Raw genomic sequence first — 288,358 nt, forward strand, 5'->3', positions numbered from 1 at the left:
ACGTGGGAGGGTATGCAATCTCCCTTAAAAACACTTTTACGCAGCGCGTATTTTCAAGGTGCCGCACTTGCGTAATGACAGTTCCCTCGTTTGCAGGCTTGATGAGGGTAGGCAAGTCAACATTAGGAATGGCAATATCGATGTCATAAATTACACTGGCAATTGATTTATCATCTATTGGGATAAAGGGGCGCATTTTAATGCTGCCTAGCTCAGCCATTTGCTGCAGCTGTCCTAGCGCACTCATATCGTGCACGTCTATGGCGAGAATATTCTTTCTTGGGTTTACTCTTACGTCCTTAATTTGATCTGGCACATTACATTCCAGAGCAACGGAAAGGGCTTGCCTATTCAGCAGTCGTAGGTTGCTTGAAGGATCTTCCGGCATGAAGATGATGACTGGCGGCCAGTGCGCCGGCCTTCACTGTACAGTCGCTGTACTTGCAGGAGCTGATGCTGATGTATTTGCAGTCCTTCTCTTCACCCTCTTACCCTGGACAGGTATAAAGCTGTCATCGGATGTGTCATCTTCCAACATAGAATACAAATCAGTGTCTTCAGTGTCACTGGGGGAGCCAGCTCGCTATTGTGGTTGACGGGTGTGAGGACCTCTGACCAGGCGGGCCTCTGGCATGCTCCGCGGCCATCACTGCAAGACGGTGAGGCGAGGCACCTCGAAAAACCGATGGTTTTCCTAAATAATACAGAGCGCAGAAACAAGCGTTCTTCTAAAGAGACTTACTATCTAATGGTAGCATATAGAGTAACTCTATGTACTTCTATGAGACAGCGCCGTCTATTATACTGTTTGGGAGATACTGCCTTCTTTTCTTTCTCGTCTTTTCTTCTGTCGATTACGCGTGACGCATGACAAGGTTAGACTAAGGAGCTTCGCGCCTAAAATAACACGTAGTAGACCAAGCACAGATCTTGCATGGTTAAGGATATAACGTAATGACCGGTAAATGTTTTGTCCGACCTTTCTTTATGTTCGAGTTTCTTTACAGTGTATCAGTGGCGTAGCCAGGGGGGGGGGGGGGGCTCAACCCGCTCCCCCCAAAATGTTCCACGCAACCCCCCACCACCACCACCACTTACCCAACTTTTTCGTTTCGTCGCTTCGCGCTGATATCATTTAGAAACTAAGCGGTGCTACTATCACGAATATAATTCGTGGATGCTTTTACAGTGAATAATGTCCGCATACCAAAAAGCGTGTCTCGGTGTATGTGAAGGCTTTGACACTCTGTGAGATTTTGGGCAGGAATCTCGGCCGCGAGCGTTTCCAGTCGGCTAGGCGACGGCAATTATGCTGCAGCAACCCACCGGAACAGATCTCGCCGGAGTCGATCTCTGCGATGATTTTCACCGGGCAGAGATTCGTTTTAATCGTAAAAGACATACACAGTTTCAAAGTGATAGGCCACGTTCAATCATACCACATTGTGACTCTTCGTACGTGTGCCAAGGTATACTCAAGCCAGAGACTAACATTTCCGTTGAACCTTCACATGTTCTGCTAACATCTAATCACACACGCACACAAACACACACACACACACACACACACACACACACGCACCCGCCCGTGCGCGACAATATTCGGCTCATCCAACGAACTTCGCTTGTATGCAAGTGTACAATATATTGATACATATTTTTACTATGCCTTAACTGCTCAAGGCACTCCGAAGTGTTGTCTGGTGAAAAGGTGCAACACAGGCAAATGTGCAGGCCAATCACAACCTTAAAAAGCTCTATTAATATACCCATCGTGTAACTCAGGCTGATACATAAAAAGATGACGGTCATAAATCTAAAGCAGCATCATGAGAAATGTACTGTGGCAGTTGCTGTGATCAGCAGTTTTCTTGTTCAGTAGTGTGGCAAACAGCGCAAGAATAATATGCGACGAATAAAAATATTTATGCTGATTCGCTTCATCTGTTCGTCCCTTTGTGTACATTGGAATGGCTGGAAGGGCACACTGAGTAATTGTTGCAACTAGCGGCATAACTCACAACAATAAATGCACAGAATGAAGAAACATTGGTGGGCGTGGACATGTTATCATGCAAGATTAAGAAGAATAGGCATAGTATAATAATTTTTTGAAGAAATGAAATAAACTCTCTGCCAGCGATGGCTCACGCAGAAAACAGACAAATGACACAGCGAAATGCTGTTGCTCACGAAGCAATGGACACGAAGCATTTCGCTGTTGACACAGCGAAATGATTCGTGTCCATTTTTTTCAATGGACACGAAGAATATGGTGCGTATTACATGTCATATTATATGCCACATATGATACCCTAAATTGACGAGAATTGCTATATGCAAACATAGGTTGTTGCATTGCCATTCACATCTCTCGTATTCGCGAACCACGTCTACAACTGAAAGGTGACACGGAAAAGCAAGTAGTATAGGCAATGGGAGAGAATGGAGTTATTCTGCCATGGTTTGAAAGTGATTTTAAGCAATATGTCTAAATCAGCTGAACTTGCACACTTATAGCTGGACGCAAAGTAGCGCATAGCGATTTTACCCATTTACTACCCGCCACGATGGTCCAGAAGAGTTATCGCGCTCCATTGCTGACCCGCAGGTCGCGGAATCCAATTCCTGTCGTTTTTTTTTTTTTTAGTCTAGGCGAAAATGCTCTAGGCCCATGAAGTTTCATTTAGGTGCAAAAAATCCAATGTGGTAAAATTTCCGGAGTGCCTTACTACGGGGTCTCTCATAGTTATATTGTGGTTCTCATAATCACCTTGTCGCCCACAGAAGATCACTGTAAAGATGATGAAGATCAGTTTTTTATTCTGTTTACCTCACTTTGTGCTTGCGCTGATGACACCGTCTTTTCAGCGACTTACCTTTGAGTGCTTCTAGAAAATTTGTCGCGTATAGAGCAGCGGTCTTGTGGCAGTCACACTCATTGTGGCTTCTGAAATTTTCAAGTGTGTTCTTTTGACGTGCACATCTGAACGGAGAGAAGACCAAGCTTGCACCAAGAACTTAGTGAGTTGCCTTGCCTGAACTTTCTTTTCCAAAAAGCACACATGTTTTGCTCCCTCCTGATATTTGGATTAACAGACCCCAGGAAAAGATTTGCTACCGGTGAAGTTGGAATTTCAGTTCGCGCTTACTAACTTAGGCAAAGATGTAGTAGCGCCTGCTTTACAGGTCGTCATTACGAAACGTCGTCTAGGCTCGTCATGCTGCAACTCCTGGTGTCTTGTTCCGTTAAACACGTAAGGACCGATGTCGTCAGGTATCTCGGTTCCGTGCATGCATCATGTTCTGATCGGTTTTCAGAATTTTTTTCAGCACATGAATCCTAGTCAGGCAGTGCAGAATTACAGCTGGGAACCATTTCTTCGGCTGCTACAGCTTTTGTGCCAGTTGTCGTGTGTGTACATGCACTTTCGACTTTCGAGAAATAATATCAAGCGTTACCTTACGATGTTTCCACGCGGCTAGAGTGTACTCTATCGCGGCTATCGTGTTTCATAGAGGGGCGCTGATTTACATAGAACACGAACTATACCCACTAATGCGTGTAGATAGCGTATTTAAAGGGGGTGACTTCGCATTGCTAGGAAGCCACGTGCTCAGCAAAGTTCGGGCAGTGACACTGAATGTGAGGAACGAGAACTTTACCGACGATACATGTCAGCTGGTAAAGTTCCACCTTAAACACTAGCACTCGTTTCTCCCCTGGAGGAAAGATTCGCAGGTATAGATTTGCGTGCGTGTGTGCGTGAAGGGTGCGCGTGTGTGTGTAGGTGCGTGCGTATGTGTGTAGGTGCATGTGTGGGTGTAGGTGCGTGTGTGGGGGTGCGTGTGCGGGGGGTGCCTGCGTGTGTGGGGGGTGCGTGCGTGTGTGTATGTGTAGGTGCGTCTGTTTGTGTGGAGGGCAGGTGGGTGCGTGTGTGTGTGTGTAGGTGCGTGTGTGTAGGTACATGTGTGTGTGTGGGTGGGTGGGTGGGTGCGTGTGTGTGTGTGGGTGGGTGTGTGCGTGTGTGTGTGGGTGGGTGGGTGGGTGCGTGTGTGTGTGTGGGTGGGTGTGTGCGTGTGTGTGTGGGTGGATGGGTGGGTGGGTGCGCGTGTGTGTGTGTGCGAGTGTGTAGGTGTGTGTGGGGGGGTGAGTACGTGTGTGGGAGGTGGGTGCGTGTGTGTGTGTGTGTGTAGGTGCGTGTGTGTGTAGGTGCATGTGTGTGTGTGGGCGTGTATGTGTGTAGGTGCATGTGTGTGTGGGGGCGTGTGTGTGTAGGTGGGGGTGTGTGCCTGTGTGTGTGTGTGTGGGTGTGGGTGGGTGAGTGTGTGAGTGTGTGTCTGTGTGGGTGAGGGGGGGTGCGTGCGTGCGTGTGTGTGGGGGATGGGGGGTGCATGTGTGTGTATGTGTGTAGGTGCGTGTGTGTGTTTGTAGGTGCATGTGTGTGGGGGTGCGTGTATGTATGTGTGTGTGCGTGTGTGGGTGGGTGGGTGGGTGGGTTTGTGTGTGTGTGTAGGTGTGAGTGTGTGTGTGTGTCTGTGTGTATGTGTGTGTGGAGGGGGTGTAGGTGCATGTGTGTGTGGGGGCGTGTGTGTAGCTGCGTGTGTGTGCGTGTGTGGGTGTGAGTGGGTGAGTGCGTGAGTGTGTGTGTGTGTGTGTGTGTGTGTGTGGGTGGGTGGGTGGGTGGGTGGGTGGGTGGGAGGTGCGTGCGTGCGTGTGTGGGGGGGTGCGTGTGTGTGTGTTTGTAGGTGCATGCATGTGGGGGTGCGTGTATGTGTGTGTGCGTGTGTGTGTGCGTTTGTGGGTGGGTGGGTGGATTCGTGTGTGTGTTTGTGTGTGTGTGCGTGTGTGTGTGTGTGTGCATGTGTGTGGGGGGTGGGTATGTAGGTGCTTGTGTGTGTGGGAGGGTGGATGCGTGTGGGGGGTGCGTGTGTGCGCGTAGGTGCGTGCGTGCGCGTGTGTGTGTGGGTGCGTGTGTGGGGGGTGGGGGTGTGTAGGTGCGTGTGTGTGTGTGCGCGCGCGTGTGTAGGTGCGTGTGTGGGGGGGTGTAAGTGTGTGTGTGTGGGCGGCTGGGTGGGTGTGTAAGTGTGTGTGGGTGTGTGTACGTGCGCGTGTTTGTGTGGGCAGGTGGGTGCGTGTGTGGGGGTGCGTGTGTGTGTGTAGGTGCATGCGTGCGCGTGTGTGTATGTGGGTGCGTGTGTGGGGGGTGGGGGTGTGTAGGTGCGTGTGTGTGTGTGCGCGCGCGTGTGTAGGTGCGTGTGTGGGGGGGTGTAAGTGTGTGTGTGTGGGCGGCTGGGTGGGTGTGTAAGTGTGTGTGGGTGTGTGTACGTGCGCGTGTTTGTGTGGGCAGGTGGATGCGTGTGGGGGGTGCGTGTGTGCGCGTAGGTGCGTGCGTGCGCGTGTGTGTGTGGGTGCGTGTGTGGGGGGTGGGGGTGTGTAGGTGCGTGTGTGTGTAGGTGTGTGTGTGTGTGTGTGTGTGTGTGTGTGTGTGTGTGTGTAGATGCGTGTGTGGGGGGTGTAAGTGTGTGGGGGGGGTGCGTGTGTGGGGGGGGTTGGTGGGTGTGTAAGTGTGTGTGGGTGGGTGGGTGTGTGCGGGCGGGTGTGTGCATGTGTGTGAAGGGGGCTGCTTGTGCGTGTGTGTGTGTGTGTATGGGGGTGGGTGGGTGGGTGGGGGTTAAGTGGGTGTGTAGGTGCATGTGTGGGGGTGTGTTTGTGTGTGTGGGCGGCTGGGTGCACTTGTGTGAGGTTGGTGTGTGTGTGTGTGTGTGTGTGTGTGTGTGTGTGTGTGTGTGTGTGCGTGTGTGCGTGCGTGCGTGTGTGTGTGTGTGTGTGTGTGTGTGTGTGTGTGTGTGTGTGTGTGTGTGTGTGTGTGTGTGTGTGTGTCACTGTCGATATCACTGTCACTGTCGACATCACTGGATACCACTGTCGCGTTATGTTGCTAAGCAAAATGAACAAAAACCTTCGTCATAAAACTTTCAACTAATGTATCAGGAAACTTGCACGCATTCTGTAGACGGTTTCGCCAAAGCCTGTCGGTCTATGGCAACATTGTGTGTTCATCAGAAAATCACTTCTGAAGACTTCTGGTTTAGCTTGTTTTTGCGTGCTTTTAGCATTTGTTGCTGGCCGTGGCTGCTTGTGTTCCGATGTTTCATGTGGATAAAGTTATTCTGATGAAGCGCTGGCAACTCGAGCACAGCTGAGTCAAGCCTGGAAGCAGTCTACATGCTTGAATTATTTTATATGCTAGTCAGAACGTTCTGTTTTCTGACCGATGACGATAGAAAGAGCGCCTGCGCTGCAGCGATCACTCGAGAAAACTGTACTCCCACCAAGAGCGCGTAGGTTTGTTCTGCCCACTTCATCAAAGGGGCACAGATTTAAATCAGTGTATATATAGCATATCGTATGGCATATCGACGCTGCGTGGTCAGATATTCTGTACGGTTCTCAATCTGTTGACGTAAAGAGAAAGGACGACTGTAGGCTTGCAAACAACGAACGACACCTTGCCGCAACGCTATCGTTTCAGGGACAAGAGCGACGAAAGCTACGAAAAAAAAAAACATTCTGCATTTTTGCGTATATTTCTACACTCAATAGTCAGGATAGCTTCGACACTCAATAGTCCCGATCAACTAGACGCCATTTTCATTGTTTATCTGAAAGCTTTTAACATGGTCTGCCACGAAAAGCTTCTATGTAAACTGCGAGCAATATTAAAAGGTCTAAATTGATAGACTGGATCACTGACTATCTACACTTAAGATCTCAGTTTGTTACTTTTAATTGCACGCATTCTTCATCGGTAAGTGTCACATCTGGAGTGCCTCAGGGTTTAGTGCTCGGACCTCTGTTATTTGTCATTTTCATTAATGATGTAGTAAGTGTTAATAATAACACCAACGTCAAGTTACGCCTATATTCAGATGACTGTGTCCTCTACCGCACTGTTACTGATGCTAGTGATCAACAAGAATTAAACAAGGTATTTTCAATGTTCTGCGAATGAAGTGATAGGTGGCAAATGAAAATAAATTTTACCAAAACAGTTGCCATGACTTTCGGTAACAAAAAGAAGCCGCTGAAATACTCTTGATATGCCAATGGCAGTTACTTGTCCCAAGTTAATGGTTGCAAATATCTGGGTGTCATTTTTTCACATAACCTAAAATTGCATGCCCATATCAACCATATATCTGAAAAATTGCTTCGAAAACTTGTTTACATAAATCGAACTTTAAAAAATTCAACGTTGGAATGTAATCTGACTTCCTACAAATCACTAGTTCGTCCGATACTATATTACGCTTCAACTGTATGGTCTCCTCACCTCACGTGCGACATAATGCAGCTAGAATCAATCCAGAAAAAAAGCTATCAGATTCATTTTCGGTCGTTATGATCGCGGCTTCCCACCTTCATCACATGCTCACGTCCTATCGTTGCAGACTTTGGGGCACAGGCGCAAACGCGAACGTGTAATTCTGCTGCACAAGATCGTCCACACCCCATTTGGTATTCAAGCACCCTTCTTTTTTGTACCCGCTAATGCACATGTCACTAGAAAAACCCACAAACTGAACATTATTCCTTTCAGGACACATATTGACTATTTTAAATTATCGTTTTTTCCGTTCACTATGGAAACCTGGAACAACTTGGATGGCTCGCTTCGCGCATTGTTTCATCATGAGTTCGTTGCGAAACTACGAATACCCATCTTGTTTTAATCTGTTTGCATTTTCTTAGCGGTTGTCTTTTTTCTGTATTTCCATCAACATCTGTACTCGCACCTGATGAAAGATTTTGTTGTACAGCTATGTAAGCACATCATATCTTCATCTGTTTGTAAAATTTTAGGGTTTATTTCTTTTGTTGTTCGTACTAAAATATGTACCCACTCCTGCTATGTCTCGAAATCGAGACAGCAGTATGTTTTCATAAAAATAGAATAAAAAAGTTTTCCAGCGCATATACGCAAGCTAACAAGCTATTTCTGTGTGAGCAGGTATATGGTCTGGTCCTAGGTTCATTTTCAATTGATGTCAAGTGAACATTTCTCAACAACGATTACCTTGCCCCCGCATATTGCCTGATAAAACCACTGGGATTATAGTATTTCATTGATATGAAAAGTCAGAGCGCAACTGTAATGTCAACAATCGTTGCGAGGAGGTCTGCCTGAAAAATAACGCGTTCGAAATCGTGTTGCCAACGTGCAGCACAATTTACAAAAAAAAATACTTATAGCCTATCGCAAGCATGTGTGGATGCGAGCAGTAAGCTAAAAAAATGTTGACTAAGAGCTATCTCTGCGTCAAGGCTGCTTGACATATGGAGCTGAACTTTAAAATATTTCCCATCTAAGGCATGCAGTCACTCTGATTCCACGTTGTAAGCGGAGCCGTTTACTTGAGAAACGCACTTCGCCCTGACGACCACTACGCCATATACGCTTAAAGTCCAAACCTCATAACCGCGAAAATGCTCGCGATAGGGTCAGCTCGTGATAACGACGCGACGCAGATTGCCTTCGCGCGAACAGTCGCTAGCGCAGGTAAAGCCCAAACTCCATAAGCGCGAAAATGCACGCGACAGCGACGAGCGACGCTATGAGCGACGAAACAGGGCGTTCGCGCGACGTGTCGCGTGCTCGTTTTCGCGCGATCGCTCGGTTCTCCAGATTTGGAAACCGTCGCTCATCGCCCGGAAGTGCTGGGCTCAAGCAGCCAATAGCGAAAAACCGGAAAAGACGAAGACTACATAGGTGCACGTGACCCTGCCCGAGTCACGTATGCGCAACAAGAAATAACGCAATGTTTATTACGCATGTGCATATAAAAAAGTGCTGCAAGGCAATAATAAACACTTTCCGTTCCATTACACAACAATATATCTTATTTTTGAATTGGAAACCGCTCGCTACGCGGCTTTCTTGGTGCGAGTTGACGGCCTCATGCCAGCAACAGTGGAATTCGCTCGCCGAAGCCGTCGCGTGAATGGAGTTTGCCTGCGCGAGCGACTGATCGCGCGACGCCGATCTACGTCGCGTCGCTCGTCGCTGTCGCGTGCATTTTCGCGCTTATGGAGTTTGGGCTTAAAAACCTCATTCACGCGACGGCTTCGGTGAGCGAACGCCACCGTTGTTTGTATGAGGCCGTCTACTCGTACCAATAAAAGCGCGTAGTGAGCGGTATGCAATTTAAAAATAAAATATATTGTTGTGTAATGGAACGGAAAGTGTTTATTATTGCCTTGTAGCACTTTTTTATGTGCACGTGCATAAACATTACGTTATTTCTTCGTTGTGCATGCGTGACTCGGGCGGCGAGAAGAGAGAGAGAGGAGGTGGTCATTTCGCGGCACAAGAAGAGAACCGGCAGTACTTCAGTCATGTACATCCTGTTCCAGCACAGCACTGTTCAAGCACAGCACATCCTGTTCAAGCACAGCACTTCCGCGCGATGGGCAATGGTTTCCAAATCAAGAGAACCGAGCGATCGCACGAAAACTACCCCGCGACACGTCGCGCGAACGCCCTGTTTCGTCGCTCATCCCTTGATCGGTCGTCGCTGTCATGCGCATTTTCGCGTTTATGAGGTTTAACAGATATGAGCGATTCACGATGTCTTCTCCGTTCGGGCTGGTCGTCGCACTGATGCGTGCGTTTTTGAAGACTAGTTCATTCAATTGTACGACGAAAGGTCGCTGCTTCAAACGACCACTAGCTGTGCCGGTAATTTACTGTGTTTTCACTGCTATTACTTTGCTTACTCTTCTCGCAAGCATATACGCCTGGAGAGGGGGGGGGGGGGGGGTCTCATGACTTTGCCGTACGTGTACACAACCTACTCAAACTACCGCTGATAATCACGTCAGAAAACAAAGGTGATGCCTTTGCCCCTCCTCCCGTCGGGTCAGTCTAAACCCTCCCCCTCCCCCCTCCCCGCCCTCCCGAAAAAAGTTTCTGGCTACGCCCCTGCAGTGTATAGACAATTTTTACAGCAAGGCTGAAATTTTTTCCCCGCAGCGCCGTCTAGCATCTGCGATGTTCCGCCGCCGTGTCAGTGTGTAGGGATCTGCAGCGGTGTATGCAGCGAATGCGCTCAGCTTCGCGAGTTGAAAGTAGAGGTGTGCGCCGAGACGTTGGCGCACCGCCGCCGCTGCTGCCGACTGATCGGCGCGCCATTTATGTACGAATATTTTTTTAGTAAAGCTGCCTTTCTTTGGCAGTTTATTCTGTCTCTAGTAAATCGTCCGTCCTTTTTTTCTTATTTCTGCCCTCTAGCAAACGCATCGCAATCGATTCACCTTCCAGTTAGAGTTAGATATTTAACTGGATCAGAAAAACTTGTTCAGTGCTCCTAATAACATATAAAGGTAGTTCTGGACTCAATATAAACGTTAACTTTAAGCTACTTTCAAGCTCACTGTAGTTAAAAGTCCCGTAAGCCACCTCCGAAATACTTTCAAGCATTTCAAATAAACCTGTCCTTGCCTTTCCTGTCTATTTCTCTCAAGTAAACGTGCACATCGTGTGCAGAATGTTACACGGGGCAGTGCTACGAGCCGCCGGTGCACAATCAATACCAAGAAACAATCCCTTCTTCTTTCCGCGCCTTTCGGGCCTCCGCCGGAAGCGCCGTGCCACATCTCTGACGCACCGAGCCAAATGCGCCAAATAGGCTGTGATTGATCGAGCAAGAGCCTGTACGACTTCCGGTCAGTCTGCAAGCAGCTGTCAGTGTTGCTTGTTGTTCGTCGTGTTGCCCGCGTGCGCGCAACACGTGCGGGGCACGGCGTGTCCCCGTACAGGTCCGTCGCGTTGGCGATCCCTCGAAGGCATGCGCGCAACGTAGGGTTCGTACCGGCCCGATTACGGTAGCCACGGTTCGCCAACAAGCACGCAACTGACGGAGTACACAGGTCTGTAACAGTAGAAGAGCACCAAAGGCGGTGTTTGACGACTACCTAAGCAAAAAAAAAAAACCAAGACATAAATACAATCACCGCACCCAATCCTGCGGCTCACCTGCCATCGATATGTGTGAGAGAGCCGTGTTACGTGATTTTTATTGCGACTACCACTGCTTTGTCGCTGTTAGCACAAGTACCACACGCAATATTAATTAAAAGTTCGACGTCCCCACTTATACCAGTAAATATGACTGAGAGTGATGACCAAATCTTTGCGGAAATTTGCCAGGATGTCAACGTTTGTTTTACCAAAAGCCCGAGGCACCAACGTGTGTCTTTATAAATAGAGCACCAATCTACAATGCGCGCTCCGTATTTCGCGTAGCAGTACAAACCGAGTGATTGTTGGGGCTTGACGCCCACGGGACGGCTTTAAGCTCTCCCATAGTAGAGTACCTAGTACTCTAAATCGTTACCCACTTTTACTAACCACACGTTGAAGGATGAAGGTTGTTCACGTTTCATGGCACGAATGCGAATGCATTCAGCAAGTAATTTCTGTTGAATATGGCCTCGTAATGTGTGAGATCCCCATGACGGCTTCCTGCTCTCCCATAGTAGAAGAGTGCCAATTATTCTAACGAAGTTACCTACTTTACAGTCGGTATTCTGGCTGACGATCGAGTCTAGATACTCCCGTTCACACAGTATGTATGAATGAAAGGTGCCGAAAGTCGGTATTGGAATAACAATCAATACGACTGTAAAATAGCGAGTGAAGGAACAGTTAAAGTTCAAAGGGGAAGATCAGCACTAATGTAAAAGCACTTCTATGCGTATGCATCGAAGCAATTGGTTATATTGCTGAGCAGTCTGAACGAGCAAGAGCCAGCTGTTTGCGGTATGCGTATTTAAAAAGAGCCAATTAAGGATTTGGAACACATGCTTTAATGAAGAAAGGGACAAACACAACATATTAAATATGTTTTAAAAAAAGGCTACAGAGTGTGCGAGAAAGATTTCGATGCCACCGACGCTATTCGGACGGACGACTTCATACTGAATGGAAAGAAATGTGCTTTTGTAAAGGCCTGACCTCACGCACCCTTTGCGCGGGGCTTTCTGACGTGGCGCCATGCGCTCCCTCCGCGCCCACTCTCTCCGTAGGAAGAGGGCGCGGCGCCGAAATTCCACGCGCTGCAACTGGTCCGTATAGTCAGGACTTAACGCGAGATGGCAAGTTTCCTTCGCTGTTTCTTTAGCAGATTAATTGCTAATTTCTTTAGGTTCTTGCCAGTTTATCAGGTGTTATTCTTTTCTTGTTTGTGGTTGTTGAAAGAAGCGTTTTTTTTTATTTCCATTGACTCAATGTCGGCCATAGTTATTCTTTTTTAATTTACATCACTTCGCTCTGCTTTTCTTTTTCAATGGCCCATGGGCCACAGCGCTTCCCTACGATACAAAAAGTGTCGTTCAGGATTATGTGACTTCTGAGGCTATTTTCCAGAATTTTTTTCTCTTTTTCTTATTCAATCGTAGCAGTCTTGCTTTGTTTCCTGAAAATTGGTGGCTCGACAGTGTGAAGTTCTTATCATAAGGGCTGAATCAAGTAATTATAAAAAATTATCGACTCGGTTAGATTTAGCGCTTTCTTGGCCTGGCACGTTTTTGCGTATTTTGTCCATGTTGCGTTTTTCACGTTCTGAATAAATTGAAAGTGCAACAGAGCTTTGCTTGTGAACGCGCGCTTTTCTATAGATGAGAGAAACACGGCGTCATCCCATTTAATCAAGTCTACCCTGTGAGCAGTCTTCACCAATAATTTAGTTGTATCACCATGCAAACGTAGTACATTTGAGCAGTGAAAGTAACGCTCGTTGTGATTTGTGAAGATGCCACCATAAACGAGTGTCCTTGCTACACTGCGCAATGCAAAGTGCGACGCACTTTCGGTCGTGCAATATGGTCCACGTAACATGTAGCTGTCAAAGTTACACGTCGGAAATAAACAGAAGGTGGTTGCAAGCTCGGAGTTAAGGCTTGGCTCTACACCCTAGAGATCAGTGTGTGTTGACGCTGCACATTGTCGTTACCTTGCGAAAGATTCGTCCTTCCCAGCTTCAAGTGTTACCAAATCTATGTGTGTTAAGGGGCAGTGGTTTATAGCTTTGATAAACTGTAAACACAAGAATGTAGAGCTATGCGGTCATGTGCCACGCCGTAGGTGGTCCGATTGTAAACATCGCTGTAAGCACTGGCTCAACTCTCGCTGTGGGACTTTATTCGGTGAGTTAGTGGGTTTACAAGGCTTATTCAGTGTCAGAAGTCAAAATAAATATCGTGTGCCTGAATAAGTACTCTCGAGCTCCACTGCATGAGGCAGGGAACCGCGCTAGAACAATAGACGCAAAAAATATTGCTGCCTTCAACACGACTTGATCCATCCCAGTCTTGACGTCTTTAAGAAACGGCGTGAAAACAAAGTGTTCACGTGTGAATGCAACATCCACATTGTATGTCAGGTGACGTATGGGTGGTAGTTGAATTATTGCGGTTTGGTGCATGATAAACCATTGCCTCGAACCTGCACAACATTCAGTCGAGAGCAGCGCGTGCGCACAGATGACCCCCGCGTTGACCACGGCGACCCTAGCGGCAGCTTCTGTCCCTGTATGAAACTACGGGTGGAGTTTCGTGATCAGAAAAGCATCTAAGGACTCTGATACTACTAAGCAGACTATTTCAGTATGTGAATTTTGACCCGCATTACTGAAATGTTCCAGAAGGCACTACATTGTGCAAAAGATGAAATGCACAAAAACTACCACTTTGTCAAATAATGTCTAAGTGAAAAAATTACGTCATTTCCTGTTAAATGGAACTATGCGCAGATGCGAGGCAGCGGGCACTAACTCTCATACTGGCGGCCACGTTGACGCTCATCGTGGCGTTGCGCAGAATAGAAACCTGGGGAGGCGCAAAGCACGCCGTGATGGACCAGTGTTTCCTAATGGACAGTGACAGAAAGAAGACTCTGATTGGACACAGAGACCCGCAGTCCGTATTTAGTTAACGCGCACGCTCTGAATTTTCATTGTTCAACAACGCACGAGAGAAATCTCCCACCGGCACTACCTTGGAGGTAACTTGGACCGAGTAACTATATATACGGGGTAGCCATGGATGGTTATGCAGTGCGAGCAGTCAGTATTTAAAGACTATAGTCTCTCTTAGGATTTTTCGGCGCAAAAATCTTGATCTGTCTGTCTGTACATTTGTCTGTTTGTCCCCCAAAACGATTGCCCAAATGGTCAAAATCTAACCTCTTCCGCGGCGCCCACCAATATTGCTCAAGTTTCAGCGTTCATACTTGTACGATTGTCAACCCAAAAGGCAATCATTGCGCATATCAAGACACATTAACAACACGTCAATAGTCTGTATGTGTGTCTTTATACTAGAGAGGGCATACATAAGTAGTTCTAAGGACCATAGCGTGATCACGCTGCGCTGACAATGCAACACTATGCAGATAAAGCCAAATGTTTCCAACGGTTTGCTAAGATGACATGATTGTGGCATCTGCCGTTCGCTTTGCGTTGTACATCTTATTGACTCCGAGGCAGGCGCGCACGCCCTCTTTAGTTTTCGAAGATAACTGCCAGATAGCGCTCGTGTAGTAGTAGTAGTAGTAGTAGTAGTAGTAGTAGTAGTAGTAGTAGTAGTAGTAGTAGTGGTGGTGGTGGTAGTAGTAGTAGTAGTAGTAGTAGTAGTAGTAGTAGTAGTAGTAGTAGTAGTAGTAGTAGTAGTAGCAGTAGTAGTAGTAGTAAACATTTATTTAAAAAAACAGAGGTTGCCAGGGACCTATATACTTTATAACTTATAGACTTTATAATGAGTGCACAACCTGGAATCGTGCAGGATGTGGAAGTGATTGGCAAGGTACGATGCAGTGACCATAGAATAGTACGGTCTCGAATTCGCCTAGACTTGAAGAAGGAACGACAGAAACTGATACGCAAGAAGCCAATCAATCAGCTAGCACTGAGAGGGAAAGTACAGGAATTCAGAGTGTCGCTGCAGAACAGGTACTCGGCTCTTAGTGAGGAAACGAACCTTAGCGTAGATACAATGAATGATAATCTAACGAGTATCATTACGGAGTGTGCAGTGGAAGTTGGAGGCAGGGTAGTTAGACAAGACACTGGCAAGCTTTCCCAGGAAACGAAGAACCTAATTAAGAAGCGTCAAATCATGAAAGTGTCAAGTACAACAGACAAAATAGAACTGGCAGAGCTTTCGAAGTTGATTAATAGACGTAAGGTATGCGATGTAAGAAGGTATAACATGGAGAGAATTGAACACGCTCTGAAAAACGGAGGAAGTGTCAAAGCATTGAAGAGGAAACTTGGGATAGGCAAAAATCGGATGTATGCACTAAGGGACAAAGAAGGCAAAATAACTACCAATATGGATAGGATAGTTAAAATAGCAGAGGAGTTTTACAGAGATCTGTACAGTAGCCGTGACAACCACGGCCTTAATACTATAAGAACTAGCAGTAACCCAGATTACACCCCACCAGTAATGATAGAAGAAGTCAGGAAAGCTTTGGAGAGCATGCAAAGGGGCAAAGCTGCTGGTGAGGATCAGGTAACATCAGATCTGCTGAAAGATGGAGGACAGATTGTGTTAGAAAAACTAGCCACCCTGTTTACGAGGTGTCTCCTGACGGGAAGAGTACCAGAGTCTTGGAAGAACGCTAACATCATCTTAATACATAAGAAAGGAGATGACAAGGACTTGAAGAATTACAGGCCGATCAGCTTGCTCTCTGTAGTATACAAGCTATTTACAAAGGTAATTGCTAACAGAGTAAAGAAAACATTAGAATTCAATCAACCAAAGGAACAAGCAGGATTTCGAACAGGCTACTCAACAATTGACCACATTCATACTATCAATCAGGTAATAGAGAAATGCTCAGAGTATAACCAACCCCTATACATAGCCTTCATAGATTACGAGAAAGCGTTTGATTCAGTAGAAATATCAGCCGTCATGCAAACACTGCGGAATCAGGGCGTAGATGAAGTATATATAAACATTCTGGAAGAAATCTACAGGGGATCAACTGCTACCATAGTGCTTCATAAAGAAAGCAACAGAATACCAATCAAGAAGGGTGTAAGGCAGGGGGACACAATTTCCCCAATGCTATTTACCGCGTGCTTACAGGAGGTTTTCAGAAGCCTAGAATGGGAACAGTTAGAGATAAGAGTCAATGGAGAATACCTTAGTAACCTGCGCTTCGCCGATGACATTGCATTGCTGAGTAACTCGGGGGACGAATTGCAACTCATGATTACGGAGCTAGACAAGGAGAGCAGAAAGGTGGGTCTTAAAATTAATCTGCAGAAAACGAAAGTAATGTACAACAACCTCGGCAAGGAGCAGCGCTTCGAGATAGGTAATAGTGCACTTGAAGTTGTAAAAGACTATGTCTACTTAGGGCAGGTAATAACCGCAGAGCCGAACCACGAGACTGAAGTAACTAGAAGAATAAGAATGGGGTGGAGCACATTTGGCAAGCACTCTCAAATTATGACAGGTAGTTTGCCACTATCCCTCAAGAGGAAGGTATATAACAGCTGTATCTTGCCGGTACTTAGCTACGGAGCAGAAACCTGGAGACTTACAAAGAGGGTTCAGCTTAAATTGAGGACGACGCAGCGAGCAATGGAAAGAAAAATGGTAGGTGTAACCTTAAGAGACAAGAAGAGAGCAGAGTGGATTAGGGAACAAACGGGGGTTAAGGATATCATAGCTGAAATCAAGAAGAAGAAATGGACATGGGCAGGGCATGTAGCGCGTAGACAGGATAACCGCTGGTCATTAAGGGTAACTGACTGGATTCCCAGAGAAGGGAAGCGGGTTAGGGGGAGACAGAAGGTTAGGTGGGCAGATGAGATTAAGAAGTTTGCGGGTATAAATTGGCAGCAGCAAGCACAGGACCGGGTTAACTGGCGGAACATGGGAGAGGCCTTTGTCCTGCAGTGGACGTAGTCAGGCTGATGATGATGATGATGATGATGATGCCAGGGAGACCAGCCTCTAGTGGGTCAGCCTCCCTGCAGTACTAGGTGGAGTCCCTAGTCAGGGACCCCATTGGTCGTGGCCGCTGTCCTGGCACGCTGGACCATGGCTCGTTGGGCCGCGAGGTCCTGGCAACCAATCAGAGCCGCCTCCCAGTCCTCTCTTGTTGGATTTGGGTTCGGGGGTAAAGAAGGATTAAGCTGGCATGCCCATACCATGTGGTAGCTACGTGTCAGCCACCTCCGCACAGTACTGGCAGAGGCCGGAAAATGAAGAGTCAAGGTGTTTAAGCACTGCCGGGTACAGTAAAGTATTGGTAATTGGCCGGAGAAGAATTCTCTCGTCCGCCTACCTGAGTGCTTTGCTGGGCAGAGGGAAACGGTGGTGGGAGTCTCGGTAATGGGTAATTATCTCTCTATAAGTTAGGAGAGGAGCGTTCTCTTCTGGAACATGGGGGTCATCGGTGGGCGAGGCAGTGGCCCGGGGAATGAGTGCGCACGCGGCAGCGTGCGCCGCCTCATTGCCTGCGAAGCCCTGATGGCCAGGAGTCCAGATTATAGAACGCGGAGAGGGGTAACCTACTCGCGGACAAGATTTAGGAATTTTGGCAGCTAGGGGTGTAATCCATCCCAGTTGAAAATTTCGGCAAGATCCTTCGGAGTCTGATAATATAATTTGAGAACTGCCGTGTGATATTGCCACAGCTATGGCCACCTCTTCAGCATGGGTAGCATTGGTTGCACTGAAGGACAGACCATCCACCTGCCTGTCTTGGTGGACCACGGCAGCCGTATACCAACCCCCATGGTAAGGGCAGCCGATGTCCGTGTAAAATACGTTTTGTTTAGAGCCGAACTGGAGCCGGAGAGCAAGAACCCGCGACTCTCGACGGCCAGCGTGCGACTCACGTGACAAGTTGGTGGGGAGGGGTCGAACATGAATCGCGTATTTCCAATGTTTGGGCACTCGTGCCCGCTCCTCTATGTGGAATTCATGCCGAATGTGTAGGCGGTCTAGGAGTCGCCTGCCTGACGGGGTCTGCGCGAGGCGCGCGTAATGATTTGTTAGGTGAGCCTCCCGGAGCTCCTGATAGGTGTTTGCTACTTCCAAAGCAACACGTTTTGCATTGAGAGTAGTGATCTGGAGATCTAGGGCTCTCTTGACAATTTTGCGAAGGGTGACCTCCAAGGAATTTTCATCGTGCTTCCGCAAGTGCAGGTACGGAGTCGCATACAAGATGCGACTATTGACAAAAGCATGTACGAGACGAAGTGCATCCTTGCTTTTGAGACCTCCCCGCTTGTTGGAGACTCGGTGGACCATGCGGCCCACCTGCTCTCCAAACTTACGCAGCTTGTGAAGTTTTGTCTCGACCCTGCGGTGTTAATTTTTGTGAATGTGGAGTCCCAGGACACGGATCCCCTGTGTCTCATTAATAGGTCCACTATGCAGGGAAATGTTAATGGACGAAGTGCACTTCACCGACGGCCGAAGGTGCACGAATTCATACTTCTGGGGGGAACAATTGAGGCCGCAGTACGCCGCATATTAGTCCACTATATGGGCTGCATGCGGTTTGCAGACTGTCTCCATGCTGCCCAGGCATCCCTCTGTGGCCCACAGAGTGATGTCGTCGGCATAAAGCGCATGCTTTACCCCGTCGACAGCAGCCAAGCGGGCCGGGAGCTGTGTCATAGCTAAATTGAACAGCAGAGGTGACAACACAGCGCCCTGTGGTGTACCAGGGGATAGGGACCGTATTCCTGATCTTGAATGCGAATGTTCGCAGCTATGTCCGTAATAAAGTTTCAGGTGTAGTTGAATGTGCGCTCGCCGCAGTTGGTGGCACTTAGGTGAGCTAAGATGACTTCGTGCTTGACGTTATCAAAGGCTCCCTTAATGTTAAGCGCTAGAATGATCTTGTCATTGTGGGGGTGTTCTACGGGATTAATCACTTCGTGGTGTAGTTGTAGGAGTATCTCCTGCGAAGATTGCTTGGGCCTGAAGCCATACATAAAATCGGTGAAAATGTGGAGCTCTTCCAAGAAGGGAGGGACACGATCCCTGACCATAGTTTCCAATAGCTTCCCCGCTCAAGAAGTAAGAAAAATGGGTCTGAGATCATCAGTGTTGATTGGTTTTCCTGGCTTTGGAATAAAGGTTACTAGAGACGTTTTCCAGTCAAGTGGGAGGAACGTTTTTCCGAACCAAATCACATTAATATGGTCGAGAAGCGACTGGTGTGCTGCATCGAGTAGATTTGCCAGGATTTTAACGGTAATTTTGTCTTGCCCGGAAGCCGTACCTCGCCTCATTTTGGCTAGAGCGGCGCGAAGGTCGTGTAACTGGAAAGGAGCATCCAGTGCCGAGTTCTCTCTGCCTGCATAGCAATATGCGGAGCGTCGCGGTGTCCTGCTGAGTGCAAAAATATCGGTCCCGTAATGATAGGGCTAGTTGTGTTGTGGGGCCATGAAAATTGTGAAAAGCTCGGTGCATTTTTTATTGCGTTTCACCTCGTATTTGAGTGGGATCAATCAGACTGCGGAAGAGTTTCCATGTATTGCGACTGGACATTTGCCTGCTGGCAGTGTTAGAGCGATCTACCCAATTTGAGTCGGCGAGCTGGGCGGCGTACTCGGCTGCCTTCTGGGTGAGATCCAGTACCCGCATGCGGAGTTTGCGGTTCTGTTTTTTTTTTCGGCGCCATCTATTTGTGAGGCTGCGACGAACCTCCCAAAGATGGAGGAGATGGTTATCTACATCCGGGTGACTATTCGTGAGTTTTATTTTGGTCTTGTGTTTTCTTAGTGTTTCGAGCACAGAGTGAGCCCACTGGGAATAACCGATCTCCAGGATGGGAGAGTCAGGTAGGGACTGCCGGAAGGCTTCCCGATTTGGTAGGTGAGTCTGTGCGATGGGGTGGTGTAGGGTCGTGTAGGAAATGTAGTGTTGAGAATGCAGGGATCACTACCGAAGGTTTCCTCGGTATTGAACCAGTCTGCGTCTCAGATGTTTTTCGTGAATGTTAGGTCGGGGCAGGTGTCCCGGCTGAAAGAGTTACCTACACAAGTTGGTTGCACGGGGTCTGTTTGAAGAGTCATGCCTAGCGTGGAAGTTAGCTCCCCAAGTTTCCTTCCACGCTCCTCTTCCTTGCGATAGCCCCAAAGCTTGCTAGGGGCGTTGAAGTCACCCACTATTAAAAGGGGCTCATGCCCGGCGAGCTTCAGTGCCCTGCTGAAGATGTCAGCGAATATGATGTTTTTGAGTTTAGGTTTGCAATACATATTGAGGATGTACATTGGGGGTCGGTTCTGCACAGGGGAAGAACCGTGACCATAGTGTACGAGTACAGTATTGAAATTTCGAGGTCGACCTCTTGTGTAGTTAAGGTTTTATGTACAAGAAGACAGGTGAATGGGTCCCGTTGGAAAGTGTTATAACCTGAAAGGAGCACGGCATTGCCGGGCTCTTGAAGGGCAGTGACGGTGCACAGGTGCTAAAATATTTCAAGATAGAGGCGGGAATTGGCCCGTTTGGCCATATCTTTGAATCTTCTACAGTTCCATTGATTTAAAAAAGAGTAACTGAGGTTTTCGGTGTGGTAATTTGGAGCAGTTAAGAAGAGTCGCCATAGAGAATTCGAGATGACTGCGAGGGACTCTACCCCTACTTCGGCGCCCTGTGCAAGCGGGAGCTCGGAGTCCTCGGAGGTTTCAGCGAGGTTGATGGCGTGTGAAAACTTAAAGGGACGATTAACGTCCTTTAGAGGATTAGCTCTTCGGCTCGAGGGTTCACGCCACGGCGCCAAGTTTTAATGTTACTCGTCACCTGTTGGGTAACAGTGTTTTGCTTATAGTGGCTAGTTGTATCATTAAAGCAGTCATAGTACTTTCAATAGCCTGAAATCGCTCTTCGATGTTAGAAGGCCCCAAGACGGAAGGAATGGTGCACACGGGCATCGGTTCTGGATCGGGAATGGTAATATTGGTGGGGAGTGACGCGGGGGAGACTGCTGGATTACCTGTCTCCAAGGCGGCAATTTTGGCTAGAAGCTGCGCGTTCTGTGCCCGCAGCGCAGCAAGCTCTTGTTTGACTTCGAGGAATTCGGGATAGGAGGCGGGGAAGGAAGAGCAAGAGGAGGAGGAGGTAGCCCTCGCTGCGTTGCCTACCTGAGAAGCTGTTTTCTTGTTCGGCCGCTTACGGGCGCCGGCATCAGTCGGAGGTGGAAAGTTGCCCAGATTGGAGCACGGGGGCACCCTGGTCAGGTGTCTTGGATGACGTTTGCCGTGACGGTGTCTTAGGTGGAGGTGGTGCTTGTTGACTGGTCTCTCCAGTAGCAGGGTTATTTGTGGCTTGGTTGGTAGCTCCCGGCTGACGTCCTTGTGGCACGACGCCAGATGTCTTGGGCGTTGACCGCTGCTTCGACGAGCCGCAACTGCCATGATGCCCGCCCGGCTGCTGCAGGCAGCGAAACCTTGCTTTGCAGGCCTGGGATCCGGTGAGGTGTCCCCCGCCGCACACCAGGCACGATGGCTTGCATTCGTGCGGTGCCACCTCCTCCTCTGAAGCACCCACAACTTGATCACAATGACCGCAGCGTTGGTCGTTCGGGTGGGGACACAGCTCCACCCGGTGACCCACCGTCCCACAGTGGTAGCAGGCTATAATGGTGCGTTTGTATTCGCGTACTGGTGTCACAACGCTGTTGTAGTGGACGAAACATAGCACGCGGCGGCCCTCGAAAGTTATAAGGCCCGCCAAAGTCTTGCCAAGCTTTCTCATGAAAGCGATGCGTCCACCACGTCAATGGATCTTTGCTTTCAAGGAGGCGGAGGTTTCGTGCTCGTGCACCGAAATGACCCCACGGCACATTTCTCAACTGATCTTGGCGTGGCCGATCATTGGTAGAGGACCTTCTGATGTTTCGAGTGAGAATTCTCGTGAGAGAAGGTTCGCATAGTTGATGTCGTCTCCGGTTGAGACAACAATGATATTTTGCTCCCACATGGGCGACACACTGATAGAGTCACTCGAGGTTGCGTTCACGTATGAGGTGAGCTTGGCGCCTAGTTCACCTGGTTGAAAAGTAGCTTTGAGTTACACCGTGACACGAGGCTTCAGCACGATGGTAAAGTCTTCTGCAGCAATGTGGGGCATAGCGGTAGGCCGCCACGATACACGGGATATCTTCTTCTCGAGTGGAATGTTCGCGGACGTGGCCTTATTGGTAGCCGAGCCCTTGGTAGCTTTAGATTGCTGGCGACGCTTGCGGAGGGCCACCACGGTGAACAGTCCCTCATCCACGATATCCGTTGGTGGAACGGCGTTTTTGGGCACTGGAGTAGAAATTTATTTCCACGCCAACGTCGTGGGATCATATCCACGGAGAGCGGTGGCCGCCATCTGTGGCTGCGGCCGCGGAGATGTTCCGACGCAGTCAGCGTTCGGTGCAACGCTCGGTCGGGCGAGCGTAGCTCCCACGAGGTCAGGTCAACAAGTGGACATAAAATGCCCCGAAATTGGCCCACCTGGATGAGAGAGGTGTCTTCTGCTGCAGAACTATGTTACGAATAAGATGGGGTCAATCTTGATGAAGTGTGAAGCAGGGTTCCACCTGTCCTCACGAAAAGAGCGGGAGCCGATGCGACGCGCGTCTGCTCTCATCGCGTGCTCGTAGCGTTCTCCAGCGCTCGTTCACCTTCGCTGCACGGATCGAGGAACTCTAACGCAGCGCCTCCAAAATACAATTCACCGATTTTCTCGCGCAGAACATCAAATAAACATTTTGTTCACTCTCTCCAGACGCAAAAAGACTATCGTCTTTTGACGACATTTGCAGTGAAACATGCAGATAAGGGGCCACTTTTTCCTGTTCGTTTCTAACCAATTGCGCTGTCAATTATTCAACCATGAAGCCAGAAAACACTTCTTCTTCAATACAACAAACTCATTAGCGCATAATCATGTGATTTTGCGACACAATATTTACATTATTAGGTTGAGCTGTTCATGGGTGATTCCTATTAGCCCCGAGAACGAACATTGGAGTCGCTGCGGTCGCGGCGATGTGACGTCACGGCAAGGACTCGCCTGCTCCGCCGGCACTTGTTGCCTTTTTCTGCGCCCGCAGTGCACTGCAAGCGCAGAAAGAGCGTGTACATGTACAAGCTCTTTAGCGATACGTTGTGATTACTCCTCAATTTCGGGACGCGAATTTCTCAAGATACAAAATGCAAGGTGTCACAACTAGTGAAAGTTTTTGAAGCTGTAGGAAGTTTCCACAATTTAGCTTAGGATCGGCAGACTACCGTCCAAATAGAATATTTACTGTGAAAATGGTGATAAAGGAGAAGACGTTCCTTGTTTTTATCGCGTACACTACGGAATGGGTGCTAAGAAAATATGCTAAGAGGTATAACGTGATTACAACTAGGCATAGACTCCGGGATTGGAACATTTCTGTGCCGAAGTATCAGCAATAAAATTGGGACGTTTTCAATTCACTAAATACATTGCACTTTAGCGTGCAAGCTACGCCGCATCTGGAAAATATCTAAAAGATTTGACAGAGCTGCACTTGCTCCAGCAGGAGACATTACATGAATATGACTGCCATAAGCCCTCATTTAACATATTCGTCAAATAAAGAAAACAATACTGCCACACACAATGATTTCAGAAATAATATTTTTTTTCGTTCACTGGGATCATATGAACAGGTTTCTTCTCAACAGTCGCCAGAGGTTATGTAGTCGTATACCCTGATTTGTGTGAAATGCTGGAGTGTTCTACCACCGCGTCACAAACAATAATGGGAGCTTCACATGGGAGCACCGCTGATAGCAACGCTTTCAACACGAACGTCAGAAAGTCTAAATTAACTTTTTTTTTATTCATGATGCAAAAAACCCAGAGCAAAGGGGACACACAAAAGAAGAACACAGGTTGTCATGTGTCCTCTTTCTTTTGTGAGTCTTCCGCTGGTTTTTTTTTTTCTACATCATGGAGCTTAACCAGCTCACTCAGTTATGTACACTGCTGCATAACTTTTTTTTTCGATGGCGCACTCAACCGACGTGCTTCACGCAGTGGGGTAACCAGGGAATGGCGCACCGGGCCTGTGCTCTACCCCCCAAAATATTTCCCCATGCAAAGACAAAAAATGACCATTTCAAGGGGGTGCCCTTCCCCCGAAAACAATCAACTGTATAGGCTTCTGGGCTCATGTAATTATTAAACAACCTTCATCTCGATGAGGCAACGACTGGTCTCACACGTCATGTCCACCAATAGGTAATCAACTGCAAGTAAATTCAACATATCAGGTGGCTATCTTAACTGATAGTTCGGAGCGCCACCGCACCGCTGCTGCGATTCCGCACGAAGACAGAATCCGACCGCAACAGGAATTTCGTACCTGACCTCAAGCGCACTCAAGCTCAATAATTTCGGTCAAACAAAGCTTCAAAAGTATTGTGAGGGGAACGTGAAACTAAACAAAGTGTTGAGTGAGCAAGTACACGAGAAAAACACAGAATAGCGGTGGTGGTATTCTAGGGCGAGCGTATTGCGATATATGTTGCGAGACTCGATACTGTACGCGTGCTCGGGGCTTGACGTACAGGCCTGTGAAAGCGCTGTACGTATATACGTAGATTCCTGCGGTACAAATTATTCTAGTGGGGGGGGGGGGGGGGGGAGCCCTCATATCGCCGACTCCGAAACGGATCACCCATGCACATTTGAACCCAGTAATGTAGATATGGTGTTTTAATTCCTTCTCAAAATCACATGATTATGCACCAATGAATTTGTTGTATCCACAGAGAAGCGTGTTTTTTATTTCGACACCCGTCGGAATGCGGCTGTAGGCCACGAATGGAATCCATCATCCGGGTTAGCAGCGCGTCACAGACCTTTTCATTCCTTGGACATTGCTACACGACCCAGCACGTGAGTGCGGAGAAGCAAAAGTGAACTTTTTATTGTTTTACCTGAAACCTTACCGATTCTGTTTCCTTCATAGCTTGAAACAACCAAAAATCGATCGCAAACCACGGAACAGAGCACGACGCGAACGTAGGCGCGCCGCGGCTGGCGTCGAAGACTCCGTGCCTTCACGTCATCCGCCAGGCGGTGCCACTCCAACTTCTCGGCGCTAATGGAGAATACGAGTTTCCTCTCCTCTAGGGTTCTTTGCATCGAAGAAATCCACGTATCTACGGACAGTGATTTATCTTATATGCCGCGCTCACGTGCACTATCGAGTCTCGCAAAATATCTCGAAAGCACTCGCCCACTGCTGCTTTGTATGTTTGTTTTTTTTTGCGTGTACTTGCTAACTCAACACGTTGTTCAGTTTCATGTTTCTCGCGCAATAATTTTAGAGCTTCATTTCACGGATTTTATTGGAGTTATGTGCAGAAATTCACATTGCTGTCAGATTCTGCCTCCGTGCAGAATCGTAGCAACGGTGTTTTCCCACGAGGAGTTTAAATAGCCACCTCATAAATTAATTTTCCTTGCAGTTAATTATCTGTACGTGGTCATGACGTAAGAGAGCAGACGTCACCTCATCAAGGCGAAGCTTTTTTAGTTATGGCTTGGGCCTCGTCGCTGACTGCGCCATCGAAAGAGTTCATTTAGGTTTTCTGGCGCTTGTGTTGGAATAGTTGCTATCAGTAATGCTGTCATGTCAAATGAGCATTACTTTTTGTGACGCGGCTGTAGATCACCCCAGCATTTCACCTAAATCGGGGTATACGACTACGCAATCCCCGGCGACTGTTAAAAAGAAACATGAACATATGATCCGAGTTAACGAACATATCCCAACATTTCCGAAATCATTGTGTGTACGGCAGGACTATTTCGTTTATTTTCTGAATATGTGAAGTTTGTGCTTATGACAGTCAGATACATGTAAATTCTCTTGTTGGAGAAAGCGCAATTCTTTCACATTTTAGATTATTCGCAGATGCAGGCGTAACTTACACAGTAAAGTGCAATGCATTTAGTGAATTGGAAGCATCCTCATTTCACTTGTGATACTTCGGCACACATATGTTTCCTATCCTGGAGTCTATGCCTAGTTGCAATCACGTTAGCACCACTTAGCATATTTTCCTATTTCTTGGTATACGCAACGAAAACAACAATTTTCACAGTAAATCTTCCATTTGGACGGAACTGCCCATCCCAAGCCTTTTTTGCAGCCTCAATAACTTTCACCAGTTATGAAACCTCTCATTGTGTATGTTGAGAAATTTGCGTCCCACAATTGAGGAAATCACCAACATATCGCTGATGTCCGGGTACGCGGCGGGCGCAGAAAAAGAAGACAGGCGGCGTCGGAGGAGGAGTGTCCTAGCCGTGACGTCACATTGGCGCGATCGCAGCGACGTCAGTGTTCGTTCTCGGGGCTAATAGAACCTCCTTGGGTAGCCCGCAGAGTATCAGTTTAAATGCTACCTTCTGGCCTTCACACTTGAAACTCGCCCAGCAGTCCACGCTACTCTTAAAACTAACGTTGTTCCACGAACACATAGCATTTGTCAGTGGGTGATTCCACGACAGATCGGTCCAAAAGTTGATATTTTAGATTTCATTGAGTATTTTATATTTCGTGCACCTCTCACCAAGTAGCCCGAAAGTCAACTTCGTTTTATGATTAACGGCATAACTTACGAGAAAAAAATATCAAACTTCACCAAAACGGAGGCACCAACTTCGTCACCTGTCATTTTCGAAAATTGCAGATGCTATAAAAAGACAAATATTTTTGTTTCAAGGAAGATATTTTTTACCTGAAATGTTTGTCTAATGAAAAATGAATTCATACGGTTTCAAGTTTGTATACCTTAAGAAAATGGCTTTTTAAAAAGTCTAATTTTGCGACATTTTAAAACAAGTTACGTATTCCCCATTTTTTTTTCTCCGAAAGTAATGCAAGCAGCGTTTTCAAACTTGACACGTTTTAAGGATATAGTGTGTTCATTAGGTACATAAATTATTGCTGCCGTAGGGCAAATGTAAGTGTGCAGTATCATGGCATGTGTCATCACTGATGACGGCAAAACTTTGAATTGATTGCTTCCTTGTGACGACACACATGAATATAGACACCAATCTTTTGTGCCAGTGATACGACTGTACCTCATTCGGTAAAATGGCTGTCCTATTTTCGGCGAAATCAAAGTGAAAAATGCAAGATTCTTTTTCTTGGTTCTCTTTCGCCTGGCGTATTGCTGATTCTTGAATGTATCTTATGTAATCATGGGTAATCCACTTCACGAACCATGCAAAGACTTAGCTCTCGCAGAAAAGCACTTGCCTGGGCTGTTCTTTTTTTTTATATCTTCAGTGATTCCTAAACATGTGGCTGTCAGAGCGTCCTCCTTAGCACAATAGTCACAATGGCCTAAAAAACAATCACTTGTAGGGGAGCTGCAAAGACATAGTTCTTTCAAGAAGTCCGCCGTGTGGGCACCATCGGTGACGTATTGTAGGGCAGAAACACACTCCGTGGCATTAGCACAGTATATACAAAGGCACACTTCTTGGTGTGGTGCAAGAAGAACCCACTTCGGCCTCAGTGAATAAAACTTTGAGAGCCCAATAGACGTGTTCGGATTAGCTTCTCTAAAGAGACGGTAAGCCTCTCGCACCGAACGGGTCATAAACCTTTTCGAAACAAGCTCCTTTTTTCCGTCAATGATAACATATACATCTTTTTTGTTGGGACTCTGCCGAGAGCAGCTATACTCATCTTTGGAGTAGTAAGCCATAGCTGCCTGGACGTCCATTGGGTTCAGCCGTGTCCTTTTTTTTACCGCATTTGGTGCTAACCATATCTCGTGTTTTGCGCGCCAGCGTCGGGATCTGTATACCATGTAAGCTGACAAGTTTGGTATAAGCGCTTGGAGTTTTCGGCGCTCTTTATCGCTCGGCAGCAGTGTCAACAAACGCATGCGCTCTTGATACGAAGAACACGCTTCATAGGCTTGCTTGAAGTTCTTGAACCACTGGGCACACACACTGCATTTTAGATCTGATGGTTGAAAGTGGCGGTTACACACGTTACGGTGGCATTTCACGGTTACTGTAGAATTGCTGCTAAGTTGTCTCGGCTCTGCATGAACGTTGCTATTTTGCGCATGCAGCTTCTCCAGTCGCATATATGACAATGCTTCAGGCGTGTTTACGCACCGCTCTTGACTTCTGCCTTTTTCTTCTTGCGGCAAAAACTCATCAGCTGTTTCAGCTGAGAAGCCATTAGACGAAGACAGCATATCTCTGAGGCATCTGAAGCATGCAGTTCTGGCAGACGTGGACGTTGTTATGTGCATGGCGGGCAGCTTTCGGCAAAAGCTTCTGGAGGGCAAACAGACCGATGTCTTCGACTTTGCGGAAGTTTCTTTGATAAGGTATTTTCTTTTTATGCAACATGAGGTAATCTGAACAAAAAACTCTATCCCGGCTGAAGTGGTCAGCCATCGCCACGCTCCTTGAGGCTAAAAAAACTGGCAATGCAACTGTGCGTGAAACCAGAAGCCCGAAAGTGATCTATCTGTCGTCTGTTCCTATGTCTCTCACCTTTAATGAGAGCAGACGTAAAACGGCGTGCGCAAGTATCCGCAGTGCGAATGCAAAACTGAAGTATAGTCCGTTAAAATGAATTTCACAATGTTTTTGTCGATAAAATTATGGGAGGCGTAATCTTTGTCCCTACTTTGAACCATATTGTAACGAAACATTGGGGTTGTTCAAAGTTTAGGTGCATCGGAAGACCAGGGAGACGAATAAGTGTGGGTGAAACTCCGCGGAGGCAATCGATGAGAAGTCAACACGATGATTTCGGGGAGCACTCATTGGGGGTTTCTTTAGCTAACGCAACTTCAACTTACAAAACGCACTAGGTCTCAAAGACAAAACATAGAAAATGGTGGCATACCCCTCGGCTTGCATGGCTGTTCTCCGGTGGTGAGATGAACTGTTGACCCCGACTCCGCTCTCCTCAAAAAGAGCCCGAGTCGCTGCTTAAATAGGGTTTTTTTAGCGTCCCCGGTTGCGCGGACCAACCAGGCAAGCCGAGGATAATCAAATCAACATGAGTTTTCGTGGTTGCCTGAAGCCTGCCTCGCAACAATATCAGTTCACTTTCTGTACACACCACTTTCCGGCAAGCAGAGGCAACGCGCACACATGGCCTCAATTTTCGGCCTCTGGTCGTCCCGCGAAGTACCCCCGCTGTGTGTCTGCAGTCGTTTGCACACGGGGCGCGAAGGAAACGAATCCTGCCTCGCTAATAAACTGTGGCAGCTTCTGGAAACGGTTACATTCTCTGAAACGGCCTTGACGAGCTAACAAGCGCTCAAATTTCGGTGCCCTTTGTCCCCGGAGGACCGAAGCGGCGGCTCGTTCGTTTGAAGCGTGGGGGGCTCAGTGGTTAGAAGGGGAAAGGCACCTAATTTCTGCAGTCCGGTCAAAATCACAGCGTGGTGCCTGCTTTGGCGGGAAGCGCACAGTGACCGACTGGATGCAACCCTTTCTGTTCAGACTCATTCTTACTCAAGGCGCCCTCCCCGAGACAAGTCGTTATGGCGCCGCTAACAAGGGCATCTAGCAAAAAACCTAAACTCCAGCTGTAGCTGAAAAAGAACAAAGTTTTCCGCGAGACATTGCCCTCGCGACACATCCCCTCAACGAAAAAGAGTGTCCCACTCGTTTTATCTGCAAAACACGACAAGAAATAGACTAAATATACAAAAAGGTGTTGCATTCAACAAGTGTGTGAGATGCTTATTTAAAGACACTTATGCATATGTATAAAAGGTAAGAAGCCTTAAAAAATTACATAAAAAACAACAGATGAAAAAAAAAACAAAATCATTGGGAACAGAAATATATAGGTTCACTCGTCGGCACTGTAACACAACTCAGTGTCCGTGTCGTAAGCGCTGACATTCTGTTGTGCGTTGTTACCACTTGAAAATGTCTTCCAGTCGGAGTAAAGTTCAGTGTCCGTGTCGTAGCCTTCGCACTGCTGTACTGGAACACTGGTCTGTGTCCCGCGCACACAATGTTGCAAACGGAGTTCTTGACCCACTCGCGAACCGCCCTCGCAAACATCACCATTAGAGCCGCACTCGCGCACAACACTTTGATAGAATCCCTGTTCATCACTCGTTGCACTGTTCCCGCGCACAACACTTCGATGCAATCCGCGGTCATCTCTCCTTGCACTGCACTCGCGCACATCACCACCTAGATCGCACACCTCATGATTATCATCAGACTCATCGTCCGCGTCGTCGGCATCGGAGCCCAATCGAACGTGGCAGGGCTTTAAACGCACCACATTCACAACGTCACGTTTTTTTCCCAGTGGATTGCCTCAGAGCACATATTCGACATGCTAGCCGTGTCCCCGACCACCACTTGGCCCTTCTACCTTCCGGAAGACCACGTGCTACGTTTTCAGACGTCATAGCCAAGCACCTAAGCAGCATTCCATCAGGATATACGCCAGCTGCGAGAACGGCATGTCCTTTGTGGTGCCTCGACCAGCCGCAGGTACGTCTAGAAATTCCGGGAATCAAAGAGAAAAGCAGTCACTCCAGAGTAGCATTGAAGCAAGCAACACTGCTATTATTACTACATGAGTTGTACTTAGACCAAACGCAGATATACACTGATGGGTCCGTCTCATCCAGCAGCTCATCAGGTGCCGCTGTAATTCCGGCTGCAGAAATGACAATCAAGTTTAAGTTGTCGCATATGACTACATCTACGGCATCGGAGCTTGCTGCTGTAAGGGCTGCTTTACAATATCTCGTTCAAGAACGTCCAGGAAAATGGGTCATATTCTGTGATTCGAAGGCAGTGCTTCAGAGTTTGCAGTCTGCCATGCGTAGGAGGAGTCATGACCAACTGGTACAGGAAATAAGACATTGCCATCATGAAGCTCTAGCACGAGGGCATGATATTATATATCAATGGCTGCCTGGACATATCGGTAATACCGGAAATCAATTAGCCGATGATGCACCCCGCTCAGCCCATGAAGAAACCCGTGTAGTCCCGATTCCTCTATCAAGGAATGATGCAGCAAGACAACTTTACCTGCTGGCTCGAGATCTCACACGCACGTTCTGGTCGTCTACCAGCTTCCAAAGGTGTCAATTCTATGAACTGGATCTTTCGCTCAAGCTAAAGCTACCATCACAACTTTCCCGCTCCGATGCGACACTGTTATGCCGCCTTTGGTTGGGTGTTGCATTTACAAAGGTGTACTCCTTTCGCATTGGTATGGCAGACACTCCTACATGCGACTACTGCGGAGCTGAAGAGACCATCGAACACGTCCTGTGCAGTTGCGCTTGTTACGACACACAGCGATGCCAGCTCCGGATGGTTTTGAATCGACTTGACCCCGGACCATTTTGTGTGCAGAAGATACTAGGGCCTTGGGCATCTGCCTCAGTTGCGCAGAAAGCAACTAAAGCACTGCTACTTTACTTTAAGTCAACAAACCTGAGCGACCGCCTGTAGACTGTGTGTGCTCCCCGAGTGTGCTCGTGATTGTATGTACCTTCTCATCTTTCTGCAACCTCTTTTCTCCCCTTTATCCCTTCCCCAGTGCAGGGTAGCAAACCAGATGTGCGTCTGGTTAACCTCCCTGTCTTTCCTTGCATCTTTATCTCTCTCTCTCTTCCCAGTTTGGTCTACCACCTTCCAGTTGTTCTCGGCTACCCGGCGCACAAGACGGAAAGGTCCGTGATATTTGTGAAGAAGCTTCGTCGTCTTCCCTTTCGCCCGAGAGGGAGTCCGCAAGTACACCAAGTCGCCCTGATGATAAACAACACTTCGTCGCCTAGCATCATAGCTGCGTTTGTTCTTCTCCTGCTGACGCTTCTTCCGTTCATTTACTATTTTTCGAGCCTGCCGCAGACTGCGAGCCACTTTCATTGCATCCAGGGTGTAGTCGAATCCGCGTTGCGCGCCCGACCCTACATCCACCGGTAGTGTCGGTTCATGTCCGTGAAGAAGAAAGAAGGAAGCGAATCCAGTCGTCTCGTGGGTGGAAGAATTGTATGCAAAAAGAACGTACGGTAGAAATTCATACCAGTCGCGGTGGTGTGAGGAAACGTACATGCTGAGCATGTCAGCCAACGTGCGGTTAAAACGCTCGCACAAGCCGTTGGCCTGTGGGTGGTATGCTGTTATGGTGGCATGCTCGCTACCCACGAGCCGGAATATTTCTTCGGTCAAGTTGGCGACAAAGTGCTGCCCACGATCGCTTATTACTTTCTCTGGGGCACCATGACGTAGGACGATTTGTTCGACGAAAGCTCTTGCTGCTTCTGCGGCAGTGACCGCTGGACACGCGACAGCCTCGACCCGTTTCGTATGGTAGTCGGTAATCACGTCGATGTAGCGGTCCCCTGCTTTGTATTTAGTGAAAGGCCCAATAAAGTCCATGCCCACCTGCTGAAAAGGTCGACCTGCAGGTGGGATCGGTTGGAGAAAACCGACCTGCCTCCCCGGTGTTTGCCTTCGTGTCTGGCAGTCGGCGCAGAAGAGAACGTACTTGCTTACGTACGAGAACATCTTCGGCCAGAAATATCGACAACGAACTTCCTCCCATGAGCGCTTGACACCTAAGTGGCCTGCCGTGGTGTCGTCATGGCAGTACCTTAAAATCTCAGATCTCAAGCACTTGCGGACAACGAGCGCCACACGATCCTCCTGAAACCCTTTCGCCCTTCGATACAGTACACCGTCGATCAACCGAAAGCTCCGTGCCGTTCTTTTAGTTCTCCTGACAACGGGCGCATCCGGGTGCTCGAGGTGCTGCATAATTTCTTTCATCCATGGGTCTGCCCTCTGCTTTTTTCCAACATCCACCTGATCCAGAACCAGCAACGGTAAGGGGTTTTCTTCGCTTACAGGCGCGGGATCATGAGGAAGGCGGGAAAGCGTGTCGGCATTTCCATTCTTGAGGCCAGGGTGGTGTCGCAACGTTATGTCGAATTCCTGAAGCAACAGGGACCATCGCATAAGACGACCGTTCGGATTCCTTACTTTCATTAGCCGAGCCAGGCTGGCTTGGTCAGTCACGACCGTGAACTTAGCACCAAAGACGTATGGCCGAAACTGTCCGCAGGCGTGCACAACGGCGAGACATTCTTTCTCGGTTGTACTGTAGTTCATCTCAGCCTGGTTAAGGTGGCGGCTGGCATAGGCGACGACTCTCTCTTGAGTTCCAATTTTCTGTACAAGCACGGTGCCAATGCCGTAATCACAGGCATCAGTTTGCACCTCTATCGGCTTTCCCGGCTCAAACTGACGCAGAATTGGGGCTGTGATCAGCTTCTCTTTGAGGGATTGCATGGCCACTTCGCATGCCGCATCCCAGACGAAAGGAACATCCTTTTTGGTTAAGTTGGTCAGAGGTCGAGAAGTACGAGAGAAATCTTTGATGAATCGCCGATAGTAGTTACAGATTCTGAGAAAGCTCTGTACACCTTTCTTGTTTCGTGGCCTGGAGAAGTTTTCGATCGCTGCTACTTTGCCTGGGTCCGGCAGAATGCTTTCACCTGTGAGAATGTGTCCAAGATATTTGATCTCCTGGCGGGCGAAGCTGCATTTCTCGGACTTCAGTCGTAAGTTTGCCGCGTCCAAAGCCGAAAACATACTTTCCAAATCTTGCAAATGAGCTGCCATAGTCTTCGAGAAAATAACGATGTCGTCCAAGTAGGCCAAACAAACTCTCCAGAGAAGACCACTGAGGACTTTGTTAATCATTCTCTGGAATGTGGCAGGGGCGTTGCACAGGCCGAAAGGGACAACATTGAATTCGTACAGGCCGGGTCCACAGGCAAATGCGGTCTTTTGCTTATCTTCCTCCTTGATGCCCACTTACTAGTAGCCTGATGTTAGATCAAGTGTGGTGAAGTATTTTGACCCCTGTAGCACGTCGAGAATGTCATCAATTCGTGGCAGTGGGTGCACATCTTTTTTAGTGACCTCATTGACTCTGCGGAAATCGACGCAGAAACGCCAAGTTCCATTTGGCTTCTTCACGAGGACGACAGGCGATGACCAAGGACTGTGAGACTCTCTAATTATCTAGGTCACAAAGACAAAACATAGAAAATGGTGGCATACCCCTCGGCTTGCATGGCTGGTCTCCGGTGGTGAGATGCGCTGTTGACCCCGACTCCGCTCTCCTCAAAAAGAGCCCGAGTCGGTGCTTAAATAGGGTTTTTTTTAGCGTCCCCGGTTGCGCGGACCAACCAGGCAAGCCGAGGATAATCAAATAAACATGAGTTTTTGTGGTTGCCTGAAGCCTGCCTCGCGACAATATCAGTACACTTTCTGTACACACCACTTTCCGGCAAGTAGAGGCGACGCGCACACATAGCCTCAATTTTCGGCCTCTGGTCGTCCTGCGAAGTACCCCCCGCTGTGTGCCTGCAGTCGTTTGCGCACGGGGCGCGAAGGAAACAAATCCTGCCTCGCGATAAAACTGTGGCAGCTTCTGGAAACGGTTGCATTCTCTGAAACGGCCTTGACGAGCTAACAAGCGCTCAAATTTCGGTGCCCTTTGTCCCCGGAAGACCTAAGCGGCGGCTCGTTCGTTTGAAGCGGAGGGGGGGGGGGGGGGGCTCAGTGGTTAGAAGGGGAAAGGCACCTAATTTCTGCAGTCTGGTCAAAATCACGGCGTGGTGCCTGCTTTGGCGGGAAGCGCACAGTGACCGACTGGATGCAGCCCTTTCTGTTCAGACTCATTCTTCCTCAAGGCGCCCTCCCCGAGACAAGTCGTTAAATTTCGCCGCTAACAAGGGCATCTGGCAAAAAACAAACTCCAGCTGTAGCTGAAAAAGAACAAAGTTTTCCGCGAGACATTGCCCTCGCGACAATATGATCTAAAGCATTGCCTCCGAGATGCGGCGCACAGCAATTCACCTGCAGAGCAGACGATGGATGACAACTTGCGCTAAAGCGTGTTCTTCAGTCTAATGCGGCAGTCTTCGTGCCCCAAATGATAAAAATTTATTATGAATCGTTTATGAACTCATTCAACATTCAATTCTCTTACCCAACGTGTTGCAAACACATGGCCGTTACAGCAGCTCCATCTGTGTGTCAGTAATGGAGAGGCACCACAGATTAGAAGTCTCAGTGCTCTACGTATGAGAGTGAATTCAGATACAGTAGAATATCGTGTTCAAAATAGTTACTTCTATCTGCTAAAACAGCCTTTCTTCACAAAATGCGGTCACGTTTACTCGCGTTTGAAGCTCATTGCCGCTTTTCCGTTCCTATTTCTATATTTTTCAACTTATCAGCGCATTCTCGAAAAGCTCTGATTTGTACCACAAATATTGTCACCAAAAACAAAATAATGCAACATGATTTTCTATATTACTGTATGATGGCCTTCGGTTGTCTATTTAGGAGATTTTAAGAAAAATCGAAGATGGGGTTTTTTATTTATTCAAATTTCAGTGGAGTACACTTTTGCCAATATGAGAACTTTGTAGCAATATATAAAGATTTACATGTGCCCTACGGAAGCAATAATTTATGTACCTAATGAACACACTATATCCTTAAAACGTGTCAAGTTTGAAAACGCTGCTTGCATTGCTTTCGGAGGAAAAAAAAGGGGGAATACGTAACTTATTTTAAACTGTCGCAAAACTAGACATATTTAAAAGCTATTTTCTTAAGGTCTACAAACTTGAAACCATGTGAATTCATTCTTCATTAGACATGCATTTCAGGTAAAAAATATCTTCCTTGAAACAAAAATATTTGTCTTTTTATAGCATCTGCAATTTTCGAAAATGACAGGTGACGAAATTGGTGCCTCCGTGATGGTGAAGTTTGATATTTTTTTTCTCGTAAGTTGATGCCGTTAATCATAAAACGAAGTTGACTTTCAAACTACCTGGTGAGAGGTGCACGAAATATAAGGTACTCAATGAAATCTAAAATATCAACTTTTGGACCCGTGTCGATCTCTCGTGGAATCACCCCAGTGCTTTTGTAGTGCATGAACCCCACGGCAATGCGTGCGGGCTCGCGATTTGCTCTTCGAAAACTTGCCCAACGCTGCGCCGCTCGTTTTTGTACATTTGTTGATACACGGCAGCACACTGCGAGCGATTCGCTTGTTGACGGTTTTCAAATCGAAATGTTCTCCGCGCCCAGATAAACGTGGTCAGTGACGCAGTGTTGGTGTTGTAGAAGTCGTTCAGCAGAAAGAATTCCGCAGATTGCTTACAGCAGTGACGTTGAAAGAAACCATCTGGACGACAGGGATTTTTCACCAAACATAGATGGCTGGGAACGCACTGAGAATGGACAGTGACGATGAACCATCAGTCGCAAGCTCACAAGGAGCGAGTTGCACTTCACGTACCCTCGTGCGCTGATGTTTTGTCACGCTCGTAAGTCACATTGATTGTATTTAATGTATAATATCCTTCAGCGAGACCGAAATAAAAGCATATAGTTTTTCTTGTGCATTACATGTTGCCCAGTCACTGCTGATATTATGAAGCGCCGCATGCCGCCAGCACGCTCAAGGTCGACCAGAGAAGCGACATCTTTAGAGTGATGAAAGGTGCAGTTATATGCGTATCAGCCGCGGGGGTGGGGCAAGGAGGGCGCGAGCCAACTACTGTGAAAAGTTCGGGGAGCTCAGCGCCCCCCCCCCCCCACTTCGACAGTGGCCACTCTTGGCTCGCGGCGAAGTTTACCGTCTCGACAGTAATCACTCAATTATGTTTTTACGGAAGAATGAAAATGTTACGAGGCAATGTCACTACATAGCGAAATTTATATATATATATATATATATATATATATATATATATATATATATATATATATATTATTCGGCTGACAAGTGAGCTAGGTATGTTTGTGCCCCTCCCCACTCGCGAAAGAGTTGGTACGCCACTGCGTGCAGTTACGAGTGCAATCCACACCTCTGAAACTAACTTCACCGGTACCTTCCAAACGGCGTTGCTGTTCGACGAATTTTCGCAATTTCGACGTTGTGAAAAGCATACGTGTGTATTCTCTTCGATATTCATTTTTTGATCATATTGATGGAACATGCAACACCAGAGTGCCGTAAATTGCGCACGGCTAGAGTGTGAGCACGGCTGTGACACAAGCGCTTCTTAATGGGAAGTTCAATGATTTAGTTCCTTTGAAGGAGCAACTCCGTGTTCCTGACAGTGCAAGTAACGACAACGGCGTAATAAGTTTGCAAACCATCGTCACGTTAAACATTCAGTCCCGTTCAGCCGTGATGGCGCCAATTCTAGTTGGTGCAGTTTTCTGTAGCACTCACAGGATTTCGCAAAGGGTAGCTCATATGAGCACAGTAAAGGAGCTGAAATATAAAATCTCACACCGCGGCAAATATAATCAGGTGGCTAGCTTCCACGGTTTCAGAAAGTATCTAGGTCTCATGTGCATTTCAGTGCAGCGTATGACTCTTTATCCGGTGAAAGCGGCATTGTTCGCACGTCCGCATATCATATCTGTTCTTACGCTGGCAAACGGGTTGACCTTGCTCGTCAGTCAATGAACATTCTAATGCAACACACATCTCCAAAATTGCTCAATCTAAAACCACAGCCACGGGTTGAGCCCTTCTCACCATCTGGTTTGTCTTTCTTTCTTTCTTCTGGGTATCTGTGGCCAGTTTAGACATAAACAAAATGGCTTTCTTCAGGCAGACCTGCAATGTCTTTTCAGCATGTTCAGAAACCGGGGCCGGTCGGTAGTTGACACTACTGAGAAGACATGAGCCAACGATTATAGCACAGCACGGGGCGTGGAATTTACAAATATTTAAAGACGGCTAGAAATCGCTCACTATCCTTTCGACAAATTTTGCCACAAATCCAAAGTCCGCGACCATCGGCTGACTTGAGCTTCGAGCTGCTGATCCAAAGGTCGCGGGTTCGATCCCGGCTGCGACGGTCGCATTTCGGTGGAGGCGAAATGGCCCGTCTACTGCGCGATGTCGGTGCACGTTAAAGAACACCAGATGGTCGAAATTTCCGGAGCGCTGCACAACGGCGTCTCTCATAATTACATCCTGGTTTCGACACATAAAACTACAGATACTACGGATTTGAACTTTCAGAGCTGCATAGTCGGCGCGGCCGCTGCGGGATGCCACGATATGCCCGCACTCTCGCTCGCGATCGCACTGAAAGTAAGCCGCACGTTCGAAAGGGGAAAAAAAGGGAGTTCGACGTCATGACGCGCCCTGATGGGCAGACAGACGAAGTTTCTGGCACTCTTGTTATCCCCTCCCCTCAATCATTCACCTGTGTAGCTGCCAGCACAATCGCTGGCACAAATGGTACGAGAAAGCAATTAAAGCATGTGAAAAATCCTCGTAACTCCACTGGTATGTGGGGTTTAATATCCCAAAACCACCATATGATTATGAGAGACGCCGTAGTGGAGGGCTCCGGAAATTTCGACCACCTGGGGTTGTTTAACCTGCACCCAAATCTGAGCACACGGGCCTACAACATTTCCGCCCCCATCGTAAATGCAGCCGCCGAAGCCGGGATTCGATCCCGCGACCTGCAAGTCAGCAGCCGAGTACCTTAGCCCCTAGACCACCGCGGCGGGGCCCTGGCAACTCCACTGACACTTGACGGATTTTTAAAAAAAAATGCGCCAGTCGATCCGTGAGTCAATGAACTATCACTTGACAAATTATTGCAGGACCCCTTTCAATGCCACCAAAATGTGCAAGCTCTTCTAAAACGGTCTACAAGCTGCGTGTAAAAGAGACCTGTTGGAGTGGTTAAGTGGCTATGGCTTGTGACTGGATAAGTATGATGTTACCGGTCCAATTTATGGTCACTGTCCTCACACTAAAAGGGCACCATGCAGAAACACTCATGCACTGATTTACAAGCATACTTTAAGTATTTTAGATTATTAGGTATTTTAAGTTAGTCTTACATTATCCAATGTATCTAATAGTGCACTGTAGTGTTGGGGCTTAAAACACTGTCAATTACCAGCTCATTTTTGTTCATTACCAAAAAGCACAGGCACACATGTGGCTGTCCCGCAAACCAGGCCAAGCACAGCATGCAAGGTGACACATTTATGCCATTTGGTACTACAAGAATTTCGCATTGGAATTTCTCTTCCTAACTTTCACACAAACAGTCAAGCTAATTGCAACGTTTGTTGTTCTACAATAACAACATAAATCACCCTTTCCTCGCAAGTGAGACATCAGTGCGGACGCAATGAAGGTTCCACTCCTTTTGATAGTATCAGAAGTGCCGTCTCACTTTGACAAGCACATTTTTCAGTAGAAAAGGGACTGCTTTGGACAAGTATATGAAGTGTTCTTGGAGCAGTAAAAAAAAAAAGCTAATTTGGAGCAGTTATTGGTGCTTTAGGAGCAGATAGCAAAATACTCCATACAACTCCAGGAGTTCAAAGCACTGCCAAACCGTCCCATAAATATTAATTATGCTGGAACTTTCACAAACAATCAACAAATTTTAAAACCAAACAATTAATAAAATGGTTGGATATCAAATGAGCCTGGAAATAAGCTATATAATTAAAATGCCAGTACTTATGGTAGAAATTATATTAAACCAATAAGGCTGACTACAATATTAGAGAAGTAACCTTAGTAACATATAACTGTTTACAAAGTAGCAGTCAATAATTGGCATAAGGTCAAAACAATCTCATTTATTTTTCCATTCTACCAAAATAGTGTGCATGTGAAGTTGACAACAAAGAAAAAGAACAGCCAAATGAGCTTCCTTGAAACGCCAGTTCTTGTTGTATAAATGAAATCACAGCCAATAAAGCGGCACACTAGTGTACCAGGATGGCAGCATACAGATTGATCTTGGTTTCTTTCAGTCTTGCCAGCTGGACAAACGGTTAAAGATCCTTGTCTTTATTTTGTCCGTGCCATTTAGTAGCTGGTTCAGCACACTTAGCAATGAGTATCGCAATTTGTAGCAACATAGCGAAGCATTTCTTTTTGGAGCAGCACTTTCATCCCTGTAGTACATCCTTTGTTTTAAGGATAAATTTGCATTTAGAAGTTGAACGTATTCATTAACTAAGGCAAGGTCAATTTTTTTAAAATCTCCAATACATCACACACAGAAATATGGGTTAGTCATTCCAGCTTTTCTGCTTTCCGTCAGCATGACAGGAAGGCTGGACAAAGGACACACACGAAAATCCTGTTCGTGATTACATTTTCTACTTTTCCTCGTGTGCTGCCAAAAAGCATGAAAGAACTTGTTGGGCTAGTTCGTAGTTCATTTTCATATAAAATTAATCTATCATGAAAACAGCACACTCACGCACACATGCAGGCATCAGCTCATTTATGCAACCACAACATGAGAGCACAGTATATGTTTAGGTCATGTGAATTTGTCGGAGAGCATGCGTGAGTGAATGCATGAGTGTGCCATTTATCACTCGATTTATTTTACATCAGATTGCATGAAAGCTCAAAAGAGCCCTCACTAGTGGTCCAAGTAAGCTCTCCCCATGAGATGGCTAACACCCGTGATGAGGCAGCAGAAGCACCTCAAGTTTTCAGTAAGCCAATGGTGCCCAATTACCGTGAAGAAATGATGCAGTATATTTAGCCAAAGAATGCCAATGCCATGCTGCTAAATAACTTTGAGAAATACATGTACTTTATTCTTCACAACAATCTACAGAGTTACAAATGTTTGAGCAATTTGTCACAAATAGGAGCATCTCAAACGGCTGACGTCGATACCCATGATGCTGCACAATGCTGAAGGCCAATTTGTATAGCATGTCTACACCATGTCCATTACAATCTTCACTGTTGCCAAGACATCTGAAATGCGAGAACAAAGAGCAGATAAGAGGTTCTTACATTGAGATGAAAGCAATGTCATTGTAGACTACTGCAGGTATCATACAACCTGTCAATTTAGACTATAGGTAGAATGATACAAACTGCCGAATGAGCCACACATTCAGCTACACGTTGTATTCTACACTATTATATTCATCTTCACTTCAGGATATCAAACACGCAAAGTAATGTCACTATACAGTAAGCAGTGCAAGTCAGAAAGAACTCAGGGCTGCAATGTCACTTCTGTGATCTCTAAATACAGTTACATTTCATTACACATTCAGCTCTAATCTTGCTATGATTAATTCAGCCTGAAATGAAACATTCTTCATTTATCATGTTATCTTAATGGCCACCTGTATCATTCCGCTGCCACATACGCCATATTGCTGAAAAAGCTGCTATCAAATTATCACTGCTTTATACATGCACACACTGAAATATATATAGAAGATATGTATTAGTGAAGAAGGCTTTACTAATTGGACAATATTCTTATATTCCACCATAAAAAATTCCAACTATAATTTCTGAGTGGAATGACAAAACCTTTTTCGCCCCATAGTAATTTTGATGCAACTAAAGTAAAGGTACAAGACTTGTAACGTTAGTTTTAATGCTATCAAAGTGCCGAAACTGAGCAGGCTTAGGTCGTATGCACAGCCAAAGCAAAAATATGTACCATAATAAAAAAAAAAAAAAACATGATGCCTTTTCGTTTTTTCTCTTCTCAGTGCACATGCCATACTGCCAAAGAAGCCTTCCAGTGTGCTTTAATCCCACTCTCTAAACAACAAAAGAAAGAAAAATAAAGGACAGCACCGCACTTATAAATCTGGCATGCACACTTTTTCCCCTTTATCTCCTGCTAGATTTCAGGCACATAACGTCTAGGGCTGCCTAGAGTCGTGCAAAGAAATATCTTTCCTCATGCAACTGCCTCTAAAATTGCACATCAACACTAGACCATGCAGTGCAGTGGTCTTCACAGACATGCATTTTAGAAGGCCTCGTGTTCTCACAATAAGCACAAACACTATGAATAGGCAACAGTTTTTACAACATTCAACTGCTGTATTGTATTTTTAACCTTGGGTAACTCACCATTCATTGATTCAATCAAAGCTGAGTCGTCTTTCCACTCTTTCACAAAGGCACTAGCCTTGAAGTCATCGCCAAAATTTGCTTCTTCTAGCAAAAGTTCTCTTGCATGAACACTATGAAAAACACAGCTCAGGAAATCACTCATAAAGCATCCAACAAGACACCACCTTTTGGCAAAACTTGCCCTTTCAGTTTTATAGAGCTAATACACTATTAAGGCTGCATGTTTCGAGACCATTTGGTCTCTTCTTTAGAGAGTGACTGCCCGGCCAGCTCCGAAGCAAGCGACTTTCCTGTGTGGTTGTCCCCTTCTCCGCCATCGTTCTTGTTGGTGCATTGAACGAAGGTGAAAATTGGAACAACCACAGAGAAAAGTTGCTAGCTTCGAGGCCAGCTGGACAGTCACCCCCTGAAGAAGAGATTGAATTGGTCCTGAAATGTAGGGCCAGTTTTTCATTTTATTATCTAAATATATATATATATATATATATATATATATATATATATATATATATATATATATATATATATATATATATATATATATATATATATATATATATATATATATATATATATATATATATATATATATATACACGTTAAGAATGACCCTGGAGAGGGTTTATTCATATAATTTTTAGCCAGTCAGAAAGACTTCTGTCAATTATGTTTATTTAAAACTAATAAGGCAACACAATTTATAAAAAATACAAATGCTAATTTTTCTTCACTCAATAAATAGGTATTCAGCGAAAACACCAAACTAGACCAAAAAAAATACCACTTCAGCCATTAAGTTCTCGTCAACAGTGTATGAGTGAAAAGCTGCACCAGCCAGTTCCGATTGAGACTAAACAGTGTTCTAGTGGGAAAAAAAAATATATGGGCCAAGGCAGTATGTGCCCTGTTATTCTTTCTTTGTGCAGCTCTATGATCATATACTAGCACAATGTTTCAAATTCATTAAAAAAGATTTAAAGGGGTACTGACACAAAAAATTTGGCCTTGCGTTTTTCTGCTTCAATGCGTTGCTGTAGGGCTGTTAGTCATGACACGACACATTGCTGCAGCACGCAATACATAAATAATTACACGCCCCTCATTATCGATCAGTTGAGGTTTTGGTTTGAGAGAGTTCCAAAAACTGGGTGCAACTGTCGCCCCCTATTGTTGCAACTCTTAACCACGTCAGCACACAGAACTACGACACACTTCCGCATGATCCACATCAAGAATTACTTTCGAATAGGAAACGGCACCGGAATGTCGCCAAACACAAAACTTTCCAAGTGCGCCACGGCCACGCACTCGCAACCAGCCGCCGAGAAATATAGACTTCAAGGACTAACGAGGCAAAAGAAAAATGGTGGCTATGACGTTATGATAACTTGTTTTCTTGACCGTAGAGTGGTGACGTGAGGGAAGTAGGGGGTCACCTTGGGGTCACCTCTGAGGGTGTCTATAGCGCTATGGAGTCGCTTGCTCATGCAAACTTCAAAATTAATTTAAAATACCTTTCAAGCTACATTCGCTGTTGACATCTTGCAGATGATATATGATATACGAATGTTCACGAGAATTGATCTCGCAGGCTATCTCAGCCCCAGAATTTTGTGTCAGTACCTCTTTAATACCTCATGCCTCGAAGAATGCATGCACGATTAATAAAAAAGGCTGTCCAGAAAAAAATGTGGTTCAACAGTCAGATTGTTCAGCATTTTCTTATAATATTGTGACATAGTATTCATTAATGCAAGTCATCAGCCTTGCTTGTGGTGGTCTCAGACTGTTACATACAGAGCGGGTTAACATAAAGGTCAACCACTATTCCACATTAGAGAAACAACTAGAAAAATATGTTAAAAAATTTTGGGATTGCTTGCCAATAATTGACAAATAATGTTCCCACTGAGGGGTCAGTCTCATCAAACTTTCTTGGTTTCAACTCAAATGCAAGAAAAATTATGAGTTTTGATTGTGAAGCAAGGTTCCATTTGTGAAGCAAGGTTCCTTTTGCAACCAACGGTATTTTGCTGCTTCCCTACAGCATACGGTACAGCAGTAAAGATTTATTCTGAACAAAATAGTTATCTTTTGTTGCCTGAACTTCCTCCCACTTTACATCATACGAATAGTTGCAGGTAATTATTTTGCCCAGTTATTAAACACTAAAGCACAACTCTGCGGTAAAACTGCAAATAATGGGCAACCAAGCCACTCAGTCCTTCAAGTACTCAATGTAACCAATCAATGTAGTCAAGATTTTTTTACTTAACATTGGCGTATATAAGACAGCAAATTCCACATACTCAAGTCGATAGCAATTAATCAACATGAACACACCAAAACTCCATTAACTGAGCTCTTTTGTGTATATATCAGTCAAAGGATCATCATCATCATCAGCCTGACTACGTCCACTGCAGGACAAAGGCCTCTCCCATGTTCCGCCAGTTAACCCGGTCCTGTGCTTGCTGCTTCCAATTTATACCCGCAAACTTCTTAATCTCATCTGCCCACCTAACCTTCTGTCTCCCCCTAACCCGCTTCCCTTCTCTGGGAATCCAGTCAGTTACCCTTAATGACCAGCGGTTATCCTGTCTACGCGCTACATGCCCTACCCATGTCCATTTCTTCTTCTTGATTTCAGCTATGATATCCTTAACCCCCGTTTGTTCCCTAATCCACTCTGCTCTCTTCTTGTCTCTTAAGGTTACACCTACCATTTTTCTTTCCATTGCTCGCTGCGTCGTCCTCAATTTAAGCTGAACCCTCTTTGTAAGTCTCCAGGTTTCTGCTCCGTAGCTAAGTACCGGCAAGATACAGCTGTTATATACCTTCCTCTTGAGGGATAGTGGCAATCTACCTGTCATAATTTGAAAGTGCTTGCCGAATGTGCTCCACCCCATTCTTATTCTTCTAGTTACTTCAATCTCGTGGTTCGGCTCTGCGGTTATTACCTGCCCTAAGTAGACATAGTCTTTTACAACTTCAAGTGCACTATTACCTATCTCGAAGCGCTGCTCTTTGCCGAGGTTGTTGTACATTACTTTCGTTTTCTGCAGATTAATTTTAAGACCCACTTTTCTGCTCTCCTTGTCTAACTCCGTAATCATGAGTTGCAATTCGTCCCCCGAGTTACTCAGCAATGCAATGTCATCGGCGAAGCGCAGGTTACTAAGGTATTCTCCATTGACTCTTATCCCTAACTGTTCCCATTCTAGGCTTCTGAAAACCTCCTGTAAGCACGCGGTAAACAGCATTGGGGAAATTGTGTCCCCCTGCCTTACACCCTTCTTGATTGGTATTCTGTTGCTTTCTCTATGAAGCACTATGGTAGCAGTTGATCCCCTGTAGATTTCTTCCAGAATGTTTATATATACTTCATCTACGCCCTGATTCCGCAGTGTTTGCATGACGGCTGATATTTCTACTGAATCAAACGCCTTCTCGTAATCTATGAAGGCTATGTATAGTGGTTGGTTATACTCTGAGCATTTCTCTATTACCTGATTGATAGTATGAATGTGGTCAAAGTCAAAGGATACTGGCTACTAAAGTGTTGTTCTGTATATGTTATCCATTCCAGCATATCAGCCACCGACGGACAAGTTTCACTTCTGTAACATACATCTTCAATGCTTCGATTTTTCACAAGATTGTCGTATGCTTCAACTGCTTGCTGGCAAGCGCTGCTGCAAACGTTCTGAGACTTCTTCAAGATTTTCCTGAAAGTGAACCAGAACAAGACAAGAAATACATAGCCTACCTTGAGAAGAAACCTCTAGCGTATGAGAAATCTTCTTTGTGCAACTATTACAAACTCTAAGGAAATAATAAACTTTCAGCAACTTACAGTATTGATTCCAACTTTTTTTTCTCCTGGAACAGCTCATTTTCCACTCTACGGACGATCCGTACTCTGACATCTGGGTACTTTGCCAAGAGATCGCTGCCCGCAAGTTTCGCCGCCCAACAGTTAGCCTGTATTTCCCGCAGCGTGACAATTGCAACTAGGTGAGGTCGGGCTTTTTCCATACAATCTTCCCAGGCCTCTTTTTGCTCTTTCAAAGTGCAAAATGCGAGTTTAAAGGGTTTCCGCAAATCGTAGAGGCGTTCATTTAAAGTTACCTCATCCATCTCGGAAAGTAAACTTCGGCTGCAGCGTTTTGCGTTGCCTCGCACCTCATTCGGTGTTCCGCGCACAAAATTGTGTGCAGCCTCGTCAGTCAGGGTGCGCAATGGGCATAAACCATTCCTAAGCAAGAAATGGGCCAACCACGTATTAACCACATGCCGCTACACTTTCTAAACTCCGCGGCAGCACCACAGAACACCTGTAGCACAATAAAATGTAGGACTGTGGCACGGATACAGTGTAGCACGGAGAAAGAAAAGGTGGACTGTGACGATGATGACGATGTCCATAGCGTTTGCCCAGGAAAAAAGTTTGCCATCAGAATTATTCTTTTGCCATAACACTTACTAAATACTCCTTTATTTGTAAAACTAACTATTATACCTTCTTAGTGTGCGTATTCTTCAAAGTAAACTGGTCTGAGAAGTCCGACGACCATCACGAGAACGGCACCGCGCACCCATAAAGTTTCTTAAAATTATTAAGAAACTCTATGCGTGCACCGACCTTAATTTAGCCGAGTTTCTTCAACGTAGAACCACAGAACACAAACCATATTGGTAGAACCTCCTTGGGTAGAACCAGCATGGAGGAAGAAAAGCGTATTCCTTCCTAGAACAGCTTGATCTAAGTACAAGATGTTCTTGCATACCACATCACTCGACATGAGGACGCCGTAACTGGGAATCGAACAATCATCCCCGACAGAGAGTGGGCGGAGGAAAAAAACAAAAAAGCTCTGCAGCAGTGCGTCGACAGAAAGATATGTAAAAGAGAGAGAGAGAGAGAAAGAAAAGAAACAGCCTGCCGGTTCTGTAATAGCTGTCCTAGGACGGTTAATGTAAAATAAGAAAAAAATCAATAAATAAAAGGACGAAATGAACACAACACACACACACACACGTGAGCCATGCAAGAGCTCGAGGGCGAGTCCCGAACAACCATAGATGGCCACGAGTTTCAAATGGCTGAACCACATTCGAAGAGAACATGGCTATTGGAAACGAAGGTGAAAGAGCATGCATATCGTACAAAGCCGGAGGAACTTTTATCTTGCGATTATACATTATCTTCCACTATAAGCTGGGTGGGGTCGGCATTTTGACTTTTTATATTTTCGGCGTTTTGATTTTTCTCTCGCCCTGAGCCATAGTGCAATAAAAAACTGCTGCAAAACAAGTCTAAACTGGTATGACATTTATTCTAGTTCAATACACTTGTTACTTGTTCTAGTGCTTGGTAGTGAAGGTTACTTAGAACGGGCAAGTTTTTTGGTGCCATTGACCATCCTCGCCATTCTCACACAATTGACATTCTATTTTTCAGCACAATATTGATGCAAATGCTATTATTCTCATCAATTGAAATTATATATCAATGTTTTTTTAGTGAAACAGCGGCTATTAGCAACTGCCAGACACAACTGCACCATGCTGCTGTGAATCTGGCCACTCAAGGTATTGTTGAGTCTGATACAAGTTCACACGTCTAAATTGCACCCCTCTGACATGAACTGAAGAGGTTGGAAACAAAACCGTGCACTGAATCAGCCCTAAATCTTCACATTTCAATCCTCGAGTACTCTACCATGTGGTCATTAGGCATATCCATCTACTTTTTGAATAACGATTAATACCATGCACTATAATGATTAAATTGACTGAATTTTGGAGTACATAGACTAAAGCTGACTGGCCTCTAAATTCACCTGAAAAATTCACTAAAAGTCATTGCCCTGGTCCCTTCCCACCAATAATGACCATCACTTTGACGCACATTGTGTGGTGTCGTGAAGTGCAAACCATCATCGCGCACTCGCAGCCCAGAAATAGTCCAAAACCACATCTGATTTTCTGCACCACATGCTCTAGCACACAACTATGCAGCGAGGGTATCACTATTTAGTTATGCAAATGTTTCTGCATTGCACAATAACAGCACTACACCTCTAAATCATGCCTGCACATGACATGTGCAAAAAAACCACCAGGCCTGTGCAGAACATGCAGCACCCTCACAACGAAAGCTGGAAGAGCTGGCTTTCAGAGCCCTTTTTTTAACACTCTTTGAGAAGCTGCTTCAAGCACACTTGCAGGATACCCACTACGCTGAACATCATTGTGTAGTAGGCAGGCATTCACAATGCCATGCATTTTTCGGGGAAGTGTGGTACCCGCTGCACACTTGCAATGCACTGTGCAACTTTTTGATGCTGTGGCTGACTACGATAAAAAATTATGCAAGAAGATTTCATAATTCATACAAAACCCCACAGTGGGTAGGCACCACAATCAATATGTGAACAAGATCAAGCTTTTTTAAAGGGCTGGAGCATTAGACTATCCACTCGTGCAATTCCCATTATGCAACACCTAGTTGTTCATTTGGTGTTCTAGAACGCTGTATTATAATCAAACTAACGCAATTCCTTTCCTGGCATCAAGCCTGCCTAAGGCCAGTTTGCAAAGCAGTTTCAAGCACTGGCTTGGCTCGGTGGAAGAATGCAGGGCTGGCACGCAGGGACCTGGGTTCAAATCTCATTGTGTCCTTAGTGCTTTTTATTTACTAAATTTTTTTCTTATTTCGTGCAATAGTGATTAGACACACCGGCGGGTGTGGCCGCCGGTGTCTCGTAAGTGCTTTCGCTGTAAAAGTGAACAATGAAACAGTGATCACAACTTATTTTCAGCTTCTGCAATCACTTCCGGTGCTTGCAGTACACAGAAGCACGACCTTGGACATTGGCTTCCTTTGCACTGAAGGAGCTATTGCTGGCGGTCCAGAATTATTTTGTCTCCAGTTATAATTGGTAGGCATTTGTTTGGTTAAACTGCAATATGAAAAATTTCAAATACAAATTTTCAACCCCACTGAATTCTCTCCAATTCTGCAAGGTGGCTGTGCGATGTATATACAGTTTAACGTGCAATGCATGACTTAAATCATGATTATTTGTTGTCATGACCACTTTGATTAGCAAATTGTACTCTGCTACCATTAGTATGTAAGTTCTGTGTACAGCCATTACTTGTCGCACATCTCCTATATCTATACCACCTATATCTACCACCTATATCTATAACACTTGCTTGGGTAAGAGTCTATAGGAAGATGGACGCAGCTTTCTATATGGATGAACAACAAACTGCAAAGCACATGTAATGTTTTAGCGAAGACAAAGCGTCCTTTTGCAAACTACTGTAGTGATGGTAAGGTTGTTGTTTTTTTTAATGCCAAATTTGTGTCAAAATTCAATGCAGCAGAATAAATTACCGCCCCGCCGCGGTGGTCTAGTGGCTAAGGTACTCGGCTGCTGACCCGCAGGTCGCGGGTTCGATTCCCGGCTGCGGCGGCTGCATTTCCGATGGAGGCGGAAATGTTGTAGGCCCGTGTACTCAGATTTGGGTGCACGTTAAAGAACCCCAGGTGGTCAAAATTTCCGGAGCCCTCCACTACGGCGTCTCTCATAATCAAATGGTGGTTTTGGGACGTTAAACCCCACAAATCAATCAATCAGAATAAATTACTGTTCCACATATTATCTGCAGGGTTTTTTCTTCTAACTAGTACATAAAATCAATGTAGCAAACTAATACACATAACACAAATTTGCAAACAGATGTTTCAGAACTGGCTGTAGGCTCCCTATTTTTTCCAAGTAGATACACATAGAGCATTGATTGGTTTGGAATGTGTACTATATGGCTAACAAATGAGGTTGAATAGGGCACAGCAGTTTCCTGTGGAACTATCTGCGTATTTCCGATGTCCAGTCGGATAACTCGCTTGGAAAAAATATAAACTTTTATATCGCTATTATATTAAAGAATTTATGTCTTCAGTACTTGCCATAAAAGAAAATAATATTTTTATTAACAGCTGGAAGACACTTGTCCAGAAATAAAACTAGGGCGTTCTGCCTGTGCAGAAGAGGTGTTATCGTGCATCCATGCAACTGGTCATCTCCTTCTTTTCTTGCAACTGGCGGTCGACAGCTTCAGACAGGGCAAGCAGGAACGCCTTTAGCGTCAGTGCACCGTCCTGAAAAATTAATACAAGTGAAAAAGGGTAACCACTCTTTCTTTATTATATATAAAAAATATAGCATTCTCTCATAATCTTTATAAACTATAACACAATACCACCAGAGACAAGGTGGTATGCAAAAAACATCGCATTGGCTAATAGAGCTCCTGACACCACCTTAGGTTCCAACCACACTTAGATGGTGCCCTCCATGTAAAAATGTATACATATTTTGTTGCCCTGATGTTTTTGCTACATCTAGTTCCTGTGTACTCCGCAGGTAGATGGACATAAGTGTTGAATACTGTTCTGAATAATTCTGTTGCAGAAGATTCAAAGCTACCAAGAAACACAAGATGCAACGTGAATGCGTGAAGCCACTAATTTCTGCAGCGTATCTCTAATTAATAAACAAGTATTCCTCATTTCTTGGTGACCTACAAGTTTAATTCCATAATTTATACAGAGATATTTCAAAAAATCCTGATGTTTTTGCAAACAATAAAAATTATGTGCCATATATTAGCATTGTTACTTTGTTTTTTGAACATCTGGTGAAATTATATTTCTGTGCTTCATTAGGCAGTATATATGCAGGGGACAAACCCCTCGCATCACAGTGGACAGTGCCATGCCTGCTTGTGGCCGAGGCTTTTCTGCAAACAGGGGATGGGAGCAGATATAGGAAGTCAGCAGCAATGATAATGGATAGCAGTGCCGGCTAGCCTCAGCTGTTGAAACAGACGCGAACTTGTTAAACTTTGTTAAAGAAACACAAAAAACCGCAATGATTTTTCGCGTATTAGTAAAGTACAATTTCACAATCCCAAAAACAGCCCTCTTACATGATGCTTGGCGAACGAGATGAAGTGCAAAAACAAAAAAAAATGCACGTGGAGAAACCACCTTGAGATCCCCGTACCAAACACCATGAAGTGACATATTTGAAAGGTATCTACTGGGTCCTACGTAGCTTCTAATTGATAAAGATGATGTACATTCTCATCTGTGGGGGCCAGAGACCTGCCATACGAGGTTCCAGAAAATTTCATCGAGTCAACGACGTGAAACTACGAAAGATACATTTTGAAATATCTGACATCACTCACGGAGAATTCGGCACAAAATTTAAAAAGGAAACATTAACCTTGATTTTCTCTGCTAATACTATACCACCGCGGCGACCACCCCTGGCAAGGTAGCGCACGCAGATTGGATGAATTCTGCCATTTCGACAGCGCTACGAGCAACTCGACTTTGGCAAAAGAACGACGCGAGAAACAAACTGGTGGCTTGAGATTACACGTAACATAAATTCAAACATACTAAAATATCTATGTCATTCCAAAGGACCCACGAACGGGCAGGGGACCACGGTCTTCCAGTCCCAACGTGGGCATGGCCCGCAATGACTCTGTAGTTCCTTAAGACCTTAACGTTCCTTGACTGACTGACCTTTTTCATTTCGGGTCAAATATTATTCCACATATTTAAAGAGGTAGTGACACAAAATTTCGTAGCTGAGATAGCCTGCGAGATTGATTTACGTGTATCATCCACCAAACCTCAACAGCCAATGCTGCTTGGAAATAATTTACAGTCACACTTCTTTATCTTGCATTGATGTAACAGAAAGTTGGGTATAAGAGACACCAGTGTGCTTACAAAGAAACAAGAATGATAAGAAAATGCGTACGTGGTACCCTGCTTAAGAGACACATAAAAAAATATATACAAGTATTGCTCCCCACTGCATGTCTCTTATAGAGTAGTTCCACTGTATGCAATTGTTGAAGTTCATGTGCTTGCGACATTAGCACCACTTAAAGTGAGCGGAAGGTGACCTCTAACTTCTTTGATGTTACCACCGCGGCCAAGCTCCGAGCTTGTCCAGCTAGTATAATGACATCATTGTTGCTCCTGCATTTTAATGCGGTAGCATTAAAGAGCTCATTTCGCAGAAATTCTGGCGTCGGTGCTGTTGGTTGTGAGCGAAAAATTATCATCTCATGCATGTATGCGTGACCAAAAAAGGAGAATGATGCGAATAAAATAAATATATGATAAAAAATCCTGGAGCAGAGTGAGGTTCGAACCAGGGTTGTTTGGGTCCAAGTGGGGATTGAACCCAAGTCGTTTGCGTGACAAGCGGATGTTCTACCATATGGCCGCGCCTCTGCTTGTGATAACAGTGAAAAGAACATCCTCTGCTTGGAAATGCAGCGAAAGTAGCTTTCATACTTCACAAACACACGCATTCTGTATACATGCTTCACAATGCAACATGAAATATTGCACTAATAATGCATGGTACAAGCGTCCACTGCCGACGGGCATCATAATATTGCGATTATCATAGTGGCTTAGTGGTTGAAAGCTGGTACTCCACTACAACAGGCACACACGCAACTGCGCCTATTCCCTTGAGGCCACGTAGTGGGTGCATAGCAAACTCGAAAAGGTTTCATGCACTAAATGTTTGAAGTACGCACTAGGAACAGGATGTTACTATCACGTTCAACTCCTACAGGCAAAGCTTTAGGATCCCCTAATTTTTTGTTGAGCTCACACCAGCACGCTGCTCATGAGCCCATGCCTACTGTGAACATGAGAAAAGTGAAAAAGCCTCAAGCAAGCCATTGCAACCAGACAATGATGATAATGATAATGACGGTGCAGCACATGCAGCTGGCATAACACCATCAGACGATGCAGGCACTGAGGAGGTGCGTCACTATTACAGTGAAAGCTGTTAGATCACAACTCTGGTCTCGCGCAGTGCCGTAGTTTTTTAATTGAATTTGAATTGAGTTTTATTGACATAAAAATAGTGTACAGTATACAACTGTGTAAAAAAATGCATCTGAATCCCTAGCCAAAGGCTAGTTGGGATTCATTCAAAAAAGTAATTTAGAAAAGGGCATGTCATTTACACACAAAAGAAAGTTTACAAATGCAAGTATTTTACACATGGAGAACAAAACCTAATGTGATGAATTTACAGTGCTTGGCGAATGATCATGATCATGGATGCAGGCAGAAAAAAAAAGAAAAAAAGAAAGGTATGTAAGGCATCGTTTGTCTGCCGCCGCCGGTGTCCGTAACCACATCATGCAAAATTAGAAAAAAAAACTAGTACTAATGACACAGAGGAGCTCAAAGCCAAGTCCGCCCGGTGCCAGCCTAGTATTCTACCACTGAGCCACGCCTGTGCTTGGGGCTTGTTGGCAAACTTGTCTTAGGCAGGCTTGGTGTCCGGGAAGCGATCGCATTAATACGGCTTATAAAGTGTTTTAAAACAGCAAAAAAACAAGCAGTCGTTACACAATGCGAATAGTGTAACAGGTGGGCCGTCCAATGCTCCAACCCAATACAAAAGCTTGTTTTTGTTTTCTTATTACCTGTAACACATACCCACTTCAGGCATAATTCCTCATCGTCGTCAGCTACTGCATGAACAATTGGTAGAAAATTACTCGCAATAGTTTAGCGGATCTCACACTTCTCAGAAGAATGACGAAAAATAGCGTAGTGAATGCCAGCCTACTAGTACCATAAAATATTTATTCATGCCGTAGTGGGAATCAAGCAAGTGTGCTAGCAGTAGTTACCCAATGAGTATTTATAAAAGGCTCTGAAAGGCCGCTCTTCTAGCTTTCTTTGTGACTGTGCTGTGCCTTCCGCGCAGGCCTGGCGTTTTTCTGTGTGCAGATTCACAAGTTAGATGAGGTTAGTTGCACTCGCCACCTCGTCGCTCTCCCAAACTGAGATTGTCTGGTAATTACCTGACCATAATTAATTATCAGTCATGTGCTATAGCAAGCAACGTGTTGTATAGCAAGCCACTAGCAACATAATGCAGCAAAAAAAAGCCAGTCCGAAATTTTTCATGTCAGTACTTATTCAAGCATCATTAAAATCTGTACAACAAAATGTTAAACAAAAGCTGATGGTGCCATTCAAAGGGCCCTTATCATATATCATACAAGGGGATCATTTCTGATGGATATTTGGCATCAGAATACACAAGACAAATCGATTCTGAAATGAAAATCTTTCCTTCCATGGTTATGTTTGACCAAATAGTGACTGCATGAGTGCCTCATAAAAAATGGTTGAGACCAGTCACGTCTGGTAGCTCACTCAAAGGAAGAGTTATTTATCACAATAGGCAAGAAAATATTCAGGTACCATTTAGCAAAGTCAGATAACTTTTTCTTGTGAAGTGCAAAACAATTGCAGAAGTTATAAGCATGCTTGCACACCGTCAGCCTTGCCCACCAGTTTCCTTTATTATGTGAGTAGCTATTCATTGCAAGTTGAAAGATTATGCAATACTTATTCAGCAATAAAGAAAATATATCGGACGAAGACAGTGGTGTGTAGGCCGAGCCACTGGCAAGACATTCACAGGTCACGTGTTTAGGAGCCCTGCTTTAAAGACACTTCACCACTAGAATGCTTAAAAGCTTCCTCATCTTCAGAAATGTACAGTGTGTACAATGTCAGGTTCGTATTTACCATGGCAGACGTATTCCCTTGTACACAGACTGTTTTTTCATGAGCCCAACCACACTGCACCGGCAGTGGTGCCACCTATTAACAGCTGCCATGCTAGCTTGAGTGAATGCACCCCATTTTATAGCAGCTGTAAACTTGGCAGCAGTAGTTGAAGATTGCTGAATTTTCTTTGGAAACGATTCTGTGAAATGCAATGTAGTGATTTAGCTCAACTAAGCCAGAGTTCCTGCTGCCATCCAACAGAGAGAGCACCCAACACAATGCATGTATGTGCATTTGAGTCTACAGTCATGCAGTCTTGAATATCAGTTAAGCGCAGAGTATAAATAGAGCCATTTAATTTATCTACTTAAACACATTGCAACTCAAAGTTGCCATTTGGAAATAGCCTGAACTCAAGCTGAAATTTGCCAAAAGTAGCTATGCCACTTAATTTTATTGCTAAATCTGTAGCCAAATAGAACCGCAGTGGTAGTATGACTAAAGTTAGATACATGTCACTCTACGTATTTTCCCCAGCTAGAGTTACATTTGCTATAAGCATCAACAGTGAGCAACAGCAATACCACCACTGCATAGCCACTCTGGGCAACACGAGCAACGAGATTTAGTGTATGTCACTTAGTGAACTGTCCATATACACTTCTTTGCAACAATTTGGAATTTTAATTGTGGCTGCCTTAAGTTTCCAGTATCGCATGCATAATCTGCACTCAAAACAACCCCTATCGTATAAAGCTTCAGTTATTGCCAGACTGCAATAAAATGGGTACCGACCAAAACAAAAATTAGAAATTAAAAAGACATTTTGGCTTCACTACTGAAGCCTTCTTCACTTTGATGGGGTGAGGGAAAGTACATACACATTTATGCAAATATTAGTTGGCAATGTTTAAAGAGCCTTGGAGGTTAAAAAATCGGCATCTGAAAAATTTGCTGGTGACTGTATTCAACATTTTCACAACTAGAGTAAATTTTGAGGCACTTTTGCATTTTTGATTTTATTGCATGCAGCAACAAAGTATTCTTTTGAAGTAACAGTAAAACCAGCCTAAATAAACTTCGTTCCTGTATTTGCTCTGTTGTCTCCAGTATTTTGTTATAAATATTTGTTTTTTTATATCGAAGTTTGGCTGCTTTATACACTCGCACACTTTTGTAAACAGGGTAATGTGAGGTTCCACTGAGCTGTGACAGGTTTTCAGAGAGAATCCAAATAATGAGCGTGTGGAAAGGGCCACTCTTGGACGGAATGGAAGGCGGGAAAATGAGGAAGCACATAAGAGTAGTGCAGCATGAAATTTCATGATCACAATAACACGTCATGCATAAAGAAGGCAAGGTCAGAATACATGACACAAAGGCCAAGTTGCTTTATGAAAACTACTCATAATTCACAGTAAAAACTGTTGTAAGTGCGAGCACCTTAAGACAAACTAATTATTCTTATATTAGAAAGGAAGAATGCACTTCATAGTAACTATAGGGTGTTTTGATATGCAAGGAGATAGCATACAAGAAGGTTTAGAGAAGACTGTTTACCCTAAATGGTTACTTCAATCCACTTTCTTCCGCAATTTATTTTTATCGCGGACACTTTACAATACAATCCTATGCCTGCTTCCATTAACAGGAAGTATGATCATTTCATCTGAACTGCCCCAAGTCAAATTCTAGTTGCTCTTAGAATTGATTTAGTACTAGACAGCATGATGCCACGTGCCTTCTCTTGGGAACAATTTGCAGCATAACAGTGAAATACGGTATATTACTGGCACAGTGACACATTCTAGAAACACATGTTTTATATAATGAAATCACTAATCTAATTATAAACACTTACATCTTCTTAGGTGCTTATTTTTATAGACATTACAAAATATGTATGGCTGTTTCAGATCTTTTCAAGCATTTCATTAAGTATAAAATAGTATGTAGTTTATTCATTTAATAACAGAAAGAATCAATCATCTTTCACAAAGTGAAAAAGAAAGCAAAAAAAAAAAGAGAAACAGAAGAGGCCTTTTATGCAAAACCAAGTGCATGCTGTTACCAGCTATCCCAAGAAGTTGCCAGTGCTATTAACAGCAGTGTGCCTATAATCATTTCAGGAGTCGTAAATAAAAGTAATTTATAAAGCGCTACAGTTTAAAATCGATTTACTGAAGTGGTGAGGGTGCTCGAATAATTTAATTAAATAAAGAAGTTGATAAAATCGATAAAAGAATTTTAGAGTCCTTCAAACTTAAAAATTTTAACGTGGCTTTGCTCAAAAGCAACCGTGGCATTTTATTTGCTACAAATACTACATGCCTGCACATGTGAAACGTCACCGAGTGTAGCCTGAACAAGAATTCCTCTCATGTCCAGCGATACAGGCAAGATAGACAATCCCGTCAAGTCAAGCTACAACAAGCTGCTTATATTCAATGACAGGGAGAATGAATGCAGTTAATGGCAAGCACGCCCAGCAAGAATGTTCCAAAGAGAAAATCAGTGCCATTTGTCGCATAAAGCTTTTAAATAATGAAAGCAACTACCATGTTGCTTTGGCAGTATTTGCAGAGACAATAAAGCACTACCGTCCAGCACCATTTGATATGCGAGAGTGTTACCTACTGTGGCATGCAACCTCGTCAAAATATAACTAGTGTCATGACCCAGGGTGGCTAGATGGTTTAATGTAAAAGCGTTGCACCCTACATTTTAAGAGAAGCTGTACGTGTAAAAATTGGAAAGAAATTCCTGCATTTTTATTCCTTTATTTTGGGAAAAATTTCATTATATCGAATTCAGTGCCATGAAAGCTGTATTAATCTGAGTTTATGACAACATTGAATTCTATAACTACCTGCCGGGGAATGAAAATTTTTTCATTAGACTGAGAATTTGGTAAAATCAGGTTTCGTTAAGACTTCTATTTCTGTAACAAAATTATTGTTATAGCATGAGCTCAGAATGACGATAAAGAGACAAGACGACGACATCGTCATTCCTAGCTCGCGCTAAATAACAATCGTCATGTCATACCAACTAGCCCAAACCGCCACGCTTCTAAGTTGCATACAAAAATAGGGAAATGGACAGAACCTGCTAACAAAACTGAAGTAAAATCAAGGAAGCAAAACCATAAGACACATGCTTACCAAAGATTAAAGCATGCCCTCATATGACACCGTCAACACGTCTAGTTTAATAGGAAAAGAGCTCTCACCACAGTACAGATGGAATGTGCTATGAAAGGCAGTTTTCGCAACCGTCTTCCACTCAGGCCAACAGCTCTGTGGCACAAGGAGTTGAACAAGGACTGCAATCCATCAACCCCCTCATCATCATTGCTTTCAAGGAGACTCATGTTTTCATTTATGACAGACACCTGCAGAAGAAAAAAAAAACACATTGCAGCAAACATTCATAAAGTTGAAAAGGGAGAATAATGAAAATACTCTCACAAGTCACAGTCTTTCTTTTTCATAAGTAACAACAAACCCATTGTTCCTCAGTACACTTCGCAATTTAGCAAAAAATGTCAACAGCATGCACGCCATAAAAAATGTGCTACCATGAACAGCGGAGCGCATCAATATTTTTCCTGATGATTGTACTACTGAAGCAAATCAGCACTACATAGTGAGAACAGCACGAACAGTGCACCTTACCAGCAGCAGGACAATGATGGTGGGGGGGTGGGAGAGAAGTAAAAAAATTGGTGGACCCTTAAGCTTTACCTTTAAGAATTGAACACGATAGCGATATCCTGTCCTTAGTGCGTACTTCAACCACTTAGTGCATACTTTTTATTGTATGATGTTATTTAAGAAGTTTAAATTGTGAATTACTACAATGTAATTGATAAAGTTGAAAGTGACATGTGCCAGTGAAGCTTTCACACATGGCTGCACTCTCTGTAATGGAGAGCATGCTTTAAACCTCGAGCAGTTATGCACGTGATATCTTTTTGAACATGCAATGCACCTACTACATGGTCTTAAGTGAATATGTGCAGTAACTTGGGCGCCTTTTGTAATGGGGTGCCGTCTTTAAACCACCCAGTCATTTTGATACGACGCCTGATGGCAATATATGATTGCACACGCATTATTACTGTAATATCGTACATTGTATTGTGAAGCCTGTATGCAGGACACATGTGCCTAAAAATTGTGAACACGATTTTCACTCCATTTCCAAGCAGAGGAAGTTATTTTATTAGCATATCCAAGAAGGCACACAGCTGTGTGGTAGAACATTTCCTTGACACGCAAGCAACCTGGGTTCAATCTTCACTTGGACCTGAAATTTTTAATTTTATTTGCATCTTTCTCTATTTTTCTGTCAAGCACAAGATGATTTGTCGTTCACAATCAACATTGGCCATGCCAATGCCACTAGCGAAATTTCCGCAAAGTGAGTACTTTAATGCTATTGCATTAAACAACCACACTTGGAAGCAAAGCAGGGGTTGCATTAGTGATACATCTGTTTCACTTTACCAAAATGAGCTGCAGCTTTTTGATAAATGAGTATGACCAGTGTTTACCGATTTTGATGCACGCATGCGCAGAGAGTTGTAATCTGGTGGCCTGTTTCTTCGTATAAACAATTCAAGTTTAACACCCGGCCTTTCTGCTCCCTCCTACTTCTTTTCTCTGATCTGTGTTTTCTAAGCTTGCACTACTATGTACCCTATTGTCACTAAACAACTCACCCAACAACAAGTCTTACTCAAGAAAGGGTAAGCTACTGTGGAATGTGATGAAATGAAAGTGAGCTGTCACACCCAACGAGGTCACCTATGAGGTCGATATTTTTTCCACTTTGCATGCCTCTTCCATACAAGGTCAGAAAATGTCGATTACATCAAAGAGGATTGCGTACGCAAGGCATCTTCAGGTAAAAAATTTTTTTGATATGCCGTTAATATTAGATTGTGTGATGTGCAAGCTCTTGACATGAAGCACAACCGCATTGTGGAGTTCAATCGTGAAATAATATAGCAGTGCATCTTGTGTACTGCCATTATAATGTTGAAGAAGTACGATGGTTTCTAAATGTATCGTTACAGGTAAACTTTATGTGATGGTTGAAGCAATCACCATATGCAATTACCACGAGTTCGTCTGCTTGGAATCAACCTAAGCAACACACGAGGATGAACGTTATTCAATGCAGCCACAGAATAATATAATATTGGGTAGGTACAGGTGAAGCTCCCATTTACGTTTAAGTAGTATTACTCAGTCAGTCCTTCTGAAGCCCCTTTAGCAGATCTTCAGTGACGCGAAGATGGCTTTCCCACTGTTCCATATACAGACGTAGCAGACAAAGCTTGCTCAACAATCCCAACGCTACTGCAGCGTCACCTCTCATGATATATGGGAGAGGCCAGCTCTTCTTCACTGAAACCATGCGTGCTTACCCAACTGACTGAATCTAACAACGTTGGTATGAGCACTCAGTCAGGAGGAGAGTTTGGTGGACGGAGCACAGTGAAGGAAACAGTGAAACGACCAAAAGTCTCTTTTGGATCATCAAACATACGTGACTCTGCTACTGCGGTATCGTTTCAAAAAGTTCTCACAACTACGTATTCATTGTAGACTCTTGCACAACGGTAACACCAAAAATACATTTTGCTAGGGGCCTCGTAAACAAACACTAAAAGAAGTTTTTTGTCTTTGTATTCATAAATAACACTTTTACAATACCAAAAGCACCCCTCTAGCAGTGAGAAGATGCCTAGTGAACAAGAAAACATGGCAAAAGAAAAAAAGCACAGCAACACCGCATCGAGGTGCCCACATGAACTCAACGTGACATCTTAGGTGCCGATAGTGTGTACTGGGACCTACACAATCTTTTATTGGTAAACATTAATTACATTGTTTTACAAGAAAGTTAGATATGTAACAGACAATGTTTTAGAAAATTTTATAGAGCCAACAGCCTGAAATCTGAAAAGAAAGTGAAATTTGTGACACCACCCTCAAATTCAGATCCTAAAGTTTTAACATGAAAATCAAAAATGAAACATGGACCATTTTCTCTTTTAATAATGATCTTATGATGGTACGAATAATGATGATAGAGTTCTGAAGAAAAAATAATTATAATGCTAAATTGACTCTGCGTTTCCCTTGGTTGTCCCTTTAAACATTTATGGATGAGCAATGTCTAGAGCCAACACAGCAAAAACATTATTTTGGTGAACATGTGTCGTTTCAAAGTGTGAGGTTCCTGTTTAAATTACTTAAATCAACACTGAATGACTGAGTTAAATGACAGCCAGTAACTTTTTTTAAGCAGGAGCCAAGAATGAGGAAGAAATTCGGTGTTTACAACTCACTTTTTATTAAACAATGATTAGGGAACAAAGAGCAATACAATATGCCTGGTTTCAGCACACAGTTATAAAAAAGCAAATGCAATGAGCACCTCTCTTCAACATTTCATGATAACTATCTGTGCAAGTACCACACACCACCATAGATGGCCTTGGGTGAAGTTCACTTCTAAAGTTTTGCCCAACAATGTCCACACTAATACAAGTAATTAAAAAAGTTTCCTTGCATTGTTTTTTCGTTTTGTTTTATGTGACTATTCTTCATGCATTTGCCACATTTTAATTAAAGATGAACATCTGTTGTGGGCATTCTTATGCCTTGTCCTTAAAGGGTTAGAAAAGTGAGCTTCAAGCAGACACATCAAGTATGGCAAGCAAAATGCCTCAACAAACAATTGTAGTGTATATCAAGCAATAACTGCAGCAAGCCCAATCTATGAACAAGAGTGAAGTTTTTATTTGTATTCATGTACAGCTTTTGAGCAGCTTCATAAGCATGTCAGCAATAGTGATCATGTCGTGTATAAACTTACAGAACATATTGAGACAAGAGGGAACATACTGAAGCATGTCAACAATAGCAAGCATGTGATGGGTGAACTCACAGAACATGTTCAGACAAGACAGAACATGCTAAAGATTATGAGTGTGCACAGTTCATTTTGCAGTCAACTCAAAAGCAGTCTTGTGCATGCACATCTATCCAAATCTTACTGAATACATCATAACATATGCATTATTAAATACGCCTTTTCCCAGGAGCACCCTCGATCTAGTGAGCTTCAGGGGTCAAGGGTGTGTTCTCAGTGTTGCCATCATGCTTTGGGCGGCGCATGCTGTATCTGTACGCTTAGTATGCTTAAATGTAGTATATGTAATAGGTGCCTCTCTCCGATAAAAAGTGACTGTTATGGCAGGAAATTGTGCACATTCAAAGAACAGATAATCTGGCCATCAATGTGTTGTGTACGGGTGCACAAAAAACCAGTGCAAGAGGAACAATTTAGGTGTAAAATCCTAGGTCTGCAGTTAAGTACACCACGCGATGAGTGCAGTGGTGATCTGTTCACGCTGCATCGTTTATCCTCGCTTGTAATGAGGAAGCAGAGGGTGGTGTCAGTTAATCGAAAAAACTTCCTCGTGTCTCCATCGTCACGCCTCTGTTCATGGCACTTTGTTAGTATCAAGAAAACCGACAAGAACAATGTACCCGTGCTGCATCTTGGATACAGAAAAAAGGTACAGACGGAATCATGCTTGTCTAGAGCGGCTAGCCGGCAGCCAAAGCTGCCGTTTTCAGCAAAAATACCCAAAAACCAATTGTGTAATTATACATAACATATACAGCTATATAGTCGAACCTTTTTTATAAGAGACACTGATGTAAGAGACAAACTAGTATAAAAGACACTAATGCACCAATATTGAAATGGGTGTTGATAAGAAAAAAAAAAAAACGTATGCCCAGCCGCGGTGGTCTAGTGGCTAAGGTACTCGGCTGATGACCCGCAGGTCGCGTGTTCGATTCCCGGCTGCGACGGCTGCATTTCCGATGGAGGCGGAAATGTTGTAGGCCCGTGTACTCAGATTTCGGTGCACGTTAAAGAACCCCAGGTGGTCAAAATTTCCGGAGCCCTCCACTACGGCGTCTCTCATAATCAAATGGTGGTTTTGGGACGTTAAACCGCACAAATCAATCAAATCAAGAAAAAACCATATGTGGTACCCTGCTTATATGAGGCATCTCACATAAAAGACAAAAATTGCTCCCCGGTGCATGCCTCTTATAAAGAGCTCTAGCTGTACTACATGCATTCTTTCGTGCTAAAACTGAAGCATGAACAAAAGCTTGTAGCTAAGTGAGGCAGCAGCTGCGGACAACAGCGTCCACTACCACGCACTCCGCTGCTCGTAACAAGTGCGATTCCGTCTGTATGCAATTCGCTGATGATACTACGCTCGCTGCTACTAATACCAATGATGAAGCACTACCGTTCACAGATGTGGAGGCCATTCTTGCATCGGATGGGCAAATGCGCGCTGCTAAACAGTTCAGACAGCGACGAATCAGTCAGTTGCAGCGATGATATCAAACAAAGCAGTCTAAGCAAGCGAAACATCTGCAAACACAGGCTTCAGTGGGATCTCACACCAACGAAAAATGGGTCGGTTCGAGTGTGTGTAGCCCAAGATAGCGATTTCACCAAACTTGCACATTAGACGGCACACATTTCAATTTGGTGCCCCCCTGTCATGAAAATATTAAGTGTACAGACATCTCAAAATATGTGCAAAAATACAACCTACCCTGTGAAGCTCTTTCAAGCAGGACATAATAATCTTTGAGATGCATTTAGCGCTGGGATATCCAAGGTGATATTTGAAGTCAGCTCTGTCTACAAAGGCCAGGTCTATGGCACCACTGATATTAGAGGTTGTAAGAATAAAAACATTTGGGTATCTGGAAAAACACAAACATTTAATTCACAATGAATTATGACTAGAAGAAGCCAGCACAACCTCAATAAATTTATCAAACATTAAGAAAAATTTGTAAAATGTAAACTTCAGCTGAATATCACCACAACAAACATAAACACAACACATTAGTATAACAATAAAATAAATGATGCTTCATGCCAATATCAGCTCGTAACAAAAAATACAATGAATATTGGATATAATGGAAATAGTCTTGTTTTGAATGGGACTTTATTATAACAAGATTCAATGTAGTCAAGTGTAAAAACATGCAAGATAAGTTAAACAGCATTTATGAGATTTCTTTAGGCCTAGGTAAGTCACAAAGATTTTAGATGAAGAAAACATAAGGATCCAGCCTACAAAGCGTTTGCTTACACAGATCCCACACTTGAACACATGCACACACACATGCATGCTCACACAGACACGAAAAATAGGTTACAAAAGATGTAGATAATTGGCACTCATTCAGAAATCATGGCATTTAATGCCCAATACCAGCCTACTTTACGTCCACAGCAGGACGAAGGCCTCACCAAATGATGTCTATAAGCCGCAACAACTTTCTGTGGCAGCACAGCCAAAGCTACGTGGGCAAACCTTCTGCACATGTCTTACTATACCAAGTAGTCCGTTTTCGTGCGATTTCGGTTTCACAAGCACATCTAACATCTACGTTTCCGCACGAGCACCATACAATGAATGTTGCATTGTTTTGGAGCAAATCAATAAAATGTTCATTTTTTAAAGGAGAAAAAAAACAAGAAGCCTTATTGAAGCATTCAAATTTATTTCAGGTAAAAAAAAAGGCCCGAAACCAACCAACACCTAAAGCTATCTTAAGGGGGGACGCGGCCCTTGAAAACCGAAAAATCGCGAAAAAGTCGGTTTTTGAAAAACCACATTTTTGGGTTGTATGTCTCATAAACTACCTATTCTGTAATTATCAGCACCTAATTCAACCGCAAAGTGCAAAAAAAAATACTATTTTCGAGGCCGCCGCGGCGTCCAAAACAGGCGCAAATCCCAAAATCAAACCAAACTTCGCGCGCGCGCCATTCCCGGACCATGCAGTCGTCCCGCGCCATCTTGGTGTTGTTTTGACCGTGAATTCTTTCTCTCTCGTTCGTCGCCTTGCAAAATGGCATCGGCAGCACAGTTGAGACGCTATTGGCGTTTTCCCGCGATGCGATGTGGAGCGCTGATTGGCTAGAACAGCGCATTCATATCTCGCGGGAGAAAGCGTGCCCGCCATTGGCTGCTGTGCAGCAGCGGGGGCGGTCGCTCCTCTCGATGGCGCGTCCAGCGCGCTCGCTTCGTTGTTGCTCTCTGCTCTGTCCGCCTCGACACACGTCTGCTTACGAGCCGCTCTTCGCCTTGTGCTATCTTTTCGATCATTTTCTCTCGTTTTTTTTTTCTTTTTGCACTAGTTCTGTGCCTTTCGTCTTTGTTGTTGCGGGCGATGCTGGCAACGAAGCCGAAGTCAGTGCGGAAGTCCGGTGCGCGGAGGTGCGCTATGCGGCTTGTACGATCATCGAAATTCCGCTATTCTGCTGCGGGTGCCGACTGCGTAGACGCTTGCAGCGACGGAACTGTGTTGTCGGCTGTCGCCAGTCGAGAATCCGACACATCGAGTGTGGCTGGAGCCGCAAATGCACCGAGTGTTTCCGAGATCGCCGGGCTCGACACGTGCTCCGAATCGATGCCATCCAGTGTGACACCGAGTGCTTCTGATATCGCCGGACCCAGCACTTCGTCTGAATCGGTGCCGCCATCGAGCGTGAGTGGACCGTCGCTTCATCTGCGGACGCGTTTCCTAACGAAGAAAGAAATCGATGCGAATGCGAAACGTCATGACGCCGTTCGCGCTGAACTCGAGTCTACGCCGGCGACGCAGAAGAAATTTCAACTGATGCAGCCGGCTCTTGCACCTGCAGTGACAAGTGAGGGCGAACATTTTTCGCTCGTTCAAATGAACATCTTTAACGTCGTGCTCAGCCGCACAGTGTGCAAAGAATGTTTTAAAGGTGCTATGACTGTCCGAGAGAGCACCAAGCTTGGACTTGCAACAAAACTTGAAGTCGTGTGCGCCTCTTGTGGCACCGTCGATAAATTATGGACATCACCCCGCAAAAAGAACACGCAGACCTTCGATGTAAATGTCCGCGCCATAATGGCTATAAAGCAAATAGGCAAGGGGCAAACAGCTCTTAATGACTTTTGGGCTGCCATGAACGTCTCTTACAGAGGTCTTCACCACAAAACGTTTCAAAAGCACTTGAAAGAGATGTTCAGGAAGCCAGAGGCCACCGCTTTGGAGAAGTTTTATGCTGATTCTGCCACAGCAGTGATCAAAACATATAAAGAAATGGACCCCAGCTTCTGCAAGGACATCACCGTAGTGTACGATGGCACATGGCATAAGCGGGGTCACACATCACACATCGGAGTGGGATCGGTAATTGACTTCTTTACAGGTCTCATCTTGGATGCTGTAGTTCTTTCAAACCACTGCCTTGGATGCCAAACAGGGCCCAAACCTGGAGATGCAGCATACGAAAGCTGGCAGAAGCACCACATTTGCCAGAAAAACACAGACGCAAAATCGGGAAGCATGGAAGTGGAGGCAGGCTTGACTCTCTTTGGGCGGTCTGTATCCAAGCATGGCCTGCGGTACACCGCTCTTGTGTCCGACGGAGACAGCCGTACCTTCGCTGCCCTCACAGAAGAGAATGTGTACGGGCTAATGCCAATTGTAAAAGAAGAATGCCTGAACCATGTTCAGAAAAGGATTGGAAGTGCTCTTCGAAACATTGTGCAGAAAAGTGATAAGCCACTGAGTGGGAAGGGAAAGCTGACTAAAGCCCTCATTGAAAAGCTGACAGGATATTATGGTTGGGCCCTGAGAAACAATTTAACTGACCTAACAGCCATGCAGCGTGCAGTGATGGCAACATATCACCACGTCACATCGACTGACCAGGACCCTCACCATGAACTTTGCCCAGAGGGGGCTCAATCGTGGTGCCGCCATAGAGCTGCAGAGGCAAAGCGTGAGCAACAGCCAAAACATAAACACAGCCTACCGGACTATGTCGCTGCAGCTATGCTGCCCATCTACGAAAGACTGTCACAAAAGTCGCTTCTTCAGTGCTGCCTGGGAGCGAAGACGCAAAATGCATCAGAATCATTCCACTCCATTCTGTGGTCTCTGATGCCGAAGGAACAACACTCATCCTTGATCGCGGTAGAAACAGCACTGCATGAAGCAGTGCTGCGCTACAATGCCGGCTGCTGGAAAGCAACCCAAGTGATATCGGACTCCATTGGACTTCAACCAGGTTATCTGGCCATCCAGCGAGCTCATGAAAAAGACGCTTTACGCCTAAAAAAGAATTCTAAAAGACACCAAGAGAAGATAGAGGCCAGGCAAAAGAAGAAAAGAGTGCGCCAGGACACTTCTAGCTACTGTGCTGGAGCTTTTTGAAGAAAACACGTGTTTTGAACTTTCTCGGCCTGTTTTCTCAGAACGGATTTTTTTGCTAGTTGTGGTGCTGAGGAAAGCAAGAACTCGAAAACCGTTCATCAGATTTGTGTGCCTTTTTTTTATTCTGTTCCTGAATGACCTTGCAAGGGCGTAACAAGCTCCTTTTTTTTGAAAATTGGTGCTGTTAGTTTATAATAAACAATTAATTTTTGATGAATCTGGTCATTACTGGTTACATCAAATTCAAAGTTGCGTGAAAATTTTGGGGGGGGGGGGGGGGGGGGAATTAAAAGAAACGGCTTTGTAGCGCCCTGGGATAGCTATCAAGGAATGACCACAATGAATTTCAGCTTTCTACTATGTCCTGGGATTTCTCACGACTCTTCCTCAGGCACCCATGTGAAGCACCCAGTTAAACCTCAATAACTCTGGAACTAAGAAACACAGCTTCGTGAAACTTAGCAGTTGTGCTAGTTTTATTGTAGTGAACAACCCCTGAAAGTTTCATCCAGATATTTTAAAAAATAAAAAAGTTCGGTCTCCAGGGTAGCCTCCCCCTTAACCTCTTTTAAGATAACTCACAGCGCAAGAAAGACGCAGACGAAGTATAAAACAAGACAGCACTCGTGTTGTCCTATACTTTGCATCTTTTTTGCACTGTTAGTTATCGTAAATGAACTATCACCAACTAGCCCAGGTTTCCCTTCTTTTTCAGTTTATCTTAACCTCATCACTCCACTGAATCCTCACCACCCTCCCCTACATTTCCATTGCACTGTATCCCTATACATGCACTGACTGCTTCTAAATATAGTGACTTCCACACCAAGCAAACAACTTTGTTCTCCCATGCAGTAGTTAAAAAAAAGAAGAAGAAGAAGAAGCTGTGTTCTGCACATACCTTTTCATAATGTCAATTTGTGTTAGCAAGGCATTGACAACACGAATTGCATCCGATGGCTCATTTCCACCAATCGCCGTGCTACGACAGTGCGCCAAGCTTTCAACCTAAAAATACATTAAGAATTGAGTGAGAGATGAAAACTAAAATGGAACAGCAGAACGGCAAACATAATTACACCACAAAATGTTAAGACGAAAAATAACCAGTCACATTATTGGTCCTGAGAAACTTGAATCAAACATCGACTGCAGATCCTCACCATAAATGGTTCATTTTTTTTATCCCTTCTTGCGCTTCAACTTTTTTTATATTTGTACTGATTATAGTGAAATAAACCAAATCTCAAAAATGTTATGGTGCAGCTTGGAAAAAGATACACAAGATGAATACAAGAGGACAGCAAAACCACACATTTCTTAAGCTTGCATGTGTTGAGCCTCTTTTATATGAATATGAAATCTGCTAAATAAATCTGTTCATCTTTTGGAATTTGACCTCGAAGTGGTACTGACACAAAAACTTTGGCCTCGGGTTTTCTTGCTTTAATTTGTTTCTGGGGTCTTGGTAGTCATATCACGCATTCACGACCAGTCGCCCAGAAGTATAGACTGCTGGAATAAATGCAGCAAAAGAAAAATGGCCGCTTTGACGTCACCATAACTCTTTCTATTGATTGCAGCGTGGTGACGTGAAGGAAGTAAGGGGGTCCCCAAGGGGTCCCTTTTGATGGTGTCAACACCTCCAAAATTGCTGTAAAATACCTTCCAAGCCATATTTGCTATTGATATTTCACAGGTGATATACACATGTTCACAAGAATCACTCCCGCAGGCCGTCTCAGCCGCGAAATTTTGTGTCAGTATCCCGTCAAAGGAGTACTGGCAAAAAAAAAAAAAAAAAACAAGTTGTGGTGTATGGGTTCAATTTCTCTCATACATAGTCATCTCTAACTGAATATTAATGATGAAAACAGCTCAAAATATAACATAAAACTATAGCATGGCTCTCCTAATTCAGATACATTTAAAATACAAAAATGCTTGATTAACCAGCCTTTAACTGGTTTTATTAAAAGAGATTTCAAACTTGAGCAATTGCAGACTCTCAGTCCTTTTCATAAAAGTTCATTCAGGCAGTACAACTAAAAAATTTTTGAATTTAGTTTTTTTCTTGAAAAAATATAACCCCAGATTGAGACTAGAGCAGCTAGCTGGAATTTCTTTTTGGTCTTTTTCAGTTCAGAGGCACATTGAACTCAACATCACCAATTAGAGTAATATTGAGAACCATAGGCAGAGATGGGTGTCTTGAACTTCCTCCACCCATCTCAAATTTTTCAGTTCACATGCGTATATCAGGTGTAAAAAAAACAATTTAAGTGTTGACACACTCCGCTCGCCGTGATAGAGAACACGGTCAGATAATGTTCAGCTGTAGTACGTGCACCAAATGTAGTTTCACAGGGGGTGTGGGTACACATAACTTTAATGTGTCCACCCGAAAAGACGTAACAGCAACAACTCATTGATCGTGGGAGCACACACAGTTTTTGTGTCTTCTGTTGGGCGAGAGTGTTCTTATCACCAGGCGCTTGGTTGAGTAGAGTCGACACTGAGTGCAGGCGCGGAAGTGGCGTCGCACCGTTCCGCCACACCAACGCTGCAATGTGGGTGCCTGACGGAATCAAGCTGATGCAAGCTTTCTTTTTTTTTTCCTTCCTGTATTTTTCTTAAAGCACCGCGCATGCTAGCACCTAGAGCTAAAAACACATGCACAGTTTTTTGCAACCAAAAAAGACCACGTGTAGCAAATACTGCAGTTGCCTCCAATGTATAGACACGGTGTAAGAGAAATTATTATGTATTGAACACGGTAATTATTAGCACTGTGCTAATTATTTTTCCCAAACATTTATATCGAAGAAATCATTTTTCTTACATAGTAAGAAAAATAATTACCATGGTCTAAGAAAATTATTATTTTTCTTACACCATAATTCTAACCCTGCATTCTCACGTTTACAATGCCATTACGAACGCTACATACACAGCTTGCCATCTTTAGTACACACACGAGCCGCAACTGGTTGAGTGGCCCTGTAATGTGGGGGCCTGGGCGGACCACACCGAATACTATCTTTACGCACCGTGAGGCAGAGTGTCAACATCTAAATTATTTTCCTTAGGCTGTGGCATATATACAGGGGACCTCAACTAACTTTAGTCCACTTAAAAATATGCCAATAAGTGTTGCAACAGCGCAACCATATGCATATGGCTGACAAGCGCACGAAGTAGGTCGCCCCATTTTCTGTGTTCTGCTTAATTAGGCAGGATTAATTAGCCATCTTTTGAAGCAATGTAGCTAGGTAGAAATTCCATTAAAAAATTTGTGGAATGGAGCAGCAAAATGTTCAGTTAGACAGTTTTGATCCTTTCACGAAATATTTATGATTTCCAGCTTACTGCAGGTACCCATAGAATTATATATATATATATATATATATATATATATATATATATATATATATATATATATATATATATATATATATATATATATATATATATATATATATATATATTATAATGAGATATACAATATAGCCAAGTATAGGGGAAGTTATTAGACTGAATTCTAATGTAATCGCAAAGAAAGAAAAGTGGGTGAAAAGATAACGTGCCGTGGGCAGGAACCGAACCTGTGACCTTTGAATAACTCCGCAGGTTCGGTTCCTGCCCATGGCAAGTTAGCGGTACGCCCCTTGCAATAAGCGGTTATCAGTCAGCACTGGTCCCGTGAGAATTCTTGTCCGTATTTACTTCGCACTGTTTTTAAGTATCGATATGTACTAGCTGGCTCCCATTAACATAGTTTTGACCATCATACAAAAGGCCTCTGCAAATGCGCCACTCTCTTTTAAGCATTCACAAAATCGACCAATGGCTGTAGGCTTTGCTTCCCATGTAACTGTTGACGACATCGTGGAGGAAAGAGCACTCAAATTCTTTACTGTTCTAGGCACAAGGTTGTAAGTTCCCTACAGCACATGGTACAGTAACATTTGGCTCATGCTTGCATGACCCACATATGCAGATTGGTAACACTTCTTATCAATAGTATGTTTGAAAAGTACATCAGGGCCGCTCTGAGAGAAAAGTTATTGCACTCTCAAACAAAGAGCCCCAATTTACTAGCACTTCAATTTCTCTAATCATTATACAGTGATCCCACTGGGGACTGTCGATTTGAAGCAATTTTAGAGCAGTCAAATTTTAGTTTTGGAGCACTTTGGAGCAGTAAAATATTAGTTTTGGAGCATTCTGGAGCAGTAAAATTTGTTTTGGAGCAAGTTATCTTGCAAATAAGAGCATCTTGGAGCACTAAAATTTTACTTTTAGAACACTTTGGAGCAGGAAATCTAGCAATTAAGAACATTTTGGAGCAGTAAAATTTTAGTTCTGGAGCATTTCAGAGCAGGTAACCTTGCTATTAGAAGTGTTTTACAGCAGTAAAAATATAGTACTGGAGCAGGTAATCTTACGATTAGGAGCACTTCGGCATAGGTATGCAGTCAAACCTCATTATAACAAAGTTGAAGGGGAGTGGTAATTACTTCATTATAACCATAAGTTCTTTATAGCCATTATCCATTTCTACCGACAATTAGCCAGCAAGAGAGAATGTACTCACTACCGAATATCACAGCAGCCCACAGCGCAGAGAAGAGCGACCGTTGGGATGCAAAAAACTAGAAAAATAATAAAGAACAATGCACCTTTATTTTTACCAAAGTCGGCAAACCAGCTGAAAGATAACTTCGAAAAAAAAAAAAGTCCATAATAGACTTTTATTGACTCTTCTTCAAGCGGATGACTGCTTATTAAGAATCAGCAGCTATAGCCCGTCCTCGGGATCATCGCAAGCACCAAAGAAACGTCGCTGCAAGTCTGTCGCATTCAGCGCTTTCTAAGGCGTTGGTACGTCAGGTTCGCTAACATTAGGCTCCGGGGTGTGAAACACATTCGTCACTGTTGTCACGCACCCCTGTCACTGTATGCACAATTTTCACATATGACAACTCTTTCGTTGTCACCACGTCAGCATCAGCACTGACGTACGGGCAGAAAGTTGGGCACAGCGCTGGCGTCAAGGAGAGCGTCCCACGACGTTTGGGCCTGGTCGCCCGCGGGATCCTCACTGGCGACATAGCCGAAATCTTCGACTACCTATTTTTTTCTCTACACCGGACTCAATGGCTCTCAACATTGCCGAATTCTGCTCTATTGTCATATTTTTGCGCTTACGTTTGCCACTGCTATTGTCCATCTCATGTCGGACAGCAAAACTAATGGAGGTGGTGCTGCTATTCCACAGCGAACGACAAGAAACATAGCCGCAATCTCCACCGTTCAAGTGTGGAGCCGAAGAGGAGAAGGAGGTCAGATGCGCGGGCGGGTCAATGAGTTCTACAGGAGAAAAGAGGCTGGATGACGCGCACACTCGCGCCAGTTGCTGCACGGGAAAGTCCATTGGTTCCCGAGGAAAGGGGAGACAGGGAGACAAACCCACGCGCATGTTGGCAGGAGGCTCCCGGGAAGCGCAAGGCGCGAGTTATGAATAACCGCAGCCGTGATAATACGTACATTGTCGCGCCCTATAAAATATTGAATTGACATATACTAAAATGATCCGTAAATGCTCGTTGTGGACAAAGGATGGCTTGTTATATCCATTGAGAAAAATGTCACATTGTTAAAATGAGGTTTTAAATACATGGGCATTTATGAAAATTTAAAAGGGAATTACGATTGCTTCTCTATATCCATTAATTCATCATATCCCGCTTCATTATAACGAGTTTCTACTCAACGCGAAGCAGTGCGAGAAATGAACATGGGCTCCGCTGCTCGACAGCGGTGCTCCTAACATGAAATCAAGTGCACACGCGTGTGCACCTATTTTATGTTGATTGAATGCCCTGAATATTGTCGTTAAATGAGATTTTAACTTCAACGGCAGCGTGAACTCCTTGGAACGCAAAAATCTGGTTATCAGACCAGTACTTGAGGCCTTTTGCGGTCTCTCGCCCTTTTATTTTACAAAATAATTAATATTTTATTTACAAAATTTTTTTTATTTACAAATACTGCTGGCCAGAGGCCAAAGCAGGAGGGGCAAGATAATACAGTTGTCATACACATTTCAAAACAACATCAACAATAAAGAGAGTAAAAAGTGGAAAGCGTGACATATTTATACAAAAGCAACAAAAGGAAAGAATGGGGAGGGAAAAGAGGAAATAGTTGGAATAGTTAGAAAAACAACTTCAAATTTCAGCGTAAGTAAGATCGGGAGAGTGTAAACTGCTTGCAAGCAAATCGTTCCACTCTTCAATGGTACGAGGAAAGAAGGAAAATTTGAACAAGTTAGTACGAGCAAAATATGGTGTTAAAGAAAGTGCGTGTGAATGCCGAGTCTGGCGTGTTCTTAGTGGTGTGAGGTAGGGGTCAGGGTTCAGAGCAAATTTGCGGTTAGAAAGTTGGTACAAAAATTTGAGACGTAAGAATCTGCGTCTCGACTGCAAAGATGTGATACCACTTGAAAGCATTACACTAGTTACAGAACTACCAGGCTTGTAAAGAGAATAAATGAAACGAACTGCCCTCCGCTGAATTTTTTCTAATGCATCAATGTTAGTTTTAGTATAAGGATCCCAGGCAACGCATGCATATTCTAATTTAGGGAGAATCAAGGATTGGTAAGCTAAAAATTTCACTTTCGTAGGAGCATCCTTAAGTTTGTGCCTTAGCATGCATAATTTGCGGAAAGCTGCGGAAGAAACTTGTTTAATGTGGGAATTCCAACTTAAATTATTCGTTAGAGTGACACCAAGATACTTGTATTCCTTAACTTCTTTAAGAGGTTGGTTAGAGAGTGTGTAGTCAGTTAATACTGGCTTTTTCTTGTTAGTGACATGGAGCAGAACTGATTTATCCAAGTTTAGTTTCATCCCCCATTGATTGCACCATAGACATATATTGTTTAGAGTGGACTGGAGAGCTGCTTGGTCATTAGAACTAGTTATCGAGTTAAACAGAATACAATCATCTGCAAAAAGTCGAACGTTAACAGGTGGGTTTACACAATTTACTACCTCATTACAGTATATCAAAAAAAGTAGAGACCGAGTACACTGCCCTGTGGGACACCTGAAGTAACCGGCAGAAGAATTGAGTTCTGATTATTAATGCACACAAACTGGGAGCGATCAGACAGGTAGTTACAAATCCAGGCTAATAGAAAATTTGGAAGTCCAATAAGCTGTAATTTAACCATAAGTTTATCATGGAGGATGCAGTCGAAAGCTTTGCAGAAATCTAGGAATATGACGTCTACTTGGCCGCCCTTATCAATCACAGCTGCAAGAGAATGAATGACTGTACATAACTGAGTTGTTGTCGACAAGCCCTTTCGAAAACCATGCTGATACGGAGATAAAAAGTTATGCTCATCTAGGTGTTTTGATATGAATGTTGTGACAATGTGTTCTAACATTTAGCTACAAGACGATATAATATGTTGTGCTTGTTGCATGTTGGGTTTGTTCCTACGTGTAATACTGTATTTACTCGCGTAATGAGCGCACTCACATAATAAAGGCGCCCCCAACTTCCGTCGTCAAAATTTGGATTTTATTCCCCGCATAATGAACACACCCCCTACATTCATCCCCAGCAGTCCCACTAATCGACACCTGGCACCTACTTCCCTTTGGATCTCTTTTGCTTTTTAATTATTATGCCGACCCCCCTCGGCTCGTTCCCCCCCCCCCCCCCTTTGCCCGTTGCCGTATTGTTTTTCTTTCTATCTGTGCAGGGCACGTCCCTCATCTTCTTTATCTGTACGCCACAGTGGGGTTCACGAATGTGAGTGTAGAGACATCGCAGCTGATAAGCACACAGCGAGCGAAGGTCACGAATCTGCCCGCCCAGACCGATAATCGCTTCCTGCAAATACAAAAATTCAAGGCCCAACAACGTGCATGCTATTTTTGAGCGACTACGACAGGATTTGCTGTGTCTAAGGGTCATTCATCGCTATTATGTCTCAGGTTTCTGGAAAAACCAGAAAAAAATTGCTTGTCTCCCAGAAAAGATCGTGACGATTTCCACAACATGGTAGCACCCCTGATACTCGCCTCGCATACACAAACTTCTCATGTGGAAGTGGGGAGGCGGTTGCATTTTGTCGTTAATCTTGTAATCAACGGTTTGTTTTGATCTTTCGGGGGTAGCCTGCTGCGTAGTTCGTTACTTGCTACAATGACAACGGCGGCGGCGTGCGAGGTTGCTGCGGCGTGCGAGGTTGCTGCGAAAATGCGTCGTAGCACATGCTTCTGGGCGCCCCTTGAGATCATAGCAGATACCAATGTTGTGGTTAAACCATTGCGAGAAAAGATAGCCACAAAACGCTTTTATGACGTGCGCGGGTGTCGCGGGGACAGCTTGCAGAAGATAGCACTATCAATCACCAAAGATGAGTAAAGTGCAACAAAGAACCTGTTGATGATATGTAGGGTATAACGTCCCAAAACCACCATATGATTATGAAAGACGCCATGTTGGAGGGCTCCGGCAATTACGACCACCTGAGGTTCTTTAACGTGCAACCAAATCCGAGCACACAGGCCTACAACATTTCCGCCTCCATCTGAAATGCAGCCGTCCCAGCCGGGATTCGATCCCGCGACCTGCGAGTCAGCAGCAGAGTACCTTAGCCACTAGACCACCGCGGCGGGGCAACAAAGAAGCTGTTCCCAAACAGTCTACACGTATGCGAAAAGCTAAGTGACCCAACTTTATTTTATTTTTTTGCTCATTCCAAAATAAGTTTTCATAAAATCTGCCCCACATAACAAATGCACCCCCAACTTCTCCGATTTTTCGAGAAAAAAAATGCATTCATTAAGCGAGTAAATACAGTATTTTTTGCTGCAACCGGGTTTCGTTTGCAATAAAAGTACACATATATGGCATTCGCATACGTGAGTAAACCGATGCAAAACTAACACTACTGCAATCACCGTCATGAACAGTGACGCATCTCTAGCCTTCTGCTGCAGTTGGGCTCATTGGAGCATTGGCTGCGGTCCCGCCGCAGAATAAGGTTGAATTTCATTGCTCCAAAGAAGTACTGGCGGCCAATTTTTGAAAGCGGCAACAGCCTGTTCGCAAGAAGGTAAAGAATTCTCTCATTAGACTCGACCACTGTCTTCGGTATTTAATACATTAATTAATGTTATTTAAATACTGCTGCAATTACAGTGTCTAGCAATTTCAAGATTTTTTATATTGTTCCGGAAGCTGCATAAAACTGCCCTGCAAGCCGCATGCGACCCACGGGCCACAGGCTGCGGGCCCCCAAGATACTGTTTGGTGCAGTTTGGCACAATTTACGTCAATTTTATCAGGTTGACGCAGCACATCTGGTTTGACGCACTTTGGGGCAGTTAGCGCAGGAATGAGATCTCTGATTATAGTCTCACATTAACACGTATTGCATGTGAAGAGGGCACTTCAGAACTGAAGACACAGGTCTGTTTCATTGTTTGTGATGTGAAAGGTGAAACTGTTACGCGTCAGCCCAGTCAGTGACTTTTTTCTCTTCCTCTATAACTTTCCTTCTCCTCTCCCCTTCTCCAGGGCAGGGTAGCCTATTGGGACTCAGCCCTGGTTAACCTCCCCACCTTTCTCCTTATACTTTTTCTCTCTCTCTCTCTCCAGCTGTGCACTAGACATGGCTCAGTTTTTTACATGTCCAGCAAATCTGCTCAAACGAAAACTGATGAAGCCCATATCATCATCAATACCCAGTGCTAAATTTCCTTTTTTTAAATGTCAAATAGGCTGCCTTAACATTTCGAGGAAAGGATTTCTTAATAACACATAAGGAAACAGTTCACAAATAGATTAATAGAGCAGAGGCAGCATTCCATACATTTTAAAAAAAATTCCCTCACTGAACAAATTGTGCACTTTCCTGTATGCACCACTAGGAACATTGGGGAAATGTGAGCAATGTCACTGTGTAAATACCTTGTGAGCGAGACTTCTTGCAACCTATTGCTAGAAAGTTTTGGTAAAGGTTAACGTAATTTTGACCATCATACAAAAGGCCTCTGCAAATGTGCCACTTGCAACAAAAAACTAATGTATTTCTTCGACAGTACTAACAAGGTGACTAGAACTTATTGAGCAACGGGATGTAAAAACAAAGCTCCCACCAGTTATAAATTTGTATCCTGCGCTAAGTGAGATTTATGAATAGCTAAGTCAGTATGCATGAGGTACTTACTTCGTCAATGAGGACAAACACAAGAGTAGTTCCATCGTCAATGAGGCACTGTATCTTCTGAAACAGCTTCATTACAAGTTTTCCACTCTGAAAAATGGAGACAAGAGTTGTGTGAGATGCTTGATGTGCTTTTCATGAAAGCTGCCACAGCTGACATTCCAGCTTAGCAGTACATAAAGCAGCAAGTACAAATCAGCAACCAAGGTGCAGTTAGAAGTAATTTGCTTGAGTAAAGTTTTTACCACAGTGGTTACACCACAGTGACTGTTGATACTATAAAGAACTATAAATCTTTTCAAGAAAGGCACCCGCCTTCATTGGAAACCTTTAATATCATGCAAGTGCTATGTTACGAATTTTCCGTGCCATAAGCTTTGCAGAAGGTTATCTTGTTCAAGGTTGAAGAGATTGTAAACTGGATGGTACACTGCCTAAGGTGGCAGACTGGTTTTTGAGGCCAAAAAGTGACAAAAAAATTCATTTTTAAAATTGCTAATTAAAAATTTGAAATATTGAAAAATATTTAAACTCATTAAATATTTGAAATATTTGGAAAATGGCATAATGCTCATTTTCTCTACTGATTTCAAATATTTAATTAGTTTTCCTGTAACTGATTTTGTTTCAGAGATAGCTTAAGTCCACCCCCTATAGTTCAAGGCTGCCATAGAAAGAAAAGTGCATAATTAAAAGTGATGCCAACATAGACTAATGAGTATAGATTGCAAGTATGCAAGAGTTTTTTTTTAAGTCTTTCCTGGTTATTTTATAGCAAAATGAACTATCCATTTTCAAAAGCAGTTGAAATTGTGTTACAGTTTTGATGAGGAATTAATTAAAGTGGCTTGTGCTCTAAATTTTTCTCCCATACTTGCATTCTACACACATACAGGTTTCCATTGCAAAAAGAATTATTGTTATTGTACCTGCCCTAACTGCAGAGATATTGAGGCCTCAAAATTTAACAGTCGTAAATTTACTTTTTTGAGAAAAATAGAAAAAACTGAAAACACACAGCTTCTTGAAAAAGCAACAATCATGGTGCGCATGCTTTGCGATCCTCATAAAGGTGCTCACAAATTCGTAGCGGAGCTTTTAACACAGGAGCGGGCAAATTATAAAGAAGTCTCGAAGTCGGTTTTCCATTTTTTGGCAGGTTCTGCATGTTAACAGCACCACAAATTTGGACAGTTAGAATGACATAACAAAAAAATTACTACTTTCTGGTGTGTGAAAATTTGTAAAGAGATAGAAAAATGCTTGCAGTAACCAAATATGGCAGTTTTAAAAAATTATTTTTTTGTCACTTTTTGGTCCCAGAAACCAGTCTGCCCCCTTAAGCTAGAAAGCCAATAAGAAGATCCTTCAGCTTTTCTTTTCTCTAATGCTCATTTTGTCAATAAAGCACCCACAAGATCAGAGTTGCCAGATACTACCGAGCTAACAAGCAACTACTAATCCTTCAAAAAAAAAAAAGTGGCAAACCTCTGTAAAGAAGCTCTAAAGAAGGTGAAGTTTATGAAATTCTCACATTTGTGCAACATTTTCTTAGTTACAAAAGAAAGTAGCTGCAGAATGAAAGGATGGCAAAAAGCAATTTTAATTATTTCTTTATAACAAAAACATGTGCGACCATGTACAAAAAGACATATTTCCTTTAAACTATATTAAACGTGCCCTGCCTATGACCATTTCTTCCTCATGATTTCGACTATGATATCCTTAACCCCATTTGTTCCTTGATCCACTCTGCTCTATTCTTGACTCTTAAGGTTACACCTATAATTTTCCTTTTCATTGCTCACTGCGTCGTCCTCAATTTAAGCAGAATTCTTTCTGTAAGCCTCCAGGTTTCTGCTCTGTAGGTCAGTGCTGGCAAGATACAGCTGTTATATACCTTCCTCTTGAGGGATAGTGGCAATCAACCTGTCATAATTTGAGAGTGCTTGCCAAATGTGCTCCACCTCATTCTTATTCTTCTAGTTACATCAATCTCGTGATTCGGCTCCGCAGTCATTACCTGCCCTAAGTAGACATAGTCTTTTACAACCTGAAGTGCACAATTCCCTATCTCAAAGCGCTGCTCTCTCCCGAGGTTGTGTACATTTGAAACCCACCTTTCTGCTCTTCTTGTCTAATTCCATAATCATGTGTCGCAATTCGTCCCCTGAGTTACTCAGCAATGCAATGTCATCGGCGAAGCGCAGGTTACTAAGGTACTCTCCATTAACTCTTATCCCTAACTGTTCCCATTCTAGGCCTCTGAAAATATCCTGTAAGCACGCGGTAAATAGCATTGGGGAGATTGTATCCCCCTGCCTTACACCCTTCTTAATTGGTATTCGGTTGCTTTCTTTATGAAGCACTATGGTAGCAGTTGATTCCTTGTAGATTTCTTCCAGGATGTTTGTATATACTTCATCGACGTCCTGATTCTGCAGTGTCTGCATGACGGCTGATATTTTTACTGAATCAAACGCCTTCTCGTAATCTATGAAGGTTATGTGTAGTGATAGGCTGTATTCTGAGCATTTCTCTATTACCTGATTGATATTACCGGATTGAATGTGGTCGATTGTTGAGCAGCCTGTTCGAAATCCTGCTTGTTTCTTTCATTGCTTGAATTCTAATTTTGCCTTAATTCTGTTAGCAATTGTTTTTGTAAGTAGCTTGCATACAACAGAGAGCAACCTGTCAACCAAATTGGGGGCAAATGAAGCTTGGAAAGCGCACGCTCGACCTACTACTTTTCTTTTTCTCTCTGCAAAGGCACGATACCAACTGTGCCTTGGTATTGTGCCCAGTGACTTATGATACGGCACCATAACAGGAGGTAGTACATTCATATTGAATGAATGAATGAATGAATAAACTTTATTTAAAGTCCGGTAGTTTTACCAGACGAGGTGGGGAAAGAGGGGATTAACCCCTGTCCCTTCCCACTATCCGTCAATTATGATGGCAAGGCCTCAGATGCAGCATCTTCAGCTTGCCGGGCGGCCCAAAGCTGGTCGGCCAGCTCGTCCTGCCTCCCAGCGGCAGCGCAGCTGACGCCGCCGATCAGCAACAGTGACCGCAGCAATTGGCCTCGGAGTTCGTCCCTCCCTAACATGCGTCTCGAAGGGAGCGACGGCAGTGACATCAACTTTTCCAGCACACCCCCAAAGCATGTGCCGCAGTGTGGCCCTTTCCCCGCATGCTTTACACGCGCCCGCCGGGTATAGGTGACGATAACACAGGCGTAGGATCACCGGGCTGGAGTTTGTATTTGTCTGTAATAACCTCAGAGTTACGGCCTCTCTTTTGTCCAATTTGTTGTGTGGTGGTGGGCATTTGCGTTTGTTTAGTCTGTAATGTTGGGTAATGATGTTGAATGTGGTCAGGCGATCACCCCACGACTATTCCAGTTGTTGTTGTTTAGATAGTGCCATCGCCTCGCTCTCGAAGCTGAAGGCAGCCACCGAATCGGCCGTGGCTCAGTGAGTGAGATCTCGAGCTGCGGTGTGGGCCGCCTGCTTACCTGCGAACGGGACGCTGTTGTGAGCTGGGGTCCACAGAAGGAAGACATTCACATTTTCAATTTTGAGATACGAGGACGTGGCCATCGCTCCTCGAAGCTCGCCGCTGTCCTTGTTGCCATTACTTGATTGTAGGATCCGGGCCGCCAGACACAAGATGCGACCGCGCGCGAAGCCACGGGCGGCAGCTTGCGAGTCGCTGACCACGACCGCAGCTTCCGGTGCTGCGACCAGGGCAAGAGTAATCGCCGCCTCTGCGTGTTCCGTACACACCGTGGCGCTCGCGAGGCATTTGCCTGTGCGATTCACAACAGCGGTAACGTGAGCACGCCTTCGCTTTGGGTATCGCACGGCGTCCACGAACACCGCTTCGCCGCTGTTGCCACACATTCTTTGAAAATCACTCGCTCTTTTGTTGCGGCGCCTGACGTGGTGTGTCGGGTGTATGTTCCTAGGGAGCGGTGGGACAATGAGACGGTCGTGGACCGTGATAGGAACCATCGTCTTCTCCCCGCATTGCGTGTGGTATGTTATGGCTAGAGATTCGAGGATGCGCCTGCCCATCATGGAGTTGGACAATCGCTCGTATTGTGCAATGTTGTGCACCTCAATCAGTTCGTCCACGGTGTTGTGCAGGCCCAGCTCGAAGAACATGTCGGTGCTCGTGTTGGCAGGTAGGCCAACCGCCCTCTTTAAGGTCTTGCGAATCATGCAACTGACCTTGTTCCATCTGAATGCCAGCCATTTTAGATAAGGGGCGACTAATTTTATGCGACTGCTTGCGTACGCCTGTACAAGGCGGATCGCACAGCTTTCCTGCATACCGCTGCGTCTATTCGTTGTGTAGCGTAAGAGTCGAATCGTATCATCTACGGAATGTTTAAATCTTCTAACTGTCTCACCGTTGTGACCGTTGGCCTGCAGATACAGTCCCAATATCCTTTTGTTCTCTACACTCGGTATGGAAACGCCGTCCCCCGTTATTACTCTGATTTCTGATCTCCCTCCCTTCTCGTGGGTCTGTATAGCAATAGCTCGGACTTAACTGCTGAACATACGAGGCCTGTACCTCTAAAGAATTCCTGCACCACGTCCACGCCCATCTGCAGCGTTCGCTCCACGTGGCCATTACATCCTCCTCCGTAAACCCAGAGGGTGATGTCGTCCGCGTAAAAGCTGTGATTCAGACCCTCCATTGTCGCTAGTTTCTCGGGTAGCCCAAGGAGGACGAGGTTAAACAACATGGGCGACACGACGGAGCCCTGTGGCGTACCCGTAGGACCCGTTATCAATTCCGATAATCCCGCGTTGCCGACAACAACGTTCGCAAGCCTGCCGGTGAGGAAGTCGCGTATATAGTTATAGTAAAATTTTTGGCCTAATCTCAGCGATCAAGCACGGTCGAGAATCACAGCATGCTCGACGCTGTCAAAAGCTTTTTTCAGATCAAGGCTGAGAATCACCTTGGTGGAACTAGAAGTGCTGTCTACAATCTCATGTTTCAGCTGCAGCATCACGTCCTGTGCGGAGAGGTTGTGGCGAAATCCGACCATCGTGGGGGGGGAAGACGTCAGCGTTTTCGAGGTGATCAGTAACACGAGTCAGGACAGCGTGTTTCATGACTTCACCCACGCAGGACGTGAGCGAGATCGGCCTTAGGTTATCGATTGTCACCTGTTTGCCCGGTTTGGAAATCATGACCACGCGGGACCTTTTCCACGCATCGGGGAGGGAGACCTCTTGCCAGCAGTCGTTAATGTATTCCACGAGTCGCCTAATTGACTTATCGTCCAGGTTGCATAGAGTCTTGTTGGTTACTCGATCCAGGCCGGGAGCAGACCTGGTGCTGAGGTGACTTAAGACTGCCCCAATTTTGGCTTCACTAAACTCCGCGTCTAGCTTCTCATTGTTGTCTCCCTCATACATTGCGTGCTGTGTTCTTTCTCCTGCTCTAAAATAGCACTCCCGAACGGCCTCAAGAAATTCATTTGGCGTGCCCCCAAAGTCACGTACGAGCCTGCTAATCTTCATATTCAGGTGAAAATAAAAGGTGGCAATATGAGCTGACAAGTGGCCTTGGTAAAACATTAGATTGTCATATTAGAAAGAGCTGATCGCTGACAAGCCCATGGCCCAAGAGTATCAGTTATAGAAAAACAACACAAATATACATGTGACCAGTACACCATCAAGAGACATATTTCTGTATGATCAAAGAATGTACTCGTTCCAATGCTGGGTTATGATGTAAGACAACACCGCTACCGAAAGTAACTCATAACAACTTTGAAAAAGCGAAGCAATGAATGCCAATGAGTCCAACTATTAGGACTAGCATTAAGGCTAGAAGTCGTCAATTCATCTACACATGTTCAAAGCACATGTTCAGTTCTATTTCTTACCTCTGAGAACCACTTGGAGAAAAGACTGTGACTATTGATCTCCAACAGCTGACCACAGGTGAAACGAGAGCGCATCCTAATAGTAAGTTTTTGCGCAAGAGCCCTGCACAAGGAGGTTTTCCCTGTGCCAGGTGGTCCTGGAAACCATACAAAAGTGATAATAATGCAAACAGACCATAAATGCAGCAAATCAATGCACATGCATGTCATTGCATCAATGCTGCTAGTCATGAAGACAGGATAAATGTGGTCTGACAAGACAAATGGAGTACAATTCTACAGATACACGGCAAAGCCAGAAAAAAAATAAAGCCCGACAGAAAGGTTTTGTGGAATGTTACATCCTCACAGTAACACCATAGCTAATTGCTACAAAGTAAATGTCTACAGTTATAACGAAATAAAAAAAAACGTGGTAGAAAAGTAGCTTGTGGGTGAACAATATCAGCTGTGAACACCATAGGCTCAGGCACTGGTTAAAGGTGGTTCTATAGATCCATCACATAGAAGCACAGCATTGCAAGCAAAATTACATTTCTTATGGAGTTTAATGTGCAGAATCCACAATAAAGTTGGCTAGCAACTACTGAAATTTGGTAATGAACATGCCTTTATGCCACACATTACTTTTTCCATTCATCGCACGCTTATTACTGCTGTCACTGAACTAAACTGCTGCAGTATGTTTTTAGCTCCATTTACAATGACTGGCATGTCACTTAATCAATTTGCCCAAATAAGAATAACACAAGCAATCCCATGTAAAACCAATCTTACCATGCAAAAGCACAACCTTGTTCCAGGCTATGATGTTAGGGTCCACTTGCTTATCAGCAAACAGGAGGGCCGTGGAAGAATAGCTCAACAACTGTTTAAGCAGTACAACACCATTATCACGATGTAAAAAAGCTTGATGCACTGTCACTTGGTTCAGTGGTTAACATAGAATAATAAAAAGCCCTAAGATAAGAATACCCTAAAAAGTGAATGAGTATATTACTTTCAAAAGCTGTAAGATTACTTTAAATGCCACTCCAAAATATACACAATACTAGGGCAAGTGTGCTACTGTTTAAGGTTGTAAAAATTTAATGTGCAGAATCTGCATTAATATTGTGTTAATTTAAAGATGTCAGTGCTATTCCAATGCTTCTATTTACTGTCTTCTAAATAACTAAACAAGGCTCACTTTTTCTACAGATGAACTCTTCTAGTAGCACACTGACTGCACTACTCAATGCAACAGGCTAAGAAAAAAAATTAATTGGGAATGACGAAATGCCGATCAGTTCCTGCTGTGCAATTGCTCTGTGACACATGCAATGTCATCTTTGTCTTAAAGTTACCTACAAGATAATGCAGTGCTACCTACCAAAAGCAGCAGTACACAATCTTCAAGGCATAATTATAAATATTTACCTCACGTTTTATTGGACTTTCATAAATGAGGCTCTCCCAAAGGCCCTCGAGATGTGCAGAAGGAAGAACCCAGTGATTTGCAGCAGCCATGCCATCTTCAAGCTCTTCCAACCCATTATCATCATTCAACTCGTATACGTGGACTACAAGAGTAGCAGAGTCCAGTCTTCCCTGAGATTCAGAAGAAAGCATATGTGATGAAAAGCAGTAGTTAAACCCCGTTACAAGAGGCATGCTCCAGGCACTAATTATTGTCTTTTATATGAGATGTCTCTTATAAGCAGGGTACCTCATATGCATTTTCTTATCAGCCTGTATTTTACTGTTTTTCTCTTATATCAGCGTCTCTTATAAAGGGGTTCGACTGCACTGTAAGCAAATTTCTCAGATATTATAAATATTGCTCAAGTATTGACAAACAGGTCAACTGGTGAAGCTAAGTGAACCAGTGGAATAGATAAAAACATGCACAGCCGTCACCACGCTTCACATAAACGCACAGCAGCATGGCCTGGACCGTCTTGGACTGATGCCAATGCAGCAAAGTGCTGGTTGGTACGTCTGCAGCAGCTGACAATAGGTGAAGCTATCAATAGTAAGCACACCCTCCTTTCCAGTTAGACACAAGCAAAAAAGTCTACCAGTTCGGTTGAGATGCGTTCCAGCTATTTTCAACAGCCAAAAACAAACCTGGATACACTTCATGGTGCTGGTATCAGCTTAAACTAGTCCAGACCATACAGCCGAACATTCAAGTTAAGCATCCCGATGCTTGCACATGCATTCAAAACACCACAGTACTATTGTATACTATCTTCAAAGCACATGTCGCAGATTAAACACACTAAAAAACACAGCATACCACAAATTGCACTTCTTTCAATCGATGCTTGCACTTACTGCTCATGGCTGCTCACATTTGTTTGCCGGCTCATAGCAGTGAACGTTATAGAGACTGGCATGCTGATCACATAACCCCAGAAAACTACAGCCACAGTGTCATACTCAGCATATACATGCATACTTCCAGGTATTTCTCTTGTACTCGATTAAGTGGCACTGACCAAAAAAGTTTGGCTGATGTCCAGCAAATTTGCTAAAAGCGTGGCCAGGTTTACGACATTGTGTTCTAGCAAGAATGCAGCACTACTCCATACCAAGCACTTTATTGCATGCAAAGAGTGTGTTCATAATAAAATCACAGTGATGCCAAAAGGGCAAAACAGCGAATGTGGTACCAACTAATTGGAAGGTTATACAAAGAAAAGTCGACAGATAACTCCTTTATCATCTGAACAGGCGTAACTCAACAAAAAGCTGGCATATGAAAATGCGGACACCGCAGTAAGCAAAACAACTTTCGTGCTGTGCATCAAATCAATTGAAACACAGCAATGAGACCAACGACAGCACAACAAAGGTATCAGCTGTCTGCCCACCCCTGTCAAGATAGGGCGAACGTGACTGCTCCCAGCTGTTTAAAGCAGGTAGGCCTTGCGTGTTATAAAAGACAGCCAGCACATTTTCTTTTTACATGGACAGCGATCGAGCACCCTCGCATGCAGAACATTTGATGTGCGGGGCTGTTTCAACCCTTGATCTTCATACATAACCTCATGACGATGACAAAAAATGCTGGAGTGTCCATAGAGTTGCTATCACAATAAAACACACTGCTGTGAATGCACGAAAAGCAGTGGAGAGAAAGAAAGAAGAGGCGTTACCAATATGAACATTTTGTATTAGCAGATGAGTCATTCTGTTCCCAACCTAGCGCCCGTACTGATAGCTTGTTTTCAAGTATCTGCTTAATACTTGTATGTTGGTCAGGGTGAAAGCCATATGCATGCATCGTGCAGGCCTCTGCTTTATCACAGATGCCATGTACTCGCAGTTCACCAAAGGACGATGAAGCCAAAGAAAGCATAGGAGGTGTTATTTGTAATCTTTATTCGAAGGGTAGTAAATATAGGATAAAAGAAAAATAAATTAACCTCACTACACGTGGGAACTAAACTAACAACCAGACAAAAGAAAAACCTATTTGGCTGAATTTTTCAAGAAATAAAGCCGAATTACTCTCATGTTTCACAATACAAAAAATACAATTTGATTGAGAAACCACGGCTACAACTGAAGCATGTTTAGGCTTATTCAGTAGCCTAGCTTTCTGTTTTAAAGGAACCACGACACGGCCACCCAGCATTTTGGGTTTTAAGAAAAAACTAGAAGCAGAGGGTCTATTATGCCTATACAGATATGAAAAGTGGTCCGTAAAAGAATATTTGAGTGCAAACAGGCCCTAAAAGTTGCCGGCTGTCGATCACGCCCATCGCCAGCGATCGGCATGTGCCCATGGCGCCTGTGACATCACGTGCAGCAAGGAGTGGTGCCGTCATCTTCTACCACAGTTCCCCCCCCCCCCCAAGCCACTGCAAATCCCAATTTCAGTGGCAAGCAGAAAAAAGCTAAAATATCTCAATTTGATTCACTTAAACGAAATCACTAAGCTCTTTTAGAGAGGCCAACAAGAGTTACCGCATCCGGAAAAGAAATTAACACGCAGCCAGTCGCTAATGTAACGCTTGCTCCAGACTAACTCATACCCCAGCCCCTGGTGCATGAAGCACATAGACCCAGACTACCATCGACATGTCTGTGAAAAGCGTTGTGAATATGTAGGTTTGAAGCACATGCTATGTGGCTGTGCATCGAGTGACACGCCAAGAAGGAACAGTGGGCCAAAGTGCTAAGAAGTGCAACACTAGCAGACCAACTTTGGGTTGTCCAAGAGCTCCGCGAGGCAGCAGAGAGCTTCAGGCTCTGTCGCGACGTGGGAGATGCCCTCTACACCTGGCAGCTAGCCGAGTGTCCTTCAGGACCACCCCCCTTTTTTTTTTTTCGGTAATAAAGTTTCAACACCACCACCATGCACAGCTGAACGCGGAACAATAGCATTCATCAAAACGCAGAAGCTAGTGTTAGTGTTGCCCAAGTCGCAGGCCAATCGCCTCTTTGTAAGAAAATTCAGTTATAAATAAGTGCCTTCCCATATGCACTAAAATTTCGCCACTTTATTGGTGAATGATAAAGGATTAACCCACATAACACAAATTATGATCAAAAATTCGGCATCATGGCCCCTTTCAAGGACTGCATGGGTGTGGGCTTCGGTTCGAAAGTTCACTGACAAAACATGGTTTGACACTTTTCATCGCCTGTTTGGAGCAGATATCAAAGAAAAAGGTTTAAAAACGATGTCACTTCTGGTTGTGCCGGCCTTGTCCTTGACAAAAGAGTTGGTCTAGCTTTGAAACATCAGATCTTAAAGGTAATACTTTGTTGACGTCATATTAGTTGTGGCATTAAGGTTACCCCCTAATAAGATAAGTATCTATTGAATACTCACCTTTCAATCAATGTCAAAGTAATCTACCTAATTGCATTATAAAGAAATCTAGTTTAAAGACAATGCACCACACTACTGCACAAGAATGCAGCCTGTAAGGTACAGGTAAAATACAATCCTTACACACAGACAGCCACACACATTAAAAAAACATGAAAAACACCAATAGCTTTGTTGACAGTTTTAAACACATTCAGTAAATAAATCTCTCCTTTTTTTGTGAGCCAACTCACCACATCCTCATCTTTGTACTCGGTTATTACTTTGTCCAATTCACCTGCAAGATCAGTTTCAGCAAAATTGGTCAAAATATGTGGGTAACCTCTCTGCCTCACTAGTTCTTCAACACGTGCACTGATTATGTTGTCTGAGAGGAAGCTGAAAGAAAAAAGTGCAAAACAGCAATATTAAGAATCTCTTAAAAGCCTTACAAAACAGGAAAATAATGCTAATTTCTGGGGTATTACATGCCAGAACCATGATGTGATTACGAGGTGCACCGCAGGGAAGGGCTCCAGAAATTTGAACCCCTTGGGGTTCTCTAATGTGCAGCTAAATCTAAGTAGACAGGCATCTAGCATGTTGCCTCCATCGAACTGCACCTGGTACAGCCGGGATCAAGCCCATGATCCAAGCACTGTTACCAGCAGCCAAGCACTGTTACCACTGTTCCACAGCGGTGGCACAAATTAATTTAAAATAAGCATATTTAATCAAAACTGAAAATACAGCCAACCTGACTCCATTCTTGATAATGCCGGAAGCTGAAAAGAGGCGGTATCCAAGGAGTAGGATAAGAGTGCAGACATTATGCAGCCTCGAAGTATTATTTTATGAAAACACCATGCATTTGTTTGTATAGCTATGGTCTACGTCTCATGTCTTCTATAGCTGCCACACCAGGCATGCTGATACCCACCAAGGTGGCTCAGCGGCCATTAGTAGAGGCATGCACAGGGTTCCCCTTTATGGAGGGGGGGGGGGGGGGCGAAGGTTCGTCGCAGCACTAGCCCTCCCTATTATGTTAATGTAAGAGGCTGACCTTGCTCCCCCCCCCCCCTCTTATGTGACTAGTGGGAAGGGCGACTGCCCCCACCCCTGTGCTATGGCCATTAGACAACAATTCTGAGCACGCGGTCATGACTTTGAGCACATAGTCATGGTGGGCACATTCTGATGGGAAAAGAAGGTAAAAACGCAGAAAAGGCCGCTTTGTTTGGGGCAGTTAAAGCAACGAGAAAAAATACAGCCTCTAGCGAGGCACCACAGAGGCTCATTAATAGTGCACATTAGGTTTCTTATATGAGGACCATTATTTTACTCCTCCATAGCTGCAATAAGGTGGCATGTATTAGAGTTACGTCAGTTCTGTTGGGACAACCACCTCGTCATCAGCGCTATATCCTGACAGCGCTGAACAAGTTATTGTGATCAACTAAACTCGACAAGAGACTGAAAAGTTTTTGGACATTCAAGGATTTGCTCCATCGCCCCTTCTCTCTCCTTTCTTTACCGCCCCCTCCCCATTCCTAACGCTGAGTGACAGTTCAGACCGACCTCTCAGCCTTTCTTCCACAATAAACCTTTCTTCCTCTCTTTCCTGCCTTACTATATTCAACAGAATCCTGCCCTTCCTCAACTATTTGCCAACTTGGTAACGAGCAACGAAGTAGTGAGAGAGAGAGAGGTGACATGAGCAAAAGATGTTCACCCTCATCTCATGCAACGTGGATCTTTATGCGCCTACGATAGTGTCAGATGGCTAACCATGTACACGTTCTTACCTGGCTCGTGACCTCTGCGCTTCCACATGAACACAAAGCTTTCCTGGTGTCGGTGAACTATCACCTGTGCAATGGCTGCTCATATTTCCTTCGCGATTCATTTCAAATGCCACAGATTTCGCAGCAACTTCAAACTACCTACTTGTTCGTTGTTCGCGCCCGATGCAGCCACTCTTTCAGACTGCTTCTATTGGTTACACGTTTAATGACGTTAAACCACATGACAAGGTTTCTACTCTCGGCCCCAAACCAATAGCGTGCGAGGAGGCGCTGGCTGGAGTTGAGAGTACGTATTGTTAAATTGTGTCTGCGCGATGAAACTCAGGAACGGGCTGCTTTAATGTGCGCTGTGTGTGTCTGTGTATAGTTTTATGACATGAAGGCATTGTGTTAATCAGCATAAGAACGCTTGTCTTTGACGGTTCACGACAGTGTGATCTGCAGTTCACCTCACAGTCATGAGGCGGCTTTTCGTCGTTATTCTGCTTGCAGGTGAGTCACAAGTTTCGCGTAGGCTTAATATCTTGCATTTCTTGATCTTTTTATGCTTTGGCAAGGATCTTGTAGTAATTTGAGCTGTTTTTCCTGTCCAGCCTGCGCTTTTGTAGAGTAGCGATGAATTTTCATTTACTTACATCCGCTGATTTCATCGCGTGTAGGCAGAGAGGACATCGAACGAAGTTGCAGCTGTTAAACACGATTAATCGGGGGAACTCCCGAAGGCCAAATGAATTGATTTCGTTTGCGCTTAACTCTGAATCCGTGCGGGTTTGGTTATATGTTTACGTAATCCGCCGCTCCAGGTAATTTGCTGAGCTGGAGTTTATTCAGGAACGAGATATCGTGTAATCGATGTTCATAATGCCTTTGAACTTTTTCAGGGGTAGTTTGCTCGGGAAGCACTTCAATCAGGGGCCTACTGCAGTCAAGTGGAGGAGCAGACTTCGGTAAAGTCATGACGATTTGTTATTGGACGCCATGAGCGTTAGTTTTGTTAAGATTACGCTGTGTCAGTTTCTTGACATTCATTCGTGGAGCAGGGCTTAACAGATTGTTTGGTTGGCAGGAGTCTGCTGTTTTTTATTTTATTTCTTTCTGTTATGTCGGGGTAATCGTGCAATGTGAAAAGCTGCCCTCTTAGACAAGTTTCTAAAATATACGCGTAATATATTGAGCTGCTATCGTGCTTAATATGGTTCAAAACAGTGGCTGCTTAAGTGTTAAGTGCAGGATACCGTGGTATACTGCGTGGGTAGATAAAATAGATTCCTGGGAGCTGCCATATACTGCCCAAGTTTCAGTTGCCCAAGTGATAGGATATTTCGTCAGCGTGTGAAGATTTTAAAGCTAACATAGCGATGAACGTTCAGACCAGTACACGTTTCAAATAAACCCAGGTGGTCATAATTGTCCCCCTACCTTCTTCACTACTAAGTTTCTCGTAATCATATCAAAATTTTAGTGCGCGAAGCCTTACAGTTTAACTTGATGAAGTTGATGTCGCACTTTCAAGGATTGGCGACACATTTCATAGGTATGACAGCACAAATGTAATAAGAAAGTGGGAAGACATATGCAGAGTGCTGTAACATTTGCTGGCAGGCTAGGTGGTGATGCTTGTTCAATGGAATAGCAGCTCAAACATAAGAAGACATAGGACAGAATGATGCAATACTGAGGTGCTACAGCATGTTACTGAAGTCCATATGCAGCATTTCTGCTATGTGGGATGTTCGTGAATCTATGGTAATTACATTCAAAGCAGGTTTTTTTTTGTGTGTGTGTGTGTGTGTGTGTGTGTGTGACAAATAAATAGTCTGTTACAGCTTGTAATTTATTGTCTTCACAAAGAAAATGGTAGAGCTATTGAACCCTTGTTTTCTATTTTTGTATGTATACCTGACAAGTAATCAATAGGATATTAGTTCCTGTTGAAGCAGGAAATATTTCCTTTTACTTCCTTATTTACTTCCTTCCCTCTGGAAATGTTCTTCAGTGCACTCGTACATATTTGTGCCGGTTAGTGCATGACAAGCATTAAGAAGTGTGCAGTGGACATGATGTGAGGAAAGGAGAGCACGGTTCTGTCCTTCCCTAGCATCCTGTCTATTGTCATATTTTTTTCTGTACAAGTTAATGTATGTTATGTAACTAGGATATGTGTTTTGAATCCAAGCACTGGTGAAGATGAAGCTTGAGTAGGATGTGAGCTCAATCAATTTTAGCAGGCACCTTAATTTTTTGTGTTATCATATATTATTAAGCAGTGCAACACAGTAATGTTTTGCATGCAAATACAAATACCTGCTATCTGTACAACATGTTTTGTATAAATCACATAGAATGTTGCAGAGCTTGCAGGAGGCATAGCAGGTACATGAGAAAAAATAGTTGTGAATTCAAAAGGCGCTGACATGCACTGCTTGTTTATTGTCATTGCCTTCTTTGTGTTCATCTGTTACACTGAGCCTACATTTGGAATTGTGCCATTGACCATTTGCAAAAATCTGTTTTCCTACAAGGTTTGGTCCGACCAAAGCTCTTGTTCACAGACTACTTCTTTTGTTTCATGTGCTTTCCCCCCATCCCTATTCCAATTAAAGGAGTCCTGATGCAAGAATTCAAACACCATCTGTATGACATCAGCTGCAAATGCACCCTTAAAGTTATTTTAATAGAGCTTTGAGGTTCGTCCAGCAGCCTAATAAGAAAGTGATGCACCTAGTGATGATGGGTACTGTTTTATAAACAATGTACGTCAGGAATTTTAGCTGAGTTACCAGAGATAGGTACGTGATGTACAACTCTGGTAGCGAGACCTGATGTTGTAGAGCGGAGCTTAACCAGAGACATGCAAAACAAACATTACAACAACTTGCCCACTTTACTAACTGCGTGAACTTCTGAGAGTGAGCTAATCGGAATACTTTCGTTATTTTCTTTTTATAAGAATACTAGCACAACTATAAAAGGTAAGCTCTAATATATAATAATTGGACAAAACACTGCAAATGTCACTGCCAGCTCCACAGATGTCAAGAAGTCCATGGACAAAATAAATTTCCCTGAGTATTGTACTGCATGATCTAGTGCACACATAAGAGTTTCGGCTATCTTGATTATGCTGCAGCACCCGCATTGACACAGATTAACACATTTTCACATCTAGTTAAATGAACATAAATGCGTGCACCTTAGATGCATAGCTTTTGCATATCTTTAAAACCATGCCCAATCCTAGTACGACTCATTGAAGCATTACAGCACGTCACTTGCATGTTACAGCTGGCGTATAAAAGCAGGCAAACAAATAGCAGAAAACTACTTTGAAGTGCAGCTTGAATGGCAGGTGCGTCTAATTCAAAAGATGGACTAATGCTGTGTTGCCATTACTTCCATTCTCACTTTTATTTTGCAGTTTTATGAATTATCGAAGTGTAAATGGCTCAGCATGTATAATACTGCAGCTAATCTAAGGATCACAAAACCCTTTGCCTCTGTTGAACGATGCCAAGCAAAAAATTGTAGCCGCATGCAACATTCGTGCAGTGAATCGAGCTTTTGTAAATTATATTTATGCTTTCCCTGACTTCTTCCCCATTTGCGACACTAGATAAACATCATGGTTTGACGATCATTGAAACAAGCCGTCGCAGTGCTCAACATAGCAGACAAAACAAGCACTGGCGACACAGTGGAAGGTGGCGTGTGCCGTTACTGGTATTCGCGGTCACTTGGTAGTATTTGTTTATGGGCAGGTCGCAACATTCTGGAATAGAACTAAACATTAATCTTGCACAGGGGCATTTAATGAATTAGCAACCACTGAATAATAGCAAAAAACAAAGGTTCACAGCTTTTTTGTTACTGCTCTCTTAAGGTATGTAATCATGCAAACGCTACTGCTTTTTTTTTTTTTGAATGGGGAGAGGAGAAGGCAAGATGTGTTTGGGCAAGCTGGCTGATACTTGATGCGAAAGAAATGAGTGTGAAAATATGAGGACATAAACAAGAAGCATGCAGAAAAGGTGTAAATCTTTTAACTGAAGTTTATTGAGAAAAAGACATGAAAAATTCATAATGGCAACCAATAAAGGCAATAACATTTGTGGTGCATCCACTCGATAACGAAATTGTTAAGACCCCGCCATAAACACCACATCATGGCCATGCACCATTGCACATTCAGCTGCAGTAAAGCATAAACGTGACAGAGAACATCCTAGTTTAATGCACCACTTGATTCTTCCATCAAACATGCTTGAAGTGACTCGTGTGCAAATTTACAAAAGTCAAAACATTAACAACTCAGAAGTAAGGAAGTGCCACCAAAACCAAACAAGATCTTAAAGACAGCCTACTGAAGTAGAAAACAAACCCATAAATCAAGCCAATTGGGCTAGAAAATCTGAAGGTACTTGACAGAACAGCTATTACATACTTAAGCCGGGAGTAGTGTAGATACACAAATTTAGAGAATGCACAATAATAAAAAAACAAGAATAATTTAATAAAAATGTTCAAAGAACAAGGAGCTGTGTCAACAAACAGCAAAAGGTGTGGTATAAATAAAAAAAACTCAAGGCTGCTCCACACTAGTGGTGCTAAGCCTGAAGGAAGTACGAAGCTATGTAGCCTGCTTTGTTTCTCTTTATTTTCTCCTCATTCTTACTTTTTCTATTTTTTGGTTATTTTTTTCTTTTTTACTCTCTTTATTTCTATTTTTCTTAATTTTCTCTAGGGGCAAGTTAAAAAACCCCATGTAGTCGAAATTGGGCCCTTTCGTCAAGGGGAGGGGGCATTTGTATTGAAAAGAGATTTCCAGGCACTAGCCATTTTGCAAAGGGGCCAGCGTGTCTTCCCTCCTGTATTGAAAAGGGGCACGTATGTGTTCGGGGAAAATCACCTCAAGGGGGATGCGTATGCCGCGAAGAGAATTTGAGTGCGTCGGCAGTTGACGTTTAACCAGTGAGAAGCACAGTAGTCGGTGTCGCGAGTCTCGCGTAGGTGGCTAGCATGAAGTGTCCCGAGCAACGTATTGAGACGGCTGCAACACCGGGCACCCTCGTCGTCTGCATAAGCTGGCGAGACCATCAGTGGGCACCCCGTCAACTCCCTTACGTGAACCACGAGCTAGACTGATCCGTATGGAACTTTTTATTGGGATTTTTTTTCAACCGTTATTTATTATACCCAGCTTTGAATAATTGTAATGTGTACACTGCATGACATGTAGTAACTTCGAAAAGCGAGCCCGACCTTTCTAAATTTTTGTATCTCTTTTAGTTTCCATCATGTGCAGTGATTTTATTAACGTACCGCATTGTGTATATTTGTACTTGAAGTGTTATTTTAGAGCATAGTTTGTTTTGTAGGCGTTCTTTTTCACCGTGCGTACCTTTGTTTTTTTTCTCTTAGTTAACTTTTGTAATCTTTTGCCTTGCCTTGGATTTAATAAATGCTTGTTTGTTTTTAATCAAAAGTCCGCATCAGCTCTATGAGTGCGTCGATCAGACACAATCATCCCCACACGTGCAACCCTGCACAAGTCGACTGACTTGCAAATAAATTTGAAATGTATCACTTGGAGGTCTTTCAGACGTCGCAGGCCTAAACGTAAAGCTGAAGCCGGCGAGTCTTCCGCATGCTGCTGTTAGATCAGCGGGGTCTCACTGGAAGTGTGTGACACTGATGCAGCTGGTTGTTGTTTAGGCATTGTTAAATGACTTGTAGGTATGCTTCTTGTTTCTGACCTGGTGCATTTTTGTGGTGTTGCATCTCGGCTCCTACGGTTATATTTTTGTTGGAGGCGAATATGTTTGAGGTGCATGTACTTAGATTTAGGTGTGCGTTGAACAACCCCCCAAGTGGTAGAAATATCTGAAAGTCGTCCACCACGGCGTTCCTCAAAATCATATCATAGTATTGGAATATTAAACCACAATAATTAATTACTGGTGATCAAGCTTTGTTTCTGGCTTTGTGCTCTCCTCAGTTATGTTTTTTTTTGTACTTAGGCAGCTTCTTGGTTAAGTATGTAGTAATAGCTATTCTGTTAAATAGTGCTATAGATTTTCTGGCCCAATTTACTTGATTGGTGGATTAGTTTGTTTTTTACATCAGGAGGCTGTCTTTAAGGTCTTGTTCGATTTTGATAGTGCTTGCTTCCTTTTGGGTTGTCAATGTGTCACCTTCAGTGGATTCACGCATGTGTCACTCTTAAGAATGGCGGGTGGTGCGTTAATCGTGGATGTTTTCTACCATCTTTGCGGGTTTAGGCAGCTAAGTGTGCATTGGTGCGTGGCCATGATAAGTTGTTCATGCTGAAGTCTTGGCACTTTTGTTATAGAGTGAGTGCATTACTGATATTATAGGCATTGGTGGTTGTCATTATAAATTTTAAACGTCCAGGGTTCGATCCCCACTCGCTCCCAGGATTTCTTTATTTTTATTTTATTAGCATATTTCTTGATTTTTCGGTCACACACAACTAACGGCACCGGCACCAGAATTTTTCCGAAACGAGCTCTTTAACCCTATTACGTTAAAATGTCTTTCCACAACACTTGTCTCGTACTAGTATGTTGGGGCTACGACATCCTTACCAACTCAAGATTTTGATTTGCCTTTCAAAACTACTGATTCCTGACCTGTCATCCCAATTGTACAAGTGCAGCTGGATATGTTTAGACAAACTGTTTCAATACAAGTTTTGAAAAAAGAAGTAAAAAAGGCTAAACCTCGTCATGCAGCACAGCCGCATTATAATAGTTGTCAAAAGCTAGGTAGCTAGTGGAAGTTGAACTTGAGTCTAAGCCATTCGAGTGCAGAAAGAGTATATGCCTAACATGCACTACCTGGTCCTACCACACTGTTTTTGTGTTAAAAGCCTGGCTGAGCTTTGTGACGCACAGTACCTGGTGCTCACTGGCTTTGTCCTGCATCAGGTTGACTGACAGGTAGTAGTCAAGCTGAAATGTCATACTTTGAAGAAAAGCAAGTTACTTTGCTGCCTGTAAAACAAAATTTCAAATTCCCTGCTGTATTCTGCACTATTATTTGCTTCACATGTTCATAGATTCCATTAGCTAAACACCAAGCAATGTCTGCCAGTATTGGGAAGTGTTTAGATGAGACGAAGTGTACTCAGAGGAGCATTACTGTTATTTTGGAAATGACAAAATGAATCGGTAAATGTGGTTGTAGTGGTTGCGGTACGAAACAAGTGATGCACTCGGGCACGTAATGTTTGAAATAGCACAGGCGTAGTATGCAGTTTGCTAGGTCGAAATAAAACAATAAGCAGACAACTATTTATCAAGCTCTAAAGCACTAAGAGGAGTTAAATTGTCCTTATTTTGAAAGGGAGTCACGCCTATATTTTTTTAATTCATTGTATTCAAATCAAGTCTTAACAAGTTTTATCGAGAATGCTTTCGTAATGATGAAATCAGCCAATAGCCATGCCCACCCTTTAACTACACTGTTTGCCAAGCGGAGAGCAAGCAATTTTTGGCTGTCTGTGAAACAAATTGCAAATTCCGTACTGCATGCTGTGATATATTAGCTTCAAATGTTCGTATGAGTGTTGGCTTCTCATGAGCAATGTTTTTAGTGCATTTTAAAAAGTGCTGCAGGGCTGACTCATAGCCTTGACCAATTACAGGAGTCAGAGCTGATAATTCATTTAGTGCATTTTTTGAAGGCTCAACACTTTTCACTCAATATGGTATCTTCATTTTCATAATAGGCAGTGTGTGCCTACAAGAGAGAGGTGTGTTTTGTTTTCACTGTTGTAAAAAAAAAAGGGGGAGGAGTACTATTACTTGGCAATGCCCAATCTTGAACAAAATATTTCGGCAGAGCAATGTGTATCCTAGCGTTTGAAATTGCCAAGGCTTCATTTCAATCAAACATTTATGCGAACTTTTTATAGAATAAGTTTTACACTCTGAAGAATGAGCAAAATATACTTGGAAATAACTTTCTAACACTTCATTTAAACCTCAGTAAACAGAAACCACGAATCTTACACACAAAAGCCATCCTAAGGAGATTGTGGGCTTGTGCTTCCCATCCTTCCCATGGTGGTTGATGTGCTACTCAAAGAGACTGTGTAGGCACTAGTTCCAGCTTTACTTCTTTTTATTAAGAAGTTCTATAGGCAGGGTGAATGTAATACCCGAATTCCTTTTGCAGAATCATGCCAGCAGCAGAGACGGCTTGGTCCACGTGGTAAAATAAGCAGCCCAGGATATCCCATTTCCTACTCCAATCACACATCTTGCAGCTGGTCCATTATCGGTCGTCGTGATCAGGTCATTACGATAAGGTAAGCTTGACAGAGTGCTTACATTCTATTATGCAGTTGTAGTTAGCATGACTTAATTGACCGACAGTGCTACTGCTGCTAACATTTTGTAGTGGGCTGCAACTGGCAACTAAAAGGCTCTTTCGAAATGGCAACAAAAAGGCATAGTTGGTAATTTAGAGCAGGAGCCGCTATGTTTATTAGGCTTGGCTTAGATTTTCTGTGAAGATTAGCTCACTTTTCCTGGCTACTTTGATGGTAGTTCCAGTCCTTACCAAAAATTTTCCTTGTTTTTATTGCTCTATTGGATCACCGTCAGCCCAGTACTAACTAAGAAGTTGAGCCCAATTTTCCCATGAGCTCAACGATAAGTACAATAGACTCTCGTTAAATGAAACCTGGAGGCCAGACCAGCAAAATCTGTTTCATTCAACAGGAGTTCCATATACTGAGAGGTGAACAAGGATGGAGAATCCAAATATGAAACCAATCATGCTGGAGGCAGTTATTCCATTCAAGCAACAGTTCTATTTAACAGATTTCCGTGTACTGAAAGTCTACTGTAGTTGTATTAACTTCGAATTCTGATCATTTTAAAATGGTCGGGTCAGTAGGGCCTTGTCAATGTGCTGGAAAAAAAAATAGATACTCATTTCATCATCAAAACTTGTGGTCCCATGGTGTGAATTTTCACTGGACGCATAAAGTCGACTCTCGTTAATTCAAACATGAAGAGACCTCTGAATTTCGTTCAAATTATCAACAAATTTGAATTATCAGAAGTTTTCAGATATATGACTGTGGGTGAGACGACACCACACATTATGATTAGACATTAATTTTATCAGATTAAAAATTTTGTCTTTCTAATGACACGCAATGAACAGAAAGCAGAGGTTTAAGGTCCATAAGATTATTGGCCATTACTGCTGATGAGATTTTTTGAATAAGTTGTGAATTGCCAACTGCTTCTTTGCTATATGTGCATTCAGCACAACGCTCTGTACCAGTTGAGAAGCATCACAGTTTACCATGCGTGTGTTTTGTTTCAGACATTTGCTTACTAGCAAAGCCTTTTTCTTTGAAAGCCTACAGTGCTTTTTTTTTTTCATTTTTAGGCTGTTAGGATTATATAAGCACGCAAATTTTTAGATAGTAAGAAAACAGCAGATATTTTCTGGTATGGAACTGCAATATGTATCAACTGGATGATGGAGTCTGAATTAGGAGGTTTTTAAATACATTGAAAGAATAGAGGGTCAGCCAAAAAATTTAATTTTAATTTTGTTTGAATTGACTGAAAGTACGAATTATCAGAGTTTCAATTATAGTGAGGCTACGGTATGGGATGGTCAAGGTGTGGGAAGCAGAGTTTATTCAGCACTTCTCTGTACAAGGTGGCAATTGTGTCTCAAGAAAAGCAGACAATTTAAAGGGCTGATTTCACAGTTTTTGGCATTGCAGTCATTTCATAGCTAGTTTGACACTTGAATGGTATCTTCGTTTTCGATTACAGGCTGAACCCTTTTTCACGTCTGAAACTGTGCAACTTATGACTTTTAAGAATTCGCGGGAACTCGCCACCGGCAAGGTTACCACAGGCTAGACTCCGAGCATGAACCCCTGGGAATGTGTCTCACCACTGAGCTACAATGATAGGTTAATAGGCAGAATGCACAGCACATGTGCAGTGATCTCTTTCCCTTGCTGGTGTCCCCTTCAGAGAAAAGTGTGGTTTTAGAGAGGCACTACGGTCTCATGGGTAGCTTAACACAAGGATAAAAGGTATGTTTAATTAATAACTAAGCTCAAACATGAACGAAGCATTCAGACAAAGTAGTTCTCGAACACTAGATGTGCCTGCCTTTTTTTAATCACTGAGGCATTAAGAAAAGTGCAGCTCCGCGGTTTGGACCCGTCCATTGTCTCCAAGAGGAACGCCAGCAAGGGAGAGTGATCACTGTAGATGTGCTGCTCATTCTGCACATTAATGCACATTGGGGGCAAGGCACATGCCCAGGAAGTTGGGCTAGAAGTCCAGCCTTTGAGAGCCTTTATGGTGGTGGGTTGCACCGCGCTAACAATATGACACACGTTTCGATGTGTTCATTTATGAAGTGCTGTGATTCAGTATTTGTTGTACTCTCAGAAAGATGAGACTTTGTGCTGTAAATGCAGAGCTTGACACAATTTTCGTGAGCTAGAGTAACCATTGAAGGAGTTGGTTAACATATTTCAGCACCAGCATCGACAGCTGTTGCAAGTTATTCATAATCAGCGACTCAAAGGTCACTCTTCTTAGTATTTAAAATGATGATATTTGTGTTTTACTTCTCAGCTTGGCTGTTCAAGTGAGGCATGTTTTGTTGTGTGATGCCACTTAAAATGTGAAATGATTTATTTTGATGTGTTCCTTAGTTCTTCCATCAAATTTAGATATGTCTCTTTGCTCTTGTGCACGATCGCGTGAAAGGACCTTGTAAAGTGAATGATGATTGGAACGCAGTATTATAATTTGTTTTGAGTATTTTCGTTGTTTTACTTGAGCATTTCATAAAAACTTCACGGGTGTACTTCTGTGAACAAATAGCGCTACATGTGCGCATAAAGTAGTGTTCTCGACTTGCCGCTGGAAATGTATGCCTACATTTGTTTGATAAGTTCACTCTAAATTCGTAAGCATTGTTAAAATATTTGGTATTAATAAAAGAAATGAAAAGGAAGGGTTTGTCTTGTTTTTTAGGGTGAGTTTTGTTCCACGGTGAACTACCAAAGTTTTGTAGGTTGAGTTGCAACTGCAGTGTCCACGTTTGTGTACGCCAGGCATACTGAATTTTTGTAAAAAGCTGGTGGACTGCCGAATAGTACTAGGACCCGCTTGGTTGTCAAGTGGCTCTGCACAAAACGTTATCTGTAATATAGGTAAAAACGACTTTTAGAAGTTTACAATTTATTTTCATTATTCGGGATGTAGATAAAGTGTTGAAGGTATACATGCCATAATTTTTTAGTTGACTAGCAGAAGCTAATGTTTTGATTTGGAGAGCAACAAAAATCGGTGCATTCAAACAGAGCCGTCAACAAACAAAGGAGTCTTGAACAATGCTACTACTGATAACGAAAGCGTTCAGTTTGAACGTAACCATGAACACTTTGGTAATGATGGTAAACAATCATAAAGATGACGACAAACACACATGGAAATTTTGCCGTGAGCGTACTGCAAAACCGCCTGTCAAGTAAGCTCCTCAGTACGCTTGCTGTCAAATTTTTTCTTCTTTACTTCATATTTCGTGGGACTTTTTGTAACAAGATGTAGCAACTGAAGCTAGATTTAAAAGAAAAGGAAACCAACACAACTGTAAAATTGAAACTAAAAATTAAAAATCCACCGTCCACAGCCGCGATTTGAACCTGGCTGTTTTGAGTGAAAAGCGGGCATTCTACCTCTGAGCCACTTTGACAGAGCTGCGCGCAGCTCTTAAAACGACGACACATTGCAAATTACTGACCCTAGCGCTGCTAGCGGATATACCCTGCTTGAGCTTCACTTTTCAAAGCTGGGTCCGGGCGCTCCCTTGTTCCAGTACACTCTACTAGTGCTGAGGAAAAATCAGTTCTAGCCTTGAAGAAGACAAGTCCACTTGTCGAAACGTCAGCTCGAGCACACAACCCCTTTTTTTTTATGGATTTTTTCATTGCAAGCTTCCATGTTCCCCTTCCTGCCGTTTTTGGATACCCTTCAAGTAATAATTTAGAAAGTTAATTACGAGTTTTTCTTCCTTCCTCGTTTCAATGAAACTTTAGGTGCAGCAAAGTTCTTCCACCTCGTCATAGAGTTTTGTTTGTGAAGTCAACATGGACTGTCATATCTTGTTATAAAAATCTGTATTGTCTAGAAAAGTACCTTGTACTGTAGTGGTTTCTTAAAAGAAAGCACTAAAACCTAGGTGAGCCACTTTCTCTACTGTCTAGAACAGGGCTCTCAAACACGCGACCAGCAGACCTTTTGCTAGTAGCCCACGACTTCACAAGGAATTAACTATTGTGACTTCCAAGTGGTATTTCCATTATTTTATCGCCTATTGTAATTCATAGCGCTTTGTTCGGATAAGCCACAGAAATGCAACTGGTCTCCATTCCAGAATTTTAGTCATTCTAGAGATCAATCTCGATGTGTTTCTGGAAATCTGACTTCAAAAAAATCTGGTTCAAATATGAGCTATATGTGAGATACAAGAAAGGCATTCTTTTAAATAGCAGCTTTAGCTGACATTTTGTTAGACTGAATTTCATGACTACGACCTGCTAGCTGAGAAGGGTTTCAGACCCCTGATCTAGAATGAAAAGTATGTCAGAGTTTTCTTTCAAAATTTTGGCTTTTCAATTTAGAGCATACATGCAGCAATACAGGCAACAATACATTTCATTCTTTCCTCAAACAATTGAACAATGGAATCTGCTTGCCAAGCAAATGGTATCTGCTCCAAGCTTTTATTCTGGCATAGAAAACTTTCTATAGGTTCATTTTATTATTACTTTGATTTTCTTTATAATGGCTTTATTTTGTAATTGTGTTTTCTCTTTCACAGTAATGTATTTGTCCAAGTTCTATGGTTCTGACTCTGCTTATTTATGTCATTTTTATTATTTTACGTGTGCAATTAACCCCTTATCATAATTGCCTAACTTGGGTGCTGTAGGTATTTCTTATAAATAAATAAAATTTTATACAGTGTACATTACCACTTCAGGATGTAGGCTAAAGGCTCGCAGTCTCAGGAGCCACAACCTCCTGGTTGAGCCTTGATTTAATAAAGTAGCTTCTAAAAAAAGTATCTTTGTTATATCTGATATTTTTTATGTCGAATTTTTACTATACATGTAGCATTGCCACATGACAGTGTTTGCAGTCTGCTCAACAATTATCTGCTATGAAGTGTTAGTGAATCAAGGTCAAAGGGCAATGGTAATGCACTGTAGATATTTTAGTGTTAACACTGTTTTCTTTAGTAGGTAATGTATGTGCACTTTTAATATTCCGAAGTGTTCTCTGATGTTACAGAACTTTTGAGTGGAGCCCACTCTGCATTAGTGCTTACTAATCTATTCCTTGACAGACCTGTGTAAATGTGTCACATGTATTACTACACAGATTTCTCAACGATTGCTTGACTTGTCTTATGTTTGACTCTGTAGTTTTGATGACTTGGACCTTGGTGGCCTGGAAGACTGTGAGAAAAGCCCCTGTTGCGGGGGCACTTGGATAAAGCTGGGCCCTACAGCGAATGGAGGCGAGAGAGTGCACTGTGGGCGCAAGCGTCCCGAGCCATTTATTTCACGAAATAGTAAAGTGTGGATCAAGTTCCATAGCTCTCCAATGCAAGTGCCTCAAGGCCGAGGCTTCCAGCTGTCTTATACTGTAGGTAAGGCAGTATGTAAAGTTTTGAAGTGTGCTGTTTTGCTTTCCTGGTGGAAGCTGGGGCTACACCTACTGGCTGCAAAATCGAGCGGAGTCACCGCCTGGCGATGAATAGCTGAAGTGTGCCTAGTGTTGATTGCTCCCCTTGCCGTCTACTGGCCACATTTTGTTATATGCATCCTTTAAAGGCAGTTTGTGCATGTGCATTGTAATACGGTCACTGCAGGCTACTTTAGAAAATCTTGCCTTGTCGTCGTATTTGGAGTGAATGGAAGTGCTGCGCCAATAGCACCATTATGCGGCAATCTGACCTGCTGTGCCTAAATGGCAATTTGCACGTGGGATGCGAAATTTAGCTGAGTCTTATCATTGACCGAGGAAAACACGTTGCATTCACAAAAAACGCAGCTGCAAGCATATCGAAGTTCACGCAAGGTGCTCGCACCATACGTGAACTAAACACGATGCATGAATCCTGCGCCACGTGAACGAAATACGCGAACCTTGTTAAAGTGGCATTTGTGTGCAGACCTCATTATGCAAGTTTATCTTTTAACAGCGAAGCTGTTAGATGGCAGTGGTGTTGCAAAAAACTAACCGCATTGTCGAATCATAAAAGCAAAAAAATAAAAGATCTGTTTTCCTGGCAAAGGGATTAATGCAATAACAGCAAATTGTGATGTTGCAATGGTAATGCCACGAGTGCTCCTCTTTTCTTCCTTTTTTTTTTTTCCTGCCCCATTATATATGTCACGCTGCTTTGTGCAAATCGTGCCCGAATGACTGGGAACCATCTTGTATTGAGAGCATGCGTACAACCCATATATTAGTTTGTTCAGGAACTTATGCAGCCGCTAGCAATAACGCTGGAATCTTCGATGACATGCTGACGTGCTTCACTGCTTGGCAGATTATCGACAGTCGTTGCTCCCTGCTATCAGTCTGTACAGTGTGTATTGCTTGTAGAGTGACATTTCCTTTTCCAGGCTCAGGTTTTCCCAAATAAAAAGTTCAGTCATGAAAACAGCGACTGCTGCCTTTGTCAATGCCACGACCCCATTAAAGTACGAAGTAGGCTGACAGCTAACTTTGTGTTTTGTATTTTGTATTTGTGTTTTCAAATATTGTTTAATTAGATATGTTTTATTTGTGTTTTCAAATATTGTTTAATTAGACACAGAACGTCGGGGAGCACTAGAATCATTGTGCGCACTGACGCACGAGCGGGTTTGTCACGTGGTATTTTTTTGTATTTCGTGGGCATTTGTAATTAGCAGAAAAACACTAATACTTAAGAGATATAAAGTTCAAAACTATCTATTTGGACATCTTGCAAACCGATCTACAACTTTCTCATTGAAATTTTTAATCCATCTTCGCTACTTCAAAACTTAAGTAATTAAATAGACCCTATATATATATATATACACACCAGCTATTTTTAGCCGGAGTTTAAAAGTATGCCGACACACGCAGTGACAGCATGTCCAAATAAATGTTGCTGACTGTTGCTTGGAGTGAGTCAAACTATTTTTTTGTGTTCTGAATAATTATTTAATTAGGTTAGGCCCCTTTAATGAATTAAATTTGAAGGAATGAAAATGAGTAAAAAAAATTTCAATGAAAATTATTGATTAGTTCTGCAAAACGTCGAAGTAGACAGTTTCGAAATTTATATCTATTAATTATTAGTGGTTTTCGGCTAGCTACAAATGCCCTCGAAATACAAAAGATACTACATGACAAACCCACTGGCGTGCCTACTCGCGTCGTGATTGTGGTGCTTCCTAACGTTCCGTGTACGAACGATACACTTCTCTCGCACCGGTTCATGACAGCAATAAGCTGTTACAGTTGTTATCACTTTTGTGGCCGATAGCAAAATGTAGTCATCTCAAAGCCACGACCATCGTCGCAGTCGCGGCGAGACAGCACAATCGGGCAAATTCTATGGCCGTTCGTACAGAGAACGTTAGCACTAGAATCATCGTGCTCACTGGGGGCAAGCAGGTTTGTCACGTGATACTTCTTTTGCATTTTGCAGGCATTTGTACTTAGCAGACAAACACTAAAAATTAACAGATATAAAGATTGAAACTGTCTAATTAGACGTTTTGCATACTGATGAACAGTTTTCATGTTGAGATTTCTGGCCCATTTTCGTTTTTTCAAAAGTTAGCTAATTAAAGGGGCCTAGTTAAGCGATTGATTAGAACAAAAAATTAGTCTGACTCACTTCAGGCAACAGTGGGCAACATGCATTTGATCATGTCATTTTGTGTCGGTGTGTTTTTAAACTCCGGCTAAAGATATATATATATATATAAGTGACTCAACAAGAGAGTGGCTAAAGATCGCTGGGGCACTCTGTACATGTACTTGTGCTAAGTCTGGTTGCTTCATCATTTACCGGAAAGCAATTTTATTAACAGTGGTGTTTAACTCTAAAAATCTACTCTAATACTAAAAGCTATATTTCATTGCTCCAAAACACACGTTTTTGTGCTCCGGAGCTGCTCCAAAACCCCTTTTACTGCTCCCAAGCTGTATTATTCCTGCTGCCTGAGCTCCTCCAAAAAACTGAAGCCTAGTTCCACCCCTGTCATCATTATCATCATCAGCCTGACTACGTCCACTGCAGGACAAAGGCCTCTCCCATGTTCCGCCAGTTAACCCGGTCCTGTGCTTGCTGCTGCCAATTTATACCCACAAACTTCTTAATCTCATCTGCCCACCTAACCTTCTGTCTCCCCCTAACCCGCTTGCCTTCTCTGGAAATCCAGTTAGTTACCCTTAACGAACAGCAGTTATCCTGTCTACGCGCTACATGCCCGGCCTATGTCCATTTCTTCTTCTTGATTTCAGCTATAATATCCTTAACCCCCGTTTGTTCCCTAATCCACTCTGCTCTCTTCTTGTCTCTTAAGGTTACACCTACCATTTTTCTTTCCATTGCTCGCTGCGTCGTCCTCAATTTAAGCTGAACCCTCTTTGTAAGTCTCCAGGTTTCTGCTCCGTAGCTAAGTACCGGCAAGATACAGCTGTTATATACCTTCCTCTTGAGGGATAGTGGCAATCTACCTGTCATAATTTGAGAATGCTTGCCAAATGTGCTCCACCCCATTCTTATTCTTCTAGTTACTTCAATCTCGTGGTTCGGCTCCGCGGTTATTACCTGCCCTAAGTAGACATAGTCTTTTACAACTTGAAGTGCATTATTACCTATCTCGAAGCACTGCTCTTTTCCGAGGTTGTTGTACATTACTTTCGTTTTCTGCAGATTCATTTTAAGACCCACCTTTCTGCTCTCCTTGTCTAACTCCGTAATCATGAGTTGCAATTCGTCCCCTGAGTTACTCAGCAATGCAATGTCATCGGCGAAGCGCAGGTTACTAAGGTACTCTCCATTAACTTTTATCCCTAACTGTTCCCATACTAGGCTTCTGAAAACCTCCTGTAAGCATGCGGTAAATAGCATTGGGGTGATTGTGTCCCCCTGCCTTACACCCTTCTTGATTGGTATTCTGTTGCTTTCTTTATGAAGCGCTATGGTAGCAGTTGATCCCCTGTAGATTTCTTCCAGGATGTTTATATATACTTCATCGACGCCCTGATTCCGCAGTGTCTGCATGACGGCTGATATTCCTACTGAATCAAACACCTTCTTGTAATCTATGAAGGCTATGTATAGTGATAGGCTGTATTCTGAGCATTTCTCTATTACCTGATTGATATTACCGGATTGAATGGGGTCGATTGTTGAGTAGCCTGTTCGAAATCCTGCTTGTTTCTTTCATTGATTGAATTCTAATGTTGCCTTAATTCTGTTAGCAATTACCTTTGTAAATAGCTTGTATACTACACAGAGCAAGCTGATCGGCCTCTAATTCTTCAAGTCCTTTTCATCTCCTTTCTTATGTATTAAGATGATGTTAGCATTCTTCCAAGACTCTGGTACTCTTCCTGTCATGAGACACCTCGTAAACAGGGTGGCTAGTTTTTCTAACACAATCTGTCCTCCATCTTTCAGCAGATCTGATGTTACCTGATCCTCACACGCAGCTTTGCCTCTTTGCATGCTCTCCAAAGCTTTTCTGACTTCTTCTATCATTACTGGTGCGGTGTCATCTGGGTTTCTGCTAGTTCTTATAGTATTAAAGTCGTGGTTGTCCCGGCTACTGTATAGATCACTGTAAAACTCCTCCGCTATTTTAACTATCCTATCCATGTTGGTAGTTATTTTGCCTCCATTGTCCCTTAGTGCATACATCCGATTTTCGCCTATCCCAAGTTTCCTCTTCACTGCTTTGACGCTTCCTCCGTTTTTTTAGAGTGTGTTCAATTCTCTCCATGTTATACCTTGTTACATCGGATACCTTATACCTATTAATCAACTTTGAAAGCTCTGCCAGTTCTATTTTGTCTATTGTACTTGAGACTTTCACGATTTGACGCTTCTTAATGAGATTCTTCGTTTCCTGGGAAAGCTTGCCAGTGTCCTGTCTAACTACTCTGCCTAGAACTTCCACTGCACACTCTGTCATGATACTCGTCAGATTATCATTCATTGTATCTATGCTAAGGTTGGTTTCCTCACTAAGAGCTGAGTACCTGTTCTGAAGCGAGACTCTGAATTCCTGTACTTTCCCTCTCAGTGCTATCTCATTGATTGGTTTCTTGCGTATCAGTTTCTGTCGTTCCTTTGTCAAGTCTAGACCGTACCATTCTATGGTCACTGCATCGTACCTTGCCAACCACTTCCACATCCTGCACGATGCCTGGGTGTGCACGCATTATAAAGTCTATTTGGTTCTTATTTGGGAGTGGGGTTCCTAATTCACAGAAACATAGCTGGCAACATAGAGGAATACTATAGCATTAATGAAAGGGTGATAGGTATCGTAAATAAACTGAATAAGAGATAGAAGATGAAGGTGGTACAGGCTTACGCGCCTACATCCAGCCATGATGACGCTTCAGTTGAAAGCTTCTACGAAGACGTAAAATCGGCAATGAGTAAGGTAAAAACACAGTGTACAATACTGATGGGAGACTTTAATGCCAAGGTAGGAAAAAAGCAGGCTGGAGACCTGGCAGTAGGAGATTATGGCATCGGTACTAGAAACGCCAGAGGAGAGCTACTAGTAGAATTCGCAGAACGCAATAATTTACGGATTTTGAATACCTTCTACCGAAAACGAGAAAACCGCAAGTGGACATGGAGGAGTCCTAATGGCAAAATTAAGAACCCCTGTCATATCCTTCATTAATAATACCAGTGTGGGTGCCACTCTCTGGCTCAAGCACATCTTAAAGAGGACTTAGAATCACCTGAAACATGAGGAGTATCAAGTAGCATGTGAATGCGGCATTTCAGCAACTCCGTGGTTAACAAAAACAAGGCTCGAAGCCATGCACCTTCGTATTGTTCGATGTATAAGTGCGCCACTGTAGTTTCGTGGTTACACATTGTGCTTTAGTTGTGAATAAGCTGTCTTTTTCTTGTACGGTCGTGGTCCCACTACAGAGAAATATTTCTATCAATTATCCCCGCCCCCCAAAGAAAAACGGCAAATGGAATGATGCCAATGTGATACAACAAAGTTGCCGTGCACAAATTGAACTTGGGTTTGAAATGTAAGAAGAAATACCTGTGTCCTTAGATTTAAGCACACTTTAAAGAACCCAGATGTTCAGTATTAATTCAGATGGCTTGCCTTACAATTATGTCTTATAAGCTCGTGCCATTTTTTTTCAATATTACCTTGAGCGTTTGTGTAGTGTTGCTTTAGATTGATGGCAGCCAGCGAACATTCTTTGTACAGAAAGAAAAAAAGCCTCATAAAATAACCGAACCTTTATTAGTACATCAATGTAATGTACCTAATAAATCGATGAAAGCTGTATGCTGAAGTGTTACCTTTTTGTACTGTTACTGAAGCACGAACTATTGCATGCATGTTGATTGATTGATATGTGGGGTTTAACGTCCCAAAACCACTATATGATTATGAGAGACGCCGTAGTGGAGGGCTCCGGAAATTTAGACCACCTGGGGTTCTTTAACGTGCACCCAAATCTGAGCACACGGGCCTACAACATTTCCGCCTCCATCGGAAATGCAGCCGCCGCAGCCGGGATTCGAACCCGCGCCCTGCGGGTCAGCAGCCGAGTACCTTAGCAACTAGACCACCGCGGCGGGGCAATTATTGCATGCATGTTAAATGTCCTTTTATTGCTAAACCACCATCGCCCTCATAGCTTACCTGACTAAACTTTTCAACTATTGTAGGTCAAAGTCAAAGTCAAAGTTTATTTCACCAGAGAAATTCTGGATGGGCTTCAGGGATAAAAGCTGCTCGAGGCAGCTTGACTTGGTCCCTGAAGACCCTTTACAATTGGCAGCATACGACGTTAACAGTACAAAATGGGCTTGTAAGATCATACGTAAATATACATGAGCAATATTGTAAAAATTGCAGTTTGAATTACATCAAGCAATAACAATAGCATACAGAGAGTCAAAATGAGATTATGCATTTAAACGTTTAGTACAGCATAAACAACTTTGTAATACAGAAAGGTACAGAAAGTATAGAAATTTTACGGAATAGCAATATCGCGTAATGATCAAACACAGAATATTGAAAATAGAAGAATGCGGTATGACAAGATAAGCTAAAGTTTGCATAGTCAAGACATATCAATGCGAGGGCTACAACATAGACGTAAAAAATTCACGCAACTGCCGGTGTGTAGCAGTAGTAAGTTCGGTATATTCATTTAGGATAGATGGCAAATTATAGTGCAATGCTTGTAAGTTGTATGTTGTTCGGTAATGAGGAACAAACCACGCTAAAGTATGTCTCGTACTTATGGTAGTGTCATTAAGTTTTAGGTGGGATATAGTTTCCAGGAATTTTTTATAAGTGTCGGAAAAGTAGAAAGCTTGTAAGACCCGAAATTTGTATAAGTGCTGAACCCGCATGACAGTGTATTCTTGAAAGACTGTTCTAGTTGAGGCCAGGTAGGGAATATCTGCAATATGTCGGAGAATCTTCTTTTGCAGAAGCAAGATTTTATTTAGGTTCTGTTTAGTTGTGGTGATCCAAACCAGGTTGCAGTAGTTGAGGTGGGATGCGAAGAGCGCGTAGTATATTTGAAGCTTTACCTTTGTCGGGAGCAAGCGTTGACATCGTGATAATGCTCCAGTAGTTGATGACAGTCTCCTACATAGCTCTTCTACATGCGAGTTCCAACTAAGGTGAGAGGAAAAAGTAACTCCGAGTATCTTGTGTTCGTCTACCACAGCAATGTTTTGACCTTCATATGAAATTGGGTTTAATAGTTGAACTGTTTTGCTTCTTGCATGAAATATAACAATTTTAGTTTTTGTTGGGTTTATCTTTAGTTCGTTTAGGCTGGACCATGTTGACAGCGTTGACAGTGTGTTGTTGCATTCAGAGACAAGATCACCCACATTAGGCCCCGAAAATAGTATGGTGCTGTCGTCGGCATATATGACAAATTTTGCTGACTTATCAATATTTACGAGGTCATTTATATATAAATTGAATAATAGGGGTCCCAAAATGCTTCCTTGTGGCACGCCTCTTGAAATAGAAAGAAATGGCGATTTAGAGCCCTGCAAGCACACGCATTGCTGGCGGTTTTGCAAGTAAGATTTCAATAAATCTAATGGTTTCCCGCGAATACCACATGCGAACAACTTGTCCGCAAGAATCTGATGACTGAGCGAATCGAACGCCTTGGAAAAGTCAATGAACAGGCCTAGCGTGTAAACCTTACACGCTAGGCCTTGAACAGGCCTAGCGTGTAAGGTTTCATGGAGTAGAGAATAACAAAAAAATGCTTATGCATATGCATGCGAATAGAGGTATTGAACTCCTCGCACAGAAATAAGGGCTTTCCTTCTTCTCTCTCTCTGTCTTTTATCCAGACGAGCAAGAAGTAGTATCTACTTAAGTAGTTCAGTTGTGCTACAGCAGTGCATAGTAGGCAGAACACAAGCTAAACATGTACATATGCCATAACAAAAAACATAAAGTAGTGCGAAAGCGCACTCTTTCACCAGGGGTGGGCATTGCATGTTATTGGCTGATTCCATTTCTCTCCCTGGTAATAGCAACATTTGATGGGCGTTGTTCTTCGACTCTGCTATAAAGAGCGTAGATATTTCCAGTAAGTAAGAGTTAACGCAATTTGTTCACAGACGATCGGCTGAAACTGCTCACAGCGAAATGCTGCTGTGTGCATCTTTATATACGTGCCGCTGACAGCCTATCCACACTACCGTCAAGACAGTGCCTATACGTATAAATCGATCTTGTCGCCAATAACTTGCACAGTTTATTTAGCATTAAAGCTTTCCGCCAACATAGCTTTGTAGTATTATAACAACAGGAGTCATCACTTATGTTAGTACCTTGTAAGGGATTATATAAATATTGTGTGCTTGAGAATAGTCTCTGCATTTTTTATTTCAGGGGGATACAAGCAATCTTCATCATGTAGACCAGATGAATATAAGTGCCGGAATGGAATGTGCATAATGCAACAGTGGGCTTGTAATGGTCACGCTGAGTGTGAGGACAACTCTGATGAGCTGCAGTGTAAGTCTGCTTTTGATTTTGGTGTCGCTCTCTAGCTTTTTGAGACCCATTACAGTGGATATGACATCGCACTGCAAAGTACAAGGTTACAGATTCGATGCCCAGCCATGGTGCTCACATTTTTGGCAAAAACCAGCAAACTTAGGTTTCGGTCACATTAGAGAACCTGCTACGGTCAGAATTAATCCGGAGTCCCCCACCCCCACTACAGTGTGCCTCCTCATAATCGTATCAGAAAAATTAAAAAAAACTCTTGGTACCAAAATTAAGAATACCTAATGATAGACAAAGGATGGCTTTAAATGATTCCATGCCATGTTGTCAGGATATTTGTGCAGCTCACGAAAAATTAATCACACTGTGAGGTCCATGGTAAAGTTCCTTGGTTGTTTTAGTCCAGTAGAATGCTGTTTATGTTTTAAAGCAGCAAGCTCCTGTTTTTTGTTTGTACTCACTACCACTATACAAATCTGAAATGCACAATGTTTATCAGCTGGGTGCCTGGGAAGGAACTAGCTGAATTAACTGCATGCCTGCTGTAGTGACAAAAATGCACTTCTAATTTTGCAGGGGACAGCCCGAGAATGCTAGGTAGAGCTCTTTTTTACTTGTTTGTAAATAAAAAGTTAGAAAACAGTTTTTTCCGGGGTCTGTCTCAAAAGTACCTATTACTTTTTTATAGAAATCATTGATTCAATATCAATTCAAAATTTTTTTAGACTTCTTAAAGTATTGTCCTCCTGCTTCGATGCACTGTTGCTAGCACTGAAGGTGTCCTACGGGCTGTCAACGGGATCTGCTTCAATGAGGTCACTACAGCTGCTTTTACCATCTCCAGCATCCCACGCCGAGTTCCTTTTGGGGTTCTTTTGATTCTTAAGAAGAAAAAGAAGTCCAGTGCTGCCAGATTAGGGCTGTACATTGGTTGGGGCAGTATTGCCACACCCATTTTTTCCAGCAACTCTGAGACGATGAACTCGTTGTGCCTTGACACGTCATGGTGCATGATCCCATGGTCATGACTTTCTTTTCAGAGAAGTTGAATCCTGTTGCAGAGCAGTTTGAGCACTTCACAGTAAAGCTCCTTGTTGACTGTCCCTGTGGCAGGAATTCACTGTGAACCTCACCTTTTCTGTCAAAAAACACAGTCAGCATTGCCTTGATTCACAATACACTCGTCTTTGCTTTTTTGAGATGAGGAGTCTCTGTGGCGTGCCACTCGCTGCTCTGACATTCTGATTCAGGATCATACTGAAAAATTTTCATCTTGTCCCCTGTGATATCACTCTATTCAGAAGTTTAGGGTATGTTTAGTAGCATTCATGCAATTCCTGGCACTTTGACAAATACTATTCTTTCACCTCACTCTTCAGGAATTTCGGTACCATTCTCACGCAGACTTTCCTCGCTTGAAGATATTCCTTCAAAACACGAGCAGTTGTGTTGGATATTGAATGCTCCTCTACAATCATCCAAACACTCTAAGTGGCCCTTGTCCTAAACATGGTGCACTTTTTATACTAAGCCCTTTGTTTTTAATGTTGACGGGTGTCCTGAGCAGTCGTCATAGTGGATGGACTCCCTACCTTCCTGGAATCTCTTGTGCCGCATAAATGTTTGGGTATTTCATCACATTGCCACTGTACGCTTTTCGAGATACCATAATTACTTGAATCTAACGCGCACTTTTTTCCCGGTTAAGCGAGTTCATAAATCGCATGCACGTTACAATCGAGTACAAAAAAAAATTAATACGGTTATTTTATAGCCATCGGCATTTCCAAAATGGCCGCCCCCTACGTGCGTCGGCCATTTCTGCCTATGTGTTTCGCATGTGCAGCACTTCGCACGTGTGCTGAGGAGTTCGTCATCTTGTATTGCATTAGCATCGACGGCATGGAAGGGCCGACTCCAAGAACTCGAGTGCACCACGATGCCGCTTGTGAAAAGAAAGTCATCGCGTGTGCAGAAACGGACGGAAATCGGGCCGCATCGCGGTCGTTCGGAGTTCCCGAAACGTGCGTGCGAGACTGGTGGAAACAAAAGCAGATTGTCGACAGCAAAGCTTCACGCAAAGCCTTCAGTGGACCACAGCAGGGTCGGTTTCCGCAAATTGAAGGACTGCTCTGTGAGTATGCTTGAGCAGCGAGTGGCACAGCGGCCCGTGACGACAGAACTGCTCCAAGTGCGGGCTATGCAATTAAATTAGCCTTAGAAAAAAGTCTAACGTGAAGCCAGTTTAAAGCGAGCAGGTGCTGGCTAACTTTATGAAGAGGAAAGGCTTTTCCTTCCGAAGGTGAACGGGCATATGCGAAAAGTTTTGCGGAGGAGTACGATGAAAAGCTTCGCAGTTTTCAGAGGTTCGTCCTAAACTTGCAGCACAACAACGGCTACCTGCTTGGGCGAATCGGGAATGCCGATCAGACTCCTCTTTACTTCGACATGCCTGGCACCACAACCGTCGAGAAGAAGGAAGCAAAGGAAGTTCGCGTGCTGACGTCGGTCCACGGTAAAACTACAGTGACGGCAATGCTCTGTTACACGTCAGATGGGCACAAGCTTCCCCCCGTACCTCATATTTAAATGGAAGACGCTCCCGAAAGGAGTTATTTTTTCGAGTGGTGTGATCGTGCGGACCAGCGAGAAAAATGGGTGCGCGTTACAATCGAGGGCGCGGTAGAATCGAGTAAATAGGGTATTTAGTGTCCATGCCCCATTTCGACACAGTTTAACACAAAACTTAATTACATAACATTGCTCCAAAAACTGGTCTATTTTTTTTTTCTTTTTAAGGATGCCATAGATACCTGTGCTCAGATCATGACCTGCCTCAACAACTGCCCGCAGGCAACTGAGCCCAGTCTCATTTCGATGTTGACATTCCCACTAACGAATCCACCTCAAGCTTCGCCAGGCACCATTGCCGAATGTACAAACATGCCAATTTTCGAAACAGATCCTGTGTGCTGAGCCTATCTACTCTTTCAGACAGTTGTCTGGGCAGAACCATTGCTTACAAGTTTCAGTATGTTGTGCTGAAAAAGGCTCATTGGATTTAAAGGAAACACATCGGAAAGGAGAGTTTTTTGTTTAGCATCATTGTTGACCAATGGATGCACCATGTTTGTTTGCTCCTTTTCACTTTTGTTAGAAAGACTGGAATGCCTGCATTTCATGTTTTATTTCAGGAAAATATTGCAGTGCAATGTTGGAAACTGCCTAAAAGGGTTAACCTTTTCAGGCCTTGTGTCCTGTATAAAGGACACGAACTAGTATTGCTACAAATTTGTTCATGCATACCTTAGAAATGCAAAGAAGTACTATATTATGTTTCCTGTATATAAAGTATTAATTTTTTCGTCTTTCTTTGAACTCCTCTTAGTTGAAAGCAAGATGGCGAAAGGCGAGAAAGAATACAATCGTGGAAACCGTACATTTGATGATATTTCCATGATTAACTATTGTATCAGTGGCTGTTGTGTTTATTTCTGATGTTTTTGACATGTTGAACTGCTTATTTGCAAAGAGCGTATTCTCCAACATTTACGTGTCACCTACAGTAATGCATAATTGCCGTGTTCTGACTAAATATAGGAAGGACACCAAGGTTCAGTGGTTGTCAGAGTCCTGAATTCATTGCATGCTGATCCAGAGCCATAGTGCTCGTGTCAGCTAAAAATGTCTTGTTATTCCACTTGAACCCAGCCCACATTTGTGAAATAATAATAAGCAGGTTTCAATAACGACATTGTACGTAATAGGTTTGAGTACGTTTTCAGCACATCATGAAAGGAATGTGCAGGAGCTAGTGGATGACGTCGAGGAAATGAAAGTTCTGTCAGCTTGCCCTTGCAGGCATGGTCGTAAATAATTTTGGCGCGGCAAACCTGGCTTGAGCACTTTTTTATGATGTCAGATCTTATAGAGCATCCAATAATTAGAAAACGTTCATTCAGGTGCGGTGAGGAGCTGTGTATCATGAACACAAAAACTTGCTTTATGAAATTTTATATGCTCTAACAAATATATCGTTGCCACATGTTTAGCTTCACAACAATTGCACAACTTAACTGGGTAGAAAATTAAAATATTTAAATTTACCATATTTCACTTCGCAACCACTAAGCCCTGGTGTCCTCTATATGATGAACATGGTGCCATTTTTTTTATATGCTGATGGTGTGCTCAAAATATAATATTTTTTTGCTCTGGAGGTGGTATTAAGGTGAAATTAACAATAAAAAAAGTTCTACCCGCTGAAAAAAATCGGAACTGAAAGGGTATAAATGTACTGCTCTTGCGAGTGTCCCCCTGCATAACTAGATGAAATGGTAATGCTGCAGGCAACATTTGCATTTGCTGCCTCATCCTTGTTGCACAACCTCCTTTTTTAGTATATTCATCAATAATTTGATGTTGTTCAAAGAATACAGGAATGAGTTCACCTTTGCTGCCTTTAAACATTGTGTTGATAAAGAAATAAAGTTTGGTTAAATACGGTTGCTTTACTTTTGGGGCTCTTCAACCTGCACAGCACTTTTTTTTTTATTGTAGTTTTATTGCAAAGCTATTATAAAAATGCCCGTTGCACCTTTATGACACCGCCACCATGGTGCATTTGGCTGGAAAAAACTGCATTCATCCTGCAGGTGGTCAAGATTGTCCGGAGCTGTTCGTTATATCTTTCATAGCCTGAATTGTTTTGGGATGTTAAGACCCTTTAAACTAAAGTCTCAGGAGCCTTCAGCTGCTCTCATGACCTGTGTGCATACAATGGTTCGAGTGGAGCACACAGTAAAGTTCAAACAATTGGTATCATCTCGTGCATTACATATGTGCAACACCTTAAATGGCACTTTCACTCCTCATTGTGCAAGTATTGGAAGATACCTTGTAGCCTCCTCGGTTGTGCTTATTCTGCAGTGCGTAAATGCCACCCTGGACTGGCAACACGGATTCCTTGTTTGCAATCTCTGTTTATTACTTTAGGGCCATCCTAGCTAGTTCCAGCACAACACTAAATCCTTGTATAACTCTTACTGCATCACTCAATCACCCATCATATGATATTGGGTACTGTGCCTTCTAGGCCTCGTGGAGGCAGTCTTCATGGCATTGTAAAAATGTCAATGAGCTTTTTCTTTTCTTTCCTTTGCCAGGTCCCTGTTCAGGTGGAATGTTGCGTTGTGCAACAGGTAGTGACTGCTACAACAGGGAAGCTCACTGTAATGGGCAGCCCGACTGCCCTGACCTAAGTGATGAGCTGGACTGTGCCTTCTGTGGGCCAAATCGTACCTTGTGCAGTCCGACTTCTACAGCCTGCTATGATCCACTCAATGAACGCTGTGACAGGTCTGAAGAAAGGACTTCTTTTTGATAAGTTGGCACTTTCTAAAGGACATAATGTGAGGGGATACACAAAAATGGGGACAGAACACCATTCAGGACGATGCTGACAAGTACATCCTTATGAGAGAGACCTGTAAATTGTGTATAACATTTCATATATATAACTAAGCATGTCGAAGCATGTGCAGAAAGCAGCTTAACGAGGTACCCAACTATCAGAAATTATATTTTTAATTGGCTTCACAGGCCATTATCATATACTGTATATACCCATATAATGACCACAGTATCTTCCCCAAGGTCTGGGGTAAAAATAGAAGGTGCTGCCATTACACCCACACAACTTATTATTTCTTAAATATTCATTGGTACAGTAAAACCTCATTGATTCGAAGGCACTGGGACCGTGAGAAATCTTTGAATTAAGCAAGTTTTCGAATTAACTGAACATTCAAAAAGTGGGATGCAAGGAACTCGAGAAATTATTCAAAGTAATCGGGGCTGGTCCTTTGCTGTGCTGGCTAGTTTGCAGTTCCAAGCGTCATGTTTTCCAGCAATACCTGGTCACAAGAGGGTGCTGTAGGCCCGTGTGCTCAGATTCGGGTGCACGTTAAAGAACCCCAGGTGGTCGAAATTTCCGGAGCCCTCCATTACGGCGTCTCTCATAATCATATGGTGGTTTGGGATGTTAAATCCCACATATCACTCAAATCATGGTCACAAGGGGGAATGCTGGACCTCGATGCTGCCACGGGAAAAAAGAAGAAAAAAACATGATCAAGTGAAATGCATACCTGCAAAACAGGATACATCTTCACTACAACACAGTATTGGTACGCGTAGAGCATCTCGCCTGCTCTTTGCTGCACCAGCATGTCATGATGCGACCATTCGCCGATTCTTTATGGTAAAATATAAAATTTAATAATGGACGGTGTGATGAAATTCACAATGTGTATCGGCTGGAAAACATCATCATTGAAGCTTTCGAAACGAGTTCTTAAAGTAGGCGTTGCAGGCCAGAACTCGGCTAGTACTGCAAGTGCGCGTATTGCGGAAGCAATAGGCACTCGGGTGTTCGCATACATTGCGAAGTCCGCCAGACTATTTTATTGATGAATTCGGTGAAAGATTGGGTCAATCATGACGCGCTGAGGTTGCAAGAAGCATGCGACATGCTGCCCGCGCGTCACTTTTGTATTGCAGTGAAGCACGTTTTATTCTCTGTAGGCACACATTTTAGTTGATCATGAGACAGCGTTTTTTTTACAATTTTATTTTTCGTGCTGGAAATAACGAGGCTAGGGTGCTTAAGCTGCCACTCATTAGTATCACTAAGGTGACTGTTAAAGGCCGCTGTTTCTGTGAACTTACGACAAAATTGGGAATTGGCACACAGCACCCGAAGTTTTTGAATAAGCCGGACTGGTGCTAACCACCGCTTCAAATTATCCGCTCAAACTTACATTACGAAATACGAGACTATGGAAATAATTCGAATTAAGTGGGATTTCAATATAACCGAGTTTGAATTAAAGAGGTTTTTCTGTACTTGCCTTGCACGTGTTGGTAAAAAAAAATTGTGAATTCGTAGGGTGGGAAACTCATCCTCATTGGAACTCTCCTCTATTTCAAGTGGGGTTGTCTCCCCTCCCATTCAGTTTGCAGGAGATTATCTTGAGTTTGAAAGCTTAGTTGGGTTGGGTTGAGCCGTGCATCAAGCTTATGTTGGTGTCACGCGGGCACATTTAATCATGATCAGGGCGATTTGGATCGCTTTTCTTGATCGCGATCAACTTTATGACCGCTGCTACATGGCCCAAGCTTATCCGGTTCGAGCTTGGGTCAGATGCAATGCACCAGGTGGCATTTGCTTGCCGTAAAATGTCACTGACAAAACTCAGCGTACGATTTTTCAATAGAGCCATATATCAGCAGTGTTGTTCATGTAAGAACCGCTTGAGCATCAAAAACTTTGCGTGCCGCTACAAAAGTAATTTCATAAGTCCATCATGCGATAGTCCTTGCACTTACCTGTATTGCTGTATAAGATTCTTAAGGTTTGCTTTTATTTCTCGTTGTACACGCCAGAGTTTCAATTCTTGCGCATCAAGTCTTCCAATTGCTCCTGCCAGCGGTAAATTACTGTAAAGGTCTCTTCATTCGTCCATGAAGTTTGTGTACATTGCAACGTAGTCGAAAGGCTTGCGACACTTATAATCAGTTTGCTTCGATGTGCTCCAACAGCTCTGACGGTGTGAGAGTTGAATTAAGTGCGGAAGGCAACGGTCGTCTGCTTGTCATTCGCTTCTCCAATATCTACATGCAGTCGATATGAATCATAAAATATGCAATATTTGAGATATTATTCCAATTTAAACAGTTTAAATTTGCTTTTTCTTGTAAACATCTAGTTGTTTTAAAGGGTTTTCATTGAACTACGCCCAATTTTCTTGTTTATTGTGCTTTCAACAAGCTTGGCCAGGGGGTGCAGACAATAGCGAAATCACGATCTCTCATGCAGATTGCGATGCACGGATCGGGATAGTCGTGATCTCGATTATGCATGATCATGATTAAAAGTGACCGTGTAGTAGCACCTAATCCAGATGGACACTGATCGAGATTAAAAGTGCCCATGTGAAACCGGTATTACAGGATCCCGTGGCACAGATTCACAAGGGATGCCCTCCTCAGCCAACCAGTTTGGGCTTTGTGGTGGTGGGGGGTTGTTGCTGTCCACTGGGTGTGAACACTGAAATGTGAACCTAAAGGGTTTGTTTACTGAGACATGCAGCATTTAAGCATGCAGTTCATACATTCAGGTATGACAGGAATGCCCATTTCACAGATGCAATGCTGTTGCTACATGTACTTTGTCGAGTGTCCGCACGAGCTTTTCAGCAAAAGTAGGGAATACATGCCAAGATATGCACTTGGTCACTTTTTCTGAATACACGTCAGCTAGTCTGTCACCAGCTCATCTGTCATCTATACTTTTAATAGCAGAGCCGTTTATGCCGAGCGTTGGTTCGTCCATTGTTCCTTAACAAAGCTGCCATTGCCATCAGAGAATCGCCTCATGGGCGCATGTTTTGCTCTTCTTTATAAAATTTAGGAAGTTAGTTTATGTGTATATACTGTGATGCAAAGCATTACTGTGCATCACTGTCCTTCGTCTTCATTGTGAAAATCAAGACTCTTTTTTTTTTCCTTGACTTTTACCATCACATTTTATGGTGTGCTAAACTAATCCAGGCTTTATGTGGCGTTATCAAACTGAAAAGGCAGGTACTTCTGCCCTCTTGATTTTTTGATAATTTCTTGAACAAGAATAGCTTTTCTCTATACTACTCTGGTAGACATTGGCATATCATTGGGCGATGATGGCGAGACAAGCTCTTTTTGCTTGATGAGGTGCCAGATCTATTCATAACTGGCTCAAATATATGTATTTCACTGTAGTAAAAATCTCCTCGTTCCATGTACTGATTCTTTCATGTGCATCTTCTCCATTGAAACATCACCATTGCTCCTTAACACGTTCACTGCATTGTGGGTCACCAATCATCGCCTGTGCTCTTCCTAGGCGGCTGCAAAGTTACGTGCATTTATCCGCTTGCGGCTGCGATAACTTTATGACACTTGAACGCAGAGGTATGATTTGTGTTGCATGAGGATACACATGCCCAGAAGAATACTTGTCTGATGTTGAAGGCTATGAACCAACGGTGACCCGCGACACACTCAATTAAAGTGTTTTTGTGCTGTGTGCCATATGACCTACCAATGACCCATTCGCTAGAGCTCTTCGTCTTGTGCTACTGTCTTAAGTTCGAAATTGAAACAAATATATATTGTTTATTATTGCATTGGACATGAGGTGGTGCAATTTTTCTAAGGAACCGAGTGGCGACACATTCCTCTATTGCGTTGCTTGCAAACTTTTTCCACCGTTTTTGAAATATGTTCCGTTAGACTACGTGTGTGAGCGTTTCCTGTTGCTCTAAAACTTTTCAGCATGCCTAATGGAGACTCGTGCCTTTTACAGGCACAAAAAAAAAGTGCAGCCCTGAGGGAAAAAACTAACTTATCACAGAAACTGACTTCCTGTGTTTTTTTGTGACAAGCACTTTGCATTTCAACATATATTCATGCAAAAAAGGTGGATAACAACTTGCATCTTTCAAATAAATGCACCAGATGCCCATGGCAAAGGCGGCAGCGCCATCTTGTTATAGCAGGCATAGCCGCGTGTCCCACCAATGAGTCACTCGACACCTAAAACCAAACCTGTAGGGCCTTCATCCTCATAAATCATCATCATTGTCACTCATTAGTCGCAACACTGCACCTCTCGCACCGCTCGTGCTCGGAGCTCGAGGCACGTGCTAGAGAGAACGAGTCCTCACGCCTGGCAGCTAGTACACGGGCACCTGTTGCCGCTCCTCTTTGATCCTGAAGAATAAAATGGCGAGATTCCACACGTCTCTCTGCCTCTCGCTACAAACCAAAAAAATCACGCTGCAATGAACCTGTTAATTAGCTGTTCTTTAAAATTATAACCCTAATTTTAATTCTTTTGTTATTGATACTAGGCAATGCTTAGCTTGGTTTGTGTTTAGTTCATGTAGTAAAGCCATGTCTTGTGTAGTATTTATCATAGAGAAATGCTGTAGTACTGTAATTTTTTAATTTCTGAATTAGTACAGTTGTTAGTCATTTGCTTGCCTTGCAACATGTTGTGTATTTCCTTGTATGGTAATGTCCCTATCTTACACCTTGCACGTTTTTTTTTTTTTTTCCAGTATATTTCACTGTGAAAACGGGGAAGATGAACAGGGTTGTGTATCTGGGTGTGAGCAGAAGATTATGTGTGCCTCTGGAGTAGGCTGCTATCGTGCCCAGGATCGTTGTGATGGCGTGCCTCATTGTGCTGATCGGTCAGACGAGACAGGTTGTGGTAAGTTATGTTACTACTTCATAGCTTAATAATAGGCTTGTGTGAATAATGAATTTTAGCTTCAAAGCTAATAGTGTTTTTGGTCAAATAATTTCTAATCGAATTCGTTTAGAATATATGACGTATAAAGAAAAATGGGCATATTTATCATGACCTAACTAACCTGCACAATATTGTTACATAAAATGAGGCGGGACGGGACTATTTGCCAATGTTAATAGCTATATTTTTTTTAGAATTGAAATAAGGCCTTTATGAAAGTTTTCTTTGTGTCCCGTTCAAAGGAAGTCGAATGAACTTTGAGAAGTAGCAGCATTTGACTTTAAGTAAGTAGGATGCAAGTGATAACCTGTAAAATACGTAACATTATTCATTGCAGTTAGAGTGTATAAGTCAGCAAAACAAGGTTTTAAGCTTAGAAAAATGATCAATTGATTTGAGGATCATATGTTGATTTAAAGGGTTCAACAGCTTTTCAAGTAACCATGGAATGGATTCACTAAAAAAGTTATTGCCTCATGAACTTTTAGAATCTTTCCTGTATGAGCGGAGTTTTGTAATTTGCCACTTACCACTTGCATTCTCTCTTCTTGTCCCGGCGAAAGCGCTTGAAGCAAAGACGGGAGAGATGGCATGGGGAAAGAAAATACCTAACGTGCGCGTCATGACCTTGAGCTTTTTTTTTTTTTTTTTTTGAATGCGCGGCTTTTCAGTGTGATCATGCATGTACCCGTGGACAAGTCGCAGCCACCTGTGGTGGCCTCAGTTATGACCGAGCGCCCCCTGCTCAAATCAGCCAATGGGTAATACAATGGCTGTGACAAGCGATTTTTGACATTGTGGCGTCATTTGCCAAGAGAAGAGAGCAATGTTTATCTGACTGAGAATTTATTGTGAATTCCAGGTCACATGCTGCGCTATATTTTGCTCACATGTTTTCGGCAATCTTGACTAAGGTCAGCACCGTTTTCTGACCATTCTCAGAAAGTGTTGCAGGGCCCCTTTAAATTTGAAGTGGGGCTTTGCGGCAGAGCAATTTTGCCTTGGATAAATGCTTTCACGGTTTAGCACTACTATACTGCAGTGAAACCACTCTTACAGGTAGTTACATGGGGAATAATATAGATTTATTCGTTCATATCGAATACTTTGGAAAATTCTATAATTTAATTTCGAATTGAAACGAATTCAAATACTCTAATATTTGTTCAAATATTTGAAGCATTCAAATATTTGCACAAGCCTATTTTAACACTAAACAGCAAACCCTCATAATGAAATGAATAAGATTACACACAACTTTAATTTAAGTACTAGATAATGCATAGTGATGTGATAGGGATCACTATTTGAGCCTAATTGTGCCCAAAAGGCGAAACTTTCTCTAACCTGCTGAATTGCAACATAAGTCGCATAATTTCCACCTAGTGCATGCCAAGACATCGCATCGTTTTGCAATGTCTCGGAGAAAAAAAAAAAAAAAGAAGTATATATTTAAGTTGCACTGTAGTATTGAGTGGCCATTGGAAACAGCTATGTACCGTATTTACTCACATAATCCTCGCACTTGCATAATTCCCACCGCCCCCACATTGCCCTACAAAAATACAATTCTTTTTTTCCGTAATTATTGCACCCCCGAAAATTGCCGCTGTAATGTCATCTGCTCATTACAGCCACTGATGAGGATAGCACACGCCATCTGGCTTAGTCTTTTAAGCATCGAATGTATTATCAATGCACGGAGCCTCAATTAAATTCACTCTAAGCCAAAGTGACAAGTGCGCTTTGCGGCGTGTATTGTACGTTATGTCCGTTATGTTGTTACGCTATGGGGGTGATACGGAAGCTACACGTCTGCTTTCAATTCAAAAGTGATTGATCATGCACTAAACAACGGCAGCAGGGCCACCGGTAGTCCTTTCAGAGTAGTCGACGAGTTTTGTGTTCGCCACTGGCGACAGCAGCACAGGCAGCTAAAAGACACATTGGGCCTTTCGCGTGCCTGAGGCTGGGATAGATAAATTTTATTTCGTCAAAAAACAACTGTGGAGTATTCTGTCTTAAATGGCCATCAGCCCAATGATGACGTCATACGCTAACCTTTTGCGGGCTCCCGTTGAGTGACAAACACTAACGCTACGCCAGCAATGCCCACAAGCTTTCTGTATGGTATTTTAATTCTCTATTATTTTGGCTGCTTTTGTGTCTTAAATAAATCTATCCTTGTGTTGAACCTGTGCTCTTATTGTTAAGCTAAGTCTTAATTAGTACTTCTCAAAGCTTGCAGTTAGTTTCTGGCGTAAGCACCCCGATTTGCGGCCACTTCGTTTGCTTTTTCGCTCTGTATGTTTTCGCCGAAAATTTTCCTTGCGTCATTCTCGCACCCCCAACTTTTCATCGGTTTTCCACAGAAAGAAAAGTGCGAGGATCATGCGAGTAAATATGGTAGTTGAGAAAAAGGCTAATAGCTATGTATGCAGCACTGACTTTTTTGGATTAAGCTAGTGTTAATGATAAAGTGAATCACAGTTGTCAACTCCCAGTTGATTCAGCTTACCATAATGTGCATATCTAACTAGCATTCACACTACAAGATGTGAGAAGGGCTAGAGTGCCCACCTGCACCACTAATGGTATCGCAGGTGCATTCACACTGCAATAGAACCTCAATGATACAAATTCATAGAAAGCACGCAATATATTCGTATAATTCAAAATTCATGTAATGAATTTCGGATTATTTATGAAAGGATTATTTATGAAAAGCTTATCTTAAAGATGAACTTTATTGAGGTCAACTACCATAAAAACCCACGTATAGATCAGACCCACATAAAGTCCGAGGTGATTTTCGGGCATAGCAAATGTGAGAAGAAAAGTTTTCACCCGAATTTAGATTAGTAAAAATATAAAAATACATTTATTTACACTCAATTACACATTGTCATTTGACGAGCTCTCATCCGAAGCTCCCTTGTCGGACATGTCCTCCTACAGCGCCTCGTCATCAGTGCCATCGAGGGCATTTGAGATGGGTCACTTTTTGTAGGAACAGCAAAGGAGCTCCTCGGGAAAGCAGGCCCAAGCCTCTGTGATCCACAAGCACAGCATCGCTGGCAAGGCCCGCTTCAGTTGTCCGGCAGGGGTCTCTTCCTGCTCTGCAAACCTCATCCACACCATATACAGGCTCTTAATGGGGTCCCTAAATAGCTTATTGAGGGACTCATCAAACATCTGCAGCTGGGATGTCATTCCTCCTGGGATAATGACAAATTCGGTGCGGAAGTAGCGCAGCAGTTGCTTCACAAAGTCCACTAGATGATACAGAAATGCGTCGAGCACAAGCATCGATGGGAGCCCTAACAGTGCTCCGGGCCGTCGACACCACACGGAGTTGATCCAGTCAAATACGAGCGATTCATCCATTCACCCCTTGTCCTGGCAGCGGACAACAACATTTGTTGAGAACTTCTCCTTCTTTGACAGCTTCTTTCGTTCGAACGCGACGTAGAGTGGTAGCTTGCGCCCTTCTGCCATGCAGGCCAGCATTACAGTCGCCCACGTTTTCTTATTCCCAGTTGATCGCATGGTAACTTGCCCGAAGCCTTTTTCATGAACTGTCAAAGCCGAGGGCATATCGATGTACACAGACAACTGATCAGCGTTTCTGATCTGGCCCAGCTGAAAGGAGACTGCCTTTCACAGAAAAAATGCATGCTTCTGTGAGCCCACAAGCAGCTCTTCGTAGTCTTTTGGAAGCTTCTGGGATATCGACGTACGCCGGCGTAGGGAGAATATAGCGTAGCGCATGAAGCGGGACACCCAATGCTTGCTCGTCTTGAAGACCGCCTGCTCAATGCCTTGATCTCGTGCGATCTCCTTTGGCTTTGCTTGCAGCAGCTCTATGTTGACTGCGAGCTGTGCATACCGTTGCTTTCGAACAAAGTTGGTCAGTTCTTGTCAAACGTCAAGAAACACTCCATGTTTCGGCCCATGAAAACTTCTTCACTGGCCGCTGCATACAAAGAAGGCTTCTTTCTGCTTCCTCCAGCCGCGAATGCACCGCTCGTCCATGCCGAACTGTCGCTTCGCAGTACAGCTACCAATGGTTTCAACAGCTAAGATAGCCTTTCTTTTAAAGGCAGCTGAATACTGCTTTCACAGAGCTGGCATGGCTAAAGTCACAGACGTAAAAACGTGGTCGTTGTTACGTGTGTCAAGTGGTTTTAATGGCCACTACTGTTGCTTGCCTGTAGAGCTAACGTCGCTAATGCTACAATGCTACCTATCGCAAAAGCCTCATGATGATGATGGTGATAGCACCGCATATTGCCGAAACCAAAACTACGAATTCGGGCTGAAAAATTTTTAAAATATAGGGATCTACATTGAGTCCGGGGCAGAAATGTTGCATAGTAAAATTTTGGAGAAAAAAACCCGGACTATACAGGAACTTTTATGGTACTTGTTGGAAAAATTCATGGTGTTTTGAACTTTTCTGCTTCCGCTGTCTCTCAAGAAATCCACCTGAAAGGAATAAACCATGCCATGGTTTACTCACTGATGCTGCCGGCACTTAGGCATGTTCACACTTGGCCTCAGAGAAAGCAAAAGGGGCAAAACTCACCGGAAATTCACTCGCTTTGCCACCTGAGTTGCCAGAAAGCTACACCGTGAAGTCAACACGAAAAAAATTGGTCCTGGCGCATTCACACTCACTTGAGAAACGAAGCAAAAACGAAAATGCCACAGCGACCGGAAAGCCATGTCCGCGCACGTCAAAAGCATTCACATTCACTATGCCCCTCGTAACATGCCACCATTGCCTTTGTCACTCTGAGAATTCATTCCAATTTTCCCGTTTTTCTGAGCATTCATTTTCGTTTCTATTTCTAGCTACTCATGCAAAGCACTGAAAAGAAACAGTTTGCACTCTTTGAAACGCTTCGCGAAATACACCAGCAGAAACGACCTGAGCATACACACCTGCGGCGGCGGATTCAGCCAGCTATGCAAAAGCGAAACACGTTGGGGCATGCCGGCTCGCTGCTTATACACCTTCTTCTACTTGCATTATTCTCATTGATCGTAATCAAAACCAGGCTCTAGATGAACGCATCCTTCTCGAGGCCATGAGCTTTGTCACACTGCATGGGCAGTTTGCAGTTTTGCTGAGCCACCACCGATACCTTTGCCGCCATGTTGAATTTGCGGCCAGGAGTCTACATCATGTGGTTTCAGCTAGTGCAGCCAAAGCCTTGAAGCGGAAAGGCTATTTGCTATAGCACGGGGGAAAACTTGGTCTTGGACCTATTTTTTTGCGTCGGCCTTGCGGCGTAGTTTTCAGACTACTTAGGTGATGAAGTGAGGAAAATTCTGGTGAGTTTTGCCACATTGGTTACCTTGAAGGCCAAGTGTGAACGGGCCTTCCTCCGAAAGACAAGCTGCAAGACGTCACTCGTGTAAATGAGGTTCTAGTGTACATTCGAAGTTCGGTCATTGCCATGTATGATCTCTTCGATAGAGACCATCGGTTTTTCGGCAGCAGTTGTGGCAAATGATACGCTCAATTTCGACTCTGTGTGTGCAGCCCACGTGCGTACTTCCATTATGTGCTGCTGTTGGCCATCACTCGACGGTATTGGCACCAAGTTTGTATCACCTGTCACAATGCAGAAAAGTGTTAGGAATATCTGTTAGGAATTCAGATCCAACGTCCATATTAAAATTCGGCTGGAAAATTTTACTAATTTTGATCGCAAAGGTACGTATCACCAAAACTCTGCTGTATATATTTTTTATTGCCACAAATGGTACACAGTAGTAAACAAAAATAAAGCAAAAGCTTTTTGAAGAATCATCCAAATGAATTATTTCTGTTGAGCAGTAATAATGTATGTGGAAGCACTCACTGAGTGCTGCCAGATATGGAGTTGAACAGAAAACTCAAATAAATGCAGCCTTTAAGTTATGAAAAAGTGATGTCGTTTGACTAGTGAAAAGATGTAGAAAGAATGCAGTGAATGGTGTTTTTAAATGCTGATTCGTAGCAGCCATTTAGAACTGTAAATAAAAAAACTATATGGGCATGCTCCATTTGTGTAAATTGCTTTCTAAATTGCAATGTTGTGGATAAGTGTGCTTTGGCAAGCTAGGTTTGTACGAAGGGTTTGAGTCATCTAATAGTTATTCATTTGCTGTTCATTTCCAAATGTTATCAAGGATGACTTCAGTGTTATAAAATACAAGTAGTACCTGATGTTATGTCACAGACGGCATGTCAGCTATCAGGTTGTTGGCAGCAACTAATTTGTCTGTAATCTGCTCGATTTTCCACATGAGCTTACACATGATGGTTTTACTTGGTATGAGGTGCACATGCCAACATTACAAAATGTTGTGGCCAATGGCATGTTAATTTCACTCTGGTTTACTTTTGCGAATGACATTTTCGGGAAAGCTGTCGCTACTAGTTGAGAGAAGGGAGGCACATTTGAGTGAAAATAAGTTACCATTCATGCTGCCTGCTGTTGGTTATTGTTCGTGAAAGGGTTTTGTGTAAGCTTGCCAAGCCTATGTTACCGTCAGTTTGGTCTCCAAAATCGGAGACTACCTTCTTCTATTAACTTGTACCCATTGTTTGATGTTTCAGGACCAGAAAAGTGTCGCTCTGAAAGAGGTGCTTATTTGTGTGGTGACGGAAGGTGTGTTACAGAAGATTCTGTTTGTGACCGGGTGACAGATTGCCCAGATGGCAGCGATGAGTATGGATGTAAGCATGTTTTGTGGTTTTTTGTATTAATAGCCATGTTCCATATATATGCTGGAAAGCCTCAATATTAAGAGGATTTTTAGTATGCTCGCTGGATCAAAATATATTTCAAATCAGATGATTCAACAAGATTAGTAGAGGAGGTGCTTGCTCAGTCATTCATCAAAATCCAAGACAACAGTGGAAGAGCTGCTATGAATAAAGCATGCACATCCATGCTTCTAATGAAATGCTTCATTAAGTACGCATGCATTCGCTGTTTTAGTAAAAACATTAAATGAAACAGTGAAAATGGTTGGAAGGGAGAAGAATACACATAAGGCAAATCTCCTGAAGGACGCAGGAGAGCGTTTGCGCAGGTATGGGCACTTTGGATTTTACTGTAGTATATTCGAAATCTATGGAGTATAAGATTAGCTATGTGGGTACCTTAATTAGGAGAAATTTGCAGGCTATTAAACTTATTTATAAAAGACGCTGATGTAACAGACAATGGGGTATAAGAGACAGAAGTGTGCTTACGAAGGCAGATCATATAATAAGAACATGATACTCTGCTTATAAGAGACTCCTTGTATGAAGGACAGGAACTGTTCCTCAGTGCATTTCTCTTAATAAAGGGGTTCAACTGCAGTAGGAGTACGGCTTTGTAGCTACACCACACTAAAAACCAAACCTATTACACAATGTCAAACTTTCTCTATTTATATATTTTGAATTCCCTTTCCATTTTTTGTGATGTTTATTATTTTCTTGTTTTTCAACTAACTCATGTTAGCTCTAAACTGCACTATTTCCTAGATGGGCCTATGTTGTCTTTGCTAGTACTGATGTGATGGATCCGCCAATTGCGTCAAACTGTGCCAGGAGCCTGCTACATTTTTGCAAAAATCTCTTAGTTTGCAATCAGCATGCACCAAAACCATTCTAGCAGTATTTCAGAGAAAAAGAAGACAAAATCATTGCAGGCCATATATAAGTTAAGGAGTTGTGATTGGAGCATACTTGCAAGTGCTGTGCAGTTGAAGTAATTGCAAAGCTCAACCCTGCGAAAGAATTCAGACTGTTAAACAAGGTGCTGTATAAAAGAAACATGGACATGGAGGGAACGAGGACGGGCACAATTCAGACTGGCTTAGTCTCGGGCCAGTCTGAATTTTATTGATTGAAGCTCGCCCATACTCCATAAAGAAAGCCATCTTCTGCTACTAGACCATACATCAAAACTACTCTAAGTTCATATGTAATAGTATGAAAAGCTGGTTTATTAGTTTCAACAATGATTCCACGTGCTGCAGTGGATTGTCTGATTTTCCCTAGCATGGTGTCCCAGCATCCCAGTGCATTGGCTCTTTATTTCTTGACTGCAGCGAAAGCTCTTGTTTGAGAACTTGCTGAGGCCTCTTATTACAGCAAATTTCATGGAGCACCAAATAGATTTCAGACACCAAGAACCAGTCATTAAACCCACTATTTCAGAATCGCCTATGAGCCAGGATTTTAACGATTCTCCCTGTAATCGAATAGACTTTAACGCGAGTTTGACGAAGACAAAGAAGACACACAGAACACAGACAAGCGCTCATCTGTGTTCTGTGTGTCTTTGTCTGATTCGCGCTGAAGCCTATCGGAGTATGTATCCACTCGTCCAAGTCCAAGTGCTATTGGAACAAATCTCTTTGTAAAGAATGAAAGCTAGCAATACACCATGCAGCGATGACCTAGGTTGTACTGAAAGTACTAGTGTTATTGGAAAAATTATTTTTAATAGTAAGTACAATGCTCAGGAAATTTAAATAGCTTTTATAGGAGCCGTGTAAATTTCCCATACAAATGGCCTGAGGCCACCTATAGCCATAAATGACCTCAGGTCACAACGCTAGGTGGCCTGAGGTCACGGCTCTAAAGGAACTTGGGGCTGTCTGCAGGAAAACGACAAGCAGTATAACTTCATTTCATATTTTGGGGTACTCTAAGTAAAGATGCGTGTATTTGTGTATAATCCAATTTTGTTAAACATGTGCAACCGGTCCAGATTAGAGAAAAATATTACGTGTGAATACACTTTATAAGCGACCCCAAACCATCCACCGCCGTCGGCGGCGTGCGCAGTCTTCTCTCTATCTTTAAAAGAAAGAGGACTTGGCGGGCCACAGCGCGACGCTCTACCGAATAAGCCACGGACGCGACGCTGATATCGGTGTCAGTAACGCGCCTTATACCCCCTCCCCATTCGCTCGCTCCTCCGCTCTCCTTGCTCGCTGCAGCTGCGCGCGCACCCCTCTCTCTCGCGCACCCGCCTTCTCTCTGTCTCCCGTCGAGAGCGGGTCGTGAGGGGGAGTAAAGTTAAAATCCGTTGGCATTCGCCAGTGAGTTAACGTAAACTCCCTCGTGTGATCAAATTGCGATTCCCAGGAACCATTACACCATAAAGGCACCATAGTGTGATTAATAAATATAATAGTGCGAATTAATAAATACCCCTTATAGCATCACTCCGTGTATTCGCACTTAACCATGTTCACCCTCGGGGAAATGCTTGGGAGTTTTTTTCAAAATTTTTAAATGTTTTCTTGATAACTGCTCCAAGAGCTGTGCCAAAGTGGCTTCAGTGGATGACATTACTGAGATTGTCATTTTCTGGGAAGCTCGCTGTATAATTTCTAAACATTTGTGCTTTTAAACCATTGTTTACTTCGAACCACTTATATTGTTTTTAAGGACATCTTTGGACATTTTTCTATGAATCAGATTTATTTAGCTTTTTAATAATTTTTTCTAAATAAATGAATTGTCTGTTATTTATGTGGCCACAAAATGTCTACTTTGGTAATGTTTGCTTATTACCAAAGAACATTTTGCCACCTAGTTATTATTTTTCTATTGCGACCTGTGTATTTCAAAGTGGCAATTGGATTTCTGCAATTTATTGATTGATATGTGGGGTTTAACGTCCCAAAACTACCATATGATTATGGGAGACTCCATAGTGTCGGGCTGTAAAAATCAAGACCATCTTGGGTTCCTTAACATGCATCCAAATCTGAGAACACGGGCCTACAGCATTTTCGCCTCTATCAAAAATGCTGCCGCAGCAGCCGGGATTTGATCCCGCGACCTGCGGGTCAGCAGCAGGGTACCTTAGCCACTAGACCACCACAGTGGGGCGAATTTCTAAATTGATAACTGCATATTATACACTAAAGCATTCTATGTGGCAAGAAATGATTTTTTTGTTTATACCCCTAAACATGTTCATTTTGCTGTGGTAATAGAAAAGCTAACTGCACTGTAAACTAGGAATGTGCATTGGTAATGTGTTGGTCCTTGAAATACATGCTTCCATTGAAGTCGTCGCCAACACCCGTGTCTTTCTTAAAGGACTTGATATGGCCCTAGTTGGGCATCCTTAAAATAGTGAGTCTAAAAACACTTGCATCACACTTGCTTCCTGTGCACTTTTTTTTTTTCATGTGTTTGTGCACTTGTTGTGGTTCTGCTGTCGAGATTGTGCTAACATGGTAGCTTTTCAAGAGTTTTTATTTTTGAAATGATGTGAGGCTGTATTGGAGATAGGTGAAAGGTGAAATTCATTTCAGACAAGGCTTTTGTGATTAATCAGGTGAATTAGCTGAAACTTGCATGTATATTTTTTGTAAAGCACTTCAGAGATTACTGGTGATTGCAAAAAGAGCAATGAGGTTGGTATAAAAATAGCACATCACTGACCCAATACATGTGTTGGGTGTGAATTTCATCTCAGTGTAAGTCAGATTGTTTATTTTAATTTTCTGCGTTAGTTTCTATGAGTGATAACTATTTGTTCTTGCAATCTGCTTCTTATTTGCAGCATGATGCGTAAGTTGATGCATAAGTTTTTATTTGAGCTAACATAGCTCTATTAGGTTAATAAAACCAACATTAAGGTTATGTCAAGCATAGTAACAAGCCCTGAAAAATTTCTGCGCTTCATTCTGTCTGGTTAGGTAATCTTATTGTTGTAGTCAAGGCTAACTAGATATATTTCTCTTAACAGCATAGCGTGCCATGCATTAGCCCGTAAAGATGCCAAGGTTTCCAAAGCATTACTTTATTCATGCTCTTCCAGAGGTTTACGAGTAGGCCTGTGTGTCAGTCAGAGATGTAACCCCTTATGTTTAGAAAAAAAAAATATGCAAAAACGATGAAAACGGGCTGACTATTTTTTTTTTTTTTTTTTTTTGAGGGCTGCGTGGTCTTTTTTATGAAGAGACCATCTGTTGAAAGGCATAAAGCGACACTGAAGACAAATATTAATCTATGTTGATTGCTGAAATAGTGGTCCGGAAACCTCATAATGCTATTTTTGTGCAAGAAAGTGCTTATTTTGAAATAAAATAGCGTTTAGTGGTCCACATTGCGTTACCGCACTTAAAATCTCCCATCTGAAAGCAGTCTGTCTCGCATCACCATTGCCATGTACAACGCTGCCCATATTTTTTTAATGCGCAGCCACCGACAGTAGTTACAGCAGAGCAAAAGTAGCGGGAGCCACAGCAGCAACAACGGCCACTGAACAATTTTCTGCCATCTTGGACACCATGGTTCATGGCGCGCAGCGTGTTTCTCTCTGGCCGTCCCAATCACACAAAGATAGCGTGTTTCTAGAGGTGGGCATGGCCTGCTCTTTTCTCCGCACTGCGGTGCTCCCATGGAGGATTAAACAGGCTGCCGCGCTGTTGGTGTAGATTTCGCGTGGTGGGGGAAAAAAATGGTTTCGCACTTTTATATAACCTTGTGCTCATTGGAAAGTCAGATCAAAGTGTACGGGAGGCAAAGTTAATGCTGGGCCATATATATTCTCAAATGGGCTTTCTTTTTTTTTCATGTTGATTTGCTCTACATATATAAGTACGATATCTCTGCAAGAGATCTGCACATGCTAGAAAGTTACTATGCTTCGAAGTTTGTGGGCTGTATTGGCGAAGAAAGAAAATTTGACAGCCTGATCAGCAAGCAAAGTCAGAAGAGTGCCGGGCTCTACACTCACGGGTTACACTCAATTGATCAAATGGGTTCCTTTTCTTTCCTTTCACGAAAATGCGAATGGGCGACCATCCGCACTGTGAGTTTTACAGTGTTCAGTGGATACGTCGGACAATGTAAGAACAAACGTCGAAGTGTTTTGTTTGTTCAAGAAGTACGCAACACGCGTTCAAAGTTTGATTTATCTCATATGAAACACTGAGCGTTACATAGGTGTGACAATTTGCCCTTTTTTTTTTTCAGTAGTGTGTCTCAATGAATACTTATTTTTCTTCAAAAAGACACTGTTTTGCCACATGTGCGACCCTTTTATTTGGATGCAGGCGAGAGTACAGTAAATGAACACAAGACTGATATTGCCATTGTGCTACCGAAATATGATCGAAATGCAGATGACGAAGAAGGAGACGATGACAACTCAGGCACTTACTCTGTGAAAAACGAGGGGAGTAAATGTAGGTCAGCTAATTGAAGCCTTCCACAATATTCCGGCAAAATTACTTATCACCTCACTTCAGTGATATGAGCAGGTTACTAATTTATTTAGAACGTAAGTGTGCTTCGGTTGACTGCGCTCTTAAATATCTGTATGTGATAAAAATAATAAAATGATGTGTCACGATAAGAGGGCAATATGATTCAACGACGATAATTAGCCAAGTTTTAGCATGTGTAAAGCGGAGATGAGCGGTGTTAGCAGAAATGCAAACATGTCGCAGTGGTCGTGCTTTAACAAAGTCGACTCGCCATCGTCTGCAGATCGTTCACAAGCTTGCGCTCGGCCGTCTTAAAAAATGTCATCGAACAACCTAGTGGTAGTGGACTTTGTTGTGGTTTCGTGGTTGGCCTGCAGTGTGCGATCAGTAATGGAACATGCATAAATCATCATGGTTTTGCTAGCAGTCATCGTCTTGTAACCAGTCTGGAACTGTGCACGTGACAAGCAGATTGAATACCATATTTACTTGAATGTGCCGCTTTTTTTTTTTTTTTCAGATTTTCGCTATTAATATCAACCCTTGCGTACTGAGTACCAAAGCCCCCCTCTTCTTTTTTTTTTCCTAGACGTAACGAAATGTCACCCCTCACGTTACAATCATGGTTGTGTTACAATCGAATAAATACGGTGTATGTAATATACAGCGCGATGCTTACACAACCAAAATTTTCATGCACTTTCTAGAACACTTTCAAGGCAAGTTTAAGTTAAGACTTTTGACATTTTGCAGAGCTGCAACGGCCATGCATTGATGGAAATCAATGCTGGAAGCAGTCAACTATGCATGCTCTGTACTATTTTGCTCCTGTTGTGCATGCATAACTGTTACTATGCATGCTCCTGTTATTAAAAATGCAGGTTCTTTATAGCAAATGCATCAAATGAGCTGTAGTTTCATAAAGCGGAGTGGCTGATAACTAAACGAAACGATAATTACTGTGAAAAGTATGTAATGTTCAAATTGTGAGCATATTCAACTGCATTGATATGGTAACCAGGTAACCGCCAGCTTTTGGTACCATAGTGAACAACTCTTTTATATTGTGAGTAGTATTGTAGATGGGCTGCTTTGCGAAGCTCTCTAGGCTGTAAAAATTCAAAACATTTAAGCGTGATCTTAAAAAGATCTAAGGAGAAATACAGCTGAGCTGAATGCAGTCAGCTGGCATGGTGAAGGCTTTAGTGCGAAGTCGGGTGGTCTTAGTTCAATGGGGGCAAGATCACAAAAAACTTGGTTATTTGTATTTAGGTTTATGTTAAAGGACCCTTATCACCACGTCTCACTTCAAATTTTAACACATATTGCAACTCTTGGGGTGGGGTGATTTTCTAGGGAGGGCTTTACTGGAGGAACTTTATTAATTGGTTTATTACTGAACAAGTTTGAATAAATTTAACTGCAGCGCCATCACGCTGAATAAATTTAACTGCAGTGTCATCACGCCTGTGGTGTGTAACCTCTGAATTAAATTGTGTTGTCTTTTGAAGTTATTGGGTGTTAATGTTTTTCCCAGGTTTGAGGAACAGCATGATAACGGCAGCTATCATTGGATCCCTGTTCTGTGGGTTGCTTGTTGTGGTGGCTGTCAGCTGCTCATGCCGGCTGTATGCATTGCGGCTGGCACAGCAGCAAGCGGCAGCTTCCGAGGGCCCTATGGACTCTCCTCCACTGTTTGCGGACAGTGCTCCACCAGACTTTTGGTTTCGAGAGCCTCCACCACCGTATGCAGTTGCTGTTGGTGACCACAGGTGTGACGAATTTGTTAATGCTGTTTTTTTCCCTGCCTCTTTTTGTATCTCAACAGATTGATACAAATGAAGTGAATAACATCATGTACAACTCTTTAAGGGTATGGAGACTGCTGCTTCTCACCGTACTTTTGCGAATATTGGGAATGTGTAGTTGATGCTGCAGTTACATTAAGAAATCTTAAAACTGCTGCCAAAAGGGTGTAAAAACTCTACACCTTTGTGGTCTCTCTCTCTTTTTAATCTCTCTCTCTTTTTAATTATCATTTTGTGTGTTTGATTTTTACTTCTAGAATAATGTGGCATGACCTCAGCTCACAAAAGATAGTTGAAATCCGCGATAACAATATTCTGGGGGAATGGAATTCTCACTGCAACAAACTTTTTTTGGAGCACTGGCAGAGTGAATGCATTTAGTAATTCGCAACTACAAAAGATACTCTTACTGCATTCCCTCAATAATGATATTTTTGAAATCGGAGTGTGCAAATAATCTATTATCATTAACTGCATTCGAAAACTGCTCTAATGAACCATTTTTGACTATGTGAGTGAAGAGCTACATTGCTCTTGGGGAAAAGCTCGGCGAAGTAAGCATATTAAATTTTGGCAATGTGCTTTTAGTCAATTCCCTGTCTTTTCTTCTGCATTCCCGCGCCAACAAAATTTTAATGAGAGCAAAATGTTTTGCTGTCCCTGCCGATTTCGTTATTGCAGGTTCCAGCTGTATATACAAAAATAAATACTTGGAAGTGTTGGAAAATGACACGTTTATCTTTATCACTCCTATTTGTTTATATTTTTTCTCTTGTGCACTAAGTTTATTCACTGAAAGGACTACTCATATCCAGACTTAATGACAACATTTATTTAATGAGAGGAAGTTAAAAATGTATGCTGTATATTGTATCTTATTCTGCGCCATAAACATCATTTCACGTGTGCACCCTTTTCCTTTTATGTGTATGGGGGGGTAAATATTTACTACTTCAAGTTTCGACGTATTGTCACGGGGTCGTGAGGTGGCCGAAGACAGGAGACTTCGTGTTGGGATTTAACTGTTTATTTGGGGGAACCTGTGCCTGGTAAACGGAAAGACCAATTACAGCAGCAGTCTCGCACAGATAGCAGTGTCGGACTGATAGCGGCGAACGGAGCGTCGGCCTTCGATCAACAACTGACAAGCGGCGAAGCGCGTCGGCATTTATACTCTTGCCGTCAAATGTTCTAGCGTTATCACTGGCGGTGGCGTAGGTTCCAGAACAATCTGTACCGTTCGCACAGTGGGCGTGATCTTATCGAAATGATCTACTACAGTCCGGAACCTTCTCGAAAACTGCAGGCGCGGTTTGCGCTGAGAATCGTGTGGTGTTTTGCGACGATAACAAAAACTTGGGAAATGGAACATGGCATTGCCCCCATCTGAAAAAAGGCATCGTCCCGATGCTTTAACTAAAGATGAAGGTACAATAAATAATGCAAGAAAGTACAATGAATAAATTACGATACAACAATGATACAAAAAAAAAAAACACTGTTTCAGTTTGTTACCGCGCATGAAACGGCTTGAGGCGCGCGACATGGACAACTTCAGGTCGCGATCGACGTCGTTGAGAGTTCGTGATGCCGTCGGGGACAACCTCGTAATCAAGTGGGCCGAGACGTCGAACCACCCTGTACGGTCCGAAGTACCGTCGCAGAAGCTTTTCACTTAGTCCACGTCGGCGTATCGGCGTCCACACCCAAACACGTTCACCAGGCTGGTATTCCACAAAGCGTCGTCGAAGGTTGTAACGGTGGCTGTCGGTCGTCTGTTGATTCTTGATACGGAGACGCGCAAGTTGTCGGGCTTCTTTGGCGCGTTGAAGGTACTCGCTCACATCGAGGTTTTCTTCGTCGGTGATGTTGGGTAACATGGCATCGAGCGTCGTTGCCGGGCTCCTTCCGTAGACCAATTTGTATGGAGATATCTGCGTCGTCTCCTGCACCGCCGTGTTGTATGCGAAGGTCACATACGGAAGAATGGCGTCCCATGTCTTGTGTTCGACATCAACGTACATTGACAGCATGTCGGCGATCGTCTTGTTAAGCCGCTCGGTGAGGCCGTTGGTCTGTGGGTGGTACGCTGTCGTCCGGCAATGGAGGTGTCGACCCCGCACCTCCACCAGATGTCACGGGGTCGTGACGTGGCCGAAGACAGGAGACTTCGTGTTGGGATTTAATTGTTTATTTGGACGAACCTGTGCCCGGTAAACGGAAAGTCCAATTACAGCAGCAGTCTCACACAGATAGCAGTCTCGGACTGATAGCGGCGAACGGAGCGTCGGCCTTCGATCAACAACTGACAAGCGGCGAAGCGCGTCGGCATTTATACTCTTGCCGTCAAATGTTCTAGCGTTATCACTGGCGGTGGCGTAGGTTCCAGAACAATCTGTACCGTTCGCACAGTGGGCGTGATCTTATCGAAATGATCTACTACAGTCCGGAACCTTCTCGAAAACTGCAGGTGCGGTTTCGCTGAGAATCGTGTGGTGTTTTGCGACGATAACAAGAACTTGGGAAATGGAACGTGGCAGTATTATTGCTTTTGGGGGAAAAGTACAAAGGTCATTTCATACAAAACATGTTAGAAATACACGCAAAAACAAGCACACTTTGCCTGGGGATGACTTGAGTTGACACAGTCAACAGTAGGAAGCCTTACATACATCCTATATGACTCCTTTTGTGCATAGATGTGTTAAAGCTAATTGTAGCATGCACTGTCTGTTATCACATTTCTCACCTATTTTCTCTGGGATTATGCTGGTTATGATATGATATGTCAGATTTTTTTTTTTTCATGCCTCTACGCACACAGAACATTTGCCCACCTCCTTCGACGGACACATTTTTTTTCTAGGTAAATGTCTCCCAAACTTTTTCAGGACAGTCTGCTTTTCAAAAAAAGAGAGAGGGGGGGGGGGAGCCACAAGCACATACAGAGAACTAAACTGAATATTCAGTGGAATACGGAATGTCATTGTGCACAGTAGAAGTCAAATTAAATCTGGGAAATTCAGTTTATATTGAAAAGAATGCTGTAATTTTCTTATGCCCTTAAGGACATTGGGAAGAGTAAAAGTTTTAATAATCGAAATCGGGTTTTTTGCATGCGCAGAATAATGAGGCCTGTGCTACACATCTTTTAGGCCATGATTGAGCGAAAAATACCAGGTCTTCAAGACCGACTGACGAGCAGCCAAGTGCCTTTTTCTCAGACTGTGCACGTGATCTGTGATCTTTCTGCCTCAGCTGAATTTTTTTCGTTATAGAATTTTTTTCGTTATAGTAGTTTTCATGAGCTTAGCAGGTTTTAAAGAAAAGTATTTCAGCAATTTGAAATCATATGGCGCAGTGTTTTTTTTTTTTTTTTTTTGAACACGCATGGAGTTTACCAAATCATCTTGCCCTGAGTGTGTGGGATGCAGTTATGTGCATTTATCTTTAGTTTAGTAGTGCCTTTGTTGATTTTGTTGCAATGGCAAGAAGTATTCTCAAGTTGATAAATCATAGAAATTGTTCGAACAGTACAGTATAATTTGAAATTGACGCACTTTGGCTACTGATGATAAATGAGGCCAGGAGCACTCCTGCGAGCTCATCAGGAAGTGAGCTTTGTCCTCACTACTCGTCACTCCGAGGACAAAGTATTACCTGTAAGGACAATGGCTACATTTAGACTCATTTGGAGCTTTTACAAATGATGAGTACGAGTAACTGTATCTGCACAAAATGCGGTAGAACCGTGGCACTCGTAGAGAACACAATGGATTATGTTCTTTAGAACGGAAACACTCAGGACTGCCACCTTTGAGCCTATCCTAACTTCACTAGTGAAAAACCTGTGCCAATTGCACCAACCTGCACCAACTGGAAATTACTGCTCCATACTGCTCCAAAAGCGTCTTTTTTGTCTAACTTGCACCATTGCTGCACCACAACCTGGCTCTGAAACAGAAAGTAATGTTGACAGCATGCATCGTGAGCAGATAATACGCGGTGGTCGCCATCTTTTACACGTGCGCTGCTGTATTCAGGTTCTGGAAACGTTGGCTGTATTTGCATATAGTTGCACTGCTGCAAAAGCATGAAATCAGCCGATCAATTATTCCGACTTCCGTGCGATTTCGGCAAGGCCCTTTCCGATGACCATTAGCAAAGAACGGAGGCGATGTGGCGACTACCGAAAGGCACGCCAGTATGACTTATCGCCGACAGAAAGTCTACGTGTGTGGCGTAGAGCCGCTTTAAACCTACTGCACGCTTTTAGTAACCGGCGACTGCCTGAAAGTGCTGAGGCGCCGATCGCTGCTGCCTTATCATTGTGTGGGACCGTATTCAGAGTGCACCTCTTTGCAAAAATGAAAGCATCTTATTGTTGCGGAGTTCAGTGTGGATTGCGGGCACCGATACAGCAAGTGTAGCACATGCTTACATGACGCGACAGCCCAAACGTGCCTCCGTTCGCTGCCAGGACCACCACGTTCGAAATGCGAATGCAGAGGAGAGGAGACCGAGGAGAAGTGCGAGTGGAGGAGGAGAGTGTTGCTACTTTACGAAGTTCTAGGGGATTTAGGTGCAACCGGCTCGGTACGGTTTTTACTCCAAGTAGGCGAAGCACTGCATGCAACTAGCGAGTAGAAAATCAGCTCTCTGTGACTGTACCGTGTCTCAAAAAACTGTGTCAGTTTTTGCTAAGTAGCAGATTGTGGTAGACAATTATCGCGGACAGGTGATTATGTTCAGAGTGCACCTCTTTGCAAAAATGAAAGCATCTTATTGTTGCGGAGTTCAGTGTAGATTGCAGGCACCGAGACAGCAAGTGTAGCACATGCTTACATGATGCGACAGCCCAAACGTGCCTTCGTTCGCTGCCAGGACCGCTAAAGTATCGCTTGCAGAAAGCTCGCATCGTCGCGTTAATGCAACAGGCTTCTAACGCCACTGTGCACGATCGGAAGTGGAGTGGGCGCAACTAAAGCCCCTAAAACTTCGTTAAGTTGCGACGTACGTGGTTATTCACACGTCTCCTCTCTTTTACCCCTCCACTGACCTCTCTGAGGCCGGCGCTGTGTCGTTATATGCCAGATGCCGTCACGTGGGACTGTTCGCAGTGTTCGTTTGTTTACAATTGCTCGCAACTGCCATCTTTGCTCCTTGGGGCACAGCGCATCTGTTTTGACGGACACAAACTTGTCCTTCCGTGCGCACTGTGCTGTCAAATACTTCTCACCCAAGAATGGTGTTGCTGTTCGTTGGCGTGAGTGGTTATTGCACCTTCTGCTACAAGCCGCAATTAAATGTGCAGGACATCGCAATCTCTCACTCAGGTTTCATTAACGCTTCTGCGAGGGCTGCTTTTTTTTTGTGTGTGTGTCTAGAATACATGTTTACATGTTCTGCTTGTCGTTATGCGCCGACTGGTTTGAGTTCGCGGTACTGGTTTGTGCGCTTAGAATGTACGTGGAAAGGTGCTCGAATTTGTGATTACGGAACATCAGAGATCTCGCGTTGCTGTTTCAAATAAACAAAACTGGAGTGAAGCGACTCAAATTAAGATTGGTACTCTCCGTTGGATTTTGTTGCGGGCTCGTATATTTCAGAGCAAATTGCTCTCTGTGGCTGTTTTATGTTGACCGATCAGCCGGGGTACTCGCGATGCAAAAGCATGCAGCTATGCAAAGTGTGCATGCCTTCAAGTCATTGGGTTCGTGCATTGTTTAGGAACCTCACACATACGTCTCATTTCGCGTGATAGTTTATTTGCTATTTCGTGTGAAGGTTTATATCCGCCAGTGGAGCTCTCGCAAAGTAATCGCGTATGGTGGCACGTTAGTTAATTCATACGCTAGCTCATTCTTTAGGTGGCATAGTTTGTATGTGAGATATGGCCACAAGGCGCACTTCTGAAATATGATTGGTGCGTCTAACCACTTCATGAAACAACCACACCTGATAAAATATATCAACTGTGCGCCTTCTGACACATTATTAAGTCTTTAGATGCCTCACCAAACGCTAAATTTGGCCGTCGGCGACATCGTCGTCCTGCGTCGGCAGCGTCAACGCGAGTTGTTGCTTTCATTGGATGACAGTCACTGTGAATGCTCTCTGCACATATTGTGTACCCTATACATGATGAAGCTTGCGCCACCATTGGGCAGAGTAAGGAAAGGCAGCCGCACTGTCCCTTCGGGCGCTATCGCGCCTGATAACAGAAAGGTTAGTCATAGCGGCCACACATGAACGTTTGAGCGATGTTATTTACAGTGTAAAGTTTATTCGGAGATGCGCTGAACGATGTGCCAAGAAAAAACACGGGTGTTCTCACTAGCGATCACATTTCTACATTTAAGAATATACTAAGGGGTAATGTGTACAATGTTAACATCCAGTCACTGTGATGGGGAGTGACTCAATCAAGGCCTGATCATAAGTATGCATTGCACGTGGCACTAAACAGAGCTGATATGGGCTAACGCTATGCTCATTACGATAATTTTGGAATGAGTTAGACGACTGGCGCGAATGCTTTCAGCGCTCTGCCTGCCGAGCAAGCGCTCTCTTCGCAAAAGGGCGTCTGCTATGCAGGAACAATGCAGGTGGCGCCACGTTCGAAATGCGAGTGCAAAGCAGAGGAGACCGAGGAAAAGTGCGAGTGGAGGAGGAGAGTGTTGCTACTTTATGAAGTTCTAGGGGATTTAGGTGCAACCGGCTCGGTACGGTGTGTACTCTAAGTAGGTGAAGCGCTGCATGCAACTAGGGAGCAGAGAATCAGCTCCCTGCGACTGTACCGTGTCTCAGAAAACTGTGTCAGTTTCTGCTAAGTAGCAGATTGTGGTAGACATTTATCACGGACAGCTGATTATGTCTGTTTCGATGTCGGTCGCTGCGTTGGCTGCGTATCCTGCACCCCATAGTAGTTTCGAAATGCTCTTCAGTCTTGCCACCACGTGCCATCGAACGGTCGTGCAAGAATGCGAATCATTTCTGAACTTGGCAGAAAGAAAGGAATGGCTTTGTGGTGAACACTTTAGACAATGTTTGCTGTGGCACTATATTTAGTCCTTCATTAGCGGTGATGGTGCACGTTAACAAACGCAAATTAGTACTTTGTCATAGGCGTGCGCAAGGTGGGGGAGGGGGGGGAAGGGGCATGAGGGGGCACAAAGCTAGCCCCATACATTGACATAATTGAAACGGGGCGAAAGGGGGCGAAAGGGGGTCGCAAAGTCTGCCCCATACATTGATATTATAGGGAAGGGCGTGCTGCAACAAGCCTTTGCTTCCCCCCGCTCCAAAGGGGAACCCTGTGCACTTTTATGTACTTGGTGGTTAATGCATACTACGTTTAGTGTGTAGTTAGCCGGGTTCTTAGCAGGTTCTCGTCATGTATGCATGTATTTATGAGATTTTACTGTAACGAGCTTTGAAGGTGTTCGTGTATGTGTGTGCATGTGTTTGTGTGTGTGGGCGCTTCTATGAACTTCACGCTGTAGCTAGCTTGTTCGTGCAATATCCTTCGCAATCTTATGTCACCGCTTCTGTACATAATCCTACTTGTGCTTATTTGTTCTACTTATTTTGTTGACTTGCTGCTTCTGTATAAGTGTTTGTGTAAACTGAGCGTAGGGAAGTGTAAATTTAAGGGCTCATTTCCTTTGTTAGACACAATAATAATGAAAACTAACCGTAGAAAAACTTGTTTTCCGGCGAGTTGGTGCCTTAGTTTACTGATTATTTCGTAACTGGCGCAATACTGGGAACATGAAATTGAGGGGAAGAAAGAGACAAATTGGCACTAAAGTAGCCACTGTTTATTTCCAGTGCAGGCTGAAAAACCGGTAAACTTCCACACATGCGTAGAGGCGCAGGAGAGTTACCACAGACCATCACGTGACGACATGTCCGTGGGAACTTTTCCGAACAAAAATGCCAGGGAAAGCACAGGAGTTGTTATTAGAAGTACTTTTAATACAAATATGGAGAAAGAAAGGTGGATGAAAAGATAACTCTCCACCAGTAGGATCCAGACATGCGACCTTGGAATAACGTGTCCTATGTTCTGCCACTGAGCTAAATTAAGCCAAGTTGAAGCGGAAATTTCTTCCTCAGCGAGTGTCATGGGAAGGCCGTGTGTGTTCCAAACACAGAGGTAGGTGTTCCAAAAGCAGATTATGGCTGCTCCAATGGCTGCTTCAAAATGCTGGAAGGCATTCCCACCACTGTAACTTTCAAAAAGCCCTGCATGACCCGAGTAACTGTTCTCAAGGCCGCCATCGAAAGTATTTGGCTATTACAGGAATGGAAGTGCTGCGCCAATCTGACCTGCTGTGCCAGGCTGCGCATAAATGGCAATTTCCGTGACTGCGAAATCTAACTAATTATTATCATCAACCGAGCAACACTAAGCGTTGGCTATACAAAGGACGCGGCGGCATCTATATCCAGTGGACTTCAATCATGTTGTAATTAGGTTCATTCGTAGGCCTTTTATTGCTGTCATTGCCCTAGTTTCCCCAAAAAAGTGGTGGCACTAACATTAGTAACTGTTAATTATCTAGTAATGCAGTGAAACCAGTTTGTACCTGTCAGGAACGGTCTGACACAATCATGCACAAAATGGCAGTCGGAGTTAACGAGTGCAATCGTGCATCTACTGAGGTGCCCCATCACCTCCAATAAGTTAACTCGGGGAGCCGAGTTGACTTATGCGCCCAAACATGGTTTTTTTTTTTTTTTTTTACTTTGCATGTTTCTGGTGACGAAGGCTCTCATGCATGGTGCCACCATAATCTCCTCTAAACTGTTATAAATATCGTTACGGCTGTGATGGGTTTATTTACACTGAAAATGCCAGCGCTCAACCGTCACTGCCGAATCACCATCGCTCGAGGGCGTCCTACCTCTTCTTCTTTCTCGCTCTTTCAGTCCACGTTACATTTTCCTCCGGGCAAGACGAAGCTCACCGAGCGAGTAGAAGCGATCGGTTGTTGTAGGGCTTCAATCGGGCAATGTGCACAATTTGCGTCTTATGCGAACGCCGGTTCTGAGCTGTCACTTTTGCTACAACGTAAGTGACGTCACTCAAGCACTGAGTAAAAACGAATGGTCCTGAGTACTTGGAAAGAAGCTTCTGGCAAAGCCCCTTTTTTCGAACGGCCCTCCACAGCCAGACGAAATCACCCGTAGCGAAAGTCACAAGCGGGTGCTTTGCGTCATAACGGTTTTTCGCGCGAGCGTGAGCGGATAAAGTGCGGAGCCGAACAAGTCGACGAGCTTCTTCGGCGCGACACAAAGTCTGCGCGACACTGGCGTTTTCGTTCGTCGAAAAAGGAAGTATGGTGTCAAGGAAACTTTGGGGATGATGAGCATAGAGGAGAAAGAAAGGCGCATAACCTGTGACCTCGTGTTTCGCAGTAATAAAGACGTATGTAACAAAAGGTAATACGGCATCCCAGTTCTTGTGATCCGCCACGACTTACATTGAAAGCATGTTGATGATGGTACTATTAGTGCGCTCAGTGAGGCCGTTGGTCTGAGGATGGTATGGCGTGGAATGCCGATACTGCCACCGGGGTGAAGGCCTCGTCAGGAGACATACGAGTCTCCTTTTGCATTGCCTCGTGGAGATATTTCATGTCATGTAACTATGTCTGAAATAAACTGAAAATAAATAAATAAAATAAAAACAAAGCCGTAGCAACTCTTCGACAATGTCAGCGGTAAACTGCCGGCCGCGATCACTTATCAACAGAGAAACGCCGTGACGGAGTATAATCGAGTGCAGAAGAAACCATGACACATCAGATGATGCGGCCGAAGCAACTGCCATTGTTTCAGTATACCGCGTCAGGTAATCTACGCACACAATAATCCAGCGGCGGCTGGTGGTAGACTTGGGGAAAGGGCCCAGTAAATTATTGCCGACTTTTTCAAATGGTGATGTCGGTGGCTTAACTGGTTGCAGATGGCCGGCCGATGGCGTGGTAGGTTGTTTGTGGCGTTGGCAGACATCAGAACTTGCGACGTAGTGCTTGGTGGTCTTCCAGAGTTGAGGCCAGTAAAAACATTGTCGAATACGGTGAAGCGTTCGGGCAAATCCAAGGTGCCCAGACGTGATGTCATCGTGCATGGCTTGGAATACCGCAAGACGCAGGCATTCTGGCACGACAAGGAGTAGTGTGGAACCATGGCTGGAGTAATTCTTGCGATATAGTAGGGCGTCATAAATCACAAATGGCGTGGTGCGTTTGGAGCTACGAGTCACATCGATCATTGGTTTCAGCGAAGGGTCACGCTGTTGCTCGTGACGGAAGACGTTCAAATTTGGGAAGTTGGAGGAGATAGCAGCCAGGTAGTTATCAAAATCATCAGCATCCACAGTCGCAGATAGAAAATGAGATAAGCAGTCGACATATGCGTGACATCGACCGCTCTTGTAGGTCACAGAATAATTATATTCTTGAAGCCGTAAGGCCCAGCGAGCCAACCGACCAGCTGGGTCACGTAGTCCGACAAGCCAACAAAGCGAATGATGATCTGCGACGATCTTGAATTGCCAGCCGTACAAATAAGGTCTGAACTTTTGGACGGCAAAAACAACCGCAAGACATTCCAGTTTGGTGACCATACGATTCCTCTCCGCTTCAGTCAAAGTACGACTTGCATACGCCACGACGTGCTGGCGGCTGTCGTGATACTGAACTAGCATGGCACCAACACCGATACCACTAGCATCTGTATGCAGTTCAGTGAGTGCCTCCGGGTCGAAATGGCGCAAAAGGGGCCCGGAATTAAGCAAATACTTCAGCTGCTCAAAAGCAGCCTCACACTCAACGGTTCATCAGAATGGGGCATTTTTGTGGAGCAACTCTGTCAGAGGATGAGCAAGCTGGGTGAAGTCTTTGATGAACCAGCAAAAGTAAGAACATAGGCCCACGAAGCTACGGAGGCGCTTCACAGATGTTGGTTGCTTGAAGTCTCGGACAGCATTGATCTTTTGGGGGTCTGGCCGTATACCGTCCCTGTCGACTAGATATCCGAGCACAAGGGCTTGAAGCTCACCAGAATGACACTTCCTCGCGTCAAAAACGAGGCCAGCGAGAACCACAGAGTCGATTGGCAAGCATAGCAGAGTTGACTCTCAGGTCCTTTGTTGTGCGTAGCACATTCCTCTGGTGGCTGTGGTTTTCATGACGACACTGGTGCACGGGATCACCTACGCTTGCACGTTTGTTGTGAGCGAGTAACTGTAAACTTGGGAGTAATTTTCCTGCATGCGACGCGTCTCCTGAATGCTCTGGCGCATGCACATGGGTTCTCAAAATGGGTTCCATAAGCGACCACGCATGCAACCCATTCCCGTTTTATGCTCATTCGCTACTAATTTATCTAGACAAGCGAGTTCCCATCGCATTTATAACAGTCATCGCAAGCCAAATCCGCTCATCGGTACCCTCAAGTAGAGAGAAACGCTTGGTTATTTGCGAAGTCGTGGTGAAGGAACATGCGTTCAAACCATTGTAACTATATTAACTGACACCTCGGTGCTTTATTCGCAAGTTATGATGTATCAGCAATCACGTGGCCCAGTTTTCATGAATGGTGATTTGTCATTGCTTCGTTTTGTAATCGAAACTCTCACCAAGTGCTTTAAGAGGCGTCGCTGTATGTTGGCTCTGGGTTACATGAGCTTTTAGGCTTAGCTTTATGCCCGATCGTTGTTTCGGTCAGCAGCCGCTTTGCAGCGTGACTTCGTTTTTTATTTTCTTTTATTTTTTTTGCAATAAAACCGTCCTCTGTAGGTTTGGCAGTTTATTTGCATGGACACGAATTTTTTACCAGCGCTGTGCAGTTCAAGTGCTTTACGCGAGTCGCGGCGCGGGTTGCAATCGCGAGTAGATGTATTATCAGGAGTTCTACATTGATGGTGATAACCTACAATAATAAAAAATATATAGAACTGGCCAAGGTGTTTCATATTAATAACGCATGGTTGCTCGCGTAGATAGGCGTTATCAGTACCATTCGTCTATCACTTAGTGCCATACACACGCACTTTACGACGTAGTTGGTGCGGCGAGGTTTCTTGGTCCCGTGCTGCACTCCTGAAGAGGGTTGCGCATGAGGTGGGTGCGAACGGTGGTGCAACGTGCTTTTGTTGTCTGTTGAAAGCTCTTGACGCTGTCATGTCAGGCTTTTCTTTAAGCAAAGGACCACTGTTACGTAACTAAGATTCTTGTGGAACCACAATTTTTTAGTTTGATGCATTTTTTTTTTTTGAAATGTTTCTGGGGAACCTAGTTTTCAACAAAATTTTTTTTTTAAATAATATTTTACATGTTTGTTATGAGATCTATATAGGTCACGTAGTATGCAAAAAGGCAGTGCAGTTCATACCTGGTGATAATCCGTTTAAAAACTTCCTTCAAAATCTGTTTCTGTGTTATGTGTATTATAAGCCTATTAAAATATGCACTAGTGCCTTCACATTGCTAGAAATTTGTATTTTCAAGCTCACAGGACGATATATTAAATGCCACGAGCTGCTCCAAAGGAAGGTTCACCTGCTCCTAAATAGAAATTTTGCTGCTCCAGAAACTGCTCCCAATTTAGTCTCAGTCGTCTCACCCAAGCATAATGTGCTGTATCTCATTTTGCATTCTTTTTATCTGTTGCACTGTGTGTGCAAACGAAGGAAGGACTGCATGCGGCAGGCTTCAAGGCATGCCTGATTCAATAATGAAGGCCCACAAGAATAAAAAATGAAGTGGATGTTCAGGGAACTAAACCACAGGCATGCACTGCCACAGAGAAAGCGAGGCCCACAAGGGACTCTTGACATACACCCTCCAGAAAAACAGTGAGAGAGACTTGCAGTCATCAATTTTGTGATTGCTAGAAGGGGTTCTGATAGCTCATATTTGTCTCCCAAACGCAGGTTCATAGCAGAACTATAAATTTGCAAGCACTCTGTAAACAACGTCATGTGTCCTGCTTGAACTGACAGGTGCAAGAATACCTGGTTCAATGTGTGTAAGGGCAGGTATGAATGCACATGGTAAACTAAGTGGTGCTGGAGTAAGGTTGCAGCACCTTGGGAGCAGCAGTAAGCGACATCTTGTTCTAAAAAAAATTATATACCGATCTACAGTTGCCACCTTACATGTACCTCCATGGACTTTTGGGACTTCTTTCTGTACTCGAGGTAATGAAAGGTTTAAGGGGGGGACATGGATTTTAAAGATAACGTGAGTTATTTCTTAACCAAATTAGGTGAAACCGCACAGCCTTGTTCAGTTTCTCGAGCTTATTTTAACTATTCAAGTATACTTTATGCAGGTTAATTATTTTTGGAGATACTTAGTAATTACATTGTGTTGTTTGCTTAAACAAAAAATTTATCTACATAAAATTACATAGTCATAACACATATATGAATACTAGAAAGCCTAAGCAGTGCAACGCTGCAAGCTGATCAAAAATTGAACAAGTACTTCTCGAATTACAGCATTAAAGTTCACTGCCTTCATGTAACCAAAAACAAAGAAATGTTTAATGAAAAGTTTATAAAATTGTAGCTGTATATTAAAAATTGGATCTCAGCATTGCTTTCTGTGCACATTTAACTACATTGTGCAAAAAGATATTCAGTGGAGCCCACATATAACTGCCCCACTTAAAACGAACTTACGCTTAATACAAACAATATCTGCGTGACCGTGAAAATATACATTGGTTCAATGGCACAAAATCGCACTTACAACGAACGTCTCGAAACACCGCTGATCGGTTACAGCGAACGGAGTCAGCGGTCTGCCGACTTCCCGGGAAACCAATTCTGACCACCGTCCAGGCATCGGCGAGGTGCCCATACATTCTTATTGTTAAACGCCAACCCTGCCTCCACGACCCTCTAGTTGCCCCCCTCTCCCCAACCCATAGAGGAAGGAAAGTTGTTTCCTTCCTCCATGCCCCGACTGCTTTTTGTTAGGCAGCCCTCCACTGCCACCGATCGTTCAAAGACCTGTCTGTCATCTACCCTGTTTTTGATCGCTGGTATTGTCATTGGTGTCGCCGGGCTGGAGTGACCAGACCATTTGCCAACATCGTCGGCCACCGACTGTATCCGATATTCTGCGTATAATGCACGCGCGTACGCTACCCCACTGACTCTGATAATTTGCGATTCGTTTCGTGTTTAGGACATGTTCTCGCTCGCTTCGCACTCGGCTCAGCATGCCTACTGTGCACATGCAGAAGCGCGAAAACGGCTGTTAATTTGCGCGTAATGAATCGCGAAATATCGAAGTCCGTGAGGTCATGCAAACCGGCCGGCGCAACAGAACGATTTTTTGACCACGACCACCGATTCTACGAACACCGCCGCGCGCACTGATTCAGGCGGCCATGCTTTGACTTCTGCGTGCGCAGGCACTCTTTCGAAGTTTTTATACGTGCAAGTTTCGCGAACCGTTCAAGCAAGCTACGCAACCTGCCTCCTTCCCGTGTGTTTTGGTTTTCAAGGTCGCCCTCCCGCCGCATCCTCCCCTCTCTTTATCGCAGCTCCTTGCCCCCCTCTCTCACAAGTCTGCTCTCCTCTCTTTATCGCAACCCCTTCGCCCGTCTCTGCCACTCTGCGACGCCCGCCACGCTGGCTCGAATTAGTTTCGTTTTCTGACTGGAAACGGGCCCAGAGCTGTTCCACGCGTTCTGGCATGTGTGTCGCATATGCGCGTCTTGCTCGCTCTTAGTGTGCGTGTGTGGTCATGATGGCCGACGTGAGGACTAGCACGCTTTATCCTGCCGCTCAACAAAACGTCGAAAGTGTGACCGCTTAGCTTGAACGTAATCCGTGCGTTAGGTGCCGCGTTGTGGAGCGCTTGGTCATAGCTGTTGACCTCCTGGCAGCCAACTTGCCGCTTCGGCCGTCCCGGTATTCAGCTGTGGAGAATATATGTGGGCGGCGGTGACGACTACATGCGTGCGAAACTGTTTTCGCGAGGCCGACTTCGTCAACGTCGAGCCCGATGCCGAGCCTGAAGCTTCCGAACTGCGGCGGCGATTTGTGGCAGCGCGTCGTCGACTCTGACCTGGTAGAGCGGATGGGACATCTGCTGCAATGGTTTGATTATGGCCGATGATGATTCCGACACTGCTGAACCATGCACGAATTGGGGCATTGTAAATGAAGTACCTGGCGAGAGCGATTTGGAGGAATCAGATTGCGAGAACGACGAAACTTTGGAGCCAGTGCCTCATGCAGCGTATGCCACGGGCCTCGGCGAACGAGCACCCTACCGTTTTAAATGAACTCGAGACCGCTCTTATCGCTTCTGCTCTTCGAAGCACGTGCTTCACAGACTTTTTGGAGCAAAAAAAGTTTGTGTTTTCACTCTCAACTTTTTTTAAAAGCTGTGTCTCATTTACTTCGAACTTCAGGATACAGCGAACGGATGCCACGTCACGCTCAGGTTTGTTATAAGCGGGCTCGACTGTATAGCTCTAGCGGTCCTAGGTCCGTTTTTACAGAAAAAGCAAACAAGGAAAGTGGTCAAAATCTGTGTTGTTATGAAATGTGAAAAAACTGTGAGAACTTTTATTTCGCTGCTTTCAGTGAAAAATATCATGGCACACACACTTTTAGTCAGTTAATATGCACCTGGTATGTAATCAGACTGATTGTTAGCACAAGCGTGTCATTTCTATCAAGTTCTGCTGCAAGTTGTTGTCGTGTGCTTGTCTGCAGACAAGGCCACTTATCAGTTCGGTGACGGTACTGACGCCGATGTGCGACGAATGTGCGTTCGTGCATGATCCGCGATCCGTCCTATGACAAAGCTATGTTTTCCGGCTCGCCCACATTGAGCTGTAGATGTCGCAGACCGAACTCGTGCACTCGCTCATCAATTTCGAGGCTGCTCTTGATTGCCACATTTTCGAGTGGAGACCCCGGCGCAATATGTTCGTCATTGCGAACGCGTCGTTGAAAGCACTCTACCGGTTGCCAGTAGCCTCCATTGCGTGGGCGGTGAGCAGGTTCACCGTGAACATATTGGTTTTGTGTTGTTTGTCGACACGCGGTGAAATCCACTCTGACTACCTGTCACACAGTTCACACACAAACAAGGTCGTTTCATTAGGCGAGAGGGAGGGGGGACTTCGACATCGGCGCGTTCAGCGATAAGACTGCGCTTCCGTTCTGTCGTTGCAAAGATTGCTCTCTCTCATAGCTTCACTTCTGCTTTTTTACTTGTCGTCCTGCAACTATTGAGGCTCCAAAACACGGCCGCTTTCAGTGACGTTGTTGACAACCAACGTGCTCGTACGTGAGTTAGGCCTACACGGGTGACTTGGCAACCGCCGTGAAGTGCCGCGAGTTCGTTATCCTCGTCCTGAGCCATAACGGGGCTCTTTCTGAAGTTGACGAGGAACGAACCATCGCCACACCCGCTTCACAAATTTGTGTGGCGTGGAACTCCTTTACTGCAGCACACAGTCGACAGCACCATGACAATATGGCTCATGCCCGTGTGCATATCAGTGGTGAAGCAGACGCCGGAAATGCCACTTGGTCAAACGGAGCCAAGTTTTGTCATGTGCCCCATGCAGCCAATAAAATTGCGTTCTGGTACTTCTTGATGACGCGTTTTTTCTAAAAACCCATGAGCCCGACGAGGCAGCAGTGAAGGGAAATTGAAGATGATCCACCCTTCCAAACGAGACCAAGATAGCCACGCTAGCATGTGTATAACGGTAATGGTTTGGCGGGGGAAAAGCGCAATTTTAGCACCTATTTTGTGCTCGAATTCATCTCGCAAAGGTGTTATAAATTGATTTTGCACCAGAAATAATGACGTAAGAAGCTAGAAACTTCTCAGATAAGTGAAAAAATAGTTACAGATTCCAAAAATGTCGGCTTCAAAAAGTCAATTTTTTCGTGATTTTCAGCCTTTTAAACCGTATCCCCCCTCAAAGAGTATGATTTTGCTTTTTTTTTTTTTTCAGTTAGAAAGATGTGTTATTCTGTTCCTATGTCTTATGCATATTTAAAGCTGTGGTGCAACACCCCACAGACACTTCTAAATATATTTCCCTCTACAGAAGTGATATTTTGTTCTTTTCGTTGCAGGTACCATGTCCCATCAGATGGCGTGATAGTGTATGGGCCTGGAAGCACACAGAACGACCTGGGAAATATGTGTACACGAGGCACACAGCGTCGCACACGACGCCTGCGGCGCCATCGGCGTCGGCCTCCGTCACCTCCCACACCTTCAGTCACGTCTCATGAGACTGGATCGTCTGAGGAAGTGCTCGCCACCACAGTGCATGCTGATAACAGCCTTGTCTTGGGTGTTCACACAGTTGCAACATCTCGATGGAAAGTCTCAACGACGTCTGTGCTATCAGAGGGGACTAGCCGGAATGCCCTGCCTGTAGTAGCCACAGACACTGTGGTCAGCTGTGATGACACACGGCCACTGATTGAGGATGACACCCATTGTACCACATGAGTCACCAAATGTAGTTGGCACATGTACTGGTGCCTCGTACGAGCTCTGGGATGTCCACATAGCATTGCGCAGCAGTGGCTATACGACTATGATGAGCAATTTACAGATGCCAGTCTTTACTGGCACGAGAATCTGTGCTAGCCAATAACTTCAATGGCATGTTCAGTCGACGTGTTTCGTTTGTGAAGAGTGTCACATGCACCGTCATTTTGTTTTGGTCATTCGTTCATTCATCAGTTTGGCGTGCGGATTCATTGCATTAACCAGCAAAGCAGGCCACATTCTAGATTCACCATTTCGCTGGATGTCCCACTTGTAATTTTGTGGTACATAACGTATTTTGCTAAAGGTTAATTTTGTCGTATGAGCGGTACTGAAAGCAGCGCCACTGTGATGTTACTACTAACCTTTAGGACTTCATGTACTCCACCTGAAATGACACTGAATTTGTGCATAGCACTGGGTTATCACTAGTACTGATAGCATTCAGTGTCCGGGATGTGATGTTAAGAGTCGAGTTAGAAATTTATGAGAACTTTGTTTGCATAAGCAACTTCTTGGACAGCAGTCTCAAGTCAGCGTTTGGGTATTGAACTCTTTCAAGGTTTTCCCAAGGTCAGTTCTAAATGATTTCATATTTCTGAACTTGGGATCACATGTTGCAGTTCCCTCTTTGCCTGTTGATGTGAGCTGCATAGACACAATTTCAGTCTTGTTATGTACACAAATATATATATATATAAATATTATATATGTATAGTTGCTACTTGTATAGGTTGTTGTACAAGGATAGAAAGGGTTTGTACATAATCATGTCATTGTTAACTGTTTCACTTACTTTAAAAATGTTCATACTTAAGGCAGAGCATTTATAGGCCCTAACATGCATATTGCGTACCACCTTGCTTTTTCTTTCAGTACTTCTTTTTGCTTCAAGTTTGTACTAGGTGGACTATTTTAAATGCATTTGCCTGCATTTTAATTGCCATAATTTTATTGCAGTATCAAAACATCTTAGAATTAAATTGAGTGTAATCTGATAACTTACAGTTATCAGGATTTTACAAACACCTGCTCTGTGTATGTTCACTCCCACATTCTGTGTTCAAGCAAACATTTAAGCTCGTGGTGCTGCCAATGAAAATACTTGTTCAGCCAGTATGCTCCCCTGGCATGCTACTTTAGTTGTTTTTGCACTCAAAAAAAAAAACATTTGCACCCTTCAGGGCACCTTTTTGCCCTGCAATATTACTCGTCTGTCTGGCATGCGTTTTCTTGCTTTAATGCCATGTGTATCATGTCAGCGTGACATAGCTTTCTTGACAGGAAAGGGCTGGGCACCGAATTTTCACAAAAGAAACGCATGCAAAATAAGTGACGGTTATTGTTATGCTATAAAAAGCAACTCCAAAGGTGCGACTGTTTTTAAAATGTAGCTGCTTGCACATTCTGTGAATATCTGAAGCTGTTGTTAGTGATCTGAAATGGCACAAAAAAAATAAAAGAACCTTTCCTTTTTCTTTTAAGTCACATAATTTTAAAAGAACTCCTTTAAGCAAATAGCACAACTCTAATCCCTGAACTGCATTGCTTGAAGATGCAGACAATGCGTGAGAAATCACAATTTGTAATGGGCAACTTGATTATATTGGATGAATCAAACATTTAGCTAAATAATTTATTAATTTGAAGCATATGTTTTGAATTTGCAAACTAGTTCATGAATTAATGAGGCCCACTCATTGAAGTAATATCTGGATATAGCCAGCTTTGAGATAGTTTTTACCGTATGCGTGATCAACTATGTTGGGGTTTCAGTTTATATTGTGTCTCTATGTGAAAAACAAGATTTCATTCACAAAGTAAATGTAATTGCAGTTCGATCTCCTTGAAAGTGCGACTGCGTCCTTCCTGCGATGCGTGTCATCCTTAGAATTTGTTCTATGTTGAGAAGCCTTGTAAATTGGCAGCAAAAAATATAATGAAATTTATGTTTGGGGTTTTATGTTATGAGGGACACAGTAGTGGGGGCTCCGGAAATTTTCACTATCAGGTGTTCTTCAACGTGCACTGACAACACATAGTACACAGGCCTCTATCACTTTGCCTCCACCGAAATACAAGCGCCGTGGCCGGGATTGAACTTACGACTTTCGGGTCAGCATTTGAACACTGTAACCACTTTGCCACCAAAACAGAAAGTTACGCTATGCTGCTTGTAATTTTAAAAATCAATGATTTTTTTATGGTTAATATATTCTGCTTTTTGTATTCTTGTAGTAATGTCCACCTGATCAAGTGATACAGTTCAGTTGGAGTAATTCAATATGAAATTCTGAAAGTTCTTTCAAATCTAAAAAGAGAACATTGTTAAGCATAAAAGTGCTTCACATTAGTATGACTATTCATTGTGAAGATGAATATTCTATATTTTTTTTAAGCAGCATGTGTAGTTAAACAGAACTTTGAACCTCATGGCATTTAGTTCTCTCGGCATGTTTAAACCGCCATACGAGAAGTCTTCCATCTTACCATACCGGAGCTTTTCCCATACAAAGCATGACAACACAGTTATTCTATATTGAACTAGTGAAGGGTGTCCTATATGCTAGGGTTAGCTTTGCGAGTGGGCTTCTTGTTATATTAGTAATTACAAAGTCTTGGACATTTTGCTTTTCAAACATCACTATGGCTATGCATCTGTCGAAAGCTAACTTTAGTAATTGGCAAAAGCTGATCAATTCTCCTTAACATATATCCCGCTTTCAGGTGTTAGTTGTTTGTTAAAAGATTTGTTTTATTGTATTTTTTTCATGTCCAGTATCATTAAATGCAGCAACTAGAGATATGTAGGAGGAGTATTGACACAGAATTTCGAGGCAGACATGAATTGCGGTAGTGATTTCTGTGGAAACACACTTGCATCATCTAAAAAATATTGATGGTGACTTCAGACCAGGACATATTTGAAATCAATATTTTAACCTGCGTGCTTCACAACTGCGCTATAAACGTTGCACTCACTACATTGACATCAACTTGGTTTTAATGTAAACAAACGGCAACCTTTGCCATCAGTGTCCTGGACAGTGGACTTGTGATGTACTCTTCTTCGTTTCTAGACAAGGAAGACTGCACACAGCATGCATTGTTACACTGTGTGTGCATGTCAGTTATGTGGGATAGCATTGCTAGCTGTATTTACCTTCAAACAACTCTGGAGACTCATTTTTTGTTGCTACATAAAACTGAAACTGTGGTTGTGAAAACAGCACTAAATTATAACTGTTTAAAGCTGAAGTGAATAAATTTCCTGCCATGATAGTTGGGTAATCAGTTACTTATTGCAACAGAAGAAGCAAAATATGACACTGCTGTCAGTGCCCTTATGTATTTACCATTTGCTGCCCCTCTCCCATGTCTGCACATACAAATGTAGAGTTACTGCCATAAACTGTGACACATACTTAAAATTTGGCAACTTTGTCCAAAGTTTACCATTAACCTTTAGGGGAAACCGGCATGCCATTATGTCTACCAGTTACAAATGGCTGTTAAAAACAGTGAAGCAAATGCACTACATGAAGGTTTTTTGGTGCCATAGCATCTGGTACAACTCTAACTTAATGCAAAATAATGTTAAAACAGTAGTATCTTAACGAGTATGTGACATGATTTAACTGGAAAACTTCCATTACTGCTTACGAGTTTTAAATGTCACTTTTGTCTGGTAATGTATGGTATATATTCTTGAGGAAGGGCTGTACCCACAAATTTATGTCTGTATATTTACAGAAAAATATTTCAAAACTATTTGTATGTTGGCTGCAGCTACCTTTCCTGGGTGCATATATTGTCATCAGTCTACCCTGTCTTTTTGCAACACATTTCTCTGCAGGAGGCATATGAAACCTTTTTCACTTGTCATAAAAAGTTTTTCTGCTGCCTGTCTTGGAAAATCTCGGCTTGGTGATGCCCTGGTCGTCTGCACATTATGCAGCAGCAAGTTCCCCAGCTGCCATGAAACATACATGGGCAGTAATAGCAGTCACATTCCCCTCTTTTGCATGAGAACTCTAGTACTTTTATATTGTAAAAGAAACAGTGACAGCACATCTAAAACTGTGACTGAGGATGGTTTCAGTTTTCAGTTTATTTACTTTCATGCTTCACCTTTGAACAACGCATTATCAGTCAACCAGAGTCCAGCTGCTTAACCTTATCATTGCATACCAATTACACTAGATCAAGCAGTAAGCAGAGCTATGTAGTAACTTCCCCAATCGGTTGCATATACAGTTGAACCCCTTTATAAGAGGTATGTTCTGGGCTGCGATTCTTGTCTTTTATATGAGATGTCTCTTATAAGCAGGGTACTATGTAATGCGTTTTCCTATCAACCCGTATTTTACTGTAGGCACACTGGTGTCTCTTACACCCATTTATTTCTTATATCAGTGTCTTTTATAAAACGGTTTGACTGTAGAAACAATACTTATCAATTTTTTCAAAGTAGGTATGCATTTACTTATTTTTTGCTAGTGTAAAAATTGCACCTCAGAAATTTGTGCCGAAATTTTATCACAGTAGTGCTGCTAATAATATGAGAATATTATGAGAATGTACAGTGCGATATTGAACTACTGCAAGTGCTTCATAGGCATTGTTCACTTATATGTCACTCACATTTGTCACTTGAACAACATTTTAGCCTGGATTGATCGAGCTTTCTGTAAAGGTCTTGTTTCTAGAAAGCTGTAATCATAAAACATGCCGTTTCAGGTGGTGGAGATATGAAGCAGACTCCATGTGAAGTTCTAAGTCTGAAATTCATTACAAAGTGAGTACACTGCAGAAGGTGTGCAAAAGTACATTTTTAAAACCACAGCCGAAGGAAATGCCACCAGTACCCATTGCTAGGAGTTATGCACAATCTGAAACGCAGAAGTCTGTAGGGCATTCATTACTGGACAGCACCTGCAGCTGACTGTGCAGTGCTCTAATATAATGGAGGCAACATGCTGGCACTCGATCGTAGCCATAAAATTGATTCATTAGTATTGACTGTGGATCTACATAATCTTTTATCCCGAAGGAAAATTTATTTGCATTTGGTCTTGCGTATTAGTACAGTTAAAGAATTAAAGTATATGCATTATGATGTATGTTTGTCTGATAGTACAATGAAAAATGTCAGGAAGCTTAAATTTATTTTATGGCCCTGCTGTTTCTGAGAATAATGCCAAAGTACACTTTTGCATTATCAGTCATACTTTTTAAAACATATTGTAATATGACAATTTTCAAACCATTTGAATTTGGGCTAATGGCAGTACTGTACTGCTTTTTTTGTTATGTGCTCTATGCCTGTGGTGGTACATAAAGTCACTATGCTTTATGTACTACCGTAGGCATAGAGCAGTTGACATAAGATTTTTTTTTATTTGTGAAGGAGATTTTCAGCATGACTGCATACTGCATTGCAATAGTTCCCTTTTGCATTGTGGAAACTGCAAAAGGCCTCAGCCTATGAGCGAAGTAGAAGCTTGCGAGAACATATTTGTATATGCACTGTCATCTCCACAGTGTTCTCTCATGCCACCAGCAAACACACCTGTGCAGAAACTGCAGCTGCATTACTACACGCATGAGAATGTTATAAGCTAGGAGGTTGTGATAATTTGTTTAAATGAATTCAAGATTATATATGTACAATACTTGGCAGCCTCGTGAAGCTACTTGAATCCGCATGTTGCTATAGCAGTGCCAAGGCATGCAGTTGAGTCATGATCTCAAGTATGAAGGCAAGCTTTTGCTCGTGTATTGTGATTCCCACAACATGAAGCAAAGCAATGGCCAGATACAAGTTTTTTTGTTCTTCATACACAATGTATTGTACAGCCCTGCTATAATATTGTAACATGAGTGGAAAGGATATGTTCCATGCTGGTGTGTGAAATTTGAACCCACACCTCTTCTGTAGCAACAAGCTTGAGGTTTTGGATTATACAAGCAAGCACTGTTCCTGTGACAATTTGGGCTGCTTCAGTGAGTGAAATATGATTAATAACTCGACTTTTCATGCGCAATATCTGAAAACAGCAGGATAAAATAGATGAAGGTGCTAAGAGTGCTTGTTACTGCACATATACCAACTTTAGCTATACGAGCACTTTGGTGCAAGTACCATGATTAAATGACAATTTGTGCTGCTTCAGTGAGTGAAATATGATTAATAACTAGACTTGTCATGCAATATCTGAAAACAGCAGGATAAAATAGGTGAATATGCTAAGAGTGTTTGTTAAACAACTGCACATATTCTAACTTTAGCTGGACGAGCACTTTGGTGCAAGGACCATGATTAGGTGATGCAATGTCAGCTTGTGGAGCCTTACTACTTTTTATAGCTCTGACATTGCTAAAGGGAATATTGCAGTGGTATGTAATAAGCTGTTTATGTTAGCAAACTTTAGCAAATGGATAAGGGTGCATAGGACATCTGAACCTTGATGGTATTTTCAGACTCAAGACAACTCACAGGTGTTTTCAACAGTTCATTGCTGCAGGTGACTGTTGCAGCCTTCCAGTTGCAATGTGAAGAGTTTCTCCCGTATTTTTATCATGATCCTGGTGAAGTCCGAGATCAGGGCTTTGCAACATCCCCACTTTTGTTTAGTTTCTCTTCATTTTTTTTATGAATTAAAAAAATAATAGTACTGCATTTAGGTAAAGAATGTGGCTGAAAGGCTTATGGTGCTTTTTTGCATTCCATTTAATAAATTTGTTTCAAGAAGTAGCACATATCTGGCTACTGTAATCCTTATACCATGAAATGCTAGGATTTTGGTACTTCGTGTTGGAAAGTTTACCTTGATATTAGGTATAAAATGTACACTAGGCATTAGTTCTTTTACTGTTTAGCCTGTCATGATGCTCGGTGTGTAGAGTTCTACATTACTAAAATTTATGGCACGACTTGTAATGCCATGGTATTTAAGAAATTATTCTCACACAGGAATTTTCTATCTTTAGGCAAAGAAAGCGTCATTTATTCAGAATGTGGTTGTTTCCTGTGATCTTAGTGCATTTTCTTCTCATAGGAAACCTGGCATGGCATTTTTCACTTTCTTTATATGGGATGCCTCAAGTGCAAGACAACCTGGTTCTGTTTTCATTTACACATTGTCTCATTGCAAACTCTTCCCTTCTCGGGCTGTTTTTTCCTTTTCTTGGACATACAATCTCCCAAGTGCCTTAAGGTCTTTGTGTGTTGAGTTGGCTAATTCGAGGGTGATTTTACGATGGAGGCGGAAACGTTGTAGGCCTGTGTGCTCAGATTTGGGTGCACGTTAAAGAACCCCAGGTGGTCGAAATTTCCGCAGCCCTCCACTACGGCGTCTCTCATAATCATATGGTGGTTTTGGGACGTTAAACCCCACATATCAATCAATCAATCAATCAATCGAGGGTGATTTTAGCATACATCAGGCATGAATATGGCAACAATTATCGACTCTTTAATGTGAAAGTTTACATATTCACTAATTTCATTCAAAGAGGAGCATTCATTGCTCCTTTGAAGCAAACAAGCCTGTTGTCCTTGAAGGGGCTAAATTTCAATATGCACCATGATTTGCAGCAAATAAAAAAAGCATAGTAGTATGGCAGCACTGAATTTTAGCAAGTTCAGGTGGTGGCTTCTGTGTAACGTGCAGTGCATGTCATTTCTTTTGTGCAGGTTGAATAAAGAATGTACCGATTGTTACGGAAACTTGCATTCTCTACGCAGAATATAGCTGCTTACCCTTGTTGAGCTAGGCTGCCAGTCATCAAAGAAAACTGTTTTTGAGGAATGTCTAAGAGTTGTTTAATGTCGGTAAATGTCTGTCTTCAACAAAATGAATACATTCACATCACTTCATTATCACTTGTTGCATCTTTGTTTTTGTAAGTGTTGATGTATAGAATACTTTATATAATAAAAACATATTGTGTACATTATAGTATATTGTTCAAAAGCTCTTTTTGCAGTGGTACACTATGGACACTCGACTAAGAGTCATAATATTGATGACGCCCCATAGCCCCATAAAACAATTTTCATCAATGTTCACTTTTTATTTATTTCCCTCCTTTAATCATACCATTCACAGTCTATAGCCACGTGCTGCACTGCATGTCAAACATGGCATGATTGTGAAGCTGGTGGAATGTATAAAAGACCAGTTTTTTGTTGTGCTGTTGTTTATTTACACACTATACATGCAGCAGCACAGGCAAGGCATGTTGATATTTTTTCATGACTGAAGAAATCTTAAATAAATAAATGCACCCATTCAAAGCACCAAATTGCAAAATGCTGAAAACTGTCTTATCGCTACGGCAGAAAATCATTGGTGGGAGTTTCTCGCAAAGCACAGAATGGCCATATAAGCAACACGGCAACAAGCAAAATTCTTGGGGAAGCACAGGTTTACGTTTTGTTTGCACTGAAAGTCGGTGTCCTCGAGGGCCTGTCAATTTGGCAGGTTTTGTATTACGACTTGCAAAGTGGAGGTTAAAATGATAAAAGTAGAGTTTGCATTTCAGAAATCAAACTTGCAAAATGGAGGGTGGTGCTACTGCTCTCTGTGAATACCATAGGCATATCAGTCGGGGGGAGGGCAAGGGGTCGCAAGTCCCCCCACTGAGAAAAGTTGGGGCGGCTGAGCCCCTCCACTTTCAACAGTGGCCACTGTCGGCTGCACACTGGGGAAACCAACAACTAAGGCAAAATTTTCGTTCACCACTGTAATCACTCAATTTTATTATTAGGCAAAGGTACAATGTAGGGATAATTTTACAACATTTCAGAAGTGACAATTTTCTTTGAAGGCTCTTTGCGACGCTTTCCGCCCTTTGCAGTAGCACTGCAAAGCAGGCTAGCGCTGAACTGGGGTCCTATACATTGCATCACTTGTTCATGTTTTTATTCTGCTGTGACTGGCTGATGCAGTTACAGATGGGAACGAAAAAACTTTTTATGGACTCGTCAAAGCATTTCCTGATTCAGGAAAATCATTTTCTTTCATCAAAAAAGATTGCCATCACCGCTGCTCTGTCGAAGCTGCTGTGAGCACATGATTGCGTCTAATCTTTCTAAATATTTTAGTTTTGCTGTACGGAAAGTGCCAAGAAAGGTTCTGCTTGAATCTTATATAATTCTGATCAGCCTTGCTTATGGCAACTTGGAGCAATGGAGCCAGCTTGCAAAGCGGCGACGAATAAAGCAGTGGGCTCGAGCTCAGTGGGAAGCTGAAATAAGTCGATAGAAATTTTCTAAATACATTTGGTTTCTCAAGGAGCGCTCACATTTAAAAAATGAATATCTTGTGAGCTGTTTTTAGTCACTGAAAATTTCATTCAATGATAAAATATTTACTGTTGAGGAGGGTGCCATCAACATAATTGTATTCATACGGAAGGTTGTGAGGTAATGCACCACACATACATGTTGGCACGTCGAAGAGGTTGTCTCTCTTTCTTCCATATGAATGCAATTATGTTGATGGTGCCCTCCTGAACAGTAAATACATTATCACATATATATATATATATATATATATATATATATATATATATATATATATATATATATATATATATATATATATATATATATATATATATATATATATATATATACACACACCGGCTGACGAGTGTGGTAGGTTAGCCCCCCACATGCGAAAGAGTTGGTACGCCATTGGTGCATACGTTCATGTATTTCTTATTTACATTTATCAGGATGGCCATGTGACGCTTCTATTAGTTCTTTTTCTTGTCTATGTTTCAAGCTCGCTCATAGAACAAATGTCAATGTCACCGGTGTCACTGTAGATCTGAACTCTTACTGTCACAGACAAATCTCCTATTTTCATGAACCTACCACAACTTTCGAAAGTCCATTAATTTTGATGTCCGACAATAACCCTAGGAGGAGACCTGCAAGGCAGACATTCAGCACTGCTAACGTGAATAAAAGTTGAAAAGCTGCTTTATATAATGTGTAATTTCTGTACAAGCTTGGCAGCATCCACTTTTGTTTAGAAAGCAAAGCTTTTTACCCCGTTAAAGAGACATATTTCTAGATTCCGATAAAACCGCACTAGCCTGCTACTCACATATGCTCACTCTATGCAAAAGCACGAAAACAATAAATTTTGTATCCCTTTTCTTAATTGGAAAACTTTCAGCACCACCAAGATGTTGCTGTCGTACTTCTAACAAACTTAATTTATACACAAGACTTGAAGAACTTAGTTGTTTGCATAACGTGGATGAAAATTGTTTTTTTTTTTCTTTATTTGTAAATCATCTGCAACATATTTGTTTCATATGAAGGCATTTCAATATTTATTTATTTTTTAAAAAAGGAATACTGCATTCTTGTAAGACAAACTGACATGCCTGGATGTGATTCTAGCAAGTGAATCAATCTAGGTGGTATTGGTAAATTTGAGTGGTGATGAACCTAGTATAGTAAAAATTAACATAATGTTAGTTTCAGTTACAATGAGCCCACTTCAGCATAAAATTGATTAGCTTGAGTCTGCGGGAGTCATGCCCAGTATAAATTCAGCAAGTCTTGCTTCTATTCATTCTTCTGACCAATGGCCGCAACACTATTTTCTCACAGTGAATACAGCCAAGCGCTCTTATAAAGCAACATGTAGCCTTGTTGTAGGTGCCGTTTCATAAAAAGCAACCATGCGCATTTTAATGCGATAGCGTTAAAGAGCTTGTTTCGCGAAAATTTCGGTGTAGGCATAGTTGGTTGTGAGCGAAAAATCTTATGCATGACCGAAAAATTGAGATCGATGCAAAAAAATTAATAAATGATGAAAAATTATGAAGCATAGTGGGGACTGAACCATGGTTGTTTGGGTGCGAGTGGGGACGAACCTGGATAATTTGCGTGGCAAGCAGATGTTCAACCACACGGCCACGCCTCTGCTTGTGAGAACAGTGAAAAGTGAAGCAAAATGGTGAAGCAGTTGTGGTATACCCTTTCTTGTCTATGTTTTTTTGCGCTACATTTACGTTGTTGTGGAACATTGAAAAGAACTTCTTGTACTTGGGAATGCAGTGAAAGTAGCTTTCACACTTCACAAACACGCACTTCCTGTGTACATGCTTCACAATGCAACATGAAATATTGCAGTAATAATGCGTGGTACAAGCATCAGAATATGTCATTATCATAATGGGTCCGCCGTTGAAAGCCCGGTACCCCACTACAAAAGGCAAACACGCTACTGCGCCTATTCCTATGAGGCCACATAGTGGGTGCATATTAAATTCGAAAACTTTTCATGCACTGATGTTTAAAATACACTAAGAACAGGACATTGCTGTCGCGTTCAACTCCTTAAGGCAAAGCTTTAACGTCCCCCTATTTTTCTATTTGCTGTACAGTTCGTGCATTTTATATCTATTCCACAGAAGTGGCTCAAAAATTAATAAGAGCCACATGCAAAGTATATAATAGACATTGGCGAGCCAATTCCTGGCATCGATTACTGCCTCTCATAATGCAGGTGAGGCATTAATGCTAAAGAGCACTGGGAACATTAACGGAAAAAAAATGCAGGCATAAGGACAGTTAGTGCACTTATAGTTAAATAGCAGAAGGTTTTTAGGACTCTTCGAAAGTGGTGTAGATGTTCTCAGTCTTTGTCATTATTTCAACAACACATACGAGATTTAATTTGCTGCTCACAATGTAAGAAATGCTGCAAAAATGAATTGGCATTTCTCCCTTGTTGTAACAGGTAAAGGGTCTATATCTCTGTTCGTGTATTTAAATTTCTTTGCAGATTTTAGTTGGGCATTGCCTTCCACATGCTATTTTCTTTATTGTTAAGTTCTGCAATGTTTTGCTGATATGTGCCATTTTATTACACATATGTTGCTTAACATTCAACTGGTCACTAGCAACAAATATATCTATTTTTCATTAAATTACAGATTATTCCTCAATAAAGCTTTATAAAATCAGTTCCACCTTTCAAAAAGTGGCACAGGATCTTGCATGAATTGGTAACTGTGTTTCAGTAGTACTAAAGATGCCCTCCGAAAATATGGATCAAAAGCTAATTCAGTGAAAGGTAATTCTCAATTGATAAAAAAATTTATTTACCATCCCTATATTCAACCCTGAGAAACTAATGCAGCTATAATTTGCAGCTATAAATAATGCAGCTATAAATAATGCAGCTATAAACTATAATTTTGACCTTGCTTTGGCTAATGTATATATGCCCCTAACATCCTTAAATTGCAAAGCAAGGGGTGACTGAGACACTGGTACTGACTGAGACACTGAGTACTGGTGGACAGAAACGACAAGGGGATTTGGCAGACACCAGGTAGTGGAGCTCTGGCTGATAAAAGACAAAGAAGGTGATTGCGCTGTACTGCGACAATATAGTATACTGAATATTTCTGCTGTTAAAAAGAATTTCAAAGGACCTGTTGCACTCCAGGTCACAGTTTGGACAGGTTGAGTGACAATATTGGAGATGCAAAATGTTTTCAAATGCTTCTCCTTGCCCGAATATTTTATTATTTTTTTTTTTTGCCTGCTGAAGCCTTTCCGGCATGCCTACAATGACATTCGCTGAACAGCAGGTGCCGAGAAAGTGCAAAAGGTCAACTGTAAAGTACAGCTTGAATAGTGTTAATGAGCTAATCATGTGGTGCCTTAAAGAGTGCTAGTATAAGTAAATCTTAGACATTGCTAACCCAATGATGGTCACTGTAGTTGTGCTGCTACTAAATGTGGGAAAATGGACAATTGACGACAGTGGTTAAGACGAGTTCTCACTTTGACGATTCAGCGACCACACGGAAACATGTGCCTTTGTGCTCAAGAATCGTGCATATGTATAGTTAATTTGCAGTTTCTTAGAGGGAACATCACAAGAGTGGCAGCTTCAATTATGTTCAAGCTCTATTTTAAAGGGCCCTTTGCACTTTTTTTATAAACAATGCTGCTATTCACCAATGAAAGAAGAGATTTATGAACTCTGATATTAGCAAGCAAAGATAATGTGGCTGCAAAGCAATTCTGAAAAGGAATGTCGATTCCAAACAACTTGCATAGTTTCAGCAGAGTAATAGAGACAAGCAGAAGTGCATTTCCCAGATTTACCTGTCACATATATATATAGGCAACTCGTGTTAGGAAGTCTGTATAGATGTTTGCAGAGACAACAGTACTCCCCTTGTCAACCATTGCAGCAAGTTTATTTCTACTGAAGTACACCATTTTAAACATTCCTTTGGGCTGTGCATACTGTACACACATAAACAAGTTGCTTTGTACCTCCACATCATGCACTAGCAGACAGTAGGTCAATGTGCCATCAAGGATGAACAAGCACAAAACAGGTGGTGCTATTCAGAAACTTGGGGGCAACCAACTGACAGTGAGTCCATCAAGTGTAATTACAGCTACATCTGTGCACACAAATCGGGCAACAATTAACAAGACACCACTATATTCTTCACGGTGTACACATCACAGATGCAAGGGAAGTTCACTTACACAGCTGCAGCACTGTCACACACTGATAGTGCACACTGGCAATAAAAACAGCGAAAATGACCTTTGCGTACTTTGTTATATCTGTTTAATGCAAAACTATGAAATCAGCACGCATTTGTACTTTGCAAAATGGAAATGCTTAACTGGCTTTCCAAGCGTTGTTTAGAGTAATGGGCAAAAATGTGCAATAGCTATCTTTGCACAAACTGTAGAAAAAAACTGCTTTTGTACGAAACCTAGAGTATGCTTTGTCTACATGGACTAGACTAACTCTGTGCAACTCATCTGCATCCCACGCACATCTCGAGCTGCAATAAAAATAGTCACTGTAAAGGTTATATCACTACTTTCAGTCGGCATTAATTCACCAGAATCATGACACCAGCAGCTGTTAGTCAACATAAAGGATGGTCTTTTTACAACACAGCTGTGCTCAATGCCAGGGCCACTTTCAGAGAAATATACCACAGACTAGAGGGGGCTACATGAACTGCTGGATGGCTATAGACCATCCACATTTCAGTGTCTCATCAAACATTTGTACGTCTTGTTCACAAGTATGTATCTGCACAAGCAGCAGTCTTGATTATCAAGACCTGAAGCTTCACATGAGCCCAGTCACCAACAACCCTGATGCCCTGATACAGACCATCTCGTTCGTGAAGTACCACTGTAACTGTACTCAATACGAACCAGTCTTAATTTATGGATTTATAAAGAAAGTAGGCTCTAAAGTATTACACTTACAGGTGAGTATTAAAAATTTTTATCATGTTTTTTTTTCTAGCCTGCCCAATTTAATGTAAGGAGAAAATGGTCATCCAACCCTTCTGAGGCACTTTTTCTATTTCACGTTTTCCTCCAGTTAGCAGGACTCTGAAAAATCTATGTGCCACGACCTACTTTCCATCATTGCCAGTTCATAAAGCAGTCGTTACGGTGAGGCTTGCGTTTTTGAGATGCCAGATCACATAAGAGGCGCTGTGTGCGACGAATTCCAGGTGCAGTGATACAGCTTCCTGCAGAAAGGAAGCTTGGAAGTGGTTGGTAGTGTACCGGCCTTGAAAATAAGAATGCTATATAAGTTGTATCCAGACAACCTCATTGCTCGTTGTCTTAGATGGTGCATTTGATCGATCACTGAGCAGTAAATTTACTTGACAGCCTCCAATTCCCATTGTTATACCAATACTTTAAAATAGAACTTGCCTTTTAAATACACTTTACACAAATGATGGTCAGTGCACCAGTTTGAATTGAATGCAAGAGACAATTCTAAGTATGTATGCGTGCATACACCATTACAATGTATAGACATGTAGCAGCCTGCCAGGCACAGATACCTAGAATCACAAGTTTCCAATTATTGCACTCAACTGACACACAAGAAAAGTTAAAAGTGAACAAACGGCATATACATTACAACATAATATGAACAAGCTTGCAACCACCTAAAAAGCCCATATGGTATTTTCATGGTTGCTCAACAGCAACAATTAGTAACATCACATTGTACATTCTCGTACGATTACACTGGCTGGACAGGTGTTTTCTGTCAGTGCAGAATTAAACGGGGGCTAGTCAATTAGACTTGTACATGACGCCGAAATCCTGAGAGAAAAACATTTCCCTGAATCTGTTACTCAAGCAGAGATGTACTATCTTCTTGTGTTGCCATCACGTAGATAACAATGCAACATCAGCAAGCAATATGTTGTGGACCAATGCATTCAGTAAAAAAAAAAAAAAAACCCAAAGAAATCATACTCTTATTTACGAAAAGACAGTAAAGCAAAAATAACAGGTTCTGACACAAGTGCAAGAAAATAGGAAAATGGCAATAATGCTTCGGAGCTTGCAAGACCACCACTTGTTGCCAATGTGCATTTAATCTTACAGAAAGGAGTAACATTTCTAAAATGCATATAAAATCTTTTAGCACTTCATAAAAGCATAACATTTTTTAAGGTACAACCTGTAAGTGCTGAACAGAAAAAAGTAAAAGAGCAGTTTGATTAAAATGCATAAAGAGAGGCAAATGAAAAAAGTGGCAATGTAATAAATGTACTTATGTCCTTATACACAAAAGTGAACAGTTTTGATTAATGAAAACTGCACCGTCATTTTCTTCCATTCATGCAATATTGAACACAAGCCATCAATCACTTTCCTTAACAACCTATAAAAACATTTCATACAGAACAATATGTCAAAACAAATGGCCGACAGCAGACAAACTAGACTTGCGGGACAGAGCTGCCCACCTAATTTGTTGTATTAAAAACACAACGCAGCAGACCAAAAATGCTTCTAAGATTTTGCCAGATATCGATATGGCAACTACGGCAAAGTAGTTTCCATTGTGGCTGCCATTCTTTACAGCAACCGTGCAATTTCAAAAAGCATCCTCACTCAGAGACCACCTATATTGCTTATGCATAAGCAAATATAAGCACAATGTAACAAACTATCACAAATAATAAACATGAAAAACACCCAGCATAGGTCTGAAAAAAATATTTAACATTCCCAATAAGTAACTTCAACATTTCAATAAGCAATATATATTCATTATGTGGGTTGCTAATAAAAACAAGAGATGCTGTATTAGGGTGCACATGTTTTTTTTTTTTTTTTTTATAAATTTCTATGTCACAGATGTATATGCACACAACTTACCATAAAAACAGCACTCTGTACTAAAGCTAGAACAATCACAGTAAATCACTGCACAATAATTCCTGGAAGAAAAACGAAGTTTTTCTTGTTTGCAGTTTGATGTATTGCAGCCTAACTAGATACGGATTTACCCAGACACAGTTGTATATTGCATATAGGCGACTACAGTACTGATATAAGTGGCACAACTTGACTATGATAGCAAGAATATTGTGATGAGTGCGCAGACATAAAGCATTGACAACTATGTGAAGGACAGAAGGAAGATTGCTCTTGCATCTATTGAAAAATTTATGGGGACATATGTGCATCAATATTTTTTTTTTCACGCACTGCAATACTCTCCCTTTTATCACTCACACCCCACTTCATTGTCTTCATCAAGCTATTTCACGTGATAGTTCAGAATACAGAGTAGTGTTTGAACTCTTGAAGCAGAAGGCATCACTTTATGTTCAGTGCAAATAACTGTATGTTTTGAAAGTTGTAGGCCACGCTTACTTCCTTTATCAAAATAAAGTACCCACTACACTTGCTTGTACATACTGTGGAAAGTGAGCATCTATATCTGAGACCAGAGCATAAAAACCTTCAAACATGCACATTTCAAAAGGCGCAAGATCTGTGCAACAGAGTGGGTCTACCACAGAAATTGACCCACAAGGCAGCTAGCCAACGAGGCTCAGACATTGTGAAGTTTGCTTCTGCACTTCATGTGTACTGGGTCAAGCTAAGAAAAAAAATTAATGAGTGCAAATCGGCTCACCAAATATAGAAATTAATCTGTATGTAAATAAGCTAACTTTTTCTCCTATTGTTACAGTTTGTATTATATCTTAACTACCAAAACATCTTAAACGTAAAAGCTTTCCAATTCTGTGCAGACTTCACCAGAAGACAGCAATAATATATCAGCATCAGTGTAAAATATGCAGTGTTTTCGTATATTCATAAACATTTCATGCATGACATACACATCGCATTCCATCCCATCATGCAGACACCCCAGAAGGCCAAACTGCATACCTGAAAGACAGGTGCCACAGAATTCAGTGAATGAATCATTCGAAATCACCATTTTAATTATATTTAATTTGTGTATGCATGTACAGCATGCAAATAATATTTTGCAGTGAATTAATTTTCACCCTAACAATGAGATCAAAGCACAGTGAAATTCACAGTTAAATCCTGAACTTCCTTGACTAGAAGAAACATTTTTTAATATACGACACCAAACATAGGACAGAAGCTGAAGGCCAAAATTTTGTAAAATGTAAAGAGATTGCTAAAAGTCAACAATGTTGACGTAAACACAGTGGAATTGAAGTCTTGTGGTAAGACGTGCATCTGTGATTCCACCTCTTCACTAAAATGTCACAACGAAAATTGAAGAACAAGAACAAAGCACTTAACAAAGAAGAGCCTAGCTAACGACTCCTTGCAAAAAGTGTTCAAGTTTAGATTACCTGGTACATAAAGCCAGCTTCTGTCATATACGATGTCTTTGAAAGGCTTGGTGTAGTCAGCAAGTTATAACATCAAGAAGCTCAACTGCACTTTCAATTTGAAATATTGAAAAGCTTGCAGGTTCCACAAGAATCCCAATAACTGCGAAAAGATGACTTGGGTCTTCTTCATTTGTAGAAACGAAACGAAGTTTTTGGGCACCAGATGCAAGTACCGTGTAATGCAGGCACAGTGTCAAAGCAAGCATGCTGCCAGTATAGATTGTCTGCACAGTGAGTCTGCTTACGTACCGATAAGGCCCTGTTCTATTTCACTAAAGAAGAAAAGATTCTAGTCACACATTACTGCATCATCTTCAAGATGCCATAAAACAATGATTACTTGGCACATGAGGCCAACTTATATAGTGACTTTTATACTGAAAAAATGATATTAACACAAATACAATAATCCTTGTAATTATAATAATATGTTTTATTAATTTCACTTCACCACACTGACAAATAAACATGCTGCAAGAAGTGCCTATACATGAAACACTGACATAATAATTCAGCAAACTTGTAGATATGCAGAAACAAGAGTCAGTGCTGTCAAATCTTGCCCAAGCCGGTGAAAGCACGCCTTGCTTATAATTGCTTCATAGCAATAGAATTTTAATGCAATAAGCTAATAAAAAAAAAGTCGAAAACATCCATCATGCATTTTTTTTTACACCAGCACATAATGAATCGAGGAAGGCCTTCAAGCTTCTATGCCACTGCTGTTTCTTAGAGAAAGGGCAACCCCTGAACCTGCCATCTTCATGTTCGGCTGTCTAAGATTCCACACATCAGTCAAAAAGGACATACGAACATGTTGGAGAGCTGGTTGATATATAAACCAGCACAGCATTCCTCCCAGAACTGAGGCTGGATGATTTTTCCTGCTGAGCATCAAACACAGAGGCAATGCCAATAAAATGCTGAAGAGCCTAATTTAGCTGCGCAATTTTACATCCAGCTGGACAAGTTGCAAGAGAAAACCATTATTGGGCCGTACTGCCCGGTTCATGCGTAGAGTGCGCAAACCATCATCAACAGTCATTCCTTTCTTGATCATCAAGTAGGCGATGGCTATGGTTGCAGACCGTGACATTCCCATGCGGCAGTTTACCAGTACTTTCCCTGTTGAATGACGAAAGAAAATAAAGAACTATCAAACCAAGCCTCAAGTTCTGTATAATGAAGTAGCACCTAAGCTACAGTGTTTACACTTTTGAGCGAGCTTAAAACTGCATGAAAACACAAAAATAAGGACAGGTGGAAGGAATGAGCAAACACCACAGTTGTCTTGCTTATTCTTCCCCCTTGTTAAGCACTCATCCAGCGAGGCTTTTACCAAAGCATTTTGCAGTACTTCTGTTTCACCAAACACAAGCACTGCTTTCCCACACTAGTTATGTCCACACTACATGTGAAACATTCTAACAAAGCATGCTTGTTAAAACGCTCCTTCTTTCAGACTAGCTTCAATGCACTTGTCAAACACACAAATACATCAAAAGTAACCTCTCACCACTGCTTTCTGCTCTTCACTAAGGTACGGTCATGCAGAACATGACATTAAAAAAATATGTTGCTGATTAAAGGCAAAACATATTTGCAGGCAAACGAAAATGGAACACATATACAGAACTACCACAAGCAAGCAGAAGGATAAAGTGCACATTATCTTCACTCCAACATTTCGCATTATTTTGATCTGAAGCAAGGAACGCTCGCCCAAGGACAAACACAATGAAGTAAAAAAAGGAATTGTGGGTGACCATTTAAAGAGTACTTGAACTTTTCACAACATAACACACAAAGAAATATCTGAGGTGCAGAATAGTGTGAATCTTGGTGCACCTTGCTGAACACTGAATAAATGTTCAATGCCCTCAACCATCAATAGAAATGTACTACCAAGGTACTACTTCAAGATACTACCAAGCTCCAGCATGCCTTCCATACAGATCTGTTCAAGAGAGCACGTGCCAGCAAACCCTACCATACTTCCTCTTTGCCTAGCCTAGTATTATTCAAGCTGACTTCGCCATAACAGCATGATGAACTTATGAGTGCTAACTGACTAGAGTAAACTGGGAGTTTTAAAAAAAAAAGTGAAGTGAAATATCACTTTGGCTCTTATTGACTTACAGGCCCTGCAATACTATAAAAGAGTTAGAGAACTGATTCAAAAGGAGGCAAGTTACCATTGTTCTCAAGGCAGTCGTCAATAAAGTTGGCGCATTTGTCGAAGTGTGCTGCGATGTCTTCCCGTGGCATGTCAACAAGACGTAGGCCCAAGTAAGAAATGCCATGGCTGTTATAAAATGCCTGGCTTGTGTCCACCTGACCAAACTGGGAACCCTCCGCGGTGTTGAGAACATGGGTCACACCTAGACCACGCAGGTAGTGCTTGTTGCGTGCAGCACCTCTGCATACGAGAGCAAAAACAATGATAGCACACAGTAACAATTATATACACATTATCTATACAGTGGTCGCCAAGTAGGACAATGTACAGACTGTTTTTTCCAAAGAGACTAATGCAGTTAAGTATTCAAAGGCACATTCCATAAACATAAAAGGTTGGTCACAAGCAGCAGTAATAAGCAGCTAAATTGCTTGGAATCATGTAGAACTCTCGGAAGCATTAGTTATCCCCTCTTTTGTTTCTCTGTTTCTCATGAGCACACAGTTCCTTGCTAGCCACAGCAATGCAGGACTATTCACAAAATATTTGCACAAATATTGCAACACATGTACAATATGATGCAAATGTACATTTTTGGTCAGCTAAAACGAATTACATCTGTTTCAAGTGCCAACTAATACAGCTAGAAAGGCTGCCATGAATACTTACTACTGAACTGGAAAGCAGCCTCCTTCGAAAACTTTATTCTTGGGTTTCACATGCCAAGACCACAATATGATTATGGTGCACACCAAAGTAAACAACTGGATTAATTTTGACCAACTGTGATGAAATCGAAGCTTACTATAGTTTTTGCATTTCCTTTTAAATGAGGCCACTGGGGCTAGATCAATCCTGCAACGTCAAGCTGAGTAGCAGAACACCGTAACCACAAAGCTACAACAACAAGAGCTGCAAGTAATATTCATTGACTGTGTCTAAGAGAGTGGACCACGACTGAAAAGTAAAAGAAATATCATGCAAAACTACCATGTAGAGCCCATGTAGAGCAAGTCCTTTTTCCCCAATACCATCAAAGCCTGGAATCGGTTACCAGCACACATTTCCTAGCTTAAGTCTAAGAGGTGCATTTGTCCAGGCACTACATGATGTTATTCAATAAGCATAACGATGTTGTGATGTACTAAAATTGATAAGATCATGTTTCATGTTTCCGTGTTATCTCATGTAACTTCTGCTTTGTATTATGTGCCTTATTGTCCCCCCTCCCACTGTGATGCCTATGAAGGTGCTGTGGGTATTTGATAAATATATAAATAAATAAATAAATAAATCATAATATGTACAGCATAGGGGTGCACGCAAGAAAGACAGGGAGTGGATCTAGGAGGGAGGGGGGCAAAGCCTGCTCCATTCATTTACTCAGTTATGACCACACAGGTTGTTGACAATAATGGCGGCCGAAGACCACTGATGTAGCATTTCAAGAACAGTTAACTTCCCATCTTTACTTCATGAGAGCCAGAGACCAAAGGCAGGCCATTCTAAAAAGCACACCACTGCTCATTTGTTTTTTTCTTTTTTTTTAATGTGTTGTGAGGCATGTTGTCCTTTGGATTCAACCAATGGGTGCTTGAAATACAAGCATGTAACATGGACAAGAACTAAGACAGAATTAGTCCTTGTCTACCCTACACACTCACATTTCAAGCAATCATGAGTCACCAACTCACTCAATCAGCTATTTCGACCAATGGGGTGAAAGGGGGCACTGCAATGAAGCTTTGCACCCCCATAATTGGAAATCCTACGCGTGCTTATGGCGTACAGTGCTCATAAAAGATGCAAAGTAAAGTGCCAGGTGTTTGATCTTGATGTTCTTATGTCGTCATGTAGCTGGTTCTCTTGTTTCATTGGTTTCACGATGTTACACGTCGGGCATATCTGTTCAGGTGGCTTCATTGGCACTTTTCAAGTACGATTATAGGCATGAAGTAGTTGTTTTCTGTATCTGATGTTCACAATATCGAGTTCTTGCACACAGTCCACATTCTGCAAACACACGGCAAAGCTAAATCTTCTAGAGACAGAAAACCGGTGCCCGATGGGAATATTCAAGACACAGTTGGTTAAAGACTGTCGCATTATGGTACCAATTAAATATGTGCACATTTTCATATCAATCAACTGTTTTAACTGCATTCCCATGAAGTTACAAGCAGTTGGCTACTCCACACTCCTAAAAATACAGCTGATCAGTGCTGTTAACTAAAAATAGATCTCAACACACGCTAGAAAGAAAGAAAAAACAGGGAAAGCTAGAAAAGTAACGTGTCTGCATCAAAGAAAGGCTTCCTGAAACAAGGGTGCACTGGCGAAAACGAGGAGCGCTCATTTTCGCTTCTGAAAGCAATGTTCTGATATACAAACAACAACAATGCGAACGACAAGCTGCGAATAAAGATTGCAGCAATTCGACGTAAACTCTGTTAGCCCAGCGGCAGGTCAACACAAGGAGGTACAGCTAGCTGTCAGCACCTTTAACACGAACGCTCCACCGCGTGTCCTGCAGCAGTTTGATTGACGCTGACACCACGTACGTTTGGGTTCTGTTGCCAAGATGCTAACCATAGATGCCGACATACTATCCATGCCCACAGAGGTATTATCTCGGCAAAAGCGCCCAGCACTTCGAGGCTGGCATCAATCAACCTAGCCCTGGCCATGCAGCGAAGTGTTCATGTTAAAGGTGCTGACAGCTGTACCACGTAAGACGCACTCACTCGTCACCGACGAATATGCCCGGGTAGACTTCATCGCAGTCAATCCCGTATGAATAGCGATCATTCGGCGGTACTTTGATGCCGTGAGACTTAGCCAGCAGAGCGACGCCGGGCAGAGGTTTCAGTTCAGGCTTCACTTCGTCCAGGATCTGGTGCAGTCCCCTCATAGCGAAGCTGTTGTTGTCGCAGCCGAGAAAACTCATGGGTGTCAAAACTGCGAGTCAAAACAAAATTCGACACAAACATAACCTTGGTAGAACTCCACGACTCTACCTGCCGCGAGCGCCCGATGTGCCAACGTTAGTTCGGGGCGTTCAGACGTTTTCCGCTAATTTTAGCCACCCACCTTTTTTGGCATGACGGCTGGCAGTGTACCAGCCGATGCTGCGGTTTTCCGGATATTCGACGTCGTCAGTTTGCGCTGCGTTTATCTTCACGACCAATGTAGGGCAGCGATGCGCTGGTTGTCACTGCGACCGTCTACATATATTACAAAAGTGCTCAGTTAGAAGTCGCGCAGAGCTTCGCAGGGTATGCACAGATCCTTAGCAGCCCGTAACAGGTTTCACAAAAGCAAGATATAACACACACTCCTGCGCTTCCAGCGATAAGCAGATAACAGTTGTTGGGGGTCGGTTACAAAGGGTTGTCTCAGCTGAAGCACACCGCAGACGTGCAACAGAAAGGCATATCGGTTGGTGTCGCCAATGTGGCGGATTAGGCAAGTGTGTGTTATTTTGTTCTCTACAACTCAATTAAGGCTGATGGGGGAATTTCAAAACATAATAAATCAGGCGTATAAAAAGTTTAATCTAGCTTACATGTAATCATTTATTGGGGAGAGAAAGGAGCGCACGATGGGGATGAGAGAGGAGGAGTGCGCGGGAACCACTTCACGCGCGGAAGTTTATATTCAAGTATGCCTGCGGCCTCTGTTCGTGTCGTCTCGACGAGCTCAGTTGCGAGTAGATATATCCACCACACGTCATCATTTGAGGCGATACCTCTCGCTTCAAGCCAAACCGCGTAGGCGACTCCGCTTTCATGTCTTCGAAGGTGCAATGATGAATCAGTTTTTTGTTTGTTGGCTTAATTGTTTTTTGTTCGCGCGTTACTGGCAAGAATTGGTGATACTGCCAAAATTCACTCTGCCGCACTAATTATTAATCTGAAAATGTCAATGAGCAGGCAATGAGGATTCCTCGCGGCTTGATCATTGTCTTAGATATATTTATCGGTTGAAAAGTCCAATACGCATAATGCTTGCTTATATTGAGACTAAGTGTGCGGCTCTGTCAGAATCATGGCAAACAATCATTTGATTTTCATTGATTTCTTGCCTTTGAGGTACCGGCGTCTATTTTAATATATAGCGGGTTTCAAATATTCGCATGAAGATATATATATATATATATATATATATATATATATATATATATATATATATATATATATATATATATATATATATTGTTTGAAGTCAGGATGTCTTGTATTGTTAAGTGATGCGAGAAACACACAAAGCAACCAGCACACAATCCAAGTTGTCGATTAACATATGAGGAAGCCTAACATGCGTTTCCTCTAACGTGGTATACCTACTCGAATGCAACGTGTGCAGTATGCAGTACATCGGACAAACAGAAACACCATTTAGGATTCGCTTCAATAATCACAGAGCCCATGCGAAATCAGCCCCAAGTCTACCTCTATCAAAACATCTCAATCTTCCCGACCATCCAGTCGACAAACTATCAGTAAACCTCTTAGAGACGGGATTTAAATCAAACCGAGAACGTGAACAACGAGAGTCATACCTTATCCACCGATTTAACCCCCTCGATCGAGGAATAAATGAGAATCCGGGTACACTTGCAGGAATTAAAGCATAAGAAAACAATAACAGCAATAATGAAAATAATATCCGAGTTCACGGCACTGCAGCTGCAAAGGCAATCGACAACTCAAAATATTTCCAAGTGCAACTACTCTTCCTAGGTACAGCTGTCGTATGTTTCTGTCCTGTTTTTACCTTACTAGCCAATCAATTGTACCAAGCATGACATGCCCAATAGCAACCCTGTCCGCAATTGGGAGGCCCCTAGCTACTGCACGCGTAATCCAGAAGCCGGCAAGAATTCACACTGCGCCCGCTTGCCAGCCTGTGCGGCAATACGCGGCGCCCCTCTTTCAACGACGAGATGTCGACGAGGCCCATGAGTAGTTAAAGGCTTAAACTTCTTACAAAAGCTCTTTTTGCCCCACACTCATCGGCCTTAGCCAGGCGGTGCCGTCTGGTCGGGAACAATGTGTTAGTGAAAGGAAGGATACACAGACCGCAGACATCCTAAAGGTGAAAAGGGAGAGAGAGGGAGGGGGAGGAAGAGTGAATAGGGGGTGCCCGGGGGAGTCCACCTTATATTCTCTTTTTCTCTATTTTTTCTTCTTTTTTCCTCTCTCTCTCTCCGCCTCTGATTTAAGATCATGACGACTTCGTCAGGGCATACATCATGGCATTCACATGGATGCCACAATGTATGCCCTGACGAAGGCTGGTCCCCGGCCGTAACGTTGTCAATAAAGGATCGTTTTTCGTTTGCTAGCCCGCCTCATCTGATGACTTATGCCATACCAACTAGCCCAAGCTGCCACATTTCTGACATACCCCTTTGTGTTTGGCCCGATAAGTCTTGGTTCGCAATACTCCCGTCCTGGCTTCAAACAGTACAGAACAACCCCGAATATTGTCATAGATCCTATCATAGATCATATAGCACGCGGCCGTCTCTGCTGTCCCGGGTGACACGAGCGTTTTCAGCCACAGAACACCTGCTTTGAGCACGACCAACCCATGGAGGCATTTTATCGCTAGATTGATCCTCAAAACATCCCTAGATTGCAAGGAAAATTCTTAGATTATATTTATAATGTCATTATTCAGACTGAGTTTTAAAAAAGTATTAAGATAGTGTGCTCTGTGGCCAAGTGCTTGCAAATGGCACCTGTTGCCGCTTTGCACATGCATTGAAGAATATATGTGATCATTCGGTCAACCGCAAGTTTGTCGCGCCTTTCTTGTACTTGCAGCTTGACAGCTGAGGTCCTATTCTTAATTTTCCACATTTGCAATGCCTGCTGCAATATTTTCATATGATGTAAGTACAAGGAGGAAGGTGTGTAAGTGGGCGCTCTATTACTGGCTGATAGCTCCACCGTGGTGGTCTAGCTAAGGTACTCGGCTGTCATGTCCTTCCTCCATGTCGGCCTCTGACCCGCAGGCCGCGGTATCGAATTCCGGCTGCATTTTTGATGGAAGCGAAAATGCTGTAGGCCCGTGTGCTCAGGATGTGGGTGCACGTTAAAGAACGCCAGGTGGTCGAAAATTCCGGAGCCCTCCAATACGGCGTCTCTCATGATCACATGATGGTTTTGGGACGTTAAATTAAACCCCACGTATCAATTATTCCTGGCTGATATAGCTACGCCTTCCCTCTGCACTTTCGATCAGCTCCACCTAAATTTGGCCAAATCTATTCGTAACTTTTACGCTCAGTTTTTTATTTAGCTCTGTCCTTCTATAATATTCCTAGGTATTTCACACGTAGACTTCACTCGGTGAAGGCACGCAGTCAGCGTAATCTTGACATATGTTTATATTCACTACAAGACAAAATTTACTTTTCTTTCACAGTGCAGCAATCACTCAGGGAGCTAAGCGCGTGCTCAACTCTTACGACTACATAGCCTAATTTTCCGCAATATCAGACTATAACGATCTCACATTACGAAACTGCTATCCCCTTCACAAAATTCATAGGAACCCCAAAGCTACCTCAAATTAAAAAAAAAAGACATAGCCGAAATTATCATTTTTTACAGCCTTTCTAGGTGAAAGAGAATGGTCACTTAGTAATGCCTTTAATCAGTCCGTGAAATGTGACATTTCCACAGCCTTATGAAATTTCTTATATTCAACAAAAAGACGCGAGATCTCTAAATGAGGTAAAAAATCTCTAGATATAAGGATAAATCTCTATGGTTGCTGGCGTCACTGCAACTTACGGAACACAGTCAGATTATACGTGTTGCAAAACTACAAAATACACGTCCAAGTCACAGAAAAAATTGTTAAACATGGCTGCTTGAGCTGGCCCATAAATACACCAAACGCGCAGCTTGAAGGATGATAGAACGCAGTCGAAAGCCATTCCGTCCAATACAGCCATATAATACATGATGATCGCGTGTTTAGAAAAAACTGGTGAACGTCTTGGCGTAGTTGGTGCGCTATGGGAGAGCACTAGACCATCGTGTGCGCCTCACACTTAAGAGTGTTTAGAAAAAGTGGGTAACGATTTAGAGTACAGAGTACTCTACTATGGGAGAGCTTAAAGCCGTCCCGAAGAGCGCTGTTTGTAACACAATAAAACGGCTTATGAAATGCACGACAGATTCGACGGAGGAAGGAAGTAATCAATATCTACGTACACGTTTGTAGAGCGGGTATAGCGACAGATTGCTAACAAACAGATTTATCTAAAATAGATTGTTACATTAGTCTTTAGCATTTAGCAAAAAGCAGAGATGATTCGGCCAGAAAATGTAAACTTTTATTTCAGAATACACATAATACTTACTTTAGGCATGCCTTGAAGAATTCTATGAGCACTTTTTGAACACGAGTCTTTGTGTTCTCACTGAATCCATGTGGGTAACTTGAATCAGGGGAAGCTTTCGCCCCGCTTGTTCCGTAAATATCGCCTAAGTGCACTACTTAGGCACACGTGTTGAGTTGTTTATCCTCAGGAAAGCCTGTTGCTTGATAGCGCGTGTGTTGTTCTTGAAGTTCGTGTGCGCGCGGATGGTGTCTTGCCGGTGAGGTGTGTATGATCGCGTACTCCTGTCACGCTGTCTCTCTCCGTCTGTTCCGGTTTTTACGACCATCGAACGTATCGAGATTGCTGGTTGCTTTATTTGAAGGGCATCGTAATTTCTGAAGTCGATCGCTTTGGCGAACTCTTTGCATGTGGGTATATGCAAGTTGAAACAAGCGTATATCTGAACGAGGCAAGCTTGCGCCCTGGACTTCGGGACGTGTACGTGTTTACAAGTGAGCACGCTGCGTAATTAGTGCAGGGGCAGTTGAACAGAGGGCTGTGTTGGGGTTGAATCCAGCGTACATTATACATTACCACCACTGACAAACATACGTCCTTAACACGAACGAAAGCATCCTTGCTACTCAAAACATTAATTTTCCTCCATGAAGATGTATTCTTGTCACTGTATGTCCACACGCTAGCAGTTTGGCGTAACAGGCAGTTGCATTTATTTTAGGTTACCAGCTCGCATCCAAAGACGTGCTCAGTTTTTGTTTTGTTTTTTTCTACCATTACATTTAGTTCACGTGCCCTAGACTTTTCGCATTAGGTACGGGGCACTTTTGATAACGATCAGGGTTCAACCTGGACCGCATTTTTTGATCACGATGTACAATCACTGCTGCTACTCGGTTCAAAATAATCCGGATCGAGTTTGGCGTGGCGATTATTTTAATGACAGTCTCTTCTGCGCCACGCGGCGCAACAGCCATTCCTACACAAAAATGGCTCCTGTGGCGCACACAAGTGACGTCACTTTAAAAAAAATAATGTAAAGCTATTAAATTGTGCAAATTATTACTTTATAAAGCAATAAACTTACAAAATGTTTATTATACACTTATGTAACGTGTTTTTAATGGCGTAAATAATTATTGTTGCATCGTATAAAATGTTTGTTTTGTATAGTGTTTTTGTAAGATTAGTATACATTGCTTAGTTTAACAACCAAATAAAATATATGTTGGTTTATAAGTAATAATAAAAAGAAAATAAGTTGAATGTTTCTTCTTTGCTCGAGGGTGCAGCGGGTTTGCCCTTGGTTTCGGTTTGGAGCGTATTTTGATCCTACGACTACCCATGTGTACGTTCTACATCGCCATGTGCCATGTTAACAGCATTCGCCGAACACCGTGCGATAAATCAGCTAAAACGAGAGCATCGCAACGTCAACAGAGTGTTTCTTTGGTAGATCGAGAGGAAATGGGTAATCTGGTGTCAAATTAATGTGCATCCTTGCCTGTCGACAGAGTGTTTCTTTGGTAGACCGAGAGGTAATCGGTGGTCTAGTGTCAAATAATGTGCATTCTTGCCTTTCGTTCGCAAAATCTATGCGTACAGTGAAGCTGTTCTGGTACCACGTTACTGCGGCGCCTTTTTCAGTCATCAGAGCCCCAATAAATAGCGCGAACAGCATCGCTTACCCAGTGGCGGAGGAAACGATGCAGTCAGCTGCATCGTTTTCGCTTACTGGCCTGTAGTTTTGTGTGTCCTTGTACGTCTCGGAAAGAAAGTGCATCGATTTTTGAACGAGCGTATAAATGTCCAATTCTGCGAGGACAATGAAACATTCGAAATCAAAGTAGGCGGCATTCATGAAGATTCAGTCCAATATGTGCCTAAAAGAAACTTGTCAACTTGTGTCGCATACAGCAAATTATTGTTATTGATTTCAGCAGTGCTCTGAGGGACGAGGATCTTTCAGTGCGCTGCTAAAATCAAGAATCCGTTCCAACTTGTGTATGCAAGTTTCAGTTTTCATGCAGCACATTATTGATCGCCTTATATGAAAAAAGTTAACCATAAAGTCATTTATGTAGGTGCTATGCATGCCACGTTAAGCTTCTGTGCTAACTATACCCTTGCACTGGATATTAAAATGCTTACATGCTTACACTCTGAGGAAGAGATGGTCCGCTTATTTCTCTTAAACAAATCTGGAACGTTGGCTATGTTGTCGCTCGTGCCTCTCGACCAGGTAGTCGTGTCTGGACCACCAAGCAAACCAGCTTGACCTACCTTATGCCGAGGGTCACACATCTTAATTCATGTGGCTACGATGTGCTGCTGCACTTCCACTAAGTATGAGTTGAATATGTTCGCAAGTAGACTGCCATATAAAGCACTTGCAGGTGGTCTTAGGCTTTTTTTTCTCTTTTTTTAGCACATTATAGTGAAGAAATTGGTTCGCATTGAGGACTTGCGAACCTTGCTTGTATACTATGGAGAGCAAGCTGGTCGGCCTGTAATTCTTGTCCTTGTCATCTCCGTTCTTATGTATTGAGATGATGTTAGCATTCTTCCAAAACTCTAATACTCTTCCCATCAGGAGACACCTCGTAAACAGGGTGGCTAGTTTTTCTAACACAATCTGTCCTCCATTTTTCAGCAGATCTGATGTTACCTGATTCTCACCAGCAGCTTTGCCTCTTTGCATGCTCTCCAAGGCTTTTCTGACTTCTTGTATCATTACTGGTGGGGTGTCATCTGGGTTACTGCTAGATCTTATAGTATTAAGGTCATGGTTGTCCCGGCTTCTGTACAGATCTCTGTAAAACTCCTCCGCTGTTTCAACTATCCTATCCATATAGGTAGTTATTTTGCCTTCTTTGTCCCTTAGTGCACAAATCCAATTTTTCTCTATTACAAGTTTCCTCTTCACTGCTTTGACGCTTCCTCCATTTTCAGAGTGTGTTCAATTCTCTCCATGTTATACCTTATTACATCGGATACCTTACGCTTATTAATCAACTTCGAAAGCTCTGGCAGTTCTATTTTGTCTGTTGTACTTGAGACTTTCATGCTTTGGTGCTTCTTAATGAGAATCTTCGTTTCCTGGGAAAGCTTGCCAGTGTCCTGTCTAACTACCCTGTCTCCAACTTCCACTCCACACTCCATAATGATACTCGTCAGATTATCATTCATTGTATGTACGCTAGGGTTGGTGTCCTCAATAAGAGCCGAGTACCATTTCTGAAGCGAGACTCTGAATTCCTGTACTTTCCCTCTCAGTGCTAGTTTATTGATTGGCTTCTTGCGTATCAGTTTCTGTCGTTCCTTCTTCAAGTGTAGGTGAATTTGAGACCGTACCATTCTAAGGTCACTGCATCATACCCTGCCAACCACTTCCACATCATGCACGATGCCTGGGTGTGCACTCATTATAAAGTCTATTTCGTTCTTATTTTCCCCATTAGGGCTCCTCCTTGTCCACTTACGGTTTTCTCGTTTTCGGTAGAAGGTATTCAAAATCCGTAAATTATTACGTTCGGCGAATTCTACTAGTAGCTCTCCTCTGGCGTTTCTAGTACCGATGCCATAATCTCCTACTTCCTGGTCTCCAGCCTGCCTTTTCTCTACCTTTGCATTAAAGTCTGCCATAATTATAGTATACTGTGTTTTTACCTTACTCATTGCCCATTCCACGTCGTCATAGAAGCTTTCGATTGAAGCGTCATCATGGCTGGATGTAGGCGCATAAGCTTGTATTGCCTTCATCTTGTATCTTTTATTCAGTTTAATTACGATACCTACCACCCTTTCATTAATGCTATAGTATTGCTCTATGTTGCCAGCTATGCTTCTGGGATTTAGGAACCCCACTCCCAGTTATCTTCTGTCAGCCAAGCCCAGATAGCAAAGGACGTGTCCATTATGTAGCACCGTATAGGCCTCATATATCCTCCTAACCTCACTTAGCCCTATTATATCCCATTTAACACCCTCTAGCTTCTCGAATAGTACAGCTAGACTTGCCTCACTAGATAAGGTTCTACCAATAAACGTTGCCAAGGTCAGGTTCCAATGGCGGCCTGTCGAGATCCAGAGATTCTTAGCACCCTCTGCTGCGTTGCAGATCTGACCGCCGCCGAGGTCAGTTGCTTCGCAGCTGCTGGGGACTGAGGGCCGTGAGTTAATTGACGTATGCATGTGGGAGGCAGTGGCCAGATACTGCACCAGGGCGGCCAATCCATCACTGGTGAGAACCCACCCTCCCCCGTTAGCTCGGGTCCGTGGTGTCGCTACACATTAAACCCCTGCTTACGCAGACGCCCCTGCGTGTCCACTATGCTATGTAATAAACCCTGGAGATTTTGCAATGTAACATAAGCCACATTTACATCCTGATGCATCTGAACGTTAACTAGCTGGATGGCGTCCATTCTGCCTATCTTATTATGAAAGCGTTCTCATCTGTTTTCACTCTTGAAATGGTTACTCCTTTTTGAGTGTTTAGTTAATTTCATGATTTGTTTTTTCTATGCAATAAATTTGTAGTCATCAGTAAAGAGGGTATTTTTTCTTTATTTACAAACAATAAAGATGTTGCAAGTATGGATCTCCTTGTTTTTAGCAACAATATATTAAAAATATATTTGGGTGTATTTTTGAAGCCTTTACTGCACTTTTTTTATTGATCATTATTCTTTTTCTGCATTCCTCATGACTGTTGTGAAGCCAAGTTATGCAGTGTTCTAATCAGGCATCTGCCCTGATTATCTAAACTACAGACCCATTCCTTTAACTTACACGTTTTCCAAGCTCCTTGAAGGCATCATTCAAACTCAAATAAATAATTGTTTCAAAGATTACTTCATGTTTAAATAGCACATTTTGTGTAAGAAATTTACTTGTGACCATCAGCTAACATAATTTACTCATGGCTTATTAATAGACACTGGCTTTCAAGTTGAAACCTTGTTTCCCAGTTTTCTCCATGCACTGATTGGGTCTCTGACCATAGGCCCGTATTCGCTAACCATCCTTGGTGTTACCTCAAGTTTTTTTTATCAGTTGTAAGCCTTCATTGCGCTTGATGTACAAAGTTGACCTGTATTCGTTTTACCTTCTTATCATTTTAGTGCCTTTATAACACATGTAGAGGGTACAGAAGCTTGAGGAAAACTCGAGGAAAGGCCAAGGTTGGTTTGTGAATACGGGCCGTAGACTCTATAGTTAACACAACTGAACATTCACACACACATCTTAGTATACAAGGGTTCCTCTGATATTGCAGTCAATTCACCTCTGTTAATGGTTCTAACTTTTCGACGGCTCAAGTAACATCTGGCACACTGCAGGGAAGTTTCCTTGGCCCCCTGTTCTTTTCTAATATTTGTTAATGATTTGCCTAAATGTATTTTTTCTCAAATTAGACTTTTTCAGTGATGACCACATTTGTTGTGTACTGAGCCATGAAAAGTAACTCTAACTACCAGTTATTATAAAGCAACCTCTGTTCAATTACGACTTGGTGCTCATCATGGCTACATTTCTAAATAAGTGTAAGGCTAAACTTGCCACGTTTACAAAAAGGTTCATGCTGCTTTCTGAACTTCACATACTCTTAATGATATAAATGTTGATTCAGCTTCAACTGACAACTATTTAAATGATCATTCTATGTTTGACCTGACATGGAACCGTCATACCTACTTCGCTTTGTAGCTGCCACTACCTCTTTGCCTCTTAAGTTGTAATCTACAAAATGCTCCTGCACACGTGCATAAACTCACCCACTTTACTTCAATTCATCCCAAAATATAGAGTATACTTCATAGATGTGGCACCTGGATTAGGCCTACATCATAGGTAACATCGATTTCTCCCGAAAAATGCAACAGATTTTACTTTATTTTTTTCTGATTACTACTATTTCATTGGCATGTCAGTCCTAAAGGCTTGTGCTGGTCTTGATAACCTTTACCATCATTGTACACTAGCTTGTTTACCTATATTTTATAAAATATACTGCCACTCATTACTTAATTTTTTTTTCAATAATATTTCCACATCACCATCGTCCTTTCAAAATAAACACATAGCTTGCCGTACTTCCAACTTTGCTAAATCATTCATCCCTAAAACCATCATCAAGTTGAATCGGCTGTTTCCTTATATGGCAACTGAAATGAATACATTTAAATTTAATAAACTTATTAAAAATATAACCTATTTGTAGTTTGTCTCACTAGAGCCTTTCTATTCTCAGAATTTTTTTTGTTATGTCACACTTTATTTTAGGTGTTTGTTTGATGAGTATTGTTGTTCTACTTCTTATTGATGCTACAGCTTATCTGTTTTTTCCCTCCTCCTTATGTAATATATCCCTACAAGTGAGGGCCTTGAGGCGTTTCTTGCAATAAAATCAGTAAACGACAATTCTAAGGCACCAAAGTCCCTTTCCCTTTGAAATGAAATTCCTCTATCAATTTTTGGGCTGCTTAGTCATTGTCGACAAAGTTTGTGAATGTTTTTTTATGCCATTTTTAAGCCGGAAGAAAAAAATATGAAAAAAAACACTTTAGCCACAAAAAAAATCATTTTTTATTCAAGAAAAGCGCTTGCATGTATAGGCTGGTGCACATGTATGCGCTTGTATTTTCAGAGGTGGTGCCGCTTCAGTGGCTCATACAGTACTCGCCTAATAGATGCTGCTTTGATTGATCCAGGCACCACGGTTGCATTTCTGTAGAAGTGAAATTTTAGGGAACCATGTCAGGTGGAATACTAGGGCACAATAAAGAACCCAATGGGGTTCAAATTGTCTGGAACCCTCCAATACACTGTCTCAAAAAGGTCGTACTACTTTGTTAAAGTCTGTAGACCTAAATTTAGAAACAAAACTCTAAAGTAAATCATAACAGTACACTGATGAAGTCATGCACTAAAGGTTTGGACGCAGCATGGTAGAGTTGACGTGTAAAAATTAATGGTGTGAAAGTATTTGAAAAGTGCAAGTAATATTGTGCAGTACCATTTAATTTGGTCTTTTGTTTGAATAACTCCGGGAGATGTATTTTTATTGTTGAAAATTACAGCAAAATCTCATCTAACAAACACGAGATAAAGGTATGCTAAACATATTCCAAAATGCCAAAATTTGTTAGATATAGACAAAAATCACTTATACTTTTTAAGGAGAGTCATTCTATGTAACTTCACCAGATATTTTAGGCCCATGGCAAAGTAGCTCCAGTGTGTTACATGCCACAAAAGTGCTACTGACATTCTTTTGGGCCCCAAATCTGAAAAAAAACATCGTAAATAGTGTAGTGCACGTGTGTGAGTGTATGTGTTATGTGTTTATCACTGCATATATCATAGTTATAACCCAGTAACTGGAGTAACATGTCAGGCGAAAAGCCAGACAAACATCTCCAACTCTCCATTAAAATGATTCTCACTCTCCAACAGCTTTTTGCAAAATCTGGCTTAAAAATCACCACATTTTTCTTTGTGTTTAAAACTTGCTCTGCTTGCTAAATTCTGTAGAAGAAAATTTTTCTGCCCGTTCGTGCTAGTTTGTATCTTTTCGCAGACTCAGCTAGAGAGTATCAAACAACAATTTTCATTCAAAGGACGTCTATGGGATGCACTCGATAAAATGGTGTTTATGGCAAGCTAATGTGATAATGTAACTATAATTAAATTACTTATGTATATAAACTCATTAAGTAATTTTGGCACGAGCCAAATTGAATAAATTTGTGAAATTCGATATTCACTGTAAAAGCATGTCAAAATAACTCGCCACAAATAAAATGTCAAAGCAGCCTGTTCAACATGCTATGAAGTAAAAACAAATAAGGTGCTCAAGATGTCTCGTCTGAAAAAGGAATTCAATTTCGCTTTTTTTTTTTAGATAAAAGCTCAGTGTTCAATGAAAACCAAATTTGCTGGTCACTTAGTGGACTAAGAGTATACATAAAGTTATATATAAAATAGCTAAAGATATGTGAAGTTGCAGGGAGATATTGTTTTTTGAACTCGAAAAATACTTTATTTTTTTTTGATATTGCAACACTTTTTGACGATATAATGCAAGTGGCAACACGTGTTCGCAACAGCAGCCTTCAGCCCAAGCCAACTGACCTGGGATGTAGATAGTAAACTTGGCACTGTCTATGAATTAAATTGGGTTATCATTGGTGTTTTATTGCCAACAGAGGCAATACAAGCAATGTGGTCAGAGGGTGATAACATCCCTATGAGCCATCCAGCCATCACAGATTTACGATCACAACATGCTACTTTCCTCAGAGGGTTCTGCAAATGAAATAGGTGTGTTTTGTATATTTATATAACAATATATTAAATAATATGCATTTAATAAGCCAGATAGAGCACTGGTACAATGATGCAATATACTAATAAAAGCTGGCCTTTGACAATTGTTTAACTTCAAATGCAATGCATTTCTTAGTGAACTTCTGTGACTTTGAATCAATCAAGCAATGAATAAATCTCTCTATCTCTGTGTGTGTGTGTGTGTGTGTGTGTATATATATATATATATATATATATATATATATATATATATATATATAAGGGAAAGAAGTGTATACCTAAGGGCTCGTTTTTCCGTGTTTTTAACACAATAATACTGAGATATAACAGACAGTATATCTGTCTATCTCAGTATATATATATATATATATATATATATATATATATATATATATATATATATATATATATATATATATATATATATATATATATATATATATATATATATATATATATATATATATATATACCTTGGTTGAAGTCAGGATGTCTTGTATGTAAAGTGATGCGAGAAACACAGAAAGCAACCAGTACACAATCCAAGTTTTCGATTAACATATGAGGAAGCCTAACATGCGTTTCCTCTAACGTGGTATACCTACTCGAATGCAACGTGTGCAGTATGCAGTACATCGGACAAACAGAAACACCATTTAGGATTCGCTTCAATAATCACAGAGCCCATGCGAAATCAGCCCCAAGTCTACCTCTATCAAAACATCTCAATCTTCCCGACCATACCATACCACTCGTCGCGCATTGATCATCAGCATAAGGTTGCCATTCCGTTTTGCCGCACCAAATTATTTTCAGCAGCCTTCTTACCGAAAACAGCCGCCGATTGGAACCACCTTCCCTCTTCCGTTGTATCAATAACAGACCCTTTGTTATTCAAGACTGCAATTTCTCAGCAATGCTTGTAACTATACGCAGTTTTCATTATCTATCTTTGTCTTGTATGTGCTTGAATTCTTATACATTTTTAGTTGACTTATGTTGCCTTCCTGATTTGCGCATCTGATACTTGTTTCTTTATTTTGTCTTTTTTTCTTGTGTGTTATATGTGTTGTACCCACCCCCTCTGTAATGCCCTACGGGCCCTGAGGGTATTCTAATAAATAAATAAATAGATGCCGACGAGGCGCTGAGTAGTTAAAGGCTCAAACTTCATAAAACAAGTTCTTTTCCCCCACACCGAACCGCCAGAGCCAGGTGGCGCCGTCTGGTCGGGAACAATGCGTTAGTGAAAGGAAGGATACACAGACCGCAGACATTCTAAAGGTGAAAAGGGAGAGAGAGGGAGGGGGAGGAAGAGTGAATAGGGGCGCTTGGGGGAGTCCACCTTATATCCTCTTTTTTCTTCTTTTTTTCCCACTTTCTCTCTCTCCCCCCTCTGATTTAAGATCATGACGCCTTCGTCAGGGCACACATCATGGCATACACATGGATGCCACAATGTATGCCCAGACGAAGGCCGGTCCCCGGCCGTAACGTTGTCAATAAAGGATCGTTTTTCGTTTGCTAGCCCGTCTCATCTGATGACTTATGCCATACTCATATGCCATACCAACTAGCCCAAGCTGCCACACTTCTAACATACCCCTTTGTGTTTGGCCCGATAAGTCTTGGTTCGTAGTACTCCCGTCCTGGCTTTAAACAGTACAGAACTACCCCGAATATTATCATAGATCCTATCATAGATCATAGAGCACGCGGCCGCCTCTGCTGTCCCGGGTGACACGAGCGTTTTCAGGCACAGAACACCTGCTTTGAGTACGACCAACCAATAGAGGCATTTTATCGCTAGATTAATCCTCAAAACATCCCTAGATTGCAAGGAAAAGACTTAGATTATATTTATAATGTCATTATTCAGACTAATTCAGTTTTAAAAAAGTATTAAGATAGTGTGCTCTGTGGCCAAGTGCTTGCAAATGGCACCTGTTGCCGCTTTGCAGACGCATTGAAGACATTGATGTGATGATGATTCGGTCAACCGCAAGTGTGTCGCGCCTTTCTTGTACTTGCAGCTTGACAGCTGAGGTGCTATTCTTAATTTTCCACATTTGCAATGCCTGCTGCAATTTTCATATGATGTAAGTACACGGAGGAAAGTGTGTAAGTGGGCGCTCTATTACTGACTGATAGCCCCGCCGTGGTGGTCTAGCTAGTGGCTAAGGTACTCGGCTGTCATGTCCTTCCTCCATGTCGGCCTCTGACTCGCAGGCTGCGGTATCGAATTCCGGCTGTATTTTTGATGGAAGCGAAAATGCTGTAGGCCCGTGTGCTCAGGATGTGGGTGCACGTTAAAGAACGCCAGGTGGTCGAAAATTCCGGAGCCCTCCAATACGGCGTCTCTCATGATCACATGGTGGTTTTGGGACGTTAAACCCCACGTATCAATTATTCCTGGCTGATATAGCTACGCCTTCGCTCTGCACTTTCGATCAGCTCCACCTAAATTTGGCCAGACCTATTCGTAACTTTTACGCTCAGTTTTTTATTTAGCTCTGTCCTTCTATAATATTCCTAGGTATTTCACACGTAGACTTCACTCGGTGAAGGCACGCAGTCAGCGTAATCTTGACATATGTTTATATTCACTACAAGACAAAATTTACTTTTCTTTCACAGTGCAGCAATCACTCAGGGAGCTCATTATATGCGCGTGCTCAACTCTTACGACTACATAGCTTAATTTTCCGCAATATCACACTATAACGATCTCACATTACAAAACTGCTATTTCCTTCACACAATTCATAAGAACCCTAAGGCTACCTCAAGTTTAAAAAAAAAAAAAAGACATAGCCGAAATTATCATTTTTTACAGCCTTTCTAGGTGAAATAGAGTGGTCACTTAGTAATGCCTTTAATCAGTCCGTGAAATGTGACATTTCCACAGCCTTATGAAATTCCCTAGATTCAACAAAAAAGACGCGAGATCTCTAAATGAGGTAGAAAATGTCTAGATATAAGGTTAAATCTCTATGGATGGCATCACTGCAACTTACGGAACACAGTCAGATTATACGTGTTGCAAAACTACAAAGTACACGTCCAAGTCACAGAAAAAATTGTTAAACATGGCTGCTTGAGCTGGCCCATAAATACACCAAACGCGCAGCTTGAAGGATGATAGAACGCAGTCGAAAGCCATTCCGTCCAATACAGCCATATAATACATGACGATCACGTGTTTAGAAAAAAAAAAAAAACTGGTGAATGTCTTGGCGTAGTTGGTGCTCTACTATGGGAGAGCACTAGGCAATCGTGGGGGCCTCACACTTAAGAGTGTTTAGAAAAAGTGGGTAACGATTTAGAGTACAGAGTACTCTACTATGGGAGAGCTTAAAGCCGTCCCGAAGAGCGCTGTTTGTAACACAATAAAACGGCTTACGAAATGCACGACAGCTTCGATGGAGGAAGGAAGTAATCAATATCTACGTACACGTTTGTAGAGCTGGTATAGCGACAGATTGCTAACAAACAGATTTATCTAAAATAGATTGTTACATTAGTCTTTAGCAGAAAACAGAGATGATTCGGCCAGAAAATGTAAACTTTTATTTCAGAATACACATAATACTTACTTAAGGCATGCCTTGAAGAATTCTATGAGCACTTTTTGAACACGAGTCTTTGTGTTCTCACAGAATCCATGCGGGTAACTTGAATCAGGGGAAGCTTTCGCCCCGCTTGCTCTGTAAAGATTGCCTAACTACTACTTAAAATTGACATTGCACCCTCTTGCCAGCCTGTGCGGCAATACGCGGCGCCCCTCTTTCAACGACGAGATGTCGACGAGGCCCATGAGTAGTTAAAGGCTTAAACTTCTTACAAAAGCTCTTTTTGCCCCACACTCATCGGCCTTAGCCAGGCGGTGCCGTCTGGTCGGGAACAATGTGTTAGTGAAATGAAGGATACACAGACCGCAGACATCCTAAAGGTGAAAAGGGAGAGAGAGGGAGGGGGAGGAAGAGTGAATAGGGGGTGCCCGGGGAGTCCACCTTATATTCTCTTTTTCCCTCTTTTTTTCCTTTCTCTCTCTCCCCCTCTGGTTTAAGATCATGACGACTTCGTCAGGGCATACATCATGGCATACACATGGATGCCATAATGCATGCCCTGACGAAGGCCGGTCCCCGGCCGTAACGTTGTCAATAAAGCATCGTTTTAGGGGCGAAGCTCCTTAGGGCGTGGGCTGTGCGTCCCCTGTAGCCTGTTTCGTTTTCTAGTCCACTTCATCTGATGACGTATAAATCGACCGAATCCAGGAAGACTTATATATATATATATATATATATATATATATATATATATATATATATATATATATATATATATATATATATATATATATATATATATATATATATATAGCAGTTATTCTTTCAAAGTTGCAATAGGTGACCTGTTACTGTTCCATGGTGGGGGACGCTGTATCTAATATTCTCAATTGTTTTTGACAACAAACAGATATAGGTATTTTGTGTTCAACCACTACTTCACCTTGAGGCATTTTGACAGTTTTCTCGAAAGCGCCGGCTATGTTTATGCCGCGTGAACCGGATTTTGTGTTGGAGGGGGTCCAAAACTAGTTGCATCGTAGCGTATGGGGGGAGGGTTTGAGAGGCGAATGCTGGGGTTCATTACGGGAGTGTGGGGGGTCATGTGTTTTTATTTCACCCTCCTTTCGATGCGCACGCATCCAATGCATTCACGATGTATCGGTGGTTCACCAACGCTCTGCGATGCTGGCTTTTTCACGCAAACACAAAAAAAGTGCTTGAAGGAAGAAGCCAGCTTTACAAATGTGCGTTAGCTTCACGCGTGAGTGCACGTGCGAGCCATGATATTTGAGATTCACAAGCAGTCTGCCCGCACTTGCACGTTTTCCATAAGCCGTTGTAATCTCTCTTTTGTTTATCACGTGCGTTAACGCTGACTACGCGCTAGGCCAGCCAAACTCAAACTCGGCATAACGCTACAAGTTCGTGAACCCGCATAGGCCGACTCAGTGAAAGAAAAAAAAAATTGAAGAGAGAGAGAGAGAGATTAATGAAAGAGGAAGAGACAAAAAGGACGCTATTTTCTGCCTCCCGTCGCGGGGGCACGGCTCAGCGCCTTTAGGGATCGGGGAAGGGGAAGTAAAGATGATAGGAAGAAGAGAGGAAGGAAAGAAAAAGTGAATGTCATGGCAAGAGAACGTCTTGTCAGTACAGTCAGTAGTGCGAGTGAAAAGAGTCCGTCTATAAGGCGGCGAGGTCCGCGCAAGCACAGAACTCGAGGAAGGCTCGAAGGGCTTTCGTCTTCGAGCGCGCGGGAAAAAGTATGTCTTCCATTGTTTCGGCAGGTAGTCCAAGCAGACGATAGCGGCTTACCAGTGCGCAACGCTCAGTGGCCAGGTCAGGGCAGGAGCAAACAATATGCTGCAGCGTTTCGTCATCACCGCACCTTCGGCACGCTGGCGATGAAGAGCGACCCGCGGAATACATGCGTGCCGCAGGCCAGACGCTGCCAGTACGCAGGCGAAGCAACAACCGCCGCTCGCATCTGTCCAGGAAAAAAAAAAAATTGAAGATATTACTGTTCGTAAAACGCGCAGACACGCAGCTATCTGGAATGTCGACGAGCGTATTCGTCTGCGTCTATACTGGAATCCAGGCTATCGCGACGTCCATGTTTTCGCCTGCCAAATATAGTGGTGTTATGCAGGTACGTGAATCCTATAACAGGTTCAGCTGGCGGCCCAGCCTTCTTCGGAGGACGTAAGCGAAGAAGGCTGGTCCACCAGCCGGAACTGTTAGGATAAAATAAATATTGTTTTGTTTCCTATGTTGCATTACTCTCTGAGTGTAAAATATTTATTACGGTAGCCAGAAGAACCTCTGTTCATACTCAGTATATTGTCACGTTCTTTCCACAAGTTTTGTTATTACCGGCGTTACACTGTACGCAATGCTCAGCGCGAACAGCGATAAGCTTCGGCACTGTGATAGATCAATTCGTTAAGATTACGCCCACTTCGAAAACAATACAGACTATTCTGGAACTGACGTGGCCGCTGGCGATAACGCTAGCATATTCGACGGCACGTGTATAAATGCCAACGCGCATCGCCGCTTGTCAATTGGTCGCCGGCCGACGTTCGGTTCGCCGCTATCAGTGCCCGTGTGTTCATGTAATCTGCCCTTCAGATTTCCAAGTTGGTGTGGCCGAATCAACAGTTTGAGCTGAACACCGAGTCTGCTGCATTTGTCGACGTCACGACTACGTCACAATATATATCTTCAATCATGCACGTTCATCATGCATGAATGACCTCCGCATTTGTTGCGTGTGCAACGCAAAATAACTATGCTATAGCGCATGCTGTCTTCATCCTGTGCAGCCTCTTTCCCTCCCCATGTGCCTGGTGCGGGAGGGAAGAAATTCGTGCTTAAAAATATCCTGACGCAGCGGAATTCGACGCCTTCAGATCGCACGATCCGATCATGTAACCGCGCGGCTTTCTATACGCGTTAGCAGAACGATACATAACATATAGGTGAGAAATGGAAGTGACAAGGAAAAGAGGGTAAATCACAGCATAGAAAGAAAGATATACAGAAATATAAACATCGACAGAGAAATGCTAAACATGAAGAGGAAAAAAATACATATATAGAGAAAGGAAGAAATAAATATATAGACACGAAAAAATAGAGAGAAAAGAAAAAAGATGAAAAATAAAAAGAAACAAAGAAGGACACCTGGCTTCGCGCTTTCTTTAGGCTTGGTAGTGTGAGCTGCCTTGTTATTTTTTTTCCCCCAATTTATTTTCTCCTCCGGCGGCGTTAACTGCAGTGACAGGCAACACTACATACATAATTTTCATTCCGTACTTCTTTTCACTGCAAGTGCTTCCATTGTTTCTCCTTTCCGCTTAGCTGGCTTAAGCGAAACAATAAGAACCCGATGTTCGACGGAGCTCGAGTTACAGGGCTATGACAAAGCCGAAGGACGACGCTCAATCTAAGAACGAACTCATAAAAGCTAAACAGAAAAACAAACAGCCCGATGGTATTACTCCATCCTACGAGCAACGACGTCCTCATTAAAGCCACAACAATCTATGAAAATATGTTGCGACACACCGGCCTTATTACACAACCCAATAGGGAAACACATCATGAGACATGCATTGAAGAATGGGAGTGGGACCATTCTCTTCCTGGACATTCTGCGCCATCGTCGCTAATACTGCAGGAGTTCTCCGACATGCGTGCAAATTGTTTGCGTGAGTGGTAAAATGCCAGAGCATCATGTATAAGGATCCAGAGTTCCTTTATTACAGCGAAGCTTCATGTGGCTGAGATCCGAGGTTTCGTAGAGTCTGCAAATTGGAACATTGAGAAAAAAAAATACACAAAAGATAAAGGCTTACTTTTACTCGGCAAAAATATCTTTTTAGTAATGCATTCGCGTTTAAAAGTGAAGACAACTTTATGAGCATCACTGTAAGGTTAATATTTCGAAGCTGGCTTTCCCACACTGTGAAGCCTATTTACAGCAGAGAAAAAACTTTCACACTGGAGCACAGTAAAATCAACTGAACAACCAGCTGAAAAGTAGCCCATTATGTTCTGTAGCAGCTACGGTATGGCCACGTATAGTTAGCATTCCCGAAGAATGATGAGCCGACTAGACGAAGGGAACAGCTACGAGATACTAAACGGCATCAACAGGCGGAAAACACAATCGAAGATCGTGCATGAAATGCGCCAAGCAAGACAACTCATGTCATGAAGCAGAGCATGTTGTCTTGTAGGTGGACTAGGCAAGTAAATGTCACTTCATGTGCACCTTGATAGTGGTGTCATCATCCATGTGTCACGTAGACTCTAGAGAGAGGTTTGAGCACAGCCCGGCATTTGATCCTGGACTGGCCTCTGCCATGTGAGCTCTGTATTTTGTACTCAACAGCTTTGCTGCTTGTCCATATTGACAGGGTGGAATGGCTAACAAACATTTGTTTTTTTATTAAGGAGTCGTGGGTATGCCTTCGTCCTTGTCGTGCTCTAACACATTGAAGGAAGGCTGGATGCGGATTAAGTTTCCCAAGAAGGCTATTCACATTAAAAAGTTGAATATTCTGAACAAACTCTCGCAGAGTGGTTGCTTGGGCCAATTGGGGAGGCATCACAAAGAGCGCACAGCATAAGAGCCACCACAGGGGTAAAATGAGGAAACACAGAAGAGCGCAGGCTTAGCCTCACTTTATCTTCATCCGTATATTCATGTTGTCATTAATAAATCACAGCTTCAAGCCATTGAAGAAATTATAACGCCAATGCTCCATGGTTGGAAAGTGCGTACTTAAGATGTAACACAACCCGAGTGAAGCACGCGGGCTCTCACTTTGTTACGTGCAATTAGCAACCGAATTCAGATATGGCAAAGTGCAAATACGTCTTTTCTTAAAGTGCCTGTAAAAGTTGGCCAAAATTTACGTGGAGCCTCCCCTACAATATGCCACATAATGTCTTTGTTTTTCACTCATAAAATTATAAAATTCAACTTGTATTTCATGTAGACTAAAATATATGGGGCATATGGCCACAAAATTAAGCATCTGATGGCCACTTGCATTGAAAAGCACTTGAATATCTGCTCCGAGGAGTATGATTTGTAATTGAAGTTGTGAAGGAATAATATTTGGCTATTACCATAGTGATCACCTCGAAGCGCTGTTCTCTTCCGAGGTTTTTGTACATTACTTGCGCTTTCTGCTGATTGATTTTAAGACCTACCTTTCTGCTCTTGTCTAATTCAGTAATCACGAATTGCAATTCGCCCCCTGAGTAACTCACCTATGCAATGTCATCGACGAAGTGCAAGTTTGAGATAGGTAACAGTGCACCTGAAGTTGTGAAAGAGTATGTGTGCTTAGCACAAGTAGTAACTGTGGAGCCGAGCCACGAGATTGAAGTAACTAAAAGAATAAGAATGGGGTTGAGCACATTTGACGAGCATTCTCAAATCATGAATAGTAGATTGCCACTATCTCTCAAGAGGAAGGCATACAAGAGCTGCCTTTTAGCGGTACTTACCTACGGAGCAGAGACCTAGAGGATTACAAGGAGGGTTTAACTTAACTTGAGGACGACAAAGCGAGTAATGGAAGATAATGATATGTGTGACCCTAAGGGACAAAAAGAGAGCAGAGTGTATCAGCAAACAAACAGGAGTTGAGGACATCACAATTGAAATTAAGAAGGAATAGTCATAGGCAGGGCATGTAGTGCAAAGGCAAGGGAATGGCTGGTCATTAAGGATCACAGACTAGATTCAAAGAGAAGGCACGTGAGTGAAGGGGAGACAGAAAGTTAGGTGGGCAGGTTAGATTAGAAAGTTTGCCGGTATAAAGTGGCAGCAGCAAGAACAGGACCGACTTGACTGGCGGAACGTGTGTGAGACCTTCGTTCTGCAGTGGGCGCAGCCAGGCTGATGATGATAGTGATCATCAGTTCATGAAGTTGAGGTTGTGATGGCACAGTGTCTATAAGCCAATCAGGCTGAGTGGCACTTCTGACTGAGATGTATGATAGCATGAATGTATAAACAGGTATTTAGGCCCACTGTTCGGACAACAGTTTGAAATACATCACTGCAGTTCTTCTCTGGTATTGTGAACACACTTAAAAGCTCTTGATTTTCCTAGTGATGGACATCTTGAAATTAAAATTACAGTAATGACACCAGTTGTTTTGTACATCCCGTGTCGTAAACATGCCTATACACAGTGTCTTTAAAAAGTGCTATATAACAACTTAAATAGAAAACTACGATTTTTCATGCCACACAGTTAACTAGCGTATTGTAACCAATACATCTTTACTAAATTTAAACAAATCTTAATTGCTTAGTTGCAAAACAGTACAGAGAGCATCAAGCACATCGCTCAAGAAATTAAACAGGCTCATTCTGCAGATATCGTGTGGCAGGTGAGCTCGGCTGATTGCAGTATTGACCATAACAGTGCAAGATGCGCTCCTGCAGCAACACTATATGAAGTGGCACAGTCAGAGCAAACAACAGGCCTTTATGGTTTCAATAAACCCATCAGAGTTTTACATCTTTAGCCGATTCAAAATGGGGACTTGATGGCTGTAATGGCGAGAATAGCATGGCAGTGCTAGGAAATAATTATTCACGTTTATTTTGTGAAACAAAATTAAGCACCTGCCCTATTAAATTTGACGTCATAGTGACTAACATCATACGTGACAATTTCCACTTTTATGTGTACCTTTCTGAATAAGCCAATTGTATTATGTTGGCTTGACCTGACACTTATCAACATGACGGCCTTTGTAGTTAATCTCTCCGACTGCTGAAAACATGGCGTCTTCTCCACTAGTTGTCGTTGCAAGCTGCCTGGTCATCAGCGGCCGAGCATATTTCTACCCTGTTGTCATTATAAGCAAGAAGAAGCTATTCAAACCATGGAACAGCACCACCATCACTCAACTACAGTACGGCAATTCTAATGGTTGCTAAGAGCAATATCTATAAGACATGGCAGAGAATGTATGCACAAAATGGAAGCTAAGACTACCGAGTAAAGCATCTGAATAGGAGTACCCACCAACAACTAATCTTCTAGAACACTTGATAATGATAGAAGCAAGCTTAACAAAACCATGGTCCTTGCTACCGGTCTTTCTGCCACCATTTCTTTTTATTAGAGACAGTCTTTCTGAATATGGACTACTGCGACACCTCCCTCTCGTACTTGTATAACTATGGCCCCGCCGCGGTGGTCTAGTGGCTAAGGTACTCGGCTGCTGATCAGGACCGCAGGCGGGATCGAATCCCACCTGCGGCGGCTTCATTTTCGATGGAGGCGAAAATGCTATAGGCCCGTGTACTCAGATTTGGTTACACGCTAAAGAACCCCTGGTGGTCAAAATTTCCGGAGCCCTCCACTACGGCGTCTTTCATAACCATATGGTGGTCCCAACATATTATATAATGGCGCTCTTACACTTTTAAGAGAGCAATTATACGTTCATTGATAGCACACACGTCACTTCACAAGAAACACAATGAAACAGAACAAGGTAAGCACCTGTTCTTTCTTTCAACTGGCTTAACACTTTAGTGACCACAGAACTTGGAGAGAACCACACCTCGACTTATCCAATCAAATGGTAGGAGGAACTGAAATTTTATGCTTGCAGAATCACTGGTACCAGCTTGATATTCTGCTGATACTCTTTCTGTCGACCATAACAGCGGCAGGCCTGTATAAACATAGCTGGAGCCTGCGCATTGCTTATCTGCTTGTGCGCGAACACTGGTATGAAAAATCAATAAATGAGCACAGCAGACAAGTGGCCGATGGGAAACGCGGCGCGCAGTACTATCATGCATTTCTACATGCAAAACGGCACTTCATGTCATTTCTTAACAAAAAAAAAAAGTACGGTAGCTATCACATCTTCATGAAAAGATCGATTAAAAAAATCGAATAAGAGGAGGCCTGCAAGCCATCGCGAAATCTGCGAAATTCCTACCATAAATACTGAAAAAATCAAGAATGCATAGACACTCTACAACGCTGTGGTTCATACTCAGTACAGCTGCCCAAACAGTTCATAACAAAATAATTCACAATACAGCTAAACTAGCTCGACGTATTACAACACTGCACCTTTGCACAAGAAGATACGAGCAATGGCGCCAGCGGCAGCCGCTGTTTCCAGCTGCGAACGCACCCGCGCGCCCTCCGTAAATTCTTTCTTCGTAAAAAAAAGTTGCATTAAAACGTATTTTTTGTGCTAGGAGTACAAAATTTTTAATAAAATATTGCACTGTCTTTTAAGCGTGCAAGCATATTAATAAAGAGAAATCTTGTTTTTTTTTCTCCGTTTCTTTTTTTTTAAATAAAGAGGGAGTGCCGCTGTTTTGCGGAATGGCCACCGCCGCCGCCGCTGCCGTTGTCTATTGAGTCGGCTTGGCGTGGTTCGGTGGTGTGTTTGGTGTTGGGAGCAAATGCGCGCGTTTAAATTTCTATGGATCTAATCTCCGTTTGGAAAGGTAAGCCGTTGTCTGTTATTTCGCTCTACAAAGATGGCTGAACGTTCCGCGCGTATCGACTGTATCCGTGCGATCCGTAGCCGAGCGAGGCACCGGAACGAACGGAGTGACATTTATTATGCTGTGCTTCACACCCCCATCGTTGCGAGAATACGAGTGCACCGTTATTATTTTTCAATGCATGTGCCCCAGTTTTCACTGCACTCAAAGTTATTGAATGTGTAGTGAGTAGCAGCGCTGCGAGTTTCGAATGGGAGTGTTCGAAAAGAAAGCAACTGTTCGTTTGACCCTCTAAGGTCTCTACTGCTCCTGCTCGCTGCAGTTCGCCTTGTTTTGCGTGTGCTTGGCTGGTTACCGTATCTTAGTTAGTTGAGCTATCGTTGCGTCGCTTTTAATTGCTGAGGAATTGAACGGCTTGTGCGTGGCTGTATTGTGCAAATCGAATTTGTACGTTCGTCGGTTACATGTTCGCAAAATCAACGTTAGGGTTAACAAGGACGCCGGAACGTCACTGAGCTCCGGTAGAGTGCATTGACTTGTTTTGTGAATGAGAGAGCGGACCATTTAGCGATGCGTCACTCAACGCTTGTCGCTAGAAAAGTTTTGATGACCCTGTTCGTTTGCGTTTTACTTACCGAGTTCAGGTTCGACGGTGACGGAGGAGCGACGCCTTTGCGAGTCTCGGTGGAACGCCGCTTGAAGCCGGCTTTCCGGTAGACCGTGTGCCCGGGGATTCGCTTCGCGATGGCGCTTCCCCCAAGACTGATCTGTGCCGTAGTCGTACTGGTCGCGCTTTGGGTACCCAGTCACAGCAAGACGAGTTCAGACAAGGTGCTGGTCCTACCGGATGACGTCTACCCTGGCCTTAGCGTGAAACAGCTTCCCTACCTGGGTCAGTCCTTTAGCCTGACCGGAGAACCCCGAGTAGCCCGTTGCTTCAGCATGCTTAGCGACGGTCTGCTCATGGTCGCCACCAACGTGTCCCATTTGGTCGGGAAGCCGGGCAAGTTGGTTGTGACCGAGACAGACTTTCCGAGTTGGCCGCGCACGCATCGAGATCGCGAGCTGCTCGTGCACGTAATTCCCAAGCAGCAGCTTCTCAAGTTTCCCAAGTCCGAGCTCCGGGGTGCCGTGCTCGAGAACGAGTGCGCCGGGACGACGGTGCTCGAGTTGGACGGTGCTACGCGGGACGCCAGCCGCGGCGTCAAGTACGAACTTGTGCCCGACGAGGACGGCAGCCACGAGGACTTCAGCGTGTCCCGGTTGTACGCCAACTCTACGCGGCTGGCTCTTCGCACCAGCCGGCCGTTGGATCGCGAACGTCGCCGCCGCTACGAGCTGAATCTTCGGGCCTCCGACGACGTTGACTCGGCGCTGACGCGCCTCTTGATTGACGTGCTGGACGTGAACGACAACGACCCGGTGGCGGACAGGGAAGCGTACGTGTTTCGCGTTTCCCGCGACTCTGAGCCGTTCACCATCGTGGGCAACGTGAGCGCTTCGGACGCGGACGGCGACAGCGTCAGCTTTCGCCTGGCCGAGCGCCACCCGTTCTTCACCGTGGTGCCCAAGACGGGCGAGCTCATGGTCACGCGCGGCCTCGAGCCCAAGTCGTACCTGATGAGCTTGCGTGTGGGTGACCGCGGCAAGCCACAGCGATTCGGACGCGCTGTCGCCGTCAAGGTGGAGGTGTTCGAGCCGCCCACGCCGCGCAGCCTGGAAACTTCGCAGACGCGCGTGCGTCGCTCCACGGTCACGATACGGCCGACCAAGACGTACCGCTTCGAAGAGACCAAGGGCCGCGACGTCAACAAGACTGTCTTCACTCTCGACAAGAAGGCGGTCGACGAGACCTTCGAGCTCGAGAAGGCCGATCGCTGGGTCTACGTCAGCCCGAACGGCGACGTTCGCGTCAAGGAAAAATGGGACTACGAGCAGCTGGATAAGGAGAAGTCCATCGACTTCTGGGTGCTGGCCAGGTCCCCTGGAAGAGCTGGTAAGCGGTCCATCTTTCTGTACATTTCTGTTCTGGCAGTCACGACCGCGCTGGTCACAGTTCCCGGTCATTATTATTAGGTTCTTTGCATGTGTTCCATGAAGTCATGCATCATTAATGCAAACCCATCTTAGCATGATCAAGTGCTGCTATATTGAAGCAATGTGTTCTTTGTAAGCAAAAACAATTTTTCTTGGCCACATGGCATAACCCCATAAAAAAAAGCTAGCTTTTTCTTGGGAGATTTAAAATCTGCACATTTCTTTGTGCAGGGAATTCTTCAAGAAGAAGCTGGCTACATTAGTATGCACAGAAATGCCAGTGCGACTGTAATTTTGAATACCGAGTTACACCGTCAACGGAGAAATGTAGAAAAGAAAACACTAAACATAGGGCTATACCTGTCTGCACTCTTGGAGTGCTGTAATGCCTGCTGTGTGTTGTAGCTTTGAGACTAGCTCTCAATTACAAGTCAAATCATCACGATATATTTTAGCGAATAGTGGAATTCTATTCTTGGATGATGCACATGGCAGAGCATTAAAGTGTGCAACTATTGTAACACTTTTTAAAATGGGATGATATTTTAAGTGTCTTCTCAGTTTGCTATTTTACTGACCAGGTTAACGTGCTGGGACTTATTGGCACCTTGAAACATGGTGTCGCTGTCAGCAGGGGCCACATTATTTGCAGTTCAAAAAATTTCACTGAAGGCACAGTATTAGGCTGAGACTAGCAATGAATGCTCATTGGCATGCTATCTCTGCTTCTAGTATATATTTATCATATTGTGACAAGGCAAATCAAACACTCATGTGAGCAGAATTGCATGTTTTTTTGTATGCTGATTAAACAGAGAGGGATGTATCATATTGCTGCTAGTAGCATTGCACAAGGAATCACTGAGGTGGACAGTGACAAACATCAGATAAGGCAATGTGGCACATTTACACTGTAGCTATATCCAGCTCTTGGAAGTACTAACCATTTGTGTCTGTTGTTAGAGTGCTGGTGGCCTATGACAGGTGTATGCAGTAATGCAGCCTGAATACTTGGTTCATCACAATTTGTGTCATTGACAGGAAAACCAAAAGTGGGCTTTGGTTGAGTCTCATTGGGGCAACCTGCACTGATTGCATTCATTTTTGGAAGGCATGTGGGAGGGTATTACAGGCCAGAGTGCTATCGAGCCTGCCTATCAAGATGTGGGATGTTATTGCCACATGGGTACACAGACTGCTTTCTTTCTTGCACTGATGCGTCAATATGCCAATTTTAGAACATGCTTATGCAAATGATGTGGTATCCATTGAATATAATTCATTGTTGCTTTCACAGGTGTGCAAATAAGTGCAGACTGCTGGCTGTTCTTGGCACGTATAATCATTGGTTAGCCTTGGAAGAGGGCTGCTGATAAGTGCTTTGCTGTTTTCTGTAATGCAGTTGCAGCAACGCTTGCAATTATTCCACAGTGCTTCTGCTCGGTTCTATTGATGGTCATTTTCAGCAAGCCTTAGCAATTTCAAGAGTTCAAGCAAGTATAGACCTATGACTTTTGAATTTAAGGCCCCTCGAAAGTTGATTGTTCTAGCAGCCACCTTTTCATTGGCACTATTCGCCGCGGTTTGAGAGAGAGGGAGAGAGCGAAAGCATAAACTGCCCACAAGAAGAGCGTCTCTTCCTGGTGCCAGATGCCTTTGACCGGTGTCCGGCGGCGTCCTAGCGCCGGGCATCGTCTGTCGCGGCCGCAGGTGCCCCGGAGCTGTCGGCCTTCTTTCCCAGTCTGGCCGCCGCGATGCTTTTTGTTCCTTGCGGCGCCCACTTCCTTCCCGTCATTGTGCGCCGCATCTTTTTTCTTTGCTGCCTCCCCCTCTCCAGCCGTTCTCGCGGGCTGCTTTTGTTCAAGCGCCTTCCTTTTATCCGGCGTCGTTTTTAGGTAATGGCGAGTGTCCGTGCGTGCATATGATACCCGGGCGGCCTGGCCGATGGCTTCTCGAGCCGGCATCCGTGCTTTGTTTGCCTGCGGTGCCGTTTTCTTCGCGCTTCACCGTCCTCGCTGCGCGGTGGCACGTCAGCCGCGGCGCCAACGACACGCTTTGCCAGGCGCGCTACTGCTATGCAGATTTGTTGGCTCTCTTTATTCCCGGCTCTAGCCATTCGGGCGTTTCAGAATTCCGGCGTGTTTTACGGCCTTGTCCCCACCCCCAACTCCGCGCGATCGTTTTGCATGTTGCTTGTTGTCCTGCTGGTACGGGGTCTTTCACACACGGGGTGGGGGGGGGGGGGATGTGCTCCCTGCGCGGATCCGATGGTCGGCAGTCTAGAATATTCGGAAGGTGTATTTTGGTGATATCATGTCGGAACCAAGCTCGTAACTTGTGTTACCTCGAAAACTTGTCCGACAAATTTTTCGATGGAGGCGAAATGGCTGTATGCCCGTGTGATCAAATTTGGGTGCACGTTAAAGAACCCCAGGTGGTTGAAATTTCCGGAGCCCTCCAGTACGGCGTCTCTCATAATCATATGGTGGTTCTGGGACGTTAAACCCCGCATATAAATCAATCAATCAGTTTGACAGATTACAATGTTTCCATTCTGCAGCTGCGAAAAGCAGCGGTTTGCCCCCATTCGTCATCCCCGGTTGCTTTAAGTCGATTATTCCGAGGCGTAGTGTGCTCACGCGGAGGTTACCGGCACAGCCTCGAGCCAATGGGCAGGTACTTGAAAATCCGATGGATGCGGCTAGAAAGGCGATCGCGAAAGTTGGGCACTATGTCAGGGCGGTCTAAGCATCTGATGAATTAATACATCCTTTCAAAGCGCCAATAAAGCTATGCCGATCCCCGTTTGCTGTTAGGAAAAAGTCTATTGTCAGAGGAAACGCCCGAACATGTCACGTTTCTCTGCCAAAGAGAGAAACCAGGTTGTAATCGGTAGGTACAGTACGCACCAATTACGCCCGAAATTGTGCGATAGAAGTCAGTGGCAGAGCCTGGATTGGTTACCAGGCTGACGTGTTTCCCTGGTAACAGACGTACTCAGGCGGTCGGAAAGTGCTGCCGGTTTATTACGCGCGCTTCGGCCACCGTATTTTAGCGGCGAACATTGAGGAAAAAAAAAAAAGTTCTTTGCGGACAGAACACGCACTACCGCTCTGGTTTTTCGCCGTGAAGCAAAAAAAAAAAAAATGTTTACGTGTCAACAAAAATAATGACCATAGTTTGTAAACGTATTAGACATTTCCGAGTGAGCGAGGAAGAATGAAAGAAAAATAATTGATTGGTTATGCGTATATCCGATTGCGCGGCGTGCAGCCGAAGCTTCGCCTTCTGTCGCGCCGAGTTGGTCGCGAAGCTTTGCTCCGTTGTGTTTAGTTTGAGCGGAGCATTCTTCCAGGGCAGCTGCATTTGTGGCGCCGACGGGTCGCGCGTAAGTTTTCGTTCCACGCCGAGGCGTTGACCCCTTCGGAATGGCACATGTGCGGTGCTCGTCGCGGCCGGCGCATCTGCCGGCGAGCATCGATTCCGGCTCGCGATTAAGCGCGGGACGCCGACACTTGCCGCCGCGCAGCGCTCCGAGAGAAGCGGGGCCGGCTTTCTAATGTCGCCTTGCCGTGATCTAGCGCGAAAGGAACGAGGCGGCGCGTGTCCAATGGTTGCGTTTTTTTTCGGCTTGCGCATGCTTTCGCCTGAACGTTTTTGGCAAGCGACGTCTGTCCACGTTCGGCGGCTCGCCTGCCTGTCTCGTTTTGAATGAAATATTGGCGCCGCGCGCAGGTGACGGAATGGTTGGACCAGGCGCAGCACCGTTTCTGTGGCGCTCACCTTGTGCGGCCCGGTGGCAAAGGCCGCCTGTAAGCGTCGCTCGACCTGAAGGAAACGGGGAAGGCTTTCTGTAGATGACTGCCATTGTTTCCAGCATTATGTGGTTTCGCTCAAAGATATTAACACGGCTATTTTGCGACCGTATTAAGGTACCGGCATATTTCCCGTTGCGATACTCTCCTCCCGCGCATATCGAAGAAATGCTCCATAAATTCAAATTAATTTCAGATAAGTAAAAAAGAAGCTCCATAAACGGAATCCAAACCGGACATAGCAGTTAAGCACGATTGCCTAAGTGGTGTGAGCGACTGGACACCTCAGAAAAACGGCGAGCAGGTGACCGTATATTTGCGCTGTTAAGCTGCCAATATTTAGTGTAGTATACGTGATCTTTTTGTCTACACAGTTTACGGGCTCTCTTGGTAGGTTGAGTAAAGGAAAACGCGCCTCGCAATTCGGGAAGGGAATATTCCGATGTTGATGGTGCGCCGCGTGGCTCCTTATCGGTTTTTGTGCGTGCACAGTGTACGGAATGAACGTTTGATGACCTTTACGGTGGACCAGGACGGTTGGTAGCAACAGACTGAACGCGATCGACATGTGCATTAACCATGTGGTGAAGGATGAATACACAACCCAACGCCCATCCATGCCGCAACAGCAACTGTTCTAGCTAAATGCATGCAAGCTGATAATCCTCGATGCTGTCGTCTGCCATTAATTGCCATCTGCAAGGGACGAGTAAATGGTATTGATGAAGCCCAACTATGTTGATGGTGCATGCAGGCACCGGAGGTTCGAGACAATGAAATTGATTTCCGCAGAAAACTTGCGCAGCTCTCAAGCCTGCCTACTCTCATATTCACCACGGCAAATGCACCCCCTGGATTTACTTTTCATGACATAATCGTTCTCGCAGTCTCCCATTGAGCGACTGTCGCTTGTACGCGTCCAGTCAGTTCAATAGTATGTTGGGAGTGAACGTTAAGCGAAATTTTCACGCCCAACTGCAACGTGAGGAGGTGGTCGCCTTGTGCACACAGGTCGGACGATAGTTATAGCGCGAGAACAAAACGACGACACAGAGACAAGAAGGACGTTCTCGCGCTATAACTATCGTCATGCCATACCAACTAGCCCAAGCACTTCTAACCCACAGGTCCGTTTGAAAGCGTAATGTGGTAATTGGCGCAGCATGAAGCTCTCGCTGCGTGCTTTTGTCGCTGAAGAAGGAGTATGCAGTCGCTCGTGCCTCAAATATATAAACAATGGGTGGGCCGTGGTCATGCTTTTGGGCGCGTCCAATGATTTCGTCGTTATGTCGTCAGACATGTGGTGAGAGGGTGCCCCCTTTCAGCCTCTGAAGTAACGCTTCGACGTCGCCTTGAGCTACATTATGTACAGGTGTCGTCTCATTAACATAACTCCCGTACGTACATGCGTTTCAGCGGTGGCAACACATACGGCCGCTACGTGGCTGGCATCTCTCTGCGTGCTGGCGCCATCCGCTTCGTTCCGTCTTTGGTGATGCTGCGGATAAGGTATCCCATGCGGTGGTCGTTCCTATGGGCCGTGTCCACACTGAACACCGAAAAACCTTTGAAACCGTTTTGAGGGTCGCCACTGCTGACGCACCATGGAAACGCTCACTGATCGCTCCTTCTGGCTGCACATAAATTCTCCTTCCGTTAACACGGGTCTTTTGTGTCCGGTGCAGCTTTGCGACCTTGTTCATCGCTGCGTTGGGGAAGTCGGGTCGGTGTCCCCACAAGAACGCTTTTTCACAGCGCTCTTCATATTGTCGGTAGTTATGCACAATGGGAAGCGGGCTTGTGAGAACGTGCTTGCGGCCGACCTTGGCGCGGCTGGGCGAGCATTCTTTCCGTTCGTGGTTACCAATGGTAGCTTGCGCTCGCAACCAGGGGTGTGTCCCAGCCTTGTGTGCTTCTCGCGGGAGCGGTGCCGATAGGAGCAGCTTATCGGCTTTGCGCACTTGGCAGGCACTGTGCCGTGCTTAGGTGCCTTTCTCCTCTTCTAACCACCACCACCACCACTTGGTTCTTTGGCTGTCGCGGTTTATGCGGCATCCTCTTGTCTAACCGCCTTGCGCAAGAGCCCGGCTTCGGTTGATCCCTAGGCGGTGTCCAGAATGTTGGGACGCCCGAGTCGTTTGGCCGATTGAACCGGCATGCTGCTTCTTCGTTGCTTACAGGGATTCGCCTTGTTGTCTCCGTTCGGGCTCGCTCGGTGTGGCCGACGCGGCGTGACCCATTTCTTTACGACTTGACGTGACTGCATTGCGCGATCGAAAGCGCCTTCTGCAACACGCGCACCCTTGTGTTATCCGGCGCGTGCGAACGAGGTCGTCTTAAAAGCGCTCTCGGACGCTTCTGCTGGTGTGGTTTCCGTTTAGCGCGCCTGCCTAGCGCCTCCGAAGCTTGTCTGTGTGGCCGAATGTGGGCCGCCTGCTAGGCAGTTGCATCGCTTTGACTGCGCTGGTGAGGTTTGGCCAAGGAGCTGCGAGTCTGGTCGTAGCCCAAGTTTCAGTTTGGCAGGGACGTCAAAGGGGGCGACCTGCATGTGCTAATATAGTCGCGACGACCACAGCTACGTGGTGACATGCCTTCCCTGTATCAAGAAAATCACCATTGTGTCCATGCAGTGCACACGGATTCATGCCATTTGTAAATGCACATGCTCTTTACTGAAAATAAACGAGTAGCGTGTCTGTGCGTGTCCACCTCGTTTTTTTTTTCTCGCCATGTTAACTTAAAACGGCTGTATGTGCACTGATGCGCGTTTGTCGCAGAAGCCTATCCCTCTGCCAGTTTCGATCGCACAGGGAGACTCGCACGGCTCGCTCATGGTTCGCGGCACCCTGATGGAGTAGTAGCTCTCGCTTGTACAAGTTTCCTCCGTGACTCGGAAAGAGGTTGCAGATGCGTGATTTGAAGCTTCGAATATGTCAACGCCGAGGAAGTCTGAGGTAAAACTAAGGTGCGACTGATGTAAAGGCGACGTGCTGTATATGAAGAGGAATATGCGCCTCAGACTGGCTGGCCGGCGTTTCGATGGGCGGATTGATCTTGCCATCCTTGGCGTGTTTGAAACATCCCGAGGATGGACAAGGCGCATTTGTCGGAGCTTGAAACGAGCTGGTCTGAGACACCTCTGTCGCGTTAATGACGTTGACCAGAGGCATTGCTCATTTTCGCTTTTAGAAGCGGTGGACCTCGAGCGATTATTAAGGGCCAAACCTTATAAGCGCGAAAATGCACGCGACGCGACGTAGATCGTCTTCGCGCGATCAGTCGCTAGCGCAGGCAAACCTCATTCACGCGACGGCTTCGGCGAGCGAACTTCACTGTTGCTGGCATGAGGCCGTCTACTCGCACCAACAGAACCGCGTAGTGAGCGGTATGCAATTTAAAAATACGATATATTGTTGTGCAATGGAACGGAAAGTGTTTATGAACGCCTTGCAGCACTTTTTTTTACATTCACATGCGTAAAAATTGCGTTATTTCTTGTTGCGCATACGTGACTCGGGCAGGGTCACGTGCACCTATGTAGTTTTTGTCTTTTCCGGTTTCTCGCTATTGGCTGCTTGAGCCCAGCACTTCCGGGCGATAAGCGACGGTTTCCAAATCTGGAGAACCGAGTGATCGCGCGAAAACGAGCACGCGACACGTCGCGCGAACGCCCTGTTTCGTCGCTCATAGCGTCGCTCGTCGCGTGCATTTTCGCGCTTATGAGGTTTGCTCTTAATTAAAACATATATACGCGACTTTCTTGGAACGAAGCTCAATGAAAAAACATTTTCTTGGGACTGTTTTATCTTCCGGTGAGACTCCAGATGTTTTATGAAACCTCCCAGGGATGCGCACTGTTCTGAACGCGCCAAGCAACGCCATAAAGCCAGAAAGAAGTACCAGTATTGTCAGCTGGTATCTTTTCCGGGCTGGCTTAGTTTTCGACTGCAGCGTTGCTCACGTAAGCATTCAGACACCAATGCTGCATTGTTCGTGATTCTACGTGGTTCCTTTGTCCACAACCTCACCAGCGCTTCGGGGCCATCGGTGGATTACAGGAGAACGGCTTCAGCTCGAATGGCAGCCTTGCAGTCGCCCTCCCCGCGCACCACGTGAAGCCTTGCGACGTATTGAGTACACACGCACGCACAAACCAACAACGCCGTATGTGATGGCAATTTTCTGTGTTGTAGACGGGGCATAAAGCATCACTTACTGCATCCACCGTCGCCGAGGTGACCGTAACGCCTCCGCCATGCTGTTGCCGTAGAAACCTGTTAATGGCGTAATAAAGGGACCTTGAAACGGTTTTGACAAACACATTGGGCCGGTAGACCAAGTCCCAAGGGTAATTCAGAGACCGATTTGAGCTCTCTGCGTAAACTGTGCAATTTATTACAACGCTTTAAAGCTGCGAATCGCTCCAGATCGTTGCGACTCGGCCAAACGCGTTTTCAACCGCCCATACACCAAGCGGCATGCTCTGCGCCATTGACGTCATCGTTTCCAGCTGATTTGATTAGCTGTGGAACGCGCAGCACAGACTGCCGGTATCGGATCGGCTGCGGGATTCACGCGTATGCGGCCTCACGCCACATCATGACGCAGGCGCCATGAAGCTGGAGCTTAGCCCCGAGCATTTGAAGGAAAAGTTGAGGGCGAAAGGTGGAGAAGGAGGCTACTTTTTTAGTACTAGTAGCTCCGTTAATAATGGGTGTTTCGATTGAACTCTGGTGCCAATGACCTGCTCCAGTAGTGGTCTAATAAAAAAAAAAAAAAAAAAAACCGGAATGTGGAAAAAAAAACGTTTCAGGGACCCTTTAACGGGGGTAGCATGCTATTTTTAGTCAGTTCGATTTTTCTTTTTCAGTCGAGCCTATACATGCTCCAGTACATGGGACATACGTATTCGGTACTATCTCAGCTAAACGTATTGCCCAATATCTTTTCAGGGGCGAAGCTCCTTATGGCGTCGCTTGTGCGTCCCACGTAGTACGTAACCACCAGTGGCACATACCCGGAATAGCGGTCCTTACGATTTTGACCTCCAAGGTGGTTCCGGTGAGAGATTTCTTCTGTGCGTTGTTGAACAATAAAAGATAGTGCTCAATGCACATGTTAATGGCTGCTAAGGGGGAATGAGACAGGAGCATTCGGCCTTTAGGTAACGCGCAAGCTGCGATCCCCATTAGCAGCTATTGGCATGTACATTGAGCACGATCTGACAAGAAAGGGTTGCTACGTTATACTCGCTGGGTGTAACCTCCTTGGTTTTAGAAAGGTTTAGCGAGCGTTGGGCCGCATAGCCATGAATACAGTGAACTAGTATATACCATGAACTCGAGGTGGTTAAAGGTGGGAAGTGAACCCGAAGCGCAAGCCGTAAGAAAGTGTGCATGTGCCACCTCCCGCTTAGTCCTTGAAATGTCCGCTGGATGGCGGTGCTTCTATATGGAGAATATATGATGAAAAGATGCGAGATGGTGGTACTTGGAGTGCTGAATAGATGGACGAACGGACACACAGACAGATGCATGGATGGACGCATGAACGGACGCAGGCGCGGATGCATGGACGAACGCAGGGACGGACGCACGAACAGACGCACGCACGGACGGGTGGATGGACGCATGGACGGTTACACAGACGTACGCAGGAACGGACGGAAGCAAGAACGAATGGACGGACGAATGCTTCGCCCCACTCCCCATCATTCACTCCGTGGATATGCTGCCATTTTTTTTTTGTCCTGGCAATCCCCAGAAGTACCACAAAGCGCCTCGGAGTCGGAATGGTTTTGTTCAATATATTAAGGGATGTATCGTCCAGTGCCCCGGTGCTGGCCCGCTCGTATGCGTATAACTGTTGCTGCTTCAGTTAAATCTCGGTCGGGTTCCCTGGTCAATTTCTTGATTGGGTGCTCAGACCATGGAGTCTACCTAGTATCCAACCGATTACTGAATGTGCAAAGTAGATAATCAACCAAATTGCGTAAATGTGCAGTTTATTCGACCTGTTATGTTTCGTGGGCAGCGACGCCTATTTGCGAAATGCATAAACGTTTTCGGCAAAACGAAAATTGGTTTAAAAATGTAGCCGCTGCTTTGGCCATAAAATGAATAAACTTCGAACGGGGAACTGACAGATCTGATAGCGCATGTCATGGGAATAGTTTTTGGTATCAATTTAGTTCGAATAAATTGAAAGGCGTTCTGGCACCCTTAAAGGACCCCTGACACCAAATTGGGAAACTTGAGATGCTTGTGTTGTTTGATAGTCCTGCATGTGGGGCCACCTCTGACCGATTATTAGTGGCGAGCGTAGCCTAGAAGATATTTTAATTTGTTTTCAAGGTAAGGATGCGTGCTTTTCCGAGGTGCAATCGTCATTTTCTGCGATTTCACGTAGACCGGGACTCCCCTTGTGACGTTGCAGAGGTCCAGAACATTTGGGGGGCGCGCACAATACCCAGACTGGCGAGGACTATTGTTCGTCACTCCTCTCGCTGTCTTGTCGGGCTGCGCTCAAGGTGGTTTCGGCTGCCTACGCCAGGAATGCTTTTCTTTTTTTCTGAGAGGGACACGCTCAAAGCACCCACATCGTTTCATTCTTCGCCACACGCCAGTCCCCCTATTTGATAAGTCTCACGCGCTGCACCACTGTGGGGCGCTAGTTTCTTCCTGTATTAGGTGGGTGTTTCAAACTGACGCAAAATCGTTCTGAATTAACACCGCTAACGTTAGTTATACTGTTCGTTAAAGCATTTACGATATAATTTCGGTATTACCAGACGCAAAGCTACAAATTACTGTAAAAACCATAACTTTTGTTGCCAGGCGTCTTTAAACAATTAATCACGCTGCAATAAACCCAGTTAGCAGTGCGGTCTTGCCGACTGTGTCAGCCGGGGTATTTACCGAATTGAAGCGCGCAAGTTGGAGGTCGGCCTCCGCGGCTGCCTGACCTCAGGCCGCGTTCATGCCGACTTTCAAAACGCTCCTCGGCTTTCTTGCAGAATTTTCAGGACCGCCGGAGAGCCCCGCCGCGGTGGTCTAGTGGCTAAGGTACTCGGCTGCTGACCCGCAGGTCGCGGGATCGAATCCTGGCTACGGCGGCTGCATTTTGCTGTAGGTCCGTGTGCTAGATTTGGGTGCACCTTAAAGAACCACAGGTGGCCATAATTTCCGGAGCCTCATAACCATATGGCGGTTTTGGGAGGTTGACGCCCACATATCAATATCAATCAGCACTGGCGGAGAGCGGGGATTGATGGCTCGTTCGCAGGGGTACACCATTCAGGGTCGTCGCTCCGTTTTTTGGCTTGGGCTTTAGCTCGTGGCGCTGATCTGGTTTTTGGTATCGCGCGTTCAAAAAGGTCAGGCACTGGCGATTCAGCTTGTGTCGCTTGTGCGTTTGCCAAGGGCGCGGTTCGTTTCAAAAGGTCTGCGTTCCTGTTGCCATATAAGGTTTTTTTTTCTCTTTTTGCTGATTTCCCTCCAAGTTCCTGCTCAGCCTATCGCCGGGCGTCTTCTTACAGTTGTCGACGTATGCTAGAAGAGGAGGGAAAGGAGGTAACTACCTCACCTATTCAGATAAGAGCTGCCAGACCACGTTTTTCTGGGAAAGTTTCGTCAGCATGAGCTGGCCGCTGCGCGTGGCTTTTAAAAATGTATATGTTGGTCATTCCCATGACTTAATTGTCGGATTCGATGGATTCACATGAACTTATCCTATATATAGCTCATTATACTTACGTTGTTCGCCCAACGATCCCGGCCTCACCTAATCCCAAACTGCGGCCGAGAGCCGCCCTCCTTAATGAATTAAAGGTTCATTCATTGTGGGATTTCGTTATCCACCAATTATCATTCGTATATCAACTGACTCGCCATTTCAACTGCGTTGAGTCATCAACGCAGTTGAAATGGCGTGCCTCTAAATAAAACAAAACAAAACACTACGGCGTTTTGTCGCATTGAGGACATGTGTTGAATGTGCCCTTGAAGCGAGAGCCCGATCGCAGAAAAAAAAAAGTAGTCTGAAATCATTATACCGGAAACGGGCTTACGCCCTTCGCTTACGTGTACACAATAATAATCATGAAAATCGAGTATTCGCCTACCGCGGCGTTGAGTCAGCGCGCTTCGTACGGCGACGTCATGGCGTGAAAACGCCCGCAAGGTGTGTCGGCGAGTTGGGGGGCCGTAGAGGCGAGTAGTGTGGAACGCGATTGGCGGCTGCCGTGAAATCGCCCGTGCGGGGCGAGCTGCGTCATCTCGAGCCACCGGTTTGTTTCTCGCGTCGTTCTTTTGCCAAAGTCGAGTTGCTCCTAGCGCTGTCGAAATGGCAGAACTCATCCATTCTGCGTGCGTATACTCTGCCAGGGGTTGTCGCCTTGTGCTTGAAAAACCGCGGCAACTACGTAGCCAGTCCGCTTTCTCAATTTTCCTGCGCTGCCCTCGTTTTGGCAGAGGCCGGGACGACCGGTATTGTCAAAACGAAAGCCCCTGAGAAGCGTTTCGCGACTGTTTCCGTTAGGGAAGGATGCAGGCGCCTTGGCATTGTGAAAAAAAAAAAAAACGCATTGTGTTTGCGAAGCCGATTCGTTGCTGTTTTAACGAAACGCAAGTTCGCATAACATTTGTGGATATATGACGTAGTAGAACGTGGGTGCTCGAGAGTTTGCGAAATTTATTTGCCTGCGTTGTGCATCTAACAAGCATGGCCAGTTGAAATAATGTTTCGATGTGTGAAAGCCAGCATGACCTAGATGCAGTTAAATTATAGTAATCTGCGTGCGAAATCTATTCACAAAAAGACTGAAGTACTTGCCTTTATGTACATTACTATCTATTAAGATAAAGATACCAGAATAATAGTTAAGGTATGGTGTGCTGGAATGGGGCAGTGTGCCGTCCTCGCAACAAACCAATGGGGCAGTGGTGGTCGCTTTTGCGATGACGTCACTAGTCGGGCGTCACCATCGAACGGTATGCCCAGCACGCGTAATTCAAATTCGCATTGCAGACCTTTGTGCAGATTTTGAGTAAAATAGTCGCACAACACGATTGAAATTAAAAGTATTTGTTAGATTAAAACACATTCAACGCGTATGGATGCATTGAGATAAATAATACTGCTTCTGCGTAGTCGAGTTCGCACAAATCTTATCGCAGAGCAGGGACGAACAGGGATGTGCAGGGATATCGCAGAACAGGGATGTGCGACGAAACATACGAGGAGGCACTGAAGGATAATTCTATCAGCGGGCGAGTTACATGACCACCGCTTACCTGGATGAGCCAGAATAATAAGCAGTCGCGCTGTTGAAAAAAAAAATGATGCTCAAGGACGTAACTTCTCTATACATTTTTTCTAATAATTTTTATTCATTTTACGACCAGCGCGGCAACTACAAGTACCAATTTCGGAGGCCACGTATCTAAGCTGCTCAGCTTCAGGGGGTGCCGGCAGGTGGCGACACAGCAGTACGGTGTGCTCCGGCAGCGCTGGCCGTCATCGAAAAAAGACCCACATCTGGGGCGCCAGACGGCACACTGCCCCATTTCAGTACACCATAGTTAAAGCTACTCTGCTAGCGGAGAATGGACGCGTCAGCTGCCCTTGCTCTGACTGAAAGTGAATTTGCATTTCTGGACGCTGCTCGTTTTCATGCGCGATGATTCAGTCGTTTGTATGCGTGTTCGTAAATATTGTCTTTCCGAAAATAAACTCAGTCGACGGTTAGCGCTGGTTTATATCATTTGAGTTCCTTGTCCGTGTTGCCTTGCTCAATGACCGCTTAGACGTGTCCAAGTGAGTGATTAGTAATCTGAGGGCACTAAAATTACAGCCTCTGCGTTCAAAGCTCCCAGCGCGGGACAGAATAAGGAGGAACGTGCACGCTTGAAAAATTCTCCTGGAGCCGGATAACGAGCCCCCGTCTCGAGCTCCGCTTCACTGAAATTTCGCTATAGGGAAATCATGGCTCGCGCAAAGGATTGTGGGCTACGGCACCCGTCTGCATGGACTTCCGGTTCGAGCTGCCGTGCCACCGTGCGGGAATTCTCGCCAGTGCCATCTCTTTCTGCACCCAGACCTCGCGGTGCCCTTTTCTCACAGAATGATGCATAATGCTTTGGATAGCAATGCAGTTTAGTTGAATTACAAATGCAGTCACTACGAGATAGTTAAAACCGTGCGAGCGGTCATTTCTTCATTCAAGCGGTATGCACATTCGGGCACGTGCTTGTTGTTTTGCTGCACAGGGTGTTACGCGTCTCTTTTGTGACATACAATAATTTTGTAAACATCACAAAATATCCGTCCATTTCTTTTAGTGCTGCTTACCAGTACAATCATTTATCTCCTATTCTGTTACAAAGACAACATCCCGGGTTCGATATAGTGAATGACAATAGTAAACTGCTTGTTATTCTGTAAAGCACTCGTAGTTTTCTGGCTTTTTTTACGCCTTTACATCTTCCTAACATGAGATCTCCCCCCACCCCCAGCGAAATCGAACACTGTGTTTGAATATGCGCTAAATTCTACGCATACAACATACATAACACAGCCTATCGGCACTTCACGCTTGCAAGTCTGACACACTAAATACGCCATACCATGTTGCTCGTTGCTTCAAAAGCTACTTCGATCGTTTTATGTCCCACGATACCATCAATAGAGCGACCCTTGTTTGGGGGTTTTACACATTCAGCGGCTTCCATAAGAGTTCGAATACTTCAGTTGCCATCGAACGTATGTTGACATTTAGCAGCATGTGCCCATAAGTGTGAGTTGTTTTGAAGTGGTCACCGTTTGTGCTGGAAGCCCTGCCACGGTGGTCTAGTGGCTAAGGTACTCGGCTGCTGATCCGCACGTCGCGGGATCGAATCCCGGCTGCGGCGGCTGCATTTCCGATGGAGGCGAAAATGTTGTAGTCCCGTGTGCTCAGATTTGGGTGCTTTAAGAACCCAGGGTGGTCTAAATTTCCGGAGCCCTCCACTACGGCGTCTCTCATAATCATAAGGTGGTTTTGGGACGTTAAACCCCACATATCAATCAAACGTTTGTGCTCGAAAATAATAATTGAGGTGGTTCTGGAAGAGATTACTGCATGTATCAAAGCATAATCGCATGCTGCGGTCGAAACCCGCCTTTTATTGTTCTTCGCGTTTGCCCATTTTCCACTTGTCGCTTCGTCCCCCGAAAATCCGCGAAATATTGTGTATTCATTTGCCAATAAAAAAAAGCACACATAATCACTGAACAAGTGGCAACAAACGCGTCACAGAATTTTCATGATTACCCTATGCAGTATGCACCTTGAAACAGCGAAGGAATAGACCTCGAACTGGAAGTACCTTAGCAGGCGACGCGCCAATTCGCTATCTACATGTTCATACTTGATTTTTTTTACCCTTGTATGCATGGCCTCTTAAATAAAGTGCTGCGCGTGCAGTGTTCGCGGTGCGGGTCAGTCATGCGTGACAGGGCTGCTCATCTTTATTTTTTGTTTCGCTCCTATCGCATCTGGAATAAGCAGTTGGCTTAAAACATGCCTGCTATAAGGTGGCTATAATATTCAACCGTATGATGTCGAAAAGGCAAGTTGCGGGTCCCCGCTAAAAGTGTCCTCGTGCCTTCAGGTGGGGGCACAGATGCTGCTTGCAGTGCGCGGCGCCGTACAAGAGCCCGCGGTGAGCGAATCGGGGTCGTGCGGCATTTCGAGCGCAGCGTGACTCGCAGCTTTGTGCGCGTCGAGCGTCGCGCGCGAGACCCTTTTGTGTCCCCTCTTTTTTCGCCACGTTCGGGGCCGCATTGTGCCTTTGCACGTAACCGCCGTTGTGGCCTGAACTGCAAATCCTCCGAATATGCGCGTTTCGGCGTTGACGGAGGTCGCGTGTTCTTCGAGCGTTATAGGGTGCTTAATATCCCCGCACGAACCTCTCTATATAAATAAAAAAAAATTGAGCTGTAGTTAAAGCGTTAATTTAGTCACTCGGTAGCAGACAAGTTCCTGCATTCCTTCTGAGATGTTTTCGTGTGTGCCGTTTTTCTCGTGGCCGGCGTCATTGGAATGCGACTTGCTCGCCCGGCGGGCAGTTCCAAACTTTGCCGTTCGCAAAATGGCACTGCTCCGCGTGTCGTGAGTCACGGCAGCGGATGCTGTAAGGCAGTGGTTTGCTAAATATCAGGCGAGATAGGCACTGTAGGTGGTCGTATTCGTGCATTTCAATGTGCTGATCATGGAATTTTACCGACTGGAGATGAGCAGGGCATACCTTCGTCTCACGGCTGCTTTATTGGCGTGTCTGTTGTTTTTACTATGTCCCCTATTTTGCTCATCTCTTCCTCTTTGGAGCTTTTATGAAGAACGCATAAGAGGAGCGCATATGTTCGTGTGTGCTGCGGTGTGTGAAGCATATCGATACAAGGCGCCCGCATACACAAAAACACTTCTATATTAACTCGAGAATGATTTTGGAGATTGAAGGTAATGTTATAACAGCAGATAAACGGTACTTGTGCAGTGCTGCTAGTCAATGCTCTAGTTAAATTAGTTCAGTTATCAACAGTGGTCGTCAAAGTCATCGTGACGGGAAGCAAGTGGGAGAGGCCTCGCGAAACCAGGCCTTAAATGTAATATTAGGGCTGTGACCACGAAAGATTGCGAGAAAAGCGGTTTACTTTCCTGCACGCGATTCGAAGCTTTTGAACTTTGTGTACTTGCTGCTCGCCCCGTGCGTACCGCCATTATTTCCGCTGCCAATCTTGGTGGCATGAGCGAGTTTCACTGAACCGGCATGCGGTTTCTTTCATCGCATCCGCGTTGACTGTTTTGCTAAGGCGAGACAAAACAGTGGCGGCGTGCGAACTGGCGGTGGCCTGGCTACATGTCTGCGATCCGGACGTCCTATGCAATGGGCATACCCGCTTCAGCTCACCCGAGGCCCCTGTTCAACTGGTTCTCTTTTCCGGTAGTTGCAGTGTGGTGACGTGCTGTAGAAAGGACGACGTGCGGGGCGGTTCCCAGCCTTGGCAGGTTCCGCGGACGTTCTCTCTGCGGACACAGTCGCCTCAGCTCGGCGATTGTAGTTTCCCATTCACTGGCAGACCCACAAACAGTGCCGAAGTGCTGTCTCGGCGACGTGGCACTCGAGTTCGTGTTTGCCACTATACTCCTGCGTAATGCTAATCTCCAGATTTAGAAATTTTCAGCGTGGTTACACAAGTCATTTCCCGTTTCGGTATGCGAGTGGTTCGCGGGCAAAATAAAGCAGTGCACATTATTGGCCTGTTAGCAATAAATTTCGTTCGCTAGCATTCCAGGTCATTATTGTAAAGGCCTGACCACACGTACCTCTGGCTATTCCCACGCTGCGCCGCACCCTCTCCCTATAGAGAGAGACAGAGGGCGCGACTCTCTCCATAAGGAGAGGGCGTGACCAGACCTTAAAAAGTTGAGTATCTCTAACGTCTACATATCCCATTGGCCGAAATGAAATTTGCCGCAACTGAACCTGGATGGAAGAGCGAAACGAAAAAAAAAAAAAAAAAGGAAGTCGCGGAAGTGGTTTGGTAACAACGCCGGACTGCTTCCCAAGTGGGCGCCTGCTCTTCGGCGGCGAGCGCCTGGTTTATGCATGCAGATTGCCCTTGCCACCGTCGCACGCACTTCATCGGATAGGGCGCGTTTTCTTAGTCTGTGCGAAAAGACCGCTGCGTTAGTTCCTGCCTTCGCGACAATGCAGATTGGCGCCGGCAAGTTGCCCCTATCGGAGGGCTGCGCCGCGCATGCATATATGCGCGGAACCGTCTTTCGCAAGGCCGGCCAGCGAGGCTGGGCGTGGATTTCACGGCGCCAACACGGCGAGGCCGCCTCGATCACGTCCATCGGGGACGAGGTGAACCGCTGGCCGCCCGTCCACCGGAAGGATGCGCTCCCAGCTTCGGAGAATGGCCCTTTTTCGCTACTCAGTCCGGCCTATGCTCCGCGCCGCGAAAGGCGGACATGGCCGGTAACTGCATCGTAGTCCACTGTGAACGGCTTGCAGCGTTACGCATGAATTCGTGAGGGCTCAAACAGCTGTACGAGATCTGAAGCTCGAACAAGAGAGGAGTTTCGGGGGACGCTTAATCTTTGGTGTTGCGTTGCACTGTGCATGCCTTTTTTAATATGTTTCTCGTTCCTCGGTTAGCATTTCCGGGGAAGAACGCTAATATAGTTTCGAAAATTTTGCCACTTGTTCATTCATCTACTGTTCTCCCATTGGGTTAGTCGCTGCTCCCTCGATGGTCAGCGTAATTCTGCTCCCGAAGCTCGGCATTTGGTTGCGGTGTTGCTGGGCGGTGTCCTTTTCGCTGCACTCCATACGCTGCTCGCCTGCCTGCTCGCATTTCGCTGGCAGCAGCAGGATCCGCACTATATCGGGTCTCGCTGATTAGAGGCAGCATGGTACGACCTTAGCTCTACGCTGTTCAAAGAACTCTGCAGATAAGCGGAACACGAAGGGGAATTTCGAAGGGGTACGCTTTGCTGAACCTTCGCTGATTGTTTATTTAGCTCTGATGCTATCACTTCTATAGACATTGTACTGACTTAGCTCAGGGTGCGTTTGAACGAACGTGTTAAGGTGATAACGCATGGAACGCCCGGTTGCAACACACCAACGTTCATGGACCCTGCTTCGCTGTCGGACTAACCACGTTCGCTGGTGTTACGAGCGTATAGGACCTACCCTTCTTCGCGGCCGACACTAAAAAAGACCCCCTCTCCCTTCTCCCTTTCGTGTTTTGTTTTCTTCGTAAAGGATCGGGGGCTAAACAGACAATAGTCGAGCTGTCGATTGATAACTTGGCAGTGAAAGCGTGTCCGGTGAAAGGAATGACGCGCTTCCCATAAATAAGCGATACGTCGCACTGTTCGCGAATTCATCACTGGGTTGAAACTCATTGACCATGCTGTAGCGGAAAGAAAAAATCACTTAGTGTGATTAACTGAGATGGTTGCCTGGTTGCTTTTTTGTGCTTTCTATTCAATTTCTATTGTTGCGTTGTAATGCATGTACATCTGGGCTCCCGTATTTCCATCTACGCCGTGTTCCGCAACTCGGTAGGCAAGTACAATATTACTGCACAGAAAGGGTCATAAATTCCCGCTCGCTTTCGCAGGCGTGCATCTTGAGTTGATGGTGAGTTCAGTACGTGCGAAATTATTGATGAGTTCTATGCATGCGCGTCGACTTGCTTTGCCCGGCGTGTGTCTCTCTTACCCAGCTTTTGCTTTGTATTGGAGGTGCAATGCGAAAGGGGTTGCTTCAATTAAAATGCTTCTCAGGTGAACGATATTCTAACCCCTCCCTTTTTCGATTCTTTCATTTTTAATTGCTTTGAATGATAATGAAATGAAAACTCCCAGGATCACTTGTACATTTGTCTAAAAAGGCTGGAAGGTGAAAGCTATCTTCTTCAGTCGATGCTCCCCCCCCCCCCCCCTGAAAGCCTTCTGCTGCACCTTAGCGTGGCTTTGCCTCCAGGATCGGTGCCATGGCGACCTTTCTGCAACTCGCTTGGTTTTGCACTATACCTCCGAGATCGGTCCACTTTTGACCAAGAGGCGACGTCGCGTGATGACGTCATCACGTTACGATATATGACGCCATGGTGACGTTATGGACGGCGTTATTGCATCACAAATTTGACATCGAGTGCTCGCGCGGCGAGTACAGTAACTGCGAATGGCAGAATAGGATCAAGGATGCGCTGCGCATCATTTTCGCATGCAGGCTTGACCCGCCGACTCGAGCCGCAAGCGTAGAATATATTTTAGTTTGGTGTGAGGCTGTGATTGATTAATGAGTGGGGGGTATTTCGGTATTTCAGAATGGCCATTGTGCAGGAGAACTGAACGCAGAAACGTTGTGTAAGGCATTGAATAACAGTTGTGTAAGATACGGTGCCCGTCTTGGTTCTGAATATCGAGGCACGCATATACTGCTGGTCAAAAGGCGGTGGAAACGAATAAACGAGTAAAATTGTATACTGATAAAGAATTGTTCTGTAGTCAGATGAGTGGAACGGCCCCGCCGCGTTGATCTATTGGCTAAGGTACTCGGCTGCTGACCCGCAGGTCGTGGGATCGGATCCCGGCTGTGGCGGCTGGATTTCCGATGGAGGCGGAAATGTAGGCCTGTGTACTCAGATTTGAGTGCACGTTAAAGAACCCCAAGTGGTCAAAATTTCTGCAGCCCTCCACTACGGCGTCCCTCATAATCATATAGTGGTTTTGGGACGTTAAACCCCACAAATTAAATCGGATAGGCTAAAGAGCTGAATACTATTGTATTGCGTTTTATGGCGCAGTGAACGTCCCCCCTCCGCCTTATTTTTTGCTAACGATAATGGGCACGTACAAGGAATACACCCGGCGACAAAAGCTTACGATACTATAGGTTGCATGGCAAATGTGGATTTCTGCACTGTTAATGCATGACGCGTCTAATTTAGCGGGTGATCAGGTGGTAAAAAATACAGGGCCCAAAATAATTACCAGCTATGTTCTGCAGCATAAAACCGAAACTAGTGCGTTCATGGTCTTGTCATTTTGTGACTTGATAAAGCATGGTCGAAATATGGACATATTTGTAGACAGATTTAGTGGCACGTCCGTACGGCTGCTGCGGACGCGCAATTAAATCTGTTTAACGACTGTCAGGTTGCGTCCGCGCACGCTCGGCTGTCCATCAATAAGGAACTGCGCCGTTCATTGTGTTACACCCTGTTCCGTTTGCTCTGTTCCTGCATGCTCAACTATATTACGCGCATAAATTAATAATGTGTGTTCGCTTGAAACTGACCGCGTGTTCCATATTGCGACATAGTCGGCTTTCAAGTAATTCGGCGATTAACATGTTACTTTCGGACGCTGTGGGTCGTATGACCCATATTACTCCACTTGACATTCGGCAATAGGCTGCATGCATAACTGCTGACGTAGCGAAGGTCCGATAAACGATGAAAGCGCGTTTTACATGAATAAGTGTACTGCAGTATATTGCGGTACTAAGGTTGTGTGTGTCGTGGCGTGTTTTGCGTTCATGTTGTGGTATATATGTATATGGAGATCACCCGGGTGTACCTGTCGCAGTTTTCGAAGCTGCTTATATTCGCGAACGCTTCTTTGACTTCGTTTACCCAAATTTTACCGCCGATTTGCTGGTGTTGGTTAAATGCGAGCTGCTTATGTTTCATGGGAATGCCGAAGGAGCGGCATAACGCAGGACATCGTGGAGATGCCGGCACTTGCTAATTTGGCCCGATTCCGAGTCGCCGTACGATTACGTGTGGGCGACGTATTTTTTTCTTGCATTGCTTTCCAGAATACAGGACCAGGATCCGAGATCCCTCGAGTGCAACTGGTACTTCAAGCGCGAGGAGTACGGTTGGGACTTGATCCGAGTCTGCAATGCGCGTAAAAAGAATCGCACGCTACCGTGGGGGGTAGCGGCCGTATTATGGCAGGGCGCAGATTTCTCAGCGTCGACGGCAGCGTTTCGCTAACGTTGTGTTTCAACTTGCTGCTTGCCGCTTGTCTTCATTCCGTCATCGACTCGGTTGGGCTCGTGTGGCTGGCGGCACGCCCGCCACTCTCTAGCTTGCGCCATCTCCGCCCGCTTTCATTCACCGACACGCTTGGCCGCCACGCTGCAGCGGTCTTCGCCCGCCTGCGTGTCATTGCGCCAGCGGTGGTAGTACAGTGACGCGCGACGTTAGCAAAGAAGTGCGGGAAGTGCTCTTTCTCGTCTCCTTCAGAATCGGGTCCGTTGCCAGTTTCCATGGTTTGGCGCCCGACTCCCCCGCCCATCCCCACGTGCGTTGGGAGCGCCCTTTCGCTTGGCCCGCGGGCAGCTCGCGTTCCGGCGCCTTTCCATAGGAACGGTTAATGGGGCGCCGGTTATTTACGACCGGATCAGGGTTTCGGCGGCGTGCTGCCGTTGGGAAGCCGGCGCCTTCCTCCTCTCCGCTTCCTATCGCTCTTGGGCGATGACATCATTTCCTCTTCCTCGTTTTGACTGGTTCGCTCTCTCGCCTATGCTGGCGGGCTCTTGAGCCGACGTATTGCGATACCGCGCTTTTATTTCTCTCGTCTTGCGCACCAAATTACTTTTAGAGCTTTCTTTTGAACGGTAAGGTGCCGCGTGTAAGCAGAATGCTTTCGAAATACATGCCAAAAATCGCCGCCTGATTTTTCTCTCCATCCCCAGAGAGCAACCGGATATGGCGTTTTGCTTAGCCTCCCCGCCTTTCCTTTTGTTCTTTTCTCTACGCAACCCTTTGTTGTGGGCGCTGCGGACCATGGCTGCCTGCTTACTTGGCATTTCAGACAAACGTATGGCGTCATCTCACTGTTACCGTCTCGTCAAAGGCGGTTGGCCAGCAAATGAGTGTGTCCGAACGTTTGCTCTACTTGCTGGGGAAGTTTATTACTGCTTCAATGAGCTGACACTGCACTTGAGATCATTTCACGGCCTCACGCAGTCGATCAAATTGATGTTTACGCCACGTAGGCGGGAATGCGGAGAGTGCTGCAGACTCAATGGGAGCGAGGTGCACTCATGTTAAGGGACGAGGTGACTTGCTTGACAGATCTGCAGAGCCTGCTCGGTGGTTTGTGCCGTTGCGCTGTCGAGTCAGTGTTCTGGTGCGAGAACAATGCAGAATGGTCTGTCTTCTATTTCCTGATAAGATAACAGTGCCAATAGTAAACTGTTACTGAGTTCTCGGATAAAACACCCATCGTACAACCGAAGTGTAGCCTCTGGTGGTAGTGCTCCGCAAATGTCTGTCGACAAAAAAAAAAAAAAAACGAAGCACAGTTCTCAGATTCACGCTTTGTATTTATATTGCGAACTGCGGCCCGCTGCAAGGGAGTGTAGTAAGTTGGGCTTAAAGGGACTGACGACCGACCAGAACGTGTCACAAGACGCTGGTGGGAGTGGAAAGGTCGTGACGGAATTTAGCATCTTTTTTGTGATTTGAATAGGGTTTGCAATCACGAGCGCTTCAGTGACGCTAGTGATTGAGGCGCGGAGACAGTGATCAAAATAACCTGGCCAAATGGACTTATATAAATATCCGAAGAGTCCCGTCACGACTTTGCGCTTGCAAAGCCCGCTGTGGATTTAGGTGAGTCCTCTCGTAGGTATTCATTTTCCGCGCATCAATTCTTAGTTGCTTGCCTCTTTCCAAGGACGCCGATGACTTGCGACGAGGAATGTCGCGTCAGCTCGCGAGGTCCCTCGGTTAGCCCGGCCTCCTGACGCGGCCATCGAAGGCCAGCGATTCGAGTCGCTCAGGCGGAGAGTGGGCCAGCGCTTCGGCTGGCATTATTGTTTTGTCCCATTCGTTGATTGCAAGGTGCTCACAGCAATTATAAGAGACGGTTGGATTGCGGCTTCATCAGTAACTGGTCTCGCGTCACATTTGCCGTCCATGCCTTCTTGCGTCGCCGTCAGCACGCCTTCCATTTGCGTGTTGTTTAAATCTTGATTCGGATCGAAGTTTTCTTCGATCCGAGAAGGGTCCTTGTTGAGGTACCGCATCGAATGCTCGTTGAGCAGATTCTGTATGCCTCATCACGTATTCGAGTGATGACTTATACGAAGTGTTCTTGTGTCATTTCGGCGTATCAGCACGCTCGTTAAAGCAGGTCAGTAGTGCCCTCACGGACCGGGTAGGGATTAAAATAGTCTATTCCTCTCGCTGAGACATCGGTGGCACCTATTGACTCGGCACATGATTGCTCGTGTTCGTCATTGATGCTTCGACGCACTTACCGCGTGAACCTACGCTGCCAGCAGTTCTCGGAAAATGTCGAGGAGCGGATTCTGTCCGTTGGTTGGCCGACGGAGTGGCCCGAGGCACGTGAATGCGCGCAGGACTGCAGTCACTTGGCTCACCATGCAGGATTGCTCTCGTTGCACGTAGCCGTTCATTCATTTGAAGAGCCCACGCGCTCTGTTTTTGGGTCGCTATAGCATTGACTGCAGTGCATTTCACGCCGAAACGGCCTGCCAGAGCTTTAGTTGTCGTATTTTGTTTGAGCATTGGAGGAGGGCCACACTGTCGAACATGCACCGCACGGCGCATCACTGCTATAAAATGCCCGGCCGACTTTATTCGCGAAATTGAAAAAGTGGTAGAAGTTGGCGCTTTGTGGCCTCTCGCTCGCGGCCGTGACGTAAGCTTGGCAGGCATGCGCCTCTTCTTCCGGCCAAGCGGCGGGTGCGACGGCCCCCCTCCACCATCACCTTGAGTGCGGAGGGGGTATTTCGCGAGGGGATTCCCCTCGGTTTTAGCGGAAATAGGAAGGGCCGGGGCAGCGCATCTCTAATCGCAGTGCACGAGTGTATACGCTGCGGGCGCTGCGTCACTCGCAGTGAGCCCGTGACTGGTTTTTGCTCGTCATTGGAACGAGTGCAAGTTGTTCGGCACCTAGTGCATGTAGGCATTTTGGCGTAGTGTAAGCGCTAGAGATCTGTTTACGCGATAGGTGCGTTAACTTGCGAGCACGCTCTGGCGGCCAAGCAACGTCGTTATGTATTGTGTGAACATGGTGTGTGTCGTTATTCTGCGGAAATACGTCGGCTATAAGTACCAGTAGGACTGGATTATGCGTATTTCCGTGTGTTATGGCTTTTTTTTTTCATTGGCTGTTTTCATATTATCCTTTGACTGGCTTTAGGCCTTCTGCTGTCTTACAAATTACGAAACCTTCTCATAAAGGATGCAATCCACTGGTGTACTGGAAAATTGATTTTGTACCGTCAAATGTCGTTCAGATCGGTGAGGGGGAATCTAAACCGCCGCCGCGGCGGCCAGACACACTCCACCGCAACAGCCGATACATGCCGGTGATAACGGCGCTGGGAAATCGAGTATGGCCGGGAACGTGCGCAAATATGTTGATAAATGAAGCCTAACATTCCATATTTACTGGGGTAGGGCAAGGTCATACGCAAGATCTAATTTTGTCCTTGCATTCCGATATTAGCACCCAGAAAGTAGCTCTTTCACGTCATTTTATCTCGCCGGAAAGTGAAAACAGTTTTCCTTCATAATGAAGTAGGCGGGCCTCGGTCACTGTTAGCCATTTAACTCTGCAAGAGTGGATGTCCGGAAGCGCAACGCTACGGCCTTGTTCGAGTCTTGGCTGTACGTACGCGCGTTGACACGGAAACTTGTACGAGTCTTTCGTTGCTGCACTTGAAAAACACTTGAGTGATTCTTTTTCCATGCCGTCAGTGTCTTTTTCTTTTTTCGCTAGCTTGCTTGGCTTATCTTCTGCAGTGCTTTGCATTCTGTTTCGGAGCACGAAGGTCGATGCCCGACCGCCTTCCGATGGTTGAAATAGGAAAGAACGCTTCTCTGATCTTATAGTTCGTTTGGTGCTTTCTCGCGTTCAAACACTCGACAGGCTTACACAGGATTTTATTTCATAAGGGCGTGGGAAATGGGGTTTTCAACCTCTCCTTGTGTGTATGTGTGATAGATACACATACAGTAGGCGTCACAAATTCGAGGCTGCTTGAAAGTTTATTCGCACCGTCATTTATTTTTGTGGAACGCACATATTTCAGCATTTTTGATCCTCGTCCACGTGATTCAACGGTGGACAAATGATCATTTTTAGTTTATCTTCAGGCTGGGTACACTGGCTAGACAAGCCATTCGCGAGTTCCGTTGTGCCTTTTTTCAAATGCGTAAGCATTTCTGTGCCGATTCTGCGATTCTCTCCGTTCATCTCCGTTAGACGGATCGCTGCAAGGAAATGAATGTATAAAACAAAATGAATTTTCTTTGTGGTGTTGGGGTTTCCAAAAACCTGGGCGCTCAAAAGGCGAGTGCCTTACCACGCTTTCAGAATGTGAACGCATCTGGACCTTACGAATGTGTTGCAGTGGCGGTACAAGATAAATGTAAAAGTAGAACACTTTCTATGAAGGCTTCGTTAAGAAAATATTTCGTGGTGGTGGATTAAAAGCGTTATCTAGGACAGCGTACATCCGGAAAATTCCGACTTTCCGAACATTTAATGCCAGACACGCGTTTCGATGATTTCGAGGTGCGCCTTCTATTTGGCCATTACTGACTCTACGAATGCTAGAAAACAGGAAAGACTCCGTGCCGGTGCCGTCTCGCAACGTTCCAGTGGAGGCCCCCACCGTGGAGTTTCATGCAATAAAAGCTCTAGGCTTACGCATCGCTTGGACAACTCTCAAAGGAGATTTCGCGTGTAACCTTTCGTTTGCGACTTCTTTTGTTATTTCGCAGGACTGTTCCTCAGCGTGTCGAGCCCATTGGGCAGCATTACGAAACAGCATGAGTGCCGTCCGTTAGGCGCAGGTGTGGAGGACCCGAGTCTCGGCCATCGCTATACGTAGTCGTAAGCGGCTTCCGTAGTTGGCTCGCGTCAAGGCTCAGCGACGGCGAGCGGCCGTTGTTCGGTCCGTTCTTGAGCTTGCTCTCTCTCTTCCTTCCGGAGAGAGAAGGAAACCCACTGGGTTTCAGACTTCGAACCACCTCTCGCGGAGATCGATTGCACCTGGCGTATCTTGCGCCAAAGCACTTTCTGACGAGTACGCCTACAAGCGCGCTCCCTCCGACCACCTTGCTTGCGACTCGGCTAGGGGAGGTCCTGCAGGCATGCTGTCTCGTTCGGCATTTTTTTTTTTCTTTACGGACCCGCGGCTGTCATTTTCCTTTTACTTTGCACGTGTTTGCGGGCGTTGTGTGCGCCGAGCAACGCCAGGTTTCGAATAGCTGCTATCGATCCATTAGCGAGCTTGGCGTCGCAAGACACTGCACAGAGGGACGCGTCATCGTCTTTCGTGTGGTGCTAAACTCAGTAATGGCTGCGTTGACAAAGCCCGTTCCGCCCCCTCCCCCCGCTCTTTTTTCCCGTTCTTTCGCTCTATAACAATAATCGCGCTGGAGTGCCCCGTTCGCCGTTGTTCACTCTTGGCGCGGGACAAAGGACGCCGTGGCCGTCGCGGCGGCCAGGCGCAACATCGTTCAGCGAGTGCGCGAGCGATTCCCGGCAGCGAATGCTGTGTTTGGCTTGAGACCGATTTCCGGGGCGCCGGGCCCTTCCGGGCTCCTCTGAGGACTCGGAAACTTCGATTTTCCTGTCAGGCGTTGGTCTTTTTCCACACTTTTTTTCTTCTTCTTTATCGGGGCAACCGCTGCCAATCCTCCTGCGGAGTCCCTTGGCGCGCCTCATTAAAGCCCGCGCATGCGCCCTACATATAGTCCGCCTGACTTTTTCTTTGTTTGCGTCGCTGTCCTTGAACGAGCACTAGGTGCGGTACGTGGCAACTCAGACTTGTCTCGTTAAAACGTAGTGCCTTAGCACGGAACTTGCGCAAGTTTATTCAGATTGAAGTATTGCCTTTAAGCTTTGTTTAACGTGTAAATCCGAAATGTTTTCTTTAAAAAGCTTGCTCTTGGGGGGGGGGGGGGGGGAAAGAGGCACTTTGTCTTGTAGTGGGCTGTGCGAGCAGCTTTTAGATGGTGCGGTTTTTACTTCCTTGGTGCAGACCTTTGAATGTGAAACTTCCGGTTTTTTATGGTCCTGAAGTTAATCGTTTATACTGTCTTGAGTTCAACAGTGACATACTTGAAAACCAATGCCAACGATTATGTGCTCGTTAAATCTCATTGATACCGCCCCGCCGCGGTGGTCTAGTGGCTGAGGTACTCGACTGCTGACGCGCAGGTCGCGGGATCGAATCCTGGCTGCGGCGGCTGCGTTTTCGCCCCACATATCAATAAATCAAATCTCATTGATAGAATATGATACAAGTGATACCATCAATTGTATTCAGGGATAAATTTGACCGTTTGCTCAGATTTGGGTGCACGGTAAAGAACCCCAGGTGGTCCAAATTTCAGGAGCCCTCCACTGCGGAGTCGCTCATAATCATATAGTGGTTTTGGGACGTTAAACCTCACATATCTATCAGGGATAAGTTTGATATGCTGATGGTTTCATTGATGCACCTAAGTCTCATTGATACAGCATGTACCGCTTGTCCGGAATTAGGTATAAATAATACCGGTGCAAGTTAAGTGTACTGATAGATTTATGCTAAAGTGTAATTTAGGCTTATGCAAGTATTCTAACTCTTCGAATCTTCGAAAGAATATTACAGTATTTGAATTAGCTTTGATTGCAATTCAAATTATTGAGAATTTTGAAGTATTCGAAATGAACAAATAAATATCCGCATGCAACTCCCCCTGGAAAGGTGGTTTCATTGCGGAAGAGAGGTGCTCTACCGTGAATACACCGATCCAGGAAAAACACGCACTGCTGTAAAGCCCTACTTCAAGGTTAAATGAACATATTATTCTTGCATTGATTCATTTTTTAAGTTTAAAAGCTTGTTATTCCGGCTTGTCCTCAGTATAGTTAATTTTATAATGTAACATAGTTTACAGGTTATCATTATCATTCTACTGAATGTCAAATCCCAAGTTGCTTCCACTTCCTTTGAACCATGAAATAAGAGATACCTTGTTTTAATTAAGACAAGGTATCTTTAAAACAATTAAAACACATACCTTGTTTTAATTAAAAGCGAAATATTATGCAGATTGGTTGGGTCATAAAGAATATGCTCATTTTTTAATATGCGAAATATATTATTTGAATTCAATTTGGAATTATTTGACAAATCACTATTCGCTTCGAGTGCACTTTGTACCTAAAATTTACTATTCATACAAGCGTAGTTTAACTTCATTTATAAAGGGACACTGAAGTGAAAAACTAAAACAGTTTAAGCTAGCAAATTGGCCTTTGGGAATTTTATTGCAGTTAATTTCATGATCATAGGTTCATTACCAGAAGTGAAGCGCCGTTTCATTCATTTGCATACCAAGATTTCAGTGCTGGTACACCACCTTGTTACATTTTTAAAGCGTTGCTTCTTTTTGTATTTTGGCCACTTTTGCGCACTAAGTTATTGAAGCCTGCATCTTCTGTCTCTGGCTTTGTGAGACCATAGTGCAATAATATTGTACCAATAAGGAATTCATAAGCTTGAGTAGGTGCCTTAGTAGGCCCTAATAGTAGAAATATATAAACCCTGTGATGTTGCAGTGAGCTGCTGTGACTTTGCCACCTGTCTCTTATTTTTTGGTTTTTCTGGGTAACTTAATTATTCTAAAATGAGTTAATAATACAGATGTTTCTCTCAGTGCCCCTGTAGATGGGCTTATGTTTTATTCTTCCTTCACTTCCAGGTTTGCTGTACAAGTTTGTGAAACAGCTTTCTGGAATTGGATTATCTTTTGTGGCAAATGGTTATGACTAGTTAATCTGTGGAGTTCATGTCCAGCTGAGGTAAAATAGTTTTAAGAGCACTGTTTGCAAATGGGCTTGCACATTTTAGACATTTGGGGGACTTCCTTTAAAAAATGGCTTCTTTGCACAATCTTAAACTTTTTTTCCTTTTCAATAATTCGATTGTTGCATCGCAAAGCATGGGTGTTGGGAGCACATTAGCAGCTGCAATAAAGGGGAACTTGCAATATTCAAGGGGTTGGCCAATTTCATAAAATTCAGAAAAAGCATAAGGAATTTTCGCCTAGCTGGCTGTGAATTAATGAAATTGGTATCCACTGTAGTTGCACCAAAATTACCTTTCCTTTTGTACTTGGCAGGAACATTGTAAAAGTACAAATTTTTGTCATGGAAAGCTTGTCTCTGTGTTTAATACCGTGATGGTTGGGATCTGCAATAGTTTCTGTGGGACAATTTCATTCTGTATTAATATGCGTGGATCCATGATACGAACCCCCCCCCCCCCCCCAACTCCACCCGCTTTTAGAGCACAGTTCTTAGGTGCTTGATCTTGCAATAAGTAGGGTTGCCATCACCTTCGGTGGCGTAATAGTTAGACACGATAAACTTTCATAAAAAGATTGCCCAGGATCGAATGGTATTTGAACTTGGGCCTTCTACGTGGCAGTTGAGTACTCAACCACAGAGAGCCACGCTGGTGCTCAAAACTCGTGTGAAAAAAAGACCCTATACAATCGTCACGTCTGACAAGGAATCGTGTTAGCTAATGTAACTAATGTAGCTAATGTGTGGCGTGAGTGTAATATAACGACCAGTCATCTCACAATGCTAAGTGTGCAACTAGTGTGTGGTCTAATGCTTTCCACTCACTGCAAAGTGTTCAGCCATAATTCATCATCAGGCATATCCAGCATTAACAAAGTCTACATAATACCTTATGTGTAGTGGGTACCGCAGTTATTCGCAGAAAGTCGATTAATGGTATAGTGGGTGCTGTCCTACTTCATATAAATTATGATTTGTGGCGTGGAAAGCGAAAACTTCGTGAAAAGCTAAAACTACAAACACGGTTGGCTTTGCCTCAACATCAAGCTGCTCTCTTAGAATTCACATCAGGCAATGTGGTAATTGTCTGGGAATAATTTTTTTTAAATTTTATGTATGCTGTGTTGTCATATTTACATGACAAGACAGTCTATCCTTGTTCCAAGCTGTTCATATGTCGTTAAAATTGCAACTGATGCAAATGAAATTATTGTTGATTGTAGGCATGCATGAAATTGTCAGCCACCAATTCAAACTCGTGAAAGCATATTCTCGTAGTGATACAAGCCCACGGCAGCTCTCACTGAGAAAACACCTTAACATCACATCTGCAATTGGCAGTGCAGACTAACTTAACACTGTAGCTGCTTTTTACTGTTGTTAACATGTTAGAAGTGTGATGTGCTATCGACATATTTATATACTAAGCATAGCTAATTAAATGTCTACAAGCTTTCGTACTCAAGGACCAGCATGTACTTGAATGTTGACTTTGATGCAGAAGGAAGTGTATGTTACATTCATAAACAAATAATGCTTGTAAATTGCTTCTTATTGCTGTATGACGTTGAAAAAGAAGGTCTTGCTCCAAGGTTTTTATTTAAATACATGACACTTGGGGAACATTATTTCTCACAATCCACTTTACCAAATTTGATTTATTGCACTTGAAAGAATAAACTATTACTGTAGTAAGGATTTTTGAAAATTAAACTATCATCTTTTTTTAAAAGTATTGAGTACATTGAAATTGAAAAATAAAGATAATCGTTGAGTCCAGGATTTGGTAACTCTGCAGTTTCGAATACTGCATCTAATTACATTTAAGTGTACAGTGTTGATATTTGATACACTCCTGTGAACTATGGTGATATAGAATGCACCACTATGCTGTAAACTTTAGAGCATAGTGGGGGATCCATATCTTTATAGCTTATATTTTCAAGTTTAATGATTTTTTGTCAAAAAAAAAAAAAAACTTCGGGCCCTGCATACTAGTTCTGAATTTTGTGGTTACTGGGACACAGACACACTAAGACCTCATTATAACAGTCGCATCTGCCAGAAAAATACTTTGTTATAGCCAAAAATAAATAGTAAACGATTATTCGTAACACGGTATCTATGACAAAGCTATTCTTCACTTTGCTGTAATCAATAATAGGTTATATCCAAACCAAATTTATTATTATTGAAGTGTGAGTGCGCGCGCACACACACGCACACGCACGCACACACGCACTCACGCACGCACACACGCAGACACACACGCACACACGCAGACACACACGCACACACACACACACACACACACACACACACACACACACACACACACACACACACACACACACACACTAATAATAAATACTGCATGAACTTTGCAGATAAAAAAGTTGAATGTGGACACAATTAAACCACATCTACGAAAGATTGATTGCTTTTATCGACCTTTCCAACGTACGTCATGAAGTAAAAAAACACAAATTGCTCTTACCGACAAATTTCTCGTCATTGATAAGATGACCTTCACGCCCTGCTGGTGTGAAGACTGGAAACGGTGGAGCTGGTGTCTTTCCCCCGGTTAATTCCCTCATCCTCATCTCCACGTCCCTTTCCCAAACATTGGCTGTACCGACGTGCAAAATATTGCACGTCGATACACACACACGCGCGCGCGGGTCATGAAATTCTGCTTATAAATGCTTTATGAGCTTGATGCTTATTTGAACTAATGGTGTTGCTGTTAACCTTGTGCTAACACTTTCTCCTACGCCAGTTTTTATACCACCTGGCAATCTACTCTGCAGGAATTAACAATTGTCGGGCTATGCCTAACAATGAATGACCCTTGGTATGGCATGACAAAAAGAATTGAAGTGCTCAGAGGAACTTGCAGAATTGGTGGATAAAAAGTCATTTACTGATTTTGTGAGTGTGATCCAGTCATGAGATTGAAATATTGTAAAACAAAACATGTGATTCAATAAAGTTCAGTGGGCATCCCATAGAATCTACTGGTAGCAGTTGTTGAAACTTTGTAACTTGGCTTACTATGAGCCAAATTATTTCTGTCTCTTTTTTTTTTGCACCTGAAGCACCAGTGTAAATGCATGTCAATGGTTTTCCATAAAATAAGTTAGGGCACTTGCGATATGTGTATGTTACAATTGAAGCTTCTTCAGTTGTTTTGTAGGCGATTCCACTTTTCTTTGCAGTCTACAATGAATTAGGTAAGTGAGCTGTATTTTCAAGACTAGGTGCAGATGTGTTCATTGTTAAAGGGAATATCTGTATGCGCGGCATTTTTAGAATTTTATATCTTACAGAGGCATAGCGGCTTTGATCTGCATAAGATAACTGTTGGTTGGGAGCTCTGAGTCCCTTTAAAAGACTAGTGACGTGCACGAAGGTTGTATCCGCTTGCTGTTAGAAGGCCAGCAATATTGATGGTGTTTATTCAATTGCTCCCTTTAACAGTGGACTCTACTGTACATCAACATTAAAGGTGACTGGTAAAAGCTAAAGATTGCTAGTCTCATAAGACATGAAGTTCGAAGCTTGCTCAGCCCCTACTATCATCTATAGTGCCCGATTTTCTCTTTCTTTCGTCCCTGTGTGGGAAAGCTAGCCCAGGCAGCCTAATTTAAAGCTCGTGTGTCTAGCTCGGTTATAATTTAATTTTTTTCAGTGTAGTACGAGTTGCATGTTCCAGAAGAGTTGGCTGCTTGAGTCAACATTATTATTGGGGTGTATCTGACATATTAGAAAGTAGTGTGGCACTTGAATGCTTGTCTTTTTCGTTTGTTCCATGTCATTCCAGCTCTCTAGCTTATATTCAAATTTTTTGCTGCATGGATAGACAGTTTATTTCACGAAATATTTAAGCCTAATTAAGCTCTTTGAACACTATCAGACTGCACTGAGAAGGAGAAAATTAAAGAGTATTAGGTTGCGGTTATCATCACAAATACGTTTATCAACCATGGTTGTCGGTTCTAAAAAATAGAAAAAATATAAGTCTTGAAGTTGCAAAGATTCCTGGTTTGCTTATGATTGAAAATATATGATGCTTTAAAGGAGTACTGACATGAATAATAAATAGTTTTTTTATTAAAACATTTGTTAAAAAATAAAAACACTGGTGTTGGGAACCAAAAAAAAAAAGAGTATTGTGATGCCGGGGTATGTATCGTATATATTTTTAATACCATCTTGAAAAAAAAACAAAAAAACACTCAGTTTCGATATCGAAGGAGTTCCTTCTCAAGTACACATTATGGCAGTGTGGCATCATGGGGAGACGGAAATTTGTGGTGTATTAGCAGTCTGCTGTGGTGTGTTAGCAGTCTGCTGAGGTAGTCATCTGCTGAGGCGAACAAAAAACACAATGATGAGTAAATTGCCTCCGGAGGCCCCCTAGGCATAGGTCAGCGAAACTTAGGGAGCTCGCTAAGACTCGCTCATGAAATATATCTTGAGCTTTGGACTCTGTCGCACTCAGACTTCTGTTCTAGCCTTGAGGGCTAGTATAGAACAGAGTTCCAGCAGTAAAATGCAGCACAACTCACTTTAATTATACTGGCAAGCTGATCGGTTGAGAACCTCGTCTATCTCTCTCGCTGCACGTGCCCTTCGTTGTTCTCTTCATGCTGAATATTGAGTGTGGCAATATTTTATTTAACTTATTTGCTTCTGAAACCTAACTTCATTCATGCCAGCTATGTTTAGATAATTGTCTTCATTCCATTTTGTACTGTTTCTGCTTCATGTTGTGGATGGAAACAGTTTCACTTGCTTTACGGAATTGTTAGGGCTTGAAATATTGTAAGAAGCCTGTCACAAAGGTGGTTTGTTATTTCTTTTGTGGACCATTTTGCATTTTATTGAAAATCTGACTTGAAAATTTGAAGCTTGAATAATTTATAATTGAAGTTGAGTCAAATTACTTTTGAAAAGTTTGGCTGCCCGGTGTTTCTAGTGCAAAGACCACTTTATTTTACTATATTTTAAGACCTCCAAACTCGGGCAATTATCAGCCTTTATGTGTCCTTCTTTTGTACCCTCATGCATTCATACCTTTTCTGCAACTTATGCAACTAGTGTAAAAAAAACTTGATTGCTTTAATAACAGTCACTTTTGCATTTTGAGGCATTAATAAGAAGGGAATGTTTCATCAGAAAGGGGAATATGAAATGTTTTGCAGTTGTATTTCTTGAGTATCAATTGTAGCTTTTCCAAACCCAGGAAGCTCGCTGAGATGCCCCTTACTACACACTCATGTTGCATCACTCATTTTCTCGTGTCCTTGTTTTGTTCATACTGTGAGTGTCAATTACCTACTATACTTCAGTTCCTTACTCAGCCACGTCTCATTGTGCTTGCAGCGCATTGCAATACATGTCGTCACTGCTTATTTGGAACATGCCACAGATTGATAGCTGTGCCCGAAACATTTTACCTGGTGTTATTTCCACCTCAAATTCATTTGCATATGACTAAGTTGGAAGCGGTGCAGTGTTCTAAAAGGTCGAAACAAATCATAGCTGAAATGCACTTATGAGTAACGCGCAATAATAAAAAAATTCATCTGTAAAAGAAATGTTCACTGCTGACATTCCGTGCGGCAGTTCAGGGAGAAGTGTCCTTTAGGTATTGAACTGAATGGCTACTGCTGATAGAGACACAAATTTCAGAGCATGTTTTTTGCCCTTTGCTTTCAGCATTTAACATTGTTGGTCACAATGAAGCACAGCCTGTAGTACATATTTCAACTGTACCTTGGGCATAAAGGCATTAGTGGAACATGTTTACATGTTGAGACATTGCTGTGCCTGTTGGTGATCTCTGTGCTGAGTGGAGGTTTTGCACTGATTGCCTCTTTCTGACTTGGAACTCTTCATTTCTATTTGCCCTGTGGTTCAACTACCATGTGCAGCAAGACCTGTAACACTAAGTAAATGCTTCTCATGCTTCTCTGTGAGAAGTCATCATCAAAAGGCAAAAAGAAAAGCAATTTGCTTCTTGCATTGCAAAAAAACAGTCACTCGAGCTTGATGGCAGTGACTATGGGAGTGCATTTGTGAGCACTAGCTGTAAGAAGTATGATACCTTTAATTTTAGGTATGGCATTATTGGAAAGCACTTGCCATCTATTGTGCCTTTGGTGCAGGTTGCTTTATATGCATATCTTGTACACACAGAAGTAAGCTTGTTACTGAAGAAAAACAGTTTGTATTTTGTTTCTAGTAGACAAAGAAAAAAATGGCAAGCCTTTTCTGCTCCAGTCAAGGCTTTAGCCACAGAGCTTTCTTTATGCAAGCACCTGCTTGGGTAGCCTGCGACAGTAATTTTGCTATCACACCGATGTTTGTGACAAGTGATGGGTGCTTGAATGTCTACTAGAAAGTCGTCTGTAACAACCTTCGGAAATGCAGGTGCGCTTCTTCAAAGTGCATGGGGATTTCTTATTTAACCTTTGTATTCTATTTACTTGTTTCGTGTATGCTGTAAGTATTAACACCTTTCAACAGTGTTATTATTCTTGTATAATACAGAATTAGGAAATGAATTTTAAATACAGCATAATTTCTCTATCTGCTTTTGTCTACATATTATTTATATTGTTGAATCTGTGACAGTTTTTGTAGCAGCACATAGTGGTGATTCGTAGTGTTCCAGATTATCTTATAATTTCTACTGCTAGATGCTGATGGCTCATGGTTTTCTATTTACCCTATGCAGAGAAGGAGCGGCAACGAATCATCATCCGGATAGCGGACGTGAACGATGAGCCTCCCTACTTTATCAACCGGCCGATTCCGATGCAGGCTGTTGTACAGTTGAATGCCCCGGCCGGCACTCCTGTCTTCAAGTTGCAGGCCAGGGATCCGGACACGGACCACAATATTCGCTACTCTATTGTGCGCGACAGGAGTAAGTCCCTTCACCCTTTGTAGTTCTAGTTGAATGGTGCATACTGCCATCAAGCATATATGGTGATTTTGTTTAGCATTTTTCATTAAATTTTAAGAGGCACAAGTTATGCTGATTGCATAACTGGTTATGCCACTTACCCAAGTTGGGTAAGTGGTTATGCCACTTACCCAACTTATTTTTTTTGTTAAAAAGCTGTTATGAGATCACTTTTTTGAGTCACGCGCAGTTGTCTGTGCCACCGCCAGTGTCCGTAACCACATCGCGCGAAATTAGAAAAAAAAAAAAACCTTGCACCAATGACACAGTGGGGCGCTGTGTGCTAGCCCGATATTCTGCCACTAAGTTACGTCGGTGCTTAGAACTTGTTGTCAAACTTGCCTTAGGCAGGCATGACCTCACACCAATGGCGCAGTGGGGCTCAAACCCGGGTCCGCTGGGTGCCAGCACCGTATTCTACCACTGAGCTACACGGGTGCTTGTGACTTGTTGTCAAACTTGCCTTAGGCAGGCTTGATGTCGGGAAAGCAATCGTGTAATAGGCTTATAAAGCGTTTTACAACAGTGAAAGAACAACCAGTCGTCGCACAATGCGAATAGCGTAACGAGTGGGCTGCCAATGGTCCAAACCATCACAAAAGCTTGTTCTTCCCTATTAACAATAGCACATACCCACATCAGCCGTAGTTCCTCATCGTCGTCAGCCACTGCATGGACAATTTGCAGAAAATTCCTTGCAAATGGTTAGCGGATACCACACTTCTCAAAATAATGACGAAAAATAGCATAGTGAATGCTGGCCTACTACCCCCAAAAATTTATTATTAATGCTCTTGTGTGTCAAGCAAGTGTGCTTACAGTAGTTACCCAATGAGTGTTTTGAAAAGGCTCTGAAAGGCCGCTCTTCTAGCTTTTGCTGTGACTGTGCTGCGCCCTCCACGCAGGCCCGGCGTTTTTTTTCGTCTCTTCGCGCTGACACGATTTAGAAACTAAGCGCCAATACTACCACAATATCATTCTTCGGTGCTTTTACAATTAATAATGTCTGCATACGGAAAAATGTGTTGCGGTGTTTCTCAAGGCTTTGGCACTCTGAGACTTTAGGCAGGAATCTTGGCCGCGAGTGTTTTAAGTTGGCTCGGCGATGGCATTGATGCTTAAAGGGGTGGTCATATGTGTACCCGCCGGAACAGATCTTGCCGGAATCTATCACTATGATCATTTTCAATACACCGAGGTTTGCTCTAATGGAAAAAGCCAAAGTTCCAAGGATTTATAGGCCGCGTTCAAGCATATTGCAATGTGACTCTTTGTACGTGTAACAAGTCACAAGCACTGGTGTAGCTCAGTGGTAGGATACTGGGCTGGCACCCAGCGGACCCGGGTTCAAGCCCCACTATGCCATTGGTGCTAGGTCATGCCTGCCTAAGGCAAGTTTGACAAGTTATACACCAGAACACAGCGAGCTCGATGCTTGCTGCCATATTGAAAAGCGCGTGGCGCCGTCTGTTGTAAGCGCGGTGAAGCAACACTCTCAACTGCCAGGCGAGCAGACGCTCGGCAAATCAAACGCGAAACTTCACAACTCGAGTCCGGCTGTAAGCATGTTTCGCGCTGTTCCTGTGCTGAAAGTTTATGCTAATGCCGTGTGAAACGTCGAGGAGCCCTTCCTCGACAGTCCGGAATGTCTGCAGCACGTGCGTTGCAGAATACGGAAGCAGCTTGATCAGGTACGTACTATTGCGATTGGAAGACATGCGAACAGTGGAAAGCGTTGCTTTTGACTCAGTCGAACTGCGGCGTGCCTTAGCTATGGCAAGGCAGAATTTGTGCTGTAAGCCAGCGTCAGCGTAACACTAGAATCTGGTTCCAACTTATGCTCATGCACCGCATGTGTATCAATTGCAAGTCCTGCGGGGCACTCGGAACACACGTGCAGTGCAAAAGTGCCAGCCAGAACAAGATTTTAAAATGCTACGATGATGCCGGCCGAAAGCACATGTAGATTTGCCTAGTGACAGTCAAGGCATGTCGCAGTTTGACCGGGTCGAAAGTCATGCTTTCCGTGCCGTTCACGCATCACGATAGTAGGCCGTTACGGTTGTAATAAACATGCACGGTGCGTGCATCTACGCGTGAGTCGTAATACGCATATTCTATTATTGACATGCGACCTGCGAAAAAGTACGGCAATAGCTTTGTGCCTCATACTACAGGCATACTGCATGGAAATCGCTGCTGTAAAGTGAAAGAGCTGGAGTCGCGCTTGAATAAACACAATAAGTTTACTTACTCGACACTTCACAGGGCTCATAGTTTTCCTGCTGATTGCGATTATATCCTAAGGCGGTGGAGCTCGGCGTTTTTCGTTGTGGACGGGAATCTGTGTAATCGAAAAACATCGCACCGGCACGATTCCCGCAATGCGCTGTGAACTTCACAGGCAGTGCTCAGCAATCTCTTCTTGGGCTGGTTGTTGTCGCATCAGATGACAGCGCAATGGTACCCAGATGACAGTTTATGAGCACGCGGAGCGTGAACAGGCGCTTTTTCGCATTTTAAACTCCCAGAGCCAATGCATTCCATGCTAGGGGGGCGCGCCTTGGCAGTTGCAAACAAAATATGGCGTCACTGGGAGCGAGGGTATATTGCCGAAGGCGCCTGGGTTCGAGATAGACGTGCTCTCGTCTATAAGCACCAGTGTAACTCAATGGCAGAATATTAGGCTGGCATGCAGCGGACCCGGTTTCAAGCCCCACTGTGTCATTGGTGCAAGTTTTTTTTTTTTTTTTGTAATTTCGCACGATGTGGTTACGTACACCGGCGGCGGTGGACAACAACTACGCGTGATCCGATAAGTGATCTCGTAACAGCTTTCGCTGTAAAAACTCTGTGCAAGCAATGTCTAACATTGCAAACAGGCACAAAACATAGCGGTATCTTATTGATTATCGTTTTCAATCGACACGAAGATTATCCTGCACATTACATGTCGTAATATATGCCCCATATGTTACCCAAAATATGCGAGAATTGCCACATGCAAATTTGTGTTGTTTCATTGCCGTTCAAACCTTTCGTATCCGCGAACCACGTCTGCAAGTGGAAGGTGCCACTTAAAAGCAAGGAGGAGGCAAGGAGAGAGAACTTAGTCACTCTGTCATGCTGTCAAAGTGATTTTCAGCAATATGTCTCATATAGTTGAACTTTCTTCCTGCTGGACGAAAAGTAGCACATACTGATTTTATCAAAACCGTCCTTTTTACTAGCCACCAAGGTGGTGAGATGGTTATGGTGCTCTAATGCTGACCCGCAGGTAACAGGATTGAATCAGTCGTTTTTTGATGTAGGCAAAAATTTTTGAGGCCCGTGCAGTTTGATTTAGGTGCATGTTAATGAATCAGTGTTGAAATTTTTAGAGCGCTCCACTAAGACGTCTCTCGTAATCACATCGGGGTTTTGTGATGTTAAACGCCATCAATTGATCATTAACAGCTATGTTTTTACTGTTGTTCAGAAAATCTCAATCCAAGAAAAACTTAAGTTAACTTTCATCCTAGATTTTTAGCAGGCGCCTATGGTTGGTACTACACACACAATTAGCTGAAGCCGTCTACATTCGCGGTAAAGAACAGAATGTCTTCCAGGTGGACTTGTATTTCACGGTGGATGCTTAAAGGGCTATGCCACACAGTCCTTCATTTGTTGTTGTAGCTGTCAGGTACAACTTTAGGCATCTCACAGATGAAAAAGAGCATTCTACTTCAGTTGTGCGCACTGGCAGAGTTGCCAGAATCTTTAGAAGGTGGTGCGTGTTTGGAAAGAATACCTTTGGGCAATCGGCAACCGCTTGCATAGCAAACATGCTCAGCGTTTGTCGCTTCTCTCGCTCTGAATTCGCAGGCCACACTGCTAACTCCCCTTGCAATGCCGAAGTTGAGATAATGTTTGAGTACACGTCGGCAAACTTCTGGGCAGTGGGAAGAGAGGCAGATTCGGGAATATTCTGTGGCAGAAGGGAAGAAAGAATGTTCAAGGTGTGCCGATCCCTTTTAAAGCGCTCATTGAACTGGTATAATAAATAGCCCAGAAAAGGCCAGCAATACTGAAACCCTAGAGTGGTCTTCAACGCTAGCCACTGGCACGTTACTTCGGTGAAGCTGCCTATCTGTGACAAGCGGTATCCTCAGTTTTGCCAGTGGTCAAGTGTGCACTGGGAGCAGCGTCGCCTTTCAGGAAATAATTAGCAAGCGTTATACCGTACGATGTTTCGGCGTGACAGTCTCATAGAAGGGCCCTGATCGACCCAGGACACAAACTACCCAGCAATACGTGTAAACAGCGTATTTCAAGGGGGTGACTTTGCATTGCAAGGAAGCAACACACAACAAAGTTTGGGCAATGACCCTGAATGCGAGAAACGAGACTTTAGCAACAATACATGTCTGCTGGTAAAGTTCCGCCTTAAATACTAGCGCTCGTTTCTCGCTTGGCGGAAATATTCGCAGGTATACATTTCCTCCGCTTCCCTTCAGGCGCGCTGGCCCGGTATGTAGGGTCGCGCTGGCCCAATATCTTACTCTGCACGCGAGACGTCTCACGCTTGTGATTGCGCCCATATGGAAGGTGGGTAGTTTCTGTCGCAATGTGATGCAATACCACAAACGGGAAGGAACACGAAGGAGCTGGTGGCAGCAGTGAAATTCTAGCGACTCGCATCGGAATGCCCGAAACAGAAAACAAACACGCATGGATGGTGCACAGTAGATCGTGTTGCATGCGCTGGAAGTTCTTGGAGTCCACACGTTCTGAGAAATGGATTATGTTGCACTATGCTCTGAACAACTCCGGAGTTCATACCTTCATCACTGGTGAACCGATCACTGAAGATTTTGTGCGATGCGAGGCTGCTCTGTGTCACGGTGGTTTAAGTGCTAGAAACATGAATGCACGTATGCTGCGCGGTGAAATAGTCTGTACAGTTCTGAATCTGTTGACTAAAGAAAAATCTCAGCTGCACGCTTGCAAACAACGGAATACATCTTGCCGCAATGCTATTGTTTCAGAGAGCTGAGTAACGAAAGCTACTCAAAAAAACAAAACAAGAACATTCTGTGTTTTATTGCACGTATTTTTAGTGCATATACGCAGCGAACAAGCTAGTTTTATGTCAGTAGGTATAGTCCTGTCGCACGTGCACTATCGATCAAGACCAAATGAACATTTTTCATCAATGATTACCTTGCCCTCGCAGATTGCATGATAAAACCTCTATGACTGGAGTACTTTATTGTTATCAAAAGTCACAGTGCAACTGAAATTCCGCCCGAAAAATAACGTGTGCAAAATCGTGTGGCAAACGTGCAGCATATCTTAAAAAAAAATTGCTTATTGCAAGCATGCTTGAATTCACGCAGTGAAGTAAAAAACGTTTACTAAAAGATTCCACTGCGTCAGGGCTGCTTGACATATATAGGCTAACATAAGAATAATTTTCATATGCATGCAGTCACAGGCATCCACAGTAAGAAATTCGCTCAGCAAAGTAAGAAAAACCAAAATGTAATTATGAATGTACAAAAACATGTATATACCTCTCGTTCCTCGTTATAAGTGGAACCCTCCTTGACCTATCAAATGCACTTAGCCTTGATGAGGACTATACTTAACAAAGATGAACGATTAACGATGTCTTCTCCGATTGGGTGGGTCATCGCAATAATGCATTTTTGAAGAGTAGTCCAGTCAATGGTGCGACGAGAGGCTGTTGCTCTAAATGGTCATTGTACCTGTCGTTTACTGCATTTTACAGTACTTCTTGCACTACTGCCCAGCCACCATGGTCTAGTGGCTAAGGCACTTGGCTGCTGACCTGCAGGTCTCGGGATCGAAGCCCGGCTGCGACGGTTGCATTTTCAATGGAAGCGAAAATGCTGTAGGCCCGTGTGCCAAGATTTGGGGGCACGTTAAAGAATCCCAGATGCATGGTCTAAATTTCCAAAGCCCTTCACTACGGCATTTCTCATAATTATATGGGGGTTTCAATCAATCATTCTTCGAGGACATTTACTTACTCTCTTCACAGTCATACGCATGGGGAGAGGGGAATATCATGGCTAGATACACATGCACACCATCTGTTTAAAATACCACCGTAGCGACGTCACAGAAGAAAGCTCATGCCTTCTCCCCCAGTCGGGTCAGTGTGACCCCCCCCGCCCTGAAAAAATTTCTGGCTGCACCCCTAATTTTAGAGCTGCATATAGAAAAAAAAAAGCTCTGTCTAAACCTAGTATGTCTTATCTAACGTTTTATCTGCAATATCCTCAGTGACATCCTAGTGTGCAGGTGTCTTGAAAGTGACACTAAGCAGAAAAATTATTTTCTGTGTATTAAGTAGAATTTCACAATCCTGAAAATGCCACTCTTACCGAAGTACAATTTCAAAATCCTGAAAACGCCACTCTTACCAGGAGACTATGCTTGGCAAGCGAGAAAACGTGCGAAAAGAAAGTGCGTGTTGAGATGTTACCTTGAGGTTCCCGCACTGAATAACAGGACGTTATATATTGAAACGCGCTAGCGAAGATATCTTCGCTAGCGCGTTTCAATATTTTGAAGGCGTCTACTGGGTCCTAAGTCGCGTCTAATCGATAAAAACAAAGTACTTTGTCATCTGTAGGTGCCATAGGCCTAGCATACAAATTTTCAGAAAATTTAATCAAGCTAATGTAGAGAAAATACGAAAAATACATTTTGAAATTTCAGACGTCAGGCGTGGATTTTGGTGCGAAATTTAATAACGAAGCTTCAACCTTGATTTTATTCTCTAACAATGAACTTGTGATAGCAAAACTTATAGCACTAGAGTTCTCAGAGTGCAGTTTATAAATCTAAACCAAGTCATTGTTTCTCTTTGGTGTCCTTGCAACACTTTTCTAAATAATCATCACATGGCTTTATTCTAGGAGTTTATTGCCTCACGAATTTGCTGGAAAAATTTTTAACATTCGTCTAGTACAAGTGGTAGTTGCATGAATTTTATGCATGCTTTAAGTGCTTTCTCTCTTCTTTAACCTAAGTGAGCAGGCTGAAAGCTACTCAGAGGGTGAATGAAAAGGGGGCAAGAAGCTACGTTCTTTAGTCGGCACACATTATGACCTTGAGCACTTTCTTTTCTTTTTTTTTTGAACATGCAGCCACTTTCACTGTTCTGCACAAGTGCACAATCACGTGGCGTTATCCGATGGTGGCCGTGGTAACTATGCAGCTCACAATGCTCAAATCAGCCAATGGTCAAGGACTTTGGGCTTATGGAGCCATCAGTTTGGTTTATGGCATCATTTGTCTGTAGAACAGGGAACGATTTCTAGCTGCCCTTGATAATTAATCGTAAATCCCACGCTGCATGCTGCGCTATAATGTTTGGCTCATGTGTTCTCGGGAGCCTCGACTGGCAGTGTTTTCCGGCCATGCTCAAAGTGTTGTGTTCTCTTTAAGCTGATGGGGCCAAATGGGGCTGATATTTTCAACAGCAGCGCTGCTTGAGCCAGCTGTAATTTGTCCTACGCAAATGGAGGAAGAAAAAAGAACTTGTGCCATGATGATGTCACCGTTCATTGCCTAGGTACTGGTTGCACAGCTGTGCACCCGCTTCGCTAGCCTATACACTGCTCCACCACCAGTCCACATGCCTGGACGTTGCGCACAACTTTTTCAATCATGCTAGGCAGGACATCAAGGCCAACTGCACGTGTTCCTTTGTTCTGTATAAAGCTGGCACATGTCTGCAGTGCACAGTACCAGCTGTAGACTGTAGAGATTGCAGAAGGTTCACACTGCCGATCAGGGAGAAGCTTTTTGGGAATCGTGGTGTGCTGCCAAGCGAGACTTCTCCACGGGACTCGTTTAAAGTAGTCGATGACATAGTACAGTCGAAACAGCAAGAGGCTACTGCGCTGACTGAACTTAACTGGAACTTGGCATCACTTGCCATTACTTCGTAATGCCGAGTTCGGTACATCATTGTTGGAAAGGAGTTGCAATCTGTGGCGCCAACATGCTGGACTCGACTGTAACTTAGCATTATGCCCCATTACTTTGTATAACTTAGCATCACATGCCATTACTTCCAGGGCCGTAACTAAAGGGCAGTTGAGGGGGTTCTGACACCCCCTGAAATTTTTTCTTGCTTTAACTTTTCGGGTGATACTAAATCATTTACATGCCTTCACATCAACCACTAGTTACCAAAATTAGCCGTTCTGCAGAAAAACACTCCCCGAACAGTATTCCTGGGTACGGCCCTTATTGGTTCGTATAACTTAGCACCGCGTGGCATTGCTTCCTATTGCCAGCACCAGTTAGGAACCAATGAGCTGCACTGCCACTTTAGTACTGACACATAAACTTTGGTCTCCCGTTTTTCTGCTGTAATGTGTTGCTGGGGTCTGTTAGTCATAACACGACACATCGTTCGCTACAGCATGCGACAGATAATTGCAGGTTTCGTTATCAACCAGTTTCAGTTTCGGTTTTACAAGGTTCCGAAAACGAGAACCTGTTAGGTGCAACTATCGCCACCTAGCGTGTGCAGCTCTCGACCACGTCAGCACTCAGAACTGTGACGCACTTCGGCACGGTCCGCATCAAGAATTACTTTCCAAAAAGAAACCTGACTGCAGTGTCGCCAAACACAAGACTTTCAAAGCATGTGCCACGGCCACGCTCTCGCAACCAGCCGCCGAGAAATAATAGACTGCGGGAACAGACGAAACAAAAGGAAAATGGTGGCCATGACGTAATCAAAACTTGTTTTATTGACTGCAGCGTGGGGACGTGAGGGAAGTAGGGGGTCCCGAAAGGATCCCCTTCGAAGGTTTGAGTGGCACGATAGAGCCGTGCGCTCACGAAAACTTCAAGATTGATTTAAAGTACCTTTCAAGCTATTCGCTGTTGATAATTTGCAGATGATATGAATGTTCACAAGAATTGACACCGCAGGCTATCTCGGCCGCGAAATTTTGTCAGTACCCCTTTAACCTTGCACTACTAGTGCAAGCTTTTTTGTTACTATTTTTGCAAGCTTTTTTTGTTATTGACAACATTGTTTTAAGATTTTGAATTAGTTGATAACCTTCTCCTATTTCTTATGATGCAGGTGGCAACAGGTTTGACGTGGACCCGCATTCGGGCGAGGTGGTGACCCTTGGCAATGCACCATTCATGCTGGACAAGGAGTACGTGTTATATGTCAAGGCTGAAGATCTGAATGGCCAGGTTGGAGACAGACAGCACCAATCAACACGTGAAGAACGCCTCTCAGTGGTTGGCGGCAAGCGCCAACCTCAGTTTTATGTGCCATTCTATGAAGCTGTGATACCGGAGAATCAAAAGAAAGATTCTGAGTAAGTTTGCAGACAACTTACCAAAGCATTATTGCTGAACATGCTATTACATTATCAAGACACAGACACTACAGTACAGGCTGTGCTGTATTCTACTCTGTCGCAGAGATGTCAACAGCTCTTATCACATATGTGTTGTGTAAGTGGGGTTTGTTATCAAGCTGTAAGCCATTCTTAATAGCGGTTTACTGCTTGGAAAAAAAAAAAGTGGTTCCACATTGATGCAAATTTCATGGTGTAAAATAGACTTTAGATAGTTTGTTTAGCACCTCCAAACTGATAGTATTCCTTCCGGGACACATTTAGCATTGAAAAACTAAGATGTAAAAAGAAATGCCTAAATGAGTGAGCTTTCCGACATATCATTACCATTACCACAGCTGCACTGAGGTAGGACAGTGCTGAGGTTATATGACTGCACAAATTTCTGTAACCTCCACATAATCTCTACTGGCTGAATGAACAAGAATACTAATGGTTTTCAAAATGAAACTCTTGGGTGGCACAGTGACCAAACCAGGAAAGTTGATTTTAAGCTTATGGATCACTGTTAGAGCTACATGCTGGAGGTGTGGTTTCTGGCACATATAACGGTGTGTGCATGCTCAGCTTCTCAGTGGCTACATTGATGTGTTTGAATCGGCAGTGTCATTGAAGCATGTAAGTTAAGGCATGTATTAACTGGGTGATTGGTTTGGGAGTCCTGCATGCCTAATCTTGGTTCACAATAGGTTTTCAAGGCATAAAAAGAAACCCTTAATATGTGTTGTCATACCGCAGGTGTCTCTGCTGATATGGATAGAATTTTTGCAATTTAACCATTCTCTGCATAAGCTGTAGCCAGGGTTTTTTTTTTTTGTTGAGTGTATCACAATATTTTGCTGTTTGCTGTTTATCTGCTTGGTTTTGGTGGTGCCTTTGCGAGGTACAGGGGGAAGAGACTCAAACGACGTACCGCATTGTTGTTGTAGCATTGTGACCTTGGTGGCAATAAAAAGATGCTAGAATGCTTCTTGATTATATCATGGATGACTGTTTTAGATTTTTATTACCATCAAGGCTGCAACTGCTTAAAAAAATTGCTAAACAGCAGAGGATGCTGCTTTGTTTGTGTTTCTTTCAATTTCCATAGTACATATTGTATGTACTTATGTGTGTTTTGGAGCATGTGACTCCATGGCATACTGTTTTTACCATTGTCTGCATCTGTTTTTGGTACTGCTTTGTACTTCTCCTTAGTAGCTCTTCCATGCATGTCATGTTTTGTATTTTGTATCTATTATAAGTAAGAACAACTTTTTTAGACATGGCTGCAGAGGGGACCATCTTCGATTCTCCTGTCTCAATCTCTTCTGCTCAGTCTTGCCTTGCCATGCTCTTCGTTTTAACTGTCTTGCGCACAGTTGTAGGTATTTCGAGAGCTTGAACACTGTAGAACATTAATAATCAGAAATTTTCGATTTGCCGCGATTATGCAGTCTTGAAGAGATATGCTGCAAACAGTGGATGTGATCACAATAGTGTTTATACGCCAGTGTAACGCCAGCAGTGATGGAAAGTGATAACCTAAGTACAAATACGAAATGTTTTGTTTGTCAAGCCTGCAGTCCCAGGAACACTGCTTTCTAGCGTGCTAAATTGTTTTACAAGAGCTACAGCACTTTCCTGGGGCTTCTTATGCAAGTACTTTTGGTCGTGCACAGGTCATATCTTTTTTTTTTCTACTTTACCCAAGTTTAGCTGAGCCAAGTCTTCGAAAACAAAATGACGCCTTTACAAGGGATTGACAATTTACACATAGTAGTTTACGTGCGGCCGTAGTTAGACGGTTTTGATACGTCATGGCTTGAAAACCTGAGCGAGTTAGGGGAACGAATTTGGGCTCGCATGTGATGTTACGTTTGGCCCGGCAGTTCGTCTCAGCATATGCCATTGTGCGCAAGCCGGTCTGCTAGAATGCTTTCAACCCCATCGGTGCCCGGTCAGAAGCACCTAGCACGACGCTGCCCTGCAGGTGGGCCAGGCAGTTCGCTGTGGTCGGGTTACGAGGAACTCGACGGAACCATTGCAAACAACTCTTTTGTTGAACGGGTTCGGACAGCGTGAGACGGCACCACTGTGGCACTTCTCATGGAGCCAACCTCTCGACTCGGCTATTGTTGCCTACGCGAGGTCGTTGCAAAGCTCCAACAGTTCGGAAGCGTGGGAAGGCGTCGAAGTAGCCGTTCTCAGGGATCGAGCATTTGGACTGCCATGTTCGAGAGAGTTCTGGAAGCCTGTAGCTGAAAGCAGCCATGGACCGCTGCTGATGTTCGTGTCAGCCGCCATCTCCACGGAGGAGCTCAACTTTCCCTCTCCGGACTCTACCCCCTTGCCCTGCAATGCCTTCAAGGCGCGGGCCGGGTGCGTCTTTGTATGGTGGGCTCGTGATAACCATTGGACATTCTCACTCACATTCTTCTCCTCGAGTGGCCCAATGTCTGCATTCTTTCGGGCGGGTGGACCACTGAGACATCACGCCACCTGATTCGTGGCAACACTGGTCACCGCCTTCTTCGCATCTCTGTGAAGGGAGATGATAGGCTATAAAAGCCGCAGCAATGTGTAAATAATTGCTGAATCTCTGCTGAATTACTGTACAGTTCCATATTTCTCATCATGTAAATAAACCTTCGTTCTATCTCCAAGAACGCGTCTCCTCACTGGTGAGGATCGGCTATGGGGACGACGGCGGGGAGCCAGCTACCTTAAAGAAACCTGCCGTAGCTACCATCGACCTCATACCCTCTTACAGTGAGCGCAAAATTCAGACCCCTGTCAAGTAGCGCCAGAGCGACATGGTTTGATGGACGACAACGGTAGCGACGAATCCAATGGACTGCCACTATCACCACCACCAGCTGCTAGCACACAAGAAGTAATTCTTCACAGAGCTGTAGGTCAGCAGCATTTTGCAAGCCGCAACGATCGCATTCCCAAGCTTGCGTGCTTCTTCCTATGCGCCAGACCCGATGGTAATCAAACGCCATGCGGCCGCACGCATGGCCCTTATTCCGGTGCGCTTTAAGTAATCACAGCAAGGTTATTGGGACTTCATATTTGTGGTTCATGGCTCTTGCTCTAGGGGCGTGACGTGCTGGTTTTGGTTACTTTTGACGCTATTTAAAAATATAAATCCTACTAAGGATCTCGAAAAGTATACTATCACTGTCATCATAATTCATGCTCTTTTCCTTTCCACCGAAATCTAATCACCCGTTCTGGCCAGTTGTGGGTCCCTTTAAGTTTTGTTTTATCTGTTTACAGCTGGTTAATTTGACTAACTTTAATTTCACTTTAGTTCTTACCTATATTTTTTAGTCTTAAAATGTAATTTGCTTCATTTTGTACACTTATGGGATGTGTTGCTCTGATAGTGAATTCTACTTCAATGTGGTCATGTTAACTTATCACGCAAGAAAAAGAAAACTTTCTGAAAATCTCGGGTTTCCATATAACATGTTCATGTTCAGTAAATTTAGCTTGTCCATTATCTGGTATAGTCAAAGCTGCAGTGTACTTAAAGGGGGTAGTGTGCTCTCTCCCCTATGCTCCCCATGAGGCGCTCTGAAGCCGCTCATGTCGCCAGTACAGGGAGCCGCTGGGGCTGTACTACAGTTCTGTCTTGAAACCTCGCGCGCCCACTCCTTCTGCCACTGCCGCTCCCTTGCTGCGTGCGTGTTAAACAAGGCTGCCACTCGACTGCTTTCTGTTGTTATCGAGAGATCTCACGGTTTGCATCAACAACTGCCACAATACTATTAGTTTTCCACTGACGTGCTCATGCTGACCTATGTTAAGCAATTCTGCCTCTTGAGTGGCACACTTGCTGTTTTACATTGCGATGCCGGACTGCTTAGAGTCGTGTAAAGAGCATGCTGAAAGTGTCCCTTTTCAACGCCTCTCAAGATGAATAAAGAAGACACAGTGGAAGAGGAATGGCATTTTGGGCCGCACTTTGCCATCAGAGGCTACACTCATACCGATGACGGCGAAAAGGAATGTATTTCTCGTGGAAGATCGACGCTGCCGGAAGGCGCTGTTCCAACGATCCAAACACATAAATTTGTAATATTTTTGGATTCTAAACAGTCTTTAAAGTATTATTCTGGTTGATGGATGTGTGTGGGTGTAATGTTTAAGCTAATTTTGTCCTTAATAAGTTGCACATAGTAAATGTTACACTTGACAATAAAGTTATGTTTACGTAAAGCAATGCATATGCCCACAAGGAAACTGTGCTGTAATGTAACTATATTGATGTAAACAGGTAGCTAGAGTTACGCTTGTACCCCGCCACGGTGGTCTAGTGGCTAAGGTACTGGGCTGCTGACCCGCAGGTCGTGGGATCAAATCCCGGCTGTGGCGGCTGCATTTCCGATGGAGGCGGAAATGTTGTAGGACCTTGTACTCAGATTTGGGTGCACGTTAAAGAACCCCAGGTGGTCAAAATTTCCGGAGCCCTCCACTAAGGCGTCTCTCATAATCATATGGTGGTTTTGGGACGTTAAACCCCACAAATCAATCAATCAGAGTTGTGCTTGTTTGAAATTTCAAGATATTAATTTTCGACTAATCAAACAGATGTTGCAGATGCCTTTTCACACTGTTCTCCGCAACTTCACGGGCGAATTCTGTTGATCTTTTGCCTGCGATCACCACCAAACCCTGGCAGGCATTGAGTGTGCATTTAAGGCACAACATACAATATTAGAAAATTCCTGATAGAGCTATGCATAGACATGGGCTAAAATCGCGCTCCTTCGAATTATATCCTTATTAATTTGGCGACGAGCAATCACTGAATCGCGGCTTTCGGGAAGGCAGCCGACATCTCTCGATCCAGTGCTGATATCGTAGCGGCAAAGTGTTTTTATTGTATTTCTTTGAAAAATGCAAATGCGTATGGACACAGTTCCTATCGCGTGGATAGTAAGAACTGCTTCGATATAACAGTCCGCTAAAATAACCCGCAACGCCTGCTTAGCGTAGGCTTGAAACTAGTAAAAACACATTGCCTTTCAAGGGGAAATGCTTGTGGAGGCAACTTGGAGGAAACGTGAGGTGCCTCAGGCGGCGCCGCATGCATTCGAGTCCACTACCTACCCTTATTCTAGTACACTGTAGTCAAAGTATATATATAAGGGAAAGAAGTGTATACCTAAGGGCTCGTGTTTTGACACAATATTAATGAGATCTAACAGACAATAATGCCAAGGAATGTATAGGGGAAGTTATTAGAACCAATGTAATGTAAATAAGAAAAAAAAGTGGGTGAAAAAATAACTTGCCATGAGCAGGAATCGAACCTTACGACTTTCAAATAACGCGTTCGATGCTCTACCACTGAGCTATCATGGTGGCTCCCCCCCCCCCCCCAGCCACTTTATTGGGTTTATATGTGAATTTAAATGTGGGAGTGTCTTGCACAGTTTGCTACCTGCATATGATGAATGCATAGCTCCATGTAAACTACGGTTTTTCTTCTCCAAAAGCTGTTCCAAAAACCAAAACCAGGTCTTTCCATGAATATGTTACACCAGCATGCTTGGAAGAGAGTGTACATTTGTTTGCTTTTGTTATATTGTATAACAAGTGTGTATTATTGTAACGAATTCAACTTAATGGTAGTAGCCACTTGAAATATAAATTTTTTTTCTTCTCTGGTACTCTTACGGAGCTACTATAGCTTTGAATTTTTGTGTGCCGCAGCGTTTGTCACAAGCTTTCATTTTCAAATACACTCAAACCTCATTATAATGAAGTTGCATCATGCATAAAATGAAGTTTGTTATATAAAAAATTTATAAAGATTTATTCAAACATATCTATTGTATTCAAACAGATATCTATTGTATTCAAACGGATATCTATTGCAAGACCAGGTTTCATATACTTTAATATTACCAATATATTGTTACATCTGGGTTTGTGGTATATATGTTATATCCAGGGTTGTTATATCAAGGTTTGAATGTACTCTAGTAGTTTTCTGGAGCGTTTGCCCATTGTAATCAGTGCATTTGTACTGTGAAAATTATGTAATTTTCCAGTGGGAAAATATGCCTTAATTTCTTCCTTTATTTGTGAAGCTCACAGCAAAATTTAAGTTTGTTTTGCATTTGTTAATTTCAGCATCATCGAGGTGAAGGCCAAATCTTTTGCCGATCGGGAAATTCGGTACACCCTGCGAGCCCAGGGCAAGGGAGCTGGTACCTTCAACATCGGACCTACCAGCGGAGTGGTGAAGTTGGCCAAAGAGCTAGACTATGAAGACCTCAGGCAGCCAAAGTCTTACTCCCTGATTGTGACCGCAACTGAAGACTCTGGAGGATTCTCAACATCAGTTGAAGTGAGCAATTATTGAAATTTCCAGGTTTACCTTTTATTGTACTGAACACGCATGTATCAGGTATTGCACAGTGTAGGGTGAATTGAACAATAGGGCAGTATTAGTCACTGAATTGAATCCTGATCACAGATGCTGCGTATCAATGAAGGTGAAATGCTAGAGGTCCATGTGTTTAGATTTAGATGCTCATTAAAGAACCCCAGGTGGTGGAAATTTCTGAAGCCCTCCACTACTCTGCATGGTCATGTTGCTGTTTTGGGATGCAAAATTATTATTTTGTTGTACAGATTCAGTGTTGTACAGATTCAGTTTGGTCCCGGCAAATTCCCCATAGAGATAATTAAAAACCTTGGTCATTTGAGGCAGTTTTACACAGAACCCGTATCTTATGACAACTTTCCGATTCTGTCCGAAATGGAAAATCACCTTTACTTACATCGAGCGTTGACCAAATACTCACGCATACAAAAAAAAGAACTTGTGTGCCCCAAAGTTCATGATTAGAAAAGTAGACATGGGATGTCTTGCTAGAATGGAAAATTTATTCTTCTGGCAGTTCATGCACTTCTGAAATCGATCGCGTGCGTACGCAAGGTCGTTACCTAGAGAAGCTCCGCCCAGAGTAGTTATCGGCTGGCTGAAAAGCTCGTTTCAGAGATTTTGGTATTTTCGTGTTTTCGGTCTGTGGAAGGCTTTCCTGGTCGACGCACAGCTGATCTCTTGCCTTGGTTTGTGGCACTCACTGTCACAAGCTTGAGCATGCAAAAGGGTACCATGCAGCTATATTAACAATGCCAAACAACTTTCACTTGACGTCAATGTTCATTATAACAGTGGGGCATAACTGAAGTGCAACAAAATACAATGTGTGCAGCTAAGTCGAGCACAAAGGCATTCTATGCAATCTCGTAAACTCGCGGTTCGTCGCCATTATGTGATGGCGATGACATTGTGTCTAACTCTTCTGACAAAAGGCTGTTGGCAACGCAGTTCCGGTTTCATTTTCACTCGCAGGCAATTTTCGGACTTAATTTAACGATTTAATGACGCTTGTCAAATTCCATTGTTTGAAGTTGAGAATAAAGGTTTGCTTGCTTCTGCTTCAACTAAGCAATGCTGCCATCTACCTTCCTTGAAGAAGCACAAGGTCGTGTCAGGTGCTTATTCAGGCGGTTTGTACCAGTCTTTTGGGCAAGGCTGAATGTCACTGCCTGTATTCTAAGTTTTTGATTGTACGATGGTTTTGCATGGTCCACTGAATTCGTATAATTGGGGTTTCACTGTATTTACTATTTTATCTAGATCATTAAAAAACTAGATCTGCCCCACTCCCCCCCACCTATACACCCAGCTGTGTGTACCTCGTAGCATCAGTTGTTGCCCTTACTGACCTACCTCTTTCTTGAAAAAGTTGTGTGAAGCCTTTGCACGAGGCCACATGGCATTACTGACACATTTTCAGTAGTATTGACTAGGTGATGGGATGAAGGGCATGTTAGAGCTGTGAGAACAACGGAACTGGGCCATGCAGCCTTCCGTAATGGGTTTATTTTAACAGGATACCTTCAAATGTTATTGTGTTTGGTACAGAGTAAACTTAAGTAGAATGTACTGTAGTTTTTAAATTCTTATGTTAAGAGCTAAGAAGCCAAGTTGCAAGTTTATTTTGCATTCTCCCTTCTTTTTATAGCAAAAAAAGTAAAAAATTGCAAGGGCAAGGAACAAAAAGCTGCACAGCAGCAGCCTGATGGGGCTCTTGCTCCCTTCGTTTGACAACAAAAGTACAGCATGTATATAAAAAAATTACAATACACATTCTACACACTTCTATATTCACATATATACATCTGTACATATTGCAGTCTATATATGTACTCGTTCATATCTGCATTTATTCACATACAACATTTGAACATATTTATATATTCGAACAATTGTACGTGTTTAGAAACATAATACAAAAAATATAGTTATGGATATGCACAGAAGTTTATTGATAGAAAAATATAATGACCACATACATAAGTTGTGCTTAGTGATAATAAGGTTTTATTAAGAAATATTGTTCACCTGAGAAAAAAAAGCTAAGAAAAAAAATAAACAAAGTAAGGAGTACAAAAGTGAGAGCAAAAAAAAAAAAACTTGGAAAAGATACATGACTTTACAACAGCACACCTGATTCATAAAAGTGTACCTTCATTTATTAAATTAGATTTCAGTGTTCTTTTTTTTATAATAGTGTTCAACTCGGTGTTGCAAGCATACAGCACACTTAATAATTTAGGCATTTGACGGTACTACAATCAGTTAAAGCTGTAATTAGTTATTATGTGTATAGTACAAAGTTGTAGTTTCATTTCGGATTGTATGGAAATAAAAGTTGTGGCTATAATGCTTCAACAGACGTATATGCTGCAGGCCTTTGTGCTTATTTCCAGTGGCGTTTAATGACTGAATACTTTTGGCTGTTCTCTTCACTGCTAGATTACATTATATTGAGTGTGTCACAGTGACACCTTTATCAAGTGTTGTGCTCTCAGAAGTATTTATGATGGCAGTGATAACATTAATCTGGAGACTCATTGCAGCTGTCGCTATTTGCTGTCTGGGTATGGAAATTGTTTCAGTGCCTGCATGTGAAGGGTTAGATGACCATAGACACACAGCACATTTTGTTGCAATAATTATAAAGCCAAGTGGATGTAGCTTCATGCCTTGCTTATTCAGTTTGCTGGAGTTGGGGCTGTATTCTTGTTTCTGCTGCTAGCATGGGTGTTGTGTATGCATTCATGTTTAGCAGCTATGTACACGGCATGCAACACTTGTTTGGGCAGTATTGACAATAAGTGTGAAGCTTAATCGATCTTGGCACTGACAGATACCGATGGTCTTGGTTCATTAAGGTCTGGCGCTTCCAGCGCCACTGGTAGCACTTTCTATCGATCCAGTACAGTAGGACCTCCGAAAAAATGTGGATAATAAATGTACTATCCAAGAAAGCGTACGATCCGAATCATATGATCTGAATCAAGATACTTTTAATTTTCACTAGTACGAGCGTAAGAGCCTGGAAATCACATAAAGCGGGAACTGATCATGTAGGTTCTACCAAGAGCCCTTCGGTAATGTAACGCTAAACTTTGCTATCACTTTTAAGTAGTTTGCCTTCAGGTGAAGCTGCATGAATACTGTTTAAAATATTTGGGACATGTTTTCAGACCTGTTGATGCGACATGCTTCCCTTTTTTTCTATTTCAGCTAACTATCAAAGTTACTGACGTTAATGACAATGCTCCACGATTTGAACTGCCGGATTACCAAGCCCACAATGTTGATGAAGACATAGCAGTAGGAACATCCATACTTCAAGGTGAGGATCTCGCTAAATCATTGTTATTAACAATAAATATATGACTAAAAAAGTTATGTAGCTGTAAAATAAGTGGCATTGTGTTGCACAGCTGTTTCATAATGAATTTTGATAACCAGTGTAGGGAAGGAACTGTAGTGCAAAGCTGAAATTCCTGACCACAGGCACATTAGAGTGCTACTGTTCAGTGGCTACTCTGTCTTTTCACGTTGGTGGCGGCATAGCCACGTGAATTATTTATTTGCGCTAGGGAGGGGGAAGAGAGCCAATCTAGAGAGCAGTGTTGAATAAAAGTGAGCAAGCACATAGTGCTGTAGAGGATCAATGACAGTGATAGAGAAAAGAGTGAGATGAGAAACATGGAGGAGGGTAGTAGTGATTGATGAAATGCAACACAGCGTGAACACGTGCCTGGCTGCTGTGGCTAAGAGGTGGCACTTGAGTAGCGCACCGCCGCCTTCTCGCTGATGACGTCTGTGCCAGCCAAGCTGCTCACACCGCTCTCTCGACAAAGACTCGTGCAATGGGTGGAAATGATTTGTCTGCTGCTGCTGCTGCAAAACGAGCTGCCTGTGCAGTGGTTTAGTGGTGCTAGGAGCCAGAGGTTCGCACTGCATAAGCAATACCTAAGCATTGCAATCAAGAGGACCCTGCCTTTTGTGTTGCTGAACCAGAAAGTCATCACCACAACCAAGACATACATGCATGTTTCTCTCAAATTTTTTGTGTCATATATTGCAAAATCAAAATACCTAAGCAGCTGGACTTAAGTCGCATTACGAAGTATTGTAATCACTGCTTTTTTCAGAGAATTCGCAGCTCACAAAGAAATACCCAGTTCTGCATTCTCAAAATACTGACACATGAAGCCCAACGAATGTTAAATGATTTCCTTAATGCCTTGCTCTAGCTCTTTTAATCATCTCATTAATAGTAAATTACATGTTGCAGGCTTACATGCTCAGAACTAAGTGGCATGTTGAAAATTCTGTGAAAACTTAAGAAAAAAGTGCAGTATAAGAAAGACTGGATAAGCATGTAGACCATATACAAGATTTTGGCTTGCTTCAAACAAGTCATGCCATGAACCCAGGAGGTGAAGTAAAAATAAGCTGTGTACAGGATGAATGTGTCATGCTGAGTTTCTGACTTTGTGCAGCACATACTCTGCCCTCCTTGTATTTTGTGTTATGCTAAGCACAAATGTTTTCTTGTTCAAGAATTTGGTGTTATTCATGCAGATTGTTAAAATTTTTATAAATTTATTACATCAGCTTTTAGACATTTTAAGTATTGCTAGGGATTGAATGGAACCCTTATACGTGCTCTGTTTCTCCCGTTGTCATGACCCCAGCAAAGTTGTTCGAACTTTAGGTCGTATAAAACTCTGCAATGTGTAACGTGGCAAGAACACCATTGTATTTGATGGTGTGTTAGTGTACATTGCCCAGTCTAGTGATATCAGGTGCCTTCATTTAATGGTTATTGAGGGTTTTCTTTTTTTACTTGCAAGTGTTACACAATGCCCAACAGATGGAAGTATTCAATGTAATTTTCACTGAAGTACAGTGTACAAAGGTTATTTTCTGATACGTTCTCTACATCTTGGTCACAATCTTCAAGTTTGTACTAAATAAAGATCATGTGTAATGGCAAACATGCTTGTTCTTGCAGTGTCAGCAACGGATATGGATACAGGCCGTAATGCTGAGCTCACATACTCTCTTGATAAAGAAGATTTCACCATTGACAGCAGGGGTGTAGTGTACTCCAACCGGCGTCTCGATGCTGATGTAAACAACACGTATGTGCTGACTGTGCGTGCCACGGACAGAGGGGAGCCTCCCTTGACAGGCACTGCCACAATACGTATCTACACTGAAAACAAGAACGATGAGGCACCGAAGTTCAGCCAGGATGTCTACACACCAAATGTAGATGAAAATGCTGGACCCAGCACTCTTGTGACTACTGTAGTGGCCAGTGACAAGGATGGCGATAACATCCTCTTCGGATTTGTCAACAGTGGCACTACGTCCGGCATGTTCCAGATTGAGGAGAGAACAGGTAAGTGGCTCCGTAGATTAAGTGAAATGGTCTAATTTGTAAACTTCTAGCTGTGTAAATATCAGTGGTGGGAAACCTGCGGCAGTCGCGCCAAGCTGTGCCATCTGGAAATTACTGGGCCATATTGCTCCAGAAAGGTCTTTTTTTGTCTCTTGCGCCATTGCTGCGCCACTAGGTGGTTTTGGAATTGAAAAAGCAATGCTTACAACACGCATCGTGAGCGGATAAAGTGATGTTCGCCATCTTGTGCATTTGCGTTGCTGCATTTGCGACAGTTGCACTCCTGCAAAAAGCATGCAATCAGCCGATCAATTTTTCGGACTTTCGTAAGAATGTGCCGGTGTGTTTCCTGGTAACCATTGGCAAAGAACGAAGGCAATGTGCCGCCAACCAAAAAACTCACCAGTGTGACTTCGTCGACAAAAAGCCTACATACGTGTGTGGTGTAGCGCCACTTTATGCCTACTGCAGACTTTAATAGCCGGCAGTAAACCTCAGAGTGCTGAGTCACTGATCGCTGCCGCCTCAATCATTCTGCGGGACCGTGTTCAGCATGAATCCTTTGCAGAAATGAAAGCAGCTTGATGTTGCGGAGTTCAGCGTTGTGAATCGCGGGAACCGAGACAGCAAGCGTAGCACACTCTTTCATGAGGGGACAGCCCAAACGCGCCTCCATCCGCTGCCTGACCGCTAGAACACCGCTTGTAGAAAGCTCGCTTCGTTGCGTTAACGCAACAGACTTCTCGCCACATCTGTGTGGCGAGAAGTCTGAAGCGGAGTGGGCGCAAGGAGCTCGGCACGGTGTGTACGCCAAGTAGGCGAAGCGCTGCACGCAACTAGCCAGTAGATGATTGGCTCCCTGTGACTGCACCGCGTCTAAAAAAAACTGTCGATTTTCGCTAAGTAGCAGATCGCGTTACATATTTATCGCGGACAGCCAATTATGTCTGTTGCATCACTGTGTCAGTTGCTGTGTTGGCTGCGTATGCGAGACTCTGCTATAGTTTCGAAATGCTCTTTCGTGTCGCCACCGCGTGCCATCGGACGGTCGTGTGAGAATGCCAATAATTTCTGAACATTGACTGAACGAGAGGAATGGCTTTGTCGTGGGCGCTTAAGACAATATTCGCTGTGGCACTGTATTTATTCCTTCTTTAGTGGTGATGGCGCACGTAAAGAAATGCAAATAGGTACTATAGGCATGCGCACGGCACGGGGGGGGGGGGGGGGGGTAGTCAAGTGGGGCGCAAAGCAAGGACATTGACATAATAGAGATGGGGGCGAGAGGGGGGCTCAAAGTCAGCCCGATACATTGGTATGATTGCGAGGAGGGGTGCTGCCACAAACCTATGCCCCCCATTGCCCCCCCCCCCCCCCCTTGAAGGGGAACCTTGTGCATGCTTATGTATGTACTTGGTGGTTAATGCAATCTACGTTTAGTGCAAAGTTAGCCACGTTTCAGACAGGTTCTTGGCATGTATGTACTATTAGTGAGGTTTTACTGTAACGAGCTTTGAGTGTGTACGTGTGTGTGCACGCACTGCTATGAACTTCAAGCTGTAGCTAGCTTGTTGGTTCAGTGTTCTTCTAATACCTTATGCCATTGCTTCTGTACATAATTCTACTTTTGTTTATTCTTTGTGTATATTTTATGAACTTACTGCTTTTGTATAAAGGATTGTGTAAACTGAGGAAACATTAAACTAAATTAAAGCTAAATTTTCTTCCTCCTTGTGTGTCATGGAAAGCCCTTGCGTGCTCCAAACACAGGGAGTTGGTCCAAAAGCAGATTTTGCCTGCTCCAACAGCTGCTCCAAAATGCTGCAAGGCATTCCCACCACTGAAATATACTAGTATTAGCTTCCTTTAATACCGTATCAGCTGATTGGTGCTAGGAGCCAGATCATCATTAGTGTTTACTTACTGTGGACATTGGAATATTGGAATGATTAAATTGAAATGTCAAACTTCGTTCTCGTTGCGGCTGTTCCACACTGTTTCCTTCTATGTGCCTGCCCACAATAGTGGCTTAGTGGCTTTGGCACTGCTGCTAAGCATGATGTCGCAGGGTGACATTCTGACAATTGTGGCTGCATTTTGATGGGGGCACGCATCGCATAAACTCTTGTGCACTGTACGTTGGGTCCACGTTAAATAAACTCAAGTGGACTAAATCAATCCCGAGTCCCCAATGCTGGTGTATTTCGTAGTCGGGGTGTGGTTTTGGCATGTTAAACCACAGTTCTTAATATTTTGTTTATCTTATTAGTGCTCATGTTTGTGCTTGTTTATTAGTCATTGTGAACTCAGTTAGACATAATACAGTCGAATCTCATTAATTCGAACACGCTTAATTCGAACTTCCGGTTAATTCGAACTCACGAAGAGGTCCCGTCAAAGCTATGTGTATTCCAATGGGCGAAAACGCCCGGTAATTCGAACGCGCATGCACTTGTGATTGTTAATTCGAACATACCGCACTACGAAAATGATCTCAGCACCCAGCCCAATCCTGCGGCGGCACCTGCGACACCTCAACGCTGCGCGCTAAGGAAATGAAAAGGAAATAAAAGGCTGCGGTGGAATGTTTGCTCTCTCTCAAATGCCGATCTGCGATGGGCCCATGTCACGCTTCTCCTTTTTCTGTCCCTGCCACCTAAAGACCCTTCTCCTTCGAACGCCGTGTGCGAAGAGAGAGAGAGGAAAAAAGAAGCTGTCGCTGGGTTGAATGAATGTGTGGTTGAAAGAAAGTGAAAAGACACTATGTTCTGCAGCCCTTGCGGGAGCACGGCTCTGCGCCTTGAGGGGGGGGGGGGGGTCGCACACGCTAGTGCTATGCTTTCCCCTTTCTCATCCCTGCCAGGTAACCCTTCTCCTTTCAACGACGCGTGCGAAGAGAGCAAAAAAATTTTTAAAAAGCTGCCGTGGAGTGTTGGTTTTCTCTCAATTGTCGATCTGCTTCTCTCTGCGTGGCTGCGTAGCGGAGAGGCTCCGCTGTCGTTGAAAGTGTCGGCGCTGGACATTTCCGCGCGCAACTTTTCTTGCCAGGAGAATGCTGAAGCTGAAGTAGAAATGCTTTGCAAGCTGCGTGCGAAATCGATTGACTCGCTGTAAGGCAAACGCGTGCAGACGTGCATCACCGATTACTTCAATTAATAACAGATGTCCTGTGATCTATGAATAAATGTAAGTCTTCTGAAACTTCCCCCTCGTGTGTTAGCTCAATGCACATGCGTTACTGCATGGAGAGCCCTCCGTTTATTTAGCTTTCATTAATTCAAACTTCTTTGAATTCGAACAAATTTTCGGGCCCCTTCGAGTTCTACTTATCGGGATTCGACTGTACTAATATTGGATTGCCCTCTTGCACAAGGGTGTTAAAACATTTGATTCACATTTTTCAGGACTCGTCTATTTGCACGAATGAAAATGTTTTGACATGTTTTGCTGCATTTTCACATGTTGACATCATTAGCTAGTGTATCGGCAGTAGTAATGAGACCTTTGTTCGCTGAGCTTTAGAACACGCATATGTTCTAAAGACATCGTATTTTTGCATCAGAGCATCCTGTGACAAAGTTACTTTTATTTACAGGTGTTATTCGACTCATCAATGGCCCCATACACCTAGACAAAGACAAGTATGAGCTCAATGTGACAGCACGAGATGATGGTGCCTGCTGTCGTAATGGGGCCTTGACCCCCCATACAAGCACAGCCCTTGTGGTTGTATTCATAACAGATGTAAATGACAACAAGCCTGTTTTTGACGAGTGCCAGACGTATACACCAAAGGTAGAAGAGGGTGCACAGAGTGGAACATCAGTCATCAAGGCAAGTCTAGAAGTTCACAAGCACTGCTTTTGTTGTATTAAGGAGAACTAACAACGCCCAAGCCAAGAAAAGTGTAGGGGATGTTATGTTATTTGTAGTAGCTGGAGTACAGATGAAAAGAAATTAGTGAACAAGAAACAGTTTGCAGCCAGTAGGTTTGGTACTTGCTGTTGGCAAGTTATATTTATTTATTATTTACAAAATACTGCAGGCCTATTTAAGGGCCCCAGCAGGAAGGGCAAGATCATAACATTGCACACAGGTGTAAAAGAGCAAGAACAATAAAAAGATACATCATATACAAAAGATACAAAAACATAGGTCATGGGTAAATACGCTCAAGTGCCTCTACAGAGCCGGTTAATGATTGAGGTAGGCAGTTACAGTCGTTTATGGTTCGAGGAAAGAACGAGTATTTGAAAATGTTTGTTCTGGCAAAATACGGTGTTAATGAATGAGTTTGCCGATACCGGGTTTGTCTTGTCGTAAGCGGTTTCAGGTACAAATCACGGTTTAGTGACAGCTTGTTGTTGTTTAAAAGAAAAAGAAATTTGAGCCTGTGAGTTTTACCACGTTTTTCAAGTGTGGGTATACTGTTTTCTTTCATAAGGTTTGTGCGGGAATCAGTTCTTCGGTACTTGGAGTAAATAAAACGGACCGCTTTGCGCTGGATTAGTTCGAGAGCCTCAATGTTTCTTTTTGTGTATGGGTTTTTTTCCACTTCAAATTCTTGTCAATTATATTACACTACAAATAACATCCCCTATACTTATCTTGGCTTGGTTATTTGTTAGTTCTCATTAATGTTGTTTAACAAAAAAAAACTAGCCCTTATATTCCCCTTTTTTCGTTGCTTCTGCGATAGTCACTTAAGTGAAGATGCTAATCGAAAAACTTTTTTTTAAAGCCAACTTTTTGTTTCTGCCTTCTTCAAGTTGTGTTCTAATTTTGGTGACAATTCATCATTTTAATATATGGTGTAGTATTGCAAATTTGACGAGATATCATTTTATATGTTAAAATGATATCTCGCCAACTAACCCAGCTCTCAATCTTACTGACAATTCATAATCATTGTCAGCCTGTCTTATGTTCGTTGCACGCCCCGCTGCGGTAGTGTAGTGGCTAAGGTACTCGGCTGCTGACCCACAGGTCGCGGGATCGAATCCCGGCTGCGGCGGCTGCATTTCTGATGGAGGTGGAAATGTTGAAGGCCCGTGTGCTCAGATTTGGGTGCACGTTAAAGAACACCAGGTGGTCGAAATTTCCGGAGCTTTCCACTACGGCGTCTCTCATAATCATATGGTGGTTTTGGGACGTTAAACCCCACATATCGATCGATCGATCAATCAATCAATCAATCAATCAATCAATCAATCAATCAAGAATTATGGAAGAAATTTTAACTCTATCCACGCATCAGGAGTATGAAAAAATAAGAGGGGCAAACTGAAGAGGTTACCAAAACTTCCATAATTCAAGTAGTATCTTTTTTATTTGATTATTCTGAGCTTTATGATGTTTGAAGGCATTAAAAATTCATTTTTGTTGACACCGTACTGATTGAACGATATTGATATCTTCAAGAATGAGTGTGGTGATTCTGGTTTACATTGATACTAATGTTCATGGCATCGCATGCAAGTAAGTCATGGTTAACCTTGTGTTAAATACTCAGGCTCGTCACATTGTAGATAAATTAATCATTCTACCTGCCTTTCAATAGAAATGCAGTGGAAGATATTGAAAGATTGTGGGTAACCCATGTGGCAGCAGTGTGACAGTGTTGTACAGGCCTGGTCATGTGATTGAAGTTGATGGTTACTAGTGATATGTTGTCTAGTAATTTTTCTCTTCTTTATCAGAATCTGCATGGTTAGTTGAGCTCTGTGATTTTGATTTGTGCCTTGGCCTTGGAACAGTGAGATGAGTATTACAAGAAAGTAGAGTTGTGATATACTTTCAATTTTGCATTCTAACTGCTCGGAAAGCTGTGTAAGCCTTTTGCGCATCCAGCGTTTAAGTAGACTGAAGACACCATGCATGAACAACAACAATACACAATGGATTGGATGTGCTTGAACACCTCCTGTGAATTATACGTATAAGTGAATAGTAATCTCCTGGTAAGAACACTTAAGAGCACTAAAGTATGTACTGAAATGTTATAGCTGTAGGCCCCCTTCCCCCTATTTTAACGCAATAGCGTTAAAGAGCTCGTTTCGCAGAAATTTCAGCGTCGGTGTCGGCGTCATTGGTTGTGAGCGATAAATCGTCTTATACGCGACTGAAAAATAGAGAAAGATGCAAATAAAATAAATAAATAAAAAAAAAATCGGGCAGAAGAGTGGGGACTGAACCAGGGTTGCTTGCGTGGAAAGCAGATGTTCTACGACACGGCCACGCCTCTGCTTGCGAAAACAGTGAAAAGAGCTTCCTCTGCTTAGAAATGCAGTGAAAGTAGTTTTTATGCTTCACAAACTCGCCGTGTCCTGTGTGCATGCTTCACAATACAACATGAAATATTACAATAATAATGCGTGGTCAAGCATCCATTGCCAACTGGCATCAGAATATATACCAAGCCAAGAAAAGTTTAGAGGATGTTATTTGTAGTGTAATATAATTGACAAGAATTTGAAGTGGAAAAAAAACCCATACACAAAAAGAAACATTGAGGCTCTCGAACTAATCCAACGCAAAGCGGTCTCTTTTATTTACTACAAAAGGCACACGTGCGACTGCACTGATTTATTCCCTTAAGGCTACGTAGTGGGTGCATAGCAAATTGCAAAAGGTTTCATGCACTAAGTGTTTGAAGTATGTACTAGGAACAGGATGTCGCTACCGCATTCAACTTCTAAAGGCGAAGTGTTGGGGTCCCCTAATTTTTTTTTACATTGAATGACAAGTTTTGAGACATGAAAAAAAAAAAAACACTTTTTTTTTATCAGGACAGTTTGATGTGACAGCCATTTCATTGAGTCAGTATCGAACTTCAGGGGTTTTCCGCATTTTGTTTCAGCACGATGTGCATGCTTGAATTCAGACATTTCGCGGTTTGATTTGTAAAATGCCGTAATAGTTATACTTCAGTCATCAATGTTGACATGATTTAGAGTGGTTTACATAATAATATTGCAATGTGCAATGTTTGAGGAGGTCCTCCTATTCATCGTATGATAAAATAGCAGCTTGAATTTGTGGTCTAATATTTTCTGCTTGTGTTCTTTTAGGTGAAAGCAAAAGATCTTGACAAGGGCCACAATGGTCAAGTACGCTATTCCATTGTTCAGCAGCCTAATCAAAAAGGCACAAAGTTCAGTGTCGATGAGCTAACTGGAGAAATAAGGACGAACAAGGTAAGAGTGCTCATATGTATGTTCAGGCATATCTCTTTACCAGATCTATTTTTTGGCTCACTAGCTGATGTTAGATTCGTCATTTTATGATTCATGGGAGGTTGGCATTGGTGAATCGTTGCCTTAATTGTTACCTGGAAACAGAGGGGTGAGCGTGGGGGGTAACATGTCTCACATACGTACGAAAGCATGATGATAGGGTAATGTAGCATTTCACATTTCTGTATAAAGCAGATTTATACTATACTTAATTGTGAGATAAAACACAATGGCTGCATCAGTGCACATAAATGTAATTACAGAAATGGAATTAAGATTGTATACATTACAAGGGATGAAATTGAAAAGCTTTTCCATGATAAATCTTGAAAGAGTGGCAGTGGAAGATGTAGTAGCAGTTTATGGGATAAAATATTATGCGTTTTTAGTACTCTATTGTCTCACAATTGGAAGAATGCCTATAATATGTTGAATATTAGACGATACGTTTAAACCATTGGCTTTTGCGCTCTCCATGGCCGTTCCTGCCTGGCATTCCGCCGGAAGACTTTCTCGCCCCCCGGCAGCATGGGTTGGTGCTTCTAAACCTCAATAAAATCCGCAAGAGATGCCATAGAATAACAAACATTGTTGTATTCACTTCATAATGTTTGACTGCATCAGGTGCTTCAGTATGATTTTCATGTGTTTAAAGCACACAGGCATGTGAAGAGCAACTTCACATTTTTCACACTCACATTGGCTTTCGGACTTTTTGCCCTGTGCCCTACAAACTAAGTAAAGTCTTGATGGATTCTGCTTGACTTTGTTTGCCAGGATGTGGCGAGAAAAATGAGCTCATTCGGTGGCTTGTAGGCTCAATGGGCAGGCTGTGACAGGCGGGTTTCTGCAAGCAATGATTTCCCAAATCTCTTCTCCCAGAAGTGCGTTGAACATTTCATGAGCACTCGGCTTTGCACCTACTAGAAGCTCTATGATCACCTGATACCAAGTTGACCGCTGAAAGGGTGGTTGACAATTTTTTCAACACTGTCATCTTCCCATCACCAGTTTTTAATCCTGTGCTTCTTTGGAAATTTCTGTAAATTATTCACGGAGGCATCCCCTGAACACACATTCTCTTATTCATCACTACCACTTTCATCAATTTCTGGTCGGAAAACCGACTTTCCATGTTTTTTGACGATGCGGAATTTTGGCCGGTACAAATATTGTTGCACCCCTTGAGATTCATATTGCGGAGGTTCTATTGGAAACCGGACCTGCATTGTTTATCAGCCATTACAAAACGACTACACCAATGTTCACACTTGCAGGGCAGTTCGGCAGCTCCCCCATCCTCTTTTCCCTTCTCTGTGAGGTAAATCAGTGTGCCTACCCCCCCCCTCCTCCCTTTTGTTCTGCAAGTTTCTCGTATTCAGGTTTCTTGAACTTGGCTATTATGCAAAGGCGATGGTATCACCATGCTTTGTGCCATCAAAGAAAGGGGAGAAGTTTGTTTTTTGCACCATGTGTGCCTTTGATGGGAACATTTCGCATGGTGACAAGTCTGACATCAAGGTCCACATCGCTACAAAAAAGCACTAGGGATACGTGCGAGACGCTGACAACCAGCTAAGCTTGGAAATTTTTTGCCTGGTCACAGTGATTGAATTGTTGCTCTGATTATTCGCTGTAAAAGCATGATCAAGCTGGTCATTAAAGTTAAAAGTTAAATCGCTCAAAACACAGCTTCCCCTACACATTGCAAAGGTTTCACTGATTTTTGTGTTGCCAGATTTGTAAGTATGCCGTTTGCACTTCATGGGGAACAGATATGACACACACAAGTGGCAGTCGAGCACAAAATTAACTCTCGACAAAATGTGCTCTGCTGTCAGTTTGTGATGGCATAGTATCTAATCTTTATAATAAGAGGCTGTTACCAACGTGTCACACATGGTTTCAGTTCCCTATTTGATTCAGTTTCTCAGAGAATTTGCAGACTCATTTTGTCAGTAAATAGAAGGGATGCATTAAGTTTGAGTAAATACATTGTTTCACAGTTGATCATATCTGTCAGCAGTGAGGGAATTGAGAAGTATGAAAGTACAGACTAGCTTGTTCGTACTTCCTACATAGATTGCAATAGGCAACCAGATTGCAAGTAGAGGCACCAGTCACCATGAAAGTGTAAAAATTGGAACATATGAACATATCAAACTCAAAATATTTAATTAGTTCTGAACTACACTTATATTGTCTGAGATATCCGAATGCTCGATAATTTCTTAATGTATTCACAATTTATTTGAATTTCATTGTGATGGGTCTGCTTGAGGGGTGGGTGGATGGGAGGGGGTGGTGTTGAAATATGTGTATGTTATGTGGCTGCATTTAAGGCACTGTTGATGCTGGTAGTTCAGAGCATACTTTTCTGTGCTGTGTTTGAGCGCTTTATGAATACACTCTGGTGGTGTAAATAATGTAAAAGGTTAGATTGTGGATGGATTAATTGATTATGCTCTATTTCTGAGTGGAAGGATGTGTGCTTGACGTATGATTTTCATTTGCTCTATGGTTGATAATGATTGTAGTTGTAGCTGTTATGGATGAGTACTCTGATTGTTGCATAGTGTATCCAGCCAGCTTAATGCCAGAGGTTAATGTCAAACTTAGCTGCATAAACAGCATATCAGAAGCCATTCATGTGTGTCTTACTCTAAACTTTCCTAATATTCACACATTTCTCTGCACTCATGGGAAGCTTCAGGGATGAGAAGTGTTGAACCCATATCTATCTACATACAAAGGGGAAACAGTTTCATCCTAAAGTGCTTTATCTGTACTGTGACATATTCTTTACCGCAGGTTTTCGACCGGGAAGGTGATGATGGCCGCTTTGTTAGTGTCACAGTAAAGGCAACGGATCGTGGTAGCCCGCCCTTGGAAGGAGTTTGTTCATTCAAAGTGGAAATAACGGATATCAACGACAACCCGCCTCTATTTGACAGACAAGAGTATAGAGAAAATGTGAAGCAGGATACGCAGGTTGGTTACTTTTAAAAATTCACTCCTATGCAGTATATTTTTTACGGTGCCCGGATGTTTGTCTGAAATGTTCTTGTTTAATTTTTTAGGTTGGGATTCACATCCTGAGAGTTTCTGCTTCTGATGAAGATGCAGATAATAATGGTGCAATTGTCTACAATCTGACAGCACCTTATGACCCTGATCACCTGGCCTATTTTTCCATCAACCCAGACTCTGGCTGGATAAGCCTGCAAAAGGCCCTTGATGTTAGTATTTTTTCACTTGTATTTTTTTTTTCATTCCAGTTTTTTTTTCATTGCAGCAAATTATGAATTTGTAAGGATTGTCAGAAATGACCATCAAGTTAGTGTGCTTATTTAATGATGTATGAAACAAGCTTTCTCCTAGTGTTTTACCAATTTAAGGCTCTCTGTGTGACTAATCACTGAATTTGTGGCCTGCAGTTTTACTCCTAAGCGACTTGTGCCACATTGCCTTTTTGTGCATTGTTGAGTTCACATCTGAGCTGGGAAGCTGTAAGTGTTTGGAGCGTGCATTTGAACGTGTAAAGAAATGAGAAAGCCAAATATGGAGGTGCACTTGGGCGAGGCACCCTGTGCTCACATTTATTGTTCAGTGTATTTCATGCTGAAGGGTTAGGTAATATGTCATTCATTCATTGAACAACCAGAGCTAGTCTTGTATGTCCTTGTCTTACCTTATTGCTCCATTATGAACCTGCAACTTTGCCAGCTTATTTAGGGTGTTGAACCAATGTCATCTTTTAAAAAGAGCCATACGCTTAGAAGCTGTTGCTTTCTGGCATCCCATGCCACTTTTCTGCTCTGTCGGGGGGTTCAGCCTGTAGTTCTTTCAGTATCGCTGTTGTGCCTTTGTTGTACCTCAGCAAGCTTGAAGTGTGTGTAACATGAAATTGTGAAAATTTGCTAACAGTGTTAGGGCATTCTCTTCCTTCTGATTGAATTTCAAAGGAAAGTATCTATTGCCAGTTGTCAGGCCAGTCACGCAAGAAAATTAATTAGAATATGGGAAATACCTACTATTTATAGAGTTGCTTAATGTTTCTGTGCTGCATTGTATTTCAACATTTGAAGTCTGAGATTTTAATTTTGTTCTTAGAATACATATGAAACTGATTACTTTGCAATAACATTTGGCCAATTTTTTAAAGCTGCTGCCAGTTGCAGCATGAAAAATTTTTAACTTCTGCTATTGCACTTTCCTTGCACCTGATGTTAGTCCTTTTTTGCAGCGTGATCAATATCAGCTCCGAGCCATTGCACTGGATAAAGGTGTTCCTCAACACCAAGCAACGGTAGAAGTCATCATTGATGTGGTTGACAGGGCTAACAATCCTCCCATATGGGACCAGCCTGTGTATGGTCCCATATTTATCAAGGAGAACCTCGAAGTCGGCAGCCGCGTCATTTCTATCAAAGCTAGGTGAGTTGTGTAGAATACTGACTGCGCTATCCTGGCTGCGGCGGCTGCATTTCCGATAGAGGCGGAAATGTTGTAGGCTCGTGTGCTCAGATTTGGGTGCACATTAAAGAACCCCAGGTGGTCGAAATTTCTGGAGCCCTTCACTATGGTGTCTCTCATAATCATATGGTGGTTTTGGGACGTTAAACCCCACAAATCTATCAATAAACCCCACAAATTAATCAATACTGACTGTGCTGAAATTGGAGGACTTGATCACTGTAGGCACTTTTAGCTTCAATTTTAAACTGAAGGTAATCTTGGAAGTAGTTTCCTACCACAATCTTAATAGTACTACTTTTTAAAATTTTTGCATGCCTGAACATGGCCTGAATTATTGTTTCTTCTTTTTTTGAAGAAATAACTGGGAAGAATTTACTCTCTTAATCAAAATTACCACTGTAGTTATTAATGCTTGTTAAAGGTGATCACCTGTAGGTTGCTTTCTATTATGATGCAGTGCTTGTGTTGTAACTACCCTGTATGAATGCTTTTTTTTTCAGCAGTATGTCAGGGGACAGTGTCTGCCTCTTCTTATATAGTTTGCCTTAAGTAATTGGCTACACCAAGCAGTTTTCATAGCAATGCGGTTTATTTCTTTCAGATCTGGAATTCCAGAGAATCCTGATGTGTTCTACACGCTGATGAAAGGAAGTACTGAGCAGACCAACAAGAAGGACACTTTCTATTTGAACCAGAAGGTGGAGAATGGCCACACAGTAGCAGAGCTGGTGGTCAATTATCCTCTTGATTATGAACGCATCCAGCAGTACAATCTCACCGTTCGGGTTGAGGTAGGCTCATTTCTTTTTTGTTTGGCTTCACTGATATTCAGCAGCAATTTTTTCGACGCAATTTCTCCTGCAAAAGCCTGCAAGTTTGGCAAAAGTTTACATAAGTAGAAAAATTTCCACCTAGTCATTTGTAGCATTTTATAAAGAGGTGGATGGCAATTTTGTTTTTTCAAATAATTCGTGAAACGGCACTAAAGCAATGTAAGGTCGTGTTGGTGAAGCTTAAGTTACTCAAAAGTTTACCTTGAAATATCGCGAATTCTTTAGAGATAAGCTCCGTTTTCTCCTAAATTACAGAAGTGCAAAAGAGAGTCTTAATGTCTTCCTATAGATGGTGCCTGTTCTCTTGTGATGTTAAAACTATTGGAGAGTCTCTTCTTTTTATCTCTATTTGACATATGACCAAGGTTTTAGTTACTCGAGTTTTAATTGCATAATTGTTTTTTTATTCTTGGTCATCGAAGGTGGAGCTTATTTAAAATAAAAATTTGTCTATGAGCTCTGGGGTTCTTCCTTCTCATGAACATCACTTGTAAATTCACGCTGTACTTGTTTTGTAGCCTAATAGTTTGTACACCAAAGTGTTGCTCTAGCATTTCCGTACTCGTGACAACTATCTTTTCTGCAGAACAATGGCATCCAACAGTTGGCATCTGAAGCAACTGTCTACATAGTCCTTGAGGACGTCAACGATGAGATCCCCCTCTTTATAGAGCGAGAGCAAGAGACTGTGCTCGAAGGTTTGCCTGCGGGGACCAAGGTGACTACGGTCCAGGCACAAGACAAGGACGGCACCTACCCCAACAATAAGGTAAGGACTTTGGTAGAGCCATAATTAATTGTACACAGTCCAGGGTTCATAACTTCTGCTAATATTATAACCTCATAACAGAAGGTGATAAAATCGGTCATTTACATTGTTATATTGATTTTTCTATGTCAGGTGATAGAAAAATGCTCAGAATACACCCAACCACTATACATAGCCTTCATAGATTATGAAAAGGCATTAGATTCAGTAAAGATATCAGCAGTCATGCAGACACTGCGGAATCGAGGTGTCAAGAAAGCATATACAGTTGAGCCCACATATAACGGCCCTACTTAAAATGAACTTTCCCTTAAAACGAACAATATCTGCGTGACCGTGAAAATATGCATTGGTTCAATGGCACAAAATCGCACTTAGAACGAACGTCTCCAAGCGCCGCTGATCGGTTATAGGGAACGAAGTCAGCGGGTTGCCGACTTCCCGGGAAACCAATTTCGACCACCGATCAGGCACCGGCGAGGCGCCCATACATTCTTATTGTTAAACGCCGGCCCTGCCTCCGCGACCCTCTAGTTGCCGCTCTCCCCAACCCATAGAGGAAGGAAAGCTGTTTTCTTCCTCCATGCCCCGACTGCTTTTTGTTACGCACCCCTCCGTCCTTTGTCCCCCCCCCCTACTCTGAGCACCCCGCATCGCCAGAAGAGGCCCATGTTTTCACACTGCCACCGATCTTTCGAAGACCGGTTGGCCATCTACCCTGTTTTTGATCGCTGGTACTGTTGTTTGCCAACATCATTTGCCACCATTTGACCACCGACTATCCGATAGTCTGCGTCTAGTACACGCGCGTACGCTACCCCACTGACTCTGATAATTTGCGATTCGTTTCGTGTTTAGGACTTGGTCTCGCTCACTTCGCTCTCAACTCGGCATGCCTTCCACGCGCGTGTGGAAGCGCGAAAACAGCTGTTAATTTGCGCGGAACGAATTGCGAAATATCGAAGTTCGTGAGGCCATGCAAACCTGCCGGCGCAACAAAACGATTTTTTGACCACGGCTGCTGATTCTTCGAACATTGCCACGTGCACCAATCCAGGCGATCATGCTTTGACTTCTGCGCGCGCAGGCACTCGGAAAAAAAAGTTTTTCTACGAGCGAGTTTCGAGGACTTTTCAAGCAAGCTACCCAACCTGCCTCCTCCTCGTGTGCTTTGGTTTTCAAGGTCGCCCTCCCGCCGCATCCTCCCCTCTTTTTATCGCATCCTCCCCTCTTTTTATCGCAACTCCTTGCCTTTCTCTCGCAAATCTGCTCTCCTCTGTTGATCGCAACCCCTTCGCGTACGCTGCTCCGCGACGCCCGCCACGCTGGCTCGAATTCGTTTCGTTTTCTGACTGGAAACAGGCCCGGAGCTGTTCCACGCGTTCTGCCATGTGTGTCGCATGTGCGCGTCTTGCTCGCTCTTGGTGTGCGTGTGTGGTCATGATGGCCGACGGGAGGACTAGCACGCTTTCTCCTGCCGCTTAACAAAACATCGAAAGTGTGACCGCTTGGCTTGAGCGTAGTCCGCGTGTTAGGTGCCGCGTTGCGGAGCGCTTGTTCATAGCTGTTGACCACCTGGCAGCCAACTTGCCGCTTCGGGCGTCCTGTTATTCAGCTGTGGAGATGGTGAATATTTCGTAGGCGGTGGTGATGGCTACATGTGTGCGAAACTGTTTTCGCAAGGCCAACTTCGTCAACCTTGGGCCCGATGCAGAGCCTGAAGCTTCCGAACTGCGGCGGTGATTTGTGGCAGCACGTCATCGACTCCGACCTGGGAGAGCAGGTGGGACATCTGTTGCGATGCTTTAATTACGGCTGATGATGATGCCAACACTGCGGAACCATGCACGGATCGGGGCATTGTGAATTAAGTACGTGGCGAGAGCGATTTGGAGGAATCGGATTGCGAGAACGACGAAACTTTGGAGCCAGTGCCTCATGCAGCTTATGCCATCGGCCTCGGCGAACGAGCAACCTGCCGTTTTCAATGAACTCGAGACCGCCCTTATCGCTTCTGCTCTTTGAAACACGTGCATCATGGACTTTTTGGGGCAAAAAAACTTTGTTTTCACTCCCAACTTTTTTTAAAAGCTGTGTTTCATTTACTACGAACTTCGGGATACAGCGAACGGATCCCGTGTCACGCTCAGGTTCGTTATAAGCGGGCTCGACTGTACTATAAACATCCCGGAGAAAATCTGCAGCGTATCAACTGCCACTATAAAGCTCCATAAAGAAAGCCACAGAATACCAATAAAGGAGGGCGTAAGACAAGGGGATGCAATCTCCCCAATACTATTTACCGCGTGCTTACAGGAGGTTTTCAGAGGCCTAGAATAGGAAGAGTTAGGGATAAGAATTAATCAAGAGTACCTTAGTAACCTGTGCTTCGCCGATGACATAAAATTGCTGAGCAACTCAAGAGACGAATTGCAATTTATGATTACTCAATTAGACGAGGAGAACAGAAAATTAGGTCTTAAAATCAATTGTAGAAATTGAAAGTAATGTACAACTTCAGAAGAAAACAGCACTTCAAAATAGGTAGCAGTGCACTTGAAGTTGTAAAAGGGTACGTCTACTTAGGAGAGGTAGTAACAGTGGGAGCTTAACCACGAGAGTGAAATAACTAGAAGAATAAGGATGGGGTGGATCACATTCGGCTAGCATTCTCAAATAATGAATGGTAGATTGCCACTATCCCTCAAGAGGAAGGTATATAACAGCTGCATCTTACCGGTACTTACCTATGGAGCAGAAACCTGAAGGATTACAAAGAGGGTTCAATTTAAGTTGAAGATGACACAGTGAGCAACGGAAAGGAAAAGGACATGCGTAATTTTAACGGGCAAGAAGAGAGCAGAGTGTATCAGGGAACAAACTGGTGTTAAGGATATCATAGTCGAAATCACGAGGAAAAAATGGTCATAGGCAGGGGACGTAACGCGAAGGCAAGATAACCGCTGGTCATTAAGGATCACAGACTGCATTCCAAGAGAAGGCAAGCGGGTGAAGGGAGACAAAAAGTTAGGTGGGAGACACTAAACTCTTGTGACTCGCAATATTGCTTGTGTTAAGAACACTCCTGACACTAAATGACATTCATATAGTGTTTCTCTCAACCAATTTATAGCACATGCATTACTTCTTGGTAAAGCACCTGCTCCCTGTACAGAAGTCCCGAGCTTGATCCCCACTATAACCGAAAATTTTTTTTTCTCACAATCAACTACACTGACACTGCAACTGGAGCTTCTGTGAAACAAGCAGTATTGCCTTAAAGTACTGCGATTAGCTAAAACTTGTAATACTGAAAAGCACGAAAAAGTAGTATGCCTAGTGTGAAACTAACGAAAACTGGCATACAGTGTTATTTATTGTTTCTTAGGGTGGCAGTGAGATGGCCCCAGTTACCTGTCTCCAAAAAGAAAAAGAAAAGGGACTAGGTACAGTAGGCTCGTGATAATTGAAACTCTGATAATTCGAACTTTCAGTTAATTAAAACAGTTCAGTTTTTTGGTTGGCGCTCTATTCTATAAATGTATTTAAAATAAGCTTCTCAATTCAAACTCCATCATTTGGTTAATTCATACTTTTTGCAAATTCATACCAGGACATATTAGCTGCTTTCCCACTACTATTTAAAAATGTGTGTGCTTATATAATCATAACGGTCTAAAAATGAAAAATAAGCACCCGAGGTCTTTTTCCTTGACCTTTTGCTCAATTTGCCACTATATTTCACCATTACACTCGCTCACCCCTTTTTTGCTGTGAATCTAAACAATTTTTCATTCAGAAGGATTTGTGCTGGGGGTGGGAAGGAAAAAAGGCAACAAGCTTTCCTGGTAGATTAAACCATGTTAGTCAATATAGCATACACACTAGGCATATACATCTCAGGCTACGCAAAATTATAATAAAAGAATGCAACACTCGCGACATATAATACAAAACATATAAGAAAAGTAAATGCAATGATAAATCAACATAAACAAAATAAAAAAAAAGTGTTCCATAGTTGAACAGCACAGTGTTTTAATCTCTCTGCCGGTCACTTCGCAAAGTTTGTCGGAATAGAAAAGAGGAAGTTTCTTTCACGAGTGAGTTCGCCTTGTTGCTGGCCTATGGGTAGGTTGTTCGCAGGTTGTGTTCACAGTCGCTGCCAAACTCGTCTATGGGCTCTCTTCGGTCACAGCGGAGAACTTCTTTGTATAACCCTTACCAAAGAATCTTGCTTTCTCGTGCCATCACTCCCGATTGTGGTCCCGTGGTCGCTTTTCATCGGGCCCAACTCCACCCCTCTCAACCAATTGTCACGATTGATGCGACATCTTTCCTTGTCGGCCGGTGTCAACGGGACGACCGCCCTTATAGCCCACCACAGTGCAAAAGCCTTTTTTGCAGCGAAGTGTATCAAACAAAGTGCACAAGCTTAAAATTGAAAGAGGGAAATGGGACAGAAGTACGAAGATACATGTGGGTAACCAGCAGCTTCGACGCTGAAAGCACACTGGTTCTAATGGTGAACAAGCGGTGTCTTGAGCGCCGAGCAGGAGAGCCTCTGGCCGCCTTCATCACCCTAGTCTCCTCTGATGCCGACAACTAGATGTCAAGGTCGGGCCTCAACATATGCTACCCGGTGTCTTTCGCACAATTCCCCATTGTTGCCGCTTCTTTATCTTTGAGTGCCGCTGGCGGTTTTTTACAGAGGGTGCAATAATGAGTGCCACGAGCTAGGAAGGCAGCTGACACATAATGCCTGGCTCGGCCCTGGTACAGGGGCTACAGCGGAGCCGCACGAATAGAATAAAGGCATCCAGCTGCAGCTGTACCATGCAACTGACGGGTGCAAGGCGCCTCGCTGCCACAGTGACTGCAGAACCTAAATGCAGCTACCTGACCCTGGTGTTTGTGAGGTGGGCCCCGCGAGGGCTTTTCTGTTCATCACTTGTACGGTAGGCTCTGCAAGGGGTGTCGAAAGGAGCTTCAAAGAACCCCGCTTCGAAATGAGTGTTCAGCATTGTTGAGGTACATGTTTAGGAAATAAGTGTAAACATTGCACGACGGCTCTGGTCTGATCAGCGTTTTTTGGGACATGACAGCAACATCAAAGACCACTCTGAAGAATTTCCAATAGATTTTAAAAGCCAGTATTATACAGGTACTTGTAATTATACGATGCATGATGCACATGATAAAAATTAAAAGGACTATGAACATAACAAGTTTGAAAAAAGACGTTTCAGCTCCCCTGATGGGAGCTTTATTCAGGGAGTCTTTTGTAAGGGGAGCCGAAACATTTTTCAATACTTTTTTTTTCATGAGCGTGTCCTTTTTCTAATTCTATTATGTTACTTCCTGACCTGACAGGCTTCTGTCAAAAAGTCCGCTGCATGCTCATCCGTGTAATTAAAGGGCCAGTAAACATGCAAAGACTCATTTTTCGCCTCCCGAAGAAGCTTGCTCATATCATCAGAAGGCCGGGGCAACCACATTTTCTGAATATCATAGCTTTGTGCCCATTACTTCAGCGCCATATAAAAAAAAATTTTTGCACTTTTCTTCAGTACATATCTAGTCCTCTTGGCCGCTAAGTGATTTATTGTTGCCCGTGAGCAACATTACGCAGTACAAAGCCCTTCGATTGGTTCTCTTCACTGCTAAACTGTGCCTAGGCCTATCTCTCACAATGCTTTCCGTGCTTGCTCCCATGGCTTTCGTGAAAGATGCCAGGTGGCTCTAGGTAGCTGAGTGGGCTTTCTTGACTAGGCATTCATACGTTTGCAAGTTGAAAGACCGATTCTCTGTAAGCCATGTCCCAAAACTTTCCAAATGAAGGTTTTACAAGCCCTCTGAATGCTTTCTGGTCAGCACTATCAGTCATATTACATTGTTGAGGCTACTCCTAATGGTAAATGCTTGGCTGTGTTTTGTTCCAGGTTTACTATGATATAGAATCTCGAGACCATGGTGACAAGTACTTTTCTATCGACAAGGATTCTGGAGACATCTTTACAAGAGTAGAGTTTGACAGGGAGGAAAAGATGGCCTATGCAATTTTGGTTCGGGCTGAAGATGGTGCTCCATCGGCGAGGCCTCACATGACAGACAATCGGCCTAACTCAGGTATGTATGCATGGACTCTTGCTTGTGTTTTCTGGTGTCTTTTTTTTTTTTATTCCTACTCCGGATCGCGTACACTCCTGCTATCAGCGAAGTGACCTGATATTTTTAGCTATAATATACATCCCTCCACCAATTGTTAATCTCCGATTGTTTAGACCTTATTTCAGCCTTTGCCATGCCAGTGCCACCTACTCCATGTAATGTAATTAAAGCAAATGCAGTAGCCTCTCGGTAATTTATATTTTATTCAGTATTTTCAGCAGTTCGATTTATCAAAGTACCACATCGATATGAGTCTGGGCAACATAACCTGTGTTCTCATGAAACATTGTGGGGTCTCAAATTGGCGAGCGAACGCCACGCCACGTTTTTGGAGTGAACAGACACAACAGACACGGTCCGTACAAACCAAACAACAACATACATTTATTGAACTACTTTTGAACAACGATATCATCCGCCGAATTATTGTACATCAACAGTGATCATAGGCTAAACAACCTTACACAATACTCCAAAACATGACAAACACAATAACACACCAAAGGCGGCGCCGCCAACGCTTTACTTACTACGAGGGTCCCCGGTGCGTACGAGGGCCCCTGACGCGCAGCCCGCGGTGCCATGCACTGGGGACCCACGCTAGGAACAACCGTTTGCGCGCAGCAACCGCCACGCGCAGAAGAGACTTGCTCAACTCTCGCCCGCCTTCCGGAAGGCTTGCCTTCCGCCAGGGGTCACCGCTGGTGCTACACCATGATGCCGAACTCGTCTATGGGCTCTCTTCGGTCACAGCGGAGAGTGGTGACCTATGCGAACACAACGCCACCTAAGGCCCGGTGGTTGTAACCCGAAATGCGGCTTTCGGGCGAGACACGTGCGCTACGCAGCGCAAACAACTTCACAGGGGGTGTCAGCACTCTCACATCTTCTCAACCTTAATTCAAACCATATACCAAAAAACAAAAATCAGCTCCACAAGCTCTAACAGAAAAAAAAAAATCACATGTCCATACATAATGTTCGTGCACCACTATACCGCCGCTTGTCGACACTGATGCACTGTCCCGCTCGACTTTACCTCAGTACCGGTCCCGCAACAGCAATGTTGCCGTCGGCGTGACGAACCGTCACTAGTGCCGACACGTCTTTCGGTTGGGACCAGCACTCACCAGGGCCCCAGACTGTGGGCAGTTGCGCAAGTCCCAGGCATCTCCATCGCCTGACCTCATGACCGCATTCCTGGCCAGCGGCGCTGACGATGTGCAGAAGACAGCCAGCCATGGATTACATTACTCCCGCTGCGTACTGTATTTACTCGATTCTACCGCGCCCTTGATTGTAACGCGCACCCGGTTTTTACGACAAAAGAAAAAAAAAGTAAGACATCGATTATAACGCGCACCCATTTTTCTCGTTGGCCTGCACGATCACACCACTCTGGAAAACGACTCCTTTCGCTCTTCCATTTAAATACTACGCACGGGGGAAGCTTGTGCCCATCTGACGTGCTACAGGGCATTGCCGTCACTCTAGTTTTTTCGTGGCCCGATGTCAGCACGCGAACTTGCTTTGCCCCCTTCTTCTCGACGGCTGTGGTGCCAGGCATGTCGAAGTAAAGGGGCGTCTGATCGGCATTTCTGATTTGCCCAAGCAGGTAGTCGTTGTGCCGCATGTTTAGGACGAAACTATGAAAACTGTGAAGCTTTTCTTCGTACTCTTCTGGCAACTTTTGGTGTATGCCCGTTCACCTTCGGAAGGAAAAGCTTTTTCTCTTCATAAATTTAGTTAGCCAGCACCTGCTCGCTTTAAACTGGCTTCGCGTTAGCCCTTTTTCTAAGGCTAACTACATAGCCCGCACTTGGAGCAGTTCTGTCATCACGGGCCGCTGTGCTGCTCGCTGCTCAAGCACATACTCGGCGAGCAGCTCTTCAATTTGCGGAAACCGACCCTGCTGTGGTCCACTGAAACCTTTAAGTGAAGATTTGCTGTCGACAATCTTCTGCTTTTGTTTCCGCCAGTCCCGCACGCACGTTTCGGGAACTCCAAACGACCTCGATGCGGCCCAATTTCCGTCTGCTACTGCACACGCGATGACTTTTCTTTCAAAGCGGCATCGTGGTGCATTCGTCGAGTTTTTGGAGTTGGCCCTTCCATGCCGTCTATGTTAATGCACTACAAGATGACGAACTCTTCAGCACACGTACGAAGTGCCGCACATGGGAAACACATTGGCAGAAATGGCCGACGCACGTAGGGGGGCCATTTTGGAAATGCCTATGACAATAGAATGACCGAATTCATTCCTTTTCGTACTCGATTCTAATGCACATGCGATTTATGAACTCAGTTAACTGGAAAAAAGGTGCGCATTAGATTAGAGTAATTACGGTACATTCCAAAACACTCGAAAGAAATAATGGAGCAGGCCTAGGGAAGAGAGATTCGGGCGTTTCGCCCACGTGGTACGATGGTCAGTACTGCTTGCTAATACATCGGCGGCGGCCAAGGCGCCCAGCTCAAAAATAAAACAAAAATCACTTTTCATAACTCGTGCATCGCAAGATAAAAAAAAAGTGAGGGAAGCAGAGTGCGGCACCTTGACGCCACGATCCACCTAGTTGTGCGACGTGCGACAGGCGGCTGCACAGAGCTTTAGTGAGTCGCTCGACAACTGGCATCCACCCAGCCTAGGCGCAGAAGAGGCAGCCGCAAGGAGACATCCACTCTGTAAGGTGGCCCTATCGCTCGCCGCACACAGCAGCTTACCCAGCGATCGGTGTCCACCGTCCCGAACGGTGTTGCGACGCCCCGGCGTCGAGCCGCAATACCACACAGCAAAGACGCCTGGCTCCCTGAGCCCAAAAAAGATAGAAGAAGCTATTTGCAGAAAATCTGATCACCTACGAGGCTTCCGTACTCACTCGCTTCGGGCCTGGCCTACAAACCACGTCTTCTAATCCTTGCTCACCCTAGGATGCAGACCGCATGGCTCTCGTTCCAACTCAATGTTTTTGAAAACTAACAACAACAAAAAACACACTTGCGAGCCGAAAAAAAAAAAAAAAACTCGACGTGCCAACAAGTTCAAATCAATCTCCAATCTCCTCGCTCTCAACAAAGCACACCGCCGACGCTAGCAAAGAAGTCCCCCCAGGCCTACTCTACCCCGGCTCTAACAAAAGCTTGTACTGAACGGCAAGAACTGTCGTCCGATACTCCAAGAGCCCCACGTTGGGCGCCAGTGTGGGGTTTCGAATTGGCGAGTGAGTGCCATGCCACGCTCTTGGAGTGAACGGACACAGCAGACGCGGTCAGTAGAAACCATACAACCACATACATTTATTTAACTACTTTTGAATGACGATATCTTCCATTGAATTATTGTACATCAACAGTGATCATACGCTAAACAACCTTACACAATACTCCAAAACAACAAACACAATAACGCGACAAACAAACAATAACATGACAAACACAGTAACACACGCAAGGCGGCGTCGCCAACGCTCGACTTACCACGAGGGGCGCACGACGCGCAGCTCGCGGTGCCACGCACCAGGGACCCATGCTAGAGACAGCCGTTCCCAGCAAGCGCCACGCGCAGAAGAGACTCGCTCAACCCTCGCCCGCCACCAAGGCTTGCCTTCCGCCAGGGGTCACCGCTGCGCTACACGCGAACACGCCACCTACTGGCCGGTGGTTGTAACCCGAAATATGGCTTGTGGGCGAGACACGTGCGCTAGGCAGCGCGAACAACTTTATAGGGGGTGTCAGCCACTCTCACAACATTCACATATACCTATGTGCCATCCTGGGACCTCAATATTTGGAAGACACGTAAAGCAAGAGTGGGATAGGGGGGGGAGTTGAGAACAGAAAGCTGGCATGCATATTCATTTCTTTCGCAGGGCTGCAGCAACCTCATAGACAGCTCTGAATGATTTCCAGTAAACCTTCTAGGCATTAGATCATACTGGTATTGTTTACTATAGAATGCATGCACACGTGTGCGTATTGGGGTAATATGGCCTGTGTCCTGTGGCAGCTGGTTACCTCTTCCTAATCTGAGTATGCTTGTCCGCATCACGGTGGTGCACTGCAGTGAAAGTGACTCGAGAAGCTTCTTGCATTTGATAGATCAAGGCCAGTGCATCTCATTTTTAGAGTGCGGAAAACTTAAGAGGCCAGGCTTGACCTCCATTCATGCAGCTCATGTGGCGTGACAGCACTCGCAGTAAAGTGCTCAATACAGGCCATAACAAAACTAGCGAAGCTCACAACTGGGTTAATGTGAACAAACAAGGTCTAAAATATAACGAGAAATAACCGTATAGTAACTTCAATAATTGAGTTTAGATCACTAAAAACATTATGGGAACATGCACATGACTCCTGTAATGCACAAGATTTGGTGCCATCGCCTCGACGAAAGCACGATGTTCTTCCCACATGCACTTTGCCTGAACTACGGAACTTGCTGCCCATGGCACGTACGCATTGCGGGAATCGAGGCTAGCCCACTGCCTTTGCGTGGGCTTCGCCGCCTTTTCTGCTGTTTTCATGTCCCGACACGACTCCCCTCCTTCGCTGTCTGCCACGCTGGGGGAGCGAAGTGTGATGTTAAACCCCTCTCACCCGGTAGCGGATGTCGACTGTGGCACCGTGTGCGGAGTTTCCCGGGAAGTTTTACGCGCGCGGGTCGTGAGCGAGTCAGATCTCTCCGGGGACTGAGGGTGAGCACGCATCTCTTTTCCGTCCGTCGACTCCTATTATTTGGGGCTTGTCGGACTTCGCCAACGGCGCTTCGCACCCGCGGCGAACGCTCACTTTTGTTGCCCCTTGCAAATGTTAGGCCGAAGACTGGTGCGGTGTCCTAGTGTGTGGTCAAACTGCGCCGACCCGTATCTCTCCGAAGCCAACGCGAGCACCTTGGCCCTTGCTTGAGCAACCGGGCCTTTGTCCCAGTGTCTCCGGGAATCTTTTACCACAGAGACGTGCTCGCGGCACCCATGTGTAGTACTTCTCGCCAGGGGCGTGGATAAGACCATTTGCTTTCCCACCCACCCTTTGCAACGGGCTGTACTGCGTTTTTACTGTTGCCGCAGGCAATAAAGAGTTGCGACCTTGAGCAGTACTGTGTTCTCGCCATGGTGATGGTTAACACGTGCCCTGCGGCTCGCTAAGACCAGACCCACGCTAGTGGCCGTACTCCTTTGGGATACGTGCACACTACAGTACTTCAACTGTGATAACAAGCTGGGAGTCAATAAAGCACATCAAATAGCAGTGTGCATGTTGCACACTGAGTTTGCAAAGCTCCCTAACAAGATTATACTTGTAAGGGAGGTGTGGTTAAGGGTGCAGTAGGTACTTTATGAATGGGAATCGCACGCTGACCATGCTATGTACTTCTTTGGGTTTCACAATAGTGGACCTGCATTTTTAAAGACGATAGTCTTTCTTGGGGAACTTGGAAAAATTTTGGTCTGTCTGTCTGTACTTTTGTCTGTTTGTCCACCCTAACGACACTTTAAACGGCACCAAACGGACAACCCCATCCGCAGCGCCCACCAATATTGCTCAAGCTTTAGCGTTCATAGTCGTGCGATTGTCAATTAAAAAAGCAAATATTGCACATATCTGAGGCGCCATAACAACATGTCTGTTTTATATGTCTGCCTTTATACTAGAAGAGGCACACACAAGTAACTCTAAGGACTATAGCGTTGAAGGCGCTGCGCTGACAGTGCAACGCGATGCTCAAGAAGGTGTTTCCAACGCTTTGCTACGACGGCACGGTGGTGGCACCTGCCCGTCGCTTTACATTCTAAACCTTCTCACCTCCGTGACTGGCGCGCATCTTTCTCCGCGGTCGCGCACGCCTTCGTTTTCGAAGATAACTGCCAGATGGCGCTCGTGCTTAACATGCCTAGATGCGCATGTTCGCTTCCGTTACACGCTCGAGGCACTCTAACGCAGTGTCTCCAGAATATCATTCACCGATTTTCTTGTGCAGAACACCAAATAAACGTTTTGTTCACTCTCTTCAGACGCAAGACTGTCTTTCGACGACATTTATAGTGTAACATGTAGATACGGGCCAATTTTTTCACCTCATTTGACAAGTCAAGTGAGCAATGTAAATGCAAAAAAAATTGCAAAGTGTGAATGTAACGACAAATGCTACAGATATTTTCCTGGACAAATAAGCAAAAAGTACAAATTAATGGACTTTACACAGTGGAGCAGTTTGAACTATGTGGCTTTAAAATATTTTGAAAACATAGCTGGCCAACCCAAAATTTTAAATTTGTTTGGATTAACCCAAAGCTTAAAATATTAGTTTGAATTTCCAAGAGTTTGCTGTAGAAATTTCAAATGCTTCGTTACTTGCTCACTTATTTTAGACATGGCATGCATATGCAATGTTGTCTCAGAGACTGCATCTGTCACTTAAATTTACCACCAATTCAGTTACCATCTATGTTTATGTATTCACAGCAAAGAACTTTCTTAGCTTTATATGAATGCTAAAAATAGATATTTGGGAGATTTGAAACGGTAATGTGGGTCTGCAACTAGAAACAGTAATGTGGGTCTGCGATTAATGAAAGAATGCGGTAGTACTAATTGGGTATTATGAATAGATAGGAGCAAACTGGTGTGGAAATTTTGTGGCTGTTACAGTAGAGCTGTTATGTCCAAGATTGGCCATGTGTCATTGATTAAAAATTATCAATAGCCGGCATGCACTCCACCTCTGAAGCACTTTGTAGAGATGGTTAAGGGGGGAGGCTACACCTTCCAAAAACTCTTTTATTTTTGCGAGTACCTCAGTCAAATTTGGAGAGCCTATGTAGATTTTACTGCTGATTTCAAAAATCTAATTCTTTTTTTTTTGCTGTGACAATTAGTTTTAAAGATATTATGAACTGCGACTTTTTCAATTAAGGCCTAATTAGCTAATTAACTGTAACTTGGATATTGATGTGCAACCTATAGAACCAATTCGGTATGTTCACAGTGTGCAATAAAGTATAAATCATTGTTCTGGGCTATTTCGAAGCAAAGTTGTGGGACGTTGAATATGACATGAAAACTTTCCCCATCTACACTTGAAACAAAAGATCCATTTAGAGAATTTTCTTCAAAAATTATTACAATAAAACTTACTTTACGACACATCCCCTGCATTTATCTTCGAAACAAAAAAAAAAATCGTAATGATAACCCAGATAGAACAAGAGATATTGCTCCGGCATAATGGGAAGCACATGAAAATTGTTGTTTTGAGAAATCGAGAAAAAACGTGGGCACACATTTTTATTGCAGAAGATGCAACAAGACAACCTCAAAACGCACCAGAAGCATAGTCTGAATGCATTCTGTGCTCATGCCTCCTCTTCACTAGCTTCCGGAGTTCCAATGAGGCTGTTCTTTTCTTGTTGGAGACAATGCTGCGACGGTGGTCTTTTTCTCTCGCTCTCCTGGCACCAGTACTTGTCGCATTCATGTCCATTTCACCTAAGATTGCCGTTGCAGAATTCAAATTGCCCGTGTTGA

General features: G+C 43.7%; 5 protein-coding genes and 1 long non-coding RNA gene across 13 annotated transcripts in view; 2 read left to right on the forward strand and 4 right to left on the reverse strand.

Annotated features, from left to right (window-relative positions):
- Positions 1-40,751: 40,751 nt before the first annotated feature.
- On the reverse strand, positions 40,752-46,893 carry LOC119177250 (AFG2-interacting ribosome maturation factor). 2 transcript variants are annotated; one of them, XM_075878335.1, is made up of 4 exons: positions 46,766-46,893; positions 45,623-45,802; positions 42,072-42,184; positions 40,752-40,943 (listed from the first exon to the last, which is right to left on the reverse strand). In XM_075878335.1, exons 1-4 carry the CDS (start codon positions 46,798-46,800, stop codon positions 40,903-40,905), a joined length of 369 nt encoding a protein of 122 aa, XP_075734450.1. In that variant the 5' UTR covers positions 46,801-46,893; the 3' UTR covers positions 40,752-40,902. The 2 variants fall into 2 exon arrangements, with proteins under 2 accessions (XP_075734450.1, XP_037284579.2); XM_037428682.2 differs by lacking the exon at positions 46,766-46,893 and adding an exon at positions 45,931-46,484.
- A 3,170-nt stretch (positions 46,894-50,063) lies between these two features.
- pch2 (pachytene checkpoint 2 protein) lies at positions 50,064-90,056 on the reverse strand. Its single transcript, XM_037428683.2, has 10 exons — positions 89,867-90,056; positions 88,316-88,460; positions 84,674-84,844; positions 84,032-84,122; positions 83,255-83,391; positions 77,335-77,421; positions 67,975-68,081; positions 63,410-63,563; positions 57,974-58,135; positions 50,064-50,253 (listed from the first exon to the last, which is right to left on the reverse strand). The coding sequence occupies exons 1-10, from the start codon at positions 89,965-89,967 to the stop codon at positions 50,149-50,151; spliced, it is 1,260 nt and encodes a 419-aa protein (XP_037284580.2). The 5' UTR covers positions 89,968-90,056; the 3' UTR covers positions 50,064-50,148.
- Positions 90,057-90,179: 123 nt separating this feature from the next.
- On the forward strand, positions 90,180-154,558 carry LOC119177252 (uncharacterized). The gene is made up of 10 exons (XM_037428684.2): positions 90,180-90,358; positions 90,748-90,813; positions 98,066-98,198; positions 103,377-103,603; positions 112,107-112,232; positions 117,392-117,584; positions 122,390-122,544; positions 129,200-129,319; positions 136,358-136,592; positions 153,769-154,558. Exons 1-10 carry the CDS (start codon positions 90,325-90,327, stop codon positions 154,151-154,153), a joined length of 1,674 nt encoding a protein of 557 aa, XP_037284581.2. The 5' UTR covers positions 90,180-90,324; the 3' UTR covers positions 154,154-154,558.
- Positions 154,559-172,349: 17,791 nt separating this feature from the next.
- LOC119177254 (dual specificity protein phosphatase 3) lies at positions 172,350-177,445 on the reverse strand. The gene is made up of 4 exons (XM_037428685.2): positions 177,207-177,445; positions 176,861-177,074; positions 174,133-174,356; positions 172,350-173,062 (listed from the first exon to the last, which is right to left on the reverse strand). The coding sequence occupies exons 2-4, from the start codon at positions 177,061-177,063 to the stop codon at positions 172,875-172,877; spliced, it is 615 nt and encodes a 204-aa protein (XP_037284582.1). The 5' UTR covers positions 177,064-177,074; positions 177,207-177,445; the 3' UTR covers positions 172,350-172,874.
- Positions 177,446-188,043: 10,598 nt separating this feature from the next.
- Positions 188,044-201,539, reverse strand: LOC142775888 (uncharacterized). Its single transcript, XR_012887123.1, has 3 exons — positions 198,909-201,539; positions 195,198-195,369; positions 188,044-188,209 (listed from the first exon to the last, which is right to left on the reverse strand). It is a non-coding gene; the product is annotated as an uncharacterized LOC142775888 (long non-coding RNA).
- Positions 201,540-201,773: 234 nt separating this feature from the next.
- The window catches only part of CadN (neural cadherin), a 307,286-nt gene continuing 220,701 nt past the window's right edge, over positions 201,774-288,358 (forward strand). For all 7 annotated transcript variants that reach the window (XR_005110559.2, XM_037428692.2, XM_037428688.2 and 4 more), the window contains exons 1-15: positions 201,774-201,900; positions 202,545-203,896; positions 239,918-240,109; positions 249,270-249,516; positions 255,691-255,907; positions 259,166-259,277; positions 260,952-261,344; positions 264,940-265,178; positions 268,415-268,540; positions 271,391-271,570; positions 271,660-271,818; positions 272,826-273,016; positions 273,660-273,849; positions 274,478-274,660; positions 280,603-280,789. Coding sequence is in view for 6 of the 7 variants with exons in the window: in XM_037428692.2 (XP_037284589.2) it covers positions 202,645-203,896; positions 239,918-240,109; positions 249,270-249,516; positions 255,691-255,907; positions 259,166-259,277; positions 260,952-261,344; positions 264,940-265,178; positions 268,415-268,540; positions 271,391-271,570; positions 271,660-271,818; positions 272,826-273,016; positions 273,660-273,849; positions 274,478-274,660; positions 280,603-280,789 (3,868 nt within the window). In the remaining variant the exon portion in view is untranslated. The remainder of the gene's footprint in view (positions 201,901-202,544; positions 203,897-239,917; positions 240,110-249,269; positions 249,517-255,690; positions 255,908-259,165; positions 259,278-260,951; positions 261,345-264,939; positions 265,179-268,414; positions 268,541-271,390; positions 271,571-271,659; positions 271,819-272,825; positions 273,017-273,659; positions 273,850-274,477; positions 274,661-280,602; positions 280,790-288,358) is intronic.

Source organism: Rhipicephalus microplus, chromosome X (genome assembly GCF_043290135.1).
Source record: "Rhipicephalus microplus isolate Deutch F79 chromosome X, USDA_Rmic, whole genome shotgun sequence".
NCBI lineage: Eukaryota > Metazoa > Arthropoda > Arachnida > Ixodida > Ixodidae > Rhipicephalus > Rhipicephalus microplus.

Excerpts from the sequence above, each read along its gene's own strand:
- LOC119177250 (XM_037428682.2), bottom strand. The coding sequence starts at position 46,214 with ATGGATGAGGTAACTTTAAATGAACGCCTCTACGATTTGCGGAAACCC. Across the intron at positions 45,803-45,930 it reads AAAAAGTTGGAATCAATACT|GAAAATCTTGAAGAAGTCTC; the intron begins GTAAGTTGCTGA and ends GTTCACTTTCAG. Across the intron at positions 40,944-42,071 it reads TTTGATTGAATCAATGAATG|ATGTCTTGGCAACAGTGAAG; the intron begins GTGAGTTACCCA and ends CTCGCATTTCAG.
- LOC119177254 (XM_037428685.2), bottom strand. The coding sequence starts at position 177,063 with ATGAGTTTTCTCGGCTGCGACAACAACAGCTTCGCTATGAGGGGACTG. Across the intron at positions 174,357-176,860 it reads GGCATATTCGTCGGTGACGA|AGGTGCTGCACGCAACAAGC; the intron begins GTGAGTGCGTCT and ends TCTCGTATGCAG. Across the intron at positions 173,063-174,132 it reads CGACTGCCTTGAGAACAATG|GGAAAGTACTGGTAAACTGC; the intron begins GTAACTTGCCTC and ends GTCATTCAACAG.
- LOC119177252 (XM_037428684.2), top strand. The coding sequence starts at position 90,325 with ATGAGGCGGCTTTTCGTCGTTATTCTGCTTGCAG. Across the intron at positions 90,814-98,065 it reads AAGTGGAGGAGCAGACTTCG|AATCATGCCAGCAGCAGAGA; the intron begins GTAAAGTCATGA and ends TTCCTTTTGCAG. Across the intron at positions 117,585-122,389 it reads CTCAATGAACGCTGTGACAG|TATATTTCACTGTGAAAACG; the intron begins GTCTGAAGAAAG and ends TTTTTTTTCCAG.
- pch2 (XM_037428683.2), bottom strand. The coding sequence starts at position 89,967 with ATGAATCGCGAAGGAAATATGAGCAGCCATTGCACAGGTGATAGTTCA. Across the intron at positions 84,123-84,673 it reads AAAGTCCAATAAAACGTGAG|TTGTTGAGCTATTCTTCCAC; the intron begins GTAAATATTTAT and ends CTGCTTAAACAG. Across the intron at positions 63,564-67,974 it reads CAAATTGACATTATGAAAAG|ATACCCAAATGTTTTTATTC; the intron begins GTATGTGCAGAA and ends GTGTTTTTCCAG.